This window comes from Rattus rattus, chromosome 4 (genome assembly GCF_011064425.1).
Source record: "Rattus rattus isolate New Zealand chromosome 4, Rrattus_CSIRO_v1, whole genome shotgun sequence".
Classification (NCBI taxonomy): domain Eukaryota; kingdom Metazoa; phylum Chordata; class Mammalia; order Rodentia; family Muridae; genus Rattus; species Rattus rattus.
Window position 1 is genome coordinate 148,295,840 of NC_046157.1, and position 278,634 is coordinate 148,574,473.

Consider the following 278,634-nt stretch of genomic DNA (forward strand, 5'->3'; position numbering starts at 1 on the left):
ACGTAGCTTTTACTTTGCTGAGATCCTGTAGTTCCAAGTGTTGTATGTTCTCTCCTTAGCTCACAAAGAAATTGGAAGATGCCCTGAGGATGGGAAGCCAACCCAAGTGCTCCATTACTAGTCAAGTGGGTTCACCATTTGGACCTAGGACCAGGTCTAGACTGCCATGGGGAAGTGGGCGTGGCCACTCGAGTTCCTCAGTGCAGCTGATTGAGACCAGAGGGGAAGGAGGCAGCGGGCTTTAGACATAATTATATTGTTATTTGCTTACTTGTGTGTGTGTACATTTGAAAGTGGTATATGCTTGCCACCATAGGGGATTGAACTCAGTTCAGGCTTGGTGACAGGCACCTTTACTCGCCGTACCATCTCACTGGCCTTTGTGTTGTTTTTGTTTGTTTCTTTAAGTAGTAGAGAGCATTACTAGACACACTGAGGTACTCATATGGTCTCTTCATCTTTATAATAACTTATGTCTCTTCATCTTTATAATAACTTATGTGGCAGGTGCTGCCTTCCTTATACCCATTTTTCAGATGAGGTCACCAAGGCACACAGATGTGAGTTTCTGGAAGTCGTAACATGCAAGGGAGAAAACCAGCGGTCAAACTAAGGAGATCTAGCTCATAGCCCTTGCTCTCAGATGCAATATTGCACCACTTTTTAATTACAAGAATAGCAAGATAGGAAAATAGGAAATGGAGCAGTGTCCACTCAGAGATAATGCTCATCAAAAGAAAAAGTCATGATCAATGGGGTCACTTTCCTCTAAACATGAAATGTTCTGTCCTGGGATGGGGGAAAGTCATGGAGAATCATGCTGACCAAAACAAGGTAAAATGTGTCATCAGAATCAAATAGAGTGAGATCCCCCCACCATCCCAAAAGCAAGTGATCGATCGATTGACTCCAAGCCTATAGGACTGCAGGTGCCAAGTGAAGGCTAGCAGAGGACAGCCAAACAGCTCAATTCCTCCCTCTCAGTCAGAAGCCTAAGTAGGGATGCCGGGGAGCCGAGCTGCTAACTTATCTTTTCTAACCGAGTATCTCATACTATAATGGGAAGATACAGCTGGGCAAATGCAGGCCACACTTGAGGTTTGGTCTGTTGCTATGTATTGTAATGCTAAATACTGTCCCCAAAGCCCGGTTGTCCCCAGAGATGAGAAAATCATAATGTACACAAAGTGATGCTTTGTGACCTTGCTCCTTAATTTAAAAATAAATAAAATTGAATAAAGATGCTGGCAGCCTGTAGCTGGGCAGGAGAGAGATAGGTGGGGTTTCAGTGCCCAGGCTTGGTGTCTGAGGCAGGACCATGAGGGGAGAAGAGAGGGAGAGGGGGAAAGTGGAGAGAGGAGAAGATACCATGGGGTACGTGAGTCATGAGAACATGGCCAGGAGGGCTGGCCAATTGGAGTTAAGAGCAGCCCTCACGGAACATGGCAAGTCCTATCTCAGGGTTATTGATAGGGAAGTAGACATAATAGCATAAAGGGTAGATATGTGCCCACTTCTAGTGCTTTGAAGGTTTATTATAAATATAAAGGTTGGGCTGGAGAGATGGCTCAGCGGTTAAGAGCACTGACTGCTCTTCCAGAGGTCCTGAGTTCAAATCCCAGCAACCACATAGTGGCTCACAACCATCTGTAAGGGGATCTGATGCCCTCTTCTGGTGTATCTGAGGACAGCGAGAGTGTACTCACATACAGAAAATAAATAAATAAACCTTTAATTTAATTAAAGGCTGTGTGTCTTTTATTTGGGAGCTGAATGATCAATCGGGGGTATAAACCCCTGACTGAGATTTAATATTTAACACAACAAGTAATTCCGTGAGGAAACAATCCAGAAAGGACCAGCATGAGAGAAACTTGCAGGATGGTGAGGAATTTGGCTCTGGGACCACAGGTTACCCTATTCACTTCACTCTTCCAAGCCTCAGTTTCCTCACCTGAAAACTGAGGTGACTTAACAAGGTGTGATCAGGTCAGAGAGCAGACAGCTGGGACAACATCTGCACAAAGCAGAGCCTGTCGCTGGGCCAGGTTCATCAAAGAGCGGGGTGTATTTCTATTATCAGCAGCCCCATGTGACCGAAGTCTAAACAGCTCAAACAAGCAGGCTGGAAGCGCCTAAGGAATCTTAAAGAGATATTAGAGGAAAACAAAATATGGAACCAGAAGAGCAGAGGCTCTGAGGAACGTGCGCCCCAGTGTGCCCGAAGTATCTATGTCAGATGAGATGGCCGATGCAGTCGGTTTAGCCTCCGACTTTTCGTGAGGTGAGAATGGAAATCCAGAAAAGAGATGTCCCTGAGGATCACATGGCCAGCTCAGTAACAAGCCACGACTGTATCCGTTCCCAGTCTGTATCAATCTTCCAGACTGATATAAGAACAGAAAAGACCAGACTTGGGAGGATATAAAAATGAGATTTCACAAGCAAGATCAATTAGCTGACCATCTTTCACCTACTCCGCTATGACTGAAATCCCTTCACCAGCTTACGGGGACCTCAAGATCAAGGTTAGGGAAGCCACCAAATCCACCCTTCCCACTTTCAACTATTCCCAAAGGATTGACACGTGCCAGGCCGTGCTGAGTACCAGCAGCTTCACTGCAGCTTCCGTGCACATGCCCAGCAACGCCCTCAACCATCCTCATGCAAGTCCCCTCCCTCGGGACTGGTCTCTGAATAAATGAGGACCGTTCTCACACTCCAGGTGATTTCCCAGACTACAAAGGTGTTGCTCTTGTCTCTCAGGAGTTCTTCCTTTTCACATCCTGGTCCACTACATTGTGTGGCTTCCCTTTGTCCTTCTAGAAGTGTTTACATACAGTGAGCATTACATCCTGTGGATCAGGGCGGGAGTCAGATGCTCCAGAGGGTGGAGCCCTTCCTCCACCCTAAACGCCACATCCCCATCAATTCTCAAGTCCAGCTTTTCTGCATTTCATTGTGTTTCCTAAGACAGAACTATTTTGTACACAGCCTCTCCTAGCTTCAATCTTGCTGTGACTTGGGTTCTGTCTCTTGTTTCATATAAAGACCTAAGTACAGAGGCCTGGGGAGATGAGTTAAGAGCTGGCTGCTCTTAAGAGGACCTGGTTCAGTTCCCAGCACCCACAATGCAGCTCACGGCTGTGTATAACTCTAGTTTCAGAGGATCTGACACCCTCACACAGACACGCAGACAAAACAACAGTGCGCAAAACATAAATAAATCTTTAAAATGCATTACAAAGGGGCGGGCTGGAGAGATGGCTCAGTGGTTAAGAGCACTGACTGCTCTTCCAGAGGTTCAGAGTTCAATTCCCAGCAACCACATGGTGGCTCACGATCATCTGTAATGAAATCTGATGCCCTCTTCTGGTGTGTTTGAAGACAGCTACAGTGTGCTCAGATAAGTAAAATTTTAAAATGCATTAAAAATATCTAAGAACAGGATCTCTCAACCCTTGCCAGGAAATCCTTGGCAGCTCAGATTTCTCCATCCCCCCTTGGTCTCCTCTGGTGAGCCCCATCTCTGTAAACAGGGCTGTGAGCATGCTGTTCCTCCAATGCCCTGTGCAAGTCTCAGGCCTCTAGCAGGCCCCAGACTTGGGGTCCCTGGCTCATGGACTGTCTGGACTACATGAGTCCATTCTCCATATCAAGAGCTCTATAGGACAGGACATGGAGCATGCCTTTGCCCAAATGCTTTTTGGAAAAAGCAGATGTACTGGCTTGTGTGTGTCAACTTGACACAAGCTGGAGTTATCACAGAGAAAGGAGCCTCCCTTGAGGAAATGCCTCCATGAGACCCAGCTGTAAGGCATTTTCTCAATTAGTGATCAAGGTGGGCAGGCCCCACCGTGGGTGGTGCCATCCCTGGGCCGGTAGTCCGGGGTTCTATAAGAAAGTAGGCTGAGCAAGCCAGCCAGTAAGTAACATCCTTCCATGGCTTCTGCATCAGCTCCTGCTTCCTGACCTGCTTGAGTTCCAGTCCTGACTTCCATTGGTAATGAACAGCAATGTGAAGTGTAAGCTGAATAAACCCTTTCCTCCCCAACTTGCTTCTTGGTCATGATGTTCGTGCAGGAATAGAAACCCGGACTAAGACAGCAGAGCACTCTGAAGTTTTAAATGCCATGGACAGGGGCTGGAGAGAGAGTGTAATAGCTACAAGCACTTGTTGCTCTTGAAGAGGACCAGAGTTCAATTCCCAGCACCACATGGTAGCTCATCATCATCCACAGCTCTAGTTCTGGGGGAATCCAGCGCCATCTTCTGACCTTGTCAGGTGCCAGGCCCTAGTGTGGTATACATGCACACATGAAGGCAAAACACTTATACACCTAAAATAAAATGAATGAATCTTTTTAAAACTGGCATAGAAAACAGGGAGGCAGAGGCAGACAGATCCCTGTGAGTCTGAGTCGAGCCTGGTATCAAAGCTACACAGAAAAACCCCGTCTCACAAAACAAAACAAAACAAAAACAAATAAAAAGGCAGAGAGAAAAGGAAGGCACTAGACAGAGGGAGTGAGAACGGCCCCTGCTCGAGGCACAGTGATTTCTCTCCCTGTCCCAGGCCTCATTACACTTTCTATCTAACAAGTATTTAATGCAGGCTTTTTGCCTGTTTTTTTTTTCAAGTTTTTGTTTGTTTGTTTTGTTTATTGAGACAGGGTCTTGCTTTTAGACCAGATTGACCTTGAAGTCTGGCTCCGCCTGCTTCTTAGTTCTCAGCATTAGGATCACAGGTACCACCATGCCTGACTGGATTCCCTATAGTAAGCATGTATTATTAGAAAACAGGGGACGAGGAGGAGGAGGAGGAGGAGGAAGGGGAGGAGGAGGGAAGAGGAGAAGGAGGGAAGGAGAGGAGGAGGGGAGGAGGAGGGAGGAGGAGGAGAAAGGGAGGAGGAGGGGGAGGGAAGGAAGAGGAGAAAGGGGAGGAGGAGAAGGAAGAGGAAGAGGAGGAGGAGGAAGAGAAGGAGGGGAGGAGGAGGAAGGGAAGGAGGAGGGGAGGAGGGAGGAGGAAGAGAAGGAGGGGAGGAGGAGGAAGGGAAGGAGGAGGGGGAGGAGGAGAAAGGGGAGGGAAGGAAGAGGAGAAAGGGGAGGAGGAGAAAGGGGAGGAGGAGAGGGAGGGAAGGAAGAGGAGAAAGGGAGGAGGAGAAAGGGGAGGAGGAGGGGGGAGAAAGGGAGGAGGGAGAAAGGGAGGAGGAGGGGGAGGAGGAGGAGGAGGAGGAGGAGGAGGAGGAGGAGGAGGAGGAGGAGGAGGAGGAGGAGGAGGAGGAGGAGGAGGAGAGTACGTGAGTGAATAATCCTGGGCCTGGATGGTTCATAGGCAATCTGCGAAAGGATGTTCATCTATACTCACTCCAAACTCTAACTATCCAGACTTCCACCTTCATTTCCCCTTTCTGCTCAGGACACAGGGCAATCTCCTTGGTGGGCCTGGCTGCCTGGCTGCCTGGCTGCCTGTCAGAGGCCCAAGGCATCCAAGACACTCTCCCACAAATGAAGAAGACCTTTTGCTCTGGAAAGAGCTACAACTATCCTTATGAATGTTTTCTTCTGAGGGAATGCATCTAAGGTCGCTTCCCAGACAACAGGTTTTTGGAAAAGAAAACAGATAAGGTTACAGGTGCCTCTCAATGGTGATCCAGAAGCCTCAGAAAGATTACCCAATCTACTTCCCAGACTTCCCAAGGCTAGATCCAGGGTGAAGGGTCTGGGTCCCTCCTTTTGCTTCTCTCTCTGGAGGCTAAAGGAAATGCGGAGGCAACCTGGTGTTGGTCCTTTTGTCTTAGCAGATAAGCATCTGGGTGTTCCATCAAATCCTCCCTGACTGAGCCGTAGCCCGGCCTACCCTCTCTCAGACCAGCAGAGGGCGCGCACCGCTAGCGGGAAAAGAATGGACCAGCCGCCAAACAGTGTGAGAAAGCCTTTAAGGAGCAGAGGCAGCGAATACCGAGAATGGGGCCAAAGCTACTGCAAGCAGCAGGGCGTTTGTGAAGGATAGTGAGAGGTGGTCTTGGGAGAACGGCACGAAGTAGGGAGTGGAGGCGGGGAAGGGTAATTAGGGCAAAATGGAGAGAAGCTGAAGGAAACTTCGATGGAGTAGAGGGAAAGGTCGCGGGTTGTTAGATGTGATGCCTCGAGGAGATGGCAGAAAGATGGGTGAGCTGGAGGAAGGCGAGGAAGGCGGAGTGGGGTGCTCCTTGGATTGAAAGTTGGAGTGAAGTGGGATGAGGTGAGGGTGAGAGAGGCGCCCTCTCAGGATCCCACACACCGGATCCTCCTCACTTTAGGCCACCCACACCCAGGCTTGCTCGCCCTCACTCTTGGAGGCCTTTTGCTCTGCCTGCGCTGAGCCTTTAACCTTCTTGTCCTCCCTGAAAGGGGCCCTGGTGCAGCAATGAACAGAGAGAGGAGGCAATAGGGAGCTTGGATCTTTAATGGGGCTGAAAGGAATATATACAGACTAGGGTCCTTGGGCCAGAGTGTGGTATGGAAGGGAGCGAAGCCAGAGTGTTGGGATAGGGATGGACGACGGCAGAGATGTTTGTTGATGCTTCTCATATCCCGAAAAGGGGAGTGTGAGAAGCCTCGAGGTACTACCGAGGTACTACCGTTTGGAGTAGGTCGTGGGATAGAAAAAAAATGAGGAGAGAGAGAGAGAAAAAAAAAAACAAAAACAAAAACAGAAAACTAGGGGTCATAAAGAGGAAAGCAGGGGCTGCAGGTGAGAAGAGAAAAAAAGACGGGAGTTCCAGAATCTGGAGACTTGGAAGAGAAAAATTAAAGTGGGAGCACATGCACCCTTCCTGGGGTGATGATCATGGGAGCCTGGAAGCCTCGTATTCAAGGAAGACCTCAGAGGCTTCTCATCCTTTCTTCCCTGGGCTGGGAGCGGCTGCTGCAACGAAATCTGTGGTAAAGGAACGTCGGGGAAAACTCCGGGGCTCCTCCCAGGATGAGGATGGGATTGGTCACTGGCTGTGTGCGAGAGGCCCCACTGCACCCGGCCGTCCCGTCTAGTGATAATGACCCCCCAAGTGCGAAGCGGCGGCCACCGCGCCAAAGGGCCCGGGAGGGGGCTGCAAGCCCGGGGTTGGGTAGAGCGCGGCGGTGGCGGCGGCAGCGGCGGTGGCGTTCGGACCAGGCCAGTAGGAGAAGCCAGCGGGCGCCACGCCGGCCGAGGCTGCCATAAGGTTGAGTTTGGAGAGGCCGGGGAAGGGCAGTGGAGCGAGACCAGCCGGGAGCTTGTAAAGTGCGCCATCCTGGGCGGCGGCTGCCGCTGCGGCGGCGGCAGCGGCGGCGTGGGCGTGCGCGGGTGGTGGCTGGCAAGCCTGTGCCAGGCCCTGGAAGTCAAAGCGGTAGGCGTAGCGCTTGCCGTGCACCTTGCTCATGATGTTTTTGTCGTAGTAGTAGCGCAGTGCTCGACTTAGCTTGTCGTAGTTCATATTGGGCTTGCTCTTGCGCTCGCCCCAGCGTCGCGCCACCTCGTCGGGGTCGGTGAGCTTGAACTCGCCGTGGCCGCCCTCCCACGCGATGCAGCCGGCGTTCGCGCGGTCTGCCAGCAGCTCCAGTAGAAACTGCCACAACTGGATCTGCCCGCTGCCTGTGGGGAAGGGGAGCAGTTAGCCAAGGAGCGGGCAGGTTGGTACTAGGGGGATGGAGGTGAAGCAAGAAAACAAACCAAACCAGTAGCAACCACATTGGAAAGGTCCGACTGCATCCTTGTATGTGGCAGAAGGCAGCTGGTCAACCAGTGTAGACCAGCAGGGCACAACAGAAAAGGCTTTGATTTTGGGTGACCTTGTTTTGTAGGATGTGGGAAAACCCTGTCTCCTCTGTGGAAAAGCGGTGGTGAGCCATAGCCCTAGGTAAGGATCAGACACCAGACCCTCCTACCCTCCTAGCCAGTCTCCTTTACTTAAGACAGAGACTGTACAGGATGAAAGAGCCGGGTGCGGGAGGTCGAACTGCCCAACCAGTTGAAGTCCTGTCCAGAGATCCAGACAGAATGGGCAGTTATGCACGTAGATGATGGGTCTTGGCCCCACCTATACAAGCAATAGACAGTCCCTACCATCCAAAGGCATACAGTTAAGTAGAACAGGCCCAGCTTGAAGAAGCATTATGTCAGAGAAGAAGAATACAGAGAGGCCCTGTTTACTGAGAAAAGAGGCCAACTCTAGGAGGTTCCCATCCTCACTACCCCCAGGTGCACTGACCCCTGTGTAGCTGAGGAAGACGCCAGAACTCTGAGGGGGAAGGTGGTGGGCAATCCCGAAGAAATGGGATTGCAAAAGGATTGTGCTCGATTCCCGGCTGGTTTTCCTACAGATCTCAGGGTACCTGACAGTGGCAAGTTTCATATGCAAGGGATGGGAGGGGGGGATGAATGGCCCAGAACTCACACTTCCCTGTTTTGAAGCCTTAAGCAGACAAAAATCTGAACAAACTGCCCCCCCATTCCCCTCTAGAATAAAACAGACTAGCCTCCTCCCTATTCAGTGTCACTGACTCAGAACACCAGAGCTTCTTTTTTCCCTACAGTTTCTACCCCAATTCCTCTAAACCAAACCAGTGACGAGCCAGTTGGTTCCTGGGAGACAGGATTTCGGTTTAGAGCAACCATAGGAAGCTTTGGTCTCAAAGGTGCATCTGAGACCCGAGTGGAAGCAAGACAGAGCCTTGGCCCCCCTTTCCTCTTGGTTGGTACAGCTCCCTCCTTCTGGGAAAGAAAGGCACTTGCCAATCTTGTCTTTTCTGCCTTCTTGTGAGATTAGGGTGCTGGCGGGGCAAGAGCTATGGTAAAGCATTGAAATGGCAGCCGCCAACAGGGCGATTGGGTGACAACAGGCCAGTCATCTACTGCAGGAAACCTGAGTATCAAACGCAAGTCAGCAAGTTCGGCAGAGGTACCAGGAAGCACAGGCTAGGGTTTAGGTCTAGGGTGGCTGGAGAGTAATTATCGGGGTCCCCTTGTCAGGAAGTGCTACGACTTGTTCCAAACACAGCTCACACACAAAGGATACCAAAGGCCTTGGCGTAAAAGCTTGGAAAATCCATACTTGGCAGAAAAAGGACTGGAGGCCAAGATTCCCCCTTCGCCTGACCTGACCTGTCCCGAAAAATCTAACATCGGAACGGGGCTCAGAAAATGGACAAGTTAAAGACAAAAAACCAATGTCTCCTGAAAGCCTCTGTACAATCTGACCACGGTCTCCTATTTTCTACAACGTGGGACACTGTCTAGTGGCAGTAGTACGCGTCTTGTTGGGGTTCGTACCCTTGCCCCATCTACTACCATAGTCCCCATCAACCCAGTGTACCAGCCAGCTCACCTTTCTGTACCGCAGGGCTCAGCGGCCCCCAGCTCGGGCTCTTCCCTTCCTTAAAAAGACCATCTCCGACGGGATCTGCGGCGCGGAAGAAAACAGTCAAGCTGACCTAGGCAGAAGTTGTGAGTTTGACCGAAAGGGCCCAGGGGCTGAAATGTTCTGGGGGTCCCGGCCACCAGCTCCTCCTCCCCAAGCTAGGCTGCGACGCGAGCCGGCGCAGAGCCCCTCCGTAGCGCCCAAGTCAGGAAACGCGTCCAGGAAAAAGGAAATCCGCTTTCCGAAGGGGCCGGCTGGAACCTTATAAAACCCAGAGGGGATCGCGTTAGTCGAGTCTGAGCGAGCAGAGCCCCTTGTAAAGAGGAAAGGGGCGCTTGGAATTCTCGGCCGGTAAGAACACTTGGAGGACGAAGGTGAGGACCCTTGAGGGCTCTGGGGCGACGCCCAGCGGATCACAGCCTCCGGGCAAGGTTGGAGCCCGGAGTCCACCACTCCAAACACCCCTGCTTTCAGCCTCCTACGATCCTGAATCTGCGTGTCATCTAGACCCACACCGAAACCCCGAAGCTCGAAGCTCGATGTCTACCCTTCAGGTTCCCTGAATGCCCCAAACTGCAACCAGCAGTCTCTCTCACACACCCCCCAATCGACTCTCTGGAAGCGTCCCCTTTCTTTTGTCCACCGATCTTGCCCCATGCCTTGACCTAGACTTCCCGCCCAGGGTCTTGGTGTCTCCAGCCCCCGGCTGGTCCCTGGTACCTGGTAGGTACATGTTGATCAGCAGGGGCTGGGAGGTGCCGCTCTGTCTCATCGCTGCCGGGGACTGGGCGGTGGGAGATGGGGGGGACCGCACAGGGGGGGCACGTCAGCTTTGCGCTTGGGGTGCCGATCCCCGCCCGTGGTGACTGTGGGTGACAGGGAAGAGTAGACGCCGCCGGGTCCGGCAAGGCCTGGCGGGAGCGGGCAGCCAGGGTGTGGTGAGGAGGGAGGGGGTCCTGGAGCGATGCTCCCAGCTACAAGGCCGCCTGCAACCCTCCGGCCCCGCGCGGGCAGGGGCCGCAATTTCCGTTTTAATTAAAGTGCGGCCGCCTCGGCCCCCAGACCCCGCCCCCGCCCCTCTTATCTTCCCATCGCAATAAAGTCTCCAACGCGCTGCGCCTCAGCCAAGCGCACCCGGCAGCCCCCCGCGCCCCGCAGCCCAGGAGACACGCGGGGGATGGGCTCCAGTTCGGAGCTCAGACCCGGCCAGGAGTGTGTGTATCTTTTTCTACCTCCCCGACTCTCAGCAAACGTCCGTGGGGCGAGAATGCTGGCCCCACTTTGGACCTCAAAGGCCCCAGCCTCAAGTCCCTTTCCCCAGGGCCCTCTTTCTAACCATCTCCCTCCCCTTTCTCACTGCTTACTCTCCGCCCCTTTCCTCCCCCTACCCGGGTCCCGGTCTCCAGGCTGCCTTATCTGCATCTTCACTTTTAAATTTCCGCTTCCCTCCCTCTCGCCTGTCGCTGCGCTCCCAGCCGCGCTGCCGCGCTGCCTTGGTTCTCTTTATCTTTGCCCACCCCCGTGCCTTCTCCCTCTTTTTTTCCTACTCTCTGTAGGTCCCTAGAGACCCGATCCCCGCCTCGATCTCCTGGTTTCCTGTCTCGTCTGGCCCCGGACCTCAGGCAGGGCTCTGGGGCATCTCCCCGGGCAACTTCTGAGTTGCTCTCTTCTTTATTCTCCTCACCTTCTTTTTAGGTCTCCTTACTGCTCTGTGCCTGTTGTTTTTTTTTCCGTCCTGTCTCCTCTTGCCCTCTCCTCCCTATTTTACTTTGTTTTTTAATCTATTCAGTTCTTATAAATGGGTTGCCAATCTTGCAACCAATTCAATATATGCCGTGTACAAGTTGCGTTTTTCTTTTAGATTCCTATTCATTCCCTCCACTTCTCACCACAACAATTTCTCTACCATCCTTCCCTCACTCTCACAAACACTGCCGCGCTCCTTATGCCTGAATCACACTAGAGGGTTACAGGGATCATAATAGGGTTGTGTCTTGTACAAGTGCCCTCCCTAATTCATGATGTGGCTTCCAAGTAGACCAGGGTATCTGGGTATCTGTGAGACTGCCCAGATCTGAGACTGAAGTTGGGCCCCTGCATCAGGAGTGCCTTTTCTGCAACCATGTGATACTTCATATGATAGCTGCTGTCAGAACTGCCATTCCCTGGGTCCTCCTCTCTGGCTTAAATACAGGGGTGAGGGGCAGCTGGAAACGGGCAGGTCTCCTGCAGGGCCCTTGTTCCCAGGGTGCTTATATGAGAGGCTGCTGCAAATATTCTGTGTGGGTTCTCCGGGGACCCTGTGCACTCTCGCTGGCTGTAAATCATTGGAGAGTTCATCGTTGCCAGTCAAAGGTACCAAGGAGTAGGTGAGGAGGATGAGAGGCAGTCAACAGAATCCTGTCAAAACTGGGATGGAGATTTGGATGCAGACGTAGAATCTGATGGGAGCAAAGGCAGAGAGGGTGGAATGTTTTGGGGGAACAAGCTTGGGACACCACAGAAAGGAGCCTTAGTGTGCTGCCAAAGTCTCAGGCCTCCTTCCTTCCATGCTCTCTTAGTACTCCTTCCAAATACTGTGGACGTAGGGAAACAGCAAGAAGGTAAGAGCAGGAGGAGCCTGAAAGAGGTTCATCCACTAATGCTCTCAGCAGGAGGCTGAGACGGGAGGGAGAAGAGTCCAGAGCGGTCTCTACCCAGAGACACTAGCTGTATGCTGGGCAAATATCACGAGCACAGGATACTCTGACTCTCACAGACACTGTCTGTCTGACAGGGATCTTGGGTGCTGAAGGAGTGAGGTGCTGGCCAACACACACCTTGCCTCTGCCTCTGCCTCCTGAGTGCCACCATGTCTGGCCCCTAAAGATAACCTCTTGATGTTTTGCAGAGGACTGTTCACTCATCCAAGAGAAGACACCAGCACTCTCTCTATTGCTCACTACCTTTATGGCAACAGGTAGTGAAAAGATAGCTGGGTTCTGGAGTCTTGCCTATTTCCTCTTTATGTGGCTTTGAGGAAGTTAAATCACCTTTGTGCTTAGTCTTGTCTTAAAACTGAGTATTTAAACATTTGCATATTGTGAGCTTTCAATAAGACAGCACATGGTAAGTGCATAAGGACCAGGCTCTGCATTCAGCGTTTGATAATGCTACCATCTTTCAGGAGATGGGCCCCACATATATTTCAGGCTCATTGAGGACTGTATTTTTAAATCACAGCTCAAATTAGCCTTAAATGAACCTGGATTTGGCATCTGGGGCCCTATCTTCAAACCCTGGCATAGTCACTGATTGGATTGGTGACTCCTTTAATATCCAGTTTCCTTGCTAATGAGACAGATGAAGAATAGAGGCTAGTTGGAGGATCAGGGGTAGCAGGAGCCATGGACTCTAAAGCCCATTCAGAATTTTAGCAAAATGCATACCCACGGAGCACTTGGATCCTGGTTCTTAGATTCCTGGCAGGGCAGGTGGAGGGCCCTGTGTCCACTGCTCAGTGCTTTCCCACAACATCACACACATTCTCAGGGGGTTCTTATTAAACACTCAACCCCTACACACGCAGGGGGAGAATGGACCAATAGCTTCTGTTTACAGGTAGATGTCAAAGTTTAATATCATAGGAGATACGAATTATTATAGTCTCGGGACTGTGCTCAGAGGGATGAAGCCTCTTCTGTAGAAGTGGATAGTGGGACTTCTCATGAATTCTTTTTCCAGAGAAGGAAAGAAAGGGAACCATTGAAAGACACTGGCAGGTTTCCCTGGCTTGCTGGAAGCCAGGATGAAGATGCAAACTGAAGATGGCCTGGGTGGTGATGGGGGACAGGGAGGAGAGTCCAGGACCAAGCAGAGCTTTTGAACATGGCTCATGGTATATCATCCTACACGGTAGCTCCTGGTCCAGGGAGTGTGTGGTGGCTGAAATTCAGCTGTGAAGCCTATTTTAGGGCAGGGTTGTTGATCGATCTAGAAAATGGCAAAGGCACCGTCTGGGCTTTCAATGCTTTGACCTATATTGATGGGTTCCCCCTCCCCCCCCCGCTCCCCGCAAGATGAGGAACTGGCTCCATCTTATTGGATCACACAGCTCTCATTAGCTGTCCCCCTACATCCATGCTCCTCTAAGTTGGGTAAAAGTTCTAGGGCCTTATGAGAGCCCTTGGTTGGAGGGAACAATCCTCAGACACGTAAGAATGGAGGTTATTTAGCTTAAATGCATGCACAAAGTTCTAGATTCCATCACACACACACACACACACACACACACACACACACACACAGAGCAAGACACCAAGAAAGAGGCAAGAGGGGCAGGTAGGTTCTAGAGCTTTTATTGAGAATCTTATGGGTGATGTCTGGGAATGTGGAGCCTAATGCTGGACTCTTCGAATGGACTGCAGCTGTCCAGTATGGGCCTGTGTGCCAAAGTCATTGTAGGTACGGAACTCCCCACTGTGCCGGTCCCGTTCTAAGACATACTGGTAGCCTCGGTAGCCAGGGTACTGGTAGGCCACCCACCTAGGATAGCAAAGAAAAGGGTAGTGAGTAGGCTTTGCCTCACTCCCACCCCTGTGGTCCCACCAGTATCTCATTTTCTAGCCAACTTCGGAAACATTGTTTCAGCTCCTATGTCCTAGCCTGGTTTCTACATGCATCCTTCACTTCCTCCTTACTCAAGTTTTCAACCCCTCACATCCCACCATACTCCCCTGGCTCCTGGTCCTTTCTCCCCCTCCCAATCTCTCGGTTAGCCTCTAGCATCCTCCATCACTGGCTCTCATCTTCTCTTTCATTCTCACGGACTTCCCACTCTTCACATCTCCTCTGTCCCAGGCCCAGGACTCACGCTCCAGAGCTGACTTTGAGGGAACCCACATCTTTGCTGGTCCAGCCCATGGAAGGCAGTGATGGGTAGTCATCACTGAGTTCGAACTTGCAGCCCTGGAAGTTTTCCCCCTCAAACAGGGTCACACGGCTGTCACTGTGGTTCTGAGACACAGAAATGAATTGGGGTGGTTTATAGATGTACCAGGCCCTCCAAAGTGGTGTTCACAGATACAGTCTTAACCCTAGTCACCTATGTCCTGCTCAGCACACATCATGCTGCCTCTTAGGCATTTCTGGGAGTTTACCCATCAGCTCCTAGCAAGTCTGGCCAGCTGCAATGCTCAGAGATTCTACCTGGATCCTACCAAGACACTGAGTTATGTGTGAAGACTAGAGAATTCCCATAGATTCTTTGAGGACAATGCTAAAGGGACTCCTGTGACAGGAACCTTTTGTTGTAGTAGTCTGTTTTGTTTATGGTAATGGGGATCAAACCAGGACCTTGAGTATGCTAGGCTGGTCTTCAATTTGTGGTCCTTCTGCCTCAGCCTCCAAAGTAGATGGAAATATAGGAATGTAGCACTATCTTCCCCTGAGTCTATCTTTAAGAGGAAATCATGGGTTCTGAGAAAAATGTCTAGCCCATTAACCAGGACGTTTCTCTAAGGGTCTGATTGACTCCCCAACCCAACCCCTTGCCCCATTGGTGCCTCCCACAGATCGGGACTCAGCTGAGGGGTACTGGATGGAACAGTCAGAATGAGTGGGGAGGGCAGTTTGGTTACATCTGGCCTCTCTAACACATGGGTCTTCCTCCTGAGGGGTTATGGTCCCTCACAGCCTCTTAGAACAGAAAATGAATGGGGCTGGGTTCTCTGACCTTCACCACCAGCCCCAGGACTCACCAATACCTGAGAACAAATGTAGAGTGAGAACCGCCTTTCTGGGACACACACACACACACACACACACACACACACACACACACACACACACACACACACACACACCCTACACACAGAGAATTGGTGACACTGAACCCGTTCTCAGCCTTGATCCCTGGAATGAATTCTAGTGTCATCTTCATTTCAATACGTTTGACCCTGTTAAGTCACATTATGCCTCTGAACTGCATTTTCTAAGACTGTGCATGGGCCCAACAGCAGCCACATCAGCGTTCCAAGGCTGTGTGACATCTTACAGCTTAGGCTCCTTACACCTGTGGTGAATTGTAACAGAAGGACCCCAGGGTGTGCAGAAACCGCTGGTCTTTTTGTGCTGTCCATGGTGCTGATCCAGGGCGGTGCCCACAATCCCAATTTTCAGACGTTTTTGGTTCTGAAGTAATGCCACTACCACCCACCCAAGAGTTTATTCATACATCCTGTCGGGTGGGGCAGTAGGTATTTTAAAGCACCACACTTTGGTCGGGGCCTGGAGCTAGGCTTCAGGAGATTGGGGGGAGGGAAGGGGGAAGTGGGCTGTGCTCACCGCACAGAGCACTGGCCTGAAGGACAGCAATTGGTTGCTGTGGTGGCTGCTGCTACCGCTCCAGGCACTCCAGCAAGGATAGTCTCCCTTCTCTAGAATGAACTGCTGCCCCTGGAAGTCAGGGTACTCGAAGGCCACCCATCTGAAAAAGGAGAAGAGGAACTGGGAGGCATTTGCTTGGTCTCCTCCCCTACATCATCACCTTGTTTGCTATGGTTAAAAAGACCCAGGGACACAAACCATGTCTCCAATGCTAGACCATGCCCCAGATACACCCAGCTCCTAAGGAAACTGAAAGCCCCAAACCCGGTGTCTCTGAGGTTAGAAAGGCCTAGGCTTCTCATTTATGTCTTTGTTCGAAGGAATGTTTCAGGTTACAAAGCTCACTGGACCAAGGACTCCCTTCTGGGATATACGCGCCTGCATACAGAGCCAACCAAACATTCTCCATCCTGCTATAGTAGCAAAGGATCTCCAGCTATCTTCAGGACCCCAAGCTGGCTTCTAGTATACCCAGATGGGCACAGCACAAAGGATCTGTCTCTACAAAGCCACCTGACTTTGCACAAAGAAAACATTGAGGTTTCAGGGCGCTCCCATGATAGCTTCTTGCCTTTGTCTTGGGGAGGGTTGGGAGTATTGGAGAGGACAAAGATTTCTCTGCTTAATGAGTCTCTCTATGGCGTACTAGAGTGTAGGTCGAAGTCCCAGGCTCTGACTTTGGCTGGGGGTGGGGGAGGTAGAGAAGCCGAAAAACCCCTAAATTAGCTCAGCAGACACAGCAGGATCACTCACGCGCCGTTTTCCACCTTGACTGAGCGCACCCTCCGCAGGGCTCCCCGCTCACAGACGTTGGCACAGTCGCTCAGTAGCCGGCAGCGACGACCCTGGAAGTCCTCCTCGTCCCAGAGCGTGAGGCAAGCGGGCGCCGGGCCCGGTGCCGGGGCGCTGCTCATGTCGCTGCAGATAAGAAGGGCAGGATCACCAGCTAAATTCTCAGGAACCCTCTACTTAGCCTAAGCTTGTCCACCCCCAGTAGGGTGTGAGAAATCTAGGGGCTGGATCTGGCCTGTCTCTGGACATCCGCTGCCTAGGTACGTGCAGGCGGGAGGGGAGGTTTTCTTGTTACTCCCTCTCTCTCCCCAGTACTCACCAAGTGAGTGAGCACCGCACCTACGGAAAATGGAGAGGCTGCGCGCGAGCCTGGTGTTCGCCGCTTTATACCCACGTCTGTCTGCCTCTCCCTGTGGAATCCGGGTGGGGTGTGCGAGCTGAGTCAGCTGGCAGGCTTTGGTCAGCTCTGGTCTGCATAGGCAGTGGAGTCACCGATCTGGTCCCAGCCCGCATGGATGACAACGGAAAGTGCTGAGGCGCACATTGCGTGTCTGCCAGAGCCCAGGCTGACTCTGCGCTTTCTTTCAATGTGGCCTAAGCCTGGTAGAGACTCCTAGCCTAGGGTCAGAACAAGCACTTCCTGGCACGGACCTTCCAACGTGACTCTACGCCTAAGGTTCAGCCTTTTCTAAGACCAAGTGAGCCTGGGCCAGCACAGTTCTCCCCAAAGTCAAAACTCTCTAGGTGAAGATCTTTCTTTTGGGAGACACTAGGGAGAAGGAAGAAAAGACTCTTCTTTAACGACGCTGCGCCAAGCTCCTCGGGCCTCTTTTCCTTGGAAGATCTGTCAGCTGCTACCCTTTTCTTCCCAAGGAGTCTTGTCTGGCTCTGAGGTCGAGACCAGGTCTCACCGCCAGGCGGCACTAAACACAGAAAAGCCCCCCGGAGTGCAGCGTTCGCCTGGGTTTTAAGAATCCAAGTGCTAAGGAAGGGGCCAAGTGTCCTAGGTAGCAGCGGCCTCTCAATCTTCCCCCAGCGCTCTCAAGACTACTGATACTCCCTGAGCACCAGAATCCACGGTGTCGAGTTGGGACAGAAAAGGCTTAGAATCCTAAAGGAGGTCTCCTCACCCTTTTAGCTGTCATCTAGAAGGCCTTCTTGCAGATCCTTAATGGTGAGAGAGGCTGACGCAGCAGGAGAGTGAGGGAGATGGGTGGGAAATATTTTGTTACTCATATTTGCCAAATGCCTCCTCTATAGGCTCAACAGCCTGGTGGGTTCAGTTTGTACACACGAACATAAAAAAAGAAGACTCAACCAGGTGTGGGACCTTCTTCAAACTCATAACTGGCCAGCTTCAGAGTTAAGAAAATCCAGGAGATTTTTTTTGTTGTTGTTCTGTTGCCTGACCCCCGCCCCAACTCCACCACTGGTACCCTCTTTCTCCCAGCCTGTTATACCATCCCTAGCCTAGAGTCTTTACACGTGCCCTGCGAATTCTCTGGAATTGTTAAATCACACACTCTTGGTGTGGTTACCTCCTCTGCCTCTTTGTGGACGATACCAGTCACAAAACACCACCCACCACAGGCTTCCTCTCTGGAGTTTGTCAGCCTCAAGATGTCCTCCTCTTAGTTTATGAATTCACCAGTGCCTTCTTTACTAGACTGTAAGCCCCACACAGAAGGGTAGGACCTGTGTCTGCCTTGTTCCCAGTTATCCTCAAACCTGGATACAGAGTAGTAATTCGATAAAACTGGAGTGAATTAACAAGACAGCCAGTTGTGGACCGAATGTCGATGGAGAAGGAGTGTATAATAAAGTCTCCAGTGGGTTGGGGGTGATGGTTTATTTCCATTTCTGAAGTTTGGGGCTTCTGGGGGGGGCAAACAGCTAGTTCCTTAGGTCTCTCCATTCACTAGTGAGAAATGGCTGTTGGGATTCACATCTACAAACTTGAATAGAGTCCATAACCCAAGCTGGGGGCACCAGGAGGGAATATGGGACAAACCTGAGTAGGTTTGATTGAGGGTGGGGCCAGAATTAACTTTCAGTCACTTGACTCTACCCTAGAGAGAGCTAGCCAAAAACAGAAGGGCTGTAATTTTTCCCAGAACATAGAGGAAGGCCCAGACTTCATACAGGGCAGCAACTAATCTTGGTTGCTTAATATTCTAGCTTCTGCTCTGCCTCACAAGTGAGGATTAGGAAAAAATAGACCTCTCTCTTCTCCATCGGACAATTATAGAGGTGGCCACTAGGGGGCGGGGCCAGTCTGCTCTGACCAGAAAGAAGCCAGTGTGTATGTGGTGTGTGTGTGTGTGTGTGTGTGTGTGTGTGTGTGTGTGTGTGTGTGTGTGTGTGTGTGTGGTTGATCAGGAGAAGCAGTGGTGTTGACAACAGGCTATATACATCAGTGCTGCTGTTGGTGACTGTGGGGCTGCATTTATCATGTTTATCTAGAATGGAGCCTGGGGGTTGGGGATTTAGCTCAGTGGTAGAGCGCTTGCCTAGCAAGCGCAAGGCCCTGGGTTCGGTCCCCAGCTCCAAAAAAAAAAAAGAAGAAGAAGAATGGGGCCTGGAGGTGGAGGGCAACTTCCAGTCTATGTGTTGGTCAGTATTTGTGTGTTCACTCCAGGCAGAGGGAAAATGACTCCTTAGAATTAGATGTCACTTGGGTTTTGGGGTGGTGATTTAGACAAGAAGCCTACCCTTTCCAGTTGGAAATTCTCTTGGCAGCAGCTAGCCTCTCCCCTCTGTCTGTACCTGCGTTTCCTCATCAGGAAAATGTATAGGTCTCTCTGCCCATCCATGGCTTTTAGGTCTCTCTGCAACCAGCTAAAGGGCATACCTGTCTACACCTGTGCCTCTACACCTGCTGCCAACTACAGCAACTGAGGTCCCTATCCCCCACCCCGCCCCCCAGCCTCAGAGATGGAGAAAGGGAAGGCTCTAATAAAGGACAAAGGTCGAGTGGCTCTCAGGCAGCCCCTACACCCTGGTGTGCCTGAGCAGGCACTGTTCTGGGCTGGAGACTCACTCCTTCATTAGCCTCCCTTCCCCACCAGGCCCTGGTCTCCCCTCATGCCCCCTCCTACCCCCCCTCCCCCGCAGCTGTTGCTGTTTGCTTTCCCAGGTCAGTGGAGCTTAGAGCTTCCTGAAGGATGGATGCCCAGGTGGCTTTGTTTGCCAGCTCAGTACCATCCCTTTCACCTCGCCACATCCACAGATTGGACATTCAGGGAATAGCACCCCCCCCGGGATCTGTACCCCAAAATTACCTGGAGAGCTCATGACAATCTCCTCTGTGACCCCACTGAGGTAATCATATAAGGGGATCTTTGACACAAAAAAACCCAGAAGTCGGGAGACCTTATCCGAATCTCCACCCTGTTCTACTCTCTACCCCACCCCATGATTGTAGGAAAATACTTATTCCGTGTCAACCCTTAGATCCTTAAGAAATCTTCAGGCTTATGTAAGGATCTCACACTTCACCCACATGGGGACCAGTAGACTCTGCAGATAACTGCCCATACCCAATCCTGAGTTCTGCTCACACCTCCATCTCTGCCCAGGGAAAGGTCACTGCCCCTAAATAAAGTCCCACTCCATGAAGAACTACACTTCTCAGTACTGCTGGACAGTTTTGAGGTGCTGGTGGCTAATGTCCTCTCCCTGAAGTAGTCTGATCCCACTTCTTCCCCTCATTTCACAGGGAAATTATCCAGGGCCTTCTGGGCTGAATATGCAAATTCTGTGTGTGCTCTTACCCACCCCAGTCCCTGTGCCAGCCTTTCCTCTGCAGCCTGGCTCCTTTAGTCTCCACCCCATTCCAGGTCTAGAACAGACTGGTGAGCTCCTTCCCTGGGGCTGTACAAGCCTTGTCTCCCAGGAGACAGAGATAACTCGGTTCATCATGCAGATGGGAGCCCCGCCCACATAGACCCATTATCCCACCATCTTCTCTCAGTAAGGCTGCAGAAGCAATAGATCCCCATCCAGAGGGGTGAGCAGCAGCTTTTACTCTGCACTCACCTAGACACGAGGCCACCGCTGGACTCTTCCAGGATGGCAGGGACAGGAAATGTGCACACAGGTTCACAGCCAAGTGTGGGTAGGGTCATCCTCAGTGACAGGTACATGGGCAGGGTCCCACAAACGATATGTTAACTGCCCCGTCTCAGGACTCAATACACTTCCTTTGTGAAGAGACATTTGTCCAGTCACTTATAGTGTCATGTGCCAAGCACTGAAGAAGGCTCACACTGGAGCACACCCTCATGAGCTTTAAAGAGCACACATGGCCCCTCTGAGGTGACCCAGAGAGGCACCACTCGGGTACTGAATGCTCTGGAGCCTGGCTGCCTCCTGAGAGCAGAGCCCTGTTCTGCTGTTTAAAAGTGGGGCTTCTCAGCCTTTGGCTAAGATCAAGTGTAAAAGTGGGGCTCTGCTCCTTAACCTTTGCATTTTCTCCTCTGTAAAATGGGAATCATTGTCTGGAGGGTGAAGATTTAAATAAAAACCCCCTACAATATACACTCAACAAACGGTAGCAGCAACTGTTGGTGTATTTTCAGGTTATGGGTGTCTGGGGGTTCTCCCCATTTCCTCTGCGATGGGGTGGGGTTAGACTGGGAGGGGTCAAGGCAGAAGTGTAGCCCTGGGATCCTTTCCTCTTTGCCTAGCCTGTCCTGGGTCTCAGGAAGGCAGGAGAGCACCTTTCACTTATGATCCTCTACCTCCCAGGAGCTGCTCTGCCCACTCAGTTTGACAGGATCAGGGGAGGGGCTCAAACTCCTCAATTCTCCCTCAGGCCTGTGGTGTCAAGAAACAAAGATGGAGGGCAAATGCTGAAGATCTAGCTTCTGGTTCCTCTGATTTTCTTTGCTCTATAAATGGCCTCGGCCGGCCCTCCGCCCACCCCACCCCTTGCTTGGGGTCTTGGGTTGTTTTGTTTTGTTTTGTTTTTAACCTGTAAACTAAGCAGGTTGCTGGAGGGGGCCTCTCAGCCACGCCTGCCTTTGACCCTGCCTTGTCTGAAGAAGGCTGGCTGTCTTCCCTCCCCAGCCTGCTCCTGGTTGCCCCACCTGCCCTGCCAGCTAGCTACCCACCTGGCCTAGGCAGAGTGAGGGGGCGAGCTGTCCTGTCTCCATGGGGATTAATCTCCAAGAAGGTCACCAAGGCCCTGGTACTAGCCTGGCTGGCATAGGGATTAGCACCTGGATGTGAGCCCCCACTCCCACGTCTCTCCATTCTCACACAGACCCTGAGAGGCCTCCGAGCCCAGAGGTTCCAAGGCTGAGCCAGATGCTCCAGAGTGGGTGGGGGCAGGGCAGCAGCTCAGCAGTGACCTGACAGGGAAAGATGGAGTCAAGCCCATGTCTCTTCAGGGACTGCAGGTGTGAGCCCTGGGCCTTCCCATCTTCTGGCTTTTTATGGGAGGAGAGTGTTCACTGGGGTTTCCCCTCTTTCCTCCTTTGGGGTTGTTTCCCCACCTCACTTTTACACATTTTTTTTTTCTGCCTGCAACACACCTCTGTCCACTGAACTTCTAACTCTCATCTCCTGTTCTTTCACAAGATGCCCCCCTCTCTGGATGTGCGTGTGTGCACGCATGTGTGCATGTGTCTGGTTTCTCTCTGTCTCTGCCTCTAGTTCCCCTAGGTCTTGCCTCCACTGTCTGCTGGTTATGTTGCTTCCCCTGCCCTGCCCGAGTGGCTCCCCTCTGCTCCGTAGACTCTGAGCTACACTAACCGCCTTTTGCCTGGTCATCAAGTCTCTTTCTCCGCCTTTCCATTGCCCTTTCTTCTCTGCTGTCTCCCAGCCCCCATCTTTTCCCTCAGGGCAGCACTTCAATTGATCATCCCTTCCCTCTTTCCCCTCACCGCTACCTGTTCCCTCCCCTTACCAGGAGTGCTGACAGGGAAGACAGGAAGCAGGCTCTGGCTTGGAGCAGGAAGGGGGAGGGTCAGCCCGCACACCAGCTGCTCAGTCCCCCCCCCCTTCTGTCCCAGCACCTGCAGGCTTGCCTGGCGCCTACAGACTCCACCTCAGCCTGACAGGGGAGGAGGGACCCAGAGGAGAGGCCAGATGCCCCTTGATGGCCTGGAAAAGTGAATCTTGGAAATGGTTAGAGGGTGGGGATATGGGGAAGGAGGCTTGAGGAAGTGGCACCAGACCAGATCCTCAGTCCGCTGCGTAGTCTCTTCTCTGTTGCCACCCTACTTCCAAGGACTGCTTTTGTACGTTCTGGGACCATTCCCAGGACAGACTTCAGTTGTTCAGATGCAGGATCTGAACACCCCAAGGTGTGCTACCTCTATGCCGTGACTGGTGTGCTGTCAAAGACCCAGGAAAGGAGCCAGCTAAACGGCTTGATGCCAGCAAGGGCAAAGGGGAAAGACTGTGCCAGAGGAAGAACCTGGTCACGGAGGCCAGGATGGGGACTACACATACCCATCTGAGGATACTTGGGTCTAGCCTGGCCTTGGGATGGGTTCACCACCCTCTCCTCATCAGAGTCACTTTGCAAATGTCCCTCAGGAGTGCAGAAGATCCTGTGGGGCCTCCTGGTAGCTAGGGATTTGGGCAGTAGAGCACATGGTGGCCATAGGACAAGATAGCGGCTCTAGGAAAATTTGATTTATGGTCGTACTTTCCGTTTCCTCCGGCATTGCTTCTGTCTTGGTGTGTGGGTTACTGCTCTCCACCACTGCTTCTTGGGGAAACCAGCCAGGGGCTCCTTGCTGCTGTCTGAGGAGCCTTTGTCTACCCTTAACCTACAGCTGCCCTTTGTTGCCATACATTGTCTTGAGGGGGAATGGAAGGCACCTGGAATCTCAGGACAGACTCACTCACCGCTGGCCTAGCCTCCTCACCAGGCCTTGTGTGGCGTTCTGGGTTTGGGCTCCTCTGTCAGAGTGTAAGACAATCCCTTCCTTTCCAGTCAGGTCACAGTGGTTTAAGTAACTGAAATGGGGGTGGCCCAATCCAGATCTAGGTTGTGGCTAATGATCCATGACCAAACTCTGACTGGGCTGTGTGCTACCTAGACCCAGTCTAGCCCGTCTGACTGGGCCGCGGAGAATACAAGCTTAGGGGGTTTGAGGAAGGTGGTGAGCTCTTTCCTGTGCCTGAAGACCTTGTTTGTCCTTTTTGGTATCTGCTGATCTCAGATATGATTGGACTGAAAGACGGACCCGAGAGGTGAAATTTTCCGGTGGCAACGGAGAGAGTCTGAGAGGTGGATTTGAGTCTGCACAGAAGACCTCAGACTACCACTCCCAGGTTTTCCACACCTCACTGCCCTAACACTGTGAGGTTAAAGGGTTAAAGTGACTCCGGCAGAGTGGCTAGGGGCCCAGGAGCCAGAATAAAAGGGTTAGTGGAGTCCCTGACTGGTGTGAGAAACAAGGTTGACTGCCTCATCTTGCAAATGGGAGGACCGAGACGCTTTGATGACACTCCCCCCAAGGCCACAAAATTCGCTAGGACAGAGCAGGACTAGAATCCCAGTTTTCCAGTTTCCACTTTCAGGAGGGGATCTGTTCTGGACCTCAGCCGGTTCTGGCCACTCTGCTGGAGCCTGCTCAGCCCGCATTACCCTGCAGCGAGCTATGCCCGGCAGCTTAGAGTCTGCGGGCAGGTCAGGCGGCCTGAAGGGAGCCGGTCGTTCCCCCTCGACTCCCTTGGCGGAGGGGCGGGGACACCCTGCTCAGTCTCTGCGATCCATACGGTGGCGGTGGCGACAGCGGGCAGGTGTTTGCGTGGCGATCTGGCGGGCCCCGGGGCTTATGCTGAGAAGCCGCCCCTGCCTCACGCGAGCCGAACGAACAAAACGCTCAGGTCCGGTTTGTGCGAGGGGCTCGTCGCGGGGCCGGAGCGGAGGACCCGGGGCCTGGCGCAGTCGTCGTCGGAGATGTCCGGTTGATGAGCTTCTTCGAGTGCGGCGTCGCTCAGCGCTCCCGCTAGCCGCCGCTCTCACCTGCTCACTGCTGTGGCTGACACGTCGGCGACAGCGGCGGACGCCACAGGTGCACACCTGGCCAGCCCCTCCCTCCCAGGTCACCCGCCACGGCGTTTCTGCCCCTCCGCCCAAGCCAGCCAGGCTTGGCTTCGTCCCCAGCCCACGCCCCGAAGCTTGTGCCGGAGCCAGGGCTCTGAGCACTCTTATACTGCCAGTTCAGTCCCCGCCCCCACACACACACACACACACACACACACACACACACACACACACACACACACACCTGTCCGGGCGCCCGTTTGCTCGGGGCAAATATTGACTCATGGAGGCGGAGCACGCCCCCCCCCTCTCAAAGAGCCAGCCTTTGCAGAGGCCTTGGCAGCAGGGAGGGGGGCCAGAGGGGGAGGAAAGGGACAGAGGTGCAGGGGAGGGTGCCCGGACCAGGAGCGCCTCTGGAACAACACCAGATGTCACTTTTCCACCCACCTGGCTCTGAGCTCAGGGAGGAGCAGAGGACAGGCTGCCTGGCAGGACTTAGTGAGAAAACTAGTGGTTTGTAAAGGAAGCTATTTAGTAACATCCGTAGCCCTCTAAACCTTGTCTTTGAAAACTGCCCAGATCATAATTCTGGCCTCTATGGTGTACCTCAATTATTTTTTACTTGTTTGTTTTTTTTTTTCAAAGATTTATTTATTTATTTTATGTACAGCATTCTGCCTGCATATGTGACTGATCTGTGAATGAGGCAGATCTCATTACAGATGGTTGTGAGCCACCATGTGGTTGCTGGGAATTGAACTCATGACCTCTGGAAGAGCAGTCAGTGCTCTTAACCACTGAGCCATCTCTCCAGCCCTACTTGTTTGTTTTGAGACAGGGTTTCTTTTTGTAGCTCTGATGTCCTACAACTAGATCTGTAGACCAGGCTGGTCTCCTCAGTGCTGGGATTAACGGCTTGCTTGTGCCACCACCACCCAGCTTCGTTTTAACCTCTTAACAAAGTTCAGGGAACCAGGTTGGCCCTGGAGGTGCTGGTGAACACATGTGGGAAGATTCTATCTCCACGGCCACCCATTTAGCCTACCAGGCCTCGGGATCCATTTTTGTCAACCAAGTTACACTGCAGCAAAGACCAGCTATGCCTCTCCTGAAGCGCCCTCCACTGGCCAGACTAAGAACAACGCCTCGCGGCAAGTATCAAGAACCCAAGCCTGTCCAGCGGAAATGCACCCTCCCATTTCTAAATGGATGGGTCTCTTCCAACAGCTCTCACCTTCCACATCTCTCAACATACTTCTTTCCCTAGGCAGGGGGAAATAAAATCCAGATAGATTAGGGTGTAGAACTAAACGGTTTACTTGCAGAACAGTAAAAAGGGACCAGGGGCAAATCTAGGCAGTCATGTAAGAGGGGCTGGACGCTGACACCAGCAAACAGTCAGGATGCTGTATCCCAGAGCAGAGAACTTCGCCTTGTGACATCTGCAGCAGCGTATCTGCCCTGCAAGAGAGAGGAATGAAGGTGAGGCTTTCAATCATATCTGAATGCCTCTCCTGGCTTGCACCCCTCCAACCAATGAGAGTTACCCCAAGCCCTAACCTGTTCATGCTGACTGGTGGTAGGGCAATGATGCGGGGCCTCGAGGTGAGCACCACCTCTCCACGGCTTGCCTCTACCAGTATGTTCTGGATCATGTTCTCCAGTATCGCTTCCTGCAGGTTGGCAAAAGCTGGTAGCCTGGGAGGACGGTGTTATTCTTGTTATTGAGGTTACAGACCTGCAAGCCACCTCTCCACTTAGCTGTGTGCACTGGGCTTTGCACAGGTTCCCACGGCTCTGGGGGGGCATCCCATTGCAATTTCATCGATGCTAGTTGGGTGGCTAAGATTCAAACCTAGGTGATGTACTTGCAATCCCAGAGCCCATTTTAGAAGATGGTAGTGATGAGAAGATGCACAAGAGGCTATGTGGGGCCAAGGAATCCTAAAGGACAGAATGCACTCTCCCCCAAAGAGGCCCCAGGAGACAGTGGTATCTGAGGTAGTGGTACTTATTCTCTCATCCTAAATGTCCACTGAAGATGGCCACGCCACACCCCATAGTGCTGTGCTGGTAAACACTACCAATTAGGTATCACACACTACACAAAGCTGGGTCGTGCTCTTCTGAAAACCCTCCCACCCCAATCTTACACTACGCCAAGGAGTTGTCACTAGAACCAGAGTTAGGAAGAGAGCCACACACAAGTTGGGGTCAGCCTCAGTGTCAGCTCCTTCCCAGTCTTCCTCTGGTTCCCACCACTGCTCACCTCCCAATGGCTTCTTTCTCGTCGTTTTCTGTCTCCTCCTTTATTATGGCTTTCAGGTCCTGTTGCCACTGCCACTGCAGAGACTGCTGGGATGTGTCTGTGGCCTTCATCCCCGACCAGGTCGTCTTCGGTTCCTTGTCTACGTCCTCTTCCTCCTTGCTCAACTCTTCCATTTCCTCCTCTTCCTCCCGTGCCTCCTCTTCCTCCTCTGCCACCTCCTCTTCCTCCTCCTCTTCCTCTTCACCATCCTCTTGCCCTGCTGCCATCTTCCCATAAAGGTCCTCCTCCGGCTCTTTGATTTTCCTAACATCAAAGCTGGAGGGCAGGGATAGGATCGGGACTAGGAACAGGCTGCTCTTCTGGGCGAGGAACCTGGCTGACTGCTCATTCCAGAACTGGCAGAAGTAAGGCACCTGCTCCACCAGGCTTTGGTCCACAGCATCATGGAAATTCTTGTCTTCCAGTAGGCCCCTGGGCAGGAAAAAGGAAAGGTGAAATCTAATGAAAGGGCTTACAGTCAGGCCGACTTTGGCTTCCCTGTTGCCCAAGGGACAATTCTGACTACTGCTTTTACTATCAAGTGCTAAGTCAGGGAGAGAAGTCCTTGGAACAAGGCATCTTTGAGCCCTGTGGCATCTTAGAGGTGAACGGTTGTGATACAGGCAGAGCCAGCCAGCCAGAATGACCGAGATAAAGGGCAGGTTTCCTGAGGCCATAGGGAGCTGGCTGGAGACACTCTCAAGCCTGCCATAGAAAGTGATAGAATCAGGATTCAGGCCCGAAGGCCCTCCTAGCCAGCTCTATTAGACCTGGTCTGTCCCAAGAGGCTCACAGTCAAGGATCTTGTAAAGGAATTCTCCCTCCCCCCAACCCCAGGGAGAAAAGTGCCAGGGTTTCTGAAGCTTGGGCTAATGCAGCTGGAGAAATGGGAGGGTAAGAATGAAGGCAAGTGGAACGGGGGGGGGGTACCTGATGATGGCGGTAAGACAGTCAACCAGAAGCTGCTTTTTCTGCCTAGAGACAGGACCCTCTGTGTCAGGGGGTTCTTCCTCAAAAGCTTTTGACTCTTCCTTGAAGGATTTCTTCTTTGGCAGCTCCCTGGGGTAGACCATTGATATCCTGAGTGGACTTGGAAAACTACTATGCTGTAGCAATAGGGTACAAGACATGATGGTAGCTCCCCAGGCATAAGGACATAAATAGGCCAGGCACATTCCCAGTCTTAACCAAATGTAGTTACTGTACTCAGAGAGCCACACCCAACCCTTAGGGGAGAGCAGGACCCAGCGGCTCCAAGTTGGCAAAAGGAGACATTGGGGAAGCTTCGGTGGGTTCCTCGGGGGCTCTCTATCACTCTCTTTAAAAGGACCTAAGCAGTAATGGCGACCTTGAGGGCCCAGTGACTCTCATCAGCCCTGTTCTTGCTTCAACCCTTCCTAAAGGTTGGGTGCGGACATCTGCTGCTCTACAGTGGGGGAGAGGACTGAGATGAGAGGAAGGCGGCCCACGCTTCCCCAGGCGTTCACCGGTACAGAAAGTGGCAGGGAAACTCGGAGAAGAAGTTGGCCAGATAGTAGTCGATGGCATGGGCCCTCGCAGTGAGGCCTAGACAGAGCAGGCCTGGCACAGGTGGTTGAGGACATGGCCATGTCTCCTCCTTTCCGATCTTCAGGTTCCAGGTGGCAGGCCGGCCGAGAGGCGGTTGGTTTGTGATGGGAGGCAGTGTCTTTGGAGAGATGGAGACATGGGTGGTAGGGCGATCCTTTTGTCAATGGATCCCTCGGACTAGCTCTTTGGGGTTGTGGACTTGCCTAGTGGCACTTGCCTCCCCTCCATCTAAGAGGCTGGCTCAGGGCTTGGGAATGTCTCCAGGGAAAAGTGAGAACCTTTTCAGCTATGCTGAAACAGGCCTGGGGCTTTCTGACTCACCTTGTACTTCTTTGGGGGTTCATGGGCTGCACAGTGTGCTCTCCTCTGTAAGAGAAAGGGTCCCGCTTAGGATGTGAGAGCCCCAGTCATGTCCACTTCCGTCTCTCCGAATAAGCAGACCTCGCATTCCCCTCTTGGTTTTGCCCACCTCCCAGTGCCTCCCTCCTCTTCTAGAACCTTCCCTGGGTAAGTGCCCCTTGGGAAGAGATGAGGAAGATCTGCTCAGTCAAGTGAAGAATAGAGGAGGAAATGTGGTCAAAGGTAGGGAGGCTGGCCCCAAAGGTGATTCCCCTTGGGATCCTGGGTCTTTGGAACCAGAGACAAGGAAAGAGTCTGCATTCTGGAGACAGGTAGAAAGCAGCTGCTCCCTATGTGGTCGGTGTCACAGAGGACCCAAGCTTCAGGGAGGGCAGAGCCTTTTTGAGAGGCCTGTGGGGTGAATGTTGGCAGGCGGTGGAATGAGGAACCAGCATGTTTTATGTTTTCTATTTTGTTTTATGACTCCCTGCAGTGATACAGCAGCCCATGTTTCAGAAGTGGCCGCTGATTCTGGACTCAGCTATAGGCACTCTGTATTAATGCTCATGGCAGTAACTCCAAAGTGGATATTTCCTAGCATTAGGACGTATGTTAAAACATTTATTGTTGACTGGGTATAGTACCTCATGCCTAGAACTTCAGAACCTAAGAGGCTAAGACAAGAAGAGTTTGACTCCCTGTTTAAAAAACAAAAACTGAACTGCCATCCCCACCCCATATTACGTATACAAAATGGGAGCAAATGCTACAAAGAAGTCCCGGTCACTCAGCTCCAACTGTTAATAACTCATGGCTCGTCCTATCTCATCTGTCTCTCTCCTGTGGATTACCTTGAAAATTCCTAATTTATGTTATGTTCGTTTTATAGTCAAGGGACTAAGAGTAAGTAACTTAGCCAGGGCCGCACACTTAGCAAAGGTTGAAGACAAGAATCAAATCTAAGGCGCTCTCTCTCTCTCTCTCTCTCTCTCTCTCTCTCTCTCTCTCTCTCCAGATCTCCCACCAAAGGCTATCGAAGCCTTCATCAGAAGAAGCCTTCATCAGAGCATTGTGTTCTCAATGCTCAGCACACAACAGGCACCCTGAACCCCTCCTGTGTGGGGCAGGGGGCTGCCAGTCAGCCTTCCTCACACTGGATGGTTCAGGAAAGCTGCGGAGCTGCTCTGCCCAGTCCAGAGAGTAGAATCTAATCTCTTAGGGCAGGCTGGCTAGTTTCCCGAGGAAGGCTACCTCAGCGCATCACCTCTCTCTCCTCTGGTAAGGCCAGCGGGATCTGGGAGTGTGAAGTCCACTCAGCCTTCCTCACCTTTACTTTCAGATCTGTGATGGTGAACTCCACCTCCTGCCGAGCCTTCTCCTCGGTCCATTCCCTCAGGTCCTTGTGATACTGCTGCATGAGCTCCTGCTGGTACACCTGGGCACAGCACAAGAGATAAGGCCTATGGCTGGAGGGTCTCGGCTGCGGGTCACCATGGACTCTTCCAAGGGCTGGCTCCTGCTTTTCTCTGAGGGTTGGGAGTTCTCAGAATGTCCCCCTGTCCCATAATTGGGAGCTGTGTTTGGGAGCTCATGTGTTTCCCTGTAGCTCGTCCTTACCTTGCAGACCAGGTCTATGCTGTAGAAACTGGCATGGACCGAGGCCTTCAGAGTCACTAGGATTGGGGTTCCCTCTTCAGGAGGCACTTGTCCTTCCATGGGACTCACAGTTACCTGGTGATTTAGGGAAGGGCCTGTGGATTTTGGAGGAAGGATGGCAGAGGATAGGATGAGGCAAGGTGGTCCAGGAGGGGAGGGGAGGGGAGGGGAGGGGGCAGGACAGAACAAGATGGGATGGAATAGGGTAGGCTGGGCTGGGCTGGGACACAATATGATGGGGTGGCATGGGGCAGTACCAAATGAGGCTGATTCTGGGAGCAGATGTGGTCTCTCACCTCTCCAAAGTCTAAGGGAATTGGCTGCCAGGTGAAGACAATTGTCTCGTTCTTGGAGACATTGTTGAGAAATAGCAAGCGGCTACACTTGCTCTGCACAGGGATGTTTCCCAGGGAGATGTGAGACTGAGACAGGAAGATATTCTGTTGGTGAAGACAACATGGCATCAGCTTTGGGGTCATGAAGAGGAAGCCATAGAAGCATTTCCAGTTCCAACTGGCCAATTATGATGTTAGGAGATTTCCACACATCTGACCCTTACATTGGCCCTATACTGTAGGCCCAGTTGCTCCCTTGTGCTGGGCGTGTTGCTAAGGTTCAGGGGACACAGGCAACTCTTCCAAATTCTTCTCACATTCAGAGCTAGGATAACTCTGTAAAGCCTATTGTGTCTGCAGGGTTTTCACTGTTTGTCCTGAATTAGGGGTCTAATGGAAAAATGTGTAGTATAGCAATTATGTATGGGTGGGTCCATGGGTAGATGGCTGTGTGATGAATACATACAATCTATGTAAGTGATGTATGGTTCAGTGGGTGTGTGTGTATATATATATGTGTGTGTGTGTGTGTGTGTGTGTGTGTGTGTGTGTACAGATGGATGGCTAGGTGTTCACCTAGGCCTGCCAGCAATAAGAGACATAGACTAACGGTAGTATTGGTGACCACTAATATCTTGACCAAAATCTACTTGAACCCAGGAGAGAACTTTTCTATATGAAGACAATACCTAGAATAGAGTGATTTCTTTATAAATCTTTCAATATCCCTCAGCCCTATACTCCCAGAGAAGGCTGGGGTTAAGGGATCTGAAATGGGTGATTTCCACTTCAGTGTCCCGAGCAGGGACCCCAGGCATTGGCTGACAGCGTTAAGTCTCTTGCAGAGCAGGCGCCATCTTTGAAGCTGGAGCCAGACTAATTCTAGGCCTCACCCCTCACCCCCTTAACCTATCTCCTTGTCTCCCTAGCCTCCCTAGCCCTTGGTACTGGCCACCCTTGACTCTAGGCCCCTCCATTGCCTCTGGCTTCCCCAGCTCCCTGTGTCCCACCTGCCCAGGGACCATCAGCCTAGAGTATATGGAACTACTGTCCGAGATGCTGTGGAAAGGGGCGGTGTCGCCCATGATGTAAGGGTCGTATCCCACTCCCTGGAAGCAGATGACAGCTGAGTTCCATCCAATGATGTGTATGGGTACCTCCACCTGGGAAGTTACAGAGGCGGGGAAGGAACTGGTCAGATCAGGACTCGGCAAGGAAGTCACAGCTCCAACTCCAACCCCCCTCCCCAATAGTATCTGGGCCGCTCGCTGCTCACTGTGTAGGTCTTGGCCTCGATGGGTGAGAAGATCCACAGGATCCGAGTAGTAGTGCCTGGCTGGATCTCCCCTTTGGGGTTCAGGCAGCAGAAAATAGGGTGGTCAAAATTTTTTTCTTGTACCTGTGACAGAACGCTGACCTGCACCTCATATGTCACAGGCACTGAGCCACCGTTGTACAACTCGTAAATCTGCAGGGTAGGAGTTGGGGGATGGTTATCGTAGAGCAGATAGCCTGCCTGGGCTCTGTTCATTTGGGAGGGCAGGTTATCCCCACAGTAACTATGAAGGTCTCTGGGCACCGCTCCCACCCAATCGTTACTCCCTACGGCTCAGTATATGGTTATTCAGCCTGTAACCTTTCAGGATAATCAGCAGTTCTGTCTGTAAAACAGCAGCAGCTTGTCTCATTTTCTCTCCATTGACACTTGTCAAGTTTATAAAAGACCCCAGTGTTCTCCACACTGGGATTTGGGGAAATGTCCACACACACCTATACACCATCCAGACCCTTTATCATCTAGACTTTCAATCTAGTCCACCATGAAGACCGTGTCACATCCCACATCTGTTATTAGAAGAAATTCTGAGTGCAGAAGGGTTCTGAAGAACTGAAGACTGCCTCCAAAGGATGTCTTAGGGGGAAAAAAAACAGAGCTGTTCTGGTCTAATAGTTCTTTGCAGTGCTAAGAATACTAAAACCAGAAAAGAACAAAGATTTCCTGGGTCTGGTCCTGGAGTTTCCTTTTTCCTGGCCTGGCCCATCACATTGATCTCCAGAGCTGGTGCTGTTGGGTGAATGTTTGTATCTACTCATTACCCGGTTTCAAAGGCTGAAACCCAATGCAGTCGGGTTGGTACTGATGGGAGGCTCCTCCTTGCTGTCTGGCTCAGTATGGGGAGTTGTGATGTAGGTTGCTAGGGGGGGAATTCAGCACTCCTACACAACCGTGAACGTGTACCTGCTGTAAGCAGCAGCATGGTGAAGATGTGTCCACAGCTGCAATAATGACTTCGAAGTTCTGGGGGCGACCACATACTTCCTGATTAGATTTAAGGCCCCTCTCCACAGGAGCAAATGTGTGGCCTGGCGCATGGTTTAGAACCCATGGTTTGAGACTGTAGACCCCAGAGGTGAACTTGCTACGATTATTCTGCTAAGTGACATCAAACTGTCCCCTAACTTTATGTCTCTACACCCGTAAATTAGTGCAGTTCTCAAACCTCATCTGAGAAATGCCTTTACACGGTGCATGGTTCATACAGAAATTCACAGATGATCTGTGTAGCGCTCAGCCACAAACGGGATGCTACCGAGGTCTGGTCTGTTGTAATGTTTGGGTAATTCTGGACCCAAGGTCTAGGCCTATGAGTGAGTTCTCACAGTTTACCAGATTTTGTTGTTGCAAACCTTGTTCCTTAATTTAAAACTAAGGTAATTTAAACTTAGTCTCAATAGAAATGGCTACAGCCAATTACTGGAGGGGTTAGAGGTAGGTGGATTTTGAGTTACCTGGTTGGAGGTGGAGAAGAAAAGAGAGAGGAGGAGAGAGGAGGAGGAGGAGGAGGAAAAAAGAGAGGAGGAGGAGAGGGGGGAGAAGGGGGAGAGGGGAGAGAGGAGGAGAAGGGGAGGAGGGAGAAGGGGAGAGAAGGGGGAGGGGGAGAGGAGGAGGAGAGGGGGAGAGAAGAGGAAAGAGGAGGAGAGGGGGAGAGGAAGAGAGAAGCTCCATGGGAGGCAATGTACCATAAACATGGCCAGAAGAAACAGCAAGTACTTAGGGAACACACTGGGGAAGCGGCCAGGCCAGCAGTTAGAAAAGCAGATTAGGGCTGACCACCCAGTAATTGTCGAAGTCAAATAAAAAGTCTGAGTGTCATTTATCTGTAAGCTTGTAGGAATAAGTTGGCTGTGCTACAGGACAATTATACCCTAACCTCCGCAAGGCTTGGGGCCTGTTGCAGAAGAGGGACAGTAAGGGTGTAGGAGTCGGAGGGTGGGTAGGGCTGTGACCAGACTAAAACAGGGAATTCTGGACACGACAGACAGGCCGAGGACCTCTGCAGTCACAGACCCTGAGGTTACCTGCACAAGACCAAGCTGGTCAACGCTCTACCATGAAGGGGAGAGGGGCTTACAACTGCCCCCGACCCCACTGAGGAGCTACTGATGGCCGGCCAAGTTCCATGGATGCTCCATACTTAGGACAATATGGATGTCACAAATGGACTTAGTGGGGCGTTAATAAAAGAGGCCAGGAAGTTGGGAGGAGGTGGGGAGGTGAGGGTGGATCTGGGAGGAGTTAGGGGGAGGAATGGCAGGTGAAAATACATTGTACACAAAATACATTATGCAATGTATATATAAAATTCTCAAAGAATCAATGAAAATATTCTTTCGCTCAACTAGAATTACTGTGAATCTGTACTCAGGATCTTACATACAAAGTTACACAGTATCTCTTTATTTTATTTTAGGTGGGGTATTTTAGAAGGTGTTCAGGTCATAAGAGTGGAGATTTCAAGAATGAAACTCACATAGGCCTAAGGAAACCTGTTTGCCTTCTCTTCTGCATGAACACATATGGAGAAGGCGTGGTGTATGAGCCAGGAGTGCAAACACGTACCAGCCAGACAGATAACACCAAATCATGGCTCTCACCTGGACCTCATCTTGGACAGTAAGATCTCTCTCTCTCTCTCTCTCTCTCTCTCTCTCTCTCTCTCTCTCTCTCTCTCTCTCTCTCTCCATATGTGTGTACCCTCAGAACTGTAAGAACACACACAAACACACTCTCTCACTCACACATGTGTATGCATGTACATACATTTGCACATACATGTGAAGGCCAGATTAACATGCATATATTCTCCTCAATCAGTCCTTGCCTGGAGCTTACAGATTTGCTAGTCTGGTAAAGGATGACCTACACAAGCATGTACATGTATGTGTACACACACATGTACACAAACACACCAACATGTACACAACCCCCACACAAACATGTACACACGCATGCACATGAAAGAAAGTGTGCAACTTTTTTCCCCTATCCTTGGCTCCCTGAAAAGATGAGCTTCTCTAAGAGCAATGACTTCCAAATTGTGGCTGAGACCTCTTAGCAAACAGGTCTAGATGAACTGAGTGGGTCATAGCTAGCATATAAAACATGGGACAGGAGAAAGTAAAAGAGACTGTGTAACTCTGTATGTAAGATCCTGAGTACAGATTCGCAGTAATTCTAGTTGAGTGTGTGTGTAAACACTGGAGTGAAGCACAAATGATAAGATATATTATTAGTGTGGTCCGTGGTCAAGAAGTTGGAAGATCTTTGTGCTAGTGGGGGAAAATAGTTTTGCATGGGAATGGAGCCTGACAAAAGGGCTTTAGTACTAGAAGACTTTGTCCTTACTTCTCCCCAGTTGTCCCTTGTGGGTTAGTGTCTGCTGTCCTGTAAGGACTGAGATCTCACAGAGATCAATACATAGGCCTTTCAGTTTCAGGCTCACACACACCACTGACCTGGCGTGGGGGCAATGTTTCGCCAATGGGGACAGGAATGAACTGGTGGATGGTAGAGGTGAAGTGCACATACTTCTGCTCTAGCCTCACTGTCACGCCGATGAAGTGTAGCTGTAGATAAGGAACCCATGGGTGGCATGCTGCCCTGTGAGAATGGTATACCCAACAGAGATACGGGCCCTAGCTCCCCAGAGGGCACCACTCCTAGCTTCTCTCTTGGATGTCCAAAAGCTCCAGGAGCCAGTCCCCAGCAGGACTAGGGTGTGAGGTCTCACCAAGATCTCCCGTCCGTGGGACACCTTGAAGAGCACAGAGAGGCGATCGGTGCCAACAAACAGGTGTCTTCAAGGGAAGAGACAAGTTAGTGAGTTCTGGAATCTTCTTTGAATGGGAAAACAAGTGTGGCTTTGAACCAGACAGCCACCTCTGAGTTGGGATGAGACAGAAACGACATAGACCTTCCCTGCAGGGGATGGCTCCCCAGGGGGTATTGTCTAGGGTATCCCAGAGTCAGACAGAGAAAAGCCAGGGCTAGGGACCTCTCTTGGAAGGAAGGGCATGGTGGGGAGCGTAGGAACACCTGTATTTGAACTCCACCATCTGCTCCTGCCCAGGGGTCAGGCTCCCAGTCTTGGGGTTGATGGAGAAGAGACAATTATCCTCTGCACGCATTTGGTGGAGCTCAGTGCTGTTGAGGTCTGCTTGCTCTGTCCACATATCCATGTCCAACTGCTGGTCACTTGGAAAGAGGAAAGACCTGGAAAAGGCAAACAAGAGGATTGAAGCCAAGCAAAGGATAGGTCCATTGGAAAGACAGGCAGATAGAGGGGTCTTTAACACACCTCCTGTTCTTTGCACCCCCATTTTATAAGTTGACCCATGTTCTGGTGAGCATTCTCCTTTCATAAAGATCCCCAAACTTAGAAAGAGCCAGCATGGTGGCTCATACTGTAATAGTAGTACTAGGGTGATGGGCAGGAGGACAGCTGAAAGTGAAGGTCAACTTGGGCTGCATAGTGAGTTCCAGACTAGCCAGGGTTACACAATGAGACCCTGTGTGGTGCTTTGAATGGGAATGTCCCCTCATATGTTTGAATGCTCGATCCTGAGTTAGTGGAATGGTTTGGGAAGGATTAAGAGGCGTGCCCATGTTGGAGAGGGTGTGGCCATGTTGGAGTGGGTGTGGCCATGTTGGAGGGGGTGTGTCCATGCTGGAGGAGGTGTGTCACAGGTTTTAAGGTTGTAGAAGTCCATGCCAGGCCCAGTCTCACTCCTTCCCTGACTGCTGCCAGCAGGTCAGGATGTGGGCTCTTAACTACTCCTCCAGCATCATGTCCATCTGTTCCCCACCTTGATGATCATGGACCAAGCCTCTAAAATGGTAAGCAAGTACCCAATTAAATGCTTCTTTTTATAATAGCTGTTTTGGACTTGGCGTTTCACCATAGCAATAGAATAATGACTAAAGAAACAAACACACAAACTAAAGAAACTAAAGACACAAGAAGACCCAGAATGACTAAAGAAAACAGAAGAGTGGGGCTCTGTTTTAGGTACTGGGAGCCAAGGATGTCACTTGTACTGGGAGCAGCTGGCCACTCATTTTTCTTTCGTAAGCTCTAAGGGAGGGGCTATTTGCAAATCCCGGGAATGCTGGCTGGCAGTATCACCCAGAGGCCCCCGAGGAGGGGGGTGTTAAAGCTAGCTTGGACACAGGATGGAGAACAGGTACCCAGAGGGCTGGTGACCCTGAAGCAAGCAAGAGTGTGAAGAACTCCCTCACAAGGCCTCACACTGTGGAAAAGTAGATATTGTCTCTCAACCAGTTGGCAAAACTAAAAAAAAGTGAGAAAGGGTCCCAAGCCCTCCATTCAATAGAACATCCTCTCAGAGAGATGGAAGGGAATTGGCCCCGCCAGCAAACAGGGCCAGGGACACCCAGAAATAGAAGCAAAAGGGGCCACTAAGCCTCACAGGAGTCAGGGAACAGCACCCCAAACTTTCCTTTCACATGGAAAATTTAAAAAAATAGATGCATAGAGTGATGGTAAGGTTCAGAAAGAGCAGACATTGTCACACACGGAGGAAGAGGGGAGTCCTGCTGGCTTTTGAAAATAACTTGGTAACATCTGCTAAGACAAAACACGTGTTCTTCAACCCAGAAGTGCTTTCAGGAATCCGCCCGTATGATTAAAACGAAGGCATGACAATGTACCGACACACACTAAACATCTAAAGATCCGTTTTGAGTATGTGTGTACATGATGTATGTGTACATGTATGTGAGCATGGCTGCAGATGTGCCACAGCATGCATGTGGTCAGCTGGCAGCTCTGGGTGTCACAGGGTTTGTGTACCACTGTGGATGTCAGACTAGCTGGCCCACAAGCTGCTGGGAATGACTGTCTCCACTTCCCACCTTGCCACGGCAACATTGGAATTACAGACATGTGTTACTGTGGCTGGCCTCGCACAGGTTCTGGGACTCCAAACTCTGGACCTCAAGCTTGTGCAGCAAGCCTTTTAACCACTGTCGTAGGTTAGGGTTCCTATTGCTATGAGGAGACACCATGACCATGGCAACTCTTATAGAGGAAAACATATAATTGTGGCTGGCCTACAGCTTTAGATTTTGTCCCTTATCATCACGGTGAAGAACTTGGAAGCTTGCAGGCAGACATGGTGCCGAAGAGGGAGCTGAGAGTTCTGCATCTTGATCTGCAGACAGCAGCAGGAGACTGTCCCACTAGGTCTAGCTTGAGCATATGAGACTTCAAAGGCCTCCAACAAGGCCACACCTACTCCAATAAGGCCACACCCACTCCAACAAGGCCACACCTACTCCAATAAGGCCACACCTACTCCAATAAGGACATGCCTTCCAAAGGTATCAGGCTCTACAAGCCTACGAGGCCATTTTTCACACAAACTCTGCACACTTTATCTATATACACATCCAAATACAAGACTTTCTTTATTGTGGAAAACAAAATCAAAAACATTTTTTGTTCCTTTTATTGGGAACAAAATCTTCCAATAAAGGGGTGGCCTAATAACTTAAATCCCTTTTTATTGTAGAATATCATGCGACTGATAAAAAGAATGTTCTAGATGTATATGTACTCTACTCCATACGTTCCTCCTTCGTGGCACACTTTCTAGAGGGAATCACTCTGCAAAGCATCCGGGTATCTGTGTGTGGTGCAAATACTGAGAGTGGGGTGTGCTCCCAAGCTCTGGCTACCCCAGCAGTGGATATAAGCCTGAGAAGCTCTTGCTATTTCAGGATCCTCTGGGAAATTTCTGCATCTCCTTAACACACAGTTACTCAGCTGGTCTCCTGGTGAAATCGTTCCCTGCCTGTCCCCTGACTGGTTCTAATGTACATGTTTTCCCCCATAACCTGGAGGACAATAATACCGTCCTGACCCACTATCCCCTGGAGATCAGAGTGGCAGGTCATGGAATGTTAACTGGGCCTTTGTCCCCCTCTGCAGCTGTCATGCCATTAGTCCCCTGACAAGTTCAAACTCTCTGGAGGAAGATTCCAGGCCCCTCATGCCCCGCTCCTGCCTGTATTGCCAGATGTATTTGAGGCCCCATTTTCTTGCTTTCTTCAAAAAGTTTTCCTTCCTTCCTTCTCTTTCTCTTCCTCCTCCTCCTTCCCCTCCTTCTCCTTTCCCTTCTAACGATGCTAGGGATTGAACCCAGGGCTCTTGTCTATGCCAGGAAAGCACTCTAGTCTTTTGATCTCACCACCACTCTGTCAAAAGTGGTCATCGACCCTGTGTCATGCCTTCCTCCTCCTCAGTGCACTCCCTTGTCCCGGGAGGCTGCTCTACTCTGGGTTCCTGTTGTGCCAGGGGGGCAGGGACTGGCCTGGTCCACATTTCTATTCTGCAGGACCAACCTGCAGTTTGCCTTTAGGGAGAACCCGGGGCAAATGTAGTCAGTGGAATAAAAAGCACACTAGTGGGGAAATGGTATTAAGCAGCACATTTGCTGCCTTTGAGGCTGTCTACTTGAAGGCAAGGTAGAAGGCAAGGTACTGTGCAACCATATCCTAGCGTCAACCGGAGCAGAGGTGCCAGGAGGAGGAGGGTTGAGGGGAGAAGGTAGCTTCATGGCTCTCTGATCCATCACTTCATCCTGCCTATTGCCATCTCAAGCCAGACTCCACACTCTCCTTACACCACTCATCTTGACTCCATCTAGTTTTTCTGAGCTCGGCAGAGAAACGTTAGCATGTGAGGGTAACCCTGCATAGCTCTTTCTTCACCCTACAAGCCCAAGATGTCCTCCACCTGGCCCAGGCCAGCAGGTTCCCACCACAGAAGCCCCTGTTTGTGTTTCTCTCTCTCTCTCTCTCTCTCTCTCTCTCTCACCTTCCCAGAACCCACCAGTCAGTGTGGGCCTTGACTTGCTCTCTGCCTTCTGTTATATTCATTAGTCAACCAGAAGAGAAAGTCCGCAGACAGACATTTACTAAGAAATCTACCTGTGTTCACACCAGGAACTTGAATAAGCCTGGTATGGAAACCGGCAGCCTGCTGGGCATGCGTTCTGGGCCCTGAGGCGAGGGCAGGACAACAGGACAATGGACAGGCTTGGCAGGTTCGGGTCCTTACGCCTGGCTTCCTGTGACCTGTGAGGTGACTGTTCTGTGGCCAGCTTCCACTCTCCAGCCGCACAGCGGCTTTGCTCAATCGCGCCCTCTAGTGGTAGGCTCCTCGGTGGTGGCAGATGTCTGTCCTCCAGGATAACCTACACTTGCCTCCATTTGGCCCCAGCCCCTAAACTTCAGTCTGTCAGGCAGCATGGTATGGTGCCTAGACCGTCCTGATATACAGAAGCAACTTAAAGCCTTCCTGCTGACTAATTAGTGTCGGCAGACATCCTGGAGCTGATACATCTGGATTTGAACCTAGCTCCACTTCTAATGGCTATGTGAACTATGTGGCTTTCTTTGCCTGAGCTCTTAGTCCATTGACCCTCAGGCTCTGACTTTTAAACAGGAGAGGTCTTTCTCACAGGGATCCTGTAAAGATCAAGAATCCAGTGCCTGGGTCTATAGTACTCATTCAGTTACTGATACAGCTGTGACCAGCTTCCAGGAATTGCACACTGCCCAGAGCCAAGCTGCAGTGGATAACATCTCCAGAGTGCTATGGGCAACCACAGTCTCCTCCCAGCCTCTTTACCCGGTCAGTGAGTGACCCACTCACAGGCTACATGTGGGTTGCCCAGAAGGCCCAGGACATGTCTACTCCCTACTCCTGGCCTTTAGGGCTCTGTCCCCAGACCCTTGTAGCAGCCCCCTTTCTGCGAAGCCATACCAGTCCAAGGGGACTAGCCCACGGTTCTTCAGGATGAGGAGTACCACCGACGGTGGGGCGTTGTGTGGTGCTGCTCCAAAATTGAAGTCCAGCTTCAGAGGAGTGAAGATGGGGGGTGTGCGGCTCATGCTGTGTGAGGCGGAGAAAGGGCTCAGTGCAGGAGCTGACGCAGGGTCGGGACTCTGGGGTGCCCATCCCCAGGCACAAAGTGAAAGAATGTGGAACTCGGTGAGTGAGACAAAGTCTCAACCCTGAAGTCAATCCTTGCCTTCCTCTAAGAATTTGCCCCCAACCCCAGCCCGGACTCAGTTTCTTGGGGTGTTGGTGTGAAGATCCAGGGTTCCTTGCCCTACCCCCGAGCCTAGCTTACCTGTGCCGGGTGGGCACCTTGTAGGTGAGCTCCGTGACGGTTGGGTCACGCGCCAAGTAGCTGTTGAGCGCGTCCAGGGAGAAGAGGTGCCACAGGTGCTTGCGCGTGAGGCCCTCAGCACTGCCCATGGAGGAGATGTCCAGGACGCAGAGCAGTGGGTACACAGCTTCCAGGGACACATGGCACAGCTCCTGTGTCTTGCAGTCCGTGCTGTCTGGGGGAGTAACTGCGGGAGCGAGCAGGGGGCTCAGCTCCTGTGTGGTGAGGCACAGAACCCCGCTCAGAGACAGTGCTGGGCTTCAATCATGAGCATCTTCTCAATGGCAGCCAGCTCCTGTCTAAGGCTTTCTGTGTGCTGGGCACTGTCCGGTTTTAACATAGATCCTGGCATTTTTAGACACTTTACAATTCTGCATAATTCATAGGCTGCAAAAACTGCTTTTTTAACACCCGCCATTCAATAGGCCTTATATATTCACAGACACATGCGACCACCACAACTAATTTTTAGAAAGTTTCCATTGCCCCCCCCAGAAAAACCCAGTTTACACTCCCCCCATCTACAATCCCCACTCTCAGCAATCACTAATCTAGGCTCCACCTCTGTATTTTATCTTTTCTGAAATATTTTGGACACTCAGTTGCTTGGCTATTTCTGACTGGCTTCTTTCACTTAGCGTCTTGCTTTCAGAGTCTATCAATATGGTGGCATACACTATTCGGTGTGTGCATGTGCGTGTGCATGAGTGAATGTGCACACGGGTATGTGTGATAGTCTGTGACTATCTCCCTTTTATTGATGGAGAAGCTGAGACATATTTGGGTGAAGCAACTCGCTAGTACCACACTGTCAGTGAGTGTGGGACAGTCCAGATTCAATCCCAACGCTGGCATGGGGAAAAGTAGCAACTCCAGCTTATGGAGGAGAAAGCTGAAGCTTCACTGAGGATTTGCCTGATTCTGACAGGAGGCAGCACATTCGCTGAATCTCATGATTCCATAGCTCAGGGAAACACATAGACATAATGTGGACAGACACAGTTACAGACATCAGATCCTGAAGGCACAGTCCACCCTGCTCTCACTCACTGTGCCAGCCTGTCAAGAAGTTAGCCAGCTCTGTGTCTCACAAGTCACCTCTTCCCTCCTCCCCTTTCCGGCGCTGAATCTCTCCCGAGTGCCCAGGTACCTCTTTGGTTCAGAAGACAGTAGCTAATGGTCCAGGAATACTTAGAACGGATTTTAGGACAGGCAGTCAGATAGATGGTGTCCTGGGAATGAGGTGGCATGGTCCCTTCTGAGTGGTCAAGTTCTAGAGCTTGGGGGGAGGAAGGGAGATGGTGATGCAGGGGTCATCAGTGGTATCCGGACAGAGGTGTCCTGGCTGCTCAGGTAAACCCTCCCCTGGGTCACCAAGCACTCCCTGATGGCACAGCAGGCTGGGGCAGAAAGAGCCATGCATCTCGATGTCACCAGCATTTGCCACAGTTAAAAAGTAGAAATGCTAGGTTTTCAGCTGTCTTGTCTGACCCATACCACGTATGGGCCATCGATCTTAAGCACACACAGACATACGGACACATGCATGCACCCCTCCTGGCCCAGCCCCAGCCCAGGCCTCAGTACCACAGGAGTCATTGTTGAGGCCCTTGGGCCTGTGCTGCTCCAGGACCAGGCGGTAATAGAGGGTGCAGTTGCCATCATTCAGAAGAACCAGAGACTTGACCTCCTGGCTGTTCACCAGTACGTTCCCAAAGTCCAGGTCCTTCGGCTTCGCCTGAGATCACAGCCAGCTAGCTTCTGGGGGTGCCCCCAACATAGTCTTCAGACCACCCCCCCAAGGAAAAGGATCTGAGGTTGTGTGCAAGCATCTGTAGCTTGTCCTCTACCTTGTCGCCTGCTTTCTTAGGGCTGGGCACCTGCCACTTTCCCTCCCACCTGGGTCCTGGCTCCTCCCCAAACAGGGCTTCTACTCACAGAGAGGCATCCAGTAACACCCATGCCCACCAGCCGGATCCTGTAATGCACCGTGGGTTGGGGCTTGGTCTTTTGTGGCTGTCTGGCTTCCCAGACCCATATCCCCACTCGGAACAGGTACTTGATCTCCTCCAAAGGGCTGAAGATCCATGTCAGTGTCTGGGGTCACACAGACGGTTCTTTCTTGCATGCATGTGAACAGGATGCCCCCTCCTGGCTGGGGGAGGTCCCGTCACAAGTGCTTACACAATGTTTCCATCTGCCTGTTTGTGCACACTGTTTGTGTCATTTTACACACATCATGTAATCTCATCTCCAGAAGCCCTCGCCCTGCAGCTTCATGACAGGGACATAGTGTATTTTCCATTCTAATGGAGCCTTAAAGAAGTGGAATATCTGGACCGGGGTCAGAAATCTGGTGTCCAGAGGCTGGGTCCAGAATTCAAGTGGGTTTCTACATCTGTGCAATCTCCTAAGCGCCTACCGCCCATCCCTGAGTATTTATGGGTACCATGTATTGGTAGTTACTGCTCTAAGTCTGGCCTACCTCAGAATAGGGACAAAGTCTGTTATTTTAGGGACAGTTTGGGTTCCCCTTTTGCATTGACCTGAAACCTCTGGGTGTTTCCTTTCTTGTCCCTTCCTGAGAGAGTCACCCATTTGTCCCATACCCAGCTGACTCAGACAACCTGCCAGGAATCTTGCTGCTTGGGTATCATGAGTGATGAAGGTTAGACATGCCCTGGACTCTGGCATCACTAATGTTGCATTCAGTCCCAATTCTGCACCCCTAGTCTTGATCTTTTAAATATTCTTCCCCCTAAGTCTCAATTTCCCATAAGATGCAGGTGAGGAAGTGTTACTAAAACCCACTCGTAGGCTAGGGAGGTGAGCACAGATTGCTTATGCACATGTGTACACCATAGGCCACAGGACTGCTAAGACAGGTAAAGGTAAGGCTGACAGGTACCCTCTTATCTACCCTTGGCAACCGGCCCAGGCACTCACGAGGTTCTCATTAGGGTGGATGATACCCTTGGAGGGCCGGACAGCCAGCATCTTTTGGTGCTGCTGGGAGACTCTCCACTCGAACTCCAGGGGCAGGCGTGAGGGGTTGTGAAAAGTAAAGTTGCTGGTGGAGGAACAGCCCACCCAGGTGGGCTTGAAGAAGATGCTTTTGTAGGTATCCAGCTTCAGCTCCAGTGGTTCCTCTCGGCTCTGAATGCTCACTTCCTGAGCCAGAGGAAGGAAGGAAGGAAGGAAGGAAGGAAGGAAGGAAGGAAGGACGGAAGGACGGAAGGACGGATGGACGGATGGACAATGCCATGACCTCTTGGCTCTCCCTCCATTTTTAGGAAGCATCTGTGCAGATTTTCACACTTGAGAGGAGACAGCCAAAGCAGTCTTCCAGCCTGGACGTAGCAGCTTCTCTCAAAAGCAGATTAAAAAGAAGCCAGAGCTAGGTGTGGTGGAAACCCCAGAACTAGAGTAGGTGAGGCAGGAGGATTGCCTTGAGTCCAAGACCAGCCTGAGATATATAGTGATATATATATATATATATTGTTTTTGTTGTTGTTTTGTTTTGTTTTATTTTTTCAGGACAAGAGTTTCCCTGTGTAGTCCTGGCTGCCCCGGAACTCACTCCATAGATCAGGCTAGCCTTGAACTCACAGAGATCACCTGCCTCTGTCTTCTGAGTGTGCCACCACCATCTGGTAGATATATTGTCTTAAAAACACACACAAACATTGAACCCTCAGGGAGCAAGAAAGGATATATCAGTTTTTCATGGGGTCAGATATGAGTCTACCCATCCATTCCTGCCCCTGGGCTGGCTGCATACATTCCTCTTCTCCCTTCAGGTATGAGTCTGGGGGTCTTTGCAGCTTTTTCCCTACCCCCAAACTCCATGGAACAGACAACTCACTGAGAAGCAGCTGAGTTATCAGGAATGGACCCCAGAGCTCCCTCCCTCCCATTCCTCCTTATTAGAGGAATGTTCCCCACCCATATCCCACCATCTAGGTCGGCAGGGACCCTAAAAATGTGGTTTTAAAAAACAAGTGCCAGATGGTGGCCTAAAGACCCTGTTCCTCTATCCCTGCCTCCTACCTTGAGATACTGGGGATAAAAGTTGAATTTCAGGTAGAAGACATGCTGTTTCCACGAGGTGCCCTTGGGATATGTGCTGATAAGGAAGATCTGGTGGGCTCCCGGAGCAATGAGCCCAGAGGAGGGCTTCAGGGTGATGTCTGGGCTGCTATTGGGGGCCAGGCTGAAGGTCAATATCATGGAGCCTTTGTTGACCAAAAACAGACTTCTGTAGGAGGGTTTTCCAGAAGATACTGCTGGGAATGTCTGGGAGTTGGGGAGAATAAGAGGGAAAGGGATCCTTTCTCAGATCTCCATCCCTAGATACACATTTGGGGCCACTCATGTTTGGATGACACCGTCTCCTGGGAAAGCCAAGATCTCTACACACAGCCCAGCCAGCAAAGAGTTCCTGAAAGCTAAGGGAGGCCACAGCCTACCACTAAAGAATACTTCTGTCCCCCAGAGACCTCCAGACACAGGGATGTGGTGGTCCCAGGTCCCAGGGAAAGTCAGTCCTCTGCAGGCCTGTCCTTGAGGTTAGAGATGGAATGTCCTCCAGTTACTCTTTAGAGAATCAGTCATCCTGGTTCACAGGTCTGGGGCCTTTAGCTCTTTCTCGATGATTCTCACTCAGATGTCAGAGGGGGGCCAGCCCCCACAGTCCCAGCTCCTAAACACTTCTTGGCCATTTTGGATATGGCCAGAACTAGGCTAAAAACTAGGCAGGCTACACATTGCAAGGCCTATAACCCTTGGTCCAAGTCCCCACTGAGTTGTACCAACAAATTTATGTGAGTCAGTGCAGAAGCAATATAGGCTGCCACTAGAAGGAACATCACATCACACTGAGGGGGGGCTGCCAAGGGGCTACATCAGTGCAGACACTCAGAGCTTCAGCTGGAGCTTTGCTTTAGAAAGGGGTGACCTTGGGATGGGTATCAAGGCAGCACGGATTTGGGATGAGAGATCAGAAGTGCAACTGGTGGAGGAGATGGGATTATCTCAAGCCATTGTCTCAAAGTGATATCTTCCCAATAACAAAATGGCTAGTGAAAATTGACAATAGAGGCAGAATCCAGGAAGGAAAAGCAGAATTGGATTCTGGGGACTTGTCCCCAGGCCATATACTTTTTAGCCCTGTGTCATCCTACCTCCCATGACAGACAAGACCTTCAAGGACCTAGAGAAGAGGCCTGGAAGTTCTGATCCTCCAAACAGTGGCAAGGCTCGTGCTTTGGGTTCATCCCCAGGGTCCAGCCTAGGGCTTGGGAGCAGGCAGGGGCTCAGTGAGCAGGGCAAATGAAGGAGTTGGAGAGTACAGGTCCAAAGTGGAGAGGGGAAGGTGCCCATTCTCTAGACTGCTCTTGTTCCGGGACACCCATGATCAAAAACAACCTATTCACTGGCCTAGATCCCTAGGATAGTCAGGAAGGACGTGGGGTGTTTTACTGAGGTCATTAGAAAGAGAAACAGGGAAGTGCAGGCTGGGGTCCCTCCTCCATCTTGTCCTGGCTGTTGTTGGGGCCATACTCACCTGGGGTGCATCCAGAGAATATTGGGGGATATGGTGCTCTAAGGAAGGGTAATAGCTGTGGCCTCGAGCCCGAACCTTCAGACACCAGGATGGGACCACTGTGCAGTCCTCTTCAATATTGCTGTAGCACTGAAGGACCTGCAGAGGCCAGCCCACAAGGAAACTCAGCGTCCAGGAACTGACCCTAGAAGACAGTCATCTTGCCCCTCCCTAGCCCTGTGCTGTAGGTATCCTATATGGGGCATAAGAAAGGAGGGTTTGAGGGAGACTGCCTAGGACAGCCATGCTAATCCCTCAGGCTGCAGTTGGAGCCTCTGTAGGGAGGAGAGTGGGGTGGGAAGCTAAAGTGGATTTGTTCTCTAGGAATGAGCCTAGAACGGGGCTGGCAATGGAAATATAATATGAGCCACAGATTCTGGCTAAAAATGCAATTTTAATGTTTCAGTGGCCACATTCCTTATAAAGTGAAATTCAATAATATATTTAACTCAGTAGTTCCAAACTCCAATCACTTCAGCATGCAGTCATTATATTTTACACTATTTTCATATTCTACCTTTGAAGTCTGGGTATATTTTATACTCACAGTACATCTTCTCTATTTGGGCCACTTTATTTCAGGTGTTCTCTGGTCACCAGGTCTGGTGCCTGCCTGCCTCATGGATCAGCACGGCTCTAGAGCCTATGGCCTGGTGTGCTCAGAGCTAGACCCAGACGCGAGCATCATGTTCTTACCTGACTCCCATAGCCCTGCTAATATATGAGAACGGAACAGTCAAAGATTCTACTTTGTCTGGGTTGGCATGGTGGCATACCTTGGTCTACATAGGGATTTCCAGGCCGGCTGAGGCTACACAGTGAGACCCTGTAAAGAAAGAGAGAGAGAGAGAGAGAGAGAGAGAGAGAGAGAGAGAGAGAGAGAGAGAGAGAGAAACAGGGAGAGAGAGAGAAACAGGGAGAGAGAGAGAAGAGAGAGAGAGAGAGAGAGAGAGAGAGAGAGAGAGAGAGAAACAGGGAGAGAGAGAAACAGGGAGAGAGAGAGAGAGAGAAATGGGGAGAGAGAGAGAAATGGGGAGAGAGAGAGAGAGAGAGAGAGAGAGAGAGAGAGAGAGAGAGAGAGAGAGAGAGAGAACACTGAGGGCACAGTTAAGTTGGTAGAATACTTGCCTAGAATTCATCAAGCTCTGGGTTTGGCTCCCAGCACCAAATTAACTGAGTGTGGTAGTTCATCTCTGCAATCCCAGTACTCAGGAAACGAAGGTATAAGGACCAGGAGTTCAAGGTTGTCCTTGGCTATGCAGCAAACTCAAGACTAGCCTACACTAGACAAGATCTCTACAAAAACAAAACAAAACAAAACAAAAACAAAACCCCCACAACCATGCTTTGAGAAAGTTGTGAGTTTGCATCTGTAATCCCAGAATTGGGAGGCTGAAGCAGAAAGATTGCAACAAGTTGAGGCCAGCCCTGACTGTATTAGTGAAACAAACCCTGTCTTGAAAAACAAACAAAACAAAACAAAACAAACAAAATACAGAAGATAAAAAACAAAAAAACCCCACAAACTACAAAATAAAAACAATGTTTCTGCTTTGGGTACCTTCTTCGAGAACTAGTAGCCAGAGACCCCTACCCGACCCGCCCTGCCTCCCACCCCCGGGAGAGCTCCTCCCAGGGCACTAAGATTTTCCAGTGTGCTTGATCCCTGGGGGAAGGGGAGGGAGGAAGACCACACAGAAGTGAGACTCAGAAGGGCCAAGTCAGAGCATGAGCCTGGGAGGATAAAACCAGAAGAGGGCACTGTCTAGCCAAGGAAAACAGTAGAAGCTGCAAATACAGAGGCAGATGCTCAAAGCCAACCACTGAACTAAGAACGGGGTCTCCATTGGAGGGGTTAGAGAAAGGACTGAAGGAGCTGAAGGAACTTGCAGCCCCACAAGAACAACAATACCAACCAACCAGAGCTCCCAGGGACTGAACCACCATCCAAAGAGTACACATGGACTGACCCATGGCTTCAGTCGTGTATGTAGCGAAGACGGCCTTGTTGGGCACCAAAGGGAGGAGAAGCCTTTGGTCCTGCCAAGGCTGGACCCCCTAGTGTAGGGGAATGTCAGAGTGGGGAGGGCAATACCCTCATAGAAGAGGGGGGAGGGGGCATTGGATAGGGAGTTTTTGGAATGGAAACCGGGAAAGGGGATAACATTTGAAATGTAAATTTAAAAAAATCCCATAAAAAATCGGGAAAAAAACAAAAAGAAGAAGCAGCAGCTTCTTGGAGAAGCCGGGCCCCATAGCCACTACTCATCCTTGTGACCAGACTCTGCCATTCGCGTTCCAGGGAGAGACTTGATCCCCACAGTTGTTTTGGTCTGTATGCACACACCTTATAAATGGCGAAGGCTTCTAGTTCCACAGCGTAGAGGCAGTTGGGGGAGGGCGGCTGGAAATGCAGACGCAGGGCTACAGACTTGAGTGGGGGCACGTCACTAGTGACTGGGGTCACCCAGAAAGGGCAGTCAGATCTGTGAGTCCAGACCACGGTGATCTTGCCCTTGGTATAGTGCCTCAGGCACAAAGGAACAGGGTTGGGGGCCTCAGGCCCAGGGCAGGCACCAAAGTCCACATCAATAGGTTCTAGACTGACAGCTGGGGGAAAGATGGCCAGGTCCCTGGTGCCGTCAAAAAAGTACTCCATCATAGGGGGGATATTGGGGTACGTTTGGGCAGTCAAATCCTCCAGATCCTGCATAGGGAGAGACTGGGACAGGGTTCAAATGTCATTCTTCTTGCTGCTGACTTTCTTCAACTCCCTCCTTTCCAGAAAAGACTTCAAGTGCTCCATGTAGGTCATCCCCAGTTACAGTAGTGTAGGGCACAGGCCTGCTCAGTGACTTGCTAGGGAGGGATGGGGATCCTGGAGAGAGCAGCCTGCCTCTGTGTGGGGCTCACCTCACATACCTCAATGGGCAACATGAGGGCCCCATCCTCATCCCGTTCCAGCTTTTTCTCCTTTAGCATGGCAGCCAAGATGTCAGGAGGGTAGAGGGTTAGGCCCCGCGCCAGGTGGGTTCGGTACCAGGTGAGGTGCTGAGGCCTCAGGATGGCTGGCTTGGTGCTCTCTGAATGGCAGGTCCCAATCAGGTCCAGAAATAGTGGGTCCTGTGACATTTGCCAAGCAAGTCAGAACCCAGAATAGGTGGTGAGGTAAGGGGAAGTGGGTGTTGGACAGAGGATGGTCTGGGAGCAGAGGCTGAAGGGTGGTGGTCAGGGGATCATCTTGAGAGCTGTCTGCTAGTTGAGGAGATCGTGTTATCCCAGGGCAAGTCAAGAGGAGAGCAGCCTAGACCTGGAGGTAGGGCGCTCAGCTATTGCCTGCCCTTCTCCCACTACCCATGATTCCTAGGCATTCTCCTGCCGATGAGTGACAACTGGGAGCCTCTCAGATCCAGCGTTTAGCCCCACCCACGGGTGGAATGGCAGAAAAGCATGTCTGTTCTGTCCCTTCGTTCCAAGGCCTCCCAGAGCTCATGCTGCTCTCGTGAGAACCAGGCAGAGAAACCCTTCCCTAGGTAGAGGGGTTGATCCCAGAGCCCAGCTGATGGAGGATCCTAGGCTACATTTCAGCTTCAATTACACTTGCCCTCGGAGGCTGGGTGAGAGGTCTCCCCTCCTCACGGGCCTGAGTGGGGTGGTGTCTAAGGCTTCCCCTTCCCAGCTCCCTGGCTGGCAGCAGTGACATCAGAAGCAGCAGAGCCTATGGCCCGAGGGCAGTCAAAGAGAACTTGGCACGCCCGCCTGGACCAGTGAGCTTTCACGTACCCTGGCCACATTCTGCCCCTAAAGCCATGGCAGAGGTTCTAAAGGGAGGTATGACCCAATCAGATCCCTTAGAAGTTCTGCAAAGCGGAGAGTGCCCACCAAGCCTCGCCTTCATGTCTGGAGCCTCGGGGCCTCCTCCCCATATTGTGGTCCCTTCTCCATCACTTACCTGGTGGTGGATGAGACAGGCCACCCTCCGGAAACAGATGATGGGGTGAGTGGGCTGGTAGGCACAGTGCAGGGTCATACGGGTCTTGCCTGCCAGGGTTCCAAAGGCGGGCCTGATGCTGAAGACACTGTCCTGGCAGTCAATGTCAAACTGGAAGTGAGCCGGGCAGTTGGACCGGTTCTCAATCCACAGAGTCTGCTCCGGGTGCTCCCCGAGCTTCACCCAGTTGAAGTTGACACAGCAATGTTGCAGTGCTATATCAGGACCTAGGCAGAGGAGGCGGGTCCTTGTGGGAGGGCCTTGCCCTTTGGGTGGGCCAAAAAGATATCTCAGATTTTTGGGGTGCCAGCCTCAAAAGATATCTCAGATGAAGTCCCACTGCTTGGATGGAGTGATCCCTAGAGCCAGATGGCCAGGCTGGATAAGGCCCAGGACCCCTGCAAAATTTCCATCATTACTGTCTGGAAAGATGGGATCACCGGGTAGCCACGGTGCTTCCCCACAATGGCCACCAGGGGGCAGCAGACACTCGGGGCCCCGGGACCAAGAGGCCCGGGACCAGGAAGCAGACCAAGAGCTCAAGGGAATGACTCCCTACTGGGATGCTCATGTTCTGGTGAGCACAACATCCTGGGATGGCCATTACCTTTACAGAAACCAACAACCTGGAGCAGAGTTTGGGTGGCACAGCCAGAAGGCACGATGGAGAAGTAGTCTATGGCTTTGCTGTCCAGGGTCTTGGGGTGAAAGAACAGTGACACACATTTCTTCTCCCCTGGGGGCACAATGCCTTGGCTAGTGGGACATGAGAAGCTTTGGTCTTTGGCCAGCATATCTTCAGCCATTTCAATCTTGAAGGGGGCGTTAACCTGTAGAGCCAGGGGTTCAGGGAAGGAAAGGTTCTAGTCACAGTTTGGGCGGTCTGTGCATCATACTGATGAAGCCATATGAGGGATCAGGGACAAGTGGTATCCATGCTGGCCTATGCAAGTGTTGGGTAACACTATGAGAAAGGGGCTACTGTGTTTACCCAGAGTGGGAGCATCTTTTACTTCTCCCAAAGGTAGCATGAGAGCCAGCCTTAGGCCTGGGGTCAGGATGCTCAGTGGGCTACAGGACACGTGAACCCAGACTCCACTGAGAGGGGAGACAGCTGTTGACATCTCGTGTTCTATGTTTGTGACATGCAAGGCTTTGGGACTGAGGGTGGGTAGGAAGGGGATCTGTAAGTGTACCCAGGCTTGGGGCCCCAGCCTTGCCGTTCCTGCTTTTCTATCACTTCCCAGTGCATACACACCGCTGATGGATTATACAGTCTGATTTGCCGCTCTGCGACGCAGCCCACGGAGACATAGCCGAAGTGTATCACCTTCTGGAAGCCTTCTGGATCCTGGTCCTCTAGCTGCTTGTGCCTTATGCTCACCAGCAGCTGTGCACATTTAGCTGGGGCAGGGAACGGGGAATGTCTTGGGGAGAACCTACCAGGGCCTCTACAGCTCCAGCTGAACAGTCCCTACAAGACGTTAGGTATCGTCCGGCCCCCGCCCCCACCCCACCCCGACCCCGCCCACACCGACCCACGACTCCGCCCCCGCCCCCACCCTTCCCCCGCCCCCGCCCCCACCGACACCCGCTTCCACTCCCACCCCCACCCGGGGGAGGGATAGTCTGTGATTTAATGGAAAATAAAGCCTAGGGCAAGTGGAAGAGCAAGTAGGAAGGCAGTAGGACCTGTGGGGGCACGCTCAGGGAGGGCTAAGGAGGCTCTCTGGTAGGAAGGCAGGCTTACCTGCAGCCTGTATGTGGATGCTGTTCTTCTGTTTGCCACTCTTTCCGTACCAGCACAATGCCTCGACTTCATGGATGACAGCTATGAGGGGCTCAAAGGTCACTTTGATCTTACAACCCAGGCCTGGCTCCAGTAACCCCGTAGTGGGAAGTATCTGGAATGGGACTGGGACTTCCCAGGTGAAGAAGGTGGGCAGGTCCCTAAGAGTGAGGGGGTAGGTCAGGTCTTGGGGTCCTGCTGGCAGGAGCCTGTCTCCCCTGCTCACTACAGTTCTCCCCCCCGGGGGCTGCTATCTCTACTTCAGGGTCTTCTCACCCCACATTGCTCAGACAGAACCAAGTCTCCACTGTGTCCCCAATGGCGCACATGGGCAGTTGCAGAGATGACGGACAGACTAGCTTGTAGCAAGGCAAGCTGGCCTTCAAGGCCACACAGAATACCCCCTCTTCTTTTTCAAACCACAACTGGTCCGTGTATTCCTTCTGCAGGACAGGAGGTAGAGGAAGAGGCAGTTACCAGTGAGTGGCGTTCAGGTAAGAACCAGGGATCGTGCACCCCACTCCTGCTAAGCCAGCCCTCCAGTGAATCCCGGGCAGGAGACCTGGACTGTAACCCACCATGTCAGAACTTCCTGAAGGCTTACATTGTCTTGGCCTCTGAGAAACAAAGCCATTTTTGTGGGAAACAAGGAATTCTGAGGAGCCAGGTGCAATGGCATTTCCCTGTAATCAAAGCTGCTCAAGAACCTGAGGCAGGGGGATCCCCTGAGCCTAGAGGTTCCAGGATAACCTGGGCAACATAGCAAGGCTGTAACTCAATATATTAAGCCTCAAAGAGGAACCTTGCAGGGAGTAAGGGCCTAATGAATCAGCAGCTTTCTGGTGAAAATTACAGCCTTCCTGACCCCATGCCCAATGGGAAACACCCCTTTGTTGAACAAGATCAAGGTCTGAGCCTTTTTTGGGGTCTTCCTAAGCTGTAGATTTTTTTTAAATTTTATTTATTTTTGTTTGGTTGATTGATTATATTTCTAAGACAGGATCTCACTTTGTAGCTTGAACTTATTATATAGACCAGGATGGCCTTAACCTCAGAGAGATCCACCTGCTCCTGCCTCCCAAATGCAGAGTGTACAGGTGTGTGTGTGTGTGTGTGTGTGTGTGTGTGTGTGTGTGTGTGTGTGTGTGAATCCCTGTTGTTCAGTCAGTCCTCCTACTCTGAGGTCTCTGTGCTCTTGTCCTTCCCCACATTGCTTGTCTGGCAGATCTTACCGCTTCTAGAGGTCGGAAGACAATGGGGAGTGTGAGCGCTATGCCTGGGCTCAGGAAGATAGGCTGTGGGATCATAGTGAAGAAGAACTTGGTCTTGGGAGGCCTGTGGAGAAGAGCCAGGTGGTGAGCACATCCGAGCTGGGCTCAGAACCACCAAAGGAAGCTGGAAGATTGAAGGAGCTCATTAAGGGGCCACACTGGAAGGGGACCTATGTCTTCCTCCTCCTTGTAACTTCATTTTTTGAGACAAGAGCTCATGTAGCCCAGGCTGGCCTTGAAATTGATATGTAGCCAAATGTGACCTCTGCCTTCTAACCTGTATCTACCTTCCTAGTGCTGGGATTTCAGGCTGGTTCCACCATGTCCAGTTTATACAGTGTTAAGAGATCAAATCCAGGCTTTGTACATGCTGGGCAGTCTACCAAACATGCTATATATCCTCAGGTCCTTCCCACCATACACACGAGTATGTATATGCATGTACACATATTCGTGTACACAGTTCAGATTTTTGCTTGGAGACAGGGTCACATGTAGCACAGGCTGGCCTCAAACTTGCCATATGAAGCCTTCAACTCCTCCTGATCCTCCAAGCATGTGCCACCATCCCTGGATCCCTACTCCTCCAGTTATTCAAACCAAGATTCATGTCCGTCTGAAGATGACGGTCGTGGAGAGAGCTGGGATGCATTGTTCTGACTTAAGAGGGGCCCAGAAGGGGAGCACAGGAGCAACAGACTTTGAGGGTGTTACAAAGAACACGACGTTGGCAATGACTGCACCAATGGCCTGGTAAGTGTGGGTGGAACAAACACCTTTACAGAAAATGCAATGTACAAAACCAACCTGAGAATTAGTCAATCGATTTTATGGTCACGCCACCCAAAACCATCGAAGAAATGGAAAAGGTAGGCAGGAATGTTCCCATAAAGAACACACTAGAACAAATGAATCACAGCAAGCACCTCCCAGCACTAAAGGAAAGACACTCCAGTTCTAAACTCTTCAGGAGAAGACAGAAACACTCCCTGATGTAGACTTTGAAACAAGTGTATGTTATTATCAAAATCTAGCAGAGGCAGAACAAAACTAGATGAAATTTAGTCAGAAACAAATAGGAGGAGGAGGAGGGGGTGGTGGGGGAGGAGAAAGGAAGGAAGGAAGGAGGAGGAGGAGAAGGAGGAGGAGGAGGAGGAGGAGGAGGAGACAATAACAATGTTGGAATTATGATATGCATGATTAGTTTAATGCAGAAAGTTAGTGGATATAATTTACCATATGAACATAGGGAAAAGACAAAACAAATGATACCCAACTAAAACCTGTTAGGGGCTGGAGAGGTGACTCACTGGTCGAGGTCACTTGCTGCTCCTTCAGAGGACCCACGTTTGGTTCCCAGCACCGACACGATAGCTCACAACTGCCTGTAACTTCAGCTCTAGGAGATCCAAGCCCCCCCCCCTTTTTGGCCTCAAGGTCACCCAATACATATACATGCATACACACGCAGGTGTACACACATATGTAGATAAATAAAAGTCTTAAAAAACTTTTAAAAATATCAGAAAACGGGGCTGGGGATTTAGCTCAGTGGTAGAGCGCTTACCTAGGAAGCGCAAGGCCCTGGGTTCGGCCCCCAGCTCCGGAAAAAAAAAATATCAGAAAACCTAGCTAGTCGTGGTGGTTCATATTTGTAATCCCATCACCTGGGAGTCTGAGGCAAGAGGATTGCCACAAGTTCAAGGCCAGCCTGGACTATATAGTGAGTTCTTGGCCAGGCAGGCCTATGTTGTAAGATCCTATCTCAAAACAAACAAAAAAGTCAACAACCTTCAAAAAACTATCAACCAACAAATGACGAAGACAACTTTAAAGCACACCGCGTTTAGCCGGGCACAGTGACACTTATAGTGGAAGCACTTGAAAACCAGATGTAGGAGGACTTAGTACTCTAATGTGTCATTTCCCAAGTTCATTCCTGTGTTCAGCCAAACCCCAACGTCACACGCCAAAAGTTGGGTAAATGTGTAGTGAGCAGATCTTTAAGTTTTTATGGAAGCTCAAAGGGATAAGAAGAACAGCGTGATCTTGAGAAGATGGAGGACTTCCATGACCGGATGTCAAGTTTACTGCAAATTCTGCCAGTTAACCCCAGGATTGTACTGGTAGATCAGAAACACAGTTCGGCAGTCAGTGTCATAGAGGAGACCATCAACTGGGGCTCACCAACACCGATAAAGGTGCTGAGAAAACTGCACATTCAGTTGAGGAATATATCGTCAAGCCATCCACAAAAAGCAAGTACATATAGATAAAAGAAAGTCTCTTTAGAAAAATAGGAGTCCTGGAGGTGTATACAGAGAGATGAATTGCGTTTAAAAAGAAAAGGTTACAAAAAAGCAAATCATATTCTTTCCTTTAAAGTTCTCCAGGTAAGTTGGGCAGTATTGTTTAAAGATGCCAACACACGTGGCAAATTTATTTGGGAAAAGCAAGACAGTCATTAGAACAGGAGGGGGACATTGCTCTCTGCAAGCAGGAAGGTCCCACAATGTGGGTGCCAGTTAGTTGCTATTCTAGGGTTCTTCATCCTGCACCTGATTTGATATTCTTCTGACTTGATGACCTTTTAAAAGTTGTTTTGTTTTCTTTTTAAGAGGAATCCACTTTGGGAGTTTGAGGGCTCAGGTGCTAGGTCCCTCCCTGGTCCCTCATTCTGGTACCTGTACTTTAACTTCTGGGTTTTGAGGGAGAGATTTTTCAGAATCAGGGTCCTTGTGGTCTCCTTCCCCAGTTCCCAGCCTTTCCAGTGCAGCTCCTCAGGGACCTCAATGCCCCAGATCACCCTCTTCTTCATATCCTGCTGCTTCCTCACGACGCATAATTTCCTGGACAGGGGATCTATAAGCTGTTTGGATGGCACAGGAGAAGAAAGGCCCATCAGCAGGGTCAGGATGCTGAGACCCAGGAAACAGATGAAGATTTCCCAGCTCCACCCTGCTTTTAGCGCTTGAGGGATGATGAAGTCCCTTACTCACCTTTGGGCATAGTATTGCAGGATATATGATCACACTGTGAACCCCAAGATTGTGTTGTTTACTGGACAAACCTATTCCTAGTTATGGTGTGCCTCAGCCTTAGCACACACCTTTAATCCCTCTTGTTGGAATACAGACACATCCTTAGTACACATCTTTAATCCCAGACAACGAAAGTAAAGTTTGTAGAAGGAAGCACCCATGATGCTTAAAAATGATGTCTAATTTAGTGGCAGACAAAGCAACAAACCAGAATAGGATACGCCCAACTCTCAAGAGGAGAGAGAAAGGAAAGAGAAGCCACTTGAGGGACAGTGCAGAAGGTGGGGGGCAGTTTTTGTCAGGACAGTTATAGAGAAACAGGTTGCAGAGAGAAAACAAGCTAGACACAGTTGAAGACAGAATAAGCCAGAGAATGAGGAGGAGCCAGGAGATTAGAACAGATTGCCAGAGTTAGTTTGAGGTCAAGCAGAGCAACTCAGGAGAAGCTGAAAGAATCCAGTTTGAATCAGTCAGTGTGGCGAGGAGTTTGAGCTAGAACAGCTGAGTTGAACGAGCCAACCAGCGATCAGAAAGAACAAGAAAGGGTGAACTTCTTCAGCCGTAAGTCTCAGAGGCTGAAAACATTCTAGGCTTAGGTAAGATTGTATGAAGGCTATGGGCTTCCAGGACCAGGCCTAAGTTAGCAGACAGAGGCAGCAAGTCTCTGCGATGACAATTACATTAGGCAAATAAAAGTCACCTTTATAGCACTATAAACTAGTTCCCAGCACCCCGCCCCCTGCACTCGTCTGCCCAGGGCTCCATCTCGGGTGGGGAGGGGGGGTGAGTGCCAGAGTGTATATGGGAAAGTCATTCCCCCAGACTTTCACCCTACTGTACTGTTACCGTGCCCCTACTTGGTCTGGTCATTCATGATCCACTACCCCAGCCATACCCCCACCTGGGTAGTGACACTGCTACTTCCCAGTGTGCTGGCACTCAGGCACGAGTCATCATTCATAGTGTTCACAGTACAGTCTCCGCTGTCCCTGGTCCTCATGGTGTGGCCTTGGTTTGTGTAGGTGAGAATCTAGCCAAGCCAGAAATTCTTACCAGATCCGCATAGGAGTCTGGAGCTGAGAGAGGAGCAGAGGAGGAAGTGAGAAAGAGAGTTGTTGGAGGAGACTCCCCATAGTTAAGATGGTGGAGAGGTTCGCTCTTTACTTTGACAAGCGCTATTGATATGAGGTGGCGCCGTGAGCAACGAGGCTGAACACAAGGCCCAGAGCCTTGCTCAGTGGCCTAAAGTAGCACTCCAGACGCGACATGCAGGAGGGGTTTTGGAATAAAGGCTGGTGCAGCCCCTTTCTTCTGTGGCTACATGTGACATTACCTGGTGCTTTCTGTTGCTGTAATAGACACTAGGACCAAAAGCAACTTGGAAGAGCAAAGGGTTAATCTTATCTTACAACTCTCAGGAAAGTCAGGGCAGGAATTCAAGACAGGAGCCTGGAGGAGGGAACAATAGAGGGGTGCTGCTTACTTGTTTGCTCAGCTTGCTAGTTTGTTTGTTTGTTTGATTGATTGATTTTTAGACACAGCCTCACTATGTAGCTTTGGCTAGCTGGGAGCTTTCTATGTGGACCAGGCTTGACCTGAACTCTTAGGGATCCAATTGCCTCTGCCTCCCAAGTGCTGGGCTTAAAGGAATGCACCACCACACCAAGCAGTGCATCTTTTTTTTTTAAATTGTGTGTGTGTGTGTGTGTGTGTGTGTGTGTGTGTGTCACATGCAGGTGGTGGTATTGGTGGAAGCCAGAGGGGGTCTTTAATCCCTTGGCTCTGGCTTTAGAGACACTTGTGAGCCACCCAATATGTGTGTGTGTCGAGAATGAATATCTTAAGCACTGACTCCTCTCTCCAGTCCAGCACATCTTATATTCACAGTTTCTCAATTCAGGCCATCCGAATTTCATACGCTCAATAGTTAAGGTTGTTAACTAAGGTGGTTGCCTAGCAGCTGCCACACCAGACGGCAAAGCTGGAATACTTATTTTGAAATTATTTATGTATTTCACACTGTTCAGTATCCGTTTCACTTCTTTAAGTACGATTATCCCTATCCAAATAGTATCAATTTGAACTGGCCACCTACTGAGAACTAATAAGCCAGACAATATTGTGAGGTTTTAAGCAGATATCTTAATCCTTAAATTGTTTATGATTGCATGTGATTTGCCTTCTTTTACCTGTTTTTTTTTTTTTTTTTTTTTGAGACAAAGTTTCTCTGTGTAACCCTGGCTATCCTGGAACTAGCTCTGTAGATCAGGCTGGCCTCAAACTTTGAGATTCACCTGCCTCTGCCTCCTTAGAGCTGGGATTAAAGGCCGTGCTGCACCATCATGCCTGGCTGTGACTTGCTTTACATTTAATCTAAAAATCTCCTTCTTCAGGTTGGCGACTGATTAAGCTCCCAATGTTATAATGTAACAACCTCATGACCACCTTGGGAGTTTACACATTTCCTGCACACAATCTCATTCTCTCTCTACCAATGAGAGAAACCCTCTACTGACTCATTTGTTCCTAGAGGGTTCTTTAACCACTGGAAACCATCTCAGGTTCCCGCCTTAATCCTACCCGTTCCTGCACAGAGCATTTACCAAATACGTCTGATACAGTAGGCACTGTGCTGGACAAAACAAGTAAGGTTTCTACCTCCAAATGTCAACTGGGTGTTCAGACGGAACCCAAAAAATGCAAGCAGGAGGTAGGGAGGAGAGTTTTACATTTCTGTCCTTCATAGTTTTGCAGTCCTGCCCCTAGTCCCTGATCTTTCAGACATCAGGGGATTCAACAGACAGTCTGCCTCCCCACTCTGAAAAAGTCCCCAAAGCCAGAGAAGAGACAAAATAGGGTAAAAAAAGTGGTCCAACCCGGGCTTAAGGCAGTAAGCATGGAGCCTGTTCGATGACAAATAAAGTCATTTCCAACACTTCGCTGTGAAAAACCACCGTAGAGTTGTGGGGTTTTGGGGAGGGGGGTATTTTAAACCAACTTTCTAGTTTTCGGGGGTTGGGGAGATTTCACCAGCTTCTTTTATTTGCCTAATTTCCGATCTCAAAAGTTTCCAAAATGACCGGTGATAAAACTGGGACTGGGGTTGGCAGTAGGGAGGTGGTCAAGAAGAGCTGAAGAAGAAAGCGGTAAAACGAAGGGAGCAAAATTTACTTAGGGGGCTTCTTAGGGTCGCCCAGATCCCGCATCTAATTAATCTCTCCCACAACGAAAGGGCTTTCTGGAAAGGGGGGTCTTGGTACAGATACCTTCCTTGACACTTGTTCCTCTCGCTGGGCTCCAACGTTCAGAACTTATGCAAACGCCATGCTGACGTCTCCATAGATACGGGACGCGCGGGACACAGCGTCTCTTGGTATCCCATGGCAACGACGGCAACCCTAAAGAGCCAAGGTTCAGAGAAAGCGAATGAGTCCGTTTCTTTCTTTTGTTTTGTTTTTCTTTTTCATCTCATTTCTTTTCCTTTATTTTCTCTCTTTTTTCTTCTTCCCTTTTCTTTTTCTTCTTTTTTCTTTTTCTTTCTTTATATTCTTTTTCTTTTTGTGCTAAGAATTATTAAAGCTTTGAGCATCACTAAGCTACACACCCAGTCAACACCTGCTCAAATTTAATCTCCCTAATGTTAAGTCTTGAGTCCAAGACTCTCCCTGCTGTAGTATCAACTGTGGTCTTCCATTCCAGGCAAGGTAAAACACACGATTCCCTCAATTTTCATGATGTCTTGGCAGTTATTACTTTAGTTGACAACCATATTCATAGATTACTGTTGGGCTCAATATTCATAGATTACCTGAATGGGAGTCATTCCTAATCTCTTGATTAAACATTGATCTAGATCAGAGCTTTGTTCCCCTTGATCACAGGGGTTCATTGAAAACCAGCCTCTGGTTATTTCTTATTTCATAGGATTTATTAAATGTGTTCCTACTGCTGCCGAAAGAGAATGTCTTTCACATTTTCTTCCAGGTGTCTTTTGGTCCAAAGGTAAATTAACTTGTTTGAAGAGAGACAAAAGTTAATGTATGAAGAAATTCTTTTTGTCTGTGCATTGGTGTGCGTGCCGTGGGAAAGGTATCATGGGGTGCAGACGATGGAGACAAAGACAAGAATCTCAAAGTTCATTCTCCGGCAATTAAAGAGTTTTACTGCCTGAACAGTGAACCCGTTTCTTCTCAGAATGAAAGGGGTGTGGTATGATTATAGAGGGAAAGCTTAGAGAGCTGGGGGCAAACCCAGAGGATAAACTAGCAGTTTGGAGGATTGGGGTTCACTTATGGAGGTGGGCGAGGAACTGAAGTGACAATGTGACCTGAGTTGGCTTGAGGGATCACATGACCAGGGGAGGGCAGGACTGCTGCAATAGAGGGCCAGGAGGTCAGTTAAGTCATGCCAGCCCGATTAAGCCTGGAATTCTCTTGGGATTAAGGAATGTGGAATTCAGTGCGTGTCTCGCTGGTTTCTCAGAATCTGAAGGCTGTACTTTGAACATGAGGATGTTTTTGCTGTTTGGAGTTCCTATAATGATTTCTCCATTTTTGTTTTTCTTCAAGTTCTTTTTTAATCAGCCTGACTCAGCTGGGCCTTGTGGACAAAACAGTGGTGGTAAAAACGATCATAAGTGAGTGAGTGATAATGAACATAGTGGAGTAATGAATAGTAAAATGAATAGAAAAGAATACATGAAATTTCCTTTTCATATTTGTGCCAGAAAAGATTGAGAACACTGACTCTTGAAGCAGGATTGGGAGAAAACCTCAGGGATCCCAATAAGAAAAAACTGATGATAAAGAAATCAGACTTTTGGTGGAGAGATGACTCAGAGGTTGAGTACCAACTGCTCTTCCAGGGGTCCTGAGTTCAATTCCCAGCAACCACATGGTTGAAATATATACTTGAAATAAGTAATTCTTTAAAAAAAGAAAGAAAGAAAGAAATCAGATGTTTTGAGTCACGTGTTCCTCGGTCTCCTCCCCATGAGGAAGTTGTTCTTATATGTTGGTGAATTCTGGGCTAGGACAATGGAAGGACAGTTTCTTTTGTTACCAAGCCCTGTGGCCTGTGCTTCTGTGAAATTTTAACTGGCAGCTCTGAGGAGTGACTTCAATTGATGTGGGGACTCCCAAGAAGAGGCCCCCACATACTGGACTTTGCTCAGAAAGGTGAATACCCGGAGAGGCATGGTTGGGTGCTGGGTGTGAGGAAGCAGAAGCTGGGCCAGCCTTGGAAGCCCCCTTCTCAGCAGCTTAGATAGCTTAGTAGCTTAGAAGATGCTAGGCGTCGGATCTGAGTGGCCATGTCCTCTTTAGACCCACAGACGCAGGGGCCATTTGCTTTAAGGCTGTGAATGAAAGGGAATTATCAGGAAAGTGATAAGGACCAAACAAAGTATTGGGAAAAAAGTAAGGATAGATGGGAGACCTGAGAGCCTGTCTGAAGCCTGGGGCTGGGGGACAAAACACAGTTATCAATCTGGGCTTCGTTGCATACAAAATATCCTTGCTTCCTTCCCAAGTGTCTTCTCACCAGCTTCCCCTGGAATAGAGAAGATTCCAGACTGGAAAATCAGACAGGCCTGGGGTTAACCTTTGTTAATTTCTGGCTGTGAGGCTTTGAAAAAGTCACAATCTCTCTCTGACCCTTGATTTCCTTATCTATTTGTTGTGGATTTTTTTCCCTCTTTTGTTTGTCTGTTGATACAGTTCTCATCTGGTAGACCAGGCTGGCTTTGTACTTGAAATCCCCTGCTTCAGTCTCTAGGTTATAGGCCTTCAACACAAAAGCTTTATTGGCTAATTTCCAAAGTACAGTGAATATTTCATTGATTAAGCACATGAAAAGGGATGATCAAACACTATCTCCCTCTGATTTCTTTTTTTTTTAAAGACGTATTTCTTTATTATATATAAGTACACTGTAGCTGTCTTCAGACACACCAGAAGAGGGCATCAGATCCCATTACAGATGGTTGTGAGCCACCATGTGGTTGCTGGGATTTGAACTCAGGACTTCTGAAAGAGCAGTCAGTGCTCTTAACCACTGAGCCATCTCTCCAGCCCTCCCTCTGATCTCTATACATAAGCCATGCAGTTTTCTGTGCTCTTCTCTTTCTACCAGCCTCAGCCTCTGCAGTGCGCTTAAAAGGGAGCATCTTCTCCTCTCCATAACCCCCTCTGTTTCTCCGAAGATGGAGGCTGCTCTCCCTGTGCTGAGGTGAGGAAAGCCAAACCTGGTGTACCTAAGTGCCAGGGATGCTCTGCTGACCAGACAACAAGACCACCCATCACTTGCAGATGAAAGGACTGCCCCTCCAAAACTGAAGGGCATTTGATACATTTCCCATCGATATGACAAAACACTCATTAGAAGCAATTTAAAGGAAGAAGAATTTGTTTGGGCTCAAGACCTGAGAGAATCTAGTCCAGGATGGTGGAGAAGGCATGGCAGAGTTCACAGCAGTGGGGGCTTGTGTCTGGGCCTCCTCACATCTTGAAAGATCAGGAAACAAAGAAAAGGCATCTGGCTCTCTTCTGTGTTCCTTCTTTCTTTCCTTTTATTCTGCCTGGGGCCTCCTGACCATGGAATGGTGCCACCCACATTCACAGTGAACCTTCCCTACTAGTAAATCTCTCTGTAAACACCCTCGTATGCATGGCTCTTGAAGGAATCAGTCGGGCGGACAATGGAGATTAACCATTTCAGCTATCAGATGACAGGAGAATTCAAAGGACCAACTTGTGGGTTTCTGCCTTTCCTATACAAACCACACCCCCTCATAGATAATTTTCTCCCTCCACCTACTCCTTAAACTACCACAGAGTAGATATTCATATGGGCCAAGAGTAAGGAAATAGAGGGGGAAAAACACATGATATTTTGTCTTCTTAGAGAATTTAAGTTCAAGTCCTAGTTTCATCTTTCTTTTTGGTTATTGTTTGTTTGTTTGATTGGTTGGATGGATGGATGGATGGTTTTTTTGTTTTTTGTTTTTGTTTTTTTTTAACATTTTAAAAAGTTTATTTATGTATATGAGTTCACTGTAGCTGTCTTCAGACACACCAGAAGAGAGCATCAGATCCCATTACAGATGGTTGTGAGCCACCATGTGGTAGCTGAGAATTGCACTCAGGACCTCTGGAAGAGCAGTCAGTGCTCTTAACCACCGAGCCATCGCTCCAGCCCTCTTGTTTTTGTTTTTGAAACAGGGATTCTCTCTGTGTGGTCCTGGCTGTCCTGGAAGTTGCTCTGTAGATCAGGCTGGCTTTGAACTCAGAGATCTGCCTGGCTCTGCCTTCTGAGTGCTGGGATTAAAGGCATGTGGTTACATCTTTCAATAACTGGACAATGTGAGACAAATTGTAAAACCTCACTTTACTCATCTGTAAAATTGGAACAAATGGGAGTTGTATTTAAAAAAAAAAAAAAAAACAACTTAACAAGTGGTAAAGTATGGGCACGGGATGTCTCAGACCAGACACCAGCTTCCCTTGGGCCAGAGCAGTGTCCTAGAGCCCACATTTTGCCAGGTCTCGACTCTTTAGTTCTTGGCCATGGGATAGAGCCTGGGTATGTAGGGATAAAATTGAGAAACCATACTTGACAGTGTGTGGGGCTTTGGGGATGGGTCAATGGCTAGTAAAGTGATGCTATACTAGTTTCAACTCAGTGTTGAGGACAAAGTCTTACCTGACTAGCAACTGGACGCCCAGGTCTTTGTTTCAACATGAAGTCCTTCGAGTCTGAGGTCTCCACTTCATTGGCAGAGGGCCTGTGGCATTTAACTGTCCGTCCCTTTCTGCCCGCGTGGTCTTCTCCTGGCTCTCCAGTTCCCTGCTTACTTGAGGCACCAGCACCACGGACAGCTCCAAAGTCCTGGCCATCCCCCTTCCTCTCTCCCGGCTTTCTAGCGTCTCTTCCCTAACCCCAAGTGTCCAGAGTACAAAATGAACCGAAAGAGGGTAGGGCAGGAGAGTGGGGGTGCTTAGCAAAGAGCCTGGGGTCATCAAAGTAAATGTGAACTCAACCCCGCCACTTACTTACTCTAAGAGCCTGCGCCTTTTTAAGACCCTCCCCAGTCTCCTCATCAGTTGTGATGCCTAGCATTAACGGTCAGCTTGTCAGGATCTAGCCTCACTTAGGAGACAAGGCACACCTGTGAAGGAATATCTAGATGAAGCAGATCTGCCCACTGTGGGTGGCAACATTCCATAGACAGACATTCGTTGCCATCTGCTTCAAACTTCTCCCATTTTGACTCACCATGCTGGTCACCATGCTAGACTGTTCCCTTGAACTGTACACTTTTACCATTAAACTATTTTTGGTAGGGTGTTTTATCATAGCAATAGGGAAAGAAACTAAGACGTCTACCAACAGAGAAAACTGAGTTTCAAACTCGTGAAGCATGAGATACAAGACTTCCAAAAAGAGGGCTTGGTGGGTAAGAGCGCTGGCTGCTCTTCCAAAGGATTTGAGCTTGATCTCCAGAGCCTACCTGGTGGTTTATACTTATCTATGCCTTCAGCCCCAGGGGATCGGACACCGTCTTCTGGCCTCTATATATGCAGGCCACTCATTCATATACATCCATACATATCAATTTTTAAAAAAATAAGATTTAACAACAACAAACAACAAGACAGAGAAAGAACCATTTCTGATCAAGACCTTCCTAAAGTAAAGATGTCTAAACATGACAGCGGTCTTCTCTTGGATGTGAAAGACCTCCTGAACCAAGATGGCAAAAGAGCTCACTTCTGGTTTATGCACAAGGTTCTGTCTTCATTAGAATTTTTTATCATACCAGTTTTCATTATTGGTGCTATTAACCTTGCTCTCTTTGCTAAAGTTTGTCTGCCAAAATTTTCCAGTATAAACTTGCTACTTTATCTACCTATTAGATCTTAATCCTGACCACTGTTTGCTCCTTTTAAGATTAAGAGATTAAAACTGTGGGAGCAAAATGGTTCAGCGGGTAAAATGCTTGCTGTGCAAGCCTGACAATGAGTCTGATACCCAGAATCACATTAGAATGATGTGCAGAGGGCACACTCCCATGCTGACAGTTGATGTGGCCTGCTGGTCAGGGGCTCTGTTAGACCATGGACCAGAACACCCAATCTAGGTGGAACCAGACAGAAGCCGTACAGCTTCCTTGTTAGCTGTTATTTAGCTTCGGACCAGAGCCGGCATTTCCTGAGGATGCAGAATAGCAGAAAACATATGGGTATATTTTAAGCACCCCATACCTAAGCCCACAGCATTTAGGATGTTCCTTCCCAAGGGCCATCTTTTTCTAACTAAAGGACTCCTGGTCCTTGAGTTCGTGGGTAGGAGTGTCTTCTTCTTGTACCCCTGAGATGGACTCACCAGTTCTGATCTAGGCTCTGCAACTGTATTTAGGAAATCAACTTCACTTCTCCAGGCCTTAGTCTCTTCGTATGCAAATGAGGAAGTAATGCTATCCTCACTTGTGTTTAGGACTTGAAGCTGATGTGAATAGTGCATCTAGCACACCTGATCTATAGGAAGAGTTCCCGACTGGAAGACACAAGCACACACGAGGTACTTCCTCCCTGGGAAGTTGTTCATCTTCGAAATGGTCACACTCATTCTCCTATTTTGTCTCTCCCTGGGATGACAGAGATTTTAAGGGGGCTGTGGGTAGGATTACACCAGAGACAAACATACCCTGACTAGAATAGGAAGGCCCCCGTGTCTCTGCCCATCTCGGGGAGATGCATGCGTTCGTGCAAGGCAGTGGGTGTGGCTAAGGGCGGTGGAACACACAGGGCTGGGCTGCTATCTACCCATAGAAGCCTTATCAGATCAGGGCTGGCCAGGTTCAGCCTAAGAAACAAAGAGGCTTTGAGAAGCTGACTGGGGTGTGGGATGTGGGGGCTGAGCCTCAGCAGGTGCAGCCATCCAGAGGCCAGAGGGCACAGGGCACGGGGTGGTGGGAGCTTTATCTGCACAGAGGAACCCTCTGGAGTGAAAAACAGGACGTGCGCTCCCCATCAACAGCCTCCATTACTAGAATCTGTCCTCCGTGGGCAGTTGTATTGGGCAGGCCATATAGGCTGTTTGCCCTGCCACTGCCACAGTTCCTAGTTCCCACCCCACATCCTAGTCTCCCTCTGACACCTGTCAGAGGCTCCAGCCACTATGTCCTTCTACTCCCAGCAGTGCCCTGAACCTCCCTTCCACACGCTAGCTCCTGATGATCCACCACCTCCCTTTGCCCAAGTAATACAGGACCATAAAGACCCAGCCTTATTTCTTTATAATGGAAGGTGCCTACTTCTGTTTCCCAGGTGCTAGACCACCACCTAAAGGGCCATTGCTTAGGTTCAGCTCTAATAAAAACAGGGTCCACCCACTGTCAAAAGCCCTCAATGCATGCAAGAGGAGAGGAGCAAAGCCCACACGGCTTCCAATGAGCCATGCCCAGACTGATCTTGAACCAAGAGAGAAAGCTGCAGGAATGGCTTGGGGTGGCTACTTTTAGAGAGGCCCCAGTACAGGCAAGAATCTAATTGCACTGGGTCTCCCACTGAGGGAAGTTTTCCCAGGCATCCCCAGAAACCCTACAACTAGGAAGTTCTCTAATTTTGTTTCCTGAACCCCAACCCTCCAGATCTCACTATGCCCAGGTCTCTCTCCCTCACTCCCAGGACATGTGGACAGAGGTATAACTTGAGTTTCTTCTCCATCCATTTTCAAGGTATGGGGGTGCAATGGTTCAATTTAAAAATCTGTGTGTTATAAAAATAATCCTCAATGTATCATTGCCAAGAGTGTGAGATACCTGTAATTACATCAGGAGGACTCTGCTCCTCGAATGCATAAATGCCTACATCCTGGTGATAGGTTAGTCACTGCACGCGAGGCCCCAGTGATAGAACGCGTCTGGCTTCTTCTTTCAGCCCTCTTGCCATCTGGCATTCTGCCACTGGCTGGCACAGTACAGAAGCCCTCCCCAGATGCCAGCACCTTGAGAGTGGACACCCAACTTCAGGAACTGTGAGGAGGAAATGACTTTTCTTCGCTAACTACTCTACCTGTAGTCATCTCTCATGATGGCACTAAATAAAGTAAGATGGGGGGATACAGGCAGAGTGGGCGTGGGGAGAGGGGTACGGGCAGAGAGAGCAGAAGCCTGGGCTGGGAGGTCTCGTGTACACGGGAGAACTAGTTTTCAGAAACAAGGAGGTAGAACGTTTTTATCTGAAGACTCTCCCAGGCAGCCACTGAGTTCAAATGGCACTTGTGGGTAGGAGAGGTGAAATCCACAATTAAAAGCCCCATGTTACTTGGTCCTTTCCTGAACACCATGATTCCTCCTATCTTGCCTTCAGTCTTTAGTGTTGTCATTTGAATATCTTCAATCTATCGCCTCTTTTTTTGTAACCCCATGGCCAGTTCCCCAGTTTGGGTCACCTACTCTTCCTCCAGCTAATGGACCCCTCCTACCATGCTGCCTGTTCCTGCTAATGTCTCTTCCATATAGAAGCCAGGGAATCTTTTAGAAACTCAGCACATGAGCCCAGTCCTGCTTTAAACCCTCCGGGCCGTTTCGTAGACCCCAGGCACTTTCCCCTGACTCCTGCTATCTTGGCGATGAAGATGATGGTCACCATTACCATAATTATTAATTTTTGTTTTGTTTTCTCTCCTCTCTGATCTATGTCCCCCTCCTCCTTTCTCTTCCCCCTCTCCATCTCCCTCTGTCCTCCATGACCTGGAGGACATATTCTCCAACTGTCATGATAACCTGATCTACCAGACTACCGGGAAAGAATGAGAAAGATGACGGACAAGGACCATCACTGGCATCACTTCATACTTCTCATTAGAGAAGAGCTTTGGGCATTTTAGCCTGGTGAGCACAAATCTGCCGGAGAGAGATGGGTCCATTCTAGACGTGCCAACATAACAAACTTCTGACCATGCTAGATCACAAGTTCGCCCCAGGAAAAGAAAGCCCATGGCAATGGTGGGCCAGAGAAGGATACAAACTCCTTGCTGTTTCGTCCCCAGTGTGTTATTGTTTTTGAAAATGGCACCGTGGTATTGTTATAAGCATTAAAAAAGGCTGCACGTGTAACGTGTAAAATGCTTAGCAATGGTCCTTGTGAGATGACAACCTGTGGGACATATGTCACGGACCCCCCAGAGCAATGATTACTTCTTGGTTTGCTTGCCTGTTTATTTCATGGCATGTTCTTGCTATGTAGCCCTGCCTGGCCTAGAACTTGTAACGATCCTCCTGCCTTTGCCTTCTGAGTGCTAGAATTATGGCTATGTGCTACCATTCCCAGCCAAAGATGCTTATGTTTTTGTCTTGAAACAGGGTCTCACGACATAGCCCAGACTGACCTCCAATTCAGGATCCTTTTGCCTCAGCCTCACTGGGACTATAGGTATGTGACACCTTGTCTGGCTCAAGAACATTGGTTTGCATGGTTTTTCTGATCTCCCTGCTTTTCCCTGGACAGCACGGCCTATTGTTTAGTTGATCTGACTTGTGCAGGGAAATCTGCTTTAGGCTGGAGGGACTGAAAATGAAGATTGCTACTCTGTCTTGGCAACAAACTGAGTCTTCTCTAGATGCAGCAGCACTGGTGTGGTTTTGATAGGAAATGGCCCCCACCTTATGAAAGCTTGGTCCCAGATAGTGGTGCTAATATTCAATGATGAGTTTATAATTGAATGGGCTGTGAGAAGGTGGGACCCAGCTGTAGTGGTTGGAGGCATGCTTCTGAAGGTCTTGACCCCAGACCCTCTACCTTCTCTGTCTCTGTTTCCCAGATGTCATGAGGGGACTGTCAGGATACAGAATGGAACTTCAAAGACCATGAGACAAGATAAACCATTTCTTTTGTTTTTCTCAAGTTTTGGGTTTTTTGTTTGTTTTTTTTTTTCTGGTGGCTAAAAGCCAACCCATTCGCGGGCTATTCGCCATGTTTGGGATATTTATAAAAATTAATTCCTGGGCCTCACTTTAGAGCTATGAAAACAGAAGCCTTGAAGTGAGGGACGGCCTTTAAATGGCCAGGGAATTCTGATGGCTGACAGATGCTAGTTAATAGACCTCTGACATACCCAAGAACGCAGAATGGGCCGCCAAGAAACATGAATTCCATAGACACTCTCCTTCTTCATACTTCAGTTCATTACCAACAGAAGAGAGTCTAGAACCTAGGCCCCGAGAAGGCTTGGGTGAAACAGGAGAGCCAGCGCTCACTAGGGCACAGCACCATGGTTCTGGGTATGTGACGTGACAATGGATCAGTTACCTCTGCCTTATTGCTGGCACAGCCATGCTGAGACAGAATCGTGTGATAGGCCCACCCCATTCTCTTCTGCCAGGTGAGGAAGGACCTGTAGGGACATTTGCCTCATGGCTGAAGTAACCTATACATTGGTCCTGCTCAGCAGGGTGGATTCCATGGCTCTAACAACTTAAATAATTTTTATTACAAAAGAAAGACCAAAACATTCCCAAAATTCTCCCATGGGTTTCCCCCTCCATGCAAATAAATAAGGTGAAGGAGACAGACTGGAGGAGGGGGCGGAGGTGTGGATCAGCAGAAAAAGGAGCTTAGCCTGGGCAGGGGTGGCAAGGACATCCAGGCTCCTTCCCCAGTCCCAGGTAGTAGGGTCACATTGCCTGGATGAGAATCTGCCCATTGACCGCAAAGACTCAGGGGTCTGGAGGACTGTGGCCTGCAGGGAAGGTCAGGTTTCAGGATGTCCAGGCTGACGGTCTTTCAGTTCTGGGAGGCAATGAGTCCAGCCAGCTCCCTGCTGGCTCCTAGGGAATCTAGCAGCATCAACTGAGGTGTGAGCCCACCTGCGGGCAGCCTCTCTTCATACTGTGGTCAGTTGCCAACAGTAAAGTCACAAACCCAGGTCCCAAGAAACACTAGAGTAAGCAGTCCGAAGGCAGACGGAATGGGTCCTTCCTGTGCAGGGAGGTGGGGTGTGTGAATCGCAGTCAGAGCTAGCTGGGTCTTAAGGTCTCTAGGGAAAGAGAGCCTACCACGCCCTTGTCAGCTCAGTTCACAGCTCTACCTCTACACCAAGACGAGGGGGCGGGGCCCAGCACTACCTGGTCAAGTCTCAAAGGTGTCTCCACTCTGGAGCAGAGGACGGAGATCCTCGGGCCAGGCGTCTTCCAGGGCCAGAACCTTCCTGGTGAGGAGGTCTTTGGATCCAGCATAGCAGTTCCAGGAGGGCAGTGGTTAGAGTCCCTTCAGCTTCCTGCCCCAGACATGCCCAGTGGATGGAAGGTGCTCTCTTCTAGCAAGAGACGCCCCAGGCGGTAGAGCAGCTGAGGGTACCAGTGAACACCTTCACTTGGGGTCCAGCTGCCCCATGGCAAGCTGGGAAACAGTCGCAGGGGCCAGAAGGCCAACTGAGCCAGATGGTGGTCAGACACAGCTGCGAAGCAGGAGGCTACCACATCCTCCACCACGAGTGTCCCGTGCCTCGTGAGAGGAGCATAGGACCCAAGGGCCACGTGGGTGGAGACGGCTGCCACCCGAGCAGGCTGGAGGCCTGGGACCCCTGCTACCAGCACATATTGGCCTGGCTGCACGTGGCTGGCAAACGTGGCCCGGAAGCGGGCTGCTGGTTCTGTATGATTGTCCGCAACGAAGAGCAGGTGGGCAGGCGTGAGTGCCAGCCGACGTGGAGGATCCTGAGTCTCGATGACCTGGAAAGCTCTCAGCCTGTTTGGCTCACGGTCCAGGAAAATGAGCACATCGCTGAAGGTGGGGTTCCCATCTTCCCCCATGGCCAGGACCCGGTCTCCTGGCTTCACAGCTGACAGGGCCACACGCTCCCCAGTTTCTAGGTGGACCTGGGCTCCCGCAGGAAAGCAGCCACCTGTCTTGGCAGCAGCGGAATGCTCTGTAGGTAGAAGGGACATAAGGTGTTAACTGCTCACATTCTCAGGCAGTGTCCCTCCCCCAGCACCCTAGCCCAAGAAAGCTTCTCTTGTTTTCAGATGACCCTCCCCCATCGCTATACCCTGGCCTCTGATAACCCACCACCAACCCATAGTTTGATTCTCTGCCCTTCTCCCTAGCCCAAACCCTAGCCAATAAGAGGAACACACAGGGGCTGGAACACCAGATGATGTCCCCACTAGATTCTGCCATGAATCCCAGAGGCTGGAGGTCAGCAGAGTCACTGGTTACTTGTGACCTGAACCCAAGAAAGCTGCAAAGTTGTGGAAATGGGGGCGGGGGGAGCTGGCTTGGCTTTGCTGGGGTCTAGATAGTTTGTTCTACCATTTGATCAAATACCTCCATGAAATGGCCCTCCCAGGCTGCCATCCCAAGTGCTGTGACAGAGCCGACCATTGAGACTATGGAAGTTAGAGAAACACCAGCCCACAGAGAAAACAGATTCCTGAAACATCTTCAGAGTGGGTGCTCAGGGGTGGGTCAGTGGTAAGGACAAAACCCATCACTTTCAGTTCATGTGTTGCTGGGCATAGTGGCATCGGATGACAGGATGGAGGTCAGTGTTTGGAGTCAGGAGTCATGAACGGAAGAGGCCAGTTGGTGCGTTGACCTCTGGACCGGTGTTCATAGATGAAGTGGGTGTGATTTTACGTACACACAGTTGGAATGTCAGGTTGTGGGTGGGGGGAGGTAGGATCATCCTCGTGAACCCCGGTGAATCAAAAATACCAAAAATGGTCTAGTGTGCCAGTCTGTGAGTGCAACCACTATAGAGCCCCATGTAGAGGGGCGTGTGCAGCTGAGTGGAACCCACAGAAGAACCATGTGAAGCGTTCATGAGTGGGTTAAGTGTACGTGACAGGGACACTGGTGAGACTGGGGAAGAGGGGCAAGGCTCCAGTGCCTGCCAGTTTTGATCAACAAGGCGGCCAATCTGGGAAAATCCACTTTATTGAGTCCATTTCCCTCCAAAATATCCAGTTTTGGGGATCTGGGGAGGAGACTGGGGACGCTTGCGCCCCACTGGGAGGCCTGACCTGCACTTGGGTGGTAGGCTCTGAACCTCTGGGCTTCTGGTCGGGCACTCTGCTGTCTAGATACACTCTGGTCCCTAGCCCCATCATGCCTTGTTCTGCATGGGCCTGGTTCGGGGGACAGTGGTGCCTGCCAACCTGGCTTCCTCCATCTCTTCAACTTGTTCTGTCGTGCACTTCCTGTGGCAGTCTCTGGGCTGTGGACTACCAGGTCAGCACTCAGTGGAATAGGCCCTATCTCTCTAGGCTCCTGCCTTGACACTACCGGACATGGGAGGAGCACGCAGTCCAAAGCAGCTGCAGGGAGCGCTGCTGCCGCCTCGGCAATCCTCTTCCCTCGGGTCCCCGCCTCCATCCCCTGGTGGCCATCTTCTCCTTCTTGGCCTTAACGGGCCTTGAGCTGCCTGCCCATGCCCTGCGGCCCCGGCCCCGGGCCCAGCCCCCCGGCAGCAGCGGCTCACCAGACTTGACAGAGCAATGAACGTGGGCCTTGGACTCGTAATACACCCAGTCGAAGCCGGCCTCCACTGCTAAGCGCGCCAGTAGTCCGTACTTATTTCGGTCGCGGTCTGAGGTGGTGATATCCACCGCGCGGCCCTCATAGTGTAAAGATTCCTCTGAGTGATGGCCGTCTTCATCCCAGCCTTCCGTCACCCGCAGCTTTACACCCGGCCACTGGTTCATGACAGAGATGGCCAGTGAGTTCAGACGGTCCTTGCAGCGCTGTGGAGGGGAACGAGCTCGGAGTTAGGGACAGGAGCCCACCCGGGTGCGGGTGCAGGTGACAGAAGATTCGACTGACTCTCCCACAACGCTCAAGGGACTTGGAAAACTTGGGAGGACCTCTGCCTTTTTCCCTTAGGAATAGAGGACTCTAAATGTGTTCTCCCAGCATAGCAGCCAGGAGTCCCCAGGGAACTAGGCCACATAGTGGCGCCAAGGATCTGGAGGACGCATGGAGTCACGCACTCTCAGGGGACTCTTCTCCAGTCTGTGGAGATCCGCTTGGCTCCCTCTCACTTGCTGGGCGTTCGGACTCGCCACAAATGTAGCTATGCTTTTCCAGAATCGGGTTGCCTGGTTTTACCTAGGCATCAAGGTGCGTCATCTGCGGCGAGGGAGGAAGATTTAACAGTTCACTGCCTGCGGGCTGGCCTGCTAGGCATGCAAGGCCAAAGGTGCCCAGTAGGTGTCACCGCAGCCCCAGAGCTGAGGCCACCAGATCCCGAGCCCTGCCAGCACGGCAGGTGCAGACCCAACAGCAGCTCGGGTCTGGGGGTGTGTTGGAGGAAAATTCCAGTTCTACTTAGACCCCTCCAGCAAGTGACATGAAATATTCCCGTTGGAACTTTCTTTTGAGCCCACATCTGCCCATGCTTAGCTGGAGACCCCTCAAGCAGAGAGGCAGAGAGCCAGTACCCCTCCTATCTGACTTGGACACAAGGGGAACCCCCCCCCCACACACACACACAAGGGACCAGAGAGCTCTCACACCTCCACCAGGATGCAGTGTCCCTATTTAGGAAAGAATCGAGAAGAAAGCGAGCCTCTGATTTCAAAAAACTGGCTCTGAATCCTCAGCTCTCCCTTGAACAGAGTGAATGTAGAGTTGCACTCTGGGGACACGAGAGCTCATCAGTGGTGGCCGCCTATTCAGGAGCCCCGACCAGGGACCTGCACTTGACTGAGGAAAGGGGTTGGAGTTTCCACCTAGAGGAGGGGGCCCTCCACCTGTCATTAACACCTAAGTAAGGTGCGAGGTCCTTCTGCCCCCACAGAGCTCAGACCCTACAGACCCTTGGACTTAACCTCAGGAGCCAACAGTGACTACAATCCAAGGCCTGGGCGTCTTTCGTACTGTGCAGCCTGGCTTGAGGGTGCTCACCGCCCCCCGGGGGGTGTAGCTCGGCTCTGTTAGCTCCTTCTAGATCCCCGTGGTCCCGTTCTTAGACCTCACATACATCGGTCTGTCTTACTAGCCAGCTGCCGCTTGACTCTTCCCCTCTACCCCCTCCTTCGGCGCTCGCTTGTCAATGATTGCCCAGCCTGTGGCCCGGATCCTTATCTGCATTCCTCGGCGCCCAGCCCGGCCCGGCCACCGGCCAACCTTCGGCCCCGACATCGGCCGGCCGGCCCCGGCGCCAGGGTGCATGCTGAAGGACGTGGTTAAGTTGCTCTCCCTAAAGGCAGCCGGCTAACAGGGAAAGAGAGGATAGACCCTAGCGGAAAGGGGTGTATATCTTTCCCAAGGCACACCAGGCTTCGGAGAAAGAAGTGTGCGACCTTGATGTCTGCTGGAGTTGGGTCCTGCCCTTTGCATGCAGAGATAAGTTAGTGTCAGCTCTGCTCCCTGCCTTTCCTAGGCATCCCTACTCCTATTTCCAATCCTTCTTGTCCGTGCCACCAAGCTCAAGGATCCCCCAAGCTTGGTCTCAGAGCCTGAAGGCTCCAGGACCCCACCCTTTAACCGCAACCGCGCCGCTCAGCCCTCGCGACAGACACGTGGGCTCCCTCGGCTGGTTCCCTTTCCTACCTCTGCCTCCACAACTTTTCCCTGCTATTCCTTAAGCCCAGAACCAGCCAAGACGCTGCTCCAGGAAAGGGTAGCGCAACTAACCAAGGGCACAGGGGGGGAAAGCGAGGGAGGCCACGGGGTCCCTGTTGTCCTGAGATTCTTCGCCTCAGGGATGCCAAATGGCTTCAAAATGACCGGGGCTGAGCTGTGAGAAACGTTAGGCCGAGAAGGATTTCGTGGTCCCTGGAGGCACAAGAGGCAGCCAGGTCGAGGTACCTTCAAGTGCCAGATCTGACCTGAGCTGCCAGCACTCGCGGGCAGAGGGGCGGCCCGCCAACCTGCTGATCTGTGAGGCTTGGCAGCAGTAGAGAGCTCCTCTTAAAGACACCGGGCGGGATCCGGGATGCCAACACTCCCGCGGGATCCCTTGGCCAGCCCGTCTTGGGCAGAAAGACACCCGGGATTCACGAGAAGGGCAGGTGCCAGGGGGCGTGCCAGGCAGTCGAGAAAAGGTGCCAGGCGAGAGGATAGGGCCGGGCAGGTGGTGATGTTTCGATGGCGCGCTGGGAGGACCGATCGCGCTCACCTGGGTCATGAGGCGGTCGGCACCCGTGTTCTCCTCGTCTTTGAAGATGATGTCGGGATTGTAGTTGGGGGTGAGCTCCTTGAAGCGCTCAGAGCTGCGCGCGATCTTGCCTTCGTAGCGCCCGCTGGCGCCCAGGGTCTTCTCCGGCACGTTGGGGCTGAACTGCTTGTAGGCAAGAGGCACGAGTTTACGAGGCGGCCTCCGGCGGCTGCCCACCACCCGGCCCGGCCCGCAGCCCCGCGCCGCCGGCACCAGAAGCAGCAGCAGCAGGAGCAGACAGAAGCGCAGTCGGGGCCGGAGCCAGGCGGGAGACATGGCCGGGTAGCCCGGGAGAGCGACGGGCGAGGGCGCCTGGTGGGCTGATGGGTGGGTGCGTGGCTGGCACAGCTTCGGGGACTCAGGCGTCTGGGTGGCTCTTGGGGACTCCAGGCGGGGGCGCCATGGGCAACGCGACGCGGCTCAAGGCCGGCGGGACTCAGGTGCGGGGCGGGGGCCCGGGGCCCTGGCTGGTGGCGGCGTGCTGTCCCCCTCGGCGCCTCGACTCTGAGCTGCCCGGCTCGCCGGCCGCCAATAAATAGGCCGGCCCGTTTGTTTTGGCAACGCGGCGACGGCGGGGGGCGGCGGGCGGCGGGGCTGCGGGCCGGCGGGCTGGGCTGGGCTGGCCCGGCCGGCGGACTGGAGGGACCCGCGGTTAGCACCCCGGCCCGGCGGTCAGGCGGCTCGGGCAGAGCGGGAGCTGCTGCCGTCTGCGGCGCAGCACGGGGTCGAGTGAGAGGGGAAATGGAAGAGATCCGGGCTCGGGACCCGCGCAGACCGCACCCTATCCATGTCCCTGCCTCCTGCGCGCTCGACAGCGAACCTGCAGCAAGGGCGGCACAGCCTCCTCCCCCTCAGGCGGGCGGCCCCAAGGCTAGCCAGCCCTGTCCCGCGCGCTCCTCAGCCGCGCGTCCACCCGCCCGCTGCCCTTTGCGCCCCCTGCGCTGCCTGCGATTGTCCTGACGGGCCTCACCCCTCCCTGGTCTCGCCTTCCCGTTCCTCGCGGCTCCGGGGAGCCCCACCAGGCGCAAACCTCCTGGACAGGAGATGCCACCCCCACGGAGACCGCAACCCACGTCGCAGCCGGACGCAAGAGGCGGGGGACAGTGGCCGGACCGCACAACCGCCTACGGTGTCCCCTGCGGAGAAGCAAACCCAAAAGCTGGAGGTCATTCATAACCTAGTGCCCCACCCTGGCGCTGGCAACACTCCTTTTCTCAGCTTGGAGGAACAGGGTTCTGTAATGACCCGGTACACAGCCCCACAACCCGGGACCCTATGCTGCTGAGCACAGAACTGGGGGGTGGGGGTGGAGGCAATGTAGCCTTGTCAAGGGTCAAATAGGGCTGGAAACACTGTTAAAACAAACAAGGGAGATGAAGGTGAAAAGGGAAAGGCCAAGACAGAAGATCAGCTAAAGCACTAAAGCAGGGACATCCACGGAGTTGGAAGAGCACTGGCGTGCTGGGTTAAAAAAAAAAAAAAAAAAAAAAAAAAGACCCCAAATCCCAAACCACCTGCAAACAGGCGCTGCGCGGGAATCCCGCACTCTTGGTTCTACTTCACAAGTGTTAGAAGCCATGGACGCTGCAGAGGCTGCCAGGGAAGGGGATGAAGGTTGTGCGCCTTAATAGAACATTCAGGAAGGCAGAATGAATTATAATCTCTACTGCCCAAACCAGAAGAGGCAAGAGTGTAACGGGCACAGCTCACCACTGCAATGTCAAATCGTGTGCCATTTGCAACAGGATCCACAAATTCAATAAAGTTAGAATTAAAAAGTCCAAGCTTTCTCTCTCACCCTCACCCTCACTCTCACCTCCTTCCCTTCTTTACAAATGGAGTCCAGGCTAGCCTTGAGCTCTGTATTCTCTCGCTTCCATTTCCGGAGCGCTGGAGTACCACAATGCTAGACATAAAAGAGAAATCATAACACTACACTACACACACACACACACACACACACACACACACACACACACACACACTTGCCCACTTTCCTCTGCCAAAAGAAACCCATCTATTGTGACTGATTTATATTTGAAGTCCAGGTAGTTTGTTTTGTTCATGTATTTGAAACAGGATCTCAGGTAGCCAGGCTGATCCCTTGCCACATAGTTGAAGATGGCCTTGACCTACTGATCTTCCTGACTCTGCTTCCCAAGTGCAAGGTTTACAAGGTGCCCCTACTCCAGATTCAGATCTCAAAGCACCATTGTGTTCTGAGAAAAGGGTAGCTTTGGGATGTACACATCGTCCAGCCCCTCACCTCCACCTCTTAGACAAAGTCTCACTATGTACTCTGGATGGCCCGGAACTCCCTGTGTAGATCTTGAACCCACGTCTGCTTCTGCCTCTCAAGTCCTAGGAACACAGGAATATTCCACCGAACCAAACTCCAAATTCTTTGATCTCAAATTCTAGATGTAGCCTAAACATGTAAAGTAATCTCAGGGTTATTTTTCAAAGCTTGGAGTTGTAAAAGTCGGTAAAAAAAAACATGAGAGAAATAATTTCTGGACATGGGGATACACACACACACGCAGAGAATCAGCTTTGGAGATTTTGCTAATTAGATAAAGCTCCTGTTACAAAGAGAAGGTTTGCAGCAGGTAACCCTCCACAGTGAGTGTCTCGAAGTGCACACATCTTCAATTCCTGCATCTAAGAGATCAGCCTGGCAGAGAAGGTTTGAGTCTTAGAGAAACCCAAGCCCAGCTCAGGAGGCAGTGCTCGGCAGAGACGCACTTGATGCCCAGCAGGGCTCCACTGCCTATGCAGCTCTTATTTGACATGTGTCAGATCTTTAGAGACTTACGTTCAAAAGGAGAAGAATCACAGTGTGAAAGAGGAGACAGGGCAAAGCAAATAGATGGCCAGGTATTAGAGCCCAAAAATAGTCCTTTAAAAATGGTATTCTTGAATGTTTCACGAATGTATGCAATGACTCCATGTGGTCATATTTACCTGCTCCCATTTCATCCAAGATGCTGGGATGCTTGTGGAAAATCACAGAGCCTTGGGTTCGATTCCCAGTATTTGTGGGCCAGGGAGTGGTGGGGCTCTGTAGAAGTCACCAGGAACTCTGTTTATTTGATTGGAGACAAGATCTCGCCTGACCTTGAACTGGCAATCCTGTCTCTTCTACTTTGAAATTATAGGCATGCACTATGAAACCCTACAGCCTGCAGCACTTCAAGTCAGGGCTTTAAGAACTTGGATCATTGGAGCTGAGGAGAGGCTCAGCAGAGAGGAGCTCTTGCTGCTTTTGCAGAGGACCTGGGTTTAAATTCCAGCACCCACAGCTCAGAACTGTCTCTGGTCCCAGGGTATCCAACACTATTTTTTTTAAAGATTTATTTATTCTATATAAGTACACTGTAGCTCTCTTCAGACACCCCAGAAGAGGGGCAACAGATTGTGGTTGCAGGGATTCGAACTCAGGACTTCTTGAAGAGCAGTCAGTGCTCTTAACCACTGAGCCATCTCTCCAGCCCTTCCTCTTCTGACTTCTATGAGTACTGCATACATCTGGTGCATAGACGCATGTGCAGGAAAAACACATACAATAATAATAATAATAATAATAATAATAATAATAATAGTAATAAATATTTTAAAGAACTTAGGTTTTTAGCTGCTGGTGTTCTTAGCCACTCAGATGTTGGGTGGCTTCTGAACTAAGCCAGTCCCTGCATAATATCAAAAATCCTAACACTTTTTCTGACCACCACCAAGCTGCTAGCATTATAATGAGAGATCTGAGATGCGCCATTCTGGAGGCACTAATGGTCTGGGATACCTTGTCCTCGACCCAGCCTCCTCAGGGCACAGTGCGCCCTGGCTAGGGTTTGTCCGCAAGGGTGTTTTTTTCTTTCATATTAGATCTCATCTATTAGGTCTCTATCTTGAAAAACGAAAAGCTATTGCGTTAGAAATACGATTTATTTTCTTGTCTAGGAGAGCAAAGGTCTGAATAATGGGTTGTAAAGGACTGGAAGGGCTGACAAGACAGCTCGACAGGTAAAGATACTTGCTACAGAGGATGACAGCCTGAGTTTGAGCCCCAGAGCTCACATGGTGAGTGGAGAGACAGATTCCCACAAGTTGCCACTGTCCACACAAATACATCCCCTTTCTCTCTCTCCCTAGCTCTCTCTGACTCTCTGTCTCTGTCTCTCTCTCTCCTCTGTCTCTCTCTCCCCCACCCCGTGTGTGTGTGTGTGTGTGTGTGTGTGTGTGTGTGTGTGTGTGTGTTCACGTCTCTATTTTTAAGGCCCAGTATGGAATCAGAGGCAGGCAGATATCTATGTGTTCAGACTAGCCTGGTCTCAAACAAAACAAACAAACAAACAAAAAACCAACCAACAACAACGAAAAATGTTTTTAAAAGGGATTTGAAAATACACCATAGGACCCAGTAACTTAAACATCTGTTTGGTAAACAACCATTTGACATTTTTAGTGAGTTTTATTTTAATGCTGTAGTAGAAATGCAGTATATTTATGGTATATGATGATAGGTACACTACATACTAACGTACACATAAGAACCACATAGGATCCATACTACTAAAATACCATTTCCCCCCTCACAGTTATACCATTTGACCAGGTTAATTCAGCTCTAACCCCAGTGGTGTTGGGCCACTACCAGAGAGGTTTGAGGTTAGTTAAATGCCCATCAGCTCTAACCCAGAAGGAGCAGCACTAGACCTGGCGGGAGCAGAACATTGTCTCTGTAACTTCTGCTCACATGACCTTTCAGAATTTCAGTCTTCTCATTCATAAAATGAGAATAATGCCAGGCGTGGTGCCACCTGCCTGGAACACCAGCCCTCGGGGAGCTGAGGCAAGAGGCTCAGGAATTCCAGGTTAGCGACAAGGCATGAGCCTATTTCAAAAAATCAAAAACAAAAACAAAAACAACTCCTCCCTCACAGAGTTGTTGAGACGGTGGAAAAACATGAAGTTATCCTTGACTGTTGCTTTGTTGTGTGTGATTTGCGTTCACTCTCTCAAGCATTCACTAGAAATTGCAGCACTCCTCTGACTTGTAAAATCTTTCTCCTGGCTTGCTGGTGGGCACAGCAGGCTGGCCGGCCTGTGAGCTTTCAGAAATTCTGTTTTCACCTCCCATCTCCTGGTGGGACCACCAACTAGGGCTTCGGATATGTGCCACCATAGTTGAAGACACTGGGTGTATGTGACCTGACAGCAGTAGCCATTAGTAGGCCCTGCAACTTTCTTTAAAAAAAAAAAAAATCAGTTATGTTAGCCAGTTGGTGGTGGTGCAGGCCTTTAGTCCCATCACTCGGGACGCAGAGGCAGGGGATTTCTTAGTTTGAAGCCAGCCTGGTCTACAGAGTGAGTTCCAGAACAGTCAAGGCTACACAGAGAAATGGTGTCACCACCACCACCACCACCACCACCACCACCACCACCACCACCACCTCCACCAAACTAGTTGTGTGTGTGTGTAATATGTACACGTCTGCAAGCATATGTACGTGTTCATATGTGAGGGTGGGGGTGAGCCACCACGTACATGTCAGAGGGAAAGCTTAAGACAGAGCCTCCTGGCTGTTTGCTGGTGGGCACAGCAGGCTGGCCAGCCCGTGAGCTTTCAGAAATTCTGTTTTCACCTCTCATCTCCTGGTGGGACCACCAACTAGGGCTGCGGATATGTGCCACCATGAGCAACTGTATGTGGACTCTACAGATTCAAAGATCAGATCTTCACACACTCATGCTTTTCCCACGTAGCCACCTCCCCATCCCTAGGTCCTGCATCTTTCTGTCAGGGAACATCTATCTGGACACAACAGTACAAGAGGCATGGAGGGAAAGAGGCAAGACAGAAGATGCAGTTTTGTGCCCAGGAACCTACTACTCTATTCGTTACAATCAAAGGCAATTAAAAAGCCACAGATGCTGTTCATAAGTGAGCATGGGGAAGTGCATTATAAACTAGGCAGGTTCATAGAGAAAGTGAACGTCCATCTAGAATATGGAATCAAGAAACAATTAGCTCAGGGCCGGAAAACTCCTGAGCAAGATCAGTTTCGAGAGCGGAAAAGGAAGATTGCAGTGGTTGAAAAGGCCACTCAAAGGTGTGGGACAAGCACAATGAAGAGTCAAGTGACATGACCCAGTCACAGGGCTCTCGAAAACCCTTAGGAAAGCTGGCACCTCACCTATTGTATAGACGACAAACTGTTTACAAAAGCTACAATGTGGTTCAGACCTTGCACGTGAGGGAGTGGGAGTCGGAACTTAGACCTGTGTGTCTCTACAATGGCACGCTTGCTCGGTGAGTGACTCCTTGGGCAAGCATGCTAGGTTGCTGACCTTTATTCAAGTCAGTTATTTTTTTTTCTGTGTAATCCAGGGAACTGTTTTTTCCTTTCAAGAGTTGTTACCATAGGCTTTTAAGCCCTCATACTCTAATTCCATAACTGGTTGAGGTCATTTTGACTCCTATTTTGATTTGGGGAGGGGGGTGTTGGGAAGAGGTTAGCAACTCCTGATACATTTGTCCTATCTGGAAGAAGTGTGCTTCTCTTTCATCCCTCAGATCAGTTCAGAACACATTTAGAGGCCCAATTAGCCACTCAAATCTAACAATGCTTTGAAAGCTGGCTATTGATAGAAATGAGAATGTCAAGGTACCTTTGTCCAAACAGTAAGCTCATTACAGGGCACTTCAGAGAGATTCGGGCATTCAAGTCTTTGCTTTGATGACTTTGAACCAGCAGGGAAAGGCAGAGTTGGTCACAGTGTTTACCCCTCAAGTCAGAGGCAAAGATGGTGGGAAAGCCGCCCTACAAACAGACATTTGTAGTTACACAGTCACACAGATATGCTCCTTGGGCCACAGGCCTTCAAACCCTACCTCCTTAGGAAGCTGAGGCAGGAAAACAGTCAAGGTCATCTCGGACAACACGGTGATGCCCCATCTCAAAAGAAGAAGGGGAGAGGCTGATAAAGGCTCGTGGTAGAGGGCTAGTCCACCCCTCTAGAATGGGCAAGCCCGAGGTTCAATTTCTAATATCACAAATATAAAATAAACGGAGGAGGAAGGGGAAAGATGGGCTAACGGAAGGCACGTGACGTAAAAGCAGGGGTGGGAAGGTGCAGAGGAATAGGTGAACTACTTGGGACAAAAGGGACCAGAAAGAGAGGGGAAGGTGAGGCAGTGGGAAAAGGATGACTACGAAAGAATTTTAAAATGTTATGAATCTTTGAAAATGTCATAATAAAATCTATTACTTTGTATTCTAATTTTTAAAAAGATTTATACTTCGGGGTGTGTGTGTGTGTGTGTGTGTGTGTGTGTGTGTGTGTGTGTGTGTGCAGAAGCCTATGGAAGCCAGAAGGAGCAGAAGGAGGCATCGTATCCCCCTGGCATGGGAGTTAAAGGTGGTTGTCGTCTGCCTGATGTGGGTGCTGAGACCCAAACTCATGTCCTTTGCAAAGGCAGCAAGGCCTCTTTCCACTGAGTCATCTCTCTGGCTCTTGAAGAACTGATTTAAATTGTATTTCTGAACAAGATGATGATGTGTTTGCTACTGGGCTTTATTTGTGCCCTAGTGGCTCTATTTGGAATTATTTGTTTAGGAGAAAATCTTGGCAAATACTAGTTCAGGGAATGTCCAACCATGGGCACCATCCCACCCTGGAGTAATGCTCTTCCATGCCTGTCAGCTTTTTAATGCTTGATTTGTATTTTCCATTCCCACTTCCACCCAGGCCCTCCTAGCAGATATCACCCAAAGGATACTAAAGACTCCGAGCAGTGGTCTTCAATCTTCCTGACACTGCAGCCCTTTAATACACCCCCAACCATAAACATATTTTCATTGCTGCTTCATAACTGTAACTTTGCTACTGTTATGAATCATAATGTAAATATCTGTGTTTTCTGAAGGTCTTAGGTGACCCCTGTGAAAGGTTTGCCCAACCCACAAAAGGCTCGAGAGGCACAGGTTGAGAACTGCTGACCTGGAGTAACAAAAGCAAGAAGAAACATACTGACTTCTTTGTACTTACTGATCTCTCAGCTTTTACAAACCAAAACTCACTCCACCGCAGTAATAGCTGATAAAAGATATTTAGCCCCCATCACACTAGAGTGCCCCCAATACAGATTATATTGCTTAAAAACACACATTTCTAAGACATTCTTAGATCCTGATGAAATAAAGATGGGAATGTATAGGAATCTTTTTCATTTATTAACTCAACAAAAAGACATTTACTTAATGAATATTTCTCCTTGGTGGCTGGGATATGAGAAGATAAAAATTAGTGTGTGTACATGAGCACGTCTGTGTGTGTATGCACGTGAGTGTGTGTGTTTTTCTGTGAGCACCAATGTGTACCTGTGTGCTTGTGTTCTACCGTGGGGTCCCAGAGAACAAACCCAGGCCTCCAAACTTGGTGGTAAGTGCAAATCACCCATGGAGCAGGGACAAAAAAAAATTAAAAAAAAAAAAAAAAACACCTAGATTCTGGCTCTCACGAAACTTTGTTCTAGTGGGAAGAATTGGGATGAAAATTAAAAACAAACATGAATCAAGTAAAATATACATTGTGTTAGAAAGAACTTAGGGAGGGCAATGAACAGAGCACATGGACAAGGCAAGGGCGGCTCAGTCCTCTTATAGGGTGGTTTGCAGGGGAGGGAGGTCAGTGGGTAGACTGGCAAGCACAGACCTCACTGGGAAGGGGCACTCTGCAGAGACCCGAAAGAATCACAGGTTTGACACAGGCATAAAACTGGGGAAGGAGCAGTCTAAGTAGACAGAATGGCCTAGCGTGGGGCCCTGAGAAGCCCGCAAGCCCCTGACGAGCAAAGGGAGCTGTGTGATTGAGAAAGATAAGCTAGGTCAGCCCAGGGAGTGAGCTCGACTTTCTACTTTCTGAGCAAGAGTGGTTTCCTTTCTGGATCCTGCTGCTGCTTGCCCTCCTTTTAAAATGTGTTGTTTTTAGATCGAACTTATTTTATGCACATGGGTGTCTTGCCTGTATGTACATATGGATGTGTACCTGGTGCTTGTGGAGTTCAGGAGAGGATATAGATCCCCTGGAGCTAGAGATAGGAGTGGCTACGTAGCCATCATGTGGGTAGTGGGAACTGAACCCTGGTCCTCTTCAAGAGCTGCAAGTGCTCTGAACCACCCTACCCACCAGCCACTCTTTCAGCCCCTCCTCTCCTTATTAATCAGTTAATCAATTCATTAAGTTATTTATTTAGATTTTTCAAGACAGGGTTTCTCTGAGACCCTGGCTGGTCTCAAACTCAGAGATCCGCCTGCCTCTTCCTCCCGAGGGCTGGGATTAAAGGTGTATGCCATCATTGCCCAGCTGTGTTTTCCCTTTTTTTTCTTCTTTTCTTCCTTTGTCTTTGTTTTTCCTCTTCCTTTTAAAAAAGCAATTTTATTGTTAAAGATTCCACCTTACTCATTTTTTCCCAGCAGCATGCCTGGGGCCTTGAGCATGCTAGACAGGTGCTGTACCCTTGAGCTACACCTCCAGCCCATGAAAGTGGCTTCCGATTTTTTATGAAGCTCAAAGTGAAGATAATCTACCCTTTGAAGGTACTGACATGTAAATGTAGATGAACACAACGTAGTTCAGAGTAAGTACAGAATAATAGTTATATATAAGATTTTGAAATGAGAGGAAAGGAGGAGAGAGAGAGAGGGAAGGAGGGAGAGAGGCAGACAGACACTATTTCATACATTTGAGTAACCTGGGTAAATAAAGCCCATCCTTTAAATGTCTGCTTCGGGCCTCTGGAGGGTTGTCTATGCGGCCACACAGAGGTCACACACACCAGTTGGTAGGGATGCTCATTGTATACATGGTGTGAGTTAATGTGTGCTCCTTAATTCTTGTTTTCTATCTGTTCCCAACACTTTGCCAACAAACTGGTGCCAGCCCCTTCAAGTCTTCTGTAGTAATCTGATCTGTTCTTTTCCACCGATCTTTTCCATGTGCAATTCAAGTCATGTCCTACTCTCTGGTCAATGACATGGCCATTGTCTAGCGCTCTCTCAACCACTTGAATGTGAATGTGCTTCCATTGTATTTAGATCATCAAGGTGCTCGTGCATGTGCCTGCTTCAGTCCCAGCTGTTGACCACCATTAACTTATTTTGGGGACTCACACCCAGAAGCGTATGCATGTCTTGGATGCTTACTTCCAGGAACTGCTTGCTCTCCAGATCACTTTCTCCCACCGAGTAGTGTCTGTTTTCCAATGGCTTTGGAGAGTTTTCCTCAGGAACCCTGCCACCCATCACTCAGCACCCTTAGGAAAAAATAGTTTCAAGGCTTCTTCACTGTTGTACTGCCCCGCCCTATACGAACAGATTAATACAGTTTCACTTGGCACAGGTCTGCTATTTCCATTCTTCAAATCCTAAAAATGCATGTACACTTTGACCGTTCAATAGTCCACAGTGCTGGAACTGGGGCCTCACTGTAACTCACGTCACTGACTGGTGACACCTCCAGAAGCAGTGTGGCTGCAACCTGAGGCCTGTACATCTGGGGTGTACGACAGCCAAGTGCAAACCCAAGGAGGCCCAGAGTCTGCAGAGGCAGCTTTCTCTGTCTCTTGATGAACAGATCATGACCCAGACACTTCTTATCTTTTGACTCAAAACTCACACTTCTTTTTATTTTAATTTATTCCTTTGGCTTGATATTATAATTACTTAAATTATCTTGCTACATTTATTTCACAGCTATCAAAGTTAACAATACCATGGAGCTAGCCACCACCATGAGACCACTCAACCTGCCGTCAGCATCACCTCAGCAGACCTTCAGTTTATTAGCAACTGTGTCCTCCCAACCAGTGTCTTCCCATCCCTTCCAAGAGTCATGCAAGACCCACTGGCACTGCTCAGTGCCCTGGGGGCCTCAGGTGACAGCAATAATATCACAAGTCTCTCCTGACCATGTCTTGAATGCAGAATTTCTTTCCCACTCATGATACCAAGCAGCACTTGTTCTTGACCTCTCTTATCATCCCGTTCCCCATTCAAGGCCTGGGGAGGGAGGAAAGGACAGACGGAACAGCAGTGGAGAGGACGGTCTCTCCCCTACTCTCCTGTCACCGATTTCTGACCAGGCTGTCGATCCTATCAGGGGTCCATAAAGCTGGGAGGACTCTGGCCCGAGAGAGGGAGGTAGGGGTTAGGCAAACAGGCCAGGGAGGCAGTTGGTTGAAATTTAACCACAATATTCTTGGTCTCTATTGTTTTGAGTGAGGCCCAATATTTCCACAGCAGGATTATAGGATCTGATTAACCATGTTAGACAACAATGCTGAGCTGGGATGGGCTTCCCCTTCCAGCTGCCCATATGAAAAAGTAAATATAACACCCAGATTTCAGAAGGGATCCCAAAAGCCCCCAAGTCCCACTCCCCAGTTCCAGCTCTGCCATTGTTTGGGGCCCCAAAGCTCAAGGAGGTAGAGTACTGCATGCTCCTTTAACTACTGGCCCTTGGCCCAGCAGGACAAGTAATCCTGGCACAATCTTCCCAGGTGAGTCAATGGCTGTGTGCTCCCCACACCCTGGAGTTCTTTCAGTGCCTCTTCCGGGTTCCCCTGGTAGGTCGGTCAGATTCTCAGAAGTCCATGAAAGTTGGGTGCCCAGAGGCCAGCATGCACTCACAGGGTTCCAGGGGTGTGGGAAGCAACCAAACGTCTGTTGGGATCCAGAAAGAAAAGCAGAGACTGTACGACTTACTAGCCAGACAACGAAGCATTTGGTAGAATACTTTGGTGCCATCTAATGACATCCCATGTGCCAGGGCAGAGAGGTGGAAACCACAGAACTGGTAAGTTCACAATGGACTGCCATAAAGTACCATGAGGGAAGTGTTCCCTAAAAGGGTTCTGAGATTAAAGAGAAGATGGGGACTGGAGCTTCTCCAACAGGGATTCCCAGGGTCCCCATCCCTCACACACAAGATGCTTCAACCCAATCCTCTCATTCCCTCAAGGGAGGGTCTTCTGAGACCCAGGGAAGTGGACCAAGGAAGGTGCCAAGCCCAACAAACAACCTTGATCTTTGATATCATAATAGTATCCTTGGGATCAGCAACTAGGGGCCACCCCATAAAAGCAACTTCCTCCTTTGCCTGAGGTTTCTCCTGTGTCTAAAAGCCTAGTAACTTTTATCTTTTAACTTTTCCAGGTACCGGGGATGAGTAGCTATGGTTGATGGCTTCCTTACACTATGCTATTTATTCCTTTCAAACAGGCTCCTCCTACCCCAAACACTATTACAAAAGACAAATTACTCAGAGAAGAACCTAGAAAAATACATTTTGATTGCTTAAAAGACTGTTAACGTAGTTGTGCCTTTAGTACCATAACATCATCATGGTGACATTTCCAGCTAGTTAGACACTCTCATACGAAGAAGAGCAAACCAAAGCACATGAGAAAAGCGTCTGTTAGCACAGGGGACATTAATGGGGTTAGCAGAGGTTAGCTCATGTCAGGTTGAAGTCATTAGAGGAGTTAGGGTTCCCTTAAATTCTGTGCAGCAAATCTTTGTAGTTTTGAGTAGGAGAAAATAAAAGGCAGAGTGAGTGAGAGAAGGAATTGCCCCTGCCAACACCAGGGATGTTGGAGAATCAACAGCCAGGTAGGAGAGGTGCAATTCTTCATCCCTCCCATCCTCACCACCTCTGCAGCGTAAACGGTTCAGATGCTCCTGACGCTTCCCACCTGTAGTAGCAATAAAGGATTAGGAGCTAAGGGAGGCTTAAATGAACGAGGAGTGTCCTCCCCAGTGCCCTGGTCTAGCCAGGCTGCACCCTGCCAGTCCAGAGTACAGAAGCCCAGACCCCTCTCTCTGTCACCTTGGGCTCTAGGAATTCCAGGGAAGATGGAGATGACGTGATTTCTTCCTTCGAAGTTATGTTACTATCCCTTGGAAACACTCCTGGATCAGGAGGCTAGGTCTTGGTGTCAAGAGAAAGGAATAGCTCTGGTGGGGTTTTTCCAGAACCCAATTTGGTCTCTGCTTGGAAGGGCTGCTGGGAAACCCCATAAGACACCAGGTAAGGGAGTTCTATCCAGCTAGAGTACAGAGGATTTTCCCTGCCCTAGCTGACTGGTCCCTAGCTGACAGCATGAGGGAATCAGCAGCAAGGCCAAGTAGGCCTCGCGACCTAGGTGGCGCTGTTTTTCTACTTTTTAGGTCCAGTTGCAGGAACTTCCTCGAGGTCCCAATCCCTGCTCCTGGCTTGCTGGCTTGCTCGTGTAAACCACCTTATATTATTTTTTTTTCTAAAAATACTCCAAAGCAATTGAAAGAGTCCCTTCTCCCACCAGCCAGCCCTGGCCCCAGCCCCGGCCCCGGGGAGCGGGCGGGTAGGCGGGGAGGTGGGCCACTGCTTTATTAAACACAGGGAAAACTAATATTTACGGAATAAAATTTATGGAGCAGCCACGAGAATTCGACCCTTTTATGTGCATGGGGAATGGGGGTTGGGCCAGGCTGGGGGCCTCAGGGAGGGGCCCAAGCCAGGGGGCAGGGCTGGAATAGAGCCTGGCTCGGCCAATTTGTCAAAGCGGGGATTTCCCTGGAGTTGCCCTGGGATGAATGATTCTCAAACATCACCCTAGCTAGGGGTAAGGACTTCAGTGATGCCCGAGCCAGGGCTTCTGGCAGTAATGTTTCCTTAACGACGCATTTGGGCAATACCCCCAAGGCGGCAGCAGCCTTTGGGAGCACAGAAGCAGTGGACTGGAAGGTGACAGGGCATACTCTTTTGACAGAGTCCCACAATCTCACGGGAAGATGAACAAAGTTGTTTGGAGAACTTCCCTTGTAATTTTAGGGGAGTCATAATTAAGAGTGCCTGCTTGAGGCTGCCATTTGGGCAGAAGGATTAGCCAGGGTAGGACACAGAGCCTCAGTGTGGTAAAAGTGTCTACCACAGGGCACACCCTGAGGTGATGCAGCCCTGCCCGAAGGTAAAGCAAAATGAGCGGCAGGCAGCAGGAGAACGTGTGGCCAGCAGAAAGTCCCAGCATCCCCAGGGGCTCCTGTCTTGGAGAGGCTGCATGGAGGAGAGCCATTCTACTTGAAGGCAGGGTCTGGGATAGAGGCGTGGACTGTGGAAGACTGCAAGAAGATGAAAAATCTTCCTGGAAATACTTTCGGTCAAGTACCTAATAAACTGTGACGAACTGGGCTGCCACTCACTAGCTACATGATTTTTAACAAGTCAGTAATTTCACGACTAAGTTTCCTGGTACCATCTTTAGATGATGCTGTGAGACGATCGTCTGGACAGACTACTTGGTACACAAATGCTCGAGGAAGGCTAGCCAGTTACTACTGTGGCTCTTTCCTTTATTTTTTATTTATTTATTTTTTTGAGACAGGGTTTCTCTGTGTAGCCCTGGCTGGGCTGGATTTAGTTCTGTAGATGAGGTTGGCCTCAAACTCAAGAGTTCTATCTGCCTCTGCCTCCTGAGTGTGGGATCAAAGGTGTGCGCACCACCCCCAGCTTATTACTGCTGCTCTAGCTGCTGTAACGATTAGTACTTTAGCATAGCTTGTGTGGTCCTGTCTCCATGGACTGACACAGGGCAGAGACATCAGTCTCAGGGAGAGAGGGAGGAGACACAGATGGGGAGCACTCCAAAGCAAGCACACCGAAGAGGCATCTGCCTCTGCCTCTGCCTTTCCTCTACCGTACTGTTCCCAGCAAGCCTTCGAGTTCACTTTCTACTGCTGTCAAGGCTGGGTTTCAGGTGGTCTTACTATGCAGGAAGACATGGTTGAGAAGGACAGGGGGCTGTGCAGACAAGCCTAGGTGCCCAGGAGTGGTTTCTGGATTCTGCTCGTCTCACACAACCATCCTCCATTTTCAGACACTATCTTACTCTGCAGCCCAGCCTGGCCTCAAACTCATAGAACTCTTCTTGGGGCATCCTAGCCTTAATGATTTTTAACTAGACACTGTTAGATGCCAGTTCTTCTGGGGGTCAGTTCCTGTTCCCTGGCATCACAGCTATACTTACTTCACTATTTAAAGTGGGGTGAAGAAAGAGAAAGTCAAATTTAGGGGTGTCTGTAGGGTTGGCAGAGTGTTTGCCTCGCATGCAGGAAGCTCTGGACTCATCTCCAACACTGCATCAACCATATGTGGTAGCACACATGCTTGTAATCCTAGCACTTAAATGTAGGCAGAAGGACCAGAAGTTCAAGATCATCCTCTTGTACATAGTTTAAGCCAGTGCACACCTTTAGTCCCAGCATCTGGGAGGCAGATCTCTGAGTTCACAGGCCAGCTTGGTCTACATAGTGAGTTCCAGGCCAGCTGGGGCTACACAGAGTGTCTTGGACCACCGACTTGAGTCAGAGTGGTGGTAGTATGTATGGGTGTGTATAGAAAGACATACAGGGACACAGCCATAGACACACAGAGACACAGCCATGGAAACACAGGTACACAGGCACACACACACACACACACAGCACACACTCATTCATACACACACACACACACACACACACACACACACACACACGTTCGTCAAATTTCTTTTTCCCCCATCCATGGGACCTGACTTTAGCCCTACTACTTGAAGCCATTTGTAATTTGTCCTGACATTATGGTTTAGCCTATTCTCTATGCTTTGGAAGGAGACAGAAAAACACACCCAAGCTTGACAGAAATATAATTTGTCTTGTGCTACCATGGAGAGAGTTCTCAAGATCAAGGTTTCTAACTGTGACTGATCTCAGGCCTCATGACAGAAGCTGACAAAGGGTCTGCAGGATAGAGCTGGTACCAAGAAGACTAGGGGAGACCCAGTTCTGTTCTCGGGCACTTCTGGGGTCCAGAGACCACAGACAGGTAACCCCACGGTTGAGGGATGTGAGCATCTTTTACTCTGTGTTGAGGGAGCGGCTTTCTAAGGGTCATGTGGGACTGGTGAGAGGCCCCTGTGAAAGACAGCTTGGTGTTTTGGGCATGCGCCTCTTTGCAAACTCGCTTCATGTATCTAAGTTTGCCACAGATGCTAGTTCTAGAGAAAGAATGCTATCAAACAAGGAGCTGGCATCAGCCAAACAAGGAGCTGGCGTCACTCATATCCGGACTGCCAGTGAGTTGGAGTCAGGCTTCCACTGATGAAGTTCCCACTCAGGTGGCCCGTCAGTACAAACTCAGGCCTCTGACGGATGCTTTGCCATGCAAGCTCCTCTCCGGGTGATGCTAGGAAGCGGTTTTGCTCTCTTCTCGGTGGCTGAGACATAGTGAGCTAACTGAAGAGTCCCCTGGGCTTCTTCCTCTTGGCCTTTACCAGCTGAGCTCTATGCACAGGGCCTGAAGCAGCCTAGAGGGAAAGGAAACTCAGTTACTCTGTTTTGAAACAGACCTCTTGGCTCCTGGCTGGTTGAAGCCTTCTTAACGTATCTGACAGATGTTTTGATGCTAGGCAGTGCTGTAAGAGTCTAAGTGGGCAAGTCCCTCACAGGCCAATGTCCCTCACAGGCCATCAATGGAAGTAGAGTAAGGTGAAAGGGAGTGAAGGTTCATCATGCAGTCCGAGTGGCAGGAGGTGGCAAGGGAGGATATGGGCAAGCGAGATGCTCTGCAGTTTAGAATCAGCTCACAGGCTCTCATACTATCAAGGCGGGGTCACCCAGGCAGCAACTTCAGGACCATGGCCATGAGGTTACAGGTGCCAGGTTATCTCCAGTGCTCGGATGGACACCCAGGAACCGCTCGTGTGTGACTCACCACAGGCTCACATGCAGCCTCTGAGAGGGTTGGAGTGGGAGAGATCTGCTGTTCTGGCCGGTTCTGAAGCTGGCTATCAGTTCCTTGAGGGGAGGTGCTGCTTGATGTCGGAGGCTCTCCTGAAATCAGAAAGATCAACAGAAGGCAGAGAGATGCCCACTCTTAGAAGAGAAGCAGCCACCAAGCATTTGGTGGACGAAGGGCAGAGTTTGCTATTAATATATTAACAGATTGAAGGAGCCAGCTTTTAGCTGACGTTGAGCAAACCCTGTTCCTATAAAATTCCCAAGCCCACTTTCAGCACGTAGGATGAGTTTCCTTGACTCGCAAGAGGTGGTCAAGTCTCTAAACGCCTCGTTCTCTTGCTAAATCATGAGCACCTGGGCCAGTGTTAGTAATGAGGATATTCTGTGGTAAGATAAGTGTCCTGTATCTGCACTGGCCACATGACTACTGAGCATTTGATAGGTGGGTAAAGTACACAGGAAATTAATTTTTAAATTGATTTAATTTTTATTAATTGGAATGTAAATAGATTATATGGTTAGAACTGCTAATCAGATACGCAGAGCACCCCAAGCAGACACAGCTGAGACTGGGGATACTCACCAGAGCCTTTATGCTTCTGCCTGGCTTGGACCTGCTGCTTTGTGACTGCCACATACAGGCTCTGCAGATTCATGGCAAACGGCCTTCCATCACCAACAGCACATGCCTCTGGCAATTTCTAGAGGAAAGGTGATACTGTAATTGATCTGCCTGGAGGTGTAGAGGAAAGAGAGCTGATATCCCACTGACAGAACTGCCATCGACCCCAAATAAACCCGAGAAACCCGTATGAGAAGTACAATCTAACGCAGGGCTGAAGCCTGCGGCCACAGCCAGCCCAGAGGCTCCCTGTGTGCTTCCCTCTGCAAGGCCGCTCTGACGCCTCTCTCTGTTTCTGCTTCCTGTGAATGCTCCACATGTCTCTGGCCTCGTTCTTCCTATGAGATGAGCCCTCCCGGGGCTGTTTAGGACACTGTCTGCCTGTGTTGGCAGTACAATTCATTCACAGAGCACTTGCCTAGCATTCGGACCCCAGGAGCACCGCCATACGCAAAGAACTTATCCGCCCTAAGCGTCCCTGGCTTGTATGGTTTGCCATCTTAACTATGTTTACTCCTCAGCTTCCTTCCACAGAAGAACGAGAAAAAGAATGGAAGCCAGGATGGGGGAGGAACAAATAGGAACAGCAGAGTAGAAAGAAGAACAAAGTGATGATGACATGATGCTAGTCAGAGTCAACAGAGCTTGGGGACCCTTCCGCCCGCTTTCAGACTGGACTAACCCAGCTGTGCTTTGCTGTGCTCTGCATGCTCATCCGTGGGGGGATTCTTCTCCCAAGGGGGTGGGAAGGTTTTCGAGGGGTGAGAAACGTTCCTCTTTCACAGAACAATAACATAAAGACACATACAACACAGAGATGTTATTTTTGCGTTTACTTATTTATGCAAGCATGTATGCAAACGCATGCAGCAGTCAGCAGGCAAACTGTGGGAGGTGGTCCTCCCCTCCCATCCCACGGGTTCTGGGGGTGGAACTCAAGTCCTGAGACTTCGTAGCACCTTCATCTACTGAGCCACTGTCCAGGCTCCATAAGACTTTCGCTATATCTATGGAATTATAATTTCCTGAGAGGGAGTGATTAGAAAAAAGTTGAATGACTCCTTAAGATGATGGTGGAATGAAAGTTGAGGAACCACTCAAAGTATATCAGTTTTGCCGTGTGCCGTGAGTGCACACTCACAGCAACACGCTTGGCTGAATTCTCTTTCCAACTGAACTGAGATGAAAGAATGGCTGAAGACTGAACAAAATACAATAAAAAAAATGTGACGAGAGTATGGTGTCCCAAATCTAGCTGCACTTCAGGATCCTGGAATGAGTCCAGAAAGTACTTCACCTGACCCTAAGCATGTCAACCATGAGACCTCCCAGCCAAATCAGCAGGTCCATGTGAGTAGTTGGCTAGAAGCTTACATGAGAACCAAACCTAAAGTCCTTCACTCATACACAGCTCAAGTCAAGGGCACCTCTCCTGTGCTTTAAGGGTTCTTCTTTACAGTGCTGGGCATCAGACCCAAGGCTTCACACATGCTAGGTGGATGCTCTACCACTAAGCTATATGCTCAGCCTCACGGTCATCTCTGAAAGCCACTGTGGGGGAAGAACGGGATAGAGAACTCGTGAGAAAGAGTGCATTGGGTGCTGGAGCACTAGGATTACAGTTGGTCTCCCTTGAGTAGGGCAGAGGTTGAAGAATCTGTTGATCCAACAGGGGATAATAAACATTCATCTTCCTCCAACCTCACCTCATAAACACTACCTCGGGCTTGGACTTTCTTTCATTTTATTGCAATATAACCCTGTTTTAATAAGGCTTGGACTTTCACTGGAAACTACAGACAATGAATCAGGGAGCCTGGAGTCTAAACTTTGCCTCCAGCAGTAATCCCCGTGAGTTATCATACCAGCCATTTTCAACTACACTCCCTGAGGAGGGAACTGAAACCAAGGGTAAACAGCAGGCCATGGCACCTGTACCCTACCTCTCCTTACTAGAGTCAGCTCTCTACTTCATAGGCCACTTCTTCCAAAGGATAGCCCTCTACTTGATGGGGAGCAAGCCCTGGCAGCAGGGAGACCAAAGGATTCTCTCTTTCAGAGTCTGGGATGTTTCCTCAAGAAGTGTACACCCTCTCCAGTCATCCACATACGACTTGGTAGGTACAGCACAGCCTGCATAAACAGGCTGGGCAGGGTCCAGGCAGTCCAGGGCCACTGACTTCTACCCTTTACATGGAATAAAACAGACTCATTTGCTAAACTTGATATTTTATTCCGGCACATGTTCTTAACTCTGAAATGAAGTATTAGAAGTAAAAAGGGACTCAAGCCATGACTACTCTGAACCTAGTCTAGAGACCTAACCTTGGTCTTACCTCTATTCTCCCTTTCTCAGAGAGACTGGCCCCATTGCCAATGGCTATCCCATTCACAGGTCTAGTCCCAGAAAAATATTAGCAATATCATTTACTAAATGTCTATCATGTGCACTGCTCTAAGTACTTTAAATATTAATCTACTTTCCCCCTCTTTTTCATTACCACTTTCCTGTCACCTAGAATAGCTCCTCTCCCATTAGGGACTCAACAGTTTGTGACTGAATGAACACGGCAGGCACTAGCAGTATGCATTTGGCTGAGGTAGTCAGTCTCAACTAGTAAGCAGAAAAACAGTTAATTCTAAGCAGTCAGCCTTTAGGAAATAAATATAAAACCACACTTATTGCTTCTCTGTACAGCATAATTAGTCAAAATGAAAATCTAGCCCTTACCAGGCTCGCAATCTACAATCTCTTACATCATAGCTTATCTGTTATCACTAAGGTGACAAGAAAACAGACAGATAAAAAGGAAGCAACTGAATGTGGGTGGGCAGGAGAAGCAGCAATTGGTATAGACTGGAGCCCTCCAGCATCACGGAATCCCTGCACATGCCCCCAGAATAGCCAGGGAAAAGAGGTATATGGTCACCAGAGCTAGGAAAGGAGCAGCATTAGCTCCCAGGGCAGGACAATGGCAGGGGCTAGGTGGGGCAGGCCACAGAGATCAAAGCAAGAATGCTGGAGTCAGAACTAAGCAAAGTAAATAGTGTCTCCTGCTGTAAGTATGCCTAGCCAGGAGCACCATGTACCAGCATAGAGCGGGTCACTGACCAGAACGGCAGGGCAAGAAGAGTCAGGTGAGCCTACAGCATGACTAGTCCATCTGATTAGCTCAGAGACAATTCAAGCCCCTCTCTGGGGGACGGGGGGGGGGGCTAGGATTATAGATAGCAGGCACTATAGGAGGAGGTGCAAGGGGTGGCCACCTCAGTCCTGCCCTCCTCAGAACAGATCTGAGTGAAACATTGACCAGACATTAGTGAAGGCTAACCTCTGAGAACTCACATTTGCATGTGTGTGACAGTGTTAAGTGATCTGCTGTTACAGAATTATAATTAATGGTGACAGGAAGCCAGAGAAGACAGGGAATTCCAACTGAACTCCCTGAAAAAGCTTCAGAAGTGGTGATATCAAGGTGAACCTTGCACAGTTAGACTCTGAGCACCATGGGAATACGTGCGGCATGAAAGTGTGAATATGTGGGCTGTGTCACGCAGAGTGCAATGAGAAACCTAAACACACACCCACTGGATCGTAACCCTAGTTAGGGTCACATTGTGGGGATTTCTTTGTGTTTCATAACTTACTTTCTCTACTTGATGGTGTTTGCCAAAGTTTCCTAGGCCCCCAAATAATACTGAAACAATGTGGACTCAGAACTCTTGGTTACATTTACTTCACTCCTGGTCCTCCATCATTGACGTCAATAGTCACAATATAGCCACTCCTCACCACTGTAGAGCCCATCAGCCACTGTATAACCTCACATTGCCACTGTACAACCCTCCTCTTACCACTACATAACCCCCATCACCAATGTATAACCCCCATCAGCCACTGTAAAACCCTCCATCAGCCACTGTATAACCTCCCATCAGCCACTGTATAACCTCACATTGCCACTGTACAACCCTCCTCTCACCACTACATAACCCCCATCACCAATGTATACCCCCCATCAGCCACTGTAAAACCCTCCATCAGCCACTGTATCACCTCCCATCAGCCACTGTATAACCTCACATTGCCACTGTACAACCCTCCTCTCACCACTACATAACCCCCATCACCAATGTATAACCCCCATCAGCCACTGTAAAACCCTCCATCAGCCACTGTATAACCTCCCATCAGCACCGTGTAACCCATCAGCCTCTGTATAACTGTATGACCTTTGCATCAACCACTATATGACCCTCCATCAGTCACTGTATAATCCTTCTATTGCCAACAAATGTTTACCCTCCTGAGACAATTCACTAGGGCTCTGGTTCCTGCTCACACCATGTAAGACACTGGGGAAACCAAAATGACAGAACGTCTATAAAGTGTCTTTGATTTTTTGGGTTTGTTTTTGTTTTGTTTCATTTTGTTTTTGTTCCTTGTTGCAGCCCATCTTTGCTCTTAGGGCCCAAACTGACCACCTTCTTTTTCAGTCATCACCACTTGATCAAATCCAAAACACATACCCATGGTGCAGACAGAAATTGGAGGAATCCCGGAGGATTTGTTGGCAAGAACTCAATGGGCACTTTCAACTAGAGGTAGGTGGTCTGTTCCCTCATTCTTTTTTCTTCTGAGATGTTCCAGAAAAGGAAGCTTTAAAATCCCGAGAAAAGCTCACACTAATACACAGCTCCCCTACAGATATGTGCTTCTGTCTGAGGACAGATTAAACAGATAGAAAGATCAGGGAAAGCGAGCTAACCAGAACCCTCCAGCATCCTCCTCTGGGTTGCTTCTGGCATTTGTCCCAGAGCTAGCATCATTCCAAGGCCCAGGGACTAACCCTCACCCTGTCATAGCCATCAATGTCAGACCTCCAACATGAGATTGCCTTAAAGGTAAGACATCCTCACCTCCCTCCTGCACTGTGGCAAACTCTGCTGTCTCCCTATAATGCCCATACCACCATCCTGGGACTCCTGGTGACTCTCTCAATTAGCTTCTCTCTGAGCGTTAGAAAACTCCTCTAAGCCCTTAACTGCCAAGGGGTTGCAAAATCAGTAAATGGGAACAACACAAATGATTTAGGATGCATCTAATGAGCGGATCTTTTCAGCCATCTCTATCAGTCTACTGAAGTCTAAGAAACACCAAGGAGCTCAGGACTGAGCAAGTGCTGCCCTCTTGAGGCTTACACTCTAGAGAGAAGACCAATTTCATACTCTTAGGGGCTGGCCAGATGGCTCAGTGGGATAAAGGCCTCCAAGCAAGCCTCATATTCTGAGTTCAATTCCCAGGACCTACATGGAAGAAGGAAAGAAACAAGTCCCACAAGTTGTCCTCTGACTGCCACATGGGTGCCATGGCGTAAATGTGGCATGCTAAATTCTCTAGAGAGAGACAGAGACAGAGAGAGACACACAGAGAGACAGAAAGAGACTGAGAGAGTGTTGTGGGAAGAAAAAGAAACGAGTCCGTGAAATAAAATAACTTAGTCAAAATATTGTAGAGTGGGACAAGAATGCTATATACTGTTTAATCTACCTATCTATCCATCCATCCATCCATCCATCCATCTATCTGGGCATGAGTGTAAGATCTCCTTGAGATGAGTTACAGGTAGTTGCAGCCCCCTGAGGTGGGTGCTGGTGACTGAACTCAGTTCTCTGGAAGAACAGCAAGTGCTATCGACTGCACAGCCATCTATCCAGCTCTGTGATATACTTCTAAACAGAGGTCACGGAAAATATCACAAAGTACATTTCAAAAAGCTCTAAATGGAGGTGAGAGAGTAATCCGTGTGGTCCGAGTTGTTTTCCAGAGCAGTCTATTTTATGTCTACTATTCATTTTGATTATTCTTAGAGCCCTTTTCTCTTTTCAAGTGTCTCAGTATGAATGGTAAATTAGGTGGCCTCACTGCATGAGAAGACAAGCGTGGCAGGTAAATGGCAGGTCCCTGTGTTTATCTGAATCGTGACATGATGTAGCAGAGGATGAAATTATCCACTTTATGTTCAGAAGGGTGGCCCTGAGTGAGGAAGGGAAGATAGGCTGCAAGGTGCCATGGTTCGGGTGAGAGCAGCACAGGTGGCGAGCATCTCCAAAAGGATGGTGTCTTAGACAGGGTTTCTACTGCTGTGACAAAACACCATGGCCAAAAAGCAAATTGGAGAGGAAAGGGTTTATTTCCATCACTAAAAGAAGTCAGTACAGGAGCTCAAGAAGGACTGGAAGCTGCAGGCAGGAGCTGATGCAGAGGCCATGGAGGGTGCTGCTTACTGGCTTGCTCCTCATGGGTTGCTCAGCCTGCTTTCGTGTAGGATCTAGAACCACCAGCCCAGGATGGCAGCACCCACAGTAGGCCAGGCCCTCCCCCAGTGATCCCTAATTGGGAAAATGCCTTACAGTTGGATCTCATGGAGGCATTTCCTCAACTGGGGCTTTTTTTCTCCGATGATTCTAGCTCGTGTCAAGTTGACACAAAATTAGCCAGCACAGATGGCCAACACACCTTCAAGCTCACACACTGGGTGTCACATGAGAGGAGTCAGGCACAGGGCAGATGTAACAAAGGAATGATCTAGAAATCTAAAATGAAATCCTAAGTCAAAGGGAGGCTGGGACTGGAGCATAGCTCAGTGGTAGGATGTTTGTCTAGCATAGTGAAGCCCTAGGTTTGATCCCCAGCAATGAATAAGAAAGGAGGAGGAGGAGAAGAGGATGAGGAGGAGAAGGAGGAGGAGGAAGCCGAGGAGGAGGAGGAAGACGAGGAGGAAGAAGAAAAAGAAGAAAACAAACCTGAGGTCCACAACACACAATTCATAAATTTATCTTGTTTTGAGGGAAGGGGAAGAAGAGCAGACCAAGTATGTGAAGACCTATACCACAGAGCTAGTGAGGCGATTAGTAAGAGAACAGAGCAAGTATTTGGGGGAAATGGGTGTTTCCCTTTGAAGGGCACACTGGGGCACTGCTGTGTGCCTCAGACTGGTGTCACATGTGATACATGTTATGAGGTATCAGCAATTGTCTTGAAACTCTAATCCTTGGGCTGGAGAGATGGCTCAGCCATTAAGAGCACTGACTGCTCTTCCAGAGGTCTTGAGTTCAAATCCCAGCAACCACATGGTGGCTCACAACCATCTGTAATGGAGATCTGACACCCTCTTCTGCTGTGTCTGAAGACAGCGACAGTGTACTCATACATAATAAATAAATAAATCTTTTATAAAAAAAAGGGACTCTGATCCTTCTCCCTCCACCTCTCTTCTAGGCATTCACCACCATGTGGAGTTAGCTCCTGAGCCTTCTCTTCCCTGGCCCTACCCCATGTCAAGCTAACTCAAGGCATGTGCAAAGGATAGCACGCAGAGACGCTTATAAACCTATTCGACTGGCATCCCAAAGCACAGGTTTTCCAAACAATTCAGCGATTCATCAAGACACAGGTGAGGGAGAGAGCCCAGGGTCACCATCCCTACTACCACACCAGTTCCCTGCTGTGTTAGCAAGTCTGAAAGCCCCTGTTCCCTCACCAAGAAAACAAGTGACCACCACCTACATTGGAGCACTAGTTCGTGGACCTTGGGAGATAATTAATTAATATTGGGTTTTTAGAAGACGTTTTTAAATTATGTGATACACGGAGGAAAGTCTATGCAGTGGAGTGTATGTACCCATGGAGTCCAGAAGAGGATGTTGGATTTGGATTTGTCAGAGCTGGAATTACAGGAGGTAGTGACCCACCTGACCTGTAAAGCAAGTGCTCTCCACTGTGAGCAATCTTCCTGGTCCTCGAGCTTGTGAAGGGCACCTGCACAGGATGAGTTATGGCTCCTTGTTTCCCCACATCAACTCTTGTTGATTCTCAAAAATTGCCTTTATTCTCCCACTTATCAGAACCTGCTTAAGAGGCCCTCATTCTATTTGACCTTTGCAGGCAGGGGACAGAAGCAAAAGAAGTTCAGTTATAATTCTCTCCGTGAAACACACAAAGCATGACCTCTCCTTTATACATGTAGATGTGTGTGTGGGCTTCTACACACACACACACACACACACACACACACACACACACACACACACAATTTAAATAATTTTTAAAGTATTAACAGAGCCCAAGCTACCTAGCAGTGTTTCAACTGGAAATGCTTTTCATGAGTCTTCTATTTCTTGCTTCCTTTCTAACAGGGCTAGGAAAGGCTCTGCTACATCACCTCATAAGGGCATTTGGAAAGCAGAAAAACGGGCACTCCAATCTGCCACCAAGAGGGCTGAAGGTCAATGGTGTGTGGTGGGATTCGTCTCTTGATTGCTTGGCATGTGAGAGGAAAGCATAAAGAAGACAGAACAGTAACAGTGCTGAGGCCCAGGCTTCAGATGACAACCACCACTGTCCCATCTGCTTCTTCACAGCAGTTCACCTGGATAAACAATTTCTCCTGTTTTGTCCCTCACTGTCTGAACAGTCCCATATCAGCTGAATATGACCAAAGTACCCCATATGAACTACAGAAATGCCACGGTGAAACCCATTATTTTATACAAATAATACCCAGCCATGAAAGGAAAAAAATTGACTCCTCTGTCTGCTCGAAGATGAGAAACCTTGGTGACTTGGGGAAAGAACACACAGCATCCTAAGGGCACACTGTCCTTTAAGGGCCATGTGGGAGATTAGCAGCACAGCTGACACTGCTCAGTGTTTGGTCTGATTTCACTTTGTTTGGGTCTGTGCCTGTTACAAGGCCGCCTCTGACCACTGTGTCCTACCTCCGCTGACCTCCACAGTTAGCCTCTCTTTCACTTGTAGCATCCCCACAGTGCTGGGCCAGGGAGAAAAATAACTGAGCAGTCTGGCCACAAGCTTGTGTCTAGAGACCTTACAAATCAATTGTGGTGCAGGGATCTTGAAGATTATTTAACTCATAGTCTACTTTGTCCCTTTCCCTTTTCCAGTCAGGTGGGAGAACTGAGGCATGCTCACAGAGCATGTGCAAAAGTCCACGTGCTCACCCAATCAACTTCCCTGATCGCTTTCTGAGGCCTCGATTGAACCTGGGGTATTTTTAATATCTGGTTCTCCCCCACGCTAGAACTACAAGAGAGACTAACATAGGGAAGAGCTCACACAGTCCCAGAGATACAGTTCAGGTCTACTGAGCACTGAGATTGAGAAGAAGGGAGGCAAGAAGGAAGGTTACACAGGGAAGGTCTAGGCAGAAGGCTAGAACAGTGCTCCCAAGACTAAGAATTGTGTTGATTTGCTCTGATTTTTGGTAAAAGTATCTCACTGGGTAGCTGGTCTTGAACTTGCTTGTGACCTTTTTGTGAATGTCACCACACCTGGCTAACTTTACAATAATGTGATTCTCTGCCATTGAGATTGTGCCCAGGCTGCTCAGTCATTTTTCTCTCTAGCCCAACACTGTATGGATGCTACCAGTGAGTGAGAGCCTAACTGTGGAGGTCAACGGTAGCAGGGCACAGTGGTCAGGTGTCAAGAATAAATTTTTAAATTAACCCAACAAACCTCCTTATTTACCATCCCAACCAGGCACCAGAATCACTCTTACTTCATATATGTTAAAACAAAGGCCTGAAGGATTAATTGATTCTCCCAATGCACAGCAGAATGAAAACACAGAAGATCCAGAGGGGTGACCTTCAGAACCTTCCCTTGACCCACAAGGCAGAAGACCTCACAGCACCACCATGGACAATCTATTTCTCCCCTGAGAGGAGGCTGGTCTCTGCTCTGAGGGGGAGGCTGGTCTATGCTCTGAGGGGAGGCTGGTCTCTGCTCTGAGGGGAGGCTGGTCTCTGCTCTGAGAGGAGGCTGTCTCTGCTCTGAGGGGAGGCTGGTCTCTGCTCTGAGGGGAGGCTGGTCTCTGCTCTGAGGGGAGGCTGGTCTCTGCTCTGAGAGGAGGCTGGTCTCTGCTCTGAGAGGAGGCTGGTCTCTGCTCTGAGGGGGGAGGCTGGTCTCTGCTCTGAGGGGAGGCTGGTCTCTGCTCTGAGGGGAGGCTGGTCTCTGCTCTGAGGGGAGGCTGGTCTCTGTTCTGAGAGGAGGCTGGTCTCTGCTCTGAGAGGAGGCTGGTCTCTGCTCTGAGAGGAGGCTGGTCTCTGCTCTGAGGGGAGGCTGGTCTCTGCTCTGAGGGGAGGCTGGTCTCTGCTCTGAGAGGAGGCTGGTCTCTGCTCTGAGGGGAGGCTGGTCTCTGCTCTTAGAGGGGGCTGGTCTCTGCTCTGAGAGGAGGCTGGTCTATGCTCGTAGGGGGGTCGGTTAAAGTCCTGAGAGGAGGCTGGTCTCTGTTCTGAAGGGAGGCTGGTCTCTGCTCTGAGGGGAGGCTGGTCTCTGCTCTGAGGGGAGGCTGGTCTCTGCTCTGAGAGGAGGCTGATCTCTGCTCTGAGAGGAGGCTGGTCTCTGTTCTGAAGGGAGGCTGGTCTCTCTGCTCTGAGGGGAGGCTGGTCTCTGTTCTGAGGGGAGGCTGGTCTCTGCTCTGAGAGGAGGCTGGTCTCTGCTCTGAGGGGAGGCTGGTCTCTGCTCTGAGGGGAGGCTGGTCTCTGCTCTGAGGGGAGGCTGGTCTCTGCTCTGAGAGGAGGCTGGTCTCTGCTCTGAGAGGAGGCTGGTCTCTGCTCTGAGGGGAGGCTGGTCTCTGCTCTGAGGGGAGGCTGGTCTCTGCTCTGAGAGGAGGCTGGTCTCTGCTCTGAGAGGAGGCTGGTCTCTGCTCTGAGAGGAGGCTGGTCTCTGCTCTGAGGGGAGGCTGGTCTCTGCTCTGAGGGGAGGCTGGTCTCTGCTCTGAGGGGAGGCTGGTCTCTGCTCTGAGGGGAGGCTGGTCTCTGCTCTGAGGGGAGGCTGGTCTCTGCTCTGAGGGGAGGCTGGTCTCTGCTCTGAGGGGAGGCTGGTCTCTGCTCTGAGGGGAGGCTGGTCTCTGTTCTGAGAGGAGGCTGGTCTCTGCTCTGAGGGGAGGCTGGTCTCTGCTCTGAGGCCCAGCAGTCACTAGAAAGTAGCTCCATCTCCCCCCTAAGGCTCTAAGTGACCCAAGCTGCAGAGAGGAAGAAGCAAAATGCCTTCTGGAGGAGGTAAGCTGTGCTTAACCCCTACAGTCTCCCAGGGCACCAGAAAATCACAAAATGACTGCGCTACAGGGAGACGATAGGTTCTGAATCGCCTTTAGAAAGAAGCACAGCCTCCCAGAGTCATTGCAGGAAGGCCCCAAAGAAAAATAATGGCAGAGGGAGTGGAAGTGGGGATGGGGGTGGGGCAGCTGCTCTTATAAGAGCCCTTTGTGGTAGCTGCCTCTGAAAGGAGGTTTTGCTAGACAAGGTGGAACTTCTCAAGGTGACAAGCAAATGGCACAGGCTGAGCTGTGACCCTCCGCTCACTCCATAACCAACCCCCTTTCCTTTGGAGGGCCAGAGCCCAAACTGTCCCCGGCGCCCCACCCAGCCCCAGCACAAACCAAGGCTTTCTAGTCTGCACAGCAACTAATGAGTAGCAAAGGGCTCGGGGGCCAAGGTGGTTTCCTGGGGGGATGAGTCCTCTGAGCCCCATAGTAAGTGCAATCACAACTCCCTTCCTTTGCTTTGCTCCCCACTCCTTTCTTTGCCCCAAACAAGCTGCTCCTGTCCCTCTGGCTCTGACTGGCCTGGAAGGGGGACAGGCAGTCTCCACATCAGGTTATCACATCTCTCAAATTCTGCCACCTCAACATCCTTTCCCAAATAGAAATGAAACAATGTGGCAGGACCAGAAAGCAAGAGCCTCACATTTAACAACAAAGCGGCAGCTCTGCCCTGGGCCGCAGCCCTGGGCCCCAGTGCTGTGTATACTTCACGGCTTTCCTGGTTTCGTGGAGCTGAGAGGACGGCAGTCAGCTGGGCCTGCAGGTGCAGAGGTGAAGTGGAGGACCAGGAGTGTTCTCTGCAAGACCTCTGCCACCAGGGAGATTCTCTTTCACCCAAATTCCATGCCTGACAGCTGGGAACACAGCCTGTGGCAGGTTCAAGGGCTTCCTGCCTTCATCTGCCTGCTGCCTGCTGCCTGCTCTCTGGAGGGCCACACGCTGTTTTCTCTCTGAGAAATCCTGTTTCACTGAATGATGTACCACTTTCCCAAACATACATATGTGCACATATGCACACACACACATGGACACACACACACACACACACACACACACACACACACACACGTTCATCGGGTACTGGAAAATATGTGAAATGGCCTAAACTCTCACAATATTAGGACCAGCAAGATGGCTAAGCTAGCAAAAGTACCTTCCCTTGCTAGACGGACAATCTGAGTTCAATCCCTGGAATCTACAGTGGACAAAGAGAAGTGACTCCAGAAAGTTGTCCTCTGATCTCCACATGTGTTCTCCCCCGGCCCCCAACACACACAAATACATATCAGTAGTAAAAATTTTAAAAACCTTTAAACTCTCAAATATTGCTTTATGGGAATAAAATGATGTGCTCACTTTGAAAAAAAATGATTGTCAGTATCTACTAACCCTAAATATTACCTGTGAGCCAACCGCTCCACTTCACTGTGCTCACTCAAACACAAAGGGACGGACTATGGCACAGCCTCACAGGGAAATAGCACAGAAATGAAAAACCTGTCATATATAATAGGTAAACTTCGTAAGCAGAGTGAAGAGGTCAGACAAAATGAGTGTATCTGAGATTACAGCAATTGGATAAGATTTTAAAACAAGCAAATTTAATGGTTATGTGAGAAGTCAGAACACTGGTTACCTTCTGAGAATTGAAAATTTCTTTTAAAACATTTTGAGACTATTTTTATTTTATATGCATGACTGTGTCTGCACCACATGTGTGCAGTCCCCTCAGAGGCACATAAGAGGGTGTCAGAGCTCCTGGGACTGGAGCGGTAGATGGTTGGGAACCACCATGTGGGTGCTGGGACTTGAACCTGGGTCCTCTGGAAGAGACGCCAGTGTTCTTAACTGCTGAGCCGTCTCTCCAGTCCCCAAACTTTTAACTTTCGATTTGGGTGCTGGTTACACAGCTGTACATTTTATGACAAATTTCCAACTTAGATGCTTATTGGCAGTTTCAAAAATGAGCATCCTATATTTTAAGTGGGTTTCTTGTTGTTTTGAGACAGGATCCTACTCTGTAGACCTGACTGGCCTGGAGCTTTAAACATAGACCAGACCAGCTTCAAGCTCATGGGGCTACACCGCTTCTGCCTCATAAAGACATGTACAGCCACATCTTACATTTTGATTCAAAATATTTATTAATAAAAGAAAAACACCCTGAAAACAGATAATTCCTCAAAAAGGCAACAATAGGTTACTCTGTGACTTAAATGTTGAAAGCTGAAAACATGATTGCATAGTAATGTGTACATTTTGGAGGATGTGGATAAGGATGTGGGTTTTCATTAGACAATAAAGCTCTGGGTTCAAACCTCAGCACCACAAAAACTATACACAAATATTCACCACAGCATTGTTCACGATGGCCAAAAAGTGGGGAGAACTCAAACGCCCATCACAGATGAATGGACAAACAAAACTATAACATATCTGGGCACATGAGAGGGCTCAGTGGGTAAAGGTACTTACTACATGCAAGCTTGGCAACCTGAGTTCAGTCATCAGAGCCCGTATCACACCATGGTGCCCTTGCCTCCCCACCCCCCAAATCATGCCCACATATATACCACATATACGCAATAATAATATAATATAATAAAAATGTTAAAGGGGCCAGCAAGCCAGACAACCTAAGTTTGGCTTCTGGGACACACATAGTGGAAGGAAGTGCTGATACTTGCTTCAATACATGTACCTTGGAAGCACAATGCTTAATGAAAGAAGCCAAGCCCAAAAGGTGACTGAGTTTCACTAACCTGAAATACTAAGAATGGATACATTCCGGGAAACAGAGTAGCTCAGTGAGTGACTCCTAGGTGGGGGGAGGGGTGACTAGAGAATAAAGCAAGAGACCAGAGTCCTAGACAGCCTTTAAAGGGCTTCGACAGTCAGAGGCACAGGTACCCAGTGCCTGAGCAACTAGAGTCAGCGTAGAATTGAACAGAGGAAAAGCTCAGAATCTAGAATCAAACTGACCTAGTTTTGCATTAATCCATTACCTACATACTTGCTTCGTTATCTTGGACAAGCAACTAATTTTTTTGTGCTTCAACTTTTGTACAATAAAATTAGTAAAATAAAGACTGGGGATGCTGCTCAGAGGTACAGTGGCTGACTAGCATGTGTGAGGCCCTAGATTTAACCTACACATGCACGCGAGCCACACATGCACACACACAATGCACACACACACATGCACATACACACGTACACACACATGCACACACGCATGCACACACATATATGCACACATATGCACGCACGCACACAGTCCTTATCCAAGAGGACTGTCACAATGATTGTCAAATGAGATGATGTAAGTGATGTATTAATTCTGCTTCCTTGAGAGTTCCAAACACTCTTAATTACTAGAAGGCAACCAGGAAAGATACTTAGTTTTAGCACAACAGTAGGCTCTATAGTCAAACAGCTATCATTTAAATCTATGGGTCCATGACTTCATCTGTCTAAGCCTTTGTTTCTCCAACTGTGTAAAGGGAACACAGTACTCACTGCAGTGCCCGACACCTAGGAAACACACAATAAGTACCAACTGTCACTATATCCAGTCAACAAAGAAAATTATTGCAAAGTCAGTCGCAAGCTGTATCCTGGGATGAAACAAGCTTCACTGCCCTCAAGAAGCTCATAGTCTGGCTAGGGAGTCAGATGCATAAACAACCAATTATTCTTAGGTCAGCCGCACAGTGCAGCCTTTGATTCAGTCAACAGCAGCAGATCCGGGCAGCGTGGAACAAAGCTGGATATGTAAGGAACACTAAGGGGAGGGCAGTGCTGAACAGACCCTTCTTTTCCCACAAATTGCCTGTGAATGTCTAGATAAACAGCCATGCAGACTTCCTCCTCGGCATTACTCCTACTAGATGGTCAGGCTCTGGAGGATGCCTCTTCCTATCTGTCCCCTGTGCCGACCATGGCTGGGACCCCCATCACTCAGGTCCCTGGGCACATTATCTGTAGTATCTGATTTTGGAGCACTCCGAGTGTCTCCTCAAAACCCCTACGTTTTCAGTTAGTGAGATTTTGTTGTCTCTATTTTGAAACAAAGTTACACATTCAGACTGGCCTCAATTACCAATTGTTCGAAGGTTTCCAATCCCTCCTCTAGGCTGTGAGGTTCTGGTGTCTAGGAACCATTCACTCAGCTAGCATGCACTGAGTACCTACTATTTGCCGGACCCTGAAATAGGTGCTTGAAGTTCAGATGGGAGCATAGAATGTGCTCATGGAACATATGGTCTATATTTATAAAACAGGTTTGAGATGGATATGTATCCCGCTGGCTACCTGGATATGGGTTCTTGACTATTAATTTGAATTTTACAAAAGCAAGACACTAGAACACAGTGGTGGAGGGAACATAGTGCCTCCTCCTGCATCCCTGGATATTCATGCCATTGTTCAAAAGCATCCTAGGGCACACAGCACTACCACAGAGACATTTCCAGAAGCTCTTCCCTTACAAAACTGTGTACACTTTAATCCCAGCACTTGGGGGGAAGGGGGGAAAAGACAGAAAGAAAAAGAAAGAACCACTGACCAGGGAGGCACCTTCACTGAGCCAGGCTGTTCTAGGTACAAAGAAATGAACAAATGTCTATGTACTTAGCAAAATCTGCTGAGTTCTACGATATCATATTATACAGCCTCCTTTGAGAGAAGAGGCTTGTTCAACTCTGTCAGGAATTTTTCTTGCCCTACTCCCAGCTCCCTACCTGCACCAGGACAGATGCAATAGGAGGGCAATCTTGTGGTTCTGGGGTAGGTAGAGCAGGATAAAGGCATGCCCATGAACTCTGAAACGCAGACTAGCTTGAATAGAGGAAGGAAATCCACAGGACCAGCCAACTAAGAGCTGTGGTCCAAATTACTGCTGCCAATGAACGGCTGCTGGAACTGCTGATGCAACTGCAGGCAAGCTGACAAGGAGGCCTCACGTGGGACCAAAGTAATCTGCATTACCTTGTCCTGGGGAAATGAGATGGGGTTTTTCTTTTTTTCATGTTATGAATTGAACCCAGGGTGTCATGCATTTGAGGCAAGCACTCTACTGTATAGTTGGGGAAATGAAATTCTCTGGATCTCTACGTCCCAGTTCCAAATTCAGCCCTAGGTTAGGAGAACTCATGTCCTTAGCATTAATCTCTGCTCATCTTTGGGAATATAGCAGGCATTATGTTGTTCTAGTGTAAGAACTTTGCAGTTTGATTTTAGATCAACATTCTAAGTGCATCTATTGCAGATGTATCTTGGAATAACTTCTAATTTGAAGAGAAATAGATATGGAAGAACAGTAGCTTCCCCAGGATCAGTAGATCCTGGTGATACAGTGTTACTAGATCATCCAGTGATCCTGGGAGACACACACAAACAAATTTGATATATATGGTAAGAAAACACAGAAATTGAAATAGTAAACTTTGATGTGGAATGGAGTGTGTGTGTGTGTGTGTGTGTGTGTGTGTGTGTGTGTGCGTGTTATGTATGTGTGGGAATATGCATGCTATAGCATACATGTGGAGATTAGAAGACACCTTTTTTTAAAGATTTATTTGTTATATATAAAGACACTATAGCTGTCTTCAGACACACCAGAAGAGGGCATGGAATCCTATTACATACAGATGGTTGTGAGCCATCATGTAGATGCTGGGACTTGAATTCAGGACCTCTGAAAGAGCAGTCAGTGCTCTTAACCACTGAGCCATCTCTCCAGCTCCTAGAAGACACTTTTTGTGGAGTCAGTTATCTCCTTCCATTTTTATGTTGGTTCCAGAGACTGAATTCAGGTGTCAGACTTGTGAGACAAGCACCTTTGTCCACTGAGTCATCTTGTCCTTTCATATCATATTAATGTGCTCCTTAATACCACCACCAAATGGTACTCACTTTGAATTCATACTGATCATCTCTCTGTTCTTGGTTCCTTCAATGACTACAGCACTTTTTAGATGAGTGGTACACTATGACCAACAAAGCAAACTTTCTATCAAATGTAATGACAACAAAGTTAACAGGGTGATCAGCTCAGCCGTGCTCCCTGAAAGCCTCCCTTGAAGTCAGGCATGGTGGTGTGTACCTGTAATCTCAGTACTCATGACACTGAGACAGGAGGACTGAAAGTTCAAGGTTAGCCAAAGCTATACAAAGTGAGATATTCTTCATGAGAAGAAAAGCACTGAAGAGATAGATGCTCAGCAGTGAACAACACTTGCAGAACCGGTTGGTTCCCAGCACCCACATCAGGTGGCTCACAAACACCTGCAACTCCAGTTCCAGGGGATCCAATGTTCATCTGCCGGCTTAGGCACTTGCATGTGCCTGGTATGTGTGTGCACACAACATAACTTTAATATATGTATCATTAAATCAAAATATTAAGTTGACTAATTGCTTAAAATCAATTGTAGGAAGATTATTTTAAATATGTGTTTGTAACATATATATTTGTTTATGCGGATTGTATAGTAATATAACACCCTTATCCAAATGCTTGAGAAGGAAAGTGTTTTGAAGTTCATATTTTAGACTGTTTGCATATGCATAAGATACCTTGACAGTAAATAATTTTTTTAATTTTTTAATTTTTATTTTTTGGTTTTAGGGACAAGGTTTCTCTGTGTAGATCTTGCCTATCTTAGAACTCGCTCTGTAGAGCAGGCTGGCCTCAAACTCAAAGATCTGCCTGCCTCTGCCTTCCAAGTGCTGAGATTAAAGGCGTGCACCATCACTGCCCAGCTATGAAATGTTTTATGTTTTATATATACCTCACATGCACTCACTGAAAGCAATTTATATAATATTTTTAGTGTACATACATTTTGTCTGTGACCCATCACCTGAGGTTAGTGTGACACTTCCCAGATGTTACGTCAGCACTCAAAGGTTTCAGATAAGACATCACGTACTTTTGCCATAAGACATGGAGAGATCAAGCTGGTACTGACCAAGAAGCTTCTATCGCACTGGTTAGCTTTCACAGTCCCGGAAGGTGCTATGAAGGCTCTAGGGGAGAAAGCCATCAACAGTCTTACCCAGCTGTGAGTGCTGTGAACTAAGAGAATAGTTGGTGTGGCAGACAAGCCTGTGGGTGCAATAATGGCATGGTGGTATAAAGGAAACCAACCACTTTCTGGTTGGATTTAGAGCCCTCTCCACGGGAGAAAATATATACTTCATTCTATAAGTATAGCCAAGAAGCCATAACTGGGGAAGTCACAGGCTCCAAGGGTGAACCTGCTACTATTATTCTGCTAAGTGGACATAGTATTAAACTCTTCTCTAATTCATATCCATCCCATGGTCAGGGAAGCTCTCTCAGACTTCACTGTAAAAGCTTCTTTATGCAGTGGACAGTGGCTAACTACACCTGCTCAAAGTGCAGGGTGGAATGTTCTCACCTCTCCCTTAAGGCTCATGGACTATCATGGAGGAAGGGGTAAGAAGACCTTAAGACCCAGAAGTCAGAAAGGATCAGAATGAACAGTGTCGGTACAACCATTCTGGAAATCAGTCTGGAGGATCCTTAGAAAATTGGACATTGAACTGCCTGAGGATCCAGCTATACCTCTCTTGGGCATATACCCACAAGGTGCCCCAACATATAAAAAAGACACGTGCTCCACTATGTTCATTGCAGCCTTATTTATAATAGCCAGAAGCTGGAAAGAACCCAGATGCCCTTCAACAGAGGAATGGATACAGAAAATGTGGTACATCTACACAATGGAATATTACTCAGCTATCAAAAAACAACGACTTTATGAAATCAAAGGGCAAATGGTTGAACTGGAAAATATCATCCTGAGTGAGCTAACCCAATCACAGAAAGACATACATGGTATGCACTCATTGATAAGTGGCTATTAGCCCAAATGCTTGAATTACCCTAGATGCCTAGAACAAACGAAACTCAAGACAGATGATCAAAATGTGAATGCTTCACTCCTTCTTTAAAAGGGGAACAAGAATACCCTTGGCAGGGAAGAGAGAGGCAAAGATTAAAACAGAGACTGAAGGAACACCCATTCAGAGCCTGCCCCACATGTGGCCCATACATATACAGCCACCCAATTAGACAAGATGGATGAAGCAAAGAAGTGCAGACCGACAGGAGCCGGATGTAGATCTCTCCTGAGAGACACAGTCAGAATACAGCAAATACAGAGGCAAATGCCAGCAGCAAACCACTGAACTGAGAATAGGACCCCCTTTGAAGGAATCAGAGAAAGAACTGGAAGAGCTTGAAGGGGCTCGAGACCCCATATGTACAACAATGCCAAGCAACCAGAGCTTCAAGGGACTAAGCCACTACCCAAAGACTATACATGGACTGACCCTGGACTCTGACCTCATAGGTAGCAATGAATATCCTAGTAAGAGCACCAGTGGAAGGGGAAGCCCTGGGTCCTGCTAAGACTGAACCCCCAGTGAACTAGACTGTTGGGGAGAGGGCAGCAATGGGGGGAGGGGTGGGAGGGGAACACCCATAAGGAAGGGGAGGGGGGAGGGGGATGTTTGCCCGGAAACTGGGAAAGGGAATAACATTCGAAATGTATATAAGAAATATTCAAGTTAATAAAAAAAAAAAAAAAATGGGGTTCAGAACTAAACAAAGAATTCACAGCTGAGGAATGCCGAATGGCTGAGAAACACCTAAAGAAATGTTCAACATCTTTAGTCATAAGGGAAATGCAAATCAAAACAACCCTGAGATTTCACCTCACACCAGTGAAAATGGCTACGATCAAAAACTCAGGTGACAACAAATGCTATCGAGGATGTGGAGAAAGAGGAACACTCCTCCATTGTTGGTGGGATTGCAGACTGGTACAACCATTCTGGAAATCAGTCTGGAGGTTCCTCAAAAAATTGGACATTGAACTACCTGAGGATCCAGCTATACCTCTCTTGGGCATATACCCACAAGGTGCCCCAACATATAAAAAGACACGTGCTCCACTATGTTCATAGCAGCCTTATTTATAATAGCCAGAAGCTGGAAAGAACCCAGATGCCCTTCAACAGAGGAATGGATACAGAAAATGTGGTACATCTACACAATGGAATATTACTCAGCTATCAAAAACAATGACTTTATGAAATTCATAGACAAATGGTTAGAACTGGAAAATATCATCCTGAGTGAGGTAACCCAATCACAGAAAAACACACATGGTATGCACTCATTGATAAGTAGCTATTAGCCCAAATGCTTGAATTACCCTAGATGCCTAGAACAAATGAAACTCAAGACGGATGATCAAAATGTGAATGCTTCGCTCCTTCTTTAAAAGGGGGAACAAGAAAACCCTTGGCAGGGAATAGAGAAGCAAAGATTAAAACAGAGACAGAAGGAGCACCCATTCAGAGCCTGCCCCACATGTGGCCCACACATATACAGCCACCCAAGTAGACAAGATGGAAGAAGCAAAGAAGTGCAGACCGACAGGAGCCGGATGTAGATCGCTCCTGAGAGACACAGCCAGAATACAGCAAATACAGAGGCGAATGCCAGCAACAAACCACTGAACTGAGAATAGGACCCCGTTGAAGGAATCAGAGAAAGAACTGGAAAGCTTGAAGGGGCTCGAGACCCCTTATGAACAACAATGCCAAGCAACTAGAGCTTCCAGGGACTAAGCCACTACCTAAAGACTATACATGGACTGACCCTGGACTCTGACCTCATAGGTAGCAATGAATATCCTAGTAAGAGCACCAGTGGAAGGGAAGCCCTGGGTCCTGCTAAGACTGAACCCCAGTGAACTAGACTGTTGGGGGGAGGTGGCAATCGGGGAGGGTAAGGAGGGGACACCCATAAAGAAGGGGAGGGGGAGGGATTAGGATGTTTGCCCGGAAACCGGGAAAGGGAATAACACTCGAAATGTATATAAGAAATACTCAAGTTAATAATATATATATATATATATATATATATATATATATATATAAGAATGAACAGTGTCTTCTGGACATTTCAGTATTGCTCATGAACTCACAGCAGCTGTGGGATCTGTACGAGATCTAGCCAGTGTAAGATCAACATTCAATGTACAAGATCAACATTCCAGTTTAGAGTGAGAAGGGGCTCATGAGCCCCTACTGCTAGCTGAAGAACTATGGTCAGCTGATGGCTTTTAGGGAAAGTAGAGCCATTTTCTTTAAGAGTATTGCCTCTGGTAGGTCAACCATAGTCCAGTGGATGGCCCCATAGCCAGGAATACATGGGCAGCACAAACTGGATTTGGTGGGTTATTGGGGGTGGGGGAGAACAGGACATAAACTTAGGAGGGGTGAGGAGATAAAAGGCATATCAGGGGAGTGAATAATATGAAAATTCATTATTTGCATGTAAGAAATTCTCAAAGAGGGGTTGGGGATTTAGCTCAGTGGTAGAGCGCTTGCCTAGCAAGCGCAAGGCCCTGGGTTCGGTCCCCAGCTCCGAAAAAAAAGAAAAGAAAAAAAAAAGAAATTCTCAAAGAATTAATAAAAGATATACAATATATTATATATATTTAAGTTTCTGATATGGGGAACCCATCTTGGTAGTGAAAGTTTGTAATTCCAACGCTTAGGTTAAAGCAAAAGAATCAGAAGCTTGAGGTCATCCTGGGATATATATTAAGATCAAGGTCATCCTGGGCTACATATTAAGCCCAAGGTCATGACGCTGGGCTACATATGAAGGTCACCAGCTATTCTGGGCCACACAAGACTGTTTTAAAACAAACAAGTTTTGGTTTTGGATACTGGATTGAAGTTTGGTTTGTATTAATACCGGATTGGGTTATAAAGCATTATTATTTCAGAGTGTCAATGTTCTCCATTACACAGAACCATGGTTGTTGAGTTCCATAAACTGTCTGCAGAAGACACTGATGACAGCAAATGCTTCTAAGACAGAGAGATCTGTCTCACATCTGTCTGTATGGAGATACATGGAGTTCACAGGAGCCAGACAGATGGGGCAGCATGAATAATCATGGATGAAGTCACATATCTGAATCATATATCTCCAGTTTCGGGAAGCAAGGGCAAGAGGAGACAGGAAGGCCAGAAGAAACCAAAGCTGTTCTATTTTACTGAGGAAGGAAAAGCTGAGGAAGAGAAACCATGCCCTGAATACTTTGTTATAAAAGTAACACAGGATGGTCAATGCTTAACCCATCTCCAGATGATGTAGGCATACAGCCACTTCTGTGAAAAAGGAACAGGTCCCTCAAGGCTTCTCCAGCAAGAATTCTGTTGTGTTTAATCCCTGCAGCCAGCACCTGGGGAAAGTGCAGGTATTTATAGAGCCCAGGAAGATATATTATAGGAAGGAACAAAGTGGAAGAATAAATGATGCTCAGGTGCGTTACTTAGTATGGGGACACATTCTGAGAAGTACGTTCCACTGCTGTGAGAATACCACAGTGTACTTACATAAACTGAGATGGCAACAATGCTATCGGGTAATATAATCTTATGGGACCATCATTATAAATGTGGCCCATTGTTGACTATTAGTCATGCAGAGAGCTCAACTCAGAACAGGAATTTGGTGGTACTATGGGGGAGCAGTGGATAGGTTCTGGGAGCAAAGGCTGGGGAAAGAGAGATTAAGAATGTGCAAGGTGGACCAGTTTAGAAGAGAATTCTAAATAATGTGATCAGTCTCAGAGCTGAGTGACTTCCCGAGGCTTCTGGTCCTCTAGCCCAGACTTTCTGCATCTCTGTCCTTACTCCTGGAAACAACCAGGTATCCTAAATCAGTTCTGATCTTGAAGAGTGTGTCTCACACTCTTTTGGTTATCGGTTTTACTGCGGTTACTTAACTAGCATTTGCTACAGCCAACCTCCTCACTTCCTTCAGTAAAGCACAGCTTGTGAGTGTACGATTCTGTGATTTGTTAGTGTCCTATCCTCAAGCTTGGAGGCAAAAGTAGGCAGGCAGTCTGACACCAGGCTGACCCTAAGCAACATAGCTGCTCCCTCAGGGTTCATCCTCAGGTGAGGGACTGAAGGGAGAACCCGGTCTAGGCTCTGGTTACAGGGCATCTAGAACACCTGCTCTTAATAAAACACTTCTGTCAAGGCCTTAGCCCTCCAGCCCACTAAAGCAGAGGGGAGGGATGAGACAGGAATTTAATGCCCTCTGATTCTCACCCCAGGGAACAATCACCCCCACACTCCACCCAAAAAGCCAGGGAGCTTTCTTTCCACCTCCAGTGGACTTAACTGCCAAGCCAGCTTCTGCAAGATCTAAGAAAGAACATAACAGGGAAAAGAATGGGGAGGCCATCATATAAAATAGAGACTTCGGCAAGGGGCTGAGGTCATCACCTTAGTGATGGAGTGCTTGCCCGGCATAGGGCCTTGGACTCCTCCTCAGGTGAAAACGTGCGTGCATTCGTGTGTGTGTAATAGATAAACAAGTATGGAAGGGTTTTCTTTTCTTGTTTAATGAAAGACCTAAGTAGTGGGTAGAGTTCTGGCCTAAGATGCTAGGATTCATCTGAAAAGAAACATGATTCTACGGGGTAACCCATTATTTGCTCCCAGTACTTCTAACTACTGAGATCTCATTTCCTGTTCCCTCTCAATTGCTCGTCTTCCTTCCTTCCTTCCTTCCTCCCTTCCTTCCTTCCTTCCTTCCTTTCTTCCTTTTTTGCTTCACCTACTCTTGCTGTGTGCTTCTAGATGACATAGTACAAGACTTTACACTTAATACTCACCTGAGAGCTGCCTCACCCCTACAATCAGACAGTTAACAGTCTTTGTCTCTGCTAACTCCTTGTGCCCAAGCTTGATCTGGCTCAGGATAGTCCTCAAATTGAAATGAGAGGTAATTCCCAAATGAGACAGCACCAATAGAGCAGGGATTGGTTTCTATCCAAGTGGGCAGTGTGATAAATGACAATTAGAGAGCTAAAGGCAGACATCAAGGTACCACTGAAAAATATTTTCAGCAACCAGGAGTACTCAGAGAAACCTTGTCTCCCTGTCTCAAAACAACAAACAAAAACAAACAACAATACTTTAGTGAGGTAGTAAAGAGAAGGGTGGATAAAGAGCTGAGCAAAACAATAAATGTATCAAAGAGATGACATCAGAACTGGGACCAGGTAGCGAGGCTTCAAACACTGGCAAACTGTACCAGTGAAGTGCTCAACACTTGCCCACAACCTGATGGCCTGAGTTTAGACTCCTGAACTCACAGGGTGGAAGGAGAAAACTGACTCCTGAAAGTTGTTTTCTGATGTCCACACTTCCATGGCACATGCACACAAACAACAAATTAACCAGCAAAACAGACAAAGCAAAGGAGCTCAAAAAAAAAAATGTAGACAGAGGAAAGACAAAGCCTTGCTTACTAAGGGACTGCTGGGTAAACAGCATTGTGTTTCCCCTGGAAATACTGCACAAATTGGATGCCACAGTCCAAGGACCAAAGAACCAAACTTAAGACTGTGCAAGCATGACGGCCTGAGAACCCACATTAAAACCAGGAGTGGGCTCTGTCTTCTCTACCCTGGAAACAGCTCCTCTGCCTTTGCCCCTCACCCCTGAAAAATGTATGCCTGCTCCAAGTTCGTCTCTACCCTGATCAGGAGCGCCTCTCAGCTGCCGAGTCGTCTGCTCTCCGCAGTGGAGTTGAAGCGACCACAGATGCCCACACATGAGGGCCTCAGCTGCTTGGCAGTCCAGCGGCCTCTGACCTCACTTATCCCTAGCCGCAGCTTCCAAACCAGCGCCATTTCAAGGGACATTGACACAGCTGCCAAGTTCATTGGAGCTGGGGCTGCTACAGTTGGGGTGCTGGCTCTGGAGCAGGAATTGGGACTGTTTTTGGGAGTCTCATCATTGGTTATGCCAAGAACCCTTCTCTGAAGCAGCAACTCTTCTCCTATGCGATTCTGGGCTTCACCCTCTCTGAGGCCATGGGGCCCTTTTGCCTAATGGTGGCCTTCCTCATCCTCTTCGCCATGTGAAGCAGCTGTCTCCACCTCCACCTCCCATGGTTCTTCCGGGTCTCGTCTGCCCTGTGTGTTCCTTTTCCTGTGCCTCCCCAAGAAGTCTGGGGAAAGTGCTTGGCTCAGGGTTTGACAGAGAGAAGACAAATAAATACTGTATTAGTAAGAAAAAAAAATCCAGGAGTGGTTTCAAGCCTATAACCCCAACACTGGGTAGAGACGAAGACATGGAAGGATCCTTAGAGTGCTGGCACACACATGCATTCATACACACAAACACAGGCACACACATGTGTACACACTCATACACATAAAGTGGCATGGAGAGATATAAAAATATAAATGATCATTTTAGGTTCCACTTAGGAGAGACAGAAAGAGCAGGGTTGAACATCCAGAGACCAGCAAGGAGGCCACTGTGGAGTGAAAGCAGCACAGTGAGCAAGCCTAAGGGTGGGGGAGGTAAGTGAATCTCAGAGCCAGTGGCAGAATCGGAGGCAGATTCTGAGTTTAATTTTGAAAGATGAGCTATTGGAAGCTGCTGAGACGAGTCAAACATGCCTCCAGGATTTTCAGCCTGAGCAACTGGAAGGATGAAGTTGCCATCAACTGAGAAGGTTTTGGCTACAGCAGGCTTGAGATGTCAAGGGGAGGAACTGGGAACTCAGTTTGAATATGTGAACTTGACATCATCAGACCTCCAAGTGGAAATGGTTCAGCAGCCATTCGTACAGACTGGGACTTGGGGAAAAGAACTGATGTGGAAATAAAGGTATAAAGATGGTGTCGGAAACCATGGGACTGAATAGAATCACTAACAGAGACTAGAAAGGCCCTGAAGTGGTGTAGAAGAGACAGGATCAGCAAAGGTTATTTTAATAACAAGCCACTGATGGGGCTGGTGAGATGGCTCAGTGGGTAAGGGCACTTGGCACTGAACTCTATGGCTGAGTTCAATCTCACAGGAAATCGAGTCAGGAAAGTATACGTCTCTGCAACCAACTGAAGAAACAAATGGGTCAAGAGAGACCTGTGACAACTGCACTGTGTTCTGCTTATACACCAAAGAGTTCGAGGAACAAGAAACATTTACTGAATTTCCCAATGAGGAAATCAGTAGTGACTTTTTAGGAATAATTTCAGTGAACTAATAGGGGCCAAAAACCCATTGCCCTAATCTTAACTAAAGACAGGACAAGAACACAGTGAAAGAGGACAGTTCTTACCAGTTACAGCACACGGCGGCAAAGGAGGAGCGTGGGAAAGTGGGAGAACAAGAAAATTTCCTGTGTGTGTTAGGGACAGGGTCTTAGACAGACCAGGCTAACCTCACATTCCCTGTGCAACAATGGGTCATAGCAATAAATATTAAAAAACAGAATTCACGGGGTTGGGGATTTAGCTCAGCGGTAGAGCGCTTGCCTAGGGAGCACAAGGCCCTGGGTTCGGTCCCCAGCTCCGAAAAAAAGAAGAAGAAGAAGAAGAAGAAGAAAAAAAAAACAAAAAAAAACAAAAAACAAACAAACAGAATTCACCAACCCATGCTATTGCCGGCTCCAGTGGGCCATATGGCATCTGCAGGGGTATTTTCATCTTAATCAGCAAAACATCTCCACCAGAATGGTTAAGTTCACAATTTCCATCCCATGTTGCCACTGCCTACTCTCTGAGCCCTGCTGCGATCTCGCCATCTATCTAGTTCCAAGGCGGGTTGTTTCCACACCAGTTCCATACAGAGACCGCCTATCTCACCGCTTTCTTATTGGGGACTCTGCTCGCATTCCCTGCAACCACCCCCTATGGTTATAGCCATAACTTCTGGTAACCCGTTAAAATTGAAACTCAATAACCTTGTAATTTATCAACTAGATTTATATCTTAAATTCTCACTCCACAAAATGTCCACACAATAAACTCAGAGCCAATTAATATTGATATAAACTTCCCACCTAGATAAGACAAATTGTCCTATAAAATCCATCCCTTATGAAATATTCATAACTACCTGTGGCCCTTTAAGGCCACACAGATCTGGGTCATCCTTCTCTGCCTTTATGTTGATTCTTCTCCTTTCTCTCCTCTCTCTCTTCTCTCCAAAACTCTGTGCCCAGCTTACTTTTTCATTGGCCAATCACAAGCCTTGCCTTATATTATGCCTGCCTTCACCTACATATAGATATCAATCCACAATGGGTGATCTTGAACTTCTGATACTCCTGCCTCAAGTACTGGGATATCAAGTGTGAGTGACCATGCCTGATAAAGAAGGACTTTTGAGATGGAAAAACTATAGCACACTTATATGCTAGCATGATAAACCTACAGAGAACAAAAGGGCTGGAAGAAGAGAATTGTTGAAGCTTGTGTTCCTTGGAAGGGGCAGGAAGTAGTCAGGAACCCAGTACAAAAACATGGCGGCTCTTAGCCTAGGACATGCTAACTTACACAGGCAAGTGAGTACAAGGGCAGTGTCTGGAGGAACATAGGCTGACAAGAAGCAGAAGTGGAGTTTTGTTTCTGCAAGAGTTAATTTCTGAGTGATTCTTACCACCATCAATGCCACCACCCCCAGCAAAGTATGAAGCAAGGCTAAGGTGGCAAGGGCCAAGAGAAGAGAAGTAGTTATCCAGGCTGATGGGAAAGCGAGTAACTCGGGGCAATAGTTACACAGCAGTATTAAGAATACATTACCCGGGGTTGGGGATTTGGCTCAGTGGTAGAGCACTTGCCTAGCAAGCGCAAGGCCCTGGGTTCGGTCCCCAGCTCCGGAAAAAAAAAATAGAAAAAAAAAAAAAAAAAAGAAAAAAAAAAGAATACATTACCCAAGAATTTAAATAGGCTGGACAGTGGTGGTCACACCTTACATCCCAGTGCTTGAGGAGGCAGAGGCAGGAGAAACTCTAGATTCAAGGCCAGCTCTGGTCTACAGAGTGAGTTCCAGGACAGCCAGGGCTGCACAGAGAAAACCTGTCTCAAAAAGCTGAAAAGGAAAGAAGGAAGGAAGGAAGGAAGGAAGGAAGGGAGGAAGGAAGGAAGGAAGGAAGGAAGGAAGGCAGGCAGGCAGGAGGAAGGCAGGCAGGCAGGCAGGCAGGAAGGAAGGGTGGGCTAGACATAAACCCAGTCAGCATGTTTTGTTTTTCTCTGATTACACACATCACTGTATATGCGGGAATGAAGGAGGTAGAAATAGTTTAGTTACACACCAGAGACGAGTAATAGAATCAAGAGTATGTGAGACGGGGAGTTATAGTGCTTGACTGGGGAAGTTCAGTAAAGAAGGAAAGCCCTCAAAAGAGTCAGGACAATAAAAGGAAGAGAACATGCACAGACCACAATGCTCCCCGAGACTGAAGAAATGCTGGGCCAGGGTAGCCGAGTGGAAAACCAGCTGGAGAAAGTGGTCAAGTGTAGCATGTGTAGAGCTGATGTCTCAGGTATGGTGCAGTTAGCATCAGTGGTGATGACAAGGCTCACAGTAGACTCCAGGGCAGGGCTGCTTTCTGGTGACATCAATGACATTTAGGGCTGATTATGGAACCTGCGATGCTGAGTGCTGTTGATGGAGTCTAAACCACTACCCCAGTGTCAGGAGCACCTCCTAAGTAAAGAGGACTAAATTGCCTCATGTATTGCTAAACAGTCTCTAAAGCCAAAACATCCCATCTCTAGAACCACTGCTCTAGAGAACGCCCAAGAAGCCAGGGAAGGAAACAAGAATCAGGATGATTGGGTACACTCTGGAGAAAGTAGCAGAGTCAAGAGCTAAAGTCGTCTGGTGTGACTCAGTACACGAGGGTCACACTGAAGAGGACTGGATGAGGTGATCTGATGACATTAGACTCAATATTGGGCCTTCTTAGGAGGAGGGCAGGACAGTGGCCAGAAGGCAGAGATCAGACCCAAGGTCATGGATCCCAAGTCAACAATCAGTGGGAAGTGGGCTAGAAAGGAATAACAGCTGTGAGAGAGGGGAGTGGAGAAGGGAGTGAACGTCCTTAGAGCAAAGCCAGGCTCTGACCATGAAGGCAAAAGCGATACTCAGAGAAGACACAGAAGATATAGATGGTTCTGCTGATGTGAACCATTACTCCAGAAAGCCAGTGGAAGGGCTTGGGAACCACACAAGAGTAAGGGGGGGAGGGGCAGAATGAGGGGATGTGAGAGGCTGCAAGAGAGCAGTGGGCCAGGGGTGGGCCCTGAAAGGAAAGCACGAGACTGAGGGAAACAGGACTTTAAAATAAGAGAAAGAGCCCTTGTCACTTAAATTTTAAATTATATTTAACTGTGTGATCTCTCTCTCTCTCTCTCTCTCTCTCTCTCTCTCTCTCTCTCTGTGTGTGTGTGTGTGTGTGTGTGTGTGTGTGTGTGTGTGTGTGTGTGTGTGTGTGAACTCATTGGGAGGTCAGAGGACAGCTTGAGAGACATAGTTCTTTTTCAATCATTTGAATTCCAGGGATCTAACTCAGGTTCTCAGCAAGTGGATCAAAATCCAGTAAGCTATCTCATGACCCAATGTGCTAGCTAGTTTTATGTTAACTTATCACAGAATAAGAGGAGGGAACCTCAACTGAGAAACTGCCCCCATATGACCAGGCTATAGGCACACTAATAGGGCATTTTTGTAATTAGTAATTGATGTGGGAGGGTCCAGCCCTTAGGCTGGTGGTCCTAGGTTCTATAGCAAAGTAGGCTGAACAAGCCATAAGAAGCAAAGCCAGTAAGAACTGGCTTCTGTTTCAGTTCCTGCCCAATTTGAGTTCCTGCCTTGGTTCCTGAAAAAAAAAAAAAAAAAAAAAAAAAAAAAGACTGGTTTGAGATACATAGGCCAAATAAACCCTTTCCTCCTCAAGCGCTTGAGGTCATGGTGTTTCAACATAGCAATAGTAACCCTGGTCAAACCACCTACCCTTAGCATTTCTACAAGAACGTGGAGATTAAGGTAAGAAACATGGGAAATGTGGCGCCTGTCACTAGGAATCACACAATCCTAGTCTAGAACTAGTCTGGACACAGTGGATAATTTTCTAAGCCTCTTTGGCTTCAATATTAGGAAGTCAATCAAATAGACAAATCTATCTAGCTGTGAGGATGGACTTTGAACGGGTGAGTCTATGTGGGGTTAGTTCAAACAGGCCTTAAAACATTATGTAAAATTATTGGGTCAGCTAGAAAGTGCCTTTTTCATGAAAGGATAAAACAGGGCTGATCTTAAGGGAGGGCAAAGAAGAACAGGATATGACAAAGAGAAAAAAGCAGTCCTGGCCACCTGTAGAGGGCTCAGCACTCTGTGGAAGAGAACTGGATTGCAGATTCCCAGGACAGATCATCCCATCAGGGCAGAAAAGGCTGTGGGAGGGCTGGAGAGATGGCTCAGTGGTTAAGAGCACCGACTGCTCTTCCAGAGGTCCTGAGTTCAAATCCCAGCAACCACATGGTGCCTCACAACCTTCTGTAACGGGGATCCGATGCCCTCTTCTGGTGTGTCTGAAGACAGCAACAGTGTACTCATATACAAAATAAATAAATAAATCTTTAAAAAAAAAAAAAAAAAAAAAAAAAGAAAAGGCTGTGGGAAGCAGGACTCGTGATCCCAGGATGTTGAACCAACTGAGCTACAAATGGCAATGAACTCCATCAAGATATTGAACTAGGGGCTGGAGGGATGGCTCAGTGGTTAAGAACACTTCCTGCCCTTCCAGAGGATCTGAGTTTGATTGCCAGAATTCATATTGGGTGGCTCACCACTGTCTGTACCTTCAGCTGTAGGGACTCTGACACAGTTCTTCTGGCCTCTGCAGGCACCCACATATATACACAGGAACAATAATAAAAAAATTAAAATTATTAAAAGATATGGAACTAGTGCTGGATAAGATCAACCATTTGCATTCCTTCTTTGTGGACATTTTAGAAAATTACAAAAATACAGATTCAAATGTAAGCACTATACGGGTATATGGACACAAGCAAGAGGCCTCTTTTTACTTTCAATCCACTCTGCAGCCTATACCTCAGAAGAAACCCCTGTGCACAGCTTGCATAGACCCTCTTAGGGTTTTGTTTTGTTTTTGTTTCTGTGGTCACATACAAACAAACCCAGGTGCCGTCCAAGGCTCAGGGAGCATCAGAGAAAAGGAAGCACAAAGAATCTAAGAGATGAGGGAGAGGGAAGGGTGCTCTGAAATATCTTCTTCTGGACATGGCATGGCCAATGCACTCATAAAGTCACCGCAACTCTGCTGCCTGCGAAGGCCTGTACAAGACATGGCCCGTCTCTATTTCATCATGGAAGGGAAGGGGCTCGCAAGGCCCTACCCTTCCCTGAGAAGCTATTTATTAGCAGGTAATGGTTATTAGAGTAGGGAGAGTCATTTTCTTCAATGGTGTTGTCACCCATGTTCCAGTAAACAACACCACCCATGCTTATGCAATCAATTCTAACTAAAGCAGAACACAATACTGCAAAACAGTGAACATACGAGGGAGACCTTTGAGGGAGGCACACTGAGAGCAGGAGGGGCATAAGTGAGAACAACGAGAGGTGAAAATGACCCCACACATAAAGCACGTGTATAAAAACATCAGAGAATAATAAGAAACACACACTGACCAACAGGCAGCAATCTCCAATGGGGCAATGCTACATGTATTTGTCATTTCTCATTTTCCTTTCCTTCTTCTTTCCCTCTCTTTTGGAGACGGTCTTACTGTACAGCTCAGGCTAGCCTTGAACTTGAATCGATCCTTCTGCCTCATCCTCCTAAGGGCTGGATTAGGGCATGTGTGCTGATACTTTGTTTAACGGTATGTCTATTATTATATATCTTTATAGCATATCAAAGCCATCTTTTGAAGGTATATATAGGCTTATCTTATTTTCAGTGGCTTCACTGCATTCCACTGCATAGATAAACCATGATCTATTCATATTTTCCTCTTTCCTTTGTAGTTGCTGTTATTACTTGTGACAGGGTCTTGCTATGTTGCCTTGGCTGGCCTGCAGCTCACTATGTAGACCAGGCTGACCTCAAATTTGCACAGATCCTCTTGCCTCTGGGTCCTTATTGCCCGAGTACTAGGTGTGTGCCATGGCTCCTGGCTACTTTCCATATTTCTTTTTTTTTTTTTCCTTCGGAGCTGGGGACCGAACCCAGGGCCTTGCGCTTGCTAGGCTAGCGCTCTACCACTGAGCTAAATCCCCAACCCACTTTCCATATTTCTAACTTTCTATATTATAAACAATGCTGGTTTTGTGTGCAAGTAAGTGTGTGTGTCTATATGTGTATGTGTATGGTAGAGGCCACAGGTCACTGCCAGGTGTCTTCCTCAATTGCTCTCCTCCTTACTTTGTTGAGATAGAATCTCTTACTCATCTGTTTGGCAAGGCTGGCTGGCTAGCAGGCCTCAAGGATCCTATCCCTACCTCCTCAGCACTGGGATAACAAGTGGACCTGGGTTTTCTATAGGTGAACTTCAGTCCTCATGCTTGCACAGAATGTACTTTCCTGACTGAACCACCACTCCAGCCCAGCAGTACTACTTTGAAAATGCTTATGTAGATGTCCTTGCCCATGAATAACTTCAGATTACATCCCTACCTGATAGACTAAAGGACATATCTGAGGCTGCCACACACCACCCCCAAGCTATCAATTTATCCTCCTATCTAATTTGAATGGAGTATTCAATCTCCCACTCTCCTGCTTAAGCCATAACAATCTTAAGGTTTGCTAACTAATAGAAGGGAATCTCACTCTTGCTTTAATGTGAATGTTTGCTTGTTTTGGTGAATAAGGAGTATGCCCATCTAAGAACACTGAACACAGACTTCAAATTCATATGCATAAAACAATGAAACAAGATGTCATTTTCGTCAAATACTCTGCTAACTGGAAGGAAGCTTGGGAACAGTGTATCTATCACCTGCAAAGCTATTACTTCTGAATGCTTATAATGTGCAGACACCAAGAAGAACACGGTTACTTATCCTCTTGTTGAGCTCTCACAACTCCACAGAGTACATTAGCCTTAGTGCACAAAAAGAAACTGAGACCATATGGATTAACTTTCTCAAAGTCACACAGAGTAACAAAGTAGAGTGAGGTTTGAACCCAGAGCATCTGACTGTGAAGCCCCTATTTAGACAGATTAAGTAACTTGCTCACCTCAGTAAAGCAGCAAGTAATACAGTCAGAATGCAAACACAGGCCTGCCTAACTCTATAGCACACAGAGGGGAGGTTTTTGTTTTATATAATTCACTCTATCTGTATAAATAATATGACGATAGTATTGAGAAGATTTTAACCCTATCCAAACATGTATTAGGTTGTAATTTTGGCATTTTGGGTCCTTTTTCTGGTGTTGCCTTGACAAACGAACAACCACTGCATTGTATCTTTTCAAGGACATCTTGTGTGAACAATACACATGGCACTCAACATGGTGGCCCAGGACCACAGACAGGTTGACTACAAAAAGGGAAACTGCTCACAGGTTGCCAAGAGTTAAGGAGAACAGAGTGTCCCCTGGTGGTTGAGAGTGGTATTGTGCTTTGCAAGAGTCCAACTAGAAGTCCAGAATTGACTGGACTGGTGTCGCAGCTGCTCAGGCGGGCTCAGGAGACACCAAAGCATGACTGCCCTCTCTATCCTGGGTGCTCCCCAGGAGTGCGCGACGTCTACCAAGTCTGCTCTACAGGCAGCCAGTGCAGACTCTCAGGTCCAAGAACAACACATTCACAGAGTAAACGACGACTGCACAGGAGTGGCTTGTATCACAGGAGAAAAGGTGGCCAAGAAAGGGATATATACAGAAACAGACTCAAGACCATCAGGCCTGGAAACTTCTACACAATCTTCCAATGACATTCCCCCGCCACACACACACACACACACACACACACACACACACACACACACACACCACTAGAAAATTAGGAAAACCTTGAAAATGTTCTCAAGGGAGAAAATGATGCTAAAAGAAACCCAGATGTGGTAAGTATAAAATGAATGGAATTTTGGATTCATCCCTACTGTCAGCCTCTCTTAGAATTGAGGCAAAGGCAATTGCAGACTTGGGAAGAAAGGCTTAACTTGACCAAATTAAAATGGCCTAAAGCCATGAAGAGACCATGGGTAAAACAGAAACACACATCAGCTAGGGCAGAAGAGAGGCCGAGAGGCAGTGATGACTGAAGCAGATGGAGAAGCTCCAGCCACAGTTACCAGGATCCCAGCTGAGTGCTGGTCGTTGTCTGATTGAGAAGGGGATCCTCTAGCTAATCACATTTTCTACTTTAATGTTTACCATTTGTTTCTTATATAGATTAGCAATTTTCAAAGAATTAGAAGGTACATTATAAAATAAAAATAACACAAAAATATAAACCTCTGCATAATCTTCCAAAAACATGGAGAGTTCATCAAAGGTGCCAATCGTCACTGTTGTTGAAAGGTTATGAAGAATCTGGTCTCAGTTACAGACCTGTCAAAGTATTGGCAAAGAAGAAATACTTATACAAACTTAGATGGTACCAAGTAAGGAAATGATAAGCCCAAACAAAAAAAGAGACATTCTTTGTTGTTCAAAAGACTTAGTACTTTACAAGCACAGTAAATAACAGGAGTGGAGAGAGATAGAAACGCCACATCCTGACAGCAGTTCAATGAGAGCAAGCACTTTGTGTTGGTCATTACCCTTTCACTGCTCCTGCACTGTCTGCTGCACAGTAGGCAGAGCACTGGTGCACAGTAGGCTCTCAAAAATATTGGCTTGCAGAAGGAATGTGTGTTCCTTTAATATGTGACCCCTTCCTTCTAAGGCATTCCCTGAAACAAGCATGAATGATGTACCTAACGTAACTTTTCCCTTAATTGAGGAGATTCTCCTACTTCAGGGTCTGGCTCAAATTTTACTTCCTCAGTCTTCCCACATCTCTCCTACTGCCACAGCCCTGCCTCCCTAAAGAGTCAGGATTAAAACTTCTTTATTCTCTATAGCATACTACTTGGTCATTCCACATCTATCTTGTTCTTGTTTGAAACAATATGTATAATTAAATTACACAGGCTGCCTTTAAGTCACCCCTGTAGCCCAAGCAGCCCTTCAACTCATGATTTTCCTGCCTGAGACCCCTGAGCAGCAAAGATTACGAAGCCCACAGCCCCAGCTCTGTCTCACTCACTCATGTCAGACTGTAATGGTTACTTAATTATAAACTCCACGAGGGCAAGGTTCTAGTTTTAGTTACTCTTGTACATCATCATCCATCTTCCCTCTCTCTCTCTCTCTCTCTCTCTCTCTCTCTCTCTCTCTCTCTCTCTCTCTCTCTCTCTCTCTCTCTCTCACTTTCTAACAGTCTCTCTATACAACCCAGGCTGACTTGGAACTCATGGTCCTCCTGCCTCAGCCTTCTAACACTAGGATCACAGTCACGCCCAGCATGGACTTCCACCTTCCAGCATAACAATAAATACCTAAATGTCTGCTAGTTTTCATAAAATAGAATTATATTCTTAGTGTCCAATAAGATACAACATATATTAGATGCTCACAAGTGTTCATTGCCTGAATTAATTGAAAGAAAGGTAATTCCAAAATAAAAAAAAGTGCTTCAAATTCCAGGGCTGGGAAACATCGTACTTCAAATATAAAGAAATAATCGTTGGAGAGATGGCTCAGTGGTTAAGAGCACTGACTGCTCTTCCAGTTTAATTCCCAGCAACCACATGGTGGCTCACAACCATCTGTAATGAGATCCGATGCCCTCTTCTGGTGTGTCTGAAGACAGGTACAGTGTACTTATATATAATAAATAAATACACCTTAAAAAAAAAGAAATTATCCCTCTTTTTCCCTTGTTTCTAAGCAGACTGCCCTAGTTAGGGTTTCTATAACTGTGCTTGGAGAGGAAAGGGTTAATTTCACCTCATACCTCTCAGGTCGCAGTCCTCACTGAGGGGAGTCAGGAGGGGAAGCAGGGCTAAGGTAGAGTGCTACTTCCTAGCTTGCTTCTCAGGGATTGCTCATGGTGACACCACCCACGCTGCGCTGGACCCTTCCACATCAACCGTCAGTCATGAAAATGCATTGGCCCACAAGTCAATCTGGTGGGGGCATTTTCTCATTTGAGGCTTCCAAAACCACTCAAAGATCTTGCCTAGATCCTGTCCCCAGTGTTGCACAATCTAGTACCAAAACTGCAGAGATGGGTCTGAGGGAGTTCCATCAGAAGTACAGTAACTGAGACTGGGATATGACTTAGTAGTTAAAATGCTCCCTTCACAAGAGTGAGAACCAGAGTCAGATGAGAATGGTGGCCTTCCTGTCATTCCAGCTTCCAATTCCATTCCCAGCAGAGACAAGGGATCTAGCTATCCAGAGCTTGTTAGTGTGACTAGCTATATTGGTGAGTTCTGGGTTTGACTGAGAGATCACTGCCTCAATTAGTAAGGTAGAAGACCAATGAAGAACAATTTCCAGCATCAACTTCAGACCTACACACACTTGCATGTACACACATGATCTGTTGACCATGCATTCAAACATGCATCACACACACACACACACACACACACACACACACACACACACAAATACAAAAACATAAAAGTATGATAAGTGAAGTGGGCTAGAAGAAAAAGGGTAAAAAAGGAGAGCTGAGGTGCTCAAGCTAGGCAGATATGTTATAATGTCTGAAACTGGACACGATAACCTTCAGCATGGGAGAGTATAAACACCTACGAGGGGAGGAATTGTTTAGCCTGGCACAACAAGCTCAAAGCAAGAGAAAGAATGAAACCAGGAAGAGCATTCAAAGACCTATGACAGGAGGGTGAAGCAACAGAGCCACTGCTCTGTTTGGACCAAGGAAAACAATGCCATATACATTGTCACAGACAGCAGCAAGTGTTACTGTCCTCAGACCACTAAAGCTAGAAGAATTGAACCTTGATGTAAACACCTATGCTTGTAAAAGGAAGTCCTTTACCTATTATGCAAATATAGTCCCATACCCAGTGTTATTAAAGTAGTGTCCAAAGTCCACTGATTCTGACTGCTCGAGAGTGAACGTACCTTCAACAGAAGATGAAAAAAAAAAAAAAAAAACAGAATCAGCAAAGCCATGGAACTGGACTATTCTCCTTCACTATTCCCCCTTCCATGACCAGTGACCCCTCAAACTGGAGTTCGCAGAGCACATGCTGACACCTTCCCACTGTCTACCTCAGTAAAGTTTGCCTGCCTGCCTGCTTGCATTCTGGTAGGCTCTAATGGGCTTCAGTGGTTCCTATGACACCAACAGTGATTGGGATAAGAAACACATGGTGATCTTCATGAGCACATTATAAGAAAAATAAGATATAAAAAATAAATATGTGAAAACCCCCAAGAAAATACTAGGAAAAACTACAATGACTACTAGGGAATATAGGATAAACTATATAATGACTGTGAAATGTGGGGAAGGTAAGAGGAGGGCTTCCTGTACAGATGGGCTTCCCAGGGAAGAAAGAGAAACATTGATTAGCTGAAAGCAATTAAGATGTTTGCTATCAAAACTGCTTGTTCAACAGATGAATTAAACAGAAGCCAGGGGGCTTCACTAATACATCCCAGTGACAAATTAAAGAAAAGAAAAGGGCTAGAATACAAACCTAAGCATTGTGACTGTAAATCTGGGGCAGATGATAGGAATAGATGAAAAGAAGGAAGAAATGGCCGCGTCTGTAAGGGCAGGGTGAGCAGTGGATTGGCTGGGGTGGGGGTGGGGCAACTCAGAGGAATGAGAACTAAGCAAATAATCTTAGGGGACCCTCCTCCTCAGGACTACTGCCACACCTTGAATCAGCAACAGGGCCCTACAGAACCTCTATATTTCTCACCAATGTGCCCAGCTCTGGGACCTGCTTCCACTCTGAGGGATGCCATCCTCATTCCCAGAAGCCTCCTGGTCCTAAGGGCTCTAAAACATCGTGTTTCACATATGGCACAGCTAACTGAAGTCACTCCACATATGAACTGACTCTGCTCACAACTCCACCCTCCTCTCTTGTTCCCACCAATGCTAAGGAAACCAGATGTACAAATGGTTAACAGAGGGGGAAAAATCCCACCCAGACCACTTGAAATGCGGCTAGTCTGGCTGGGCTTCCAGTCTGCTCAGCGACTGCTCCGTGCTGCTATTTATAGTCTCTGGGTGCCCAGCCCAGCTTCCAGGTCACTAATTGTGGCCCAACCCAGAGCCAACTCCACACCTCCTTCTCCGCCCTTCAACACAAGGAACAAGAAGCAAACCCAGCTTTGTCCAGCTGAGCACAGCCAGGAACAAGACCTGAACCCAAGACCAGATTATATATGCCTTGCAGAAGATCTCAAAGTTGTCTAAGGTCTGCTGCCCTTGTACTGCATGTGCTGGAGAGCTGAGCTGTCTCACCCTCTTGCTGGCATCTCTTCTAAATATTCTATGTTCATCCACAGTAAATCCTGAGTTCACTTTTCCCCGTGACCACAATAAAGAGAGAAGATGAGGGTTTGACTAAGTGTCTAAGCATTTATGGAGCTGCGTGCCTCTTCCTGGGCTGGTTAGCTTATTCATCCATTTGCATTACTATTCCAGTTGCCCACAGCAAGGAGAGTGACCAGAGAGAAGGCACACTCAGAATCAAACTTTTCAAAATGTTTCTCAAGCACATACAGAATACACTTAAATCCTCAACATTCTTAGTTCCAGATAGAGACCCTGAAGTATGAGTTTTCAGAGAATGTTGTGAATAATCTTTCTGACATCAAGAGGCAGTTACTATAGCAATATATTATATTATAATATATAGTATATATACATGTAATATATAGTATATACATATACATAATACTATATATTATAGTATTACTATATAAAATAGTGTATATGGTATAATAGTATAAATACTATTATTTGAGTATTATTCTACACTAATACATTTTACCCAGAGATGCAGAACACTAAAATTGGCGATGACTACTTTTTGGCATATGAAGCTATGTGAGTTATCCTGAGAGCAGAAAAGGTATCATGTATACTAGCAAAAGACAAAGCTTAGCTCAAAGACTTGCTAAGGTTTTTGTTTGTATGTTTGTTTGTTTTGTGTTAGGTCTGTGCCTGAGTTGCACTGAAAGGCCACCAATGAATCACTATCTCCACCATGGTGCTATATCTGAACCCTTAGTCCCATTCATCCCAGTTACATCTAGCAGTTATCAGAACACAGGACAGAGAACAAGTGATGAAGGAAATGTATAACAACAGAGATGGTCCCTTCCTTCCCAAACTATGGTGACCGTTCTCCCCAGACAGTGCAACAAGTCTCCACCCTCTGTGCCCTTGTGTTAGACCACTCAAGACTACACACCCTGATGCCAGTCATCTTCTCATGTGGGGTTCAATTTAGCCATCGGGTTATATGCCAGGATTCTAGTTATTCTGAAGCAGGAACCAGAATGCTGCTGAACTACCTCATCATCACCCACAAATACCCATTCCTAGCCCCAAATCTTTCCTCCCAAGACCACAAGGGGGAAAAAGTTTCCAAATTAAAAAACTAAAACTGGCAACCAAGGTGCCCCATGGCAGTAACCTTTAAAAGTGGCCATTAAAGTTTATAAGTCAGACGGGCACCAAGTGAGTGATCAAGAAGAGAAAAATGGCCCCTCCCTTCAGGACCCAGAGCCACCGTCTCCTGCCACACAGCTGATGTCACAAGAAGCACTTGCAGCCATCAAGGGCTCTCTGTCCCAACTACAACTGCTAGAGATATAGTCTCTGTATGTCTGGCTGCAAAGAAAAAGGAGAGGAGGGACAAGGAGGTGTGGCTTTGGGTGTATGAGGTAGGAACAGGGAGGAAAGGGGAGGACACACCCAAGATCTCTCCCTACGAGGAAAACTCCCTGAGAGCCACAGGCCAGGAGGAACAGACCTTGCCAGACAGCAGTTCTCAGGTGCACACAAGGCTCAGCACAGATTTCCACCGGTTACTGGGACTCATTCTATAACCCTGACTTATCCTGGGACAAGGGGATGCATATCAGAGTTATTTTGATAAAAGTATGAATAGCTTAGAAAGCCTTCCAAATGACTCCTGTTCCAAATCACCCACCTGTTCTGTGGGGTATGTACCTCTAGGAAAAAACACGAATTTGAGGAGACCTCTTCCTTACTCATGGAAGGTATATTCAATGAATACGCCCGAGAGCTTCTATACCAGGCATTGTTCTAGAGCACCAGGAAAGCATGAACATTCAGACCCAAAGTCCTACTCGTACTGAAAATCGAAGTCCACTAGAAAAGAAAAGCAACATCTGCTCCAGTAAATGCTAACACAGACAGAGTAAGGAAAGGGAGAGGAAGAGCTGGGAGCATAGAGCTACATGCCAATCAAGCATTCCAGAGGCTGAGACAGGAGAACTACAAGTTCAAGGCCAACTCAGGCTACAATGTCTTAAATAGTGCTAGTAGTTGGGTAGGGATGAAACTGTAGATAAAGTAGCCCTTGAGAAAAGACCTAAAGAAAGGGAAGTGTTGTCAAGCTGTGTCAGCAGTTAAAGGCACCTGCCATCTACCTGAGGTCAATCTCCAGGCTCTACGTGATGGAAGGTGAAACTGACTCACTGTCCTCTCACCTCCAAACATATCCTGATGCATGTTTGCCTCAAACCCCACCATACACATGCACACAAATTAATAAATAAAAATGTAACTTAGAAAGAGAAAATGAGCCATGCACATATCTGACAAGAGCAAATGAGAAGGTTTAAATTGGAGCACAGACCCAGCATATCATCAGACATGCGGTATACAGAGGTGGCCCAGAGCTAGATACCACTGGCTGCCACAGGACTCTGCCTCTGTCTTGGATAGGGTAGTATGGGCTGATTGCCTATTAGGCTAAATCATCCAGGCCAGAGACATGCTAACAAGCAGAAACAAACTTAAACAGCTTAGTGGAAGAAGAGCACATGTGAAGTAAGATGAATTCAATAGTAAAGGATTTCTCTTTATTTCTCTTCGAGTTCCCATAGACAAAATCTCATTCATCCTCACAGAATTCTTGTAAGACTGTAATCCTTTAGTTAAGAACTAGCAAGGAGAGAGAAGTTATTTAGAAATGATTCTAAAGCTAGAGCTGGAATAGGAATTTGCTCTTGTTACCCTGTCCCATAATTCCTTAGGCATAAAATCATGGAATACTAAAAAATAAAAGACCAATTACCTTTCCTAGCCCTCTCATCTTACTTAAGAAGCAGGTACCAAAAGTAGATTTCATGTTTCCTAAGTAAGAAGTTAACACTCCTTAGAAAGCAAAATGGTGCAGCTTTTAAAAAAGGAGACCAACTCTTCAAATCCCACATTCTAGAAACTCTCCTGCGAGGAAAGATATGGTGATGACATCAGGATCATAGAAGACCAAAGAATCCCTTCTGCCCTCTGACCCTTAGAAAAAGCGTTAGGTCCACTGTCCTTTATCTAGCTCCCTTCAACTTAATGTTCTTAGGAGACAAAGACTTCATTAGCCAAGGGCAGTAGGCTCTGAAGACCACAACCAAATCTACAGCATGAATCCAGACACATAAATACACAGAAACACAGAGACAGACAGATAGACACACACAGAGAGACACACAGAGAAAGACAGAGACACACACACACACACACAGAGAGAGAGAGAGAGAGAGAGAGAGAGAGAGAGAGAGAGAGAGAGAGAGAGAGGAGAAAGAGAGTTTGTGTATGCATGCACAAACGTGTACAGTCAGTCAGTGGCAAGGAAAGGAAAGCACACACAACACAACACACCAGAGCAGCTGCAGAAAACAACTGCTTGTTAAGTTAAAATTAAACTCTGCACAAATATTGACCTTTGGAGGGGACAGAAACTGGTCCCATATTTACCAGCTTTATAAATGGGATTGACCACAGCTGCCCCACGTGCTTGGCCAACATGATGGCAGGATGGGGTGAGGCCCCACTTTGGGGGTGGGAGATGAGTGAGAGAAGCAGAATACATTTTAAACACTTTCTGAAATGTACTTACTCTTGGTGGATCAAAGTTCCCAAAAGCATTACAGTGAAATTTCTAGGAAAGCAAATAAGAGAGTCTCTGAAAGTAGGGATAGGGGTGTCAGAGAAATAGGAATAGAGAAGAAAAGGAAATATCCAAAAGGCAAAATGCTAAGAAGAATGAGATGCAGAATCCATGGAAGCGGAATGCAGAGAACACCAACGAGCTTATTATCCTTTTGAACCCTGGCCCTTGGTCAAACTAAGAGTCAGAAGGTAGACCAGGTGACCAGTTTAAGTAACCCAGCAGAACAACAAGAACTGACCTGGTTTGAGTTTGGCTGTGCTGCTTACTGGGCATGTAACCCAGGAAACTCAATGACCCCCTCCCATTTCCTCATCTATAAAATGGAGATATTAATTAAAAAATATATTAGGTGGGGCACATGTTTAATCCCAGCACTCAGGAAAGAGAAGCAGGAGGATCTTTATGAGTTCAAAGCCAACCTGGTCTACAGAGCAAGTTCCAGGACAGCCAGGGCTACATAGAGAAACCCTGTCTTGAAAAACAAAAACAAACAAAAAAACTGACCTAATTCACAAAGACTAGAATAATAATAATAAAAAAGGTAACATGGGGGAAGTACTTGCCCAACTATAAAGACCATGCAGATATCAATCATTTTATTAACTCTGCCTGTTGATTGTGCATCTTATGTCATATTACAAATCTGAGAGCAAGCTAAAATCTCTCTTGGGCAACGTCATAGGCTAGAAAGGAGAGTTTAACCTTGCCCTGAAATGTTTAAAGTCTCCTAAGGGCCACACCTTGATCCTCCCCTTGCAGTAAGATAACAGGAAAGCCAGCGTGAGGAAATATAGCCCCACCCCCAATCCAGACATGGGTCAGACATGAAGGAGGAGAAATAACTCATGATGAGATCCTGAAAGCTGAATTCAGGCAATCCAAGGTTTTACAAGAACAAGCATCAAAGATGCTGGGGAAGTCAGCTCTGCTCAAATCTCTGCCTTCTTCCTCTTGTATCCTCTCGTTTATGCCCAGGACCTATACTGTACAGCAAGATGCATAAAAGTCTAGATTCCCTTCCATGTGGCATGACACCCATCCCCCCCACTGTTAGAAGTTTGAATATGAAATATCCCCAAAGCTCATGAGTTAAAAGTTTGTTTGCCAATCAATGATCAGAAGTAGGTTGTGGGAGGTGTAATTGAACTATGAGTCTCTGACTTTATCAATGGATTCCTAACTTGATGGTGCTATTGGTAGGTGACAAAAAAAACTTAGGCCGCAGGGCCTATTAAATGGAAGGAGCCTTAGCAGCGTGCTTTTAGAGGCTATATCTTGTCACCAGGTCCCTCACTCTACCCTCCCTGCTTCTCAGACACCATGATATGAGCATCTTCGCTTCAGCACATGCTCTTCACCATGGTGTTCTACCCACATCTACAATCGAAATGTCTGAAACACTAAGTCAAATAGCCTTTTCCTCCCTTCAGTTCATTTTCTCAAGTGTTTCTGTCTCTGTAGCAGAAAGCGAACATAGCCTCTAAACCCCAGAAAGTACTGCAAATAACCCACGTAGAAGCCAGGCAGTGGTGACACACACCTCTAATCCCAGCTCTCGGGAGGCAGCAGCAGGGGGAATCTCTGAGTTTGAGGCCAGCCTGGTCTACAGAGTGAGTTCCAGGACAGCCAAGGCTATATAAAGAAATCTTGTCTGGAAAAAACAAAACAAAACAAAATGAAACAAGACAAAACAAACAGGAAAATGAAACAAAACAAAAAGTACAAACAGAGATTTCTTCCCCCAAATTAGATGTCCAGTTTTACACGACGTTCCTGTGCTATATGCAGTACAATGCTCACACTATACATCTTAAAACCATGGAGTGAACAAGCAGCTGCCAGGTTTGCGTCTGAAAAGGTAATGACTAAATTAAAGTCCTTTACCTTCTTAGTGCTAAGCAAAATTAAACCACTAGTATCTTTTGACTCTGCTTTGCTCAATCTTTTACCTTAATAAATCACAGTTTATATTGTCGAACGTGTGTCATAAACCATAAACAATGTACAACAGAGCCGTGTCAGCAACTCAAGAAGAACTCCCAACGCTGCAGTCTCTGGGGTCACACGGCAGGAAGGTGCTTTTGCATGCACTGCACCAAATATGTGCTGAACCAGATTCAAAACCAATCGGGGAGGGACAAACGTACAGGGATGGGTACAGGTGGCTGAGGAGTTAAGCTCCAGTTGGAAGAATGTCCCTTGGATATCGATCCAAAAACTTATATCAATACAGTCTTTAGCTTTGTCCTTGATGGGCTCCAGAAAGACCCTCAGCTTTCAGATTCAGACATGCACAGAAGACTCCTTTCCTCACACTCATCTTTCTTGTGGACAAACGGCTCACCTCAGTAGCCTCTTCTACAAAAATGTGGGTAAGAGAACTAGACACTAACCCTAAACCTAACGCTAATGCTGGCCTCCCCTGTACAAGCCTAAGATTTCTGGTCAAGCCCATTCGGCAGGCTATAGTCAGAATGGGTATTTCTGCAAGGTACTCCACACTTGTAGAAAAGGGAAGAAAAAGTTCCACAATTACAGTTGCTATCCATTTAAACACACACAGAGAGGGAGAGACAGAGACAGAAACACAGAGAGACAGGGAGAGCAAGACAGAGACAGACAGAAAAGGCTGAGAACCCTTCTTTTATAAGTGTCCAGGCTCCCAGGAAAAGCCTGAGATAAAAGTGGTCTATTATTCTCCAGATTCTTCCTCCCAAAATTTCTTATCCCCCCACCCCAAACCAATAAGGCTAGCAGGGAGGTTCTAGGGGGACAGTGTGGCAAAGGCAGAAAACAAGCATCATAGAAAGCAAAATATTCTTCAGAAGAAATCCAGGGCTTTGCACAAACTAGGTGACTCTGTGAAAAGAGCAAATGTGCACAATAGGGCAAAGGACAGTCGTCCAGCAGATGTGGCACACCAATTTGTCTACAAGAGGTTTCCTGACCCTACCCACTGCTCCATCTATGAAACCACCCTGACATCCCCCAGACTAAATTCAAGTCACCTAACTTCAACAGTTTGAAAACTACCACCCCATATGAGATTTGCAGTTACTTACTATTTGTTTTCAGTGGTCGGTGTTCTCCTGTCCAAGTCTGTAAACTAGTCTCTGAGACATTCCTAAGCAAATCATGTGACATAAAGGGCTGATTCCTATTTAGAATGTCTTAGTTTAAGCAAGCAAAATGTTATTCCTGGGGGCTTCTGACCAGAGGGTCCTTTAACCATGTAGATAATAACAACATTAGTATTCCATAGGTTAGCAAGATACAAAGGCTTATACACAGGTGTGAGAGATAGACATGGAAGCCAGGGTCCTGGGGAAATGAGCACATGAGGCCCAACATGAAGGGGACTCTTACGTAAAAACTGGATGACCAAGATAGAGTTTATCACACACACACACACACACACACACACACACACACACACACACACACACACACACACACACACACACACGAGGGCAGGGGAACTCATCAGCTGGATGTTGGGGCATACAACTTTAATCCCAAAACCAGGGAAGTAGAGGCAGGCAGATTTCTGTGAGTTGAGGTCAGTTTGATATGTCATGAGCTCTAGACCAGCTAGGGCTAGGCCCTGTGTTAGAGACAGACAGACAGAAAGAGGGAAGGAGAGACTCACAGACCCAGTAGAGGTGACCATATACAAGCAACTTTCTAACTGAGATCCAGGCATAGCAGAAGTTTCTGGCTGCCTTAGGACTGTCTGCAATTCAGAAACGACTGAACTTCAGGCGTACTAGGAAGAACCCCTCCACCGTACTCTTTGAAGCTCTCAGAGAAGCAAATAAGGAAACATTGCTACCGGGTACCTGTGAGCGCTGCCGACTCACAAGCCCCAGGAAACAGCCTGAATAGAGTCTTATTCAGGCCAAGGGAAAATGCTGTTAAAACATACAAAACTCCTTTGACTAATGTGAGAGGGGGAAAGAACCTCTATAATTAACAGAGACTGTCACAGGCATCAGGGGCCTCCGACGTGTTCTATGCAAACCACTTGAAAAGACCCAATCTTTTAGGAGAAGGCTGGGGTTTGTGAGTAGGGGCTCCAACAGGCTGGGGACAACTTTTCCAAAAGCATCTCACCATATTTAAAAAGAAGAAGAGAAATGGAGGTGGGGTATAGGGAGGAAAAACCCCAAACCTCAACTTAATGTTTTCCCACCACTGGAACTAAAAAGTGAAAAAGAAGAAGTCCAAGGGCAACCAGGTTTCAATTAGGGCCTAATTAGAAAGAGAAGTGGCACCACTGACAGATCTATGGAAGAAACACAGTCAGTGCTTCTGGGCTGAGCCATCCACTTGAAAGCTGTGGTGATTAGAGAGGGACAACTTATGGTGAGAAGAGAGATGGTGGAGAAAGGGAGGAGCAGAAGAGGGCTTGGGGCTAGCCAATCCTACAAGTCAAGGGCCAGAACAGACAGTCTAGAAGCGTACACTGATCAGCCACATGTGTAAAGAATTACACAGAGGGCAGTGAGGGGAAAGGATTCCACTCAGGCTCAGCATTCACCACTACACACACACACACACAAGGGTTCCAGAACTTTACATTCTACTTCTTGTGAGACACAAATCCACGTGGACAATTCACATGGCCTCTCTGCATTTCTCTCAAAGTGTACCAATATTTTTACATGATATGCAGAGAGTTGGAAGAAAACCATTCTATCATCAACTGTTCCTGAATGAAGAGATCTAGATCTGCCCCTGCTCTCAAAAGAAGCCAAGTGAAGCTTACACCAGCAGGTGGGCTGGGACATCACAAATTGAGACAAATACAGAATGGCTGGAACAGCATTGTGTATCTTGCTTATAACCTGAGATGATTTAAGTTCACTTCTGTAGGAAGGCCATAATCTATAAAAACATACAATAAGGAGCCAGGTAGACACCCTTGCATACAAGGGGAGGAAACAGCCTGTTCCACTCAAATTTGCAAGGCTCAAAGCAGTTTGATCAGGCAGCAAGGAATACACCGCCCCTCTTTGCTCTGGGGTACACTATCCCTTGTTGATTTAGTTCAGGCAACTTGGAGGAGGGACAGGAAGGGCTAGGGCAAACATGTCACAGCCTAAAGTGAATAGGGCTGACAGAAAGAAAAGGCAAAGAACAGAGCTGAAGAGAGGAAAAGAGGAGAGGCCTCTCTTCCCATCCCACAACCTGGGCTCCATCCAACACAAAGTTAATTCCTAACCTCGACTTCACCACCCTGCCCACTGCTTACATGATTTATCCCCCTATCTGCCTGCATCGGCTTTATAAGCCTCCCAGCCCTACACACCATTATAAAAGATGTCTGTGCTGCTGGTTCAACCTGGCCCAACACTGGCTCCTGCCACGGTAACCCTTTTCACCCTTTCATTTTACAAGCCTTCCACCATCATGGAAATCTGAAATCCCACGAAAGAACAGTAAACAAACACCACAGGGGAAAGAAAATACCTATCCAGGCTACTCAGAACAGCAGAAGTCACACATGGATGGATGTCTAAGTCGGGGATGAAGGCCTCTGAGCACAGGCAGTGAGCCGCCTTCTTCCTGGGCCCACCCCCTAGACAGCGAGAAGCAGCTGTGCACAGATGAGCCGATCCTTCATGGGGCTAAGTCACACCTGAATCTCACTTACTCTCTGTACTATGGAAGACACCAATGTGACAGTGGTCAGAATCACAGCTAAGTACCTGGCATACACAGAATAGTAGCTATCGTGACCTGGGACATTAAGCATCTGAAAAATGGGGAAAGGGTAACAATCCCGATTTTTTCCTAATGCAAAGTTAAACTTTCAACAAGGTTTCTCCTTTATTCTGGGCAAACTTTCCATTTCAAAGCCAGATTCCACTGATTGATCCAACCCAAGAATAGCCAAAGGAAGTTTCCTAGTAGTGTCTCTGCTTTTTGTTTTCTGAAACACTGTCTCTCTCTGTAGCCTAGACTAACCTGGAACTCATTATGTAGACTTAAGCTGGTGATCCACTTGCCTCAGCCTCTCAAGTGCTGGGATTGCAAATGTGGATCCCCATGCCTGGATTTCCCTACTATCTTGAGTAACATAGTATCATGACTTTGAACACCTAAAATCTACATCTGCCCCCGGGTCTCCTCATATATCCCCAAAGCTCCCTCAGCTTCAGCCTCGAAGGCTGTGCTTTCTCATCACAGGCCACCAGAGACCCTGCCAACACTGCTGGAACCTGTTCTTTCCCTAAAATGCCCTCTTACCACAGAGCCTAAGCCAGGAGTCAGGGTCAGACCTTCCCTGTTAACTTGGCTGAGAATGGACACTAAGGAATTCTCCACAAGTCTCTGGGGCTCCAATTGCTCTGCCAAGGAGATGGAGCACTCCCCCAGGGTTCTGTTGTTCACTTGGGGTTAAGGAGCCAGGAGATGGAGGCGGAGGGCAGGAGGGTTGGGGAGGGCAGGAAGAGAAGAGAGCTTTGATTCAGCGACCAGACTGAGTTCTCTACAGGCCGGGCTCCGCTGAGGTTTCTCGGGAGAAATAGGCCTCTGTGGTAGCTGTGTCTGTAAAGCGGATGGAAATGCCCATAAAGCCATATCAAACCCTGTGCAGAGAAGGACAGGGATATATATAGAACCAGGAACCAAAGGAGCCACAGGGGATTCAGGCGGCCAGCTCCGCCCAGCCCTTAAACACGCCTCAGGGAAGGGGGAGGCCCAAGGAACAAGCTCCAGGAATGAAGGCTGGAGACAGCCCGGCGGGTTTGCCAAGGGAGTGGGGAAATTAGGGGCGTCTCAGGGACAATGCTAGAAGGGAACTAACAACTAGGCTGTTGGAATCAATCAAAGTTGGGGGCAGCCTAGGCCTGGGCCAGCTCAGGGATGCTAAAGAACCAGACTTGAGGAGTTTGATCAGAGCCTGGGTGACTGGTCTGCCTTGGTGTCCCACAGCTTTGACCGTGCACTGCTTCCTTCTCAGAGCCAAGGAGCTACTTACTGATCAATCTGTTCCCCTGGTCTTATTCTCCCAACTAGCACCTCCACTTTAAATTAGTCCAGGAGGTAGTGTGCATTTCTTCCCCACTTAGTCCCAGCATCCTAGAAAAACTGGAGCTGAGGACAGTGGAAAAGAAGAAAAAGAAATGTATCCTTAGGAAGTATCTTAAGACAAAGAAAGTATACCAAGGAGAAAAATCATCATAAAAATAGAATCAAATCATGTGTGATGGCAGCACATGTATTCCCAGCACCCAGGAGGCTGCCACGGGATTGCTGTGAGTCTGAGGTAAGCAAAGTTTATATGTCAAGTTGAGGACAGCTTGGACTACATAGTGAGACCTTGTCTCACGGAAAAAAAGAATAGTAACAAAAAGAAAACAGAGATGCAGATGAAGGTCAGTCATCAACAGAGAATATGCTTAGCAGTACCAGAAACAAAACAACCCAATTCATAGAGAGGACAGACATGAAATAGGCCAGAGCCCCCCAGACCATTGTATCTGGTAGAACAAGGCTCAGAGAGAGTCAGGAGTGACCAAGCTCATCAGCTCAGATTTGTGGGGATCCCTCCCTACCATTAATTTTCTTGCCCAAGTAGGTTGTCAAGATATAACACCTGTGTAATGGAGACGGGGAGCTAGAGGACACTAAGCCTATAAGAATTTCTTATCTGAGCCACATTCAGACAAGCGATCCTCCAACACCCTACCCCCAATTCAAGAGACTCCCTCCCTCTCTGAATCTCCAGATAACAGCACAAGTATCCCAAGGTTTTGGCGCCACCTGCTGTCTATTCCCTGATAGCTGAGTGGACAGGATAGACCTGACATTTGCCTGCCTTAATTCATCACAAATGCTGAAGGAAAAAAGTTTAAGAGAACATTAACTATACTATATGTCCTGGGACCACGATACAACTCAGGGGTACAGCACTTGCTTAATTTCTAATAAAAGGGTGATCCCTGGGGAAATTTACTCTGGTTTCCTGGTCTGATATCTTGGAACATTTCTGGGTCATCCAGAGCAGTAGTCCTCAACCTTCCTAATGGTGCCACCCTTTTATACAGTTGAATGTTGTGGTGACCCACCCCTCAACTATAAAATTATTTTTGTTGCCACTTCATAACTGTAATTTTGCTACTGTTATAAATCATAAGGTAAACATCTGATATGGGAGATATTTGATAACACTCAGTGGTGGTGGTGGTGACGGTGATGGCAATGGTGGCACACACATTTAATCACAGCACTTGGGAGGCAGAGACAGGGGGATGTCTGAGTTTGAGGATAGCCAGGATCAGAGAGAGAGAGAGAGAGAGAGAGAGAGAGAGAGAGGAGGAAGAAGGAGGGGGGAGGAGGAGGGAGGGAGGGGGGGGAGGGGAGGAGGAGGAGGAGGAGGAGGAGGAGGAGGAGGAGGGGTATAGGGATATCTGATATGAGATGGGTGTGAAAGAGTAGTTTGGCCACCTTGAAGGGTTGAGACCCGCAGGTTGAGAACTGTTGCTTTAGAGCCTTTCATTGTGTATCTAAATCCAGTGTTAAAGCCATTAGTTTGCAAAGTTCCTTTTCCAAGAGTCTTGTGCATCTGAGAACAGTGAGAACTCAACAAGCATTTTTCTAACTGCTAAATAGTCTATTTTTTTAATTTTATTTTTTTTATTAACTTGAGTATTTCTTATTTACATTTTGAATGTTATTCCCTTTCCCGGTTTCCGGACAAACATCCCCCTCCCCCCTCCCCTTCCTTATGGGTGTTCCCCTCCCCACCCTTCCCCCATTGCCGCCCTCCCCCCAACAATCACATTCACTGGGGGTTCAGTCTTGGCAGGACTAAGGGCTTCCCCTTCCACTGGTGCTCTTACTAGGCTATTCTTTGCTACCTATGAGGTCAGAGTCCAGGGTCAGTCCATGTATAGTCTTTAGGTAGTGGCTTAGTCCCTGGAAGCTCTAGTTGCTTGGCATTGTTGTTCATAAGGAGTCTCGAGCTCCTTCTAAATAGTCTATTTTAAATCTTCTCTACAGCACGTTAGTTTGGTTTTCTTGGTTTTAAGTAGATATTCTAACTTGCACCTACATGACATGATCAAGTGATTCTCATCCAACTCTACAACGACAACAGTGTCCGCAAGCAATGACTTAGACAGTGTGTGCCGCTTTATTATTCTATGTCTCTCACTCTGACACATAGTAAGTTCACTGAGAAGTCAGTCTATGCCACAGATAATACATCCGTCCATTCAAGTCACCAGATATCTCTACAGTACCCACCACAGAGCAGACATAAACTATAAGTAGGGTGGTAAGGTACACAGGGTCTGTACTCTTGTACACTCTAAGGTCTTTTACCTACTGACTTACTTGGTGTAGAAATTCTACATCCATCTTAAAGATACCTGTGTGAGCCACAAAAACCAAGACAAAACCATACACAGGCCTTGTGAAGAGATAAAATGAAGAACTAGAAGGGGATGGTGGTGGGGGAGTGGGCAGTGGATGGTAATCCCAGCACTGGGAAGGCTGAGACAGGAGACTGCTCTGAGCCCGAGCTACAAATGAGTTCCAACCAGCAGGGATCCCAGTGTGTGGGGATGGAAGGAGGAGGTTTGCAAGTTTTGTCTCTAAAGACTGGGATTCAGTTTCCCCTACAACATAACACTGAACCAATTCTAGGGACTATATGCCAGCATCCAGGGTCAGTTTCCTCCAGTCCCAAGGTCTTTAGGAGGAAGAAAAGAGAAGAGAAGAGATACTATCTATTCCACACCAGGATTAACTGCTTAAGTTATATATGAGTACTTCTCCCAATGTCACCACAAAAAATGTAGAGGATGTCATCAACTGGAGTGGAGAAGAAATAATTTATTATTTGTGTAGGGGTGTTTTGCCTACATGTATGTCTGTGAACCACATGCATGCAGTGTCCACAGAGACCAGAAAAGCACATCAATTCCCCCTTTGAAGTAGAGTTACAGATGGTTATGAACTGCCACGTAGGTGCTAAGAATCGAGCCCTGGTCCTCTAGAAGAAGAGAAAAGTTTTTTAACAGATCCTATTATAAGCTAGTAAGTAAAGGAGATTGAAAAAATTGTAGGATACTCATGTCCTCTCCTAACCTAGCTCCCTAGTTTTCCCAAGTGAGACTGGTATACTGGCTATTAGAAAAAGCACTTTGAATTTTAGAAAAGGGGTTCCCAAAGCTTCTGGTAATAGTCGTATCAAAACATTCTCTCTCTCTATTTCAACAACAACTACTTCTTCTTCTTCTTCTTCTTCTTCTTCTTCTTCTTCTTCTTCTTCTTCTTCTTCTTCTTCTTCTTCTTCTTCTTCTTCCTCCTCCTCCTCCTCCTCCTCCTCCTCCTCCTCCTCCTCCTCTTCCTCTTCTCCTCCTCCTCTTCTTCTTCTTCCTCTTCCTCCTCCTCTTCTTCTTCCTCTTCCTCCTCTTCTTCCTCCTCCTCCTCTTCTTCTTCATCATCATCATCATCATCATCATCATCATCATCACCATCAGTGTGTTATCATGATGCTTGCTATCATTGTGTTTATCTCTTTTTAAACTATCATGAATGGAGTGCCTGGGAGTATAATCCATTTATTCTTCTTCTGGTTTTCCTACATGAAAACTAAGGCCCCATGAGTTATTCAGGCTTGACACCAAAATCCCAAAGAGCAAATTAATCCTAAATATACCTAAATAGGAGGTGGCCTGGGCCTGGTGCTCCCTTTCCTCAGCTGTACTGTCATCTCTGGGCTTTTGTTTTGGATTTTGTTGTTGGATTGTTTGTCTATATTTTTTAGGCAGAATCTAATGTCTGTAATCCCAGGACTTAGGAGTTGGACACAGAAATATCAAGAATCCAAAGCCAATCTAGTCAGTTTGAGGATAATCTGGGTTATAGGAGGCCTGTTTCAAAACATAAACACACACACACACACACACACACACACACACACACACACACACACACACACACAACAAACAAACAAAAACCAAAAAAATCCAAAGGCAATAGACCTTTATTCTTGTCTTAAAAAATGAAACAAGGGGCTGGGGATTTAGCTCAGTGGTAGAGCGCTTACCTAGGAAGCGCAAGGCCCTGGGTTCGGTCCCCAGCTCCAAAAAAAAGAACAAAGAAAAAAAAATGAAACAAAACAAACTTTGCTTTTTACTGTATATCCCAGGCTGGCCTTGAACTTCCGACTGTCTTCTTAGCTTACTAAGTACTGGATCGCATGTGCACTTTTCTAAGGCTAGCCTCAGCTGGCTATGGAGGATGACTGAGAGCTCCAAATCCTCCTGCCTTACACCTAGCCATTTCTTGTGAGCTTTTTGAGATTCCACAATTACCCCACCTCCAAGGTATATATCACCACCATGGCTAAGTTCCCAAACCAAACCAAAGAATAGGTCACAGTTTGGCAAACTAAGTTAAATCTTTCAAGAGGAAAAAACAAAAATAAAAACACCAGGCGGGAGAACACCAGACTATTCCCCACCCCAGAGTGCACACTTACAAGTTCTTCTCAAACAGCTCTGAGGACAGGGGAAGCCCTGACAAAGGCAGTAGTCAAGCTGACAAACAGGGAAACCAGAAGGAGGGTCCTCAAAGTAAGCCTTCCTTATCAGGGGTTCTCACCCTTCCTAATGCGTGACCCTTTAATACAGTTCCTCATGCTCTGGTAACCCCCAACCTAAGGTTATTTAGTTGCTATTCATACCTATCATTTTACCACTGTTAGGAATTGTAATGTAAAAATCTGGTATGAAGGATATCTGATAAGCAACCACTGTGAAAGGTCATGCCCCTCAAAGGGGTCAAGAGTCACAGGTTGAGAACCACTGCTTTACATCTAGCCATTTCTTTTTTCTTTTTTTTTTTTCAGAGCTGGGGACCGAACCCAGGGCCTTGTGCTCGCTAGGCAAGCGCTCTACCACTGAGCTAAATCCCCAACCCCACATCTAGCCATTTCTTATGAGCTTTCTGAGATTCCATAATTTCTCCAGAGAATACTCCATTTGTCTCACTTCGCTTTCCCCCAATGCAGCACTCTTTCTTGGGCTGTGCATGTATGAATACCTGTCCCCACTTCTACGACACCTGATGCTTGGGTGGGGAATCATGTCAGTCATCTTCATATTACCAGCACTTAACAAGCACTAAAAATGCTAGTTTCTGGGTCTGAGAGGACTCCACTGGCAAAGTGTTTGTTATACAAGCAGAAAGACCTGAGTTCAATACTTACACACACACACACACACACACACACACACACACACACACACTCTCACACATCTGTGTATGTATGTGTGTATGTACGTATGCCAGGATATGATGGATGTATCTATAATCTTAGCACTGCACTGGGAAGGCAGAAATAGGAGGATCCATGAAGCTTGTCAGCCAGCTGATGAACTGAATCTGCAAGGTCAAGGCTCAGTGAGAGACCTTGTCTTAAAATCAGTTTGAGTACTGAGGAGATGATGGCTCAATTGATAAAGCACATGGATAAGGACCTGAGTTTGAATCCTCAGAAGCCATGTAAAGCCAGGCACAGTAGCACACATCTGTAATCCCAGCATTTCTATGGGAAGATGGGGAAAATATCCATTAGATCACAAGCCACCAGTGAGCCTGGCACACGAAGTGGTAAAAAAAGCAAGAGAACCTGCTTCAGACAGGGTAGAAGTCTGTTCTCTGCTCTCCACACACATGCCTTGGCACTGCATGCATCTCCATTCACACACATGAATGTGTACACACACACACACACACACACACACACACACACACACAAACTTTTTTTAAAAATTTGCAAATAAGAGAACTATTGAGAACACTCACCTCTGGCTTCCACAAGCATGTACACAAACATGCAAATGTATGTACACATGTACACAAAAACACATATAGACACACACACAGAGGCTAGTTTCCTATTCTCCATTCCAGTGCCTGTGCTCAAGAAATCTAAACCCAGTAGTATTCAGTAAATGCTGGGTAAGGACAAGAACATTTACATCAGCAGTCCAGTACAACTCTACTAAATTGTCAGACCAGTTCAGGATACTGGCATGAAAACTTCTCTTACTCTTGGCCCAGACATTTACTCTTAAGGTTTGCCTCCTCCTCAAAAGACTCTAGGAAATAGGGTTAGTTTTAAGTTCTAGAAACTCTAATCATTCTTGTTTTCTCCAAGCTAAGAGCCTGAAGGAAGACTGTGGATACCTCATGAATATTGATGGCTCCCTGCGGTCACATGAATATTAACAACGCCCTGTGGCTTTCGGGAATAACTGCCCAGCCAGAAGGTCTAATATTAACCTTGGCTAGGCCAGAAAGGTAGAATAAGCATATGCCCATACATCCCCATGGGGAGTAATGGGTGGACAGTAGGGGCCAGTTTAGGGGTTTGCCTCTGTGCAAACATGGGCACGTGGGCAATTAAGAAAAGACTAAACATGTGCCTCACATCCTTGGCCTTGGAGGCGCTGTTAGCTGCTACCCAGGTAGGAATCCCTAATTCTCATGCTTTGCAAATTAGGATACAGAAGCTAAATCACACACAATTCAGGAAGAATAAAAAAAGCTTTGGTACAAATACACTGACCTACTTCAACTGCTAAAGCAGAGAGCAGACAAAGTTCAAAGTCAGATCACGCTGGAAAGAACCAAGGATCAAATAAGACTCAAACAGTTAACTTTGCAGGTCATATATTAACAGTAACAAAAGATATACAAACTGAATTAGCAGACAAAGGGAAGGATGACAGGTTTAAGAGGAAAGACATTCTCAGGCTGAAGAGGTAAAAAATGTAAAGGGTGAATCTCTGTACCCATAGCTAGGGGTATATTTCAGTGATAGGGGACTTGCCAGGCATGCACAATACACAAGTTCAATCACAACATACATATATATATATATATATATATATATATATATATATATGCATCATATACATATACATATACATATACGTGTGTGTGCATGCGTACATGAATATATGGTTTTATATATGTACAGATATGATACATCTACATATTTTGAGCCAGGAGACATCAAGAAGAATGACTTTTTTTTTTTTTTTTTTGGTTCTTTTTTTTTCCGGAGCTGGGGACCGAACAGGGCCTTGCGCTTCCTAGGTAGCGCTCTACCACTGAGCTAAATCCCCAGCCCCAGAATGACTTTTTTTAAGTAGTACTGTGGGGTTGGGGATTTAGCTCAGTGGTAGAGCGCTTGCCTAGGAAGCGCAAGGCCCTGGGTTCGGTCCCCAGCTCCAGAAAAAAAAAAAGGACCAAAAAAAAAAAAAAGTAGTACTGTGGATCAAAATAACCAAATAACTCTTACCTCTCACCCCAGGTCTAAGTTCAAGGCCTATTTCTACACCACATGACAGTCCTACTAAAAGGAAAAGCAGGTCAAGGAGCCTCTGTACTAGTTAGACTTACTACTAAATGAAGAAATTCTTGCTACCCTCACACTTGAGGACAAACTACTGGAAAACTGATAAAATATCTCTTCACACCTCTAAGTCGATCTTGCTCAGAGCCTTGACCCCTTAGTTCTGTCTGAAAGCACCAACCCAGCCCCCTTCACACACACTCAGGAACAGAGGGGCCTGTGGGCCTAACCCAAGCTGAGGTGCTGAGAGGCCACACCTAGGAAGGTGGGGGCTGCTCACGGGAGCTGTGTTCTGTCACACAATTACCATATTATGTGGTTCTAATAAAAAGAAATACTTGAAGTTTTATTAGTGCCATATAATAAAGTATTTATAGAATCTTGGGGGGTGGGGTGGGGAAATGGGCAGAATCAGAATTGTCAGTAACAACCTGGCAACAACAGTTCTGTGTCGGCCATCCAGGTTAAATCTGAATGCAGAGCCTCCACTGTGGGGGAGGAACAGCATGAACACAACTCACCACACAGACCCTTTCCCTCAACAGTGTGTCTCTGGCTTCTCTCTGACTAGCTGCAAGTGAGGTGAGGAAAGGCAAAAAGAATATGGAACACTAGCAAAATCAATGGGCCTAGGCCCCAAAAGGCTGGGAGACAGAGAAAAGGGGTGTCATTGTAAGAATGAATGGAAGGATGGCTTTGAAAGAGTCTATTCCAGACCTAGCCTAGCACTGCTCAACAGAGCTGGCAGTTCTGAAACCTGCCCATTGCTGTGCCCACCCCTTTCATATACCACTCACATTCTTCACAAGGGTGCTGTACCCAGAATCTGCGCCAGCCACAGCACACATCCTCAGCTTCTCCCACAGGGCCCGTCTTCATATATACATCCTTAGGCCACAGTATACATGCATGTAAGTGCATATAGCACACACACAATGCATATATGAACACATAAACATACACATGTACACACATGTGAGCGCATGTATGCTCACCGCAGCATGCTGCTTCCTCAAGGCGCAGACTGCCTGCCTTCCCTGGGCACCTTCCCAGATGAAGACGGTCTAGATAAAAATGTCTTCTGAGTCTACACTCCTCTTTTAACATTTCAGAATTTTCTATTACCCAGAAAATCTCCCTAAAGAGAAAGAGAAGTGAGGGCTGTGGCATTATTACAGAGGAGACTATAAACAGAACAAATATAGAGTTGCTTTATTACAAGGCAGTGTGGGGCTGGTGGCTGGCTGATTACAGGGAAACTCCCCAGAGCTCTCTACAGTCCCAAACCTCAATAAAGGACAGACTATAGCTGCCATCAAGTGAGCAGCCGTCTGATCCAGGGCGCCCTAGAATCCCTGCAGATTCCAGTCCAGGATGTGATACCTGCCTTGGCTGAAGATAAGGAGAAAAGCAAACACAATCTAAGAGCCAGGACTGTGCTTGGCAAAGAGCCACCAGGCCATCTTCTCAAAGACAAACACAATTAGTTATGGTTTGGGTTTCCTGAAATCAATAGATTCCAAATTTCAGTAGAAAACAAACTAAAACAAAACAACTAGAACTCAAGAACAAATTGACAGATTCGAAACCCAGACATATCAAGAATAGTCCACGGGGGTGGTTAGTGGCAGGAGAGGAGCAATGTAACTGGCGGACTGAAACAACCCAGACTCGCACAAGATCATAGAAGGAGGGTGGGAAATCCACAGATCCTCCTTTCTGGGCTTCGGGCACACGGCGTCCCTTCCTGGGTGACTCACACTGGGATCACCTTCACCCCCTGCTTCATGTGGTGAAGCCCTCTTTATAAGGAGACACACTGGGAGCCTTCTCCTCCTCCTTGCCTGCGAGCCAGGGCAATTGCGTCACTGACCCTCACACACTCCCTCCTCTTTCCAGCAGCCACCACACAAGGGATCTTGTCTTGTGGTCCCCGAAATCCTTTCATCTGGGCTCCAAACCCACTGTCACCTTGGCCTTAAATCACTCCCCAGGAGACACTTGGGGAACAGCAGGACAGAGTGTCTGGTCCTGAAGGCTAGAATCTACTGATCCTGCAGGGCCATGCTCTTCTCTGCCCAAAGGCAGGACACAGGGATAAAGTTTGAACCTGGTGAGCTCTCCCTACAGACTAGGTTTCCACTGAATTGGATGATAATACTCATCACTCCAGTTCCCAAGCTGAGAGATAAAAAGAGCTGAGAGGCAGCCCTCCTGGCTGGTTACAGGCTGATTCCATTATAGCTCCTCCACCTTACTTGTTTAGGGATTAAAGAATTGATAGCCTTGGAAGATGATTGCCAAATATGTGCCCACCCCCATTTCTGTTCTCACCCCACTTTGACAGCTGAAAATGTCAGTGTGTCTCAGACGCGTCTCCCAGATAGAGGAGTCCTTCCAATCTCCTTCAGTTCATTCCCATATGGCATAGTTCTAACATTTTTCTTGACTTTCTGTGTGGGAATAATTCCTGCTTACCCATGTTCCTTTCACTTCAGAACCTGCACTTCAACTGGCAGGTTTACAATGAGACTTGACAGTAATTTTCTCATTGAATATATCTCATTAGGACAGAGTCTTATAGATATGTGGAAATGTAGGGAAAGAGTTGTACTAGAAAGTCAAAGGATGAGGTCTCCACCACAGTGACTTGTAAAACTTGGATTCACTCAATTTCCCTAAGCCAAGTCTTAATGGGCTTAACACAAAATAATGACTATGTAAATTGGTACCTTATTTTTATTTATTTTATTCATTTTGAGGCAAGGTCTCATTCTAGAGCCCTGACTGTCCTTGAACTTGTTATGTAGACAAGGCTGTCTTCTAACTCACAGAGATTTGCCTGCCTCAGCTTTCACAGTGCTGGGATCAAAGGCCAGCACCACTACACCAGCTTATTTTTATTCCTTTTTATCTAAGTAGGTGATAGAACTCTTGTGTTGATTGTACTCAGTGCAGTCTGCCTATTTTACCAGATAGCTATACCATCATAAAGACAAAAGTCCTTTGAACACACTACAGCTGCTGGTAGGGGTAGTGTATGCCTGTAATCCTAGCACTAGGGAAGCCAGGGCAGGAAGACTGGTTTCTAGGCTAGCCTAGACTATAAGTAAGATCCTATGAAGAAAAAAGAGAGAAGAGGAGGGGAGGAGGAGGATGGGAAGAATTGGATGAAAGGGCAGAAGAGAGAGGAGATGAAATAAGAAAAAGTACTGAAAGCTTTCAATGGATCAGCCATAATAAACAATGTACAATGTCCTAGGGAGGAGGGCCACAAAAGATAGTATTTACAGTACGGTTGAGAAGGCTTATAACAGCAAAGGGGAATAGCAAGTGTGTAAGGGAGGCAGAACGTAGAGGACCAGAGGACATACCCTCAGAGGAATTAACACCTTCACTGAAATGCAAACAGAGGAGAGGCAAACAGTCAGCTCCTGGCACAGCACTTGCTTCATGTAGAAAAACAGAGCAAGCTGAAGAAAACCTTTGTTGTTGTATGTGTGCCTCCAGCAGTGTCACAAGGAGGAACCCCACATGCTAAAAACTACAGACAAGAAAACAATGGGTGGGCTGGAAAGATGGCTCAATAGTTAAGAGCACTGGCTATTCTTCCAGAGGATCTGGGTTCAAGTCCCAGCACCCACAGAAAAGAATAGGCTCCGGGAACTGATAGCAGCTCACAGTGACTGAAAGTGAAGATGTGTGGGTGTGGGTGTGGCCTAGCTAGCATAAAAATGGCTACAGAAGTAGAGGTAAAAGTAATGCTTAGGTTATAAAGGGCCTTTGACAGATTAGGGAATTTGGACTTTATCTTAAAGGTAATTGGAAGCCACCAATCTTTTAAGATTCTCTTTGGTGAATAGCTCCTACCTGGTTTCCTTTCCTGATTGTGGATCTCCTGAGCTAAAGAGTATTAGTAAAGAAACAGAGGTTCAGGCTTGGTCTGCTTATTTCTTTTCATCCTTTAGCAACAGAGGAATTCAGAGTTCCCACCTCTTTCCTCGTGAGACTCTCTAATCCTTTAAATGCTTGGTTTACTTTCCAAACAGGCTCCCTCTCCATGCCCTTATTGCCGCCCCCACCCAGCAAGGAAAGCCCTTTGATTGTGTAGCCAATGCCTTCCACCTAGCTGTCCTATTGACCTGGGCTCTTAGCCTCTTTTCTTGACTATTTCCTCACCATCACCATCCTCCAAATAGGGCTGTCAAGTGACCCTGCCAATAATCCACACTTCTAATCCAAAGCTCATTTCTTATCTCTCACCTGAGTCCCACCAACTCTGTCAATATTTACTCCTCTCCTCAATCCTAGATCCCTCAACCTCTAGAAACAATTTGGTGGTCCTCTACCATAAGACTAAGATAGTGCTGACCAAACATGTGATCAATCTGGGCAAGAAAGACTTCATATCTAGCTGATAACGGCAGACCAGAAAATAAACCAAACGAAAGCCTCCCCTCCTTCCTTCTCCTGTACCTCATTAAGTTGCCTACAGCATAGTTTAAGGTTAGAATCAATGCCCTACCGGAAAATCACCACAGTCCTTAACTTTATCTCTTGCTTACACCATTTAACCTTAGAATCTCAAACCTTGGCAATGAGAAAGAAATCTTTAGAGTTCACCTTCCACCTCATGTCAGAGCCCTTTAATATGAACTAGCACCTGAGGTTCCATGCTCCTAACAGCCAAATGTCTAAAAATTCTTGTTTGTTTATCTTTCTGTTTTGTTTTGAGTTTTTGTTTGACTTGATTTGATTCGATTTGATTTGATTTTGAGATGGCTTCTTTGAGTCACCTTGGCTGTCATAGGATCAGCTGTGTAGACCAGGCTGGCCTGGAACTCACAAAGATCTGTCTCCCTCTGCCTCCCAGTGCTGGAATTAAAGGTATGAACCACCACATCCAGCAAAGATTTATTTATTTTAATTTTATCTGTATGACCATTTTCTCTCCATGTGTTGTGTATTCAATGACAGAGGAGGCCAGAAGAGGGCATCAGATCTACCAGAACTGTTCATAGCCGGGTTATGAGCTACCGTCTGGGTACTGGGAACTGAATCTGGGTCTTCCTCAAGAGCAGCAAGTGTTCTTAACCACTGAGCCGGAAGCCTTTTTTTCCAGGATGGTTCATGCCTGTAATTCAAGCACTCAAAAGGTTGAGGCAGAAAGATTGTCACAAGTTCAAGGTCATCCTGGGCTACATGGTAAGTACTAGGCTATTTAGGGCTTAATAGCAGATCCTATTCCAAAAACATAATTAAAACAAAACTTGAAAAAAAAGAGAAAGAAGTCCCCCCCCCCTTACCTTAGGGTATGATCACTAGGCTAATAGCTCCAAAGGGATGAATTCCACTATTCCATTCACAATATTCTTTTATTTGGTTGATTTTGGCTTTTTGAAACAGCGTCTCCCTATGGAGCTCTGCTTGCCCTGGAACTTGTTAGGTGGACCTCAGATTTGCTGTGATCCTCTTTCATCAGCCTCTCAAGCCTAATTCACCACACCCAGCTGCACAAAGTCTCCCAATTCTGGGATGATGCTATTTAAAGATCGGGCAGAGCCTGGGTGCTGTGGCTTGCACCTCTAATCCCAGCAATCTACTCAGAAGGCTGAAGGGAGGGCCTTGAATGCAAAGGCAATCTGAGCAACACAGCAAGATCCCCTCTTTAAAATAAATATGAACAGTATGATCAGACAACTGGTGCCAATCCATAACTTATACTGAGGTTTGATAAGAGTTAAAGAAGCTGAGCACAAGTCTTTAAACACATCTATAACACTCTGACATTGCTGTGACACCCAAATGTGTGTTCCAAGGACTCATCTCAACAAACAGGGTATCTAGAGGATAGTTTGGAAGCAGTTGAATCTGTACAAGCCCCGTGGAGCTCATGTCACCTATTACTTATGTGCAACGCAAGTTATTTTGAAAAGTACTTGTTGACGGTCTCAATGGAAGATACCAATAGGTCCTGGGGTAGGAAGCTAATTCCTCTCTTCTCTCTTTCTGGGGTCAAGAGAGAGTGAACCTGCCGCCTTGGGTAGAGACAGGAAGCTGTTCCCACTAAATCACTGGCTGTATGGGGTGAAGAGGAGGGCAGGAATTGGTGGCCAGGTTATCAGGCAATAACAAACTCAGTACTCAAGCACGCGACTTCCAGCAATGCAAGGAGCTTCCTTTGTTTTGAGAAAACAAGAGCTGCAAGACGTTCCTTGACACGTTCGTGCCTGGGTTTAGCACAGTGCAACACCTCCCCTCCCCCCCAAACACACAAATAGGACAGTCTTGGCCAGTGACGGATAAGTCAGCACCCTGACCACAACCCCTGTTTGCCCTTCCTTTTCCACCACTTCCTCAGTTGCAGGGCCACTCTGGGGACATAGGTAGATGGCAGCCTAGGTCACAGTCAAGAACTTCACCCCCAATGACCCTGCGCCTCGTCCATACAGCTCTCCTAATGCCCTTACAGCCCATGTTCTCTCCCCAGTACTGTATTTTGGTCTCAGGCCAAAGAATCTGTCCCATTCTCTGGGGCTGCAGGTAAGCTAAGGTTCAGCACACCTCTCTGACAAAGACCGTGGCATGATCTATAGCAAGCTAAATCCCAAGCAGCTCCTATCCAAGTTCAAGCAGAATACCTGAAGTTCCACCAAAATATTCTGAGCACGCATTTGTGTGCATGTGTATCTATGTGTTCACGTGTGAATAGGTGTTCAAAAACTCAAGTTAATGTGCATGTGGGGGCCAGAGGTGCCTTCCTCTGCTGCTTCCAAATGTATTCTTTTTAAGTATTTATTTGGTGTGTGTGTGTGTGTGTGTGTGTGTGTGTGTGTGTGTGTGTGTGTGTGTGTGTGTGTGTAGAACAATCTTCTGTAGTCAACTTTCTTGTCCACCCTGTAGGTCCTAGTGATCCAGGGATCAAACTGGTCACCGGGCTTGGCAGCAGGCGTCTTTACCCACTGAGCCAGCTCACTGACCTTCTATCTCATTTTTGAGACAGGTTCTCTCAGTGGACCTGAAGCTCACATTGGCTAGGCTGGCTGGGCTCCAAGGATCCACCTGCCTTTGCCCCCTGAGAGCTGGGGTTGGGTATGAGTTACCACACCTGGCTGTTTACATGGCTACTAAGGATACAAACCCAGATCCCAGGCCAGTGAGAGAGTTCAGTAGTAAAGGCGCCTGCTGCCAAGATTAATGGCCTGAGTTTGAAGTTCACATGGTGGAAAGAGAGATCTAACACTCTCAAGTTGTCCTCTCTCCTCCACTTGTGCACCCTTTCCCCTCATGAGTTGCGTGCCAAGCTCTCTCCCAGGCCTTCTACACATGCTTTATGTTATCAAGGACTCACTAATATGTTAAAAGTTATCACTCTGATGAAAGTATGCACAGCAATGCACCTCTTGTTTTGGTTCGGTTTTGGAGGGGGGCTCTACATAGTCCTGGCTGTCCTGGAACTGTCTCTACCAGGCTGGCATCAAACTCACAGAGATCCACTTGCCTCTGCCTCCCAATTACTAGGATTAAAGGCGTGTACTACTATGCCCAGCTGTAATTTCTCTTGATGCTGAATGCCATCAAATCTTCCAAGCTTCAAGGATTTAACTGGAGGGAGGTGGCTGGGGGAAGGCTTAGGACCAAACACTAAAAACAGCCAACAACACCTGGAAGATTCTCACTCTTGGAGATGTAAATAGAGTAAGTCTTGACATTTCAGACTCACATGAAAGTTTCACCTAAGGCTAAAGACTGCAGGACAGGACCTGAGAATCAAGGCCAATAAGGCAAAACCATTGGAGGCCAGCAACCCTCCCTCCCACTCTGATTAATCAATGGCTCTTACTCTATACTCTGACTGCCCAAGAGCCCAAGTTTCTATGAAGACTCATTTGTCCAGTAAGGGGAGGGGTGTGGGGGCGGGACTCCCCCACTCCAGGCCTCTTTTGTGCCAAAGAAGGAGGAAACAGAATAAGCAAAATAAAATTCATAAAGCAAAGCAGTAATTATGGTGTGGTCAACAAGAGGCAGCTACTCAGGCCCATCATTATGTGGCTAAATTTAACGCCCTGCGAGGCCAGGGGAGCCATGCGCCCCGGGCACCGTGTGTCCACACAGACGCCAGCTCTGCCACCTTCACCCGCTCAACAGCCGCCAGGGTTGCCAGAAAGCAGGTCACAATTTTTTTTTATAGTCTGTTTACTAAGATGCTGTTTTTACTGCCGGCGCTTCTCTCATTTTATCTTTTCCCCTTTTCCCCAAACAGACTGGCCTGTATTTTCTGTCCTGTTTTTTTTTTTTTTCCTCCCTCTCTCAGTGCTATTTTCAGAACTCTAATTTTATATGGTATGTCCCTTTTTTTTGGTAAATATTTGCCATAACTAAGCCAGGCACATCCAGTTTAAAAGACTTCGTCCCACAAAACATCATACCTTTAACGATATGCATCTCATTAGCTTGCCTCATGAAAGGGAGTATAGAAAAAAAGCAATTCACAGACTCTCTCACTTTTTATGTCCAGAGAGACCTACATTTACATGTGAGGACAGCTGAACACTGGCACTGGGAGTCCTGATAGGAGTAGTATAATGGCCTTTGACTCAGGCGTCCAGCCTCAGGACTGCTGTTAGGAGAGTCTGGCTCGTGCTCTACGTATTGCTGCTGGTCCACCTGGGTGGTTCTGAGAAGTCAGTACAGCTAGAGCATTCCCTGGTCATTAGGGCTCTCTAGGACGAGAGAGAAATAAAAACTCTAGATCCTAAACTATCTAAAATACAAGAAAACAACAGAAAACAGATGGCCACAGACGTTTGCTCCTTCTCTGGCCAATACAGTTAGAGAAAGGCAGCTGTGAGTTAAGAGAGGGATCCTTCCCAAGCTGAAACTTCTACACTGTTCACTTACTATCCAGGACTTCTGGAGACTGGCAAAACCCCAGAAGTGAGGGAGGATTTCCCACTGTATGCATGCGGTTCAATGAAAGTTGTATAATTGAATCTACATCCTTCCCTGAAGAAGGACACAGCATCCAAAAACCAGTCTCCAAACCTCTGTGACCCTTTTAAACTCAATGATACAATTAGAGAATGCCCCCTCACATCCTCAGTGTTTGTAATAAAAAAAAATAGGGGGACTGAAAGGAGCAAGGGGGTTATAGAGATGGCTCAGTTGGTAAAGTGCTCACTATGTAAGCACAAGGACCAGAATTTGACCCGTAGCACCCATGAAAAAAGCCAAAGGCAACAGCCCATGCTCAAAATCCCAACACAGGGGCCAGTAAGCTGCCAGCCAGTCTGATGAATTTTCAAGCAAGGGGGAGAATTACTGGTGAAAACACTCAAATGTTGATCTCTGGAACTCCACAAAGATCTGTGCACATACAAACACACATACACATACAGACAGACACTGACACAAAAGCAGTAAAAAAGCTCATTATGAGAAAACTGGCCAAAAGAATAGGATCTCTACCATGGGTGGAGTTGGGCATGCCAATCACCTGGCCAAGAGGAACCACCCCTCAGGGAGATAGTACTACACCTAGGAAAGGGGGTCCCCTAAAGCCACAATAATAAGATAGGTGGACACTAATGCATTTTTCTTTCCCAGAATTCTCACCCTTAGCACATCTCTTATATAACTGTACACAAGTAGCTTACATCTGCCCATTCTTCTAAATTACCCGGAAAAGGGTTACTTCCTCTCTTCCTTCTGTCTCTTTTCTAAGCAAGCTTTCTCTAACACTTTGAGCTTCCCTAGCATGTTGGGTTTTCTTATCCTTTCTCTGGAGCTTACTTTCCCACCATGTGGCTGCCTGTTGTCCTGCGCCTCATCCCTATGCCAGCTTAACTCTAACAACACGGCCTTTCTCCTGCTCTCCTCCATTACCTCCTCCAGGCATTACAGAGATTTAGCTTGCCTGCCCTGTGATTTTCTTTTAACTCCAATAAAATTGACCTCAAGCTTCTACTTGAGCCCATTCTTAAATTCCTTTGTTAATAAGACCAAGAACACCAAGAACACCCTGTTATCCCTGGTATCACCTGGTAACCAGAAGGTCCTCCCAACCCCAAATTTCTGATGACAGGACAAATGAGAAAGGGAGGTGAGCCAAGCATGCAGTTCTGGTTACCTGGAACCTAGGCTACAGGCCATGGGTTCAAGGACATGTTAGGGAGCAGGCTTTCATTGAAGATAAAAAGGAAGTGACAGAAGAGAGCAGGAGAGAGAGCTGCCGTAGGAAAGATATGCATGGATTGGAAGGCCTTTCCTGGGGGTGGAGCTGACTCGTGGGTAAGAACACGTTCTGTGTAAGCATGAGGAGCCAGTCAGAATCTACAACACCCACATAAAGGCCAGGCGCAGTCCCCAACCCATGCACAGAGTAAGCATGGACCGGCTGGTCCCAGGACCTCACTGAGCCACCATCCTTGTTAAAACAGAAAGGTCTAACCTCTTTAACCTGCTTTTTGTTAGTTCATTTAGGAATGAAGACATTTAAAACCAATTTATTAGTTACTACTTGGAAGTTATGCTCTTCCAATAACTGGAACATCTTCAGGAGTCGTTTTCCCTGGGACATTGAATGAATATACATTGAGAAAGATACTTGCTAAAACCAGAAAAGGTAAAAAGTAGCAAACAGGGGTTGGGGATTTAGCTCAGTGGTAGAGCGCTTGCCTAGGAAGCACAAGGCCCTGGGTTCGGTCCCCAGCTCCGAAAAAAAAAGAACCAAAAAAAAAAAAAAAAAAAAGTAGCAAACAGCTTTAGAGGGAGTTCTCATCCGTTGTATGATCTAAAAATGTGTTGTTACATTATATCAATCTTTCCCAAAATGCTAGGTACATAGTTATTCTTTAGTTTATCTTTTCTCTGTTACTACATGCCCCCAGATACCATTAAATGTTTTTCTTAAATTGTGTATAAGAACATTAAGTTAAACAATTTTACTCCATTCTCCTGTAGCCTCTTAATAGAACACTGCAGTTTCCATTAACTATTCTTTCTTTAGTTAATTCTGTTATTTGAGACAGGGCCTCACAATGTAACCAATGCTAGCTTCAAGCTCATGGTAATCCTCCTGCCTCAGTCCATCCCCAATTGCAAGAATTATAGACATGAGCCACTACACCTAGATAACTAACTGCTCTTTTGCTCTTTTTAATTTTTAAAATTAAATTATAATAAATTAAATTACAATAAATAAAAAATAAATTAAATTTGTTTATATATATGTAGATATATGTGGGCATATGTATGCCACATGTGGAGGTTGAAGAACACCTTGTGGAAGCAGGTTCTCTCTTTCCTCTGTGTGGGTCTTGGGAATCAAACTCTAGTTCTCAGACTTAGTATTGTTACCTGGTGTTGTGGTTTGCCTTGGGGTTTTCTCTGAATTTGTTAAATAAAGGCAAGAGCGTGAGATTTGGGCAGAGGTAGGAGTTGGGAGTGAGAGGGGGATTAGATTCAGAGGTTAGGTTGACAGTTGACAGTTGGAGACAGTTGAGCGAGTGGAACCTGAGGAGGGGGGGGTGAGGATTGACAGTTGAGGGAGGAGGGGTGAGAGAAGGAAGCCAGGAGGAAGAAGAGAGGGAGTTGGAGAGACGATGGGGAACTGAGAGGAGTTAGAGGTACCAGGGGGGAGAAGAAGCTGGAGACTTGGTAAATAAAAGGTGCAGGGATGAGTAATTTGGGAACTGGGATTAGGACAGTGTAATGTGGATCTGCCAAATCTAGACGCTGGATTGCTTTAATGCTAAATGAGTGTGTTTTTTTTTTAAGAAAGAGTCTCAATTTAAGTAAGTGTGGCTGGGCTGAGTTTATGCCAAGATATCCAGCAGATATCTGGGGCACTGAGGTGTGGAACCCTAGCAGGGTAAAAACACCAGTTGTATGCTCTTTTGTGTAAGAGTCTCAGTATAAGAAAGTGTGTGGCTGGGTTGTGTTTCTGCCAAGATATCCAGAAGATATCTGGGGAAGCGAGGTGTGGAACCCTAGCAGGGAAAAACACCCTGAGGGAAAACATTCCACCCCCGGTTTTCGTTTATACATTTTTACTTTTACTTTATTTTTATTTATTTACGACAACAACCTGGTGAGCCATGTGGCCAGCCCTTAATCATTTCTTCTTCTTTTTTTTTTTTTTTTTTTTTTTTTGTGCTGGGGGCCGAACCCAGGGCCTTGCGCTTCCTTGGCAAGTGCTCTACCACTGAGCTAAATCCCCAGCCCCAATGTGTAGCCCAGGCTGACCTCGAACTCGTGATCCTCCTGCCTCTACCTCCTTCAGCAAATCCTACCGGCGTGCGCCACCACAACCGGCTCATTTCTTCTTTTAATCAACATCTCCATGTGCTGCCCCATCCCTATCTTTATGTGCACTAAACTGGAAGGGGCTCTTGGAATAAAGATTCTAAAAGATCATGCATAACATCAAAATTTCTCAGACTTTAAGTGTAAAATGAACTGGACCAAATGAGATCTTAAAGGATTCCCTTAAACCATCATGTGATAAATAATAATAACTATCCCCTTGACAAGATCTAGAATCACCTAGGAGACACACTTCTGGGTGTGTGACTGTCACAGAGTGTCTAGTTTGAGGGAGGAAGACCCACCCTAAATTGGAGCAGTATCCACCATAGCTGGACCACGAGATGAGTAAAAAGGAGAAAACCAGTTGCACACCAGTATCCCTCTCGCTGCGCTTCCCAAACATGGACGGAGTGTGAGCCGCTGCCTCACACTCCTGCTGCCATGTCTTCCCCATCAGAAAACACTTGGGAAACAAGCACAGCCATTTCTGTAACAGCAGCATCAGTAACACAGGAAAAATCTAATATGTTGTAGTTCAGATGAGGAAGAGTATCACTCAGACTCTAAATTCTGTCCTTTCCACTGTTTCCTTTTTCTTTTCTTTCTTTTTTTTTTTTTAATTTAATGTATGTGAGTACACTGTAGCTGTCTTCAGACACACCAGAAGAAGGCATCAGATCCCCTTACAGATGGTTGTGAGCCACCATGTGGGTGCTGGGAATTGAACTCAGGACCTCTGGAAGAGCAGTCAGTGCTCTTAACCACTGAGCCATCCCTCCAGTCCGTTTCCACTGTTTCTAACACACGCATGCACACACATACAATCATATAATCATTTGACCCTCTCCTTTTTTGTCCGTACTGCTATGAGACCCCCCGCCCCCGTCCCTCTTTTTAGTGAAGGATGAAGGGGATGCCCTCAGAAAAGAGTTTTAAGGGCTGGGGATTTAGCTCAGTGGTAGAGCGCTTACCTAGGAAGCGCAAGGTCCTGGGTTCGGGTCCCCAGCTCAAAAAAAAAGAACCAAAAAAAAAAAAAAAAAAAAAGAGTTTTAAATTCTTAAATGAAAATACTGCATTTTGGGGGGAAAGAAGCTGAAAGTCAACATAAAACTAGTCATCTATATTTAAACTACCACCTTCCACCTTTCCCCTTTGCCTTCAAAGGCATGGGTCTCCCCGCTTTACTTTGGCTAACCCACTTTTCTGGTTCTCACTCATTTGTTGTGAAACTTCTCTGACAAGAAATCTATATTAATTATCTCCTTTGTATCATTTATTGATCCTTCATGAACTGCCTATAGCTTGCAGACTGTCCAAGGTTACACATTTCCTAAGATCTGTTCTTTGTCTCAGTCATTCTCTGTGGTCTCCCTCCTACATGTGGCACTGTGGTTCATCCATCCTCTCTGGTGAACACAATAGCACAGGATCTGATTCAAGACAAATAAAGGTGAGTTAGCTTAATGACTTGAAGCAAATCCCTTCCCCCCTGACACTCTGCTATCATGAAGGCAATCTTTATCATGATATCACTCTTTATCATGAAGGCAATAGCTGTGCCCGGGTTTGTTGTGAGGATTCTGTGGCAGTTTAACTGAGAATGGCTCCCATAGGCTTATATGTCTGAATATTTGGTTCTTAGCTGATGGAACTGTTTGGGAAGGATTAGGATGTGTGGCCTTGTTAGAGGAAGCATATCACTGGGGGGGGGAGGGTTAGGGGCTTTGAAGTTTGGAAAGCCCACCCCATTCCCAGTTGGTTCTTTCTACCTTGTGATTGTGTCCCAAGATATAACCTACCAGTGTTTAGTGTTCCATTGCCATGCCTGCCTATCTGATGCTACACTCCCTACTATGGTAGTCATGGACTTACCCTCTGAAACTGTAATAAACTCTTTGTCCTATATGTTGCCTTAGTCAGGGTGCCTCGTCATAGCAATAGGAAAGTAACTATTCAAAAAGACAAATTCAAAACTATGACTTAGTTGAAGAAGCCGTATGGCATCTAGTACACACACACACACACACACACACACACACACACACACACACATACACACACACACACACACACACACTCTGCATATTTTATATAAGGGGAACTTACTAGTTCCCCTTTCTTGGCTATCTACCACTCTATCCTGACTCTCTTCATCCCTAAAGTTCCCTTCAGAGATTCCTGCTCCATCCAATTATGAGAGTGCCCCAAGTCTCCATCACCAAGCCTTTGCCTTTTCTCTCTATGCTTTCCTGAGCAAATGATGAATCCATCCTCACGATTTCGAACACTGCTCCTTCGCAGAAGATTCTCAAATCTGTGTCTATGTGTCTTTTCAATATAAGCAAGCTTCACTTTCTAAAGGTTCCTTTTTTGTTTTTCTTTTGGAGGTCTTGAGATAGAGTTTCACTATAAAGCCTTGACTACCTGGAAATCACTATGTAGACTAGCCTGGCTCAAACTCACAGAGGTCCACTTGGGATTTAAAGGCATGTTTCACCATATCTACCTTATAGATCCTTATTTCAACCCAAGGATATGTGAAGAGGCCGTATGAAAATCCATTAATTTACAGGCTAATTAAATATATATTTTAAAAGGAGTTTGGACAGAAATACCTTCTCTGAATGGACAATGCTGCTCCCAAAAGACATATATTATTAAATATAAATCTCAGTACTAGGCATGTGATACACCCTACAAGTTATCGCTTAGGGAAGCCTCAGAGGCACCTGGAAGAACATAGATTATTGCCATTACTCTTGGTTGTCCACCATAAGTATACTGTAAAACCATGTTACTGTTATATATCTATAGGATTAAATTACTGAAGACCCAACATTCTCTTTGGATGCAGGACATAAAGAAATCAACCTTAACCTGATCAAGAAACTGGTTCCCTGCTGGCTAGCTTGCATAGTGTTGGAAGGCACTCTACACGCTGCTGAGGAAGAAAAGACATCTTTTAGTGGTTTTAACTAGCACTGGACCCTACATGCTATACAATACCAATCTCCCCAGAAGCTGTATCCAATAGTGGCATTGGGTTATGGGGGTAACCAGAATCACAAGAAACTCTGAGCTAGAACTGACCAGCTAAGAGCTCCTAGATTCCTGAGGTTGCAACAGATGCCAGTAGGGAGGCCATTTCTGAAGTGCAGTTATGATGATGGTAGCTCAGGGCAGTGATAACAAGCAATGAGATTATGGTGTCCTTCTTTCAAGTAGAGCCAATGGCACTTTCTGAAGGACTGAATATAGGATGTAAGAGGATAAAAACCAAGGGTGACTCCAAGGTTTTTGGTTTAATTAAGTGAGGTTTAATTTAATTAACTTAAATAGGAAGGTATTGGGTTCTTCGAAAAAGCAATTTGGTATGTAAGAGTAAGAATTCAGTTTGGGAAATATTGAATGTAAAATGTCTACAATATCTTCATACAGAGATATTTATTTGTTTGCTGTTTATTTGCATTTTATTTTGAGACTGAGTCTTACTGAGCAGTTGAGACTGGCTTTGAGCTCACTATAGCCTAGGATGACTTCAAACTCCATCACCCTCCTGCCTTAACCTTTGAGAGTTCAGACTACACCATGTACCAGCATGCCAGGTTCCCACTTGGAAATTCTGAGGAAAAAGTCTGAAGTTGTAGGGAAGGCTGTCAGTGAGTACTTGGGATTGCTGGGCTAGCAAAGATGAATGACAGTGAGGGAAGATAAGAAGACCACAGACTGGCTCCGAGGGCACTCCAACAGTTCAGCAATGCAGTGGCACAAGCTTGTGAGAAGAACCAAACAATGATGTCATGGGATAGAAAGGGCGGGTTGTGCTGTAGAAACCATACTAAGAAAGACTGTGGCACCCTGGCACATCCCTGTAATTCCAACCCTAGGGAGTCTAGAGGAGGAAGATCATGAGCTTGAGGCCAATTTGTCCTCTTAGTGAGACTGTCTCAAAACAAAAAAAAAGTAAGGAAAAGGACTTACCAACCACCATGCAGGAAAAATCTAAATGGAGAAGGGTTGGCCAACAATTTTTCCTGCCTCCCTTCTTGATATCTGGATCATTCCAAATGACAAACAGTCTGCAGAGGTTTATAGGAATAACACCATGATTTATTATGTCTGAAAGAAGAGCAGGCTGAAGAAAAGAAAGATCAATGCCTTCAGAGGGATAATGTCCACACAGAGCTGGGAACATTGAACAGGATGAGAGAAAACAATACCAAACAAATGAATGAGATGTGTACAAACAGGAAGCTATCAATTCTTTAGGTGTATACATGCAGGGCACCATGATGGAAGATCAAGATGAAGAGAAAAGTGGGACCAATCATGAATGGTCTTGTACAGCATACACGAAGTTTGAACTTTACCCTACATGCCACTATAAACCACTAAGAACAACTAAAGGACTATAAACTAGAAAGCAGGACAATCGGGTCTGTTTTTCAAAGAGACTGCTTTGACAACTGTAAATTCTACTGGGAAGCAGAAAGGGGATGGTGGAAAGTCAGGTAAGGGGGCTGTTGCAGGGTCAAGCCAAAAGGGTATCAGCTTATCTAAGGCAACAAAAGCTAGACTAAAGAAGAACAGACTCCATGATGGTTGGTAAGTCATTACTGGAAATGAAAACCAAGAGGAATGCAGGTGAAACTCTAGTTTCTAGCTTAGGAAACTGACTGAAGATGGTTCAATTTGCCAAGGTAAAGAATACAAATAAAGAATGGGTTTAAAGGAAGAAGTTAATAATCCATGAGGAGCATGCATGGGAGGCAATGATACCAGTGAGATATCCATGCAGAAATATCAAGGCTGCAGAGAAAAGCATGGGTCTATATGATGTGGTGCTCTAAAACTGACTCTCAGTGGTTCATAGTAGTGTTGACACTAGGCTCTCAATGAGACAAGCCAGAGGAAGGGAGAATGGATAAGATCTTGGATCCAATCCTGGGTATCATGAACATTCCTGAGAGCAGGTTAAAAAATATATAGAGGGGTTGGGGATTTAGCTCAGTGGTAGAGCGCTTGCCTAGGAAGGCATAAGGCCCTGGGTTCGGTCCCCAGCTCGAAAAAAAAAAGAACCAAAAAAAAAAAATATATATATAGAGAGAGAGAGAGAGCCAGGGGGAAGGGAGGGGAGGGGGAGGGGAGGGAGGGGGAGGGAGGGAGGGAGGAGAGAGAGAGAGAGAGAGAGAGAGAGAGAGAGAGAGAGAGAGAGACCCATCTAGAGAAAACAAGGAGAACCCCTGTGGATGCATGCAACAGGATAGCAGTTTTCAGGTTGCTCCTGAGCCTCCCCAATTCTGTCCAGTGCCTCTGACATAAACTCAAGCTTAGGAAGAGCAGCAGTGGGTAGTTTCTTAACATAAAATAATGCTCAAGAATGAGGCTGGAACTAGACTACAACTATGGCTACATTTAAGATACTGAGTCAGATCAATGTTAAGTATCACCCCCAAACTTCTTAGCTAGCATATTATTCCAAGGAAATTATTTAAGTGTTCTGAGACATTCAAAGTCAATGGGAGACAATCAGCAATGGGAGATGTTGGTGTGCTGGCTACCCTTGTGTAAAGTCTGAGAAGAGAGCTACAAAATCCCTATCTCTGTTAAGTGTACCCACCCAGAGAAGGCCAACATCGTGGAGTTGCCCAGGTTTTGGTGTAAAAGGCTGATTCCGAGCCAGAGGTTGCCAGCTGCAGAGGGCGGGGCTCTATTTTGGGCTGCCTGCTGTCCCTGAGTCTGGTTTGAGCAGCATGCAGCCCCAGTGACTCACACACCCATGCTAACCGCCTGTGGCTCAGTGGCATGGCCTCAGAAAGCCAACCTCAGGCCAGCTCCCTCCTCACCCCATTACGCTGGGATAAATAAATAAAGAGCCCGCCAGCAGCCGCACAGCCTGATAGCAACCAGATGGGAAGAGAAAGGCATGGGCAGGGCCAGGGAAAGGAACTCCTCCAACAGAACAGCCTGAAGGGGCTTCACCAGCCCGTTCTCATTCTTAACAAGTCACACTGCCATGTGTAACAGTCCCCAATTCCTCACCTTCTCTTTCACTCTTAAAGGCGCCTCTCAGCTGCTAGTCTTGGCAGCACTGTCTATGGGAATCTTAGTCTATGTAAAGACCATGCCAATGGACACCATACTATCATTCGTCATTTCTAGGGAAGTTCTAGAATGCCAAAGTTAGAGAAGATATTTAACCACCCAATATTTGATCGTTTTGTTTTACTTCTACCTTTAAGAAACTCTGATTTTGGGGGCTGGAGAGATGGCTCAGGGGTTAAGAGCACTGACTGCTCTTCCAAAGGTCCTGAGATCAAGTTCCAGCAACCACATGGTGGCTCACAACCATCTGTAATGGGATCTGACGCCCTTTTCTGGTGTGTCTGAAGACAGCGACAGTGTGCTCATATACATAAAATAAATAAATCTTTAAAAAAAAAAAAAAAAAGAAAAAGCAAAAAAAGAAACTGGTTTAGCCAGGTGCCCAGCACTTAGTAGGCAGAAGCAGTCAGATCTCTATGAGTTCAATACCAAGCTGTTCTACATAGCAAATTTCCCCTTTAGTTGGGTCACTAGCAATTGGTGTCCATATGTTCTCTGAAAGTGAAACACTAGAGCTTCTTTATTTTATTGTAATTTATTTGTTTGTTTGTTTGAGACAGAGTCTCTAAGTTGTCCTATCTGGACTGGAACTTACCATGTAGACCACATTGGCCTTGAATTTGCAGAGATCTGCCTGGTTCTTCTACCTCCCAAGTACTGGGGCTAAAGGTATGTACCTGGCTAAGTCAGAGTTTCTTTTTTTTTTTTATTAAGATTTATGTACCATATATATATACCAGCTATGTACACTGTAGCTGACTTCAGTCACACCAGAAGAGGGCATCAGATCTCATTACAGATGGTTGTGAGCCACCATGTGGTTGCTGGGATCTGAACTCAGGACCTCCCAACCACTGAGCCATCTCTCCAGCCCTAAGTCAGAGTTTCATAAGGGAAGAAGTAAAGCAAAATGATCAAATATGAGGAAGTAGCCCCTATTAGGGGTTAAATATCTTCTCTACCTTCAGCCTCCAAGAACTCGCTGTGCCCTCCTGGCCCTGTGCTCTGTCTGTCTATGGACTCTTACCTAGCAGGGTCTCCAATAGGAAGACAAGTAGCCCCAGGCACTGACCGAATGGCCCTCTGACACTGCCTGGCCTCCTTGCTTGTTCATCTCAAACTGTCTCTCTGGTTTGTTTATTTTCTATTCCATGTTGCTTATTTTGATGGCACATCCTTTCAATCCAGTCTTGGATGACCTCCTGACCCTTTTATGTCCTGTTTATAGGACCCCAGACAAGCATAGTAACTGAAAAGATACTGTAGCTCTACAGTCCCAGTACCAGCCTTTCAGTCCTAACAGCTATGTGAGACATTCTGAAGATAGCACAGGCGCCCAGAGCTCCCAAGAATTCTTACTACCCAAGCACTCATGGCTCCCCTCACTGGACTGTACAAGCAGTAGGATAGGAGAGATGTAATAGGGAGAGATGGAGAGAGCCTTGAGCACACAGACTTTAGCCACTTAACTGCTGGGGCTCAGCTTCCTTATCTTCAAATAGAAATCTGAGACTGGTGAGATAGCTCAGAGAGCAAAAGGCCACCAGGCCTGATGGCCTTGATCCTCAGAACACACATGGTAGAAGAAGAGAACTGTCTCTCACAAGTGCTCTGAAGTACACACACACACACATACACACACACACACACACACACACACACACACACACACACACACACACACAAGTGAATACAATTTAAAAAAATTAAACTTAAAAAAAAACAGAAGGCTACAGCTTCCTGTGTATTTCAAACCTTTTCCATTTGTTTTGAAGTTTGTGAGGCTTGGCTCTGCTCCATTCAGCTCCCAGAGGACCAGAATTATTAGAGCAGTTGGTTCCAAAACATAACACCTGAGTCAGGTGTGTGGCTCATGTCTACAAAGTCCTAGTCATAAGGAGGCTGAGGCAGGAAGATTTAGGCCACCTTGGGCAGTGATTACCAAGCAGCTTACATATTAAGGCCCTGTAAAACAAAATGTAGGATGTGTGTCTGTCTGAGTGTGTGTGTGTGTCTGCTGTCTCTCTGTGTGTGTGTGTGTGTGTGTCTGTGTGTGTCTGTGTGTGTCTGTGTGTGTGTCTGTCTGTGTGCATGTGTGTGTGTGTGTCTGTGTGTGTGTGTCTGTGGTGTGTGCGTGTGTGTGTGTGTGTGTGTGTGTGTGTGTGTGTGTGTGTGTGTGTGTGTGTGTGTGTGTGTGTGTGTGTGTGCGTGTGTGTGTGTCTGTGTGTCTGTGTGTGTGTGTGCAAGTGTGTGTGTCTGTGTGTGTATGTGTGCATGTGTGTGTGTCTGTCTGTCTGCGTGTGTGTGTGTGTCTGTGTGTGTGTGTGTCTGTCTGTGGTCACAGGACAGTTTGAAGGACCTGGTATATCTCCTACAACCATGTGGGTCCTGGCTTTGAATGCAGGCCATCAGGTGTGATACCAAGTGCTCTTACCCACTAAGCCATCACTCTGACCCTTCTTTTTTTAACTTTTTAAAGATTTATTTATTTATTTTATGTATATGAGTACACTGTAGCTGTCTTCAGATACACCAGAAGAGGGCATCGGATCCCATTACAGATGGTTGTGAGCCACCATGTGATTGCTGGGATTTGAACTCAGGACCTCTGGAAAAGCAGTCAGTGCTCCTAACCACTGAGCCAGCCCTTATTATTAATTTTTTTTAAGGTTTATTTATTTATTATATGTAAGTACACTGTAGCTGTCTTCAGACACACCAGAAGAGGGCATCAGATTTCATTACAGATGGTTGCAAGCCACCATGTGGTTGCTGGGAATTGAACTCAGGACCTTTGGAAGAGCAGTCAGTGCTCTTAACCTCTGAGCCATCTCTCCAGCCCCTTATTAATTTTTTTAACAATTGGCTCTCACTATGTAGCCAGGACTGTACTTAAACCCAAACTTGCCTCCAACTCCTGATCCTCCTTACCTTAGTTTCCCAAGAATTGAAATTCCAGGCATGTGCTGACCTGAGCAGCTTTTATTTTTACACACACAACATCCTTCCTGGGGTGGCACCTGATTCTACATCATTTCTCATACCATTCTACAGAGCTCTCTCTTCCACAACAGCAGTAAAAGGATAAGCCTTCAATTTTACAAATGAGATAATAGTTGTTCTGAGGGAAAAGATTTTTTTTCCGTGCTGTAAAATTAAACCTTGAGAATAACAAGCATCCTCAAATACAACTCTAATAAGCAATACAGTATCTGAGGGACACATTGTGACAATTTTCACAAGATCCCCTTTGCACAAATGTATCAAAATATTCATTCAAAGACCTGAGACCCTACTATTCTAGCCACTGCCGTCTGTGTAAAGGATTTAGAAACACATTCATCCAGTCCTTGCTTGCAGACATGCCCACAGGTCAGTACAAAAGAGAGCCACAGTCTTGCTGACATAGAAACTGCACCATGATGTAGAGAGTTAAACCACAGCACTTTAGTAGCAGGGAAGGATCACCCTACCAGGAAGGTCTAGAAAGGTCTCCCAAGAACCTGCAGTTATTGCTTAAAAAGATGAATGAAAGTATTCAGCATGGAGAAGGAGAAGGCACTGGACACTCTTGACAAAGGGAAGAATGTATGCAAAGATACAGGCAAAAGAAAATAACACGTGGGAAACTGAGATACATGCCACATTGCTAACACAGAAAGCATATAGAGTAAAATGTTAGAAGCTGGGGTTGGGGACTTAGCTCAGTGGTAGAGCGCTTGCCTAGCAAGCGCAAGGCCCTGGGTTCAGTCCTCAGCTCTGAAAAAAAGAAAAAAAAATGTGTAGAAGCTAAGCTGGAGAAGTGTAAGGCAGGAAAATTCACTTCCCTGAGTCTCTGAGGCAGGGAACTAGCACATCAATAACCTCCTTGGACTACATTAACCTCCCCATGTTCAATTTAATAGAGAGAACAAGCCACAGAGAGAAAAGTGGCCTAGAGAGTCTCTTACAAGTTCTGCTTAACATTATCTCTTGTTTCTCCCACAAGATTAACACCTGGGGACTGGAGAGATGGCTCAGCGGTGAAGAGCACTGACTGCTCTTCCAGAGGTCCTGAGTTCAAATCCCAGCAACCACATGGTGGCTCACAACCATCTGTAATGGGATCTGGTGTGTCTGAAGAAAGCTACAGTGTACTCGTATACATAAAATAAACAAATCTTTAAAAAAAAAAAAAAGATTAACACCTGGAGCCAGCAACATGGCTCAATGGACAAAAGCACTTGTCACATAATCCCAGGACACCACGCTGGAAAGCGGAGAGCTCCTGAGAGTTGTGCCACATGTGTGCTCCCACTCATGTATACCATTTACGCATGCACATTGTGATAAATAAAACTCTGTTAAGCTAACTCCTACTACGCTTCAAGACTTTGCATGTGACTTCTCCCACAGAGCATTACTTTTCCAGTACAAAGATGGAGCACCCACCTCACAGTTTTTCTTAAGAGTCTGGATATGAGAGCTCAGCCAACGTTCAGAGGAAGAACGGAAGGTTCTCAATCAAATACACTCACTTTATGCCCCTCCCTGAGGGGGGGAAATGCTAGCTTTCCAGTTCAGGAAAAGTATGAGACATAGACTTTGCCCATAAAAAGCTTAGAATTAGTCTAGATGGCAAGACAGAAATGTGAACAAGCCATACAGAATATTATATAGGCAACGCCCACTTTCACCCTAAAGTAGCAGCATGCATAGTGTTAAAACGAGCAACAATACTAAGGTACTGCCCACAAAACCAACAAGTTCCAGAAGAGTCGAGAAAGGAAAGACCAATATTGACTGGTATTATCAAAAGGTCACTATTATTAATACTCCCACTGTTTGGCATCCAGTGAATATTCCTTTTGGCCAAGCTCAATCCTTAGAAGAGAAACCTAGGCAGAAGCTTCTGACAGGCCACAATTATCTACTCCCCATTCATTCTTGTGCCAGTCCCTTTGTATAAACACTGTGATTTTCCACAGCCTGCTGTGCCCACAAGACAGTCCCCAAATGGTAGCCCTGAGCTTTTTACACCTTCCTCTATTGCTAGATACTAAAGGGACCAGACAACAAATGACCATCCTTCTACTAATCCAGATCTCAGCAAGCAGAAGTGAACACTGGCCAGCCAACCTTCCCAAGGCTACAGAATTCTAAATGACACCCACATGGCACCTTAACAGAGATGTTAAGTCAGAAAAGCCCACTTTCACCGTCTTCATTCTTTCCCCTACCTTCTCTACACACATCTCAAAGTTCATCAAACTTTCCACAAGCAACTTTTTCAGGCAAAGGGCTTTCCAACCACACCAGCCACCTAACGTCCAAAATGCAGGTTGCCACCCAGGCACTCTGCCCAAATTTATAGAAGGAGAAAGGAAACAACAAATATCCTACCTCTACCATAAACTGTTCCAAGAAAGAATTTTCTTCAAATGGCTCTGTCTTCAATCGACCTGTAATTAAGAAGAGATGGAGAAAGGAACGTGAGGAGCCTAAGGATGAGCTTCGCACTGATCACATGACAGGGAAGGGGCCCAGGATAGAAGTCAGGGAAGGAACCAGAGATCTAACACCCACAGGGCCCTAGGCCCTCGGGAGAAGGGCTGAGGGTTTGTGGATAAACAAAAGGAGACCAGGGCAATTGCAACAATGGTTCAGCAGCCGCACTTGTTCTAGAAGATTGCTATGCCACAATGACGAAGGCTGCACAGAACTTTTATTCTAAAACTACAGTGACAGGGGCTTCTCGGCTCTGGAGTCCATGTTCTGCTAATACAATTTTGAAGAGTTGTGGGCCCCTTTCCAAAGTCTTTCTTCTTCACGACCTAGGACATGTCTGGACTTGCTTGTGGCTTTTACTGGCCCCAGCCAGGTACCTAAGGCAGAGGGGACATTTAGTATCAAGTCTCAGTTGCTAGAGTTCCTACCACCTAGAAAGAGAAACTTTTGTTGTTTGGGGGTTTTGTTTTGTTTTGTTTGAGACAAGGTCTAACGTAGGCTAGCTTAGAACTTGCTGTGTCACCAAGGATAGTGTCCTGCCTCTACTTGAGTGCTGTGATCATATGCATACGTCATGCAATTCTAAGTTTCAACCCCAGGAATTGGTGTATGCTAAGCAGGCACCATCAACTGATCCACACCTCCAGCTCAGTAAGTATCCTTAATGCAAATTATATTCCCCTTTCTAAGACTCTCGGACTCCCCACCCATTCCTCTAAGAACGCCCTCTTACTTCGGCTCAGCACAGCCCCACTCTCCTGGTAGGCCTGGATCTCAAGGTCCTTCATCCGAAGCAATGCTGCTAGCTCCCTCACATGACTGTGCAATGCCAGGCTCACACCCATCAGAGGACAAATCAAATGCTGAGAGACCTGTGATGAAGAAGAGCTGTCAATTAGCCAATGGGTGCTCATAAAGTACTACCAAACACTGCATGAGCTACTCAAAGAAAAATACTCAAGAATAAACATTTTCACAGGAACTTACAATTTCATAGACAAGCAATTCATTTTTACTAACATAAACACAAATACAATATTAAATTTACACATTAAAGAGACTCAGATTTTCTTTTTGGCCCAGATATGGAGTGGGAAGGATAAAACAAGATTATGAATAAACAGAAAAATCTACAGTTCTGATTTAAAGAAAAAGAGATAGGGCAGTGGTTCTCAACTTTCCTAATGCTGTAACCCTTAAATACAGTTCCTCATGCTGGGGGGATCCCCAATCATAAAATTTTTTCATTGCTACTTCATAACTGCAATTTTGCTACTATTATTAACTGTTATGCTACAGTTATGAGTGTAAATATCTGATATGCATGATACCTGATATACAACCCCCAAAGGGGGTCATGACCCATAGGTTGAGAACCACTAATATAGGAGCTGGAGAGACTGTTCAGTGATTAAGAATACTGGATCCTCTTCCTGAAGACATGGATTCTATCCCCAGAGCCAACATGACAGCTGACAACTGTCTGTAACTCCAGATAAGGGGACCAGGCATTCTCTTCTGGCTTCGAAAAGCCATACATACACAAGGTATGCAGACATACATGCAGGCAAAACACCCATACACATACAAAGATAAAAGAAAAATCCTTAAAATAACTAAATAAAGATAAAACGGTGGTCTTGCTGAGGAGAGGGAAGTGCTGACTCAACTCCCAACAGAGATAAAAGCAGAAGATCCAAGGGATCCTCACGAAAGGGGTGTGGCCGAAACAATACACCAGCAGGAGAAAAAAGAAAACAAAAACAACAACAGAAAACAGAAAACCATCAAACTCAATCTAGATATTTATTAAGAGTCATTTCAGGGCTGATAAGAGGTCAGAGTTTTAACCTATTCTCAAAAAATACAGCAGAATTTAAAGTTATTGTAAAATAATGATAAAACAAAGCCAGCCAGCTACTGAGCCCACTCCATGCAGAAGGATGCAGGTATAGCTTTGTTACAGTGCAGCCACACTGAGTGCTCATACAATGATGTATAGCTATACAGAGTCACGGAAGTCACCTATGCAGTGTCCATTAGCCTGCGGCTAGAGGATGTCATCAGCACCAAGGGCACGAACTAAAAGAGACACTAAGCAAAAGATGTCCTAGATCAGGGGTCAGCAAGCTTTTCTCAGAGAGACCAGATAATCAATATTTTCAGATGTGTGGCCCACAGAGTCTCTGCTGCAAGTACTCAAGTTTGCTGTTGCGGCATGCGAAAGCAACCACAGACAGTGTGTAAACAAATGAGGTGGCCGTGCTCCAATCTAATTCTACAAAAGCAGGCAGCAAGCCAGATTTGGCCTGCTGGCCAACAAATGCTCATCCCTGGCTAGATCTAAAAAGGGAGCACTTTAGACAAGATATCCCATCGCAGGCTTGAAATAAGGAAAAGGTGCCATCAGAGGTGCTGTGCAGAGTGACCTGGGTCAGGGTCCCAGGTGATGGTTCTCCAGGAACCTATGTTCACACTTTCCATCAAGTCTCTAGAGAAAACTAAAAGACTGCGTTTGATGCAGCTCAGAGTCTATGGAAAAGAGAAAGGGCTGGCTGTGGGGGTATGGGTGGGCGGATAAGGGCAGCAGCTTTGTGTGCCATAATCCAAAAACAGTGTAGGCGTCCTGGCACGGGGAAAGCCGGAGTCAGGTCTAGATGTAGATTACCTTGTTTTGTCACCTGGCAAATGCCAACCTAGTACTGAGTGCTGTCCCAGGTCCTCAGAAAGGACTTAGGCCTCCAAGAAGTACTGCTCAGAACCCCTGGATGTAAGCTACTCCTGGGCCTGTGGGACAGCTCGGCAAGCTGCCAAGCTTGGTGACCCGAGTTCAGTCCTCCAGACCCACACGGTAGAAGGAGAATTGGTTCCTGCAAGTTGTCATCTAATCTCCACATGCACATTATACACTCATGCACACATATAATAATTAACTCAATACAGTGATTAAAACTCTATGCCCTAGAAATAGTTTTGATAAGTTTGGTCCTGGTCAAGGTAGATTAGAAAAACAGTGGAATAATTGTATGCAAGTCAATAGAGGTTTGGAGGATTGAACTGAAAATAATTATCATTGCTAACCAAGCAGCCACAGTGGCCATTTGGTGGCACCCCTCAAAAACAGAAACTCCTAACGTTAATAACCAGCCTCTCACCATGGTGGGTGGGGAGTGGGGGGTACCACCTTTGAGGTACTAAATATAACAGCATGAGACATGGCAAGGGGCAGCTCTTAGCCAATGCCATGTCTACTGAAATAGGATACTGGCCTCAGGCAACTGAAATGATCTACTGGACTGCAATATCTATATACAAAAACGAGTTTTTAATCAGGAAATATTTCACCATCCCAAATAATTTCACACCACTCTGAATTCCTGGGCTATAATTAATTTCAAAGCTACGTGAACATTAAAATGATTTCTCTTAGGCCTGAGAGCCTTGTTCTGTTTTCAAGCTTAGATGAATGTGGGTTAGAAGTTCCCAAAATATGTATTAATGGCCATAAAATAAACTAGTGTAAAAATAAAAAATAAAAGGCATGCAACCATGTGGAAAGATCAGTGTACTCCAAAGGCACAACAACAACAACAAACTGTACAGTGCTTTAGGTCAGGGACATCGCCTTTCATTCAAGGAAAGCAAAATATGAAGACATTCCATCACAAGCCAACCAGCCTTACCCACTGGGAAAGAGGCTCTGAGGCTCTGCCTTTGAAGATCTCCATGACAGGCCAGGAAGTGTGAGAATAACAGAGGTTGCCATTCTTCCCCAGAAAGGGGAACACCTCAAATCCCACCCCTGAAGTCTTCTGACTTCTTACAGAACACTTAAGAGTCCTAGGCAAGAGAGAGTTGGCCCAGATATCAAGTCATATCAGAGAGTCCAGTGAGACCATCCACAAACTGGGGGTCAGGAGACTGACTCTAGTTCTCGCTCTGCCAGCATCTCCCTTGACCTCGGGCTTCAGTGTCTTTACCCTTTAAAACAAGAAAGAATGAGTATTGGAACACAGTCTCTCACAGCCCACTACAGTCCTACAGTGGTGCTGCTTGTGCCCTCTTCTTTAATCATAAGTGCTGAGCAATCTTGTATTTGACAGATGGGGAAGCTGAGTCATAAGAAAGTCTGTACTGATTCAAATATTCTAAATAATATTTATTCTAAATAATCTAAAGGTAGTAGGGTTGATTGTGAATTTGCCGCTTGTTCCAAAGCTTGTGTTCTTCCTACTACTAAGAAACTCAGGGATGTGACCCCTGGGGATCATAAACAACCTAAGGGATGACAAATCTGAAAGTGAAAATACAAACTATCAAGAATAATATTAGATGCACACCTGTAATCTCAGCAGAAAGGGAGGCAGGAGCAGGAAGATCACAAGTTTGAGGACAGTCTGAGCCACACAGTGAAACTTAGTCTCAAAAAACTTAGTCTCACAAGCACAGGGGCAGGAGAGATGGCTCAGTGTTAAGAGCACTGGCTACTCTTGCAGAGGACCCAGTTCAGTCTCCAGCACCCACATAGTGGCTCACAACCATCTGTAACTCCAGTTCTCAGTGATGCCCTCTTTAGGCACCAGGTGTGCATGTGATGCACATACATATAGGCAGGCAAAATACTCATACACATAAAGTAAATACGGCTAATAAAAGCATTTAAACACAAACAAAAAAGCAGGAAAACAGTTGTATTAGACATCTGAAAGAACAGACAATAGTAAACAAGGAAAGATGAAGAGAAAGCCATTACAAGTGCAGACAGATGCAGAATCATGAAGCAGATACCCAAAGCCTTATATATTTCACAATTCCTACAGGGAATTAAGAACTAGTAAGTCCCTAGAGTTAATAACAAGGTGTGTGGTTCATATTTGTAATCTCAGCATTTGGGAAAAGAGGCAGAAGAGTTTCACACTTGAACTGGGCTACAAAGTAACATGCTATCAAGGAAAAAGAGAACGGCCAAGGGTGTGCCTCAGCTGTAGAGCCCTTGTCTCAGGCGCATGGAACCAGGCAGCACACCTGCAATCCCAGGGCTCAGGAGGTGGCAGCCAGAGGTACAAGTTTAAAGTTTAAAGGTCCTAGGCTACAAGATGATCTGAGGATAGCTTGCACTGTGTAAGACTCTGTCTCAAAAAAAAAAAATGTGTGTGTCGGGGGTGGGGGGGTTGGATAAACAGAAAGTTGATCTCAATAATTGCTTTAGAAGGAAAACAGAGAGCAGACAGAAAGACTGTTTGTTTCTTAGACTCTATACCTTTAAATGCTGCTTGAAATGTTTGCCTTTGGCATGAATTACCCATTCAAAAAAAAAGTAAATGAAAACTATCACAAGAATGAGTAACAAAGCTTCCAACCGCATGACCTCACAGACACACACGCACACCTGCCTGAAATAGTGGCCGCCTACAGCCCTGATAGTGTCTACCAGCTTTAGCTCCTTCCCCGCAGCCCAGGGGTTTCCCTGGGATAAGTCTTCTTCATTTAATGATAAGACCGTAATCTGAACTTAAAACATACTCGTTAATCAATTGTTCTATCTCTCAAGAAGTCCTTTGCTGGGCTGGAGAAACAGCTTGTCCAGAGGACACAGTTTGGGTGTCAGCACCCACTTAGGGAATATCACATCTCCCTGTAGCCAATCAAACCTCATTCTCCTCTAAACACTGATGCTTCTTTCACAGGACAGCTCCTTAGCTGGAAGACTGCACTAAAGTAATTAGCTTCTCCTTTCATTTTCCTGCGACAGTTTTATTTTATCACTGTTCAAGTGTTCTTTACTGCCACCCCACCCCAGAGCTGGGCTGATCCTGGCCCAGGCTAAACGAGTGCTCCAACATTGAACTTACTCCCCAACCCCACTCTGTACTTTTGAAAGAAGGAACTACTAGAGCCCATCAACCTCCAGGAAGGCTGTGTCCCCACAGTTTCCACACTATTCTGAATCTGTAAGACTATCTAATACACAAAGAGACCGGCTATTGCTAGGAACTCTTGAAGGAAGGTGGTCAATGGTTAGATGCCAGAACAAGTATCATTGAGGAAACAGTGCCCTCTGCTGTCACCTAGAAAGAAATCACAGGTTTTGAACGGTTATGAAATTCTGTATCTAAATAGGATGGAAGATTTCCCAAGAAGTTCAATTAAAGTTAGCAAATGTGAGTGCTTACTACACAGCAGGACCTGTGGATGGGCCTTGGCAATTTTTTCATGAAGGCAGTCACAGTGGAGCACACCTGTAGTCCTACTACTTGGAAAACTGACAAGTCCAGTTGCCTTGGCACCATTAGAGAGCATCCTTAGCTGGACTATAGCTGAGTGGTACAGTACATGCCTACTGAGTGTGAGGCCCTGGGCTTGATCCCCAGAACCACAAACAAAACTCTTATGAGTGAGCAGTTCTAGCACTAATAAACAGTAAACAGTCTCTCAAGAAGTCTTTTGCTGGGCTGGAGAGATTGCTCTTCCACAAGTTTGACACAAGTTTGGGTGTCAGCACCCACTTTGGTTTGGGAGATGCAGCACCTGTAACTGCAGGCCCAAGACCCAACACCATCTTCTGCCTCTCGTGTATACAAACCCCCACACAGAAATACACATAATTAAAAATAAAATCTTTAAAAACATATAAGTTCTTTGTTCCCCACAGTGGATATATAAGCATCACAGAAGACTTCAAGTACTATACCTTGAAGTGGGAACTAGAAAATACATTTGCAGGACTGGAGAGATGGCTCAGTGGTTAAGAGCACTGACTGCTCTTCCAGAGGTCCTGAGTTCAATTCCCAGCAACCACATGGTGGCTCACGACCATCTGTAATGGGATCTGATGCCCTTCTCTGGTGTGTCTGAAGACAGCTACAGTGTACACACATACATGAAATAAATAAATAAATAAATAAATAAATAAATAAATAAATAAATAAATATTCTTTAAAAAAGAAAATACTCTGCAGATAGTACTCAGCCGACCCAAGCCCCACCCTTCTTGAAGAGCACTTTGATCACTGAGTGCTACTGAATACAACAAACAGTATTTGTTGATTCTAAAAAATTGTTCTTTTTTAAATATATATTGTCAATATCCTATAATTTTCTTAAGTTCTTGGGTTATTTCTGGCTTGGAAACAAAGACAGCAGGGCAGGAGAGGTGGCTCAGCAATTATGGGCAACATTTGCTCTTCAGAGCAAATGGCACCTTGTAACCACCCATAAGTCCAGGTCCAGGGGGGTCTGATGACCTCTCTGGCCTCTGCAGGCACCAGGCACACATGCGGTGCATAGACATATATGCAGGCAAACACCTACTATACAGATTCGATAAAGTAAAAGTAAGACAAACAAAGCCTTTGTGAAAAAATATTTGAGTGGATCTTGTGGGAAAAGGAAGCTGGGAGACTTGTTCTACGATACTGGGTCTCACTGTGGAGCTCTGACCATCCTAGAACTCACCATGTAGCCTAATCTAGCCTCCAACTTGTGGTCTTCTCCCTGACTCAGCCTACAGAGTTCTGGAATTACAAGCATGTACCATTATAATTCCATCATTGTTTTTTTCTTAAGACAGAGTTTCTCTGTGTTCCCCTGGCTTTCTAGGAACTAGCTCTGTAGAGCAGGCTGGCCTTGAACTCACAGAGATCCACCTGCTTCTCCTTCCTGAGAGCTGGGATTAAAGGCATGTACCACCACCTCCGGGCTGTTTTCTATCATTCCTGAGTAAATATCTATGGAACAGAATGACTGGATTAAGTAGGGTACACTCAACTTAAAAAAATCGGGGGGCAGGAAAAGTAGCTTAGGCAGTAATATGTTTTGTCACACAACCATGAGCTCCTGAGTCTGAGGCTCCAGCACCAGCACCAGCATAAAGGTGGTAAGCACCTCTTATCCCACAGCAATGAGGCAGACAGGACTTCTGGGACTTGGTGGCCAGCCAGGCTAGCCAAATGAGCAAGCTCCAGGATCTGAGAGTCTGTCTCCAAACACGAGGTAGAGAAGGGCAGTGGTGGTGCACGCCTTCCACCCCAGCCTGCTATGATTATAGATATGTATACGCATGCACAACTTTCAAAACTTGCCCTTTGGTTATTTGCTTGGCTTCTTTGTTTTTTTGAGACAGGGTCTCTCTATTCTATAACTTTCACTGTCCTAGAACTTGCTACATAGACCAGGCAGACCTCAAACTTACAGGGATTCACCTGTCTCCACCTCCACCGAGGGCTGGGACTCAAGGCATTCACTCCCACATCCAGCTGAAAACTTGTTCTTGAATTTCATTATTAAATACTAATAAAAGTTCTTGGGGCAGGGCTGGAGAAATGGCTCAGTGGTTAACAGCACCAACTGCTCTTCAAGAGGACCTCAGTTCAATTCCCAGCGTCAACAAGACAGCTTACAACTATCTATAACTCTAGTTCTAGGGGACCTGACACCCTCACACAGACATACATGCAGGTAAAACACCAAGGCACATAAAATATTAATTCATCCACTCATTCATCTGTTTTTTTTAAAAAAGAAAATAAAAGTTCTCAGGGCACTAAAGCCACAAGAAAGAGGAAGGTAGGATCCTCCTAGTCTTTAAAAGAGGTCTTTAAAGTTGGACAGACTAATGTAGAGTTCAAATTCTAGCTTGGTCATTAATAGGCTGGATAGTTTTATGTTTCCTGTTCTGGAAAACAAATGGAAATGATATCTAGTAGGAAAATCATAAGGGGGGTTGGGGATTTAGCTCAGTGGTAGAGCGCTTGCCTAGCAAGTGGAAGGCCCTGGGTTCGGTCCTCAGCTCCGGGGCAGGGGTCGGGGGGACAGAACAAAGCAAGGAAAATCATAAGGATTAAAAGAGGAGAAAATGCTTAAAAAAGCATCACACTCCACTCTGTTGTCAAAATTGTCTTGACAAATCACAGGTTGGACTATTAAAAACTCTGCCTTAAGCCAGGTGTGGTAAATCCCAGCACTTGGAAGTTGACACAGTAGGACTGCTTCAAGTTCAAAGCAATCTTTCACTGTATCATAATTTCATGTCAGCTAAGGCTTCTTAATATGACTCTAAAAAAAAAAAAAAAAAAAAAAAGAAGAAGAAGAAGAATCAAGAAAAGTGTGCATGGTAACAGCATTCACCAGAAGCAGAGCGGCGGGTAGATCTCTGTCGGGGCTACACTGAAACCCTATCTCAAAATAAAATAAAATAAAGTAAAATAAACCAAGAAAAGCCAGGATATACTGCAGTTGGTAGACAGCAGCACGAAGCCCTGGTTCAACCTTCCACGACTGCATAAGTACTGCATCAGCTGAGCATGGTGGTGTATCTGTAATCAACACTCAGGTAAAAGGATAAGATCACTCTAGCATAGCCTAGCATACCTGAGACCCTGTCATTAAAGTAATAATACTGGATGAAGTCACCAAATAAAGTATACAGATCCAACCCTCCCTGCTCCCTTTGCAAAACAAGACTATATCAGTCAATCTCCTTAGCTTCTGGTATAGTCAGGGAGACTTTTTTAAAATTATTATTAGAAAAGAATTTCAAACAAGGTTTACAGGAAATACAAGGGCACCCAGATCTTTACCAGAAGTAGCTGGGATCCCCACCTGTACCCCATATCTAAATCGCACTTACCAGTAAAGAACTAGCTGGAAGACAGTGGAAATGCCAATTGAAGGGGAGACCAGAGAGCTCACTCCTCACCCTCAGAATCAATACCTCCTCTCCACGATCACAGGAGAAAGTGGCTTTGCTAGGGTGAGAAGCATCCTGGTGGGCAGAATCTTTAAACAGTGGGCGAAGCACTTCATCCAAGTGATGGAGAAAAGCTGCAGGGGGAGCGGTGAGGCGCTTGTTCAGCTCCTAGAGACCAAAGCAGTACAGAGTGAGGGTGGGAAGGGAAAATGCTGCAAAGGGGAGCAAAGGGAGGCCATGAAGACTGGGAAGCAAAGAGGGGCCATGAACACAGTGGGGAACAAAGGGGGCCGTGAACACAGTGGGGAGCAAAGGGGGCCATGAACATAGGGGGGAGCAAAGGGGGCCATGAACACAGTGGGAAGCAAAGGGGGCCATGAACATAGGGGGGAGCAAAGGGAGGACATGAAGACTGGGGAGCAAAGAGGGGCCATGAGCATAGTGGGGAGCAAAGGGGGGCCATGAGCATAGTGGGGAGCAAAGGGGGGCTGTGAACATAGTGGGGAGCAAAGGGGGCGATGAACAGAGTGGGGAGCAAAGGGGGGCTGTGAACATAGTGGGGAGGAGAGGACAGAGCAAAGGGGAAGCACTATGGCAGAATGAAGACAACAAAGAGTTGCAAAATCAACTAGCCTGCTCTACAGTTCTGCCCTGCACAAGATCACGGAGGGCCATATACATCATATAGTATGGATGACATAATGCATTATTGTTTGTGCAGAATCTATCATCTATCTATCTATCTATCTATCTATCTATCTATCTATCTATCTATCTATTTATCATTTCTATCTCAGGATGTTTCAGATTTCTGAGTTCCTTGGACTTTGGAATACATGCACTGATTTTTACCAGTTGTACAACTCTAACCCCAAAATCCAAAATCTGAAATGATCCAAAAATCTAAAACTTTTGGAGTGCTTGAGTTGTAAGAATGTAAAAAGTTTCAGATTTTGAGCATTTCAGAGGTTGAATCTTTAGGATAAGGATGCTGAACCTAAACTTGCTTCAAACCAGTCCAGCCTTCCTTGCCAACACACAGATAGCCAGATTGGCTGCTGTTCATGTCCTACGGCCAGCACGCCACCCCACAGTGATACTTCTCTTCACACTGATGTTCTTACCTTGGCTCGCTGGCTGACCTCCAAAGTGTCCACCTGTTCATGCCACACCTGTTGAAGATCCGAAATCAGCAAGGCATAACCATGCTTGGTGATAGAAGCCTTGGCCAAGAGTGAGTTCTCAGCAAGTTGTAACCATGCCCATGGCTGCATCAACAGGCCTTGCTCTAGTTCCTCCATCTGCAGAAAAGCCCCAATTAGCACAGTGCCTTCAGGAAATGGATCCCGCAAGAGCTAACAACTCCATGTCAATTGAAACCACATGAAAATCCTCCCCAGTAAAATACAGGCATGAAGGCACAGATTCCCTTCATATAACCAGCCTAGCATGAACCTAACTACCCCTTGACAACTAACCTAAAATTTATCCACAATCTGTGACTGGGAAAATGGCGCAGAGGTTAAGAGCACTGGTTGCTCTTCCAGAAGATGGGGATTCCATTCCCAGCACCCATGACATGGCAGCTCACAACCGTTTGTGTCTCCAGCCTCAGGGGATCCAGTTTCAGAAGAGGGGTCCTCTTCTGACCCCTTCAAGCACTGCACTTGTAGTACCCGCATATGTGCAGGCAAACACTCATATACATAAAATAAAAATAAATAACATCGTTTTTAAAGGTCAGACTATTTCTCCCATTAGGTTCCTAAAGAATATAAAATATGTCTTTACCATGAAGGTGCTGCCTGACTGTAATCCCAGAACTTGATCGAGGCAGAAAGGTCAGGATTCCCAGACCAGTTGAGGATACATGAGACAGACTAACCTTGGGAAGGAAGAAAGGGAAAAGGGGGAGAGAAGGAGGAAAGGGGAAGAAAAAGCAGATGTTTCTTTCATAGTGTTTAAAACTCAGCACGCTGATGCATTTAATACAATATGGGAACCGAGGCCATTCCTACTGAATCCTTATTTGAATCCCATCTTTCTCAGATTCTCTCTCTCTCTCTCTCTCTCTCTCTCTCTCTCTCTCTCTCTCTCTCTCTCACACACACACACACACACACACACACATGCAATCAATCGAAGTCCTAAGTGGGCAGGACATTCAAATTATTTGATTGAGCTGACCCATGGTAGCACAGGCCTTTAGTGCCAGTACAGGTAAGCAGATCTCTGAATTCCAGGCCAGCGGTCTACAGAGTGATTTCCAGGACAACTAGAGCTGCACAGAAAAACCCTGTCTCAGAAACATTCAAAGTGATTGATTGGTTGATTGCTAATAGTGAGGTTTGAGCCAGTAAGACGGCTCAGCAGAAAAAGCCCTTCTGCCAACCTGGATGACCTGAGTTGTACCCAGGACTCCTGCTACTTGTCCTCTGACTGCCACATATGCACCAAATAAGTGTTGTCATTTTTTTTTCTTTTTCTTTTTTTCGGAGCTGGGGACCAAACCCAGGACCTTGCCCTTGTTAGGCAAGCACTCTACCACTGAGCTAAATCCCCAACCCCCTTTTTTTTTAAAGAGAGAGCAAGCTTTTTTTTTTTAAAGATTTATTTATTTATTCTATATACACACACTGTAGCTGTCTTCAGACACACCAGAAGAGGGCATCCGATATCATTACAGATGGTCGTGAGCCATCATGTGGTTACTGGGATTTGAACTCAGGATCTTTGGAAGAGCAGTCAGTGTTCTTAACCACTGAGCCATCTCTCAGCCCGTCATTTTTTATAATGAAAAAGGCAAAAAAAAAAAAAAAAAAAAAAAAAAAAAGAAAGAAAAAAAAAGGCAAAAAAAGAAAAAAAAAAAAAGGCAAAGCTCACGAAGATTGTGAATGAACAGTAAAATCCTAAAGCAGACTTCATGTTCTACACCTGCAATCCCAGCACTGAGGAGACAGAGGTAGGAAGATCAAGGTCCAGCTAGGGTGAAACTAGCCCTACTAGTTTTACTGGTAAAATGCTTGCCACATAAGGACCTGGGTTCAGATCCCCAGAACCTACATAAAAGGTTGGTGGGATGCTATATATCTGTAATCTCATCACTGACAAGACTCAGGACGGTGGAGCTACCCAGGCCTAGATAACAAAGTTTTAGGCTAAAAAGAGACTCTACCCCAAACAGTAGGAAGCACCTCTGAGATTGTCCTCTGACCTTCATATTCAGTGTGCTTATACATACAACTATATGAAAACACACACACATGTACACACATCCTTAATCCCACACACACAAAAAATCAAATAAAAAATTTTTCTTCAGGGGGCCGGAAAGATTACTCAGTGGTAAGAGCACTGACTGCTCTTCCAGAGGTCCTGAGTTCAATTCTCAGCAACCATATGGTGGCTCACAACCATCTATACTGGGTTGTGCTGCCCTCTTCTGGTATGCAGGTATACATGCTGATAGAACACTCATAAATATAATAAATAAATATTATAAACGTTTTCCAATTAAATAAAAGTTCAATCTACATAGTGGTGAGTTCAAAGCCAGCCTGGACTACAAGAAACCCTGTCTCAAAAAGACTATCCAAAACAGGGGCTAATTTTTAAGTCTTCATTTATTTGTCCTCTCACAATTTCATACACATATAATGTACCTGATCATATTCCCCCTAACCTAAAACAGAAATTCTTACCTAGACTCTGTTCAAGTCAACCCTCTACAATTATGGAAAAATCCATGTGTATATGCATGACGGAAGATCCATGCTGGTCTTCACATTACATGACAGACACAAAGGGAATACAAGATGTTGATAAGGACAAGAGAAATGTCCCAAGTTCCTTTCACATGACAGGCAGCACACTTCACACCACAGAGGAAATGATGACACCACTTCACTGATTGGGTACATGCCCACACTAAGGCCCGCGTCACCAACATCATGCCTTTTGCGCAGCTCGGAACTCCTGGAGACCAATGTTTTTACCTCAATAAAGACTGCTGCATCCTCAGCCTAGTTAAATATATAGCAACTAAATCTGACCAAATCTATTTTTCCTGAGGGCACAAAAAGTCAAAATTTCCTTCATTATTTTCATCCATGAATACAAAAGGAAGTGCTGGGGGGAGGGTGAAAACTTAGACTGAAAAGAAAATGATAGGATTCCCATTTAAATCTGAGGAACAGTATTTTCAACTCGGTCTAAGCCATCATCTTCCTAGTTTTCTTAAAAAAAAAAAAAGGATTTATTATATAAAAGTGCACTGTAGCTGCATTCAGACACACCAGAAGAGGGTGTCAGATCTCATTACAGATGGTTGTGAGCCATCATGTGGTTACTGGGATTTGAACTCAGGACCTCTGAAGGAGCAGTCAGTGTTCTTAACCACTGAGCCATCTCTCCAGTCCACTCCCTAGCTCTCAAAGCCCTGTCTTGTGGCACTAATTAGTTTGCACTGTGATTAACACATGGAATACAAATATATATGCTCAGAAGACTGTATACGTGTCAGGGAACTTAAACGTGTCAGGGAGCCTAGTGATATTACTGCCGTCTTGGTTCAAGTACATGCATTGCGTGATATCTGCATGGGATAAAATTGCCTAACCACATGGTTCTCAAAAAAGTGGCCATTTCTAGTGACACAGGACTGCATCTATGGTGGTTATCTGCAGCTGCCTTGAAATGTTGTGTGTGGAGATAGTTATTTGTATCTTGTGCTGTTCCAACAGGATAGACTGGTCTTGGAACGATTAAAGAGTCCTCACTGGGCAAGAGTTTACATTGGGAAGGATTAGAAATACAAATGAAGTTGCCAAACCCTCTAATTTCCCTTATAGGCACATCCTGGCATGTACTCTAAAACTCACCAAAATTGAGCTTATTGGCCTAACTGGTCCCTCCTTAAGTTCCGAAGGTCAAAACCCACAAGTTAATGGTTTAGTCTGAATGGGAGGAAGCGGTTTTAATGTGGCCAGGGACAGCTGGCCCTAATGTCTAAACATTCAGCATCAGCCTGGTCTAACTCAGTGAGTCAGACATGGTGAGACATGACTGTAATCCTAGCACACAGGAGGCTGAGGCAGGAGGATCTTGATTTGGAGGCCAACCTAGACAACATAGCAAGAGCCTCTCAAAACAAAACAAAACAAAAGCCAAATTAAAAAAGGTAACTCGGTGGTAGAACAGACTGTCCCCAGCATGGAGGGAGAAGGAATCTAAGTCCTCTGGGGTTTTACTGCTCCCCACGCCCCGCAAGTTAGTCTTCCAAGATTACGTTAACCAACCTCGCCAGTTCAATTGGTCTTTTAAGAGGGAGAATGTGAAGTTGCACGACGAACGTTCTGCCACTTGGGTTCCTCTCTCAAGCATAGTTCTGACAACACCCTGCAGGGGGCAGCAAGGCCCTACAGACCAACCGGCCGGCCCACGCCCTGTGCCACCAGAGAGGGTAAACCTTAGGCCCTGCAGCCAGAGGTCACAACCCCGGTCCCCGAGCGCCCTAGGCGTCCATTCACCTCCCCTGTAGGGACTATGTCGCCCGTCTCTCACTTTTACAACACCGCTGCACAGAGGTAAGGCTCTTGGCCCCAAAGGGTAACAAAGTTAATTCAGTCCAGCGGGCAGAACACGAAGCCAGTTAAGGAGGAGTCTCACACACCACCCTCAAAGACAGAGGCCGAAGGCGGACTGCGCATGCGCAAGCCCGCCCACTCCTGGAGGTCTGCCCCAAAGTTCAGGCTGTGCGCGGTCCCTTCTGGGAAAAATCGCCCGGTCGGGTGCCACTGTAAGAGTTTATCTCTGCTTTTCGGCATCCGGACAGACCCAGATCCCAGCGCTTACTCAAAACCGATCCCACCTACCGTCAACGGCTGCGGGAACTCCCACCCTCCTCACGGCAGGCCTGCCCTGGTGCGCAAACTGAAAGGCCTAGGGTAGAGGCCACCCCCCCACACACACTCACTCGGGAAGGCGGGATCTTGGGGTGTGGCACCGAGCCAAGGCCTGTGATGGGCGGGGCCCGAAGCCTCATTTGTTAAGGCCACTCGCAACACTGCGGCTTTCCTTTCATGTTGCCCTCAGTTGAAACGAAGTACTACTTCCTTCTTGCCTCTTCATCTATATTTTCATCTTTATTATAGATTGTCCTCTGCTTTACATTTTAGTTATTTAAATCTTAAATGCAGGGAGAGGGCAGGAACCCTGTCATATTCATTTCCGTAGATGTAGGACCTTGCTCTTGGGAAGCACTCAGTAAATATTTGAATGCTAGAGTTCATTCAAGCAACCTTGGCAGTTTACAGGCAAAAATCTAATTTATTCACTTCTGACCCACTAAACCATACCCCTGCTCCTGAACACTCAAGTCTTATTAAGAGGAGGAAAAAAAGCCCATCCTACTAGCGGGCCTTGGGGGCGAGACTCCAACAAGGTGGGAGTTACTGCTAAACTAAGACAAAAATGGTGGTTTTGGTAATTACTAGGACCTAAACCCTTCTCTGCCAGCCGGAGAGCATGACTCCCCTGAGTTAGGCAACAAGTCGGCTGTCTCTCCTGTTTTAGAGGATCCTCCTTCATCCCCAGAGTCTTCAGGCATTGGACAGAGACAACGGAGAGGCTGCGGGATACAGGAACACAGGTTTTTGATGGGCAAAGGAAGCCCATACTCTTGAGCGGCTTTCTTCCTGGACTTCTGAAGCATTTGAGTTTCTTGGGCAGAGAAAGAAGTTGGCAGTGCCTGACCTAAGCCTCTCTCAATCCGTGTACCTGTAAAAGAGGGATGGTCAGGCTGGAGCGATAGCTCAGCTCTTAGTTGCTGGTACTGCTCTTACAGAGGACCCAAGTTCCAAGTCCCAGCACCCATCCCAGGTGGCTCACAACTGCCTGTACCTCCAGGTCTGGGAGGTTCTGGCATCACTGATCTCTGCATTATATGAATACAGATACCTACAGACACACATATGCATAATTTAAAACGAAAATAAATGAATTTTTAAATGAAAAATCAGTAAAAGGAGGGGCTGCCCAGGTCACTGTCCAACCCAGGGAGTAATGACTACCCAGCCACTCCCTTAGGATGTACTCTCAACTTACCAGATATAGTGTTTTCTAGGAGAAAGCCCAATAGACCAGCTAGGAAAATGGGTTCTGCCAGCAAAGAACGCAGAAACATATCCAGGGGGCTCCAGCCTACAAAGGGTTGGGGCCAGGCAGGAAGGTAACTGATACTGTCCCAGGTAATGAGTCTTCCCTTTCAGACCTAAACTAAGTCTCGAACCAGAGACACATCTCACTAAGCTGTCATTCCGTCCCATTTACCTTTGTCCCTCTACACACTCCATTTCCCACAGTCAGGCTCTACCCATAGCATCCCTTCTCAGCACCCTGTTTTCTAAGCACCCACATTCCCTCCAGGTACCCTTTGTCCAAAGCTCCCTTTCTCTGGAAAGTGTGGTGTTACAAAGCCCTAGTCTCTCCCACTTTTGACCTTCTCTGCTCTACCCCGGGCCTCTCGACTTCAGTCCTACTAACACTTTGGACCAGATAAGTCTGATATAAGGAGCTGTCCACTGTATCAAAGAATGTTTAATAACCTCTGTAATCCCCGAATCCCGATAACAATCCTCTTTCTCCCCACTTATGACATCCAAAAAGACATCTCCAGACCTTGCTAAATGTTCCCCATGGGGCAAAACCAACCCCAGTTGAAAGCATTGCTCTAGATAAACTAGGCTCCAGATAAACCACGCTTTCAGCATCTGCTATTTCTATCCTGTAATCCTATCTTTTATCTTTGCATATGATGGAAGCGTGATCAAGAATGACCTTATTAACTGTGCATTTGGCTTACATCTATAATCCTGAGACTTGGGAGGAGGCAGGAGGATTGCCAAGAATTTAAAGCCAGCCTAGGTTCCAAAATGAGACGCTGTCTCACTCACAGAAATGTCCTTTTGCCAAATATATTTAAGTTTTCCCATCCTCAAAGACCAGTCCAATTCTATTGGATCACCTCAGTAGCTCAGGCAGAAGCTACTCTTGTCTTTGAGTTCCACAAGTTTTTGTTTTTGTCTCACTATGTAGCCCTAACTGGCTTGGAACTCAATGTGTAGGCATCTGGTCTCAGACTCACAGAGACCTCCCCTGCTTCCTGGGTGCTAGGCTTAGATACTTCTTTTCTTTTTGGTTTTTGGGTTTTGGTTTTTTTTTTTTTTTTCGGAGCTAGGGACCGAACCCAGGGCCTTGTGCTTGCTAGGCAAGCGCTCTACCACTGAGCTAAATCCCCAACCCTGGTTTTTGGGGTTTTTTGTTTTATTTTGTTTTGTTTTGTTTGAGACAGTTTCTCTATGTATCTCTTCTTATCCTGGAACTCACTCTATAGACCAGGCTGGCCTCAAACTCACAAAGATCCACCTGACTTTTCCTCTGGAGTTCTGGGATTAAAGGCATGCACCATCACTGCCCAGCCTAGAAGGTCGTTTTGTGTTCTGACCTAGTTAGATGTTTATTTTTTTTTTAACGTGTTTGAGGAGAAGGGTTTTGTAATTAGTTAGCTTTAACTGTCAACTTGTCACCACCTAGAGTCATCTGAGAGGAGAGTCTCAATTGAAGAATTACCTACATCAGACTGGCTATTGAGTATGTCTGTGGGAGATTGTGGTAATTTACTTAGTAGGGTCTGGCCCACCATAGGCAGTACCATTCCTTTGGCAGGTGGTCTTTAACTGTATGAGAAAGTTGGCTGTGTGTGAGCCAGCCTGTGAGCAGCGAGCAAGCAGCGTCCTCCATGGTTCCTGATGTATTTCTTTGGCTGCGAAGCGAGTTCCTTGTTTGGAAGTAAAGCGGTATAGTCTTTATTTATAGGCCTGCCTCCAGGATTCTGCCTTGAGTTCCTGCCCTGGCTTGTCTCAGTGATGGAATGTGACCTGGAATTGTTGACTGAATAAAACTCTTCTCCCCTAAAATGCTTTTGATCTGAGTGATTTACCACAGCAACAGAAATAAAACCAGGGCATGCACTTAGCACCGTGCTCAATGGATATTTGTTAAATAACTGAATAAAGTACAAGCAAAAATCCCATTGTGAGACCAAGAATCCAGAGAGCCTAAAGCCTCAACTCCACTAGTGAGGAACGAACTCCTTTTCTGCTCCACCCCACCTACCTGTGTTAAGGAGGATTGGAGCTTCCCGGAGCCACCTTGGCAAGAGCAAAGCCATGAAGATGGAGAAGCCCACAATGAAGACGTTTCGTCCAGAGTCGATGTCAGCCAGGTGGAAGCTGGAGAATCCAGCAGACAGAACTACAGCCTGGGTCACTCCCAGTACCCCACCTGTCCGCAGAAAACAAGGAGTTGGGGAGAGGACAAAGTTCAGGGTTTGTAGGACAGGCTGGTGGTTGAAATGAAATACTACCAACAGCCTTGTTTCTGATTCTGCAAGAGACTCGGTTCAGCTAAGAAAACAAGATCATATGTTTATATCCGGTCAGAGAAGCTATTTAGAAGAAACAGCATCAGCCTAGCCAACTGGTTGGTCATACTGGGGGAAATAGTATTCCAGTACTTGTCTTTCCACCTATCTACTCACCAAGCACAGGCAGTGGGATGTTGGTAAATAACTGAGCCAGCCTTGGGGAGAGCCCAAGCCCCATGCAGAACAGTCCCACTAGGTGGGCCACTCTCCGAGAACCAGTCTGTATGGAGGAAGAAGAGACACTAGGAAGCACAGCCACCTCCTTGCCTGGCCCACTCCTTCCTTTGCACCCCAGCTTAAACATGATCCTTCTATGCATCCTTGACTCGGCCCATACACCACTGCTTCCATGATGGTACTTAGTCCCCGAAATCATGCTATATACTTCCTTTTTAAGGAAGTTCCCAGAAGACCAGGGCTTTCTCTAACCCATCCGTCATTCTACTGAGGTTTAGCAGAGCTCCTGTTACACCTGACATAACAATTTTCTGTTTCTCCACAGTCAAAGCACTTAGCACTTCTAGGCACCTCCCTCAGTACATGACCTGACTGAGAGCTAACCCAGCTGGCAGTCAACCAGTGTGAGTTCCGGCCCCTGTACCTTCAGCTCCCCAGTCCTGTCTCAGAACCACGTACCTGGAAAAGACTCACTGTGCCTACATTGGGGAAGCTGGATGCAGTGCCCAGGGGACTCCCCAGCAGCCCTGCCAGCACACTGCCCAGCCCCTCCAGGCTCAGCCCTCGACTACAGGCATGTGGTGGTGGAGGAGACAAATGCAGCAGCTGGCCACACAGGGCATAGCAACCCAAGGAGCTGGTGGAGGCTGCCAAAGCCATGGAGATGCCTGCAGCCAGGGCCCTGGGTGTCAGCAAGGGCCATTCCCACTCACCTAAGGAAGAAAAAGGAGTCACCTGGGGACCAGACTCAAGCCTGGAGCATCCCTCTGCCTCTAAACGCCTGTGCCACAAGAATCCCAGATGTTCTAGATTTTCAAGAACTGTGGAGGCAAAACCACAGCACTCTAGGAGAGAGACTCTTCTCTTCACTACAATCTACAATACAAGGTCATCTTTGGTCTGAAGTTCTGTTCCTAGTCCACCTCACTTCAAACACATTAGCCTTGCTTTAGAACCTGGATTTGCTGTGTTCCTGGTAACCACAGGGCCCTTTCATCTACTGTTTACCTAGTACACTCTGGTCTCCTGCCTCCTATCCAACTAGCTGCAGCCTCTCCTTCTCTTAAGATCTTGTCTCATTTCTTCAAGAGTATTTCTCCTAGTCAGGTGTGGTGATGCACCCCTATAATTATAGCACGTGCTAGGTGCAGACAGGAGGATCTGGAGTTTAAGGCCTTTCTTGACTACATTGCAAGTTCAAGACTAACCAAAGCTATGTGAGCTCCTGTCTCTAAAGGGGGTGGGGTGGGAGCGGGGACATAAGAGCTGGGAGAAGTCTTGTGGGTGTAACATGAGCACTGCACTCATGTACTCTCAGCAGCCATGGCTAAGTGCACAAGAAAGACCCAAACAAGGTCAAGCCAGTCGCCACTCCAGCACGAAAGCATGAATGGAGTAAAGGTTCACGAGGTTTCATCGCTAGCTGAGGAGCTTTGTTAGGTTATGGCTGCTGGAGAAAGGACAGTCATTTTCCTTCAGAGGAGGTGCTTCATGTGCTCTAGTAGATGGCCCCACCGCCATGCACATACGGGCAGCACTAATCGGACTCAGTGAATAAATTTTTTTTAAGGCCCATGAAAAGGGGATGGGGATTTGCTGGCAGGGAGTGGGAGGGAGAGCTGGATATGATCAAGATGCATTTGTATGTGTGTATGGAACATATCAATAAACAATCAAAATAGGTTAAGAGCGCTGGCTGTTCTTCCAGAGGCCCTGAGTTCAAGCCCCAGCACCCACACGATGCTCTCTTCTGCCGTGCAGGTGTATGTGTAGCAGGGCACTCACACGTAAAACAAACATTTTAAAAAAGTCATGTTAAAAAAATAATCAAAATATACTTAAAAAGAACGCTTCTAAAAAAGATGGTCTAAATTTAAAAACAACAACAACAACAACAAAAATGTTCTCAACCCTTCAAATGGTATCAGATCCCCCATTGGATCTCACCACAAAGCCTAGCTGCACCCAGGTACACTTACCACAATGACAATTTCACCTTTATGTAGGTGCTTATATGACTCCTACCCCAGTGGACCATCAGCTCCATAAAGCAGGTATTATTACGCCTGCATTCCTCACTATGCCTACCATATGTTTAGGGCCTAATCAGAACTCGACGGGCCATTATAAGCTGTTAACTGGAGGGCTGGGGTAGAGAGTTCCATGTAAGGCACGTGGCTGAGTACACACAAGGTTCTGAGTTGATTGACCCCCACCACCACCACCATGACTTATAAACATGAATGACAAAATTTCACACACACCAAGTCTAAGGTTGTAACTACAGTTTACCAACAGAAATGTCCGCAGGTGCTGGTAATGTCAACTTGTTAATTGATCAGGAGTGTCAGGAGTAAACAGTGGGGTGGAGAGAAATATACAGGTTAGCCTCACAACACTGACCCAAGCAACACATCTGCAGTGTGTGTGGGGGCGGGGATCCCAAAAGTTGGCAATTTCTCCACCTGTATTTTAGGAAACTATGAGATTTAACTCAGAAGTGAGAAGAGAAGTGAGTTCCATTAATTCTTTCATGGGAGTTTTTTGGTTTTTGTTGTTGTTGTTTTTGTTGTTGTTGTTATTGTTGTTGTTTTGTGTTTTTGTTGTTTTAAATTTATTTATTTATTTATTTATTTATTTATTTATTTATTTTGAGGCAGGGTCTCACGTAGCCCAGGCTGGCCTCAAACTTGATATGTAACTGAGGACAACTTTGAATTTCGAGTCCTCCTGCCTCTGCTTCCCAAGTACTAGGATTACGGATGTGTGCCAACTCATCTGGCTGGTCTATTAAATCTTGATTTGATTGTTTGAGCAGGAGAAGGGGAGCATGGGAGAAGACCTACCTGGGTGAGGCAGCCAAAACCACGGTGCATCGGAGAGCTCAGACAGCTGCAGGGGGATAACACTCAGACCCAGACAGGCAGAGACGAGCCACACACAGGCCACAGGGGCGAGCACCTGGAGAACAGTACAGACATGACAAAGAGCCCCTCCTCCCCATGACCTTCTGAGGCAGCCTGGGCGAGTGAGGTCCTCAGAAACTCAGAAACAAGACCTGAGGAGCAGTCCACATCAGTCCATTTTTGTTGGTCTCACCTATTTTGTTTTATCTCATTTTTGAGGCATGTCTCTCTAAGTATCCTTGGCTGTCCTAGAACTCACTCTATAAACCAGGCTGGCCTCGAATTCACAGAGATCCACCTGCCTCTGCCTCCCAAGTGTTAGGATTAAAGGTGTGCACCACCACACTCAGCTCAACAATTTTATTTTTATGGGTGGGAGGGTGGAGACAGTGCTTGAAGGGCAGAAGAGAGACTTGGGTTCTGAAGCAGGAGTTACAAGCTACCCACATGCATACCAAACGGGTCCTTGGGTCTTCTGGAAGAGCATCAGTATCTTAACGGTTTTGTTTGTTTGTTTGTTTGTGCATCCCACGAGGGCTGAAACTTTCTAAGTAGCAGAACTTGAACTCCTGAATTTTCCTGTCTCCAGCTTCCCAGTGTATGATCACAGCTGCGTACGTTACCTAGCTATGCCCCTCAGTCAGCTCCTCTAACGTCATCTGCCCAGAGCCCCACCTACCGAAAGGAGTCGGAAGATAGGGATATAAATGTGAGTTGAAGAGGTTGAAGCTGGCCTCCAGGAGCAAAGGGGTACCTGGCAGGACCCCAAGTGCTGGGAGCATACCACCATGAGCAGGATGAGCCTAGGAGAGAGAAGAAGCTTTGTGGGTCAGAAGCAAGCATCAGAGTCCTGAACGATGACAATGTGAGCGTGCAGAATATCATAAATGGAGGTCCCAAGGCAGGAACTCCTCATGGAAAGGGTAAGGAGGAACCCTGAGGTACCATAGCATGTGACTATGACTATCAGGGAGACTAAATAAATTAAGGGAAAGCCTTGGATTCCAAATCCAAAAATTGTTATCCCTGCCCAGGCGGTTATGGGACCTGAGCAGCTCTGCCCTCCCATGGTCTACACACCTACTGGGCTACCACCCACACCTCTCAGGACTCACGTACAGCAAGGCCAGGCCCCAGTGAGCAGAACAGAACTGGGCCACCTCCTTGTGGGCAGAGAGCCCTGCCACAACCAGGCTGGGAGCCAGCACCAGTGGCCCACAGTAGGGGAACACACGACCAGGCACCCCTAGAAGTCCCATAGTGCCCTGCAGCAGCCCGGACACCACCACTGCCCCCGACACCTAAGGGAGTAGAGAGGAGGACAGATAGAAAGATTTCTACTCAATCAAGTTGACCTCAACATGGAACTTTTAACTATCTCCAAGGGTAAGCCCCTGCCTGACTCCTCCCCATAACATCAGTGTCTAATGATGGGAGCAAGAGCCTCTCCAGGCTGGGACCGTCCAGTCCTTCTGCTGTCTTCTTCCAGGCACTCACCTCTCGGAGAGATGTGTTCCAGAGCTCCAGGCCATGGCAACTTCTTGTCAAACTACACAGACGTAGGGAGAGGGAGGCTGGAAGTTGGGGTGCAGAAAGAAGATATAGATGGAACGGAGACTCCATGCTCTCCTGTCCTAGCTGATGCCTGGCGTAACCTCAAGACCTCTACAATGCCTAGTGTTGCCCAACCTCCAGCCAACATGTATCTCCACCACTAGCCCACCTTTACTCTGCACTCACCGTTTCTGGGTGTCTTGGCCATCAGAGGTAGCTTCTGGTTTGTCAGCACCAGTGCGGGGATAAGAAACTCTAGGGACGGAGCCTGGATTAGAGGCAGCCTGTAAGGGACGGCAGCCTCAGCAGGTTTGGAAACATGTGGCGGTCAACAGGATTCCCCTAAGTGGCTTTCTGAGAGACTACTCCCTCTCTGAAAGGAGTTCCCCTCACCTGCTGCCCATCCAAGTCTGCAGGACCGTAGACATGCCACATGAGAAGAAACTGGAAGCCAGGAGCTGAGCAGGTGGGTATGAGAGCCCTCCCGGGGGAAGGCCGTGAAGCAGCAGCAGGTGGGAGGCCCAGAGCAGCGATGTCAAGACCAGGAAATGCTGGGGATAGAGGAATGCAGAGGGAGGAGCTTTCAAAATACCCATCTGTAGGTTTCTCATGACTCGCTGACTCCCTCCATTTCAGATAGCGCCAACCCCTACCGCCTCCACCTCCTACCTGTAGAGCCAGAAGACAGCTGAGCCCCCAGGTGGAAGGCCCACACCAAGAGGCCCAAGAGCGGGAGGAGGGATCCTGGAGAGGGGGTAGCAGTGGTGGACGGGGAGCAGGGGTATCCTGGGAGCCCACAGATAGAAGTGGAATGGGATGGGGAGGCGATCTGCTCATGCTGCCCTGACTTGATTGCGTCTTGGCTGCCTTGGGCTAGTTGAGTAGAGAGTAAGAAGAGGGTGGAGTTGGGTGGAGTAAGCTAGCTGCGGTGGGGAGGGAGTGGGGGGCGTCAATGAAGCGGAGAAAAGGGATAAGGGTTTGGGAACAGGACGTGGCTCTTTCACCTTTGCCCAGCTCTTGTGCAAATTCCATCAGCCATTAACCTAGCAGCTGAGTCCTGGACCCCTCCCTCAAGAATGTTCATCCATAGCCTCTGCTTCTAGACCAGCTTCTGGAAATGAGGGTTAGGGGACATCTATCAAAACAGCCTTGTGGAAATTGTGCAAACCACCTCTTCTCATCAACATTCAGCATCCCCTCGGTTAGGTACACATTCCTCAGGCAAACAGGACATGCCCCAGGTCGGTTCAAAACAAAACCAGTGCATTGATGCCCTCATCCCATAAGACAGCCCACTGTCTATAACACACTCAGAGTACTTAACAGCAACGTGTATTACGAAGTGTGACTGCTCCGGCACAAATAAACCAGAGGACAATGCCACAGGCTGCTGCCCACACCCATAAATAGGATCACTGTGCATGTGACAGCTACATTGCCAGCCGATAATGACACTTCACTGGTAACTCAGATGGCATAGGCATTGGTGACCCGGTTTTCTCTGATAGTGAGCAAACGTTTGGTAAAACATTGAACAGAGTACACACTTACTTTATAATTCCCTTCAGATTGAGGTTAATTTTAGTTTTGAGATTATCTCTCCCTTTTCTCATGTCCCTCCATCTCATTTTTCAAAGTCATTGCCTTTTCCACTGTTATTACATGAATGTGTATGTACACGTTCCCAAGTGTAACCGGTCAGTTGTATAGTTATTCGTATGTATGTTTTCAGAGCTGACCGTCTGGTATCGGATGTCCAATTGATAAGCTGCCCCTGGAGAAGACTGCTCCTCCCACTCAGAGTAGTCCTTAGGCACCTTTCTTTGTGGAGGGTTGAGGCCTTGTATTTCTTTTTTTTTTTTTAATGCACAAAAATGTTTACACTTAAAATATACCATTAGGATTGAGTAGGATGGTGGCTCATGCCTGTATCCTGTCACTCTGAAGGCAGATGTTAAGTAGATAGCAAGTTGCAAGTTCCAGATTAACCTGAACTAGTGAGTTCATTCCTAGGCTCAGATAAAACAGGATTTTCATATTTGTGATGATAATGACTTGGGAATTGCTCATCATAAAGGAGGTTTTAAGCCCTTTAGGATATCTAGCCTACTCAGGCTGAAAAAAATGCCAGTAGAATCCTCAAAGATAGCAAAAGATTATTTTTTTCTTTTTTTTTAAGTTGAGTATTAATTTGAAATGTTATTCCCTTTCCCAGTTTCCTGTCCGTAAGCCCCCTAACCCCTCCCCCCTCCCCTTCTATAAGGGTGTTCCCCTTCCCATCCACCCCCTTACCCCTCCCCACAATCCCTGACACTGGGGGTCCAACTTTGGCAGGACCAAGGGCTTCTCCTTTCACTGGTGCCCAGCAAGGCCATCCTTTGCATAACAAAATATTATACGATGACCCCTTGAAGGCAGCAGCTCCCACCAGCCCACAGACCTTTATTCCCAGTCCTCACACTCCCTGAGTGATCTTTAGCAATAGGCTAGAGGTCCAAATACACCAAAGATCCATTCTTCCAGTGATGACCCAGCTCTTGTTCTTCAAAACCAGCTACTTCCATAAGTCACCTTGTGAGGAGATCAGCAGAGCGAGCTTATATTCTGGGACCTCAACTGGATGTGTGCTTTGAACCATTAGGATCCACAAGGCTGGTACCCACCCAGGATATGCAACAACAGATAAGGCTTTCCCAGGCCTGGAACTGTCACCACTTGTACCCCATGGCAGGCCACACCCAGCAACTTCAGCACACACACACACACACACCCGAAGAAGTAGCAGCAGGGATGCAGGAAAGCTTGAAACGGGAACCAATAACTATTAGGAAGTTCTAAAACAGCTCAGAGAAAATGCCTACATGCTGATTACAGGATTGGGCATCTGACTTGGAGACAGATGAGGGCTGGAAGATCATCAAAGAATGCTGCAGAAGGAAAAGGCCAGGCCATGCAACAGAAACTGTTTATTGAAACCTCAGTTCTATAAAAGCATGAAAACCCAGATACAAAGCAGTGGCACCCAGAGAGGCCTGTGAAGAGAACACCCAAAAAGGCAGAGTGGGAAGCCTTGGAGCAGGATGCTATGGTTGGAAGACAAAGGAACAAGGTTAAAGGACCCAGCAATTCTTGGATATGACAAATGTGTCCAAGGGACAGGTGTGGCAAGTTTCCCGCCTGGGGGAGCCTTCTGTCCCTCAGCATCTCTCGTCTTGGTTTTCCTGACTCACACATCAGAGATTCACATCGATGCTTTCCCACTCTCCTCACTCACTTCCCACACCTCCCATTTACCTTCCTATCTCTGGAAACTTCAAAGCAGAAATCTACCTCCCTGGGCTTGTGAAGGCAAAGAGATAGGTGATTCTCTGTTATTTGTGGCATGCCTCTGGTCACTGAGCTGACACTGTCCCAGGCACCACTGGTGTCCTAGCCTACTAGCCAGCCTCTGAGGTCTAGGAGAGTGAGTGACCTTGTGCTGCCCCCATAACCCCTTATGCTCCTACCCAGCAGGACAGGGGACTAGCCAAGGGCCCAGAGAGGTAGCAAAAATCTAAATCAAGTTTTCCTCTTCCAGGTTCTCAAGGACTCCCAAACCCTCTTAATGCATTCCTCCGAGCCCTACCTAGCCTGGGAAAATAACAGACTTGAGGCGAGCCAGCTTCATGACACTAAAAAGAGAACACTGCTGGGGCTGGAGGAATGGAGGGGCCACTGGACCCCAGAGCCAGGGTGGGGCCAGGCCATGGGTATGGTAAAAGGGGTGGAAAGGACCAATAGACACCGTACGGTTAGGCTGGTGACAGGCATGGCAATTTGGGGGGTTTCTCTGGAACTTCTGGCAAAAGGGGCATTTGTGGAAAGGAGTAGGTGGGGCAGGAAGGTCTGGAGGAGGCATCAGAGGGGGTGTCAATGGGTCCAGAAGACTGCCCCAGAGCGACGGCAACTCTACACTGTCTTCTGGGCAGCTGGAGACATTAGTCAGGCACTGTGGCACAGGGGCAGGTATGCAGGGCTGCAAGAGGTTCTTGGGGACCAGTGTGAGTTCAGGAGGACTTGGTGAGGGGCTGGAGGACAGCCCCAAGGACTGGTGTATCACAGCCACGGATGCCACAGCCAGGGCCACGCTGCTCACATATGCCACGGCTAACAGGCAGGACAGCTGCAGGAGAGAAGATAAAAACAAAAAACAAAACATCAGGCTGTTGACTGTCTGTAGCTATTCCCTACTCCTAGTCTCTCAAGTTGAAGTTCTATGTAGCTCCCTTTGCCTCCGCCCTCCCATCTATTCTCAACTTCTTCTGAGCCTTTCAGAATTTGTTTTTCAACACACACACACACACACACACACACACACAGAGAGAGAGAGAGAGAGAGAAAGAGAGAGAGAGAGAGAGAGAGAGAGAGAGGCACTCACATGTGCTTATCCAAACCTACTCAAGCCCCTCTTCTTCATAACCCCTTCTCACCTTTACCAGCCGCTGGCAGAGGGAGCCCAGAGACAGCTGCCATGTTGGCTGCTCCAGCAGCACACACAGGTCTGTGTAGGTGTACCAGCCCCGCCGCCGTCCTTGCTGCTCAGCCACACTAATAGGAAGAGATGATGGGTTGGGGACTCTCTGCAGTTAGCCCAGGGGAACTTTTAACCTTGCGGGACCCATCAGAAACACTAAGGAGCTGGCTAAATGCATGGATCTTTAGGCTTCTCACTGACCCAGAAGGTGAGACCAAGACCTAAATTAAATAAGTTGCTCACACCACCAAAGGAGGGCAGAGGAGTTAGGCAATGACCACTTTGAGCAATTCCTTCTCTTCTCTTCTCATCTCTAGCCCCTATGGTACACAGATCTTATCTCTAGCCCCTATGGTACACAGATCTTATCTCTAGCCCCTATGGTACACAGATCTTATCTCTAGCCCCTATGGTACACAGATCTTATCTCTAGCCCCTATGGCTTTTGCCTAGGCCTCTGAATGTCTCAAACCCCTCTTACTAATTCCCAGAACTCACCAGCTCTCCAGCCAACTCAGTACCTCAAAGATCTCCCGAGGATCAGTGTAGAGACGCCAGTCCTGTGTGCAAGAAAAAAGACGGGCATGGTAATTCATTTTTATGATACCAGTACTTGGAAGGTTGAAGCAATTGTACCGCAAGTTACAGGCCAGCTTGGGCTACAAAGTGAGTTCTAGGCCAGCCAGAACTATAGGATAAGGCGACTTCAACAAACCTAAATAAATAAGAACAGAAAAGAGCTACAGTAACGTTAGCCACAAGCCACCTGACATGATCAGACAGCTACACCACCAGCCAATAAGATGTGCTAGCTACTCTCCAAAGAGCTTTCGCATATTGTATTGTGCTATCACACCAACCTGACCACAAGTTATTCCCTCTATAAAGTGCAAGTGGAGAAAATAAACCTAAGAAGGCCAGTGTCCATATGGAGCTCAAAACCTAAGGCAGAAAAGGTTCGAGGGCAAATATTCAGAGGCTAATACTACAGGTTCTGCCTCAAAGTGTGTCCTTGGAGGAGGAGGAAAAAACCCTCTACTTTGAGACTCATTGCTTCAGGAACCTCTAGACTAGTCCTGAAAGGACAGGAAAGGGAGAGTCTACCAAAAACACAAGGACAGACATGCAAAGCCAGGTGCAGCATGTTCATCTATAATCGGCAGGGAGACAAAAGCAGGAGAAGGAACAGAAGGCTCATCACGAGGTCAAGACCAGCCTTGTCTACACAATGAGTTCTAGGTCAGCCTGATTTAAAATGTATTAAGAGACAGGGTCTGGGGACTGGAGAGATAGCTCAGTGGTTAAGAGCACCGACTGCTCTTCCAGAGGTCCTGAGTTCAATTCCCAGTGACCACATGGTGGCTCACAACCATCTGTAATGAGATCTGATGCCCTCTTCTGGTGTGTCTGAAGAGACAGTTTCAGTGTACTCATATACAGAAACACATCTTTGAAAAAAAAAAAAGAGAGAGAGAAAGAAGAGAGAGAGAGAGAGAGAGAGAGAGAGAGACAGGGTCTGACGATGTAGCCCTAACTGTCCTGAAATGGACCAGGCTGGCTTCAAACACACAGAGGTCTGCCTGGGGTTAAAGACATGCAGCCAGGGGGTGGGGAGGATGGATGGAGCTCAGTCGCTATCTCCGTTAGTAAATACCTTGTATGGAAGCATGAGAAACCGAGATCCCTAGAACCCATGTAAAAGAAGTGGGCATGGTAGCATGCACTTACAGTCTCAACACTAAGGAGACAAAGACAAGCAGATCCCCTAGACTCACTGGTCTGCCAGCCAGCCTAACCTACTCTGAGTATCAGGCTAAATAAAGAGACCCTACTTCAAAAAGCAAGGCAGACAAGTCCTCAGGAAAACACCCAAGTTTATCTTGTCTACACACACTCACTCATACACACACACACACACACAGAGAGAGAGAGAGAGAGAGAGAGAGAGAGAGAGAGAGAGAACAGAAAGCTGAGAGAGAACAAAGAATGAAGGAACATAAAGGCAGATGAGAAGCTAAGTGGCGGTAGTACACACCTCTAATCCCAGCACTCGGGAGGATCTCTGAATTCAAGGTCAGCCTAGTCCACAGAGAGAGTTTTAGGGCAGTCAGGGCTACACAGAGAAACCCTGTCTCAAAAACAAAGCAAAACAAACAAAACCAACCAAAGACAGATGAGAGAAGAATCACTCACCATGGCACTCAGAAAGCTCCTTTCCAAGGCATTGAGAGTAGGCACAGCAACTCCCCCAGCAGCTCCCCATTCATCATTGAAGACCTCCTCTTCCTCCCCTTCATCATAAAGGTATTTACTGGCCACCATCTACAGAGAAGCCGGGAATGGCATCAGTGGAGTTCATACCTGGTGCTTGGCTCACCAGGAAGATAAAAGGAGTATCTTACCATGGAGATCAGAAACAAATCAGAAGATGACACGTGCTGCAGGTAATCTGGGTTTCGGTGCCGGAGTCGCTCAATGTACACCAGAGCTAACATCATAGCACAAGGGGAGATGCACGCCTCCCTGGGAGGTAGAAAGGATCAGTAATTAAACCCAAGGGCCCTTCAGCTCCTCCAACTCTCAAGATGCTCATTACCCTTTCTCTTTAGAGACAATAACATCCCACGCCCAATCTCATTATATCCCCTCGAACCCAGGCTCACCGGGACACGTGGGCTACATATTTTTTCTGGAGTCGGCGAATAGGACTGGGTGCTGCCTTCTGAAGAAGTTCCACAGTAATGTCTGCAAGGAGATAGGGGGGCAGAATAAACAGCTCCAGCATACACAGCAGTCCCCACTACTGTCAGGGAAGGCCTAGGGGACACGACTGTCACTAAAACTAGAAACCAAATTCTCCTAAGATGGGAGAGGGAACTGATGAAACAGGCCTGCAATCTCAAAACTCAAGCCATGAAGGCAGAGGGATTACCACAAGGTAGAGGCCACCCAGATCTATACAGTGAGTTCCAGGCTACTCAGATCTATGCAGTAAGATACTCTCTCAACCCTTCAGCCCTTGATTTTCCCACCATACCCCACCCCCAAATTCTAAGTGGATAAAAGCCCATTCCAAGGGTGACTCTCAGCTTTTTTCAGCAGAAAGTCTTGCTTTTCTACTAAGTTACTCATGTTTATCTTCCCCTAATGTTTGAGAAGTGTGCCTCGTTTATGTGAGAAATGGGTAACATGTATTCTTAGGAAACTTAAATTTCTGACCTATAAATCAAATGGGGAAGTAGAACTTGGGATAGAGCTCTGTGGTAGAATGCTCGCCGAGTACACACAAAGCCCTAAAAATAAGTGACTGCAATTTATGAGCTGTTTTTACTCATGTGGGCTAAAAGAATTTGAAACATGGCCTGCATTGTCAAACCAAGTACCAACCAAGCTAGTAATAATGAGACACAGTGCAGCTCAGAAGGGCAAACCTCCAGGCATTTGGGTGACTATGACAACCCAGTCCTCCAAGTTTCCACTTGCTCAGTCACACACACACACACACACACACACACACACACACACACACACACACACACACACACACAGACACACACACAGCCTAACCTGCCACAGGACTGGAGAGCTCCTCCAGGCTGCAGTCTGTCTCCAAGTCCCAGCCATAATAGAGTCTCCTTCGGATTCGAGCGCTCAGCTTTTGGTGTCCTGGAAGAAACTGAAACAGGGCCAGGAGTAGTGGAGGGTGAACAGGGAAGGGTTTGGTGGAAATCCAGGGTATGCCACTGGGCCTATACTCTACCCAGCCCCGAGTTCCCAGGATCATTTGCTAATGGCAGCCTAGTTTTGTCCACAGGGAAAGACAATTTCACCCTGCCCCTGCCATCACTGAGGGCTCCCAGTAAAAGACTAGACAATTAGAAATCAGATGGACCCCAGTCTAATCACTAGCCGTTCCCCTCTTATAACCTGAGGCTTTGCCTTCAGGCCCAGGCGGCATGGGTTTCCAAGTGGGCATGCTCTCAACAGTCGCCCAAAACAGAGCATAGCAAGTAAGAGTTCCCATTCCACTCGGGTCTGGAGGAGAACGCCCAGGAGTTCCGACTCCCAAAGGCAGAGAACAGGAGGACTGCGCTCTCACCGTGAAGTCCTGGAAACCAGAGAGGGAGAAGGTGCCTTCTTCGTCCAGTAGGAGCCCAGCCAGGTCCATCGCCCCTGTCAGCTGCCACCCTGAGAAGGTGGAAGGGAAGGGAAGGAATCGTAAGTGACCTGTAGAGCCGTCCTCACCCGTAGGCCCACCTCTCCCGAAAGGGCCGCCGCCCTTCTCGCAGGCAGCCGTGGGACGCCTCTTCCTGTTCCGCGTGCGACTGGGCCTCCCCAGCGCCCGATGACACGCGCGGCGCTCACCAGGCAAACTGGGAGGTATGAGGCTCAGAAGTGTTCTCAGCCCCTGCCGTGTCCGCCCGGCGTTTATAAGCTGCGGGAGTGTCGCGGACGAATCCGCACGCCCAGCAGGAAGCGCCTCCTGCCCTGCCCAACCTCCTGCCGAGCACAGGGGATGAATTGGGATACCATTCCCAGGGGACCGCGACACACCGAGGGTGAACGCGCCGACCAGACTTTGGGGTCGTGGTACAGATATTAACTAGCTTAACACAGAGGCAACACGAGATTGTTTTCCAGGTTTTAGGGAAGGCGCACTCAATCAGCAATGCACAGGAAAGATAAACAAGAAACTTACCCGTGGGAGAACTGTGAACAAGGTGGAAGGGAATCTGTTGAACCTTTACGCCCCTTAGAAGTTTGAAATTGTAAAACTCGAATACATACTGTATTTTGTAGGGTTACTCCAGCAATTAAATGATCTCAAAAGATATGAAGCCTCAATGTACGATGTTAAACAAGTCTCCCCAAAGTAAACAGCTCCTGGAATGTTTTATTTTCAAACACGCCTTCCACCCAATTTGCCGCTGAAAGATTTGGGGAAGAAAGAGGGCCGACGCTCGAAGAAGGAAGAAGCAACTTTTCGAAGTTGGTGAAGCTGCTTTGAAGTCATTAATGTCACGCGCTGGTGTTTGTTTATCCGCGGAGGGGAGGGGAATGGAGGCGAAAAGGGTTGAGTAATGGGGATGGCACCGCCCTTCCCGGTCTCAAGCAGATCCTAGCCAAGATCCTGGGGACCTGGAAGCCCACTTCCTTCGGTCGGAGCCTCACGGGAGATCTCTAGTGGCCCTGTAAACACCGGGAAAAGACCTCAGGCTGAGAAGCCTCGACGCCCGCCCCGGGTCACCACTCCAGCACCCTGGAAGCACAACTTCGTGGGTGCAGGATCACGGCAGCTGCCACCGCGCATGCGTGGGCCTCCCATCCGGGCTGTTAGGGCACATCACATGACAGCGCGCTCGGTCACGTGACACTTGACCGCAGGTTTTTTTGCTCGCCCGGGCGTGCGCCCCCTTCCGTCTGACGCGCCCTCGGCGGCGGCCGCGCAGCCCTGGCTCCTCGCGGGCTCGGGCAGCGGCTGCGGCGCGGTGATGGCAAGCAGCGGTGGCGGTAACACCGGCGCGGGTGGCACCTCGGGGCTGGGCCTGGGCTTGGGGCTGGGCCTCAGCATGGGTGAGGCCACCGGCGACGCGGAGGAGGAGGCGGCCGCAGCCGAGGCAGTGGGACGCCTGGCTACGTCCCTGTGGCTGCGGCTCCGTGGCTGGGAGGCGGTGCTGGCGGCTGCACAGCGACTGCTGGTATGGGAGAAGCCGCTGCACAGCCTGGTCACGGCGGCCACACTCAACGGCCTCTTCTGGTAACGGCCGCGGAGGAGGGGGCGGGGCCGGGTTGCGCGGGAGAGCGGGGGCGGGAGGACCGGGTGCTCACCTCCTTTCGAGGGCTGTCAGCGTCTGGGGTGGTGATCCTGCACCAGGTTGCCCCATTTCTTAGTCTTTTAGTGACAGGCAAGGCTTAGAGGGCCATCTCCCCATCAGTGGGTCTTTCTGTGATTTTCGATGGATTTGGGAGCTCTCACCCACTGTCTGCTGAGATGACTGTCTCCCTAAGGTTGTTGTCTTCGTCGTCCCTTCGGCCCTTCTTCCTGCTCAGCATATCACTTTTGACCTATTTTCTCCTGGATCTCTGGCATCCTCGCTTTCTCCCTGACGTTTCAGGTGAGTTTCTTCATTCCACATGCACTATTGTGCACCTGCCCTGTGCATCTCCCTGCTACTTGAGGGAAGGCACAGCAAGGCCATTTATCACCTAAGGCATCCTCCATGCCCTTCTGTGTTTGTTTTAAAGAAAATTGCCTGAAATGAGAATTGTTTCTTTCCCAAAAATAATGTTCTTGTGAGTTTAGTAGTCAAAACTATAGCGTATTTAAAGCTAGGTGTGGTGATGCATACCTTTAATCCCAGCACTCAGGAGACGGAGGCGGAGGGAATCTCTGGGAGTTCTAGGCTAACTTGGTCTATGCTCGGAATTCCAGGCCTGCCAGAGCTACATTGTGAGACATTGTTTCAATAAATAAAAGAGTGTGGAGCTTGTAGCTGAAGCACCTGGGTCCTATTCACTACCCTTCCCTTTGTGAGCAGCATGTATGGCCTTGTAAAAAGTTGCAAAAGTGTTGGGCGTGATGGGCTTGGTGCCACCCACCTGCCTTTAATCCCAGAATTTGGGAGGCAGAGGCAGGCAGATCTCTAGGCCATCTGGGTCTACAGAGTGGGAACCAGCCAGAACTATACAGAGAAACCTTGTCAAAGAGAAGGAAGGAAGGAAGAATTGTAGAAACAGAGAAATTACAGAGAGAGATGGTTAAATGAGAGAACATGATAGGAGTTGCTTTCCTATACACTTAATGTGGATCTTGGAACAACTATATATCTGGCCGTGTATGAATTACTTGGGACGCAAATGTATAAAGTGTGGGGTCCTGTGTTTGATAAAGGCAGAGTTTAAAGGAGACAAAGGTGGACCTGGTGGCACAGGCCTGCCATCCCAGCTTCTTAAGAGTCTGACATAGGAGAGGGTGCAAGTTCAAGGCGTACCCTGGGGATGCTGCTAAGTGGTACAGCATTGCCTAGTATTTGCCCCGGGCTCAATTCCCATAACTACAAAAGGGAAAGACAGGTACAGAAACAACATGTCATACAGCTGCCTGTTGGTGTATGAAGGAAATACTCTGGACCTCGTGTAGTGTGGTTCATGCCTGTGAGCAAGAGACAGGAGGATTACTAAAAATTTGAGACCAAAGAATGCTAAAGAGAGGCAGCTCTTTCTGACTTTGAATCTGTCTCTAAATGCCTCTTGAATGCTTAATTTACTCCCACCCCCTTTTCTCCATAGCACCACCCCCTGAAGAACCGCACTCCGACAGGTGAGTATAGGCCACCTTTTAAAGAAGATGCCCAAATGTGGTCTGCTTGCTGTGCTCAGCTTAGAGGAGCAGGAATGTGGCTTTTGCAGGCCTAGGCCCCGTGTAGCGAAGGGACTTATAGCAAGCAAAAGCATGCTTGGCTCTAGACTTCTTTCTATGCAGATGCTGTTTCTTCTCCTGTGGAGGTAGAGGGTTGCGTACCCTGGGGATTTACTTCCCAGGACTAGGATGACTTCCTTTGGGGGAGGTGGGGTTTTCCAGATTTCCAGATTGAAGATCTCATCAGCAGTCTCAAAGTGATTTGAGTGTCTTAGCTGGTTTCTGAGGCTTCCAGGGGTCATATCATGTCTCCCCAGTGAGGGTGCGGGGTCAGGCGCCCAGCCGCACCTGCTGAGTGTGCCCGAGTTGTGCAGATACCTGGCTGAGAGCTGGCTCACCTTCCAGATTCACCTGCAAGAGCTGTTGCAGTACAAGAGGCAGAATCCAGCTCAGGTAAACCTCATCCCACAATGGTTGCAGGAGCCAGGGGCTGGGAGAGGAGTGACATGCACAGTGTCGATTGTAAATTTCTTCAGTCAGTTCCCATTTTTTCTACCAGATAAATAATAGTTTCTTCCCCTGATGATTGTGCACATGGTTTAAGCCTAGTGTTCTTCATAGACCCTGTGCTCTTCTCTGCAGTTCTGTGCTCGAGTCTGTTCTGGCTGTGCTGTGCTAGCTGTGTTGGGACACTATGTTCCAGGAATTATGATTTCCTACATTGTCTGTGAGTAGACTCATCCCTGCTGTTTCCACAGCCCTTCCTGTTCTTCTTTCCCTGGGTTGACCCAAAGGGAAGACTGCATTTTCTTTGTTAGATAGCCATCTGGGGAGGAGAGTACTAGGTGAGGGAAGAGGTTGTCACTGCCTTAGAAAAGGATGTTCAGGGGTTGGGGATTTAGCTCAGTGGTAGGCGCTTGCCTAGGGCGCAAGGCCCTGGGTTGATCCAACTCGGAAAAAAAAAAAAGCATTTAGAAAAGGATGTTCAGACCTACCTGTTTAGGAGACAATTTGGATGTAGGTTCCTGGGCAAGTGGCCTACTGAGCTCTGAGTGGACTTTCTAACCCATAGTGCTAAGTATCCTGCTGTGGCCCCTGGTGGTTTATCATGAATTGATCCAGAGGATGTATACTCGCCTGGAGCCCTTGCTCATGCAGCTGGACTACAGTATGAAGGCAGAAGCCGATGCCCTGCACCACAAACATGACAAGAGAAGTAAGGGATTCTCTTAACCTGGACAGGAGAGGCAGAGAAAGCCTATAGTTTATGGCTCATAGTGTGTCCTGGAATTTAAATCATTTCCAGTTCCTTAGCCGTATTTATCACTACCATTATCTTTGCTCATCGTTGCTTTATTGCCCTTCTCTAGAGCGGCAAGGGAAGAATGCACCCCCAGCAGGAGATGAGCCACTGGCAGAAACAGAGAGTGAAAGCGAGGCAGAGTTGGCTGGCTTCTCTCCAGTGGTGAGGTCCAGGGACAATGGGGTGTCAAATAGAAGGCCAAAGGGAAGCTGGGTATTGTGATGCACACATGTAATCTTATTTGAGAGGAGGAAGCAGAAGGATCAAGAATTCAAGACCAGCCTGGTTTTCATTATGAGTTTGAGATCAACCAGACTACATAAGACCTCTATCTCCAAAAAAAAGAAAAAGGAAAAGGCAGAGGGAGGGGCGAGAACGTATCTGCTTTAGAGCTACCTGTTCTTAAGTAGTTGGAAACCAGAAGGCTTGAGGGTAAAGTGTGCTTATCCCTGAATGTTGGATTCATCCTGTTTATCCTGCAGGTGGATGTGAAGAAAACAGCCCTGGCCTTGGCTATTACAGACTCTGAGCTGTCAGATGAGGAGGCCTCTATCTTAGAGAGCGGTGGTTTCTCTGTCTCTCGGGCCACCACCCCACAACTGACAGATGTTTCTGAGGGTATGAGCAGTCTTTTGCCCCTCTTTATCTTCCTGCTCCCTGTTACTGAGTTGTTTCGAACTGTGATCTCTGAGTTCCAGAAATGCTTCCTGTAACAAAGATTCTCTAATCCTACCCTAAGCTCCCAAGAACCTTAGCTCCCTCTTCTTTGCTTGCTTTGTGTGTTTGGTTGTTTTTAGATCTGTTTATTGTATGTGTATGACTATTTGGCCTGTATAATGTGTGCACACCATACGGATACCTGGTGCCTGCAAATGTCAGAGGATCAGGGCATCTGATCGCCTAGAGCTGGAGTTATGGATTGTGAGCCCCCATATGATTACTGGGGATTGAACCTGGGTCCTCTGCAAGAGCAGCAAGTGCTCTTAACCACTAAGCCATCTCTTCAGCTCTGCTTTGCTTTTTGAGAAAGGATCTTAGTCTAGGCTTGCTTTGAACTCTATTTGTAGCAGCAGATGACCTGAACTCCTGGTCCCTCCTCCCCACACCCTCAAATGCTGGGATTACAATAGGCATGCACCATGGGGCAGCTTCCCAAGTTATCATGAACTTACTGACTTTTGTGGCCAGTTAGAGAAAGCGGCTTATTCTTAACTCTTTATTCTCTGCACAGATTTGGACCAGCAGAGCCTACCAAGTGAGCCAGAAGAGGCTCTGAGCCGGGAACTAGGGGAGGGGGAGGAGACAGAGCTGGCCCCTCCTGAAGACCTGCTAAGTGCTCCTCCGGCCCTCTCGAAGCAAGCCCTGGATACTGAAGAGGAGGGGGCTGCAGACAAGGAAACCTTGCTTCAGCTCTCATCCCCGCTTCACTTTGTGAATACGCACTTCAATGGGGCAGGGTCCCCCCAGGAAGGAGTGAAATGCCCTCCTGGAGGACCAGTGGAGACCCTGAGCCCAGAGGCAGTGAGTGGTGACCTAATGGCTCCATCCAGCACCCTCTCACCCCAACTATGCCTTCCTGAAAGTGGTCCAGTTACCCTCCTCTCTCCCTCTGTGCTCCCATCCCTTCCCCAGGACTCACCTCAAGCCCTGACTGCTCCTGAGGAGGAAGAGGCACTCACCACTGAGGACTTTGAGTTGCTGGATCAGGGGGAGCTGGAGCAGCTGAATGCAGAGCTGGGCTTGGGACCAGAGATGCCCCCAAAGCCCCCTGATGCTCTGCCTCCTCCTCCCCTGGGGCCAGACAGCCATTCTCTGGTACAGTCAGACCAAGAGGCTCATGCAGTGGTTGAGCCATGAGCCATGGCAGAATGAGCTGCAGGCACACTAGGGCTTCCTGACTAGGCATGTCACATTTTCTCCTCTCCCTACCAGTCCGGGGAGAGAGGCACTGTGTGGGAAAGCTGGCTGTCCTGGAAGCCAGCCCACTCTGCCTGCCTGCCTGCTGTCCTGGGACCTGGTATAATACCAAGCCCAGGATTGGTTTTATGTCTGTAAATAATTTTCCATTTGGGTTAGTGGACGTGATGAAGGCTAGGGACATCCTTCCTAGCCTGCAGTTGCTTCCCTGCCTCATCCCTTCTCATTCTACTGTGTCCCAAGCCCTGGTGGTCTACCTTTTCCTTTTCTTCCTATCCTCAGGGACCTGTGCTGCTCCACCCTCATGTCCCACTTGGTTGTTTAGTTGAGGCACTTTATAATTTTCTCTACTGTCCCACCTCCCCTTGGCTAAGACCCTGCTGTGTCCTGTCCTTCGCAGCCTGATCCCCACTCTTTGCCACCTCCTCTTTTCTCACAGGCGCTGGCCAAGTTTTAGGGCAGGTTCTCTTCTGAGGAGACTGGGTGGTGTCAGGCCAGCAGTGCTGTGCTTGGGTCACTGTCACCTTGAACCTGCACTGTACCTTGCCCAGTTCAACCCTCATGATGCAGAACAGCAGGGTCCCATAGCACTTTGCCAGCACTGAGGATGGCATGTTCTCTCTCCTTTTGAGGTGAGGGACTTCCTTCTGTATTAGAGAGGAAGAACAAAACCTACTCGTCTGGACCACAGTTGAGACTCCCAGCCAGGGTCTAAAGTGGATAGTAAGATCTCTCTGTAGGTGTTAACTGGAAAAATAAACTGTTGATTGGCTAGAACCGCTGCCTGTCTGCCTGCTTGTCTCACTGTGAGCTGTGCTGACTCCCACACTGCACTTTGTCCCCTTCTCTCCCTTATGCCCTTCATCCCAGTACAGCCTCTCTTGGTTACTTTCCCTGTAAAAGCCAGAGGCAGGGATTATCCTGACAACCCTACCTACTCCTCAGTCATCTTCCGTGACTGATCCACAGTGAGATTTAGCATGTGTGAATAAATTACATGCTGGAGCAAATTGCCTTGTCTTTTCCCGGTCAGTGGAACATGGAGCTGTGATTACCGTTTCCTACTACGTGCCTTTAATATTGTTTGTATAGGTCACATATCTACATGCTAACAACTCAATTGTCTGTACTAGGGCCACTAACCAGCAATGGTTATATAAACTGATTAAAGGCCAAGGGACTAAAATAGTATCCAAGATTTTTTAAAGTATATGTTCTTAGCACTGTTCTAAGTTACTTTATTATTTTTTTGTTTGGTTGGGTTTTTTTTTTTTCAGAGACAGGCTTTCTCTGTGTAGTTCCATCAACTTTTAAAATGAATTGTCTTACTGCTAAACCAGAGTAGCTCACATTTGTAATCCAAACAGTTGGGAAACTGAGGCAAGGTGATTGAGAGCTTCAGGCTACCCTGGTCTACTGAGAGAGAAGACACTATCTCAAAGCAAAAGCCCACCACAATGAAAAATATTGCTATCAACTTCACTTTTTAAACACAGCTTAATTTCTTGAGGGCCACACAGGCTCAATGAATGGAGCCATGATTCAACCCAGTGAGTGATGCTAGCAAACATCGTAAGCTCCTGTCCAGTAATGGGCACACACAGGAAGAAGGCTGCAACTGAAAAAAACCAATCCAGTGTCTTAGTTTTGTAGAAAGTGGACTCCTGTTGCCCTTCTACTTTGGCGAACAGCTTAGAACAGAGCAAATAGTTGCTTAGTGAGTTCATGCCCTCAACCTTTAGCTGCAAGTACAATGTCAAATGTTAATTGTCTTTGAGAATGACTTCTATCCAGGTGTGTCCTGATGTATCCCAGAAGTGAGAGACATTTTCTCATGTTGGATATTTGAGAGAGAATCAGTGTTGAGTGAGGCCTGGTCTGTGCTGTTGAAGGAACATGAACTAATACAGAGATTTTCATTTCTGAAGAGAATGAAAAAACAGGTCTAACCAATAAATAGTCAGATCCAAAAGGAAATAACTAATTAGAAAGTATTGTTGCCTTAACTCATTTCCTTATTGGGCTCTAAAGTTTGGACTTAGAACTGAAACCCTAGGGGCTGGAGAGATGGCTCAGTGGCTAAAGGCACTGACTGCTCTTCTAAGGATCGTGAGTTCAATTCCCAGCAACCCACATGGTGGCTCACAACCATCTGTAATGAGATCTGATGGCCTCTTCTGGTGTGTCTGAAGACAGTGACAGTGTATTCACATGCATAAAATAAATCTTTTTTTTTAAAAAAGAAAAACCTGACTTCCTATAGCTAGATCAAAATATTGAAGTAGGTCAGCGGTCTGTGTCACCCCTCACATTTACCATTGTCTGATGGTTTCTGCATGTTTTGTTGGTGATAATTTTCACTATCAGATGTCTTGACCAGTTTGTGCTCACCAATGAAAAGCCTGAGGGAAAAAAAGCTTTTCTGTAGTAAAAGAAAAATGAACAGAAATGTGAAACCAATTATTAGACACACACACACACACACACACACACACACACACACACACACACACACACACACACACTCCCAGCACCCAGGAGGGCAAGACTAAAGGACAGGATAGATTGAGGCCAACCTGAGCTATATAAAAGGAAAAACAAAACACAACAAACAAAAAACAAATGAGAAGACTTTGTTACATGGTTTATGTTCAGGGAGGAGATAGTACATTTTAGTTAACTTAATGTATCCAAATACCCAATAGTGTAACTTCTCTGCCTTAATGAAAATGTAGTCTGGAATAAGATAATACTTCTGTGCTATGCCCAAATTAGCATGCTACCAGAGGCTAGGGTGGCTATTGTGTTTATTGGCAAATTAACAGACTTCAAGGGCTGGAGAGACTACCAGAGGTTGGATATTGTAGGCAGAATTCTTGAAGGAACTAAGACTGTTTAGTTCAAAAGTCTTAGTTGGGTTATGTCAACAGCCTTCAAAGTTTTTTTGTCAGATTTCAGAAGGCAGAAATTAATTATTTGGCCATGGATATATAAAAATGCTAGATAGAATTTAGTTTTCTGGCCAAGACACCAGAATCTGATGAGGATGGGGGAAGTGCAGGTTGGTCGTGTTTGTTTCTTGACACAGTGTCTCATGTAGCTCCCCAAGCTAGCCTCTAACTCCTGGTTTTCCAGCCACAGCCTCTGGGAGGACTAGTATTACAGATGTACAACACAAAACAGCAAAAAATAGACGAGATTAGTGATTTTAGCACAGAGCAAGAGCTCTCCCTCTGAACGACATCTCCCAGATGATCTTTAAAGTTACAGTGGTTAAGAGAAATATTATCTGGGGTTGGGATTTGGCTCAGTGGTAGAGCGCTTGCCTACCAAAGTGCAAGGCCCTGGGTTGGGTCCCCAGCTCCAAAAAAAAAAAAAAAAAAAAAAAAAAAAAGAGTAATATTATCATGGAGAAAACATTGTCTCTGCTTCTCTTGACCAACTAAAGCAGTGGTTCTTAACCTGCAGAATGCTGCTACCCTTTGATATAGTTCCCCATGCTGTGCTCCTAACCATAAAATATTTTTCATTGCCACTTCATAACTAATTTTGCTACTGTTACGAATTGTAAATATTTTGCAGATATAGGTTTGCCATGCGGGTTGCAACCCACAGGTTGAGAACCACTGCACTAAAGCCAGCTTCCTCTACCTTAAATCTGAGCTCTGCTTACTCATATCATTGTGCTCTGCTTACTCACCCTGGGCAATTCATGTGTTCCCCTATTTGGTTCTTCACATATACTGATACGGCCTAAGTCTTAGTTCAGTTCCTTTCCCAGAGCTTCCACTTAGGCACCTTCACTTGAGTATGCCATGCATGTCTTCTGAAATTCAGTTTATATATTTTCCTCTTTTTTGCTGCTGGAACTGAGCCAAGGGCCCCACAAATTCAAATACATATTATCACCACTCTGCTCCTAGTCCCTGTTTTATTCTGCGTGCTGGTTATCTGGGAGTGTTGCATTTATGAGAATCTGATGGGCTATCTAATTTTGTATTTGGGTCACACTTGTGGTCTGAATGTTGATGTCCCCCAGCTTCAAGTCCATCTTTGCTGATGTTTTGATGATAATGAACATCTTCATCTGGATAATTTGTAAATGGAATTTTAATTCTCACCATTTTGGAAGCTGGGGAGTCTTCAGATCAAGGATCCAACAGATTCATTATCTGGTGAAGGCTAATCTACTTGCAAGATAGGATTAACTGCTGTGTCTTCAAGAGAACTCTGTCGCTGCGTCCTTACGTGACAGAAGGATGAAAGGGATCAATAGCAATTTTGCACTCATTTTATAAAATCATGAATCCCATTCATAGAAGTTTCATCCTTATGAATTACTTTCTGAAGCCCTCATGTCTCACACGATCACCTTAGTGATTAGATTATTTATTTTCTTGTAGGTTTTTACTGTGTTAGGCCTTGGTTATATATTGGCTGATACAGGCAAGGTAAAAACTTCATATATTGTTGGACTTAGAAAGCCCTGGAGTAGGAACTGTAGAACAGTGAGTGATTGATAAGTAGTCACTGGTGCTCTAAATGTTTTAGGATATTGATTAAGTTTCAATAGATGAAATTAGGCACAATTATGTTCAGTCATAGCCTACCTCAAAATTCCTATGTTGAATTTAATCCCCAGCCAATTGTGACAGTACACACCTGTGATCACAGCACTTGGGGACACACAGAAGAGGACCACCACAAATTTGGAACCAACCTGGTCAACAGAGTGAGTTCCAGGTCAGCTAGGGCTCCACCATCCCCAGTGTGATAGTAGCAGGTTAAGAAGGGTAGATACTTTTTGGTGCTAGGGTTGAAACACTGTTACATGTATTCCAAGCTGGCCTCAAACTTCTATGTAGTCAAGGATGGCTTTGACATTCCTGGTCTTCTTGTTTCTACCTCCCAAATGCTGGAATTATAGGTATGTACCACTCGAGAAAAGAATTTTTTGAGATCGAGTCTCACTGTGTAGCTTTGGCTGGCCTAGAACTTTCCATGTAGACATGTTTGCAAACATGAAGAGGTCTGCCTGTTTCTGCCTCCCAAGTGCTAGGATTAAAAGTAAGTGTGAGCATTCTGGCCTTCCAGCTACTTTATAAGATGAGAAACATTGAGATGGGGAAGTAGTTTGGCAGGTTAATGTGTGTTGTAGTACAAATTAATTGATCTGCCCAATCCTGATAACATGAGTTCAATTCCTGGAAACCATATTAAAACAGGTCGATTTGGTGGGGTGCATCTATAATTCCAGAATCCCTACAGTGAGGGGGGGACAAAGACAAGGGAATCACGCAGAAACCTGCAGGCAGGTTAGCCTGGAGTAAGGATCACAGCAGATACGACAGAGACTTTACCTCAAAGACTGAAAGAGAACCAACTGCAAAACGTGTCCTCTCCCCTCCATGCGGCCATAGCATGTGTATACCAGCACTCTCACACACACACATAGTGAGGATAATAATAAAACATTAAATAGTAATTAAATAATAAAACATTAAAAAGTAAATGACGAACATTTTGCTTTAACAAGGAGTTATCGAGGCTGGAAATGTGGATAGTGTTTGCCTACCATGCCCAAAGCTGTAGGGTGAATCTGCAGGCTTATAATCTTAGCACTCACCAGGCAGGAGCAGGAGAATCAAAAGTTTCAAGTCAGGCTAGAGAGAGAGTTCACCGTTACTCTTCCAGAGAACCCAGGTTTGATTCTCAGCACCCACTTGACCCACTATAACTCCAATTCTAGAAGCTGCAATGCCGGGTCACAGATATACATACAAGCAAGGTATTCATATGCATAAGATCAAACTTAAGAAAATGGTAAAGTCATCCTTGACTATATAGAAAGTTTGGGGCCAGCTTGGGATATAGTATACCGTTTGGATAAAGAAATAAATGAGCTAAACTAAGTTGGTAGGATGGGGATAGTGTTGTGTGGTAGAACACTTGCTTAGCATAGTCAAGACTTGACTCCCAGCATCGTGCCAGGTAAATACGTTCTCTCTGTAAAGACAAGAAAGTAAGTGTGGAGATGCTAGCAATGGTCACTGTGTGTTATCTCTAGTCTGCTCAGCTGCAGCACCTGGTATCCCCTGGCACTGGGATATGGGCCCTGGCAGAAGAGTTCAGTTTGGGATTTTGTTGGTGGTGGTGGTGGTGGTGGTATGGTGGTGAGTTTTTGTTGTTGTTGGTTTGGTTTGGTTTTGGCTAGAGTTTCTTCTCTGCGTAGACTTGGTTGTCCTAGAACTAGCTCTGTATACCTGACTGGCCTCAAACTCACAGAGATCCACCTGCCTCTGCCTACTGAGTGCTGTTTTTAATTTAATCTCTGTCTCTGTCTCTCTCTGTCTCTCTGTCTCTCTCTGTCTCTCTCTGTCTCTGTCTCTGTCTCTCTGTCCCTCTGTCTCTCTCTGTCTCTGTGTATGTGTCTGTCTGTCTCTCTCTCTCTCTCCCCGTGTGTGTGTGTGTGTGTGTGTGTGTGTGTGTGTGTGTGTGTGTGTGTGTGTAATATAGGTGCACACTTCTGTTGTGCAGATATGGAGATCAGAGGACAACTTTCAGGAGTTGGTTCTCAAGAATCCTAAAAAGTCTCATGACTCATCCATTTTGTTGTTGTTGTTGTTGTTGTTCTTGTTTTGGTTTTTTGTTTTTCTTTTTCTCTTTAGAAAACTGTTAGGCTGGATAGTGGTGCCCCATGCCTTTAATCCTAGCATTCTGGAAGCAGAATGTGACTTTTGGCTTTTTGTTTTTCGAGACAGGGTTTCCTCTGTGTAACCCTGGCTGTCCTAGAACTCACTCTGTAGACCAAATTAGACTCGAGCTCACAGATACACCTGCCTCTGCTTCCCCAGTGCTGAGATTAAAGGCGTGTGCCGCTACCATCTGGCTCATTATACATTTTAATACAGGTATACTATATACCCTGGCCCATGTTCAGTTCTCCATTACCCTCTCCAGTACACACACACACACACACACACACACACACACACACACACACACACACACACACACGAGAGAGAGAGAGAGAGAGAGAGAGACAGAGAGAGACAGAGACAGAGAGAGACAGAGACAGAGAGAGACAGAGACAGAGGGAGACTTCTGTGCCTAGTCCTCAGCTTCTAGTTGGCAGAGGACTAAGGGTGCTCACTTTATGAGTGGTTAACTCATTGATGACACCATAGCTCAGTGGCTATTGGGGTGGAACTGGTTTGAAGGATCACTGAGGGGTGACTTTGGAGGGTATATGCTGTCACCCCAGACTCTTCCTCTCTCCTTTCTGCTTCCACCTGGCAAGAGATAAGCAGCTTCATTTAGTCGTGTCTTCCTCACCTTGAGGACTTGGGCACTGCCTTAAAACAAGCCCACAGCAATGGGGAGAAGGGACCATGGAGTCAAACAGTCATGAGCCAAAGGAAGCTTTCCACTTCGAAACTGTTTCTCTTGGGTATTTTGTCACAGTGAGAAAAGACTGACTAGCACGAAAACTATACTGGTAATTATATTTCTGATTAGTACAATCTCCTCAGACAGCAGAGTTTTTAAAAATCTAACACAGGAGCAAGAAACTAAAAATAAACAGAAAAGAAAGTTTTAATATGAAAAATATGATCACAGAAATGAAAAAATTCAGATGGATGGCTACAACACAAACTTGAGAAAATGATTTTGAAAGCAACAGGAATATAAACTGGGTGTAGTGTTCCCCATCCATAATCTTAGCACTTGGGAAGTAAAGACAGGAGGATTACAAGTTCAAAGCCATTCTCAGCAACATAAAAAGCTTGAAGGCAAGAGACCTGGTCTCCAAAAATGGAGGAATAGAGGGAAGAAGTAGGGAGGGAGAATGAGATAGAGGTCATCGAGGATGAACCCTTCCCTCACGGTGGGCTTTGGGCTCCACTTACATTTCACTGTAACACCAGAAAGGGGAAGGTCAGCTAGTCAGAAGAATGCAGAATCTCTAGCCCTGGGTGGAGACATGACATTCTGATCTGCTCCAAGGATTAGAACATTACATACTATTGATTCCTTACGAGTTAATCCAACTGTGCCTGTCAATCACCTGGCCAGGGGTCCGCCCCCCAGGAAATCTAGTACACCTGAACTCATGCTGAGACTATGAAAATAGTAATTATCCTTTTTTTCTTTCAGTTACTGACCAACGCCTACGCATCCTTTCCAAAGGCTGTTGGCATTTTCTTTCTCTGAAGCCACCCATCCCTTCTGCCATGGGCTACTTGCCAACCTCCATTATAGAAGGTATAACTCTTTTTCTATCGCTCACTTCTGGGCAGAGGTCAAGGTTTATACCTTGCCTGCTTGCTGTTTCTCTTTCAAACTCAGCTAAAATTGTCCTTAGCCTTCCTTCTGAGTCTGTTAATTCTTTGTTTTAATTAAGTCTAATTTTTATGAGTGAGTGTGTGTGTGTGTGTGTGTGTGTGTGTGTGTGTGTGTGTGTAGGTCAGAACAGGGCAACAGATCTTCTGGAAGTTGAGTTGCAGGCAATTCTGAGCTGATCAATATGGGTGCTGGGAACCAAACTTAGGTCCTCTGGAAGAGCACTAAGTGCTTTTTAACTTCCAATCTATCTCTTCAGGCCCCAGGGTCAATGTTTGTTGGAAACCCCCAGTGGCAATATCCATTAATCTTTAAGTCTGTTTAGGTCCATGGAAGAAAACTAGTAGTATCTAGTGTGGTAAGTTGGCCTGGGTCTAGGAGAAAAGACAGCTGTGGTGTCTTTTCCTGCCCACACTTATTCAGCAGATGGTTCCTCTAATTTTCTCAAGAGAATAAAAGGTCCTCGTGCCTTTCTCAGAGTACAAGGGTGCAATCACATGACTGTCCAGATTAGGAAGGAGTCTGAGGACCTAACTGCTCCTCAACAATACTTTGGGGCTGGAGAGATGGCTCAGTGTTTAAGAGCACTGACTGCTCTTCCAGAGGTCCTGAGTTCAAATCCCAGCAACCACATGGTGGCTCACAACCATCTATAATGAGGTCTGATGCTCTCTGCTGGTGTGTCTGAAGATAGCTGCAGTGTACTCACATAAAATAAATAAATAAATCTTTAAAAAAAACACAATACTTTGCTACGATTTATATCCATTTTGAAATTTATATTGAGAGTCAATCCCCACTAAAGAGTATTGGCTTGGTGGTAAAAGTGTTGGCCTAGCTATCACACTATAAGAAAAATAGTAAATATAAATCTAATCCCCTTATGAGATATTAATAGTGGTCAAGTGGGACATTTAAGAGATCAGTGGGGATGTAATAAATTATCTCAAGATTGGTTTTGTTATAAAATCCTGTGTGGGGGAACCTCTCCTGCATTTCTAACTTGCAGTCTTCGAGCTCTGTCAGCAAGGAGGTCCTTATCAGATGTGGGTCCCTTGCCTTGGACTAGAATTGTGAACCAAAGCAATGTGGCACGTGCCTGTAATCTCAGCGCTCAGAATGTCAAAGCAGGAGGATTACAAGGTTCAGATCATCTTGGGATATATAGTAAGATCCTGCTTCAACAAACGACTCCATTTTCAGTTGTTAAGGACATTATAGAGTAGATTTATGGGAGGCGATGTTGTACAATATACAGAAGAGGTGCCGAATTTGGGGGTACATGCTTTCAATCCCAGCATTTGGGAGGCAGAAGCAGATGAATGACTTGTTAGAGGCCAGCTAGTCTATGTAGCCAGTTCCAGGACAGACAGGTTAGGTAGTAAGACCCTGTCTCAAAAATAAAACAAAAGCAGAACAAAAGGATACAGAACCAAAGACAATCTAAAGCATCTGGGTTCAGCCTGGTGTGGTGGCACATGCCTTTAGTCCCAGCACTCAGGAGGCAGAGGCAATTCAACCTCTGAATTCACGGTCAGCCTGATCTACACAGCAAGTTCCAGGACAGCCAGAGCTAAACAGAGAAACCCTGTCTTGAAAATAAAAATAAAAATAAAAATAAAAATCCGGGTTCAGATTTGATCTCTTTAAGCAAGTAACTTAATCCCTTTTAGTCTCAGCAATGAGAGCGATCTGGCCGGGACTGCTAACTTTTAGTGGTGCTAATGTCTGCTATTCTGTGAGGCTATGACTCATTAATATGGCTAACACAGCTGCTGGACGAAGCCGTTTAGCAGGTTCAGGTATGCTTTGTTGATCTATAAAGGACATGACTTAGCACTGCTCAACTGATAACTGATATCTCCTGAAACAGCCATGTAAGTTGCAAATCGTTATTAGGTTTCCTTCAGCACTCACCTTCGTTTGGGACCCAAGGAGAGTACATCTGAGCTACACATGGGGGAGAACTGAGACTGGTTTGTTGGGCCTTTACTAAGGGATGTAGTCGCAGCAGTGGTAATGAGTAACGCTAGCTCGAGGACCGTGACAAGCCAGTGGGGAAAACAGTCATCTCTGAAGATGCTGGGAGTGCCAGCCTCTCTTACTGAGGTAAATTCATGCTGGCATTAAAATATCCATCAGGGGTGGCCTACGCCTTTAATCCCCGTACTTGGGATATGGAGGCAGGTGGATCTCTGAGTTTGAGGTCAGCCTGGTTTACAGAGTGAGTTCCTGGACAGCCAGGATTACACAGAGAAACCCTGCCTCAAAAACAAACAAAAATTTACAATATTCTAGGTGGGGGCTTAAAGTGTACCTCAGTGGCAAAGTGCTTGCTTAGAATGTAAGACTTCTTTCCATGTCCAACCCTGTAAGTGTCAAACAAAAGCCATCAAACAGTTCAGATTCATGCTCAAGAGAGAACCTCCTAAATCTCTCTCTCTCTCTCTCTCTCTCTCTATATATATATATATATATATATATATATATATATGTGTGTGTGTGTGTGTGTATGTATATTATATTTCACTATATATTTCTATATGTATTATATATTTCACTCTCTCAATTTTGCTCTCTCAAAATCTCCCCTCCCTCTCTCCTCTTTCCTCTCCCTCTCCTCTTCCCCCCTCTCTCCCCTCCCCTCTGAGTTCTCAAACTCTTTAGTCATTCATAGAGTGGGAATGAGGAACGATATAGTGTTCTTTGTTTTGTCTGTCCCCCACCAATGTTCCTCTAACTGAAGCCTACAATTCTGAAACCACTGGTGAGCATAGTATAAAAAAACAAAAACTATAGCTCCTGAAAACATCTGATTATAGTTTTGTTTGGAAATAATAAGTTTAAGTTCACTTGTTAAATTAAGTGGCAAAGGTCAGGCAGTGATGGCACACACCTTTAATTCCAGCATTCAGAGAGCATATGCAGTTGTATCTCTTGAGGTGGAGGCCAGCCTGGTCTACAGAGTGAGTTCTAGGACAGTCAGGCCTACACAGAGAAGCCTTGTCTTGAGAAAAGAAAGCAAATAAACAAAATTAAGTGGTTAGGGATACAGCTCAGTGGTAGAGGGTATGCTTAGCATGCCCAAGGTCTAGGTTTCAATCCTAAATAAAGTAATGAGCGAATAAATATATCATTTACAAACAAAGGAAAGTAATTCAGTAAACAGAATATGCGTACATACTATGTATATACCTGTGTTGGTGGGGCTCAAACCCAAGATCTGACTTACGTTTGGTAAACATTCTATTGCCAACTGATATTCTTAGCCCTAGTCAATGGACTATTAATACAGTACATTATATGGGGAGCCTTCCCAGATGTTGGGTGTTCACGTTCAGAGCTTAGCAACCGTTTTACAGTTTGTTAACCACCAAAACCACCAGGATGTGGACAGTAAGCCAGTAGAGTTCTGACTTGACAAATGCTCATTTTTATTAAGATATACTACCATAACAGGCGTTATCTAAAAGAGAGTTTGGGGTTGCAAAACGCACAGTCTCACTAACAAGGACACTTATTCACTTCTGTAGCAAGAGTGCAGATTACTGTCCAGGGTTAGTCACCTTTACCAGTTGGCTTTTCCTGCCTACCTTCCTGTCATCTTCAGGGAATTGGTTGTTCACTCACTGTTTGTTTGTTGGTTTGTTTAAGAGGCTGAGTCATGGCTGTCTCAAGTAACTTCAAAGCAGAAACAATTTTTCATCTAAATGCATAGTAAGAGTGGGTATGGTAACCCAAGCCTGTAATCCCAGCACTTGAGGCAGAGGGTTTGCCACAAATCTAAGGCTAGTCTGGGCTTCATAGCACAGATCTTCCAAACAAACACAAATGACTGGGCATGGTGGTGCTCTCCTTGAACTCCACCACTGCAGGGACTAAGGGTAGAACTGTGAGTTCAAGACCAGGTCTTAAGCAGCCCTACATGGTAAGTTCCAGACTTGCCAGGGCTACAGTGAGATAGTCTCTAGCAAAACTAACCAGGTTGTAGCTCTATACCTCCTCTCTACTGCCTAAAGCTGGGCCTGGGTGTGGTGTCTCACGCCTGCAATCCCCACACTGGGGAGGTAGAGGCAGCTCAGGAGTTCAAAGTCATTTATTGGCTACACAGAGAGAGCTTAAAGGCAGCTGGACAACATTAAGACCTATCTGAAAAAAAAAAGACACATCCATATTTTAACATTTGAATCATTAATAAGGAATACAAAAATTCTCAACCTCTTCTGGAAATAAGTCTTGAAGTTACTAGGTTAGTAAATTGATTAATATTCAAAACAAACGGAAGCCCCAGAATGTGTTTGGAATTATCGCCTCTTCAGGACTACATAGGAGCAGCCTTATCAATTTGTGCAGAGTAAACTGCTTTTATCAGTAGGGGGTTGTCAGTCCAGTACACTATAACAGAATTTACACTTTCTAAGAGGGACAGGTGAAAGTAAAGGGGTTTACTAGAAAAGTTACTAGTGGTATCCTTTTTAAAAAAGAAAGTGGTTAACTTGTTTATCTTTTTAAAAGCTTATTTTTTTTCACACACGTGATGCTCAAGGGGAATGAGGGTAGTTTAATTGGCTTACAGAAGTTACACCCCACCCCCAGTTTTAGATTGCAAACTATTAATGGGATGGTGGGTGTTTTAGGGTTATCCCTGCTGTGATGAAACACCATGACCAAAAGCAACTGGTAGGGGAAAGGGATGATTTCACTCACAGTTCCGTATAGTCTGAAGTGGTGAAGGCAAGAACTCAAGTGGGGCAGGAACCTGGAGGCAAGAACTGATGCAGACAGAGGCCACAGTATGGCGCTTGCTTACTGGTTTGCTCATCATGGCTCAGCCTGCTTTCTGATAGGAGTGAGGACCACTGGCCCAGGAATGGTGTGGTTTACAATGGGCTGGGCCCTGCCCTATCAACCCAGATCTTATCAAGGCATTTTCTCAACTGAAGTCTTCCTGTCCTATAACTCTAGCTTGTGTCAAGTTGACATAAAATTAACCATCACAGTGGGATGAAGGATCCATATTATAGTGCAACCATCATCTTTTAAAAAGCAAATAGAAGGCTGAAGAGATGGCTCAGCAGTTAAGAGCACTGGCTATTCTTCCAGAGGTCCTGAGTTCAAATCCCAGCAACCACATGGTAGCTCACTACCATCTGTAATGAGATCTGATGCCCTCTTTTGGTGTGTCTGAAGACAGCTACAGTGTACTCATAATAAATAAATAAATAAATAAATAAATAAATAAATAAATCTTTTTTTTTTAAAAAAGCAAATAGAATGGACTAGATATCAAATGTAAAAAAGTGCCATGAAGTAAACAAGCATATCAAAACATAAAGTCAAGTCTTAACTTTGTGCTCAGTGTGTATCTCTGGCTGAGAACACATGTATATTGGATATTAAAATACAGGTTTTAACAGTCTTGGGTTCTATAAGAGAGTAAGCTGAGCAAGCCAGGGGGAACAAGCCAGTAAGAAACATCTCTCCATGGCCTCTGCATCAGCTCATGCTTCCTGCCCTGCTTGAGTTCCAGTCCTGACTTCCTTTGGTAATGAAACAGCAATGTAATTGTGTAAGCTGAATAAACCTTTTCCTCCCCAATTTGCTTCTAGGTCATGATGGAATAGAAACTCTGACAGTCACCACACTTGGAAAAACATGGTTCTAATTTTTTAATGTTTTATTATTTATTTATCTAATTTTTTTTGAGACTGGATTTCTCTACGTAGCCCTGGTTGTCCTGTAACCAGCTCTGCACACCAGGTTAGTCTCACTCTCACAGAGATCTGCCTGCCATTACCTCCCAAGTGCTGGGATTAAAGGCTTCCGCCATTACCACCTGGCAAATGTGGTTTTTATTAATAAGGTAATGGGTAAGATGTGAAACTGGGTCTCACTATGTAAGCTTTGTTGGCCCAGAACTCACTCTGTGGATCAGACTACCCTGGAATTCACAAATATCCACGTGCGGGGATTAAAGGCTTGTGCCTACCACAAACCAGCAACATTTAAAACCATCTACTGTAAAAGACCGGCTCCAGTTGGTCAGTGTCTACAATTCCAGCCACTCACCAGGCTGAGGTGTGGGGTGGGGGTGGGGGTGTGATCACAAAGTTGAGATCAGTCTGGGCAAACTAGACAAGACGCTCTAATCCCAGCACCTTTAATCCCAACACTTGGGAGCCAGAGGCAGGTGGATCTCTGAGTTTGAGACCAACCTGGGCTACAAATTGAGTTTCAAGACATCCAGGGCTACAGAGAGAAACAAAGCAAAGCAAGCAACCAAATAAAACCAACCAAACAAGCAACCAAATAAATAAAACGGGGCTGGAGATGTGATCTGATGGCACAGCCCTCACCCTGTAAATTCTTAGTTCAATCCCCAAAGCTGACAGGAAGGAGAGAGAGAGAGAGAAATCAATCTGGAACTGCAAAGACACTCATCAATAGGGCACAACTACTCGGGATACGATCACTAATTAAGGTTTTGTCTTTAAGAAGAGAGATGGGGCGTAGATATTGGACAGATAACCAACAGAGCCAGTTCACAACAGGACCCAACAAAGCAACACTAAATCCTGTTGTTCTCCAGATCAAAACCCATGCGTCAAGACAAGAGCTTTACACAACCTAACATTTGTTTCATTCCTTCAAGCTTAGCATAAAATCCCATAAAAGCCATCCTTTTCTTACCTCTGTTTAACACTGATTGTTTTACGGATGTCTATTCTTCCTGAAATTTTATCTGGGCACATGGCCACCTACATTTTCCAGCTCTCCTGGAGCCTAGAATGACCAGGAGACTAAGTGTCAGCCAATAAAAGTATTCAGAGATGATACAAGCTGACTCGGGGTCAGGTCCTCAAATAGCAGAGGTAGGCCCTCCTTTTCTCTTTCTGTATTCTGTTGCCTGAAATAAGAACTTAATTGGAAATAGATGGATTTAGGTATACACCTCAGAGATGGTGGAGCAACAGCTAAATGAGAAGGAACTAGGACTGCTGGAGGTCACACCAGTTCAGGATTATAGTACAAGCAAGAAATTAAACTTCTTTCTTCTTTATGCTACTGTGGGAGTATGTTGTAGCAGCTTAAATTGTTTCCTACCTACTATGCCTTTGAGGTTTGCTGTCGTTTCTTCCAGACAGGGTTTTTCCGTGTAACAGCCTTGGCTATTCTGGAACTTGTTTTTGTAGACCAGGCTGGTCTGGAACTCACAGAGCTCTGTCTCCCTCTGCCTCTGTCCAGAGTGCTGGGACCCACAGTGCTGGGACCCACGGTGCTGGGACCCATGGTGTATGCCACTACATCTTACTTTATGTCTTTTTGTTTGTTTTGGTTTTTTGTTTGTTTTTTGGAGGGTTTCTCTGTGTAGCCCTGGCTGTCCTGGAACTCACTCTGTAGTCAAGGCTGACTTCAAACTCAAAGATCTGCCTGCCTCTGTCTCCTGAGTGCTGGGATTAAAGGTGTGTGCCATCACCTCCTGGCTTTTTTCATTAAATTTTTAGAGAGAGAGAGAGAGAGAGAGAGAGAGAGAGAGAGAGAGCGAGAGAGAGAGAGAGAGAGAGAGAGAGAGAGAGAGTGTTGTGTATGCACACATGCCACAACACACATTTGGACGTCTAAACAGAACTTTAAGAGTCGTTCTCTCCCACCAGTATGTGGGTCCTGAAGACTTGGCAGCAAGTATCCTTACCAGCTGAGCCATCACTGGCTCATGTTATCAATTTTTTACCCTATTAGCTAAAGTCAATTGAAGTCTGAGGATTTAAACAGATATGTCACCTGTCAGATGCAAGATATATAGTGTTCTTTTTGTAGTTCTGAGGTCCGAAACTAGAGCTTTATACACACCAGGCAAGCATTCCTTGTCCATATTGGCAACCTCCTTTGACTTTTTGAGGCAAGGCCTCCCTGAGCAACCCTAGCTATCCTTGGACTTTAGTTATTCCCATGCTTCAGCCTTTCCAAGCAGCTGAGACTACACACCTGTGCCACCAGGACCTGTGGTACTTGGGACTTTAAGCCATGCAAACTTTTTTACTTTGACTTCGTTTTGAGACAGGGTTTCTCTGGGTTGCCCAGGCTGTTTTGGATTGCTCTCTAAACCAGGCTGGCCTTGAATTTATCAATACAACTGCCTATGCTTTCTGAGTGCTTGGATTAAAGGCTTGTGTCACCATAACTTGCTGTAGGCTTAGATTTTTCAAAACCTATTATAATAAGGGGTCTTAAACACTTTAACCTCTCTTCTAGCCTACCACCCACAAGAGATAGTAGAAAGGAAAGGTTCACAGGGCAAAGGGGAATGCGGGCCTTTTGGGGCGATTCCAATCTTCATTGTCAGGATATCAGCAGTTCAGTTCACATGAATCAGCAGAGGTAGCTCGATCCACTCACAAGCACCATTCACAAACCAGCAACAGCAGTTCAATACAGAAGAAACCCCAAGGCTCTGCAAATTGGCCTGAGTCTACAGAAGTGGCAAGCCAGAATATCACAAGAAGTTATTTGGTGAATTTCTTCGAAGTCTTGAAGTCACATAAGCAATGATCAGCAAAGAAGGCAAGAAGAACCAAAGCCGCAGCATTATCAGTGAAGACCAGCGGAGAGTGGCAAAGCCAACCAATGCAATAGCATCATCCACTGTCTGTTGGGTTATGCTTATACCCTTTCCAAACACCCATGAGTCCTCTCGAGCATCCACTTCAGCAAAACGTCACATTCCCTTTTTCCAGGCAGCTCCCAGAAAAATACCATGTCTGTTCTCAGCAAAACATCCTCTCTTAAGACAGTTTCCAGTGTCTCACATGACACAACTGAGTCTTCAGAGAAACCAGTTATTTCCACTTCAACCTGGCTTTAGTTTTTGACTTTTTATTGGAAGGCTGAGGATTTAATAGAGGGTCAGAAAAAATATTTTCTGCCAATGAGATATACTATTTACGTGAAATTAATACTAAATTCAATCACATTGAAATTGGTTTGGACTTTTTTTCTTTTCCCAGTTTCCTATGTGTGCGCACATAATTATGTGTGTGGTCACACCTGTGGGTGGGTGTGGACATGTATTTGTGGTCACGTGGAGGCTTGTGGCTCATGTTGGGAATCAATGTCATTGACCGCTCTTCCTCTCTATTCATTGAGACAAGGCCTCTCAGTCAAACCCAGAGTTTGCTGATAGAACACAGTCAACACCCATATGAGTGTGGCAGGCATGTAAGTTGGCAGATGACCCACGTCAAGGTGGTTGGGTACAGTTAGAGCTGAGAGTAGGGCTTCTGCCTGAGGTAGCCAGGAAAGATGACCTTAATTTCTACTCGTCTTAAGAGTTGTGAAGGTCCAAGAGGAAGACACAGTGAAAGCCAAAGGAAGAGGCTGAGAGGCAGAAACTGTTTCTTTACTTCACCTGTTTACTTGTTTCCACATCTAGACCTACAGGAAGATAGAGTGACCACCAATTTCAAATAGGAGAAGCCATGTAAGAAGCAAAATGTTCTGAATCAGGAAGGTCTCAGTCTGTAGTTCCTAAAGGTATACACCTTTAATGACTGCCACACTTCATTCAAAAAAAAAAAAAAATCTAGAAACACTGAGAATGTGTTAGGCTAATGTTTTTCAAGTTGAAACATAAAAGGAATGTGTCAACATTCCTTTAGGAGCTTCCCACTGAATCAGAAGTCCTAGGACCCAGGAATCTGTTTAAACTAGCTTTGTTTCACATCTTAGACTGCCGTACTCTAGGTATTAAGTGCTGGGACCCAATATGAAACAGGTAAACCTGGTTCCTGACTCTTCAATATATTTTAATTATAATCATGGGGGGAAGGGTGTGCAGTTCTTCTGGGTTGTTTTTCTTTTTCTCTCCTTTCACTATGAATGTCCCTTTTCACCCTTTGTGTAGCAGATGCTTTTTCCTGGGGAATCAACTGTCAGTTCTTCTCTAGTATGTGTGAAGGAACTGGGAGACAGGTAATTATTTCTCTCTTTCCTTTTCCTCCCTGAGACTGGATGTCTCTATATAGACTTGGCTATCCTAAAATTCACTATGTAGGCCATGCTGGCATCAAACTCACAAAGATCTACCTGCATCTGCTTCCCAAGTGTTGGGAGTAAAGGTGTGAGACACTATGCCAGGTTGGTGAACAGCTGATTTCAATGAGGTGATGTGTAAACTGGAATGGAGGGAAGGAGATGACAGAGCAAGTCCAGAGAAGTCATAAGTGAACATCAACGCTAAAACCTGGAGAGGAATCTGCACCACGGGGAAACACAGTAACTCAATTCTTACAGAAAAGAGGCAGTCTTGGTCTTGAGAAACGGCTAAAGAAACGTAACGAAGTGAGAAGCAGGCCAAAGACCGAACTGCTTCCAAACCACCCTTGTCTACCGATTACGTCCATCTTTGCCTTCACTGGTTGGTTCTAAAAAAAACTCTTCTAAGCTTTACACCGGCTTCCGGGCGTGGCTCAACTCTTCTGGGACTCTCCGCCTGCAATCTACTGTTGCCCGCGATGGACCCGCCCAACGTGATGACGTCAGTGCGCGCGCGCCCTCCGAAGGAGGAGTAGGGGCCGCGAGCCGGCAGGCACCCAGGCTTCGGTAACCTGTGCTGGGCGGGGGAGAGGAAGGGGCGGGGCGGGAGCCCCCCGGAGTTGCTGTGTTGCGGACCCGGCCCAGAGCAGGAGTCCTTGGCACGCTCAGCTCCCGTTTCTTCCCAGCAGCAGGCCCGGCACGTCCAAGCGATGGAGTTTCCGGACCTCGGGGCTCACTGTTCCGAGCCGAGCTGTCAGCGCTTGGGTGAGGGGCGGAGCATGCGGGAGGCGGGGCCGGACGGCTGGGGCTGGGGACTGCAGGTAGACCGGGGAGGGTGGGCACTGGAGCTGGAAAGGCCAGGAGGGCGGGGCTCGAAGTTGGGGGCGTGACCAAATTGATCGAGTACGGTGGAAGAGGTGCAGTGTATTGCAAATAGGGCGGAGTTTTTCCTACCGAAGTAGCAGCTTTAAGCTAGAGGAAAGGACATCTAGATTCCCTTTGAACCTGCAATCCGACCCATTCTCTGTAGATTTTTTGCCACTCAAATGCGATGCCTGCTCCGGCATCTTCTGCGCAGACCATGTGGCCTACGCCCAGCATCACTGTGGATCAGCTTACCAAAAGGTGAGGGGGCGATCGTGAGGGGTGGCAGGGGGTGGTTGTTTGGAGAAGAGAGCTGGTGCAGATGCTTTCAGGAATCTGTCTATGTTACGTTTTCCCCTCTTAGTTACTGTGTTTCTAAGCACGGTACTGGGAAACTTTTTTTGTTTCTGTGAGTGGTATATCCAGGTTCTTTAAGAGCACTCAGACTGACTCCTGACCCTTGACTATAGGATATCCAGGTACCTGTGTGCCCGCTCTGTAATGTGCCTGTGCCGGTAGCCAGAGGGGAGCCTCCTGACCGGGCCGTAGGAGAGCATATTGACAGAGACTGTCGCTCTGATCCGGCACAGCAAAAACGCAAGGTAAATAAATAATGGAGGGGTTAGTGAGACAACCCAGCTTGATATACTGATGTCTGCAAACTTAAAAGGCTAGTTCCGTGGGGCTAGAGGAGGAGATAAGAGTTTCATAAATAACAAACCCTGTTTCATCTCAGATCTTCACCAATAAGTGTGAACGATCTGGCTGCCGGCAGCGAGAGATGATGAAACTGACTTGTGACCGCTGTGGCCGCAATTTCTGCATCAAGCACCGTCACCCACTGGACCATGATTGCTCTGGTGAAGGTCATCCGACCAGCCGGGCAGGGTAACTACCACCAAGGACCCTACTTGCTTTGCTTCAGCCAAGTCTGCTTTGACCGAGGGAGTCTTTATGCTTCTTACCCCCTTTTGCTTGCGGTGCTGTGGATTGAAGCTAGGCAAGCAACTCTACCACTGAGCTACTGCCTTGGCCCTTTTTTGTTGTTTGGAGAGGTTTCACTATTTAGCCCAGGCTGGCTTCAAACTTGTGGCAGTCCTCCTGCCTCAGCCTCTCCAGTGCTGAAATTACAGCATACATTATTTCAGGCTCCTTTTATTCCTTGGAGATTTTCAGTTTTCCTGTCTGAACCTTCCAGGTAGCTGAAATTACAGACTACCCTCTTGACATCCTGGGAGGTTTGTCAGAATGGTTTTTCTTCCCTTCAGGCTTGCTGCTATCTCCAGAGCACAAGGTCTGGCTTCTACAAGCACTGTCCCCAGTCCAAGTCGGACCTTGCCTTCGTCATCCTCCCCCAGCAGGTAGGTCTATGCATTTCTCCTCTCCCCATTTTAACCCCTTCACATCTCTGACCGCAGCCTGTTTAATGTCTTCCGTAGGGCCACACCCCAGCTTCCACCCAGGACAACTTCTCCAGTTATTGCTTTGCAGAATGGCTTGGTGAGTTGGGGTAAGGTTGGAGAGACAGAAGTAAATCCACACAGAGTAAAATCCGGGGAAACTGGTCTTTCTCTCTCGCTTTGCAGAGTGAGGACGAGGCCCTGCAGCGTGCCCTGGAACTATCCCTTGCGGAGGCTAAACCCCAGATCCCAAGGTAGCTACTCTGAATGAGGACAAGATCTGTTTGGAAGGATAGAGGTGGGATCATGCCAACCCACTACAATCACTAAAAACTTGATTTCAAAATCAGATGAACTGCGTATCTCCAAAGGCCATACGAATGGCAGAATGCTGGTAAATACCATGCTGGGTTGGGGATTTAGCTCAGCGAAGAGTGCTTGGTTTAGCGAAAGCGGAAGGCCCTGGGTTCGGTCCCCAGCTCCAAAAAAAAAAAAAAAAAAAAAAAAAAAAAAAAAAAAAAAAAAATACCATGCTGGTTATAGAAAATAAAGATGGAGGTCACATTCAAAAGTACTTAGCACCATGATACCAAACAGATCATATCCTCAGATTTTTCGAAATTACTGTCACTGACTTAAGTTCTTCCATTCCAGTTCTCAAGAGGAAGAAGACCTGGCGTTAGCACAGGCACTGTCAGCCAGTGAGGCAGAGTACCAACAACAGCAGGTATGAGGACTGGGGAACTGGGTCCTGTTGGAGGGTGAGAAGCCAGGATTGGTCCTGCCCAGTTGTGGATAGCACTGCCGTGGGGTTATCCCTTCGCTTCCTCCCAGTGACTGCAGCCCATGCTGAGCCCTGGAATGAAGCCTGTCCTCTCCTGTCTTTGACTTCATCCCTGTCTCCTCCTTCTCCTCTCCTTGCTCCAGGCGCAGAGCCGTAGCTTGAAGCCGTCCAACTGCAGCCTGTGCTAGGGTCTGGGCTTGGGGAGGAAGGCTCACCCAAGGACTGTGGCCCTCACATCTCCAGGGTACACAGGCAAAGGAAGCACAGAGAAGCCTGGATCACAGAGACAAGCAGGAGTAATGTGGAGGATGTTCCATGGAGCCTGGAGAGGAAGGAAGCTTGTGCAGAAGAGGGTGGCTGAGAAGCGCTCTCTGGTTGGGGCCTTGGTAGGTGCTAACCAGACTCAATCCCCACAGCCTCTTACATCGTATTACCCCACTTTTCCCTGGGGCTGCCACATGTAGCAGACAGGGAGAGGGCTGGGAAGAGTAAAGACTGGTGATTAGTAAGATGTCTGAGTGCTGTGTTTCTTTCTCCTCTCCAACCCGAACTAAGCAGTCTTGTCTGGAATGTTCATTCAGCTCCTTGCAGTACTCCCCCCCCCACACACACACACAACCAAACCACAGCCATCCTTACACAGGCCATTTATTTCCTTCGGTGCTTTCTGGCCAGTCCCATTACAATAGCTAGCACCAAACTCCTATACCAGAGTGAAATGAAGCCAAGGAGAGGGACATCTTTTTCTCCTGAGTTAGCCTTAGAAGGAGAGGTCATCCCTTTTATTACTACGCCATGTCCTGAGGTTAAGAGTCTTCAGGGACAGTTTCTTGTCCTTGCTGCTGCAGCTGCCACATCTCAGCATACACGCCACCTCGGGATAGCAGGGCTTCGTGCCTGGGATGATAAAGGGTAAGTCCCTCTCATCGGTTTCACCCCAATCTCACAGAGGACAGAGGGGGTGAACAAGGGGACACCCTCGGCAGCCTCCACCCTGTTCAGATCCTTTGTGGCTCACCTTCCTCTCTCTATGATGCAGCCATCCTTGATGACAAGAATCTGGTCAGCATTGACCACAGTTGAGAGCCTGTGAGGTCAGACATCAGTTACTTACTACCTGCATCCAAAGCGGTCTACACTGCCAGCCATGTCAGCCCTGTAGTCCTGTACCTGTGTGCTACTACGATGGTGGTGCGGTTGGTGCAGACTTTGGCCAGAGAGGCCTGGATGGCTCTCTCATTAGATGTATCCAGTGCTGATGTTGCCTACAGAAAGAGCTGGGGTGAAATGCTCTTGCTATCCAGAGGTTCCAAGGAAGGCAGGATGCAGGCTGCTACTGGAAGCCTCAAGGATACTTTGGGTTCATGACTTATGTAGGGTTTTGGTGAAGGATGTTTTAAGGTAGGGAACTGCTCAGAAGTAGGCAGAGGTGGGAGAATAACTGGCAAGCTCTGGGGCCTCACCTCATCCAGCAGAATGATGTCAGGAGCCTTAAGGATGGTGCGGGCAATGGCCACTCGCTGCTTCTCGCCACCACTCAGCTTCAGACCCCGCTCCCCAACCTGTGTCTCATACCCTGTGGATGTTAAGTACCTCTCTCATGTCACATGTAAACAAACTTTTTTGTGGCCAGGTAGGTAAGGGAGGGGTGGAGCTGAATTTGAGATATTGATAGGGTATCACTGGGTAGGGAGGAAGACCTCACCTTCAGGGAAAGACAAGATGGCATCATGGATGCCCGCAGCCTGAGCAGCAGCCTGTACCTCACTGTCCCCAGCTGTGACACGGCCATAGCGGATATTGTTGGCAATGGTGTCGTTGAAGAGGACAGTGTCCTGGGGCACAACTCCAATGTGAGACCGGAGAGAGATCTGGGTTACCTGAGAGCAAAACACCAAAAATGCCCTGTCCTGCGAGATCCCTCCAGGCTTCCAGGAAGCACCAGGGATAAGCAGCCAAGGGTAAGATTCAAACCATGGCTGCCACAAACCTCAGTGGGGTGGGCAAATCACACAATCACTCCAAGTCCTCCCCATTCGTGAACAGAGAACATGGCTTCTGCCTGCTTCACAGGAAAGCATACCTCACATGTACCTGATTGCTTTCCTGGGTAACTGGTGGTCACATGGTACTAAAGACCCGGGTTTTTAACCATTTGGAGGTGCTGGGGAGTAAGGCTTTGTCTAGGTCGCTAAGCTATAGCTTCAGCCTCTCCCTTCCCCCGTTATTTAAAGACTGGGTCTGGCTGTTACTCTGGTTAGCTCTGGCAGGCCTTCACCTTGCTATCCTCCATCCTGAGATTACAAATGCACACCTTCAGACCATGCAAGGCCCTAGTGTCTTGCAAGGCTGGTATCTCAGGGATGCCCACTCCTTGCTGTTCTTCCACAGATCCCTAAATTACAGTCTTCTCTGCAGCAAGCTTACCTGTGAAATGTCCTGTCCATCTATTCGGATGCAGCCAGAGCTGATGTCATAGAAGCGAAACAGCAGGCGTAAAATTGTGCTCTTCCCTGCCCCAGATGGGCCTACCTGTTACATTGGAAACATGGGAAGAAAATTCTCGGGACTTTCCTATGGCTTTTAAGGCTCCCCTTTAAGAGGCCACCAAAATCCAGGAGAGCTGCTCTGTTCAGTCTTGTTGCCTGTTACAACCAGGCGTGGATACCCTGGATCATGATGAGCCATCATAGGCAACAAATGAGAGGAAGAGAAACTCAAGGAATGTGGGCCAAGTAGCTAGGACTCCTCTTACCAGAGCCACCGTCTGTCCAGGCATCACAGTGAAGGACACATCTTGTAAGGTCTCCCGCCTGCCAGCAAAGGTGGTGGATTTAGTAGTGGATCTACTGGATCACCCAGTAGTAGATGGATTTCCATCCTCAGACCACTAAATGGTCCTTACCCTCTCCTGTCTGGGCTCCCCGTTCCCCACCACACAGTGGTAGGTTGCAAAGCTGGGGTTCAGAGCAGGATGAAGGGCAGGAAGGCAATGTGCCAATATATGAGGGGAAAAGAAAGCGAGCAAAAAGGGGGCGCTCACCCATCAGCGTAGCTGAAGTGCACATTTTCAAACTCAACCCGGCCCTTATGAAAACGAAGGGGCCCTGCTCCAGGGACATCCTTCACCTGGAGAACACAGCCAACATATGCGACCATCAGTGGCCTGGGATTCTCTGGACACAAGAAACTCCCTCTACACCACCTTACTCCTCCCCCTGCTCACCTCTGTTTCCTCTTTCAGCAAGTCAAACATGTTCTCCATGTCAATGAAGTTAGTCTGGATCATTCTGCAAGAAGAGCGACAGTGGCTGGGGCTCCCTCAGGGAACAGAGGACTAGCAATGCACCCTGAGCAGGGAAGGGACAGGATTCAGGTTACCTGTAGTAGGTGCCGAACCAGTTGAGAGGCATGTACAGTTGGGTGATATAAGTGCCAAAAAGCACAAAGTCCCCAACCTGTAGAGACCCAGAGAAGCAAATATGTCAGAGGAAGCCAGCAGGTTGCTCTCAGTGTTACTTCGTTTACATGCCAGGAGCCTAGTGGCTCACACACGACCCTCTTCTCTGTCTCCTACGCTTTCTTCATGATTCTGCCTCACCTGTAGCCGTCGCTCGCTGACGAAGTATGCACAAAGCAAGGAGCCAGCAAGGAGCCCAAATCCAATCACCATGTTCTGGGTCTGATTCAGTAAAACCAGTGAAGCCGTTGACTTCCACTCCAAACCCTGGGGATGGAAAAAAAAAAAACAAAACAAAAAAAACAAAAAAAAAAAAAAACAACAGGAGGAAGGAATGGCCTGGGTGGGTCAGCTACCACCAAATCCCACTCCGGGTCCTAGCACCTTACCTTAAGCCCTGAGTCTCACCCTCCCCAGGCCTGGTAATGACATAGGACAGCTCCCACGAGTCCTCTCACCTGAAACTTGAGGATGGCCTCTCGATAGCGTTCTAACTCATAACCCTCCGCATTGTAGTATTTCACCTGAGGGAATCGCACAGTACACAGCTGAGGGATCATTCTCTCCAGAGTCCTGATCCCTTCTTCCCAATTTCTAGATTTATTTTTAATAGAAAGGTTTTCTGACATGGGGTTTTGCTATGTAGCCTGGTTGGCCCGAAACAGGCTCTGTTGGCCAGATTAGGGCTTGAACTCAGAGAGATCCACCTGCCTCTGCTTCTTCCCCATCTCTAAGATCCCCTCCAGATTCTTAGCGTTTCGGTGCTCCCGCCATGCTCCTCCACCTCGCCTTGCTTCCCACCACCATCTCAGGGCCACCGTTACCGTCTCAAAGTTTAGCAGAGAGTCTACTGCTCGTGCCCGGGTGGCATTTTCCTGTGTGTTCATATCACGGCGAAACTTGGCTCTCCACTCAGTGACCATAATAGTGAGGACTAGAGGAAGATGACAGCAGTGGAAAGAACAAGACATCATCCCCCAACAAGCCACCCCCTCTGCCACACTTACCAAACCTATGCTAGCACCCAGAGCCCCAGACCTGGAGAAAGAACTGTAAATTCACCAAGGAAAGGAGTCGTGTAAAAGATATCTTTGGGGGTTGGGGATTTAGCTCAGTGGTAGAGCGCTTGCCTAGCAAGCGCAAAGTCCTGGGTTTGGTCCCCAGCTCCGAAAAAAGAAAAGAAAAGAAAAAAAGATATCTTTGTATCCTGCGAAGTTTCATGTAGAAGTTGCTTTCGACGAGCATATGACTGGTCATACAGTGAGGACGTAACATGTCATACATGCCCTTCCCTGACTTTCATCTGTTTTACCTTAACGGAGGGTGGGATGGGGGGGAGGTGGAGTGGTAAAACCTTCCTATCACACAAGCAGTAAACAGAGCCTAGTCTAGCCTACCAATCCTCAGCCTGCTGAAGTGGGGTCGGCTGATTGGGTGCAGGGCTCATGGCCAACGAAGACCCTACACAGTTGAGGGAGATGGCTTCTCAGGGCGGCACTCACTGAGGTAAAGACTCATGCACAGGAACACAATGAGGCCAAACCAGGCATTGAAGAACATGCTGAAGTAGATGATGCCAATGATGATGTCGGCCAGGGTGGGGATGATGTTGAACACCAGGTAGCTAGAAGGGTAAGTCAAGGAGAGAAAAGCTTGAGGATGGAGACCCAGCAATCCTACCTCTGGTGACTTACCTAGCATATGCAAGGCCCTAGGTGGTTCAGTCTTTAGCATTGCACACACACACACACACACACACACACACACACACACACACACACACACACACACACAAACAGCAACAAAATAACCTCTATCAGTTATAAGTTACAAGTGCATAGATGAAAAAAATCTCAGCTGCTTATAGTGGTCCACTGGGGAGCTCTCTGAGTTCAAGGCCAGCCTGATCTACAGAGCGAGTTCTAGGACAGCCAGGGCTTTTATACAGAGAAGCCCTGTCTCTCCAAAAACAAGAAAGAAAAAAAAAACTAATCCCTATGATTTTGTTTTGGCAAAACAAAAAAGGTTTTGTTAAGGCAGTTTCAAAAAAGAACCTATGTCATGGAATCTTTTGGTTTAAAAAGATGTTCACAGTACCATATTAGTTCTGAGTCTTCAGAGTTTAAAACAAAATACATAGTTTAACATACTAAACAAGGTAGGAAAACTCTGGAGTAATGAATGGAACTCAAAAGATTTGGTCTGTCTATATTTTCATTTCTTTCCCGTTTAATTACATGCATGCTTGTAGGTGTGGGAGAGGCCTCAGAAGGCCAGAAGACGGTGTCAGATCTGGAGTTAGAGTGACAGGTGGCTGTGAGCTGCCTGAGACAAATGGTGTTGGGAACTGATTTCGGGTCCTCTGCAAAAGCATTTTCAACTGTGGAGGCTTCTCTCTAGCCCCCATTTTCGTTTCTTGAGGCAGAATCTTAAGGAGTCCAAGAGAGGCTAAAACTCATTCTGTAGCCCTGAACTTCTCCTGATCCTCCTGTTTCTACCTCCCAAGTACTGAGATTATAGGCATGCTGTCTGCATTACTGGGGTCGTTACTGGGGTTATACTTCTGCCTGTAACTTACTAAAAAGATCAAACAAAGCAAGGCAGGCAGGGTTGAGCGGCTCCCCCTCCCATGCAGGTGTGGCTGGCACCTGAGCAGTCCTGTGACACTGGATGTTCCCCGGTCCACAATCCGAAGCACCTCCCCAGTCCGACGGCCCAGGTGCCAGCGCAGTGAGAGTTCATGCAGATGAGAGAAGAGACGGAGTTCCACACCTCGGGACGTGAACTGCTGCACCCGGATCCACAGGAAGGTTCGAAGGTTGCTCACAAAACCTGGGGAAGCCAGGGAAGTTTTAGAAGATCTTGGGGGCCGAGGGAAATTAGCCCAACACCCAAATGCTAGAGTTCTGAGCACCCGAGGGGTCTGTGAAAGGAATATCAGAAGCAGGAGAGTGAGGGAGTTCCCAGGAGAGAGACTGATCCAACCAAGGTGAAGACAGAGTGTCTCATACCTGTACTGCCAGTGCCACCCCCCTGCAGGAACTTGAGGAAGACATAGGTGGTAACGGTCCAGGCCAGGGAGCTCCAAGGAGCCTTCGCAGTCAGTAAGTTCACTGTGGATTAAAGGTATCAGGAGCTACTTTCGACAACCAGGACTCTTTTTTTTTTTTCTTTTCTTTTTTTCAGAGCTGGGGACCGAACCCAGGGCCTTGTGCTTGCTAGGCAAGCGCTCTACCACTGAGCTAAATTCCCAACCCGACAACCAGGACTTTTGTTTTTTTTTTTTTTTTGGTTTTTTTTTTTTTCGGAGCTGGGGATCGAACCCAGGGCCTTGCTTTCCTAGGCAAGCGCCTACCACTGAGCTAAATCCCCAACCCCAACCAGGACTCTTTAAGGCAAAACTGCCCCAGGTTCTGACCACCTACCTCCCATCTTTGTGTAACCTCCCTAGGTAAGGGCTAACCCAGTCACTAAGCCAAACGTGCCCTTCCACCCCCCTCACCAATGTCCCTATAGAAGATGGGGACCAACACATTGAGTGCTCGGTCCAACCCCATGAGGCCCATGCATAGGAGCACAGTCAGCTGCAGAGATGGACTCCCCCGAGGCCACAAGTAGCCACTCAGCAGTCGAAGCTTCCTGCCGAGGTCTCTCCAAGTGGATCGTGGGTCTGTTGAGCGGCCCTAGGAAGATACCACACAGGAGGGGAGCTTACAGAGAAGTATACTTGCCCCGGTATCCGCAGGGAATAATACAGAGGACCACAGTTCCCAGGTATCTAAGGCTCACACGTGATCCCTCCCAGAGTTAGGAAAGTCACTGGATCTCAAACTGAACTTGGAGATGAGAACTGATTCACCTCAAGAGATGGGATTATCGTGTGCTTCAAGAAATTTCTTCCCCCACAGTCTGGTATTTAGACAAAAGCCAGCGTTCCTTCCGAGACTAAAGGTACTCTACTAGCAAAAGGGGGTCAGGTCAGTCTCCTCATCTCTGGCAAAAGGGGCATGTGGTTCTTCCATTACCACGACTATGATGCCTAATAGCACATCAAAGTCTTTCCTCCCAGTCCCTACTCACGAGCTCCCTTCCTCCCAGGTACCTGTTCATATATTACCAGGGAGACCCCCACCCCCATGCCTCTCTCTGCTTTGGTGGACAGACAGCTTTGGTGGTTTGAAAAAAACTTTTCCCTTTTCACCTACGGAGTGGCTATTTTGATTTCTTTGCTGCACCCATTTCCCTCAGCAATGATGTCACAGGATAAAATTAAAATAAATCCCAGCGTTCAGAGGGGTTTGGGAAGTAGCTTGGTGCTAGGCTCATGTTTAGCATCCACAGGGTACTGGGTTCTATCTCAGGACATGCATAAAGATACACTCTTGACTGAGAAAATTAGGGATACCTAGTTCCTTTGTTTTGTTTGCGAGAGGCTTTCTCTGTGTAACAGCCCTGGCTGTCTGAAACTCACTTTGTACACCAGGCTGGTTTTGAACTTACAGAGATCTCCCTGCCTCTGGGGTTAAAGGAGTGTGCCACCACACTTGGCATACCTGGTTCCTTCCTACATCTTGGTCTTCTTCATTAACATGTAGGGTATAAGACTGGGGGCGAAGTCCAGGGGCCCAGAGCCCCAAGATAAATAGCCCTCCAGAGGTCATATAACGCAGGACCCATAAGCCAAATTGAACCTACAATGAAATAGAGAACAGGTGTGAACCACGGCCCAAACCTTATTGTATTACTTCTTACGACACTCAGAAATTTGTCAGGAGCCTAGCAACAGGTTTAAAAAAAAAAAACAAACCCACAGTGACTCAGCACAGACACACCCCCATCCAGTGCTGGGTAGCCCCACCAGTTGGTTATCAGCTGTCAGCCACCGCCAGACACTTTGTTCATTTCTTTCTAAAGCATGGAGCCAGTAGGTCCAGACGCGGTACTTGTCAAACATCAGTACGTCTTCTCCCCATAAGGCCCCTTACCTGCTGGCCCAGATCTGCCCTGGACCACCACCACTGTGGGCTGTTCCAAGATACCAGGGCCAAGTTCTCGGCTGCAAATGTCACAGTCCAGAGGAGCAGAAGACCCAAGCTATGCCTGAACTTCATCCAGACGCCCATTGCCAGACTCTGCCGTGCCTGGCTCCGTTCCACCACGAGCAGCCACAAGCCACAGGCACTGGCTAGACTCTCCAGCACAGAAGCCAGCAGTAGGTAACCTGGCAGGCGGACCCCCCGAGCAGTGCCCACTCGGCCAGCCAGACTGGCCAGGGGCAGTGCCATCTGAAGTGTCGCCAGAAACAGCTGCAGCGCATAGGGAGCGACCCGAGGGCCAGCCGCCCAAGATAGCTCCTCTGTGCCAGCAGGCACCTCCCGACGCCTGCAGGGAAGAACCAGCACCAAGGCCAGTACCCCCAAAGTCATGAGTGTCGAGGGCACTAGAGTGTAGAAGAAGCAGGGACTCAAGCCATTCTGAGTCCATGCCGGCCCCGCCGGCCCTTCGGCCTCGCAGTAGTTGCCCACAGTCACCATGGCGATCTGTGGCTGCTGGCTGAACTTGAGGTCACTGCAGGATCAAAGAGTCGGGCTGGCCATTCAGAGAGGGCCGCAGATGCCAGGGTGTCCTGGGACATGGAGCTACGCCGCTGGGGTCGCGGGAAGGGACGCACGTGGACCTGCTACACTGCCCGCTCTCTTTACGCACGCGCCGCTACCACGCATACTCACGCAAGTCACGTACGCCGTGCTTGCCGGTTCCCACTCGCTAGCAGCTGGGACCCTAAGGCCCGGAGCCGCCGCACAAAAATGTTGTGTCCTTTACGGCAGCGGCCCCGCCCACCAGATCTATCCAGGGTTCCCATTGGCCAAGAGCAAGGAACACAAATAGGGATGGGAACCAACTGGATCACGTGTTCAGGGCGGGAAATCTGACCTGAACCTGACTGGAGACTTTGACCTCCGCAGGATTGTCCGTCTAAATCTGCCACCCTGCACCTTCGCCCTTTAAATCTCTATTACACCATAGCCTCGCTGGTCTCGAACCCGCTTCAGCTCCCTTTGTCACAGTGCTAAAGAGCGAACACCAGGGCCTCACACATTAGCAAGCTACTGAAATACACTGGAAACAGCCCTTCTCTGAGTCCTAGCTCTGTATCACTGTGGTGCCACAGGCGAACTTGTTTCCGGAGTCTCCTAGCCAGGTCTCTTTTATAGTCCCTAAGACCCCAGCTGTTGCGTGAAATAAAATGAAGCCACAGCCCGATCAAAGTCCCTTCTTTATTAAGGGTTATCAAGCTGTACAGGGTTCCCACCCTGTCTGCTGTGGGCTGCGACAGCAGAGTCTGCCACCTTCAGCATAAGTTTACCTCCCACAGCCGAGCAGAACTGGGGGAGTGTGGGGGAAGGGTAGGAGCTGAATCCCAGCATGCAATGTCGAAGCCCTAGGCTAGGGTGAGTCCATTATCCCTCCATCCTCCTTTTGGTGAGGGATACAGGGCAGAGCTGTCTTGCTGGGATATATATATATATATAACTGAGGTCACATTCCTGCCTTGTCAGTCCCTGTGCGGGTGATAGGAGTATATGATAAGCAGCTAGGAAGGTCTCACACTCCCAAGTGCCCATCCTAAAAGTTGAAGAGGGTAGTAAAGAATTTTCATCCTGTTCCTGCAACTTAGAAACCTTCCATCTTAGTGTCAAAAGGTAGTGTGAGGGGAGCTGGGAGCTAGGGCTCTCACCCCAACAAAAAGCAAAAGCCAAACAGAAGGGGGGCAAGTGAACCGAGGGGAGCAGGCAGCGCACACATGCCAGTGATGTGCGGGGGGGCGGGGGCGGCGAGATGGCTGCAGCACTGGGTGAGGACTGGAGGTAAGGGCTGCAGCCTGAGCTGCTCAGCTATTCCAGATGGGGGGCTAGGTTGCAGGGATTGAGGGTTCAGGCCCTGCCTTCCCACTCCACAGTTGGCACAGGTTCTTCTGCTTGGCAGCTTCTGTGGGGTGGGTGCAAAGATGGCAGTACTGGGACTGGGCTGGGGGCCAGTTTCTAGCACCACTCTGAGCCAAGGGAGTCCTGGGGTCGAGGCTAGACTCGTGTATGCCCCTAGTCCCTAGGCCTCAAATTCTTGGGCTATGGCAAGCCCAACGTTGGCACCTCCCTTGGCCAGGCAGGAACACACAAAACACCACACACGTGGGGCCAGACGGCACTCAGAGAATCCCTCTCATGGCAGGCAGAAGAGATGGCAGGACAGCTGTTGCCTCCATCCCGGAGCAGGGGAACCAGCTTCTGCCTTGTCTATACCTGTGCAGGAAAGAAAAGACCGGTAGTGCAGACAGTCTTCAGCTAGCTTCTTGCCCCATAGCAGTCTAGAAACAAAGGAAAGAAAAGCTGGAAGCTAGGAAAGTAAGCCTCCAACTTCAGAGCAGTAAAAGGAAGAGTGTATGAGTGTTTTGTCTGCATCTAAGGCTGGATCATGTGTGTGCAGTACCTGTGAAGACCACAGGATGACATCTGACCTGCTGGGACTGGGGTTACAGACGGTGGTGAGCCAGCATGTGGGTGCTGGAAATCGAATCTGGGTCCTCTGGAAGAGCCCCCACTGTTCTTAGCCACTGAGCCATGTCTCCAGTCCCCAGAAAGTCCAGAGAGACAACACCGTGGCTGGAGTGAGAGACATGCTCCCTCACAGAAGCTGTTCTTGGAAGTCACCACTTCTGGCAGTGGTTCATGGCCTTACAGCCTTTACCTTGTGCACTTGAGGGGGCAGTTCATCCTCTGAGCCCTCCTCTGGCACCGGCTCTGGGTGTCTTGATGCTGGCTGCCCATCTTCTGCCCATCCTCCCAAGGGCAGCCTGGAGAAGTGAGAGGGAGCACGGGGCACTGTGCCAGGATCTACAGAGAGAAACAAGAACAAAAAGAAGGTTGCGAAAGAAGGCTTTGAGGACTACTTGGGGGGTTAGTCTCCTTGAACCCCATCCTGTTGGTCTCTTTCTTCTTTGAAAGAACCATCCTTCCCTGAAACCACTTTGCTCCTAGATTCTGGGCTGGATACCTGTGATGCCCCCGTAGCGCCTCTGGAAGCCCCCATGCAGGGCGGTGGTCTCAGGTGCTCCAGGCCGGGGAGTAGCACAGGGATAGCTGGCAGAGCGTGGGATGGGTTGGGGGGCCCGGGCACCCTCTCCCCCCTCTTCAGGGGCACTCTCTCCACTCTCATCACTCTCCCGGCGGTGCCACACATGCCGCTCGGGCTCAGCCTGGGTCTGCTGCTTGTGGAGCTGCAGAAGTGGGGGGCTGATTAGTTGGGGACAGAAGGATGTCTATCTCAAACAGCTGCGTCCACTGCAGCATCTTCCATGCCCACTCACAAACCCTCACCTAGAGTCCTAGACTCACAGCATCTCAGATGTTAGTAGTGTGCAGTAGATGTGTGCTACTCTATGGCTCTCATTCTTAGGAGACCCCTGGAAAAGCCTCTGAGTAGCTCAGGTTGACCCTGAACTCAATGGTAGTTGAGAAAGACTTTGAATTTCTGATCTGACTTCATTTCTCCCTGGGATTACAGATGTTTAGGTAATGCTTGGAATGGAACCCCCCACCCCCAGCCCGGACCCTGTACATGCAGGGCAAACAGTCTACTGAGCTACATCTCTGGCCCTCATTTTACCCACTCCCTGAATAAAGAACAAGTTAACAGAGGATCTCAGTGCCAGGTATTATTCTGGTACTCAGAACACAGCGATGAACAAATAGAATTGTCAGTCTTTGTGGGGCTTCTACACTAGTGGTGGTAGTAAGGAAAAATAGACCACAAACTATGAAATAAAGATAAAACCCAAGAATGTCAGCACCAGAAGCTATGGAGAAAATCAGAAGAAGAAAATTCAATAGGCAGCTGTGCGTGACAGGGAAACATGAAGTAGCAGGATTAAGGCCAGCATGGTCTACATAGTCAAGAGTCAGACTCTGTTTTAAAAATCCAGGGGGTGGGTGGGGAAGGGGTTGGGGCAGGGAGAGGAGAAGGGAAAGGAAGGGAAGGATCAAGATTTATGAGAAGCTGGGTCTGGAGGTGCATGCCTGTGATCCCAGCTGGTTGGGAGCCTGTGGAAGGAAGATCACAAGTTCAAAGCCAGCCTGGCTACAAAATGAGTTCAAGGCCAGTCTAGGTAACTTAGTGAAAACAGCTCTTAGAATAATAAGGCAAAAGAAGGCTGAGGATATAGACAGAAGGCTGAGGATATAGCTCAAGGCTTACCTAACATGTCCAAGGCCTTACCTGTTCAATCCTAAGTACTGAAAAAAAATTAGATTCAGGAGAGTGGAGACAGGAAATTTATACTGAGTCTTGGAGATAGTAGGAGGAAGAGAACAGGGTAGGGAACACAAGCGAGGACATATGTGACAGCCAGGTATGGTGGTGTGTGCCTTTAATGCCAGCACTCAGGAGGCTGAGGCAGGTGGGGTTCTGTGAGTTCAAAGCCAGCCTGTACTATAGAGTGAGTCCCAGACAAGCCAGGGCTGTTATACAGAGAAACTGTCTTAACCCCGGCTTCCCCACTAAATGACTTCTGTGAAAATGTAGAGGCAGAGAAGGCCTAGAATCTACTGCTTTGGGGCTGCCCACTCACCTGGTGCATATAGAGGGCATGAAGGCTCATCTCAGTGGACGCATATTCAGACAGCACCAGGCTTTGCAGCTGTCCTTCCCACACGCTGCTCCCGGAGCTGGCTGTCCTGGCGTCCACTCTGTCCCTCCCAGCACAGAAAGACAGCAGGTATCAGCACTTTCAAGATCTATACCAGTTTTTGTGGGCTCCTGCCACGCCCTCCCATCGTGACCCACTTCCACTCACCCAGAGCCTGTCATGGTATTGGGAACCCGGCCTTGAGGGGCCTGTCCAGGCTGTAGAGGGGAGAAGGATCTAAGGGCAGAAGCAACATCAGCCCTGTGCCTGGAGCCCTGCAGGTCTCTGGACAGTGGGGGTCCTCGGCAGGACGAGCCTGCTACCACATTTGCAATGAGGCTCAGTGGCTATGGGGAAAAAATGGGGTTATGCAGAATTCTCAGAAAAGGGAGAGGCCTCTAGGTCCTCCAATATCCTAAGCCTCAGGACCCGATAGCCCAGATTGAACAGGGAAAACCTTGCACCCTGTGCCCCGTGCCATTCCTCTAACCACAATCCACTGCCCATCATCACCCAGGCCCCAGATACACACCTCGGACTCAGACTGTAAGGACTGGATGGATGTGAAAAGGGCATTCTCCGGGAGCAGACCACCCTGGGCAAGGCCAGCAGCCGCTCCATCTCGCTGCACCTGCTCCTTGAGGAAGCCCAGGAAGGCTGTGCTCTCACGAGGGGGCTGCCAGCCGGGATTGGTGATGGCAAAGTGCATGAGTGACAACTCGGTCTTCCCATCCTCGGCTTGCTGGTACACTGAGGCCTCAGTCTGCCCTCCAGACAGCCACTGCGTAAGGGAGAAGACGTGAGCAGGCCTGACTGCTTACAGGAGCCCTTCCAGGGGACAGAGACAGCAGGGCATTGTCACATCTGTCAAAGCCCTGATGCCCATCCCAAGAGTGGCCATATACGGGTCAGTCGCTAGTACTATACTAAGGGAGTGTGACTCATGGTTCAAACCAGGGACGGAATCCAGCCAGATTCCTGGTCACCAAACCGCGTGTCCCTGGTGCGGGGATGCCCACAGGCGAGCTACACTTTTTGTCATCTGTCGGCTCGGAAAGGGTAGCCATTTGCAGTTTTCCCGAAGCTTACTGTGGGCCAGCCTTGTTCCTGGCCATCTGCCCTGACCTCTCCCAGTACCTGAGGATGACCGTGCTGGCGAACGTCCATCTGCGCAAAGGAGCAGGTGTCCCCCACACCGACGACCTCCACAGTAAAGTTTCGGAAGAAGTCTATGATCTCCAGGGCCCGTGGGCGTAGGCAGAAGATGAGAATGAGGGGTGTAACAATGGGACTCAGCAACTCCTCCAAAATGAACACCTGAAAGGGAGGGGACAGGTTACTCACAAGCAGGCCACAGTCCAGCCCTTGTCACCAAGATACCAGTCAGTCTCTAGCAGGCCCTGACTCCAACTCCACTCACTGCCTTGTACTGGAAGAGCTGGGCAAACTCGTCCCGGGTCTGCGAGCGGTGGGCATTACCCTGCCAGTGGTCAGGCATGTAGTGGATGTGGGCAAGGATCACTCGGAGCAGCTGCTCAGGGCAGAACACCATGTGCTGGTCTGGGATGAAAGACCTAGTGGGATCAGGTGCATGGTGAGACACGAGCCCTTCCCAGAAGGCCGCTCTGCTAGTCCCCGCACCGCCCTGGCACACCTGCACACGGTCACCGTGACTCCCAGTAGGGTGACAGTGGTGAGGACGTGCTCCACTGCCAACACATCTTCATCATAGATCGTGAGAGCAATAAGCACGGCCAGGATAGAGCCCGCGAAGAAGGCACCATTCTTGGCCAGTAGAGTCAGTAGCGGTGACAAGAAGCAATTCATGTACTTGGAGGCGGGCTTGTATCCTCGGTTGAGGCGGGACTGCAGCTCGTGTTCCAGCTCATTGAAGTGGCGGAGGTAGCAACGGCCATAGAGTGACCAGCAACGCGCTCCCAGGGCCCCCGGCTCTCTCTTCAGCACCTCAGCATAGCTGAAGAAGGCGTAGAGGATCTGCCAGATGAGGATGAGGGGACAGAGCAGGAAGTTGGCGATGCCAATCCACAGGATGCGGTTGCTGAGACGCTGGGCCAGCTCTAGCCGTTGCCCTCCACGTTTGTACTCGGCCTTGAGGCTCCATTCATTGAGAAACAGAGAGCCGGGTCCCCAGAAGAGGATGAGCTCAAAGTTGTACTTGAGGCCACGGGTGAAGAAGACAACCTCTCCGAGGCCGGGCAGACGGAAGCGCAGAGGCAAGAGCGATTTGTTCACCAGTGCCACCATGTAGTTCTGGAAACGGAGGATGCGATGGTAGATGTCCAACTCCGTCAGCTCACGCTTGTGGATGCAGATCTGATGCTCTTTCTGCGTCTGCACAATCCGGGCCTGCACTTCCTGCCACGTGCAATACGGAAGGGCAGACTGCAGGACGGCGTGGACAAGAGACAGAGCAGAGGTGTTAGCTGAACCCTTTGTTCAACACAGATGTAAGATGTAAGTCGTGTGTTTAGAGCTATTTCCTGACCTGCTCCAGTACAGACCTGGAATGGCCCTCAAAGGCTCAAGTGTTAAGGGCTTGGTCCTTTGCCAATAAGGGGCTGCTCTTAGACGAGATTAATTGGGGCTTTAGATCCCACCCCTTCCTGCATTCCTCTCTACTTCCTGGTTGCCATGAAGTGAATAGGTTTCCTCTGTCATGTGCTCTTGCCATGATATACTCCCTCACCACAGGCCCCTCAGCAACTGAATCAACCGATGTTATCAACCAGCGATAGACTAATATATCCAAAACGGAGGCAAAATCGATCTTTCTCTTTAGAACGCTGATCGTCTCAGACATTTTTTTTCATATTAACAGAACCCTGATTATGACACCTGCCAGTGACGTAATGCTCAGGAACGCATCCTTGCTAAGACCTCTTGGGCTGTGTTGCTAATGGTTCAACTTCCGGTCTTACCATTGGGATCCGCAGAGCGTGTAGGTAGAAGGAGTGGATCTCCCAATAGCAGCAAATGTTATAGATAAACTTGATAAGCCGGTGGACCCAGAAGACACCAGCGATGACCAGGATGGTGATGAGGGAGCCGTTTTCCTGAATCCTGGTATGGAAAAAGATGGGGTAAAAGTAGGGTCCTTGAGGATGGAGTCTTAGCGACACGTTCTGGCGTGTGAATTGCTGCTTCGCACCCCACTCTCCCCTCTACTCATTAGCAGGGTCTCAGGACCATCCTTACCTGGCACTGCAAACTTGGGCAGGCAAAAAGGCATCTGGCAGGGTGACCTTGACAGGCTCGGTAGGATGGAGACTGTGGTTCACCATCTTGTTGGCAAATAGGATGTCATAGTCCACACAGCTAACCAGGAAGGTGGTGAAGGCAACCACAAAGAGGAACTGCCTGGGGAGTGGGGAAGGAGGGATGCAGGCCGTGAGTCAGAGAGGTGCTGGTGAGATAAAATGCAGTGAGCAGAGAGACTAGCGAGTGCTGAACAAGAGAGGAAATTAAAGGGGCTGGAGTGTTCCTAATGGCCTCTGCTACTGCTTAATCTCATAAGACCTTAAGGGCACAACTTGCTCCTATGTTTTACTCTTAGGTTCAGGTACTTCAGAAGCAGCCTGCTTCATTGTGTGTGATAAAATGCTGCCGCCGCTGCCACCGCCACCACTGAACTTGATTTTCAGAGGTTTGATGATTATGGTCTTTAGTCTTTGACTGGGAATCCAACTCATGTCAACAGGATACACACAAGTGCCTTATTCTGCTGAGCCATCTCAATTGCCCAAACTTTTAGCAATCTTTTGTTTGGTTGGTTGGTTTTGTTTTTCTGGACAGGGTTTCTCTGTGTACCTCCGGCTGTCCTGGAACTCACTTGATCTAACCAGGCTGGCCTTGAACTCACAAAGATCTACCTGCCTCTGCCTCCCCGGTGCTGGGATTAGAGGTGTGCATTAGCACACCCAGCCATGAATTCCTTTCTTATCATCAAGAACTCCTTTTCTGCTGGGTGTGGGGACCCATGTTTTTAATTCCAGCACTCAGGCAGGTGGATGTCTTTGAGTTTAAGGTCATGCTGACCTACAAAGGTAGTTCTAGGACAGCCTCCAGGGTTACCTGGAGAAATCCTGTCTGAAAAACCCAAACAGAAATAAAAACAAACAAAACCATGAAACAACAACAAAAACAAACAAACAAACAAACCCCAAATCCTCCCCTCTGGCAACACCAGACTCTCCCCACTCCAGCAGCATGGCTAATGTGCAGTCAGGCAGCATACAGGCTCCAAGAGCTCCTGACTAAAACACACACACACACACACACACACACACACACACACACACACCTCCTCCTATAGCTTAATGAAGTGACTAAGTTGTAAGTTCTTGCTATGTGAGAGATAGAAACTGGGAAGCTCTTCTTACAAGAGGCAAGGCTATAGGTTTAAATGTTATACCTGGGGCTGGAGAGATGGCTCAGAGGTTAAGAGCACTGAATGCTCTTCCATAGGACTTGAGTTCAATTCCCAGCAACCACATGGTGGCTCACAACCATCTATAGTGGGACTGATGCCCTCTTCTGGTGTGTCTGAAGATAGCTACAGTGTACGCATATACATTAAATAATAAATAAATCTTTAAAAAAAAAGTTATACCTGGTCCTGAGATAGAAAGGTTTGTAGAGTTTGGGGCCTAGGATTGTGTTGCAGTTGCACGTGTAGCCAGGCATGAGCAAAAGGGAAGACAAGAATATTTACTATATTTATTCTTTTACTATAGCATGCATCCCTTCGTATACTTACATGAGTTCAAAAATCTCTCCAATGAGCATACATGTGAACCCATTCTTCTGATGTAGATTATAAACGTGTAAGTGTTAAGAAAAAGTGGCCAGTAAGCAAAGACACTTAATATAGACGTTGATGTCTACACACTCTCAAGCTGAAGTCCTGGCTCCATAACTCTCTGGAGTGTGATCTTTAACAGGTTACTTCCCTAAGCTTTGCCCACAGTGGCAAATTGATAACAGACATACCCTCCTTTTAGGGTTATTGGGTCTAGGAAAATACAAACTACTTAACACGGAAATGACAGAGTCCAAAGACATTATTACCATTAACAACTAACACCCTTAGAAAAGTTCTTCATTAATTAACACAAGGGCATAGAGTGCTCCGCTAATACGAGGTATCATTACTTTTAACAATCGTTATTTCAATGAGTTTCATTTCCCCTTCCATGGACTGGGGCGGAGCTTATCCCCATTTCCCATCAGAGAGCTAGCTCAGAGAAAAGGTAGAAGAGCTCCTATGCAGAGACACAAAGGATATTCGAGAGAAGAAGAGGTCAAGGTTTTCAATGTGGTGCCAAGGTGCTGTGGACACAGGAGCAGAGATGTCAGATCCCTGAGGAAACTATCCCCCACCCCCACGGCATCCCCCACCCCCACGGCATCCCCCACCCCCGAGGCATCCCCCACCCCTGCTCTGCTCCCTCAGTATTACCCCAGCAACTTCCGCTCCCTACTCTGGTTGTCATGTCCCAAAACTCACATTTGCTCCCCTCAGCCACATGCACCAACAGGTCCTCTTCCCCTGGGGGTGAATCGCTATAAGAGGCCTCTAGGCGCTGGTATTCAGTGTCAAACTGTGCCATCACGGCAGCCCCCTGTCCACCTTGTTAACCTGCCGGGGAATAGAACCCGTATCAGATCCAGGCACTGTCTACTTGCTGTCCTGCCCACCAGACCAAAAGGAATGAGAAAAAATAGTTGGGATTTGTTTTTACCACTAACCTCTTTAACTCAGAAGCAGTACAGGGATAATAGTCAAGAAGAACAGCTAAACTTGGGACTTAAGGGGGCCTTAACTCTGACCATCATTCCCAGAACCTTTATTGGGCAGCTACTCTGCCAGGATCTGCCCCTTTGATATGGGGTGAGTGTTTCACCTTCTGTCCAATGAAGAGAAAGCTTCCTCCCCTATCCCTCCTGGAAACCCTGGTCTCTCTAGAGACTTAACAGTTTGGAAGCAATTTTTTTTTTTTTTTTGCAAACAAATGTTTAAGATAAGCACATGGCCCTACCAGCTCCATGGACAGTTTCTGCTCCACGTCAGTCCTGGGTGCCCTGGTTGGACAGCTGCTGGAGGAAAAGGTGTCAGGGCTCAAAGAATAGGGAGTTGGGACAGGAAAAAAAATCCAACCCTCACACCCACCCAAGCCCCACTAAGAGGAGGATAGAGAGATGGGGAAGACACATCTTTCCATTTGTGTCAGATTGTCTCCTGGTGTTCTATGTAGGACCATTCATCTACCTGAGGATACCCAGGAGTAACTAAACTCTCTCTGACCCTGTGGAGACTGTGTCAGTCCAGGTCAGAATCCACACAGCCCTTTGTTTTACCTTTGGTCAACCTCAACTTTAGAAACCAGACATGCTTCTCAGAGTCCAGAGAACCCCAAATGAGAGTCTTCACCGGATTTTTCTGGATAATCCCTTCTGCTTCCCTAGCATCAAAGACCCAGCAGGCATGGCTTCTGGATCAGAATTTTTCAGTCAATGTAGACTCGGTTTCCCTCTTGAATAAGTGGTTTCCCTGGGTGCCTAGTGCCAGGTGGGGTCAAGGTAGTATGATATACTCCCAATCAGTGAAGACTCTGGGGATGGTGGATCTTGGTCCGACCTGGTCCCAGAGGGAGTACCTTGGTTAGTAAGAGGCGTGTGCCTCAGGAAACACACTCACCTGGTCAATGTAGACCCAGGGCCCATGGATCTCCCCAGGAAGGGCCTGTGCTCAGGGGTGTCTGTGGATGGTGGAGGGGTCGAGCCAGATCTACAGCTGATATCCCCGGTGGGCTGGGATGCCTCCCCAATCCCAGCCACTTAGACCTGAGCACAGGCGCCCCAGGGTCGCCCGGCCCCAGGCCGGGGGCTAGGCTCCCAACAGCGGACAACCCGGCGCGCGGCCCGGGCGCACGCGCGCTCCCCTGGCCGCGCGCGCCCTCTATCAAAACATTCTAGCTGCGCGCCCCCGGCCCGCCCGCCGCTCCCCTGCCCCCGTTACGCATCGCGAGCTCACTTGGGGCTCTGTGGGCACCCCTGGCCAGCTTGGGCCTGGGTCTGGAGATTCCAGTTACCAGCCTCGCGTGTCACCGCAGGAACCGCGACCCGGGCGATTCCAGAAGCCCGGTCTGTTCTGCTGGGCTCAGCTAGACCAGGAGCTCTAGGCCCTCCGTCTGTCATTCACTGTCACCCGCAGCTAGTCTGGCCAATGAAAAAAGTGGGTGGAGACATGATGGCCAATTCTTAGCCCAGGGGGCAGGACGAAAGGTTAGAGGCGGGTCTTGGAGAGCAGAGGACCAATAGTGTGCTCTACGTGATGAGGGGTTGGGCTACGGGCGCGGCAGTGTGTCCCCTTCGCCTCTCCGTAGCTACCGGATTGTTGTGTGTTGCAGAAATCCAGTTTTCGAACGGTGGACTTGCGTGTGGCTCTGCTCTTGGGACATTAGGGAAAGCTTCTGAGGGCGGGTCGAGTGGAGAAGTTCGGTGTCCGTGCTAGTAGATCGGTTGGGTAGCCTCTGACTGGTAGACTCCTGGACTCGATTTGGGTCTCGGTGCTTTCCATTTCACTCCTGAAGATCCTCACGTATTTCCCGCAGAACTGAGTTGTGGTAGCGGGTGAAGGCCGAGGGGCCTTTCTGTGTGGTGATGACCAGGCCGGCTGCCGACGCAGTAGTAGAATCTCGCTCTGGAGAGCTGTTTCTGCCCTCCGTTTCTTCTTCAGCCATGTTGCCAGCTCCACGTGCAGCCCCAGTCCCTGCCTCGGTTTCTCTGTTGACCCTCAACGGGGAAGCTCCACTTGTTCGGGGCCTGAGCCTGGTGAGCCAAGCTCCCGGGGAGGCTCTGGCCTGGGCGCCGCGTACTTCCTGTCCAGGTATCCGGGATGCTTTGGGGTGGAACTTGGAGGAACGTCACAGGGTTCTGTGGAGCCTATTAACACGGAAGACTTTTACATCATGATTTCCCAGTTTAGGAATCCACACTGATTCTTTCTGTTGCCCTCCCTTTTCTTTCCCCAGTATATTTCAGCCTTGTAAAATATACAGGGCTGGACCATGGATTGTCACCACAAAAGTTTCTAACTGTTGTTTATATCTCGTTACATTAATACCACTGGTTTTAAAACATCGTACCTAGCTCTGTTTCAAAACGAAGTGGGCTTTAGTCAGATATATCCACTTTTACAAAGTACAGAATTGACTGATTTTGTACGCAATTTTGTCTTTGGCTGTGTTTTCTTGCGCTTTGGTTGTCCGCTGTAACTGGGACTATAAGATGTAAATTTAGAAACTGGTTTTATATGGTTAAAAGTAATTTTAATCTGGGAGTTGTGCCACCCACTTGTAATCCCAGCATTTAGGAATCTAAGGCAAGAAGAGGGAGTTTAAGAACAACCTAGACTGTACAGTGGGACCTTGTCTGGTGGGGGAGGGGGGGCTAGAGAATGTAGAGGTGGTTAGTAGATCTGGGTTTCATCCGCAGTACCGCAGTAGTATTTTAGGGCTTACTAGGAAAGGAGCTGAAGTCCAGTTACCTTTCAGACACCGTGATGTAAGATTTTGGTTAGGTATCAAGATGTGGCAGATCATCCCTGGACTTGTTTTCCTGGGTGTGTGCTTGCTTATCCTCAGAGAGACCACTGTGTATACCCACAAGTTCATTATTGGGAGCAAGGGAATATAAGGGATTGCCCATTATCCACTTCAATGGAGGCGTTTTGTTTTGTTTTTGAGACAGGGTCTTACTGGAAAACTTTGGTTGGCCTGGAGCTCACTATGTAGACCAGACTGACCTCTAACTCATAGGAAATCTGTCTGCCTCTGCCTCCCAGCTGCATCACCAAGTCCAGCTCCAGTTAAGTTTGATGTAGAGAGAGAGAAGTACTTCTGGAGTTAGCCTTTACTGTGTATCTGACTGAGGATTTGGAAAACATTGACTCAGAAAACATTTTCCTGATTGATGGCTGTTTTGATAATTTACCTTTGGTAGATGGTTCTTTGGATATGTTGAGTAGCACTTAATAGACTGAAAAAGGAGTTGGGGGTAGGATGAAAAAGGAGTTCAGTGGTACAGAAGAACATTCTTAGGATGTGTGGGATCTTAAGTTCAAGCCACAACGCCAAACAGGAGAAGATTTAACCTTATTATCATCCGTTTTCTACAAGATTTCCCCAAACAATCCACTTTGATAACTGAAATGTAATATTTAATTGTACATTTATCTTTTCAAGAGTATTTATTGTACAAAATAGTTACTGTATGATTTATTTCATGATTGCCGGATTATAAATTCTTGGAAGGCAAAGTCATGCCATCTTTTTTTCTTCTGTATTATCAGGTATTCAATATATATATAGTCCTGGGTACTGTAGGTTCACTGTAGATTGGATAGAATCCCTTTCTATTTCCAATTACCCTTTTCTTCCTTTCAGGAGAGAACACAAGCTCAGGGAGAAAAGTATCTCCATGTTCTCTGGATATTTCAGATAAATTATTTTGTTCAGCCTGTGACCAGGTCTTCCAGAACCACCAGGAACAGGTAAAAGGTCAGAGTATGGGATTAGATGTTAGAAGCAGAAGGTAATTCTGGGTAGAAAGAGGTAAGACATGAGTTTAATAAAGGTCCATAGTTGTCTAGTGTACTTAGTATTAACCGGGTGTATTTCCTATAGTTCTGTGACTAGCTCTGTCTACTGTACACAGCCAAGGTCGGCTGTATTTCCACTCTCTGCCTCCCTCTTTTCCTTCACACCAGAGAGAACATTATAAACTTGATTGGCATCGCTTTAACCTAAAACAACGTCTCAAGAATAAGCCTCTCCTATCTGCTTCAGACTTTGAAAGGCAAAGCTCCAGAGGTAATGCTTGTTACAGAAAAACCTGTATGGGAGCAGAAGGTCAGGGTGGGAAAGACCTCTTGGGATTCTAAGAAAGGTCAGGGGTGGTGTGTCAAACTTGTATGTCCCATACTTGTCTTCAGGAGATCTTTCCAGCATCTCAGGATCAGAAGACTCAGACTCAGCCAGTGAAGAGGACTTGCTGACACTGGATGAGGAGAGGGCTGAATCTGAAAAACCCAACCGACCCCCTGGATTCTACCCACATCGGGTCCTTTTCAGAAACGCCCAGGGCCAGTTTCTTTATGCCTATCGTTGTGTCCTAGGCCCTCACCAGGCAAGTAACAGTACAGGTTGTGTGATCAATCCCAGCTTTTGTATACTAGGTTTTCTTCAGCCAATGTATGTCTTATTTTCTTCCTTTTGGGTAAGGCTATTGTACCTGACAGCATAATCTTGAATTGAACTGGCCAGGATCTTGAAAAGGTCAAGTGTAATGGGATTAAGTCTAAATTGTGGTTATATCATTCCCATCTTCCACCACTACCTCTTGAAGTCTCAAATATCTTTTGTGAAATGGAAGTGATGCCAAGGGTGGTTGTAATGAGTGAGATAATGCAATATAACACTTGGTTTCTTGTTTTTAATACATACAGCATGTGGAATGTTTGTTGATGTGTCTTCTAGATTCCTCCAGAAAAGGCAGAATTGCTGCTACAAAACCTGCAAAATGGAGGTCCCAGACACTACGTGGTGCTCATGGCTGCAGCTGGGCATTTTGCTGGTGCCATTTTCCAAGGGTGAGAGGGTGTTGAATGGGGGATGGATGTACCCCACTAACTTGGGAATACTGCCTGGTCTCCAGTACTGAGTCTGTGCCATCTACAGAAGAGAAGTGGTGGCACACAAAACCTTTCACCGTTACACTGTGCGGGCCAAGCGGGGCACAGCCCAGGGCCTTCAGGATGCCCAGGGTAGGGCATCCCGCTCTGCTGGAGCCAACTTGAGGCGTTACAATGAAGCCATGCTCTACAAGGTGAGTTAGGCCTTACAGATCTGGTAGTCCACTGATCTCATGTTTTTCTAGTTTTTGGGGTAGACAATAGGAATTTCCAGAAACATTCTCTCATTTTTTTTCTATCTTCCTCTCCCTTTGTATGATCAGAAGGCCATTGTTTGAAGATTTTTTTAATGCAGCAGATGAAACTATGCTAAGTGGAGTTACTCTCTTTAGGATGTTCGTGACCTGCTGGCAGGGCCAACCTGGTCCAAAGCACTAGGAGAGGCAGAAACAATACTGCTGCATGCCCCACGCTCTGGCCGGTCCTTGTTCTTTGGAGGCCAAGGGGCACCCCTACAAAGGAGTGATTTCCGACTTTGGGATATCCCTCTCACCACCCGCAGACCCACTTTTGGAGAGCTTCAGCGTGTACTCCATAAGCTGACCACCTTGCAGGTGTATGGTGTGTATTCCGGGTCTGGGGACCTCATACACAGACCAGTGAATCCAGTGGGTTTTCTAGCTCATGGACTGCAACACAATTGACCTGAGTTAGTTTTTCCAAGCCTAAATTTGAGAAAGGTTTTTTTTTTGTTGTTGTTTCATGGCAGATGAAGACCCTCGAGAAATGGTCAGATTTCACTCTCCTGAGACACACTGCAAACCAGTGAGAGAAGAGAGGAAAAAGGATACTGAGAAAGAAAAAACAAAGGTCCCTAGTGATGCAAATAAGGCACTTGGGCAGGATGAAGAACCACTCAAACAAGGTTTGAGCACCATCTGGCAATTGTAAAATGCCTATCTGCCTTGGAAATGCAGTAGCCAATTCTCATAACTGACCCATCTAAAGGTTGATAGGTGAGCCCTTAAACTATACCCACAGCCATCCATACACTCATCCCTGTGAGCATCTGTTTATAAAAATAAGGTGTGTTGTAAAAGGAAACATGTTTTCCTTTTGTTGTTTTGAGAGTGTCTCACTTCAACCCAGATTGGTCTAGAACTCACTATATAGCACCCACACTGGCCTTGAAATCATGGCAGTCTTCCTGCCTCAGCCACCCAAATGCTGGGATTATACATGAACCACCACACTAAGCTGCTTTCTGAACCAGGCAGGGTCTTTGTTGCCTAGCCCAGGCTGGCCTGGACTGTCTGTCGTCCAGGTTGATCTTAAACGCACTGTCCTTTTGCTTCCAGTTCCCAAATGCTGGGATTACAGGCATATACTACCACATCTGTCAACTGAGACATCTTTAGTGACTTGCTAAATCTTAGGACTGTTCATGGATATATTCCTGGTATTTAACATGGAGGGAATGTGTTGTTTGAGTTTGATTGGATGCTGTGCTTGGTGCTAAACATTGCTTTCCTTTACTTTTGGAATTTTTTTTTTTTTGATTGCTTTTGTCTTTTTTTGATGTTGTTGGGATTTTGGGATTTTTAAGGCAGGTCTCACTATATAGCTCTGGTTGTCTTGGAATTCAGCCAGATAAACCAGGCTGGCCCTGATCTCATAGAGATCCACCTGCCTCTGCCTCCCAAGGGCTGGAATTAAAGGTATGTGCCACCATGCTGGTGCTTTACTTTGTACTGTTCTGTTTAAAAACAGGGACAGGGAGAGTTCAGGGACAGAATAAAAACACTTCATTTCAGGATGATCTGGAGTATCTTTTTATAAATGTAAACCCATCTGAGGAAGCCCACATCTTTCTACCCTCTCCCTATTCCTTAGACAGATCTGAGATCATATCCTTTTCTAGGTTCCGAGTCTCAGGAAGAAGATGGCTCCGAAGTAGAGTTGGAGCTAGTAGAGCTGACACTGGGGACCCTGGATCTTCGTGAATTTGAAGTATTGCCCAAGCGGAGGAAGAAGAGGAAAAAGAAGGAGAGAAGTCAAGAGCAGCAATGTGGGGCACATGGGCCCCTTCTTCAGCAACCTCAAGATGAGCCATTCTCACAGCCAACCCAAGTGGTTGCAACCCCATTGGACACTTTGGTCGATGAGGCCAAAGCCCCTGGTCAACCAGAGCTCTGGGATATGCTTCTAGCTGCTTGTCGTGCTGGGGAAGTTGAGGTGCTAAAGCTGCAGCTAGCCACGGGGCCTGTAGACCCTGGAGTTATGTCCCTACTCAGTGCCCCTTTGGGCTCTGGTGGCTTTACTCTCCTGCATGCAGCAGCCGCAGCTGGAAGAGGCTTAGTAGTTCGTTTGCTGTTGGAGGCAGGTGCTGACCCCACTGTGCAGTGAGTATCTCCTTGGCCCCATTTAGGTGTAGAGAGCATAACATGGTGGCTCATGTTGGCACTTGATACTCTTTCCTTGTGCAGTGCCAGGAAAAGCAGGAGTTAAACTTGGTTTTGGGTTTTTGTCTTTAGTGACTCTAGGGCTCGGCCACCTTATACTGTAGCAGCTGACAGATCAACGCGTAATGAATTCCGGAGGTTCATGGAGAAGAATCTTGATGCTTATGATTACAGCAAGGCTCGGGTGAGCTGGAAAAGGAGCTAGAGTGGAGGGCATCAGAGATCCTCATTAGGTCCTTTCTGCTTCCTTGTAGTTTTATAATACCTTTGGGAAATCTTCCAGGTGCCAGGGCCATTGACTCAAGAAATGGAGGCCCGGCAGGCTACAAGGAAAAAGGAGCAGAAGGCAGCTCGACGGCAGCGGGAGCAACAGCAGCGGAAGCAGAGGGAACAGGAAGAACAGGAGCAAGAGGAGCGAAGGCGGTTTGCTGCCCTCAGTGACCGAGAGAAGGTGAGGCTGTAGGGTCTTACGCTGTCTGGCTTCCGTGGAGCCTGCCTCCCTCCCGAGACTGAGCCATTATTTCCTGAGTGTACTGTTCATCGAGGGGACTTTGGACTGTAACATCTTCTCTTTTTTGCAGAGAGCTCTGGCTGCAGAGCGCCGACTTGCTGCCCAGTTGGGAGCCCCTAGCCCTCCAGTTCCTGACTCTGCAGTTGTCAATGCTGGGTATGGGGGCCAGGGGATGAGTTGTTACAGGAGCCTTCTGAACATCGTGGTGTTCAGAAGGGTTGCAAAGGGGACTTGAGATCCCTGGGACCTTTAAGGGCTGGGCTATGCTTAGATGGGAAAGCTTGTGGGTACCTGTCCAGCCATTTTTCTTCCTTCTGTTCAGGCGCTGCTGGAGTTGTGGTGTGTCCCTCCAAGGCCTCATTCCCTTTCACTACCTCGATTTCTCTTTCTGCTCCACACGTTGCCTTCGAGACCATCGCAGTCAGGCAGGGAGGCCGTCATCATGATTTCTTATAGCCACCTGGGGCCAACTCTGGGTCCCAAGAGGACACATCCAGACCTAGAGCTCTCTTCCTCCTTGTGAAGCTTGACATTATTTGGAAGATGGGCAGTGAAGGGCACTCAGGAACTGGGGCAAAGACAGGGCCCCAAAGGTGTGTGGGGCCAGTACTGTCTTTGGAATTTTAATCACAATAAAGTTTGGCAAGAAAACTGTGTATGTACTTACACTCAGAGGGATTGTAGCCTTTGATTCTTTATGGTCACTGTGGCCGTCATCAAAGGATCCTGCCCTGTGTCCCAGACTCCAGGGTCATCTTTCAGTGCCCACTTAACTCTATTGGTTCATAGGAACCTTGTGGTTCTGAGAGAAGATAGTTATACCCCCAGTGCAAAGTGCTATTGAGGATAGGCTTATCCAAAAATTGGATCTGGGGGTCATGAGGCACATCTTCTAGTTCCAGCAATGTGATTTTGTTGATTGAGCTACCAAACAGCAGAGGTCTTGGCACGTATAGGGTCTGTTGTGGACCTCGCATTGTCCAGTACCGGCCCAGGTTAAACCCATTGATCCATACTTGGCCCTGGGGGAATGGATGGAGTAGAAAAACAAAGGATCAGCTCTCTATGGGTAGACTTACCCCCTTTCAGGTTTCTGATCAGATTGAAATGCGTATTTCCAATTTTGTTTTCTTGAATGTGCCCCCCACAATTCCTTCTACCACCATTAGCAATACCTTGGTCCATCCAGGTAGATAGAGAAATGTGTCCCCAAGTAAGCCTAAAGCCGGAAACTTTGCAGAATAGAAGGCAGGGACAGAGGGAGCTTGAGGCTGGGCTCTTTTCATCAGCTGCAGGGGGATCCACCATTTTACAAGCTTATCCACCTTGAGAGGGAACATCATCCACCCAGTGAGGACTGTCTGCCCCAGAAGTGGTGGTTCTAACAGGCCCTGTGGGGAAGCAAGTGCAAAGTCACTCACTGAGTCAGGGCCCACAATGTCCCCAGCAAGCCTGGAATGGAACTGGCCCTGGCCACATCTTCAAGCATCATTCCTCTGCCTACACCTAATGGCAGAGTTCTTCCATGAGGCCCAGCTCCCCAAGAAAGATGGTTAACAAGGGTCCAGGGGAAGAAGAGACAAGCCTAGCTCACCTTGAAGTCACTGTGGTTAGACCCAAAACTGAGCCTCCCCATATTCTCTAGCAATATATCCAGCCTGGTCCCTACTTTCCCAGTCAAATACAGTTCTTCTTTCAAGCTCCGTTCCAGAATGCCCTTCAATACCTGTGGATGAGAGATAGGCTCTGGTAAAGGAAGGGCCCAGTGTTTAGTTCTTGGCCACTACAGAGTGAGTCATGTTAGAACACTTTATTTGGAGGACAGGAGAATGGAATCACCTTATTGGTTGTCTACCATTCTTCTGATATCTGCTTTTTTTGAAACAGGGTCTCTGTCCAGACTGAAAAGTCACTATACAGCCCAGGCTTGTGACTTCCTGGCTTCAGACTACTTAGTGTTGGAAATGCAGGTACACCCCACCATGTCCCTAGTTAAAAAACTTATCACATTCTCCCCATATCCTAGCTTAGAACCTGGGCAGACAGATGGGGAAGGAATGGGGATGGGGAAATTTTAAAGCCAAAGGGTATTTGGGGAAGGGATGGAATTGAAAGCATAATTTGGTTGAGGATTAGATTCTTACCCCATCTACCATCACATAGGCACGGTCATGAATTCCATTATTTGGCACCCACAATGGTGTTGGTTCTGAAACAGTGTAAGTCATATAGGTCCGGTACAGCATAAAGCCACGGTCCTAGATACAGAAGGATGAGGACTTAAAGGATGAGGACTTAAGATGAAATGGTGATAAGATAGAGCATGCATGGAAGATTAGTAGCCAAAGGGATTTTTGGCTGTAGCTGTTCAAGGAGCCTACCCCTCCCTTCAGATATGAGTTTATATCTTACCAGTTTGACAGCCTCAAAGGTCAATGGCAAAACTGAATGGATGGGGCCTTCTGGGCAGAGAAAGTCTAGGAAAGACAGCAAATTCCCATCCTGTGAGGACAAAGGGCAATGTACTGTTAACTTCTGGACTTGAGGGCTGCTCACGGTAACTGACTCAGAAAACAACAGTGTAAAATCAGAGTCAGAGAAGACGGAGAGACTCACCAGGCTCATAGTCAGTGGTCCAAGCTTCATCTTGGGGCTGGGGGGAGGTAAAGGTCCCAAGGGAATTTCCTGGAACTGAGCCCAAATTCCCTCAGTAGTCATAGGAAAACCAAAACAATCCAAGGCTCTAAAAGGAGGTTCTGGACCTGGAACCCAGGGATGGGCTGAGGGAGTCATGAAAACCCTCTAATTTTTCACATGTGGAATTCCCCAGATGGTTCTATATGAGTGGGAACTGCTTCATAGAATGCTAAGTGGGCTCTGTTCTCCCAGACAAACACCACCAGTTTGTAGGGCTCCTTTACAATATGGGCACTCTCCCTTCTCCCCAATTAATTAAAAGGGCACCTTGCTGATGACATTTTGAATTGCAAAAAGCTTAGGTGTGGGGTCTCCTGCTTCAGATATGGGTGCATCATAGTCGTAGCTGGTAGTAATCGGAAGGAAGTATCCCTTGTCATCAGCACCTGCGTTAAAGTACTTTAATTAATTCAACTTCATCTTAGGTGATAAGCACTAAGCACAGAGCCTCATGCAGAAAACCTTGCCATTCGAGAAAAAAGTGGTTGCTATATACAGCTTCTACATAGGCTAATCTACCCAGACCAAGCATATGATTCCTTTTGTCCTCCCTGAGTCCCCCAAAGAGATGATACTTACCATTCCAGTATCCAAAGTTGGTACCTCCATGAAACATATACCTAAAGTGGGGGTAAGTGGGGGGAAAGGGCACAATCTGACCTATGGAATCTTAACTTTAAACCCCAGCTCCCAGGAACATATCGTGTGTCCAGTTACATGTTCACACTGGCTCCCAACTTGAGTATTCTTTCTAGTCCTCTAGCTACAGCTGGAGTGGACCGTGTGGAGTGGTTTTGGCCCCAGTAATCCAGCCAGCCTGTATAGTACTCGGAGTTCACCTAGAGGGAGAAGTGAAAGGAGCACAGTGAGGTGGGAACGAGCTGGACCCATTCCAGCCGGATTGTTTTTCTCATTCCCCTTCCTATGGCCTCTCACCAATGGCCCATGAGGTTCATACTCCCGAAGCAGGGAGAAGATTCTGGTCACGTTGTCAGCTGCAAAAAGGAAAAAAAGTGTTAAAAAAACAAAACAAAAATATCACAGAGGAGGTGACTGTGTCCCAGACTCCACTCCCAACCCTTGTTTAAAGAGACCTGGGCCAAAATCTACAGTGGCATAGAGTCCCTGAAGGGAGCCACATCTGAGTCCTTGAGGCCCATCTGTGGTGAAGAGCAAGATCTCATCTCCTAGTAATGCACGGAAGAGGCCAGCCAAGTGTCTCATATACTTGAAGTCACAGACCTTGTAGCTACCATATTCATTCTCCACCTGCCAGGGACAATGAAAAGAGAAGCCCAGCTATGAGACAAAGGTTAAAAACAGTGCGCACCTGCGTCTTGTGGCCCGTCCACTTCCCATTCATACCTGAATGCTAATGATGTTGCCCCCATTGTGGTAGAGAAATGGATATATCTTTGGCAGCAAAACCTTGAACCAGGAGTCCACAGCATGAAGGAAGGCTAAAGGAAGGAGCTCTGCTTATTAGGGGCCATGAATTTCCAGGTCTCAACAACACCCCCAGCATCTTTGACAGCAACCTCAGTGCTAAGTCTGGGCTGTAGTATCCTTTTCCCTGGCTTACAACTAAATTGAAAGAGCAGTGACTCTAAAATTTTTAATTATTTAATTTTTTATGTGTATGTGTATGAGTATTTTTGGCTGCATGTATGTCTTTGTACCAAGTGCTTGGTGACTGCAGAGGAGGCCAGAATCCAGAGGGTTGGATCCTCGGGAACTGGAGTTACAGTAATGAGCCACCACATGGGTGCTGGAAATCAAGCCTGGGTCCTTTATAAGAGCAGTCAATGCTCTGATGTGCTGAGTCATCACTCCAGCCTCAGGAGCAGTGACTCTTAGAGGAAACTCTCAGCACAGGAAACTGTAGTGTCCTAAGACTCCACATATGATAAGGCTAAACACTCTATGAGCTATATATAATCAGCTAGCACCTAAGAGTACTGTGAAATTTAACAGGAAAGGAGTATTTGACCTGTATATAGTCAGTCCATACATTATGCCTTAAATTCTCAACTCCTATTTATTACTTTTAGAATTCCCTCAATGACTTCATGTTATGTTCTCTGCCTGACACTTTTCCTCCTCTTCTCCTTTCCCTAGTTGATGCTAACTCATGCCTCAATGCTCATGCTTATGCTCATGCTTTTAAATCACACACACACACCCATTTATACATAAATACATACATGCATGTGTGTTATTAAGATGTGTATGCCAGCCGAGGAGTGGTTTGGACCAGCAGATCGAAGTAGGGATAACCAGAGTAGTTAAATTCAGTGTTGTTGAGAGCAATCCTGGTGTATGTATGAATAAATGTATATGCTGTGGCACATGTGTGAACCATAACCTTGAGGAGTCACTTGTCTCCTTCCACCACCTGGATCTCAAACCATGCATTTGGGTCACCAGGCATGGTGACAGGCATTTTCTCTTACACCTATACTCCTTTTTTTTCCAGACAAGATTTTTCTATGAAGTCTAGGAACTTACTATGTAAATCAGGCTGCCCTTGAATTCAGGAGATCTGTCGTCCTCAACCTCCTAGGGCTAGGGTTAAAGACTTGCACATGACTAAATCTTCCTCTTTGTTATAAACTTCCTCCAGAAAGCCCCTCCCAGCACAGGAGGAATAGGAATTCAAAGCTGTGAGGAATTCTAAATTCTAATAGCAACAAGGTTGTACCAAGGGCCAGCCTGGACTACATGAGAACCTGCCTCAAACAAACCGCTACTGTCCCCAGATAAGATTGGACCCTTTTGTCAGTCTCACTTCATGTGGGCTCTTTTAAGGACATGACAAATAGTATTTGTACGACTGTCTTTAACCAATGGCAGGATCCAGTGCTGTTGGAGTACCCCTGCCCACCGGAGGACAGAGCTCCTGCCCACCAGAGGAAACATCAGAGTCTCTGGGTAGACTCAGTGAAAGGTATTTTAAAGAAAATTTTAAAATTATTTTTTTGTTGTTCATGTTTTTAAGACAGAGTTTCTCCATGTGGCCCTGGCTGTCTTGGAAATCACTGTAGATCAGTTTGACCTAGAACTCAAGAGATCGCTTGCCTCTGCCAATAGAGTGCTGGGATTGGAAGTGTATCTACCACCTTCTGGCCAGTTTTGAATTATTTGTTTGTTTCGCTGTGTAGCCCTGGCTGTCCTGGACTTGCTTTGTACACCAGGCTGGCCTCAAACTCACAGAGATCTGCCTGCCTCTGCTCCTGAGTGCTGGTATTGAGGGCATGTCTGGCTCATTCTTAAATTCTTAAAAGAAGCTTTAAATTACATTTATTTAGTGTGTGTATGCATTCAAGCCACGGCAGGTTTGCAGAGGTCAAAGACAACTTGCAGAAGTCGGTTCTCCCCCTTCACCACAGGAATCCAAGGGCATCAAACTCAGGTCGTTAGGTTTGGAAGCAAGTACTTCTGCCTGTTGACCCATCTCATAAGTATTACTTCCTTTTTGTTTGGAAAAGAAAAGGTTTGTAGCCCTGGCTGGCCTAGAACTTCCTGTATACACCAGGTTGGCCTTAAACTCACAGAAATTTGCTTGACTCTGCTACCCGAGAGTATTATGTATACCACCATGCCCAGCTCATTTTGTAAAAAAAATCTAAAATCATTGAATTATTTTTTCTTCCTATGTTTACATCAAAGAGACCCATCTAAGCACATATGAAACCAAATTTATTCACTCAAAAAATATGCATGGGGTGTCTGTGACTCTGCTTCAAGCACTGTCCTAGATGTATAGAAGGAACAGCAGGCAGAAGCAATCTCTGCCCTGTGGGTTCTTTCTCGAGTGGAGGCAGACAATAAATATATGAGAAAACTACAAAGTGTGTTAGGGGCAAGAAGAACAAGGCAGGAAAGGAGGCATACGATAGTTTCGGTATGGAATGCTTAAAACCTAGATGGTGGGGCTGGAGAGATGGCTCAGTGGTTAAGAGCACTGACTGCTCTTCCAGAGGTCCTGAGTTCAATTCCCAGCAACCACATGGTGGCTCACAACCATCTGTAATGGGATCTGATGCCCTCTTCTGACCTGCTGGTGTACATGCAGGCAGAACAATGTATACATAATAAATAAATAAATCTCTTTAAAAGAAAAAAAAACCTTAGATGGTGGCTGGAAGTTATCACGGAAGGTGATTTCTACAGAGGTCCTGTGGAAGCACCATATGCAATGCCTGACACTGAGGCGGGAAAGTATGCAGAACAGCAACAAGGGCAGTATGGAGGGGGCCAAGGAAGCAAGCAGCAGCGGACACCAGGGAGCCAGGCCTATGGCCTGGGAGGCTGAGTATGTGGCTCATCTTGAATGACTTGACTGGAGATGGACGTTTTAAACTGTTTTCATAGAAGCCCACAAGTTGCTAGACTGAGAATAGACTCCATGTGAAGAAAGGCCAACTAGGAAGAGCAATGAGGGTGCAGTTAAGATGTCAGCAGGGGGGGGCTGGGGATTTAGCTCAGTGGTAGAGCGCTTACCTAGGAAGCGCAAGGCCCTGGGTTCGGTCCCCAGCTCCGAAAAAAAGAAGAAAAAAAAAAAAAAGATGTCAGCAGGGGAGGTCTGCACCAGTAGGCGGCAGTGTAAGTGACCAGAAATAGTTAAATTCAACACTGACAGACTGAATGGAGGGTGACAGGAAAGAGTGTGGAGTGAGAGGAGAGGTGTGACAGGTTGCACTGCAGTATTTAGAGTGCTGGGATGGGAAAACTCTAGAAGCAAATAGTTGCTTTGAAAGGCCGTACCGGCACGTCAGTTTCTGTTATTGTCACTGCACCGTTTATTTATCTAAATAGAGAAACAGCACAGGAGTTTGGCATGTGTGGAGAAGCCATGGTAAAGGTCCTAGGAGAGATGCAGGTCAAATCTACCACACAAATGAACCAAATTACTCAGAAAAGAAAATTAGGAAAGAGCTATGTCTAAGAACAGACTTGACTGGTCAGAAAATTGACTCTTTTTCTACCCATGGCCCACATCTGGCGGTCTCGTCCAATAAAAGTGTATCCACAAGTCTTGTTACACTCTGTCTCTTCCGTCTTCCTCTTCTCCCACCCACTACTCTCCCTGCACTTGAGCACCGTCACCGTCGATCATCTACCATAAGAACCCATTCACTCCTTCACTCTTGTTCTCTTTAACCCAGTTGCACCCAGGCTGAAGTGATATTAAAGCAAATCCAGCTGTGCCATAATTCTGGGGACATTTTCCAGTGGTTTTCTTCTGTAATTGGAATAAATCACAAAGCCCCATCACAGAACTGCAAGGGCCTCTATCATTTGCATAATCATCTCAGCTCAAGTTCCCAGTCACAGTCCTGCCTCCCTGACTACTGCTCCAGGCATGCTGTTCTACTTGCCTCCATCCTGCCATGTTTCTGCCACATTTGTCATTCGATCAGTGCTTTCTCTTTCACAAAAGCCAACTAAAATGTTAACCTTCTCAGAAAGTCTCTTTTCACTACCCTCAATACTTCTCATTATTCATTATTTCAACTCCTTATTTATGTAGCTTTTGTACAGTATATGATCTTATTTATAGTTTTGAAAAACAACTGTTTTTCCCACTCTGTTTTTTCCTTTCATGTTATTCAAGGTCTCTTTAGTCCAGGCTGGCTTCCAACTTCCTACATAGTGGAGGATGATCTTAAACTCCTGATCCTCCCATGTCTACCTTATAAGCACTGGGATTATAGGCGTGCATCACTTGCCTGCTCTGCAGCTCACACTACTCTGTTTTATTTTGCACAGGACTAAGTCTTTGAGTTCTCAGTTTCTAGCATCCTGCTAGATGTGAAGGAAAGAATAAATGTATGACCTCTAAATGAGGGGTGGCCTCTTGTTCAGGCATTCAATTTGTTGTCTCAACTCACCAGGATCTGAGGTTCTCAGATGAATATCACGGTTTCGAAGCAACCAAGATGGGAGACCTCCCTTAAGGAAAACATAAAGGCAACACATGAGTAGCTAGGAGGGTTTGTTTCTGATTTGACACAGGGTTTCACTCTGTAGTCCAGGCTAGCTTCAGTCTGTCCCAACCTAAATTCTGGGATTACAGGATAAGCCATCTCTTCTTGAGCTTGAGACAAGTTGAGACAAGTTTTGCTTTGAGGTACAGTGGGGGAGGCAAGAAGGGAGGGGGTTAAGTATAGCACTGGAAATGGCCCCTAGAGTGTGGGCAGAAAAGAGTTGAAATCCACAGGAACATCACCTTTGGTTCTGCCCTTTTCCAACTAACTCACCATCTCCCACTCAGCACAGATGTAAGGTCCTGGTCTCAGAATGACCAACAGGTTTGCTTTAGCTGCCTCATTCAGAAAGGCAGTGAGGTCCCGGCTGCCATTAAAGTTATAGATCCCAGGTTCTGGCTCATGGTAGTTCCAGGGCACGTAACTGAGAAGCGAAGATGTTAATAAGACCTAGAGTTTCCCTAGGAGACTCAGAACTTGCAGAGATGCAGCTAGAAAGAGGTTCTGGGCCGCCCTTTCTCACCCTTGCCTGAGGGGTCCTGAAGCTCAAACCCTTTACAAACCCAGTCAGTTTCCTGGGGAAACCCCTCCCCCCCCAATTTTAAGGAAGAGTAAACCTCGCTTTCACAAAGCTCTCGCGAGCACTTCTTACAACTGCACAGCGTTGAGGCCGCTCATTTTCATCTTGAGAAGTCGATCGGCCCAAAGAACCCGCGGTACGCGAAAGTAGTGCAGGCTGCCAGAAATATAGCGGAACGGGACCCCGTCCAGGAGGAATCTGTCATGTTGCCGATCCACTACGAAGGAGCGAGCTTCTGCCTGGAAGGGCAAAAGTCTGGCTCGAGTGGTCGGGAGTAAGGGTCAGTGTCTGCCAAGTGCTTAAGAGATAAAACTGGCCTTGTCAGTAGTTAGCTATTTCTCCACTGTTTTCTGTTTTTCCCTCCCCACACCCAGACAGGCAGTCTGACCCTCTCGGTTTACCTGGGACAGCAGCAGCAGAATCACAAGCCGCAGCAGCAGGGAAGGCAGGTCGGGTGGCATCTTCGGAGCTTACAAAGTTCTTCTATTCAGTGAGGGCTTTCCCACCCGTCACGTGTCGGATTCCTGGGAGGGAACCTCATCAAGCAAAGGGGCGGAGACCACCTCAAGTTTTCGGGCCAGTTAACCCGGACTCTGCCCGTGGCCTTCCACCATCCACTAGTTTGTAAAATCCTCTACATATTACTTCTCGAAGTGCTGAACCCGAATCAACTCCATTAGCATCACCTGGGAGCTAGTTAGAAACGCAGAATCTCGGGTCCTACCCCAGACCTGTAGAATTAAAGTCTGTACTTTAACAAGCTTGCTCTTCTACGCTGAACTCTCGGAGGGCAGGTACGGCGTCTTATGTCCTCATGACTAGTAAAGGATCTGGCACATATCAGGCTAAATCTATATGAATGGTAGCAGTAGGGTCTAAACGGATTCAGAAACAGTAGAAACCAGAAAATCTTCATGGTGATCATGACTATGAAAAGGGGAAATGGGTTACAAGGAGCCTGTTCTGGTCACTCTTATTTTTAAGGCGCACCCCTTTCCAATATATACCTGTCTGTCTAGGCAGGAGATGTGACGCAAACTGCATAAGCTTAGAAGTCTAATTTTCCATTTCTTCTGCCTTCACACCAGTGGATTTCAGGGTCAGGGTAGAAAATACTATTATTTCTGTTTATTAACACACACTGAAGGCTATGTTTCAAAAATTGTACAAAAGACATCTCGTTTAGTTTTGAAATAGCCCATGAAATGATTTTCATTCTCATCTTACACACGTGGAAAATGAAGGTTGGAAATAATTACGTGACTGTCCAAAGTCACAACTAGTTCAGTAGAGCTGGGATTGAACTAGTCACTTTGGCCTCATAATTCACAACACTTTGCCTTAGGTAAAGTGGGAAACATGAGGATCTGAAAGACTAAATAAATTCCTGGAGGTGACAAAGCTAGGAGACTGTTAGGACCAGATTTAGAAACTGGCATCTAGTTCAAGAGCACACTCTGACACTGGCCAGGTAGTGGAACACAGGCCAGACCCCTGAAAGTATTAAGGGGTCAGACCTCCAGGGATCTAAGGGTCAGCACCCGCCTTTCTCTGGTCCCTCCTCCAAGCTAGATTGTAATAAGTCACTTTCTAACTCCAGCGCGCGGGAGCTATAAGGCCTCCTACCTCCGACATTGAGAGACGGAGGTCCTAGGGGACTCGGGCAGAGCCCTGCTTTGCTCCCCTTTGGTACAAGTCCCTGCGTCTTGACCCTTACTGAAGGGCAAGTGGGAACCCTCGGCGAGATATAGAAAACAACCCACCCCAGGTCTAGCCGGGCCCCGGCCTCTCACTTCCGGGTCCCCACATCCTCTTGCCGCCTCTTGTTGCTAGGATACAGCAGGCCGTTACTTCGACGCGGACTGATGATGTCACCGTAGCTTCCGGTCCCTGGCCCTTTGCACAGGCCGGAGCCAGGTCACTGAAGAGTTTGTATTGGCAGATCCTGTGCTCGGTCCTCAGCGACGGAGGGTGGACTCGGCCAGAGGTGGGCTCGAGTCCCGCACCTACTGCGCCACCCCATGCCTCACGGGTGTGAGAGCTGGACCTGGCCGAAGGTGGGCCGGGGTTGAAGGAAGCGGCCTGGTAAGACACAGCGTGGCCTGAGGCTTTGGGGTGCCAGAACTCAGCCTTCTTAGAGCTGGAGTCACCAGGGACTGTTTTCTTTAGATGTGAATCTGGGTTCTCGGAGGTGAACCTGAGCTCTACTGGTTGGTATCTCAGTGGCTGTCTGGATTGTTCTTTACCCGCGACCTGCTGTTTTCATTCCAGCATGATCCGCCGGGACCCCAACCCATCGTCTGGAAGAGCCCACTCTCCCTGGAAGAAAGACCATCCTTGAAGAGGATGACTGAGACGCTATGGGCCATGCACTGTGTGTCTGCTCCCGGGGAACTATCATCATTGACAATAAGCGTTACCTCTTCGTCCAGAAATTGGGGGAGGGGTGAGTGTATGGAAGTCACTTAGCTAGACCCAGGTCATTTAGGGGCAGTAATAGGGACACAAGAGTATTAGCCTTAGATTCTACCTCACCTGACCGGTTAGCTGAATAGGTCAAGAATTGTATTCTAGGCCCTGGCCTCCTGAATCTACTTTGTGTGACCTTAAGTAAACTGGTTTCTTCTGCTTAAACGGAGATGATTATAATGTCTCACTGAGGGACTGGTGAGAAAACTAAGTTAGATAGTATATTCTTTAAAACATGTCGCCCAGTGCCTGGCTCATGAGCACTTACTAAATTTTGATTGTTACTTGAAATTAATTGAGCATCTTATGCTCAGACCAAAGGATCTCAGTGATTTCTGTGCCCCTGCTCTTGAAGATGGCAGACCTTAACGTCTTGAAACTATATGAGAGCTACATCTTGGGAGGGTTTCTACTCCATGTGAGAGGCACACTTCCCTAAGGGAATTTCTCGGGGTCTAAGCCATATGGGAGACAATCGTGGTCCTTCATCGACCCCTTTGACCCACAGTGGGTTCAGCTACGTGGACCTAGTGGAGGGCTTACATGATGGACACTTCTACGCCCTGAAGCGAATCCTGTGTCATGAGCAGCAGGACCAGGAAGAGGCCCAACGAGAGGCAGACATGCATCGCCTCTTCCAGCATCCAAACATCCTTCGCCTCATGGCTTACTCTTTGAAAGAACGAGGAGCTAAGCATGAAGCCTGGCTGCTGCTACCCTTCTTCAAGGTCAGAAAAGCTTGTGGTTATAGAGGGGATTGTAGCATTGTACAACCCCACCAAGGGCTCTGTGGGCAGTCAAATATAAATACCCTAGGAACACACACCCTAGTTTTGGCCACTTTATATTTGGGGCTCAGAGAACCATAGGATCCTCTATGAACTTGACATCACACATAGCCCCAAATGATCAGTGAGAGTGTATGTGGTAAAAGGGTTGACAGACTTCAACACAAAATAGAATCCTGGGAAATGGAGGCTTCAGAATGTCTCAACACAGGAAAACTTATGTTGTAGAGAGGTACACTGTGGAATGAGATAGAAAGGCTGAAGGACCAAGGCAACTTCCTGACTGAAGACCAAATCCTTCCGTTGTTGCTGGGTATCTGCAGAGGCCTTGAGGCCATTCATGCCAAAGGTTATGCACACAGGTCAGTGGGCGGGCCCTACACTTAATGAAGCCAGGGGAAAGAGCAATGCCAAGAGAAGTGGGATTTCTCTGCACTCTCTCCATGGTGCTCCCTGGGATACCAGCCTACCTACCCAGGATGCCTTTGGGTCATTTTCACTTCCCTCCAGGGACCTGAAGCCCACCAATATTTTGCTTGGTGATGAGGGGCAGCCGGTTTTAATGGACTTGGGTTCTATGAATCAAGCATGCATCCAAGTGGAGGGATCTCGCCAGGCCCTAGCTCTACAGGTAAGAGAGTCCCCAGGTTTCTTTGGCCATCTCCTCCCCATCCCCAGACCATTCTGATGCATGCACCAATTTGGTCACATGATATGGCTTGTGCTCCACTTTTGAGCTCTGGGGACACTGTTCCAGGACTGGGCAGCCCAGCGGTGCACCATCTCCTACCGGGCACCTGAACTTTTTTCTGTGCAAAGCCACTGTGTCATCGATGAGCGGACTGATGTCTGGGTGAGGAGCATGTGGGTGGGAACCTGGGTGGAGAGGGGTGTGGCTTTGTAACTATTTTGGATTAAAGGGAAGGAGACTTTTGGTTTCTGTTGCATGGAACCCCAGAGCCACAGTATGTCTCCATACCCGTCCACTTCCTTCCTGGGAACCATCACTGACACTGTTCTCAGGAAGCTGTGCAATCACTGTGGCTGAACTGCTAGAGGCACTGGCTAAGCAGGGGCACACAGGCCTCCCTCCTGCTAACATGGTTCCTCAGAGCGAGGTTGGCATATTTTTAGCTTACATGGTCTCCTTTTACCATAGCAATAAGGAGAGAGATGCCATTTTTCACCTTCCAGGAACTAACCAAATTATGCTCAGTCCCTAGGCTGTGTGCTTTATGCAATGATGTTTGGGGAAGGCCCTTATGATATGGTGTTCCAGAAAGGTGACAGTGTGGCCCTTGCTGTGCAGAATGACCTCAGCATCCCACAAAGCCCCAGGTGAGGAGTAAGAGGACACCGAGCATTGTAGACTTGGCCTAGAGCCAGCTGAGTTGGAATCCTAGCAGTTCTAGGTGTCCTCCAGTCCTCTGCCTTCCCCATCCCACAGGCATTCTTCAGCATTGCGACAGCTGTTGGCCTCTATGATGACTGTGGACCCCCAGCAACGCCCTCACATCCCTGTCCTCCTCAGTCAGTTGGAGGCATTGCAGCCACCAGCTCCTGGCCAGCACACCACCCAAATCTGATCAAATCAGTGGGCATATTGGGAAGATGACCTTGAATCAGCTCTCATGCCTCGTTGGAACTTCTGATCTACACAAGATGGGTCTCACCACTAGGGGCAAGGATGGTGGGTCCTTGTATATTCTGCTCTTATCCCAATACCTGGGCAAGGAGCCTAGGGTGAGTTGGGGGTGGGGGGGATGAAACAGAAAATATGGCTCAAAGCTGGGCTGCTGGGCGCACATCATGTTCTGCCTCCAGATCTGGCAGCAGCAGAATACATAAAAAGTAGAATAAAGTGAAAACAGACTGTGTGTATTTTAGGTCAATGTGTCTAGAGGGAAAGAATGAACTCCGGTTGCTATTTCCAAGGGTATCTCCTGGCAGGAAGTACTGTGTGGTGTCTTGAGGCAGAGTTACTTGAGTTCTGCCTGCTTGACAGCAGGCAGGTCTTTAGCTTGCCTTGGTCAGAACCAGAGCCTCCAGCTTGAGCTGGTTTCTGTCTGTGCCAAGAAGTGGGACCAGGGTCCCTTTGAAAGCACACTCCACTAGTTCTGTCGTTCATTCCCAGGGTGGTAGCTTAGAACAGCCCAGCTTGGCAGGTTTGCCAAGTCCATGACCTCTGGGTGGAAACACACCAGGTCCTTTCCCTTCTTCAGCAGAGGACAAAGGGAGTGGAGCTGGCAGCCATTTTTTCCAGTCTCCCTGACTATTCTAGCTCACACATGGTTAATAATTGATGAGGCTGGTGGCCTGTGGCAGTATCCAGCAGCCACTTCCTGCCCTATTTGCTGAGTAAACAGGCACCTTGCCTTAGCTGGGTTTTAAACCTGTTCCTCAGGGAAGGGCACTGCTTCCCTGAATCACCAGGGAGGGGAGGCAAGAGAAAGGTTGATGATCCTCTTCTGGAGATTTTGAAGCTTCCTCCCCCAAGCCATGTCCACCCCTACATGCTGACGTCAACACAAGTCCTAGGGTGCCTATTAGTGAAGTATAATTTATCCCTAGGGTCCAGGAAGGAGGCTTCTGCCCTGAGCAGAGGCTGAGGCCAAAAGAAAGCACAAACAGAGGGGAGAGACCTGACTTTTAATAGCGTAGCTCCAGCCCCAGAAAGCGAGATAGACAGTAAGCTATGCAAAGCTGCCAGAGGTGCCCTGGCACAAACAACTAGGAGGTTGCCCTTGTTCCTGCCCATCCCCCAAGTTTGTGAGGTGGCTGTATGCCCAGGAACTTTGGGCCCGCACAGCCCCCATTCCCAAATCCTCAGTGTTCAACGAAGCCTGGGCCAAGCCTTGCTTCTAGAGCTGTTGAAGGAAGCAGCAGCAAGAGTAAAGTAGTCCAGCCATCCAACACAGACACTCAGACATCAGTTCCTATTTCAAAAAGTGAAGACTTGTATCTTGCAATAGCTTGTAGCTGGACAGACAGGTCCAGGATTTGGTCCTTGTTTCTTTCCTATCCTGAGCGTCCTTAGGACCTTACATCGAAGTCCTTAGGTTCATACTTTCTGAGGTTCAATGTGGGACCCTTTGGCAAGTCTCACCTTCAGCCATGTAAAGGTAAAAAAAAGGTCACAAGCGGCAAATAACAGGAGGTAGCAGCCAAAGCAGAAAGAGGAGGACAAGCAGAAGCTCAAGCAGTTACAAAGGGGACAAGAAACCATGCAAGGAGACTGTTTATTTCGAAAGGATTTTGCAATAAACACAGTGAACAGGGCTCCAAGTAGCTGTCTATTCTTCTCCCTCATCCTCGTCCTCATAGGAGTCGATGCCTACTTCCTCATAATCTTTCTCCAGGGCAGCCATATCCTCTCGAGCCTCGGAGAACTCCCCCTCCTCCATTCCCTCACCCACATACCAGTGTACAAAAGCCCTCTTGGCATACATCAAGTCAAACTTGTGGTCCAGGCGGGCCCAGGCTTCAGCAATGGCGGTTGTGTTGCTCAGCATGCACACTGCACGCTGCACCTTGGCCAGGTCGCCCCCAGGCACCACGGTGGGAGGCTGGTAGTTGATACCGACCTTGAAGCCTGTGGGGCACCAGTCCACAAACTGGATGCTGCGCTTCGTCTTGATGGCAGCGATGGCAGCGTTCACATCCTTGGGCACCACATCTCCCCGGTACAGCAGGCAGCAGGCCATGTACTTGCCATGCCGAGGGTCACATTTCACCATCTGGTTGGCAGGCTCAAAACAGGCATTGGTGATCTCTGCCACTGACAGCTGCTCATGGTAGGCCTTCTCTGCAGAAATGACTGGTGCGTAGGTAGCCAAGGGGAAGTGGATTCGAGGGTAGGGTACCAGGTTGGTCTGGAACTCTGTCAGGTCCACATTGAGGGCCCCATCAAAGCGCAAGGAAGCTGTGATGGAGGAGACAATTTGGCTGATGAGGCGGTTGAGGTTGGTATAGGTTGGGCGCTCAATATCCAGGTTACGGCGACAGATGTCATAAATGGCCTCGTTGTCCACCATGAAGGCACAGTCCGAGTGTTCCAGGGTGGTATGGGTGGTCAGGATGGAGTTATAGGGCTCCACTACAGCCGTGGACACTTGTGGGGCTGGGTAGATGGAGAACTCCAGCTTGGACTTCTTGCCATAGTCAACAGAAAGCCGCTCCATCAGCAGAGAGGTGAAGCCAGAGCCAGTGCCTCCTCCAAAGCTGTGGAACACCAGGAAGCCCTGGAGTCCTGTACACTGATCAGACTGAAAGGCAAGGAAGAAAGAACAGTATAGGTGGGGGGAAAGCCTGAGGCATTTTCTAGTTTTACAAGGTCTAAAGTATCTCAGATGTTAGGACAAAGACTGAACGTCCATCCCCTAACAGCATCAAATCAAATTCTAAAACACAACTAGTGATGATCCTAGAAATGGACCTCAACACTTTCCTGAGCACAGAGTCCAAAGCTCCCTCCCTGCCAGGCTGCAGTCTCACCAGCTTGCGGATCCGGTCCAGCACTGGGTCGATGATCTCCTTGCCAATGGTATAGTGACCACGGGCATAGTTGTTGGCTGCATCTTCCTTCCCAGTGATAAGCTGTTCTGGGTGGAAGAGCTGGCGGTACGGGCCATTTCGGATCTCATCTGAAAGACCGTATATCACATTGCTAGGGCAAAAAACCACACGACTATGCTCCTTCCTCCTCCCCACCCACGGAGTGGCAGCTGAAGCCAGATAGATGAAAGAGTTAGCTCATCTTCCTGCCAACCTGGGATCAGCGTCCATCTTCAGCATCAAATAAAATCAAGAGGCTTCAAAGGTCACAAAAACCCAGT

At 47.7% G+C, this 278,634-nt stretch overlaps 16 protein-coding genes and 1 pseudogene across 29 annotated transcripts in view; 5 read left to right on the forward strand and 12 right to left on the reverse strand.

The window, feature by feature from the left end:
- Positions 1–6,435: 6,435 nt before the first annotated feature.
- Fev (FEV transcription factor, ETS family member) lies at positions 6,436–10,367 on the reverse strand. The gene is made up of 3 exons (XM_032899585.1): positions 10,101–10,367; positions 9,348–9,422; positions 6,436–7,615 (listed from the first exon to the last, which is right to left on the reverse strand). The coding sequence occupies exons 1-3, from the start codon at positions 10,150–10,152 to the stop codon at positions 7,029–7,031; spliced, it is 714 nt and encodes a 237-aa protein (XP_032755476.1). The 5' UTR covers positions 10,153–10,367; the 3' UTR covers positions 6,436–7,028.
- Positions 10,368–13,701: 3,334 nt separating this feature from the next.
- Positions 13,702–16,947, reverse strand: Cryba2 (crystallin beta A2). Its single transcript, XM_032899586.1, has 5 exons — positions 16,858–16,947; positions 16,500–16,664; positions 15,705–15,846; positions 14,233–14,375; positions 13,702–13,904 (listed from the first exon to the last, which is right to left on the reverse strand). The coding sequence occupies exons 2-5, from the start codon at positions 16,658–16,660 to the stop codon at positions 13,757–13,759; spliced, it is 594 nt and encodes a 197-aa protein (XP_032755477.1). The 5' UTR covers positions 16,661–16,664; positions 16,858–16,947; the 3' UTR covers positions 13,702–13,756.
- An 8,898-nt stretch (positions 16,948–25,845) lies between these two features.
- Cfap65 (cilia and flagella associated protein 65) lies at positions 25,846–55,198 on the reverse strand. Its single transcript, XM_032899757.1, has 31 exons — positions 55,188–55,198; positions 53,913–54,015; positions 52,957–53,123; positions 52,642–52,841; positions 52,150–52,295; positions 51,499–51,721; positions 50,853–51,118; positions 49,823–50,023; positions 49,248–49,622; positions 46,862–46,999; positions 45,346–45,591; positions 44,242–44,466; positions 43,234–43,392; positions 42,883–43,033; positions 42,446–42,574; positions 41,257–41,482; positions 40,887–41,015; positions 36,131–36,307; positions 35,826–35,892; positions 35,551–35,661; positions 32,030–32,221; positions 31,764–31,916; positions 30,715–30,858; positions 30,380–30,493; positions 30,090–30,197; positions 28,745–28,789; positions 28,342–28,541; positions 27,785–27,913; positions 26,816–27,286; positions 26,107–26,244; positions 25,846–26,007 (listed from the first exon to the last, which is right to left on the reverse strand). Exons 1-31 carry the CDS (start codon positions 55,196–55,198, stop codon positions 25,899–25,901), a joined length of 5,253 nt encoding a protein of 1,750 aa, XP_032755648.1. The 3' UTR covers positions 25,846–25,898.
- An 840-nt stretch (positions 55,199–56,038) lies between these two features.
- LOC116898543 (cilia- and flagella-associated protein 65-like) lies at positions 56,039–57,992 on the reverse strand. The gene is made up of 3 exons (XM_032899758.1): positions 57,888–57,992; positions 56,580–56,820; positions 56,039–56,127 (listed from the first exon to the last, which is right to left on the reverse strand). The coding sequence occupies exons 1-3, from the start codon at positions 57,990–57,992 to the stop codon at positions 56,039–56,041; spliced, it is 435 nt and encodes a 144-aa protein (XP_032755649.1).
- A 12,470-nt stretch (positions 57,993–70,462) lies between these two features.
- Positions 70,463–76,576, reverse strand: Ihh (Indian hedgehog signaling molecule). The gene is made up of 3 exons (XM_032901370.1): positions 76,118–76,576; positions 73,478–73,739; positions 70,463–71,923 (listed from the first exon to the last, which is right to left on the reverse strand). The coding sequence occupies exons 1-3, from the start codon at positions 76,430–76,432 to the stop codon at positions 71,265–71,267; spliced, it is 1,236 nt and encodes a 411-aa protein (XP_032757261.1). The 5' UTR covers positions 76,433–76,576; the 3' UTR covers positions 70,463–71,264.
- Positions 76,577–92,071: 15,495 nt separating this feature from the next.
- Nhej1 (non-homologous end joining factor 1) lies at positions 92,072–189,485 on the reverse strand. The gene is made up of 9 exons (XM_032901378.1): positions 189,107–189,485; positions 185,601–185,694; positions 184,934–185,110; positions 183,750–183,977; positions 174,855–174,993; positions 174,017–174,075; positions 93,557–93,674; positions 92,948–93,066; positions 92,072–92,540 (listed from the first exon to the last, which is right to left on the reverse strand). Exons 2-9 carry the CDS (start codon positions 185,601–185,603, stop codon positions 92,466–92,468), a joined length of 918 nt encoding a protein of 305 aa, XP_032757269.1. The 5' UTR covers positions 185,604–185,694; positions 189,107–189,485; the 3' UTR covers positions 92,072–92,465.
- LOC116899518 lies at positions 118,300–118,874 on the forward strand (annotated as a pseudogene).
- Positions 189,486–189,941: 456 nt separating the features above from the next.
- On the reverse strand, positions 189,942–199,522 carry Slc23a3 (solute carrier family 23 member 3). Its single transcript, XM_032901377.1, has 13 exons — positions 198,935–199,522; positions 198,600–198,803; positions 198,324–198,481; positions 198,096–198,214; positions 197,874–197,950; positions 197,496–197,677; positions 197,056–197,179; positions 196,317–196,431; positions 193,930–194,183; positions 193,408–193,513; positions 192,984–193,151; positions 190,914–191,009; positions 189,942–190,586 (listed from the first exon to the last, which is right to left on the reverse strand). Exons 2-13 carry the CDS (start codon positions 198,765–198,767, stop codon positions 190,300–190,302), a joined length of 1,854 nt encoding a protein of 617 aa, XP_032757268.1. The 5' UTR covers positions 198,768–198,803; positions 198,935–199,522; the 3' UTR covers positions 189,942–190,299.
- Positions 199,523–200,878: 1,356 nt separating this feature from the next.
- Positions 200,879–207,767, reverse strand: Cnppd1 (cyclin Pas1/PHO80 domain containing 1). Of its 2 annotated transcripts, none has more exons than XM_032901375.1 (9): positions 207,143–207,767; positions 206,543–206,631; positions 206,011–206,119; positions 205,107–205,188; positions 204,846–204,966; positions 204,637–204,765; positions 202,942–203,003; positions 202,400–202,517; positions 200,879–202,092 (listed from the first exon to the last, which is right to left on the reverse strand). In XM_032901375.1, the coding sequence occupies exons 2-9, from the start codon at positions 206,609–206,611 to the stop codon at positions 201,556–201,558; spliced, it is 1,227 nt and encodes a 408-aa protein (XP_032757266.1). In that variant the 5' UTR covers positions 206,612–206,631; positions 207,143–207,767; the 3' UTR covers positions 200,879–201,555. The 2 variants fall into 2 exon arrangements, with proteins under 2 accessions (XP_032757266.1, XP_032757267.1); XM_032901376.1 differs by lacking the exon at positions 207,143–207,767 and adding an exon at positions 206,809–207,106.
- Positions 207,768–207,852: 85 nt separating this feature from the next.
- Retreg2 (reticulophagy regulator family member 2) lies at positions 207,853–214,033 on the forward strand. Of its 3 annotated transcripts, XM_032901373.1 has the most exons (10): positions 207,853–208,201; positions 208,453–208,559; positions 209,734–209,764; positions 210,121–210,256; positions 210,446–210,530; positions 210,876–211,019; positions 211,174–211,268; positions 211,589–211,724; positions 212,338–212,627; positions 212,739–214,033. In XM_032901373.1, exons 1-10 carry the CDS (start codon positions 207,936–207,938, stop codon positions 212,961–212,963), a joined length of 1,515 nt encoding a protein of 504 aa, XP_032757264.1. In that variant the 5' UTR covers positions 207,853–207,935; the 3' UTR covers positions 212,964–214,033. The 3 variants fall into 3 exon arrangements, with proteins under 3 accessions (XP_032757264.1, XP_032757263.1, XP_032757265.1); XM_032901372.1 differs by having other exon boundaries at positions 207,855–208,201; positions 212,338–214,033; XM_032901374.1 differs by having other exon boundaries at positions 208,048–208,201; positions 210,209–210,256; positions 212,338–214,033.
- Positions 214,034–231,892: 17,859 nt separating this feature from the next.
- Positions 231,893–234,957, forward strand: Zfand2b (zinc finger AN1-type containing 2B). Of its 2 annotated transcripts, none has more exons than XM_032901380.1 (9): positions 231,893–231,965; positions 232,088–232,163; positions 232,429–232,523; positions 232,733–232,864; positions 232,999–233,150; positions 233,531–233,762; positions 233,849–233,916; positions 234,317–234,389; positions 234,590–234,957. In XM_032901380.1, the coding sequence occupies exons 2-6, from the start codon at positions 232,109–232,111 to the stop codon at positions 233,625–233,627; spliced, it is 531 nt and encodes a 176-aa protein (XP_032757271.1). In that variant the 5' UTR covers positions 231,893–231,965; positions 232,088–232,108; the 3' UTR covers positions 233,628–233,762; positions 233,849–233,916; positions 234,317–234,389; positions 234,590–234,957. The 2 variants fall into 2 exon arrangements, with proteins under 2 accessions (XP_032757271.1, XP_032757272.1); XM_032901381.1 differs by having other exon boundaries at positions 231,927–231,965; positions 232,085–232,163.
- Positions 234,958–235,076: 119 nt separating this feature from the next.
- Abcb6 (ATP binding cassette subfamily B member 6 (Langereis blood group)) lies at positions 235,077–243,746 on the reverse strand. 2 transcript variants are annotated; one of them, XM_032901387.1, is made up of 19 exons: positions 242,892–243,743; positions 242,460–242,597; positions 241,409–241,589; positions 240,918–241,019; positions 240,555–240,738; positions 239,409–239,530; positions 238,731–238,840; positions 238,365–238,430; positions 238,048–238,173; positions 237,828–237,904; positions 237,673–237,736; positions 237,490–237,575; positions 237,202–237,259; positions 236,874–236,978; positions 236,152–236,326; positions 235,910–236,022; positions 235,617–235,711; positions 235,465–235,533; positions 235,077–235,343 (listed from the first exon to the last, which is right to left on the reverse strand). In XM_032901387.1, exons 1-19 carry the CDS (start codon positions 243,438–243,440, stop codon positions 235,253–235,255), a joined length of 2,511 nt encoding a protein of 836 aa, XP_032757278.1. In that variant the 5' UTR covers positions 243,441–243,743; the 3' UTR covers positions 235,077–235,252. The 2 variants fall into 2 exon arrangements, with proteins under 2 accessions (XP_032757278.1, XP_032757280.1); XM_032901389.1 differs by lacking the exons at positions 235,077–235,343; positions 235,465–235,533 and having other exon boundaries at positions 235,634–235,723; positions 242,892–243,746.
- Positions 243,747–244,165: 419 nt separating this feature from the next.
- Atg9a (autophagy related 9A) lies at positions 244,166–254,862 on the reverse strand. 5 transcript variants are annotated; one of them, XM_032901385.1, is made up of 17 exons: positions 254,643–254,862; positions 254,307–254,367; positions 253,648–253,702; positions 253,116–253,247; positions 252,894–252,937; positions 252,366–252,430; positions 250,805–250,966; positions 250,528–250,669; positions 249,243–249,991; positions 249,009–249,162; positions 248,726–248,905; positions 248,121–248,369; positions 247,757–247,935; positions 247,532–247,649; positions 245,959–246,181; positions 245,653–245,798; positions 244,171–245,207 (listed from the first exon to the last, which is right to left on the reverse strand). In XM_032901385.1, exons 4-17 carry the CDS (start codon positions 253,216–253,218, stop codon positions 245,202–245,204), a joined length of 2,520 nt encoding a protein of 839 aa, XP_032757276.1. In that variant the 5' UTR covers positions 253,219–253,247; positions 253,648–253,702; positions 254,307–254,367; positions 254,643–254,862; the 3' UTR covers positions 244,171–245,201. The 5 variants fall into 5 exon arrangements, with proteins under 5 accessions (XP_032757275.1, XP_032757276.1, XP_032757277.1 ...); XM_032901386.1 differs by having other exon boundaries at positions 253,648–253,705; XM_032901384.1 differs by lacking the exon at positions 254,643–254,862 and having other exon boundaries at positions 244,166–245,207; positions 253,648–253,705; positions 254,307–254,451.
- A 109-nt stretch (positions 254,863–254,971) lies between these two features.
- Ankzf1 (ankyrin repeat and zinc finger peptidyl tRNA hydrolase 1) lies at positions 254,972–261,943 on the forward strand. Of its 3 annotated transcripts, XM_032901390.1 has the most exons (13): positions 254,982–255,497; positions 257,056–257,162; positions 257,379–257,481; positions 257,604–257,797; positions 258,148–258,260; positions 258,349–258,496; positions 258,695–258,923; positions 259,072–259,227; positions 260,224–260,704; positions 260,837–260,948; positions 261,048–261,215; positions 261,346–261,431; positions 261,598–261,943. In XM_032901390.1, exons 1-13 carry the CDS (start codon positions 255,272–255,274, stop codon positions 261,719–261,721), a joined length of 2,247 nt encoding a protein of 748 aa, XP_032757281.1. In that variant the 5' UTR covers positions 254,982–255,271; the 3' UTR covers positions 261,722–261,943. The 3 variants fall into 3 exon arrangements, 2 of the variants coding, with proteins under 2 accessions (XP_032757281.1, XP_032757282.1); XM_032901391.1 differs by lacking the exon at positions 259,072–259,227; XR_004387732.1 differs by lacking the exons at positions 260,837–260,948; positions 261,048–261,215; positions 261,346–261,431; positions 261,598–261,943 and having other exon boundaries at positions 254,972–255,497; positions 259,072–259,318; positions 260,224–260,330.
- Positions 261,846–272,317, reverse strand: Glb1l (galactosidase beta 1 like). Of its 2 annotated transcripts, XM_032901395.1 has the most exons (16): positions 270,944–272,317; positions 270,615–270,781; positions 270,236–270,386; positions 269,867–269,927; positions 265,338–265,432; positions 265,067–265,241; positions 264,909–264,967; positions 264,690–264,811; positions 264,552–264,592; positions 264,240–264,358; positions 263,892–263,966; positions 263,688–263,777; positions 263,420–263,533; positions 262,870–263,001; positions 262,451–262,666; positions 261,846–262,297 (listed from the first exon to the last, which is right to left on the reverse strand). In XM_032901395.1, exons 1-16 carry the CDS (start codon positions 271,001–271,003, stop codon positions 262,034–262,036), a joined length of 1,941 nt encoding a protein of 646 aa, XP_032757286.1. In that variant the 5' UTR covers positions 271,004–272,317; the 3' UTR covers positions 261,846–262,033. The 2 variants fall into 2 exon arrangements, with proteins under 2 accessions (XP_032757286.1, XP_032757287.1); XM_032901396.1 differs by lacking the exons at positions 265,067–265,241; positions 265,338–265,432.
- A 104-nt stretch (positions 272,318–272,421) lies between these two features.
- On the forward strand, positions 272,422–275,670 carry Stk16 (serine/threonine kinase 16). Of its 2 annotated transcripts, XM_032901393.1 has the most exons (8): positions 272,422–272,627; positions 272,814–272,988; positions 273,520–273,739; positions 274,028–274,161; positions 274,310–274,430; positions 274,557–274,652; positions 275,016–275,137; positions 275,247–275,670. In XM_032901393.1, the coding sequence occupies exons 2-8, from the start codon at positions 272,903–272,905 to the stop codon at positions 275,383–275,385; spliced, it is 918 nt and encodes a 305-aa protein (XP_032757284.1). In that variant the 5' UTR covers positions 272,422–272,627; positions 272,814–272,902; the 3' UTR covers positions 275,386–275,670. The 2 variants fall into 2 exon arrangements, with proteins under 2 accessions (XP_032757284.1, XP_032757285.1); XM_032901394.1 differs by lacking the exon at positions 274,557–274,652.
- A 759-nt stretch (positions 275,671–276,429) lies between these two features.
- Positions 276,430–278,634, reverse strand: part of Tuba4a (tubulin alpha 4a) — a 4,362-nt gene continuing 2,157 nt past the window's right edge. Inside the window, exons 3-4 of the mRNA XM_032901392.1 lie at positions 278,294–278,442; positions 276,430–278,064 (exon numbers count right to left, since the gene is read on the reverse strand). Coding sequence (XP_032757283.1) covers positions 277,093–278,064; positions 278,294–278,442 — 1,121 coding nt within the window. The 3' untranslated portion in view covers positions 276,430–277,092. The remainder of the gene's footprint in view (positions 278,065–278,293; positions 278,443–278,634) is intronic.

Excerpts from the sequence above, each read along its gene's own strand:
- Fev (XM_032899585.1), bottom strand. The coding sequence starts at position 10,152 with ATGAGACAGAGCGGCACCTCCCAGCCCCTGCTGATCAACATGTACCTA. Across the intron at positions 9,423-10,100 it reads GATCAACATGTACCTACCAG|ATCCCGTCGGAGATGGTCTT; the intron begins GTACCAGGGACC and ends TCCGCGCCGCAG. Across the intron at positions 7,616-9,347 it reads GAGCCCTGCGGTACAGAAAG|GCAGCGGGCAGATCCAGTTG; the intron begins GTGAGCTGGCTG and ends CCTTCCCCACAG.
- Cryba2 (XM_032899586.1), bottom strand. The coding sequence starts at position 16,660 with ATGAGCAGCGCCCCGGCACCGGGCCCGGCGCCCGCTTGCCTCACGCTC. Across the intron at positions 15,847-16,499 it reads GTCAAGGTGGAAAACGGCGC|ATGGGTGGCCTTCGAGTACC; the intron begins GTGAGTGATCCT and ends CTCCTTTTTCAG. Across the intron at positions 13,905-14,232 it reads CTCAAAGTCAGCTCTGGAGC|GTGGGTGGCCTACCAGTACC; the intron begins GTGAGTCCTGGG and ends TTGCTATCCTAG.
- Cfap65 (XM_032899757.1), bottom strand. Across the intron at positions 49,623-49,822 it reads CCCTCATGTTGCCCATTGAG|TCTCTCCCTATGCAGGATCT; the intron begins GTATGTGAGGTG and ends ACCCTGTCCCAG. Across the intron at positions 30,494-30,714 it reads TTCCCTTAGACTTTGGAGAG|GTAACTGTGAGTCCCATGGA; the intron begins GTGAGAGACCAC and ends CTAAATCACCAG.
- LOC116898543 (XM_032899758.1), bottom strand. The coding sequence starts at position 57,992 with ATGAGGACCAGGGACAGCGGAGACTGTACTGTGAACACTATGAATGAT. Across the intron at positions 56,821-57,887 it reads GTGTCACTACCCAGGTGGGG|CTTATAGATCCCCTGTCCAG; the intron begins GTATGGCTGGGG and ends CCATCCAAACAG. Across the intron at positions 56,128-56,579 it reads TGAGCCCTCAAACTCCCAAA|TTGATGGTCTCCTCTATGAC; the intron begins GTGGATTCCTCT and ends GGTGAGCCCCAG.
- Ihh (XM_032901370.1), bottom strand. The coding sequence starts at position 76,432 with ATGTCTCCCGCCTGGCTCCGGCCCCGACTGCGCTTCTGTCTGCTCCTG. Across the intron at positions 73,740-76,117 it reads CCGACCGCCTCATGACCCAG|CGCTGCAAGGACCGTCTGAA; the intron begins GTGAGCGCGATC and ends TCCCCTCCACAG. Across the intron at positions 71,924-73,477 it reads TCATTGCTCTGTCAAGTCTG|AGCATTCCGCTGCTGCCAAG; the intron begins GTGAGCCGCTGC and ends TTCTACCTACAG.
- Nhej1 (XM_032901378.1), bottom strand. Across the intron at positions 174,994-183,749 it reads TTCCAGCTAGTTCTTTACTG|GTCTCTCAGCATTTGATTTG; the intron begins GTAAGTGCGATT and ends TCTTCATCACAG. Across the intron at positions 174,076-174,854 it reads TGGGGCTGTGCTGAGCCGAA|GTCGATTGAAGACAGAGCCA; the intron begins GTAAGAGGGCGT and ends TCTTAATTACAG.
- Slc23a3 (XM_032901377.1), bottom strand. The coding sequence starts at position 198,767 with ATGAGCAGATCGCCTCCCCATCCCATTCCACTTCTATCTGTGGGCTCC. Across the intron at positions 197,951-198,095 it reads TGAGTGCAGAGTAAAGGTGG|CCTCCCTCTCCCTACGTCTG; the intron begins GCTAGTGGTGGA and ends CCCAACTTCCAG. Across the intron at positions 190,587-190,913 it reads CCTAGAAAACACTATATCTG|GTACACGGATTGAGAGAGGC; the intron begins GTAAGTTGAGAG and ends CCTCTTTTACAG.
- Cnppd1 (XM_032901375.1), bottom strand. The coding sequence starts at position 206,611 with ATGGACCTGGCTGGGCTCCTACTGGACGAAGAAGGCACCTTCTCCCTC. Across the intron at positions 206,120-206,542 it reads CTGGTTTCCAGGACTTCACG|TTTCTTCCAGGACACCAAAA; the intron begins GTGAGAGCGCAG and ends GCCCTGTTTCAG. Across the intron at positions 202,093-202,399 it reads TCTGCCAGCGGCTGGTAAAG|CTGTCCTGCCTGTTAGCCGT; the intron begins GTGAGAAGGGGT and ends TCTCTCCTGCAG.
- Retreg2 (XM_032901372.1), top strand. The coding sequence starts at position 207,936 with ATGGCAAGCAGCGGTGGCGGTAACACCGGCGCGGGTGGCACCTCGGGG. Across the intron at positions 208,202-208,452 it reads ACACTCAACGGCCTCTTCTG|GTTGTTGTCTTCGTCGTCCC; the intron begins GTAACGGCCGCG and ends TGTCTCCCTAAG. Across the intron at positions 211,269-211,588 it reads TGGCTGGCTTCTCTCCAGTG|GTGGATGTGAAGAAAACAGC; the intron begins GTGAGGTCCAGG and ends TTTATCCTGCAG.
- Zfand2b (XM_032901380.1), top strand. The coding sequence starts at position 232,109 with ATGGAGTTTCCGGACCTCGGGGCTCACTGTTCCGAGCCGAGCTGTCAG. Across the intron at positions 232,524-232,732 it reads GTGGATCAGCTTACCAAAAG|GATATCCAGGTACCTGTGTG; the intron begins GTGAGGGGGCGA and ends CCTTGACTATAG. Across the intron at positions 233,151-233,530 it reads CATCCGACCAGCCGGGCAGG|GCTTGCTGCTATCTCCAGAG; the intron begins GTAACTACCACC and ends TCTTCCCTTCAG.
- Abcb6 (XM_032901387.1), bottom strand. The coding sequence starts at position 243,440 with ATGGTGACTGTGGGCAACTACTGCGAGGCCGAAGGGCCGGCGGGGCCG. Across the intron at positions 241,020-241,408 it reads CATCTTCTATAGGGACATTG|TGAACTTACTGACTGCGAAG; the intron begins GTGAGGGGGGTG and ends TTTAATCCACAG. Across the intron at positions 236,023-236,151 it reads CATCTTGTCTTTCCCTGAAG|GGTATGAGACACAGGTTGGG; the intron begins GTGAGGTCTTCC and ends TAACATCCACAG.
- Atg9a (XM_032901384.1), bottom strand. The coding sequence starts at position 253,218 with ATGGCACAGTTTGACACTGAATACCAGCGCCTAGAGGCCTCTTATAGC. Across the intron at positions 250,967-252,365 it reads GGAGAGATTTTTGAACTCAT|GCAGTTCCTCTTTGTGGTTG; the intron begins GTAAGTATACGA and ends CCCACTCCCCAG. Across the intron at positions 249,992-250,527 it reads ACGCTCTGCGGATCCCAATG|TCTGCCCTTCCGTATTGCAC; the intron begins GTAAGACCGGAA and ends GCCGTCCTGCAG.
- Ankzf1 (XM_032901390.1), top strand. The coding sequence starts at position 255,272 with ATGACCAGGCCGGCTGCCGACGCAGTAGTAGAATCTCGCTCTGGAGAG. Across the intron at positions 255,498-257,055 it reads GCCGCGTACTTCCTGTCCAG|GAGAGAACACAAGCTCAGGG; the intron begins GTATCCGGGATG and ends TCTTCCTTTCAG. Across the intron at positions 257,798-258,147 it reads GTGTCCTAGGCCCTCACCAG|ATTCCTCCAGAAAAGGCAGA; the intron begins GCAAGTAACAGT and ends TGTGTCTTCTAG.
- Glb1l (XM_032901395.1), bottom strand. The coding sequence starts at position 271,003 with ATGCCACCCGACCTGCCTTCCCTGCTGCTGCGGCTTGTGATTCTGCTG. Across the intron at positions 264,968-265,066 it reads CACTGTAGATTTTGGCCCAG|CTGACAACGTGACCAGAATC; the intron begins GTCTCTTTAAAC and ends TCCTTTTTGCAG. Across the intron at positions 262,298-262,450 it reads ATCTACCTGGATGGACCAAG|GGCCAAGTATGGATCAATGG; the intron begins GTATTGCTAATG and ends CCATTCCCCCAG.
- Stk16 (XM_032901393.1), top strand. The coding sequence starts at position 272,903 with ATGGGCCATGCACTGTGTGTCTGCTCCCGGGGAACTATCATCATTGAC. Across the intron at positions 272,989-273,519 it reads GTCCAGAAATTGGGGGAGGG|TGGGTTCAGCTACGTGGACC; the intron begins GTGAGTGTATGG and ends TTTGACCCACAG. Across the intron at positions 274,431-274,556 it reads GCCAGGCCCTAGCTCTACAG|GACTGGGCAGCCCAGCGGTG; the intron begins GTAAGAGAGTCC and ends ACACTGTTCCAG.